Genomic DNA, 277,789 nt, shown 5'->3' with positions numbered 1-277,789 from the left:
ACAATTTAAGTCTCGCCGCTGGCTTAATGGGTACTGTAGTGGACGAAAATATTGAAAAATCGGTAGAAATGTCAGTTTAATTTTCGTGCCAAAGTTGTTCAAATAAAATGCTGTCTAGATTTTTGTTCTCCACTGTATTTACTAATTTCGTGTCATTTTTGATTTTCGCCTAATTTGAAACTTCAAAATATCAAAGCTTATATTGAAACCCCGTTTTTAATTATTGTTCACCAGTGAGCGATTCATTTGTCACACAGAACTGCACTCCACCTAATCTTCAAATAGGAAACCATTCTAGTAACACGAATCCACCGCCCAAATTGAAAATATCCGAAATTAATCTAAATATACAAAAGGCACGTGTGAGTCGTGTGCCCTAATTCATTTCTAAATAATTGAAGGCTATCAGTGTTTGGTTTCCTGCTGCTCCAGTATTATGTCTGCGTGAAAAGGCCCTTTCTTAAGCAAACACTCGTGTTCGGATGCCATAACCGCAACAAGAAAAAGACTTGAAAAATTATAAGTGTACAGCATTTTTCGATTAAGAAAAGTCTTTTATCGTCAACTGAAATGCCACCTAGCTCTTTAATTCAACTGACAGTTCAGTGTAATCCTGATAAAACAGATGAAGCAATTAACGACAGTATTAATTATGGAAGGTTTTCGAATCAGTCAACCCTCTTTTGAAGAAAACCACTTCACACGACAGCATTTTGTTCAAATTCACGAGGTTATTAGTAATCGAATGTGGCCGATATCAGAGTGCCTCCTGCTGTTCCTGCGAGACAGGACTTTGCTCTTTGCATTGACAGTAATCTGATCCTGCAACAAAAAAAAGCCTGATCGATATGTGTCTCGTCCCAACACTCCCAAGTATACCACACACGCGCTGTTGCAACTGATTGTTGAATATGAAATGACTGATTAAATGTTGTTAAATAAACTAGCATTAAGTCATTATTAAAAAATATGTCTATTCACGTTCTCGTGAGTAGGTGTGGTATTACGATTTTACTGTTTTACCGTGCTCTTCACAATGATTTTTAAAGAAGAAAATTATTGTCTGGCAAAATCGGTGATAACCGAACAAAAGGAGGGGCACAATTAGGCACCAACTAGAAAACGTTAAGCGTTGGATAAACACGTGGCAAGCTAATGAACAGATCACGTGCCTACTAATCTGGCTGATCTAGTGGTCTGGTTGCAAACACGTGCCACTTCTAGATGACAATTGACAGTGTAACCTTTCAAAAATAATTTATTCGGAATTTAGTACTGGGTGCTTTCTCTTTGTACCAATATGCAAATGATACGACAATTAAAAAACGCGTGAAATAATGCTGCATTTGGAAACATAAATTACTACGTCTATGAGACGCCCAACGCATCTGCTGACCCCAAGTTATTGTAATGTCGTCAAGTTAGGGGTTAAAATCTTAATTTATTAGGTTTTTATTGCTGGATTATGGATATGTTGAGCTTTCAGCGTTTTTATTCATTCGTTTATGCTTTAATCCAGTAAAGTTTATCAGCAAGAGGAACGGTTCTATTGAACAAACTTACAAAAGCATAATAAATTTGATCTGGAATGACCATTGTAAATAAAAGGTGCTAAATAGAAGAGGAACTAGGAAGGACTTTTTTTATCGATTTCCTAGTTCCAACTTCCCACGCCCGGTTTCTTTGTAGCCACCGTTAGCACACAATAGGTGTGAAAATTATTTGTACCTATTGTTGGTAACAGGTGCAACTGTATTAGTACTTACAATTAGTTAATTGATCAAAATACCTCAAATTGTTCATCAAAAGCACGAAACAGATGTAATGCAACTTTCCGTTTATAGTATCCGACAATGAAGAAGTAATCACAAATTATGTGAGTCGTATCTTCTAAAACCGATCCGAGCTTCCTACCGTGACATCCCATGAAATATGTGGGAGTTCCTGGGACGAAAGGTATAAAAGCCCACATCAACAATGACTGGCAAAGTCTAAAATTTGCTCCACAATACCGTAAAAAATAGCAATAATTTATTGCCCTTTATAGAAGAATAAATGGTCGTGAAATTTTATTTTAAATCGACAATTTGATATCCGGAGAAAAAAATCGTCACGGTTGTGCTGAATCTATGTGTAAATAAGCCGTACGGTCATTTGAATTATGATTTCCGGATGCACCGCGTTTTTTGTTTGTATAATCCTATAAGACACGACCCTGATAATATTTCACCCTCTGTGTTCAATACTTTTAGTTGCAATTTCAGATGTGCTCGGATCTCAATTTTTGCCATAAAAGCTTCCAGTGAGTGCTTAATGTGGTAGAAACTCGTCAATATTGGACATCCCAGGATCGGTATCCTGCAGTGAATCAACCTGTTAGCTGAAAAGACATTCAGCTCAAGAACAAAAAAAGTGCCTGGAGGGTTTATTAAACCCCCTGGATGCAAAATCTCTCCCATAATTAATTCCTGGTAGGACGCACCACAAAGTGACTGTAGAAGCTTCTGTCAGTGTCCTGCAGTCAGGATTATAAAATGGGCAAAAGAAGGGAGCATCGTCATTATTTTAATGAATTATTTATCAAGATTACGTTTTTGTTTTTATAACTGCGTAGTCTTAAATTTCTCATTTACTTCGTGAAAGCTGTGTGCTTTTTTTCGCGGGGGGTTGTTGAGTTTTTTCCGAGTTTATTGGTATAAACTGACGATGATGGCAAATTACTGCAAGATCAAAAGATTGGTTTAAACTGGGCATGTAATCACGTCGACTAAATTTTAAATTTCCAACTTTGGGCTTTGCTCCGCGCTCTATTGAATTACACATCCGGTGAACACGAAGCGGCATAATGCATCGAATCAATGACTTTAAATCGGATTTTACTGTTTGATTTTTGACTTTCGGCTTTTTATTTAATGTCCCTTTATTTCCTGATCAATTTGTCTTTATTTCATGCGCTGTCAAACGTGTATGTTGTAAAATTTACCACAGAAACACAATGTGATGTTTTATTGTTTTCATTTTTGAGCAACCAGGCATTAATTAATAAAACATTATCGCTAATGTTGGTAATTCTGCTGTAAATCCGATGTTCATATTGATAGTTGTCCGAATTTGCTAGAAATTATGAAATTTCGCGAGTAATATTGCAGGATTTTTCGCTACCGGCAGATTAAAGCAAAAGACACCCCAATGGATATTTAATCACGTTGTAATATACCGTAAAAGAGGGTAAATGCCCTGTCCTCAAGGGACTAGAGTATAAAATTACTTTCACCACATATACAAACGCCGTTTTCAATAGTATAACCACATCCATTAGCGATTCCACTGATAATAGCAGTCTGTACATTGCAGTACTAACAAATTACTACATCGCCCATGGGAGCTTAAGGGCAGACTTTAACTTCAGCTCGCAATTACTTTTTACCATCTGTCAAATAATTTAATATCAGAAGACCGAGTCTTGAGGGAATATCTCTACGGCCACCGTGAAATTATTTTAACAAATCTCCGTTCGTTCTTGGATGCCATCACGATGTCTAAGTATGACAGTGGGGGATTTTCTCGTATAGATGAGGGCGCACGAAAAACAAAATTACTGCTTTGGTAATAGGTAGACTTCAGCCTGTGTATTCAAACATGTGTAAATGACTTATTAATCGTTTTCAAATATGCTGTTCTCATCGTTCTCATCGTATCAAGAATCTCATCTTTAAATGTCGGCAAGAATGCTGGCATGTGATCAATTGAGTTGTATAAGGAAAATATTGTAGGTCAAGGGTTATATCACAAAATAAAGTCGTGATTTACCTGCCTGTGTCCAGAAATCCGATGAGTCACTCAGAGCATCTCGGCGATGACTCCTTGACATTATGTTGCTACCAAATTATTTTCGAGATGACTTTTTTATTTTTACTTAATTAGATTTATTTGGTTCAACAATAAGCTTGTCGGAAGGACTTCAAAAGTTCATGGTTAAAATTATATGATTTTAAAGCTTATAGCAACATGTAGCAGAAATTTTTGTTCGTACAAAATTAATTAAAAAAATACAGTCAAAATTAATTAAGTACACATTTAATAAACGTGTTAAATAAAAATAAAAAACATGAAATATTTGTTCGGGCTTAACGTCTTGTTCCCCTCGGCACACTTTTTTGATATCCTTTGTTTTGCTTCTTGATAATTAAAAATAATGTTTGAATAATTTTACGCGAAGCTGTACCGAGCGCTGTTGAGAAAAATGTCCGCTTTAAAACAGGTGTAAATAAATTGTGCAGCAATTTGAATCCTAAAAGAAGATGACTTGCACATAAATCTCAGGTGTTCACAAATAAAATCGTGACATTACCAAGTTGTGCTTTATTGCACTTGAAGCATTCAACAATTAAATAACAGTACACAGCATACAACTTGAATAAATATATCGCGATACAAAAAGTAAACTGCCGCTCGTGCCTTCACCGGACTTCGTATAATTAATTATCTAGAAAATCTCATTAAAATATTCTCTGTGGGGGTGAATGAACTGACTTTATCATCGCAAATATCAGAATTCTTTTAAATCAATGAATATGGTTAAATTTTGTTATGACATAAGTTATGATTCAGGAAAAGTGCAAGAGAGGATGACTCGGAAGATTCTTCTTTTAGTCAGGTGTCAAATTGGTTGAAACGAACAAAACCCTCGAGACAAACTGTAGTGAATGTGTTTTTATATAATGCATATAAATTGTGGGACTGTTTGTTTCTTTTGTGTTTGATCAGTGTAAAGAAATACCTCACAATAGCTGAAAATTATGATAATGTACGATCGATGTGTAGCAAATTCTGATGATAAAAGATAAAAATTGTGCCTCTAGCAGGTTGGTGCCAAATTCTTCTCCATGTTTGCTGCCTGAAAATTGCAACAATGCCTTGAGTGAATAAACCAGCACCGGGTGTGTCTTATCTAAAATTGTTGCGTCTTTGGGGAATGACTTGGCTGTTTCAGCACAGACTGTCGGACGTCGCGGTAGTTAGCGGCAAAGCTGTGTAGGCAGATAAGTGCTGCGGTGATGGTGGGTATTACAATTAGTAGGGCCAGTAGCGTGCTGTGCAGGATTAGACCAAATAATCAGCGCTCTTGTGCTTGTGTCTGTCCCTCTCTTTGACGGATGACTGGCACAAGTCCTACATCCACATCGCAACATACTAAGGTTTCCCGAACACGACAGGCGAAGCAACACTCTGACAGATTAGACTTTTACAGTTATCAAATCGATCGGGGCTGACCTATATTGAGATGTTTCGAGGTGCAAGACATTCACGCAGAATTTGTCATCGAATTGGCAGTTTTAATTTTTTACTTGTCTACTGAAAATCTGTTATGTCGATGAAGGAGAAAACAGAAACTTAACTTAACGTTTCCCAAAGTTTTATTGCTAAAAATAATTCGTTTTGAATAAACGAAAGTCTTTTAAAATAATTATAAATCCCTTATTGGAGAAAGTGCACTACGTTTAATAAGTGCAGCTACGCAGCTAGAGGCATTTGTAGTTCACGCCTGCCAGGAGCGTAAAATCAAATCCTTTCTCGACACTGAAAACTTGATACATATGTATATCCATATCGGTTTATTACATTTTTTGTTAATGCGATTAAGTATTTATTTAGTAATCAAGTTTAGATTTCAACTAAATAAAATTGCATCTCCAGACAATTGGCGAGTTAAAAAAAGTTTCGCTGGTTCTCAGGCTTTTAATTTTTTTAGTTTTTCTGTTTTTAATACTCGAGATTTTTACAAGTTTAAATCTATTACAGTTTTTAGATTTTAGGTTTTCAAACTTTACTTTATCATTTTTTCAGATTTTGTTTTTAGGTCCAAAAATTCTTATACGTCATTTTTCCTACAGAAAATTTACCTATTTACAAAGAAACAATTTTAAAAATCAGCATGAATTGTAAAGGATAACTTATATTCCTGTAGTCAACAACTTTTATCTAAAGAAAAAAAAGTTTTATATTTAAATTATAAAATTGTTGAATTTAGGGGGATGAAAAATTAAATTTAGACTGCAAAATGCACATGTCAATTTAGCAATGAATGGCTTTGATTTTAAATAGAAGCGGGAAAAAATCATGGCTTTTCGGTAATACGTAGAAGACGTTTTCGGCGATTTTTATTAATTTTAAGATACCTAAATGTAAAATTTCCAATAACCGAACCTTAGTCGGCGCCACTCTGATATGCACAAAATAACCTTAACAAGAACTCGAAGCATTTTGTTAGTTAATAATGTACCTATGCATAGTAACCTTAGTAATCATTGGGTAGCATGAAAATTGGAATCAATTTCTTTAATTTTTTTCTTAAAACTGAGACAGCAATTTAAAAAACGAAACCTGCCAACCTCCTTCATTTACAATAAGCTGTAATAATTTTTTTCCGCATCTATTTCAAAATCATCCTGCATATAGATATTATTTTTCTGACAAATAATAAAATTCAAGCTTCAACGAAGGTTTTAGAAGTCAAAATTGTAAATGATATGCAACTTAAGATTCTAATGTTTTGGTAATGAAATATATTATTCTGTTATCCTAAAGGCACGAGGAAAGTCACCTAATTGTATATCATACAAAATAAAATAATTTCACAATAAAATAAAAGCAAAAAAAAAGAAATTAGTTTGGCATATCTTTGAACTTAGTGTAGTTCCTTTCTTGCAAACTGAGAAATTTCCTTTAAAAAGTCAAGTTTAAACTTCAGCTCAAGTAATTTAACCACAAGGTTAGACATTTACTTTGAATTGTTCATAGTTGCTTCGAACTTTATCATAAAATTTCGCCACAAGCACATGTAATAAACTGTTCTACTTAAGTACCTTAAAACAATGTACATCGATATTCCTGGATGCAGACAGCTTTGAGGAAAGCACAAAGTAAAAACAAAACATTCCTATTTCAACTGATACGTTTGTTTGCAGAATGTAACTATCTATTGCTCCCAACCCACGCCTAAAAAAATATTGCTGTAATTAACGGCTGCTTCTGAGACTGTTTTGCAATATTTAATCCCTTTTTGAAATAAAAAAGTTCAAATTATGAACACGTATCCCGAAAGAATTTAGATTGTCTCTAATTCTAGCACGTAACGGCTTCGATCCATATATTGTCTAAAAAGTCTTCATGAAGAGCACCGCTTCAATGGAAAACCGACATTAAAGAGCATAATGCTGTGAAAACTAATGGTTTTGAGCATGAAAGGCACATATTTCAACCTATAGCAATTCCTATAAATGAGGGAATGTGTATATGTATAACGATAGTGCAGCTAGTGCATACATTTCGAGGATTAACGTAATGTTATTGTGGCGTGAATGTTGGAGGTTCCGAGTCATACAGAAACGTGCGTGGAATGGATGTTGGCAATTTCATTGCGGTAGGCAGATAAAAAAATCACATCTTTCCTGGTTGTAATTTATGCTACATATTTTCACGACTGGTCATGACAATTAGTACTAAATCCGAATTGAAACAAGTACCCTTGCTCTCGACATGCTCTACTCCACTTGTGTAGATAAATGAGACCTCTAATAGGCCTGTCGTTCTAAATGAATGCATAAAAGACCAAATCAATACAGATTACGTACATTTAACAGCGGCCAAAACGCCATAATCGAACTCAAGTGAACTTGACTTGAAAATCTTTGAATATTTTCAACAGCCCACCGAAACTGTTCAGTATTCTTGTTTCAATCCTCTTCTTCTTTCTACACGCTCTTTATTCAACTCATTGCTATCAGGACAACGAAATTGATTTACAAGATCCACCTTGTATTGGACCGTACAGTGTCACGTGATCACGCAAGCGCCACATCTAGTAGGCGTTGAGACAAAAGGAGGCGTGACCTGCTGAGATGTTACAACATCCAGCAGGATCGTATGCAGGACGTGGTTTCGACTCTACTTATTGAGCTCATTCTGTCGGTGTCATAGACATGTTTATAATAGGATCGATCAATTGGCGATTTTGAGATTGATTACGTTCAAATCGTTTAAGTAGCTTGAACGCGTAAAATGTACTTAAGAGTTTTTATAGCGGTTTCTAGCGGATTTTCACCCTGAATTCAGTTTCGGACACAAATCAGAATTTTACGCACAAATTTTTTTATTACTAAAATAAGATTGAATGGAACCAAATAACAACGAAAATTAAACAAAAAAAAATTTGATCTCTAAATATAATCAGACGAGGGATTGATTGTTCCGAGCTTAGATCGTTTTTTTAATAAACCATCACTGAAAATTTTGTTAAATCTGAAAAAACCAACATCGCTGCATTAACGAGATCATATCATTAGCTGGCCATAAATAACATTTCGGATTTGACTAAATATAGCTTTTCGACGAAAGACAAGGGCTACCCGCACTTTCAAAACACATTTTCATTGGACCACAAACTTTTCCATGTAGGTGGGGAATCCAGGATAGTGCAGGTGGGGATGTTTTCAATTTTCGAGCGATACAAACGTCCAGTAGAATCTTGCTTGATTTTTAAGGACATTGCATAAGGCTTTGGATGGAAAGCAAACATTTCATGGGCAAGTGCAGATGAGTATTTACCGCTGACAGGATGTAGGGAGAAAGACGTAGTGCGTTTTCCGCGAAATGGTCTTGTACCAAATTGAAATACTTTGAAAGACAGGAACGCAAGACGTTTTGCTCATTTTTGGGCGATTCTCTTCCGATTGAATTGTAATATTACAATAAAAGGTACAAAGGTATAAAGCAGACAGCATTAAATTTTGAAGCGAAAAAAGCAATTCGACCACATTTGTCTTCGATCCAACTTTAGAGTTCAAAATTCCAACGACTGCAAAATATTATTGAATGCCCATTTTTGCCTTACTCTATTTTGGATCTTTCAATCGAAAAATTTTTTTTGTAAAAGACTTGCAGATGCGTAATTTGGCTCAAAATTTGAAACCATTTTTTCGAAAATAAGAAATGATCTAACATTGTGGAGCAAAAAGCTGAGCTTTCAAAATGAAATTAAGATAAAATATTACTTCCCTATAAAAGTGAATTAGAAAAAAGACTAGTCAAAATATAGTGTTAGCGAAAGAAAATTTAAGTAAAAATTGTATGGTTTAGATTGGTGCAATGTTTTGAAAATACATATAAAAATTAGACTTAAATTCGAGTTGTTTTAATCTGATTCTCTTTTATCTGCGAGACAGCACCAGTGAATGTCTCTCCAAAGAGAATCGCACATGAATTTAAAGCAGCAAATAGTTTCACTCACATTACTGGTCTTTTTGCGTTTATTTCTCGTTTTTTGAGGGTATATATTTTCACCACCATATTGATCTCCCCATAGTTGGCGTTAGTTGTGAGCAGCATCGGTGGCTTTCAGTTTATGCGTTTCGAGTGGAGCTTTCGTCCCGGAAGATCGTAGTCCGTAGACGCGGTGGACGTCCGCTACGCCGCCGTTCCTGCGGTGCATCGCGCTTTGCCACCGAGCTTCCCCGACGCGCTTGCGGGGCGTGGGGCGTGTCCTCAGCCACGAAAAGTGAGGATCAATTCTACTTATTTAATACAGCTTTCGTATTAGGAGCGTGTATATAGTTAGGAATCCACTGTAAACCGATTTGCGCTAAACTCGGGTTTTATCTACACTAAGTACCTCGGCTTAACTCCGCATTGTGTTTGACTAAGTGAACAAATAGATGGAGTGATATATATTGACTTACGTTGTGCACCGATATTCTCATCTGTTTCTTTACACCTCTTTTTTTTTAACAAGGTGAGTTTTCACTCCGACGTATTTCTTCGTTCAAGACGGTGCCGAGTGATCCTTCCGTTAACGCTTCATGCGGCGTTTTGCGCTTTTAATTCCGTTTTTACTTTAATCCGATTTGATTAATGCGGATTATTTTTAGTATATTGTTTTGGTTTGTTTATACGGGTTTGCCGTCATGATTTGATGATCCCGAAATTTTTTATTTCTAACCAATTAACTTCTACTTGCTATTAGTCACGCAAATATACAACACGCTAATTTCGGTTTTATTGTGTTTTTGTCACATTTATCAATGCCGTAGTTAGATGAAACAATGTTATAACTTTTATGGCCGCTTTTATAAATATAATTCGATTAAATGTTATGTTCCAATATAAAGTATTACAGTAAAAAGCTTTTGATAAAATGACATTATTTAACAATTACCAGGCGCATTACTTGTTGATACTGCGACATCATTTAGCTCTAATTAGATTAATAATTTTATGATTTTAAATCGACATAGAAAGACAAAAAATATTTAATTTTTTATAATCAAACAATATGAAATTTCATCCTCTAATTAAACTTCCGTTCGTTGCAGTTTTTTCAAATTTGCAATTATATTTTTATTAAATTTATTTTTATTAAAAATGAATACACATTCGTTCTCTATTAAAAATAAAAATTAAAGTATTTTTTTTACATAAATAAACATTTCGTTTGTATGAATATTTTTAAATTTAAAGGGCAAAAACGCAATCACAAGTGTTGATATTAATTTTTTTAAATTATTTTTGAATTGTTTTTTCAATTTTATAAACAGATTTTTCATAACGTGATAAACAAGCATATTCTAAACAACAAAATAAAAATGATATAGTTTTATCCGTCGTGCAGTAATTTTTTTAATACAGTTTTAGCAAAATCTAAAAAAATTTAAATTATTTTTCCAAAGCATTTAACGTGTCCAAAAATGTTGCTGTAATTCCAACCATTTTTATATTTTTATTTTTGCAGAGATTTACTGCTTTAGAATAGCTATCAAATCGACTTTAAATAATCCCAATGTTGGTTGTCCTTCTCATTTAAAAATGTTTTAAAATTTGTTGATAGCTCTTTGATCAAGCGAGAGTTACTGTGTTTTGAAAGTTCCAAACTGTAACACAAAGCGGGAATATGAATGCCGCTAATGGGCCTTTCTAAAATGTGGTCTGTGAAATCAGAAATACAAAAATTTGTTTGATATCAACTGACTCAAATAAAAACGACGCATTGTTGGCTCAAATTTTTGTTTAGGCGATTGTAAGACAGAGTGAATCGTTTCATAAATTATTCTAAAGTTATTTTCCCATAATTTGGTCATTTCAGATAAATACACCATTGAGCTAAGCTCTAGTTTATACAAAAAAAAACAAAACCAAAAAAGACCAACATCATAATATTTAGCCAAAAAAATAGAAAAAAAAATTTAATTTGAAGACAATTTGTCATCAAAACTACGAACAAACTTTGTAAGTGTAAATTTAAAAAAAAATTCAAAATCTCTTAGTTCGAGAATATTACAAAAATTGCGACAATTTTTAGAATATGTTTTGACAAATTCAAACACGCAATTTACATTTTTACCGGTTTTTACACGTTCCAGTGCTTGTCGAAGAAAAACTCTTCTTAGTAGGTAAATATCCATCACAACAATTTAATTTTATTCAAAATTAAACGTATTAAAACAAGTAATGAGTAAAGTAATTATTTTTCAACTTCCGCCGACCAGACAAATTCTTTTGAGCAAGCTCAAAGCTCCTCAATTAACTCAATCAAATATTAAATAAGTGCCCATACGTTTCTTCTTTTTATAAATGCTCATCTTGACATGATTAAGTTTGCCAATAAATTAAAAGTATTACATTATAATACAATCAGTGATAATAAAATTGCTCAAGTAGCAACTGCTGCGAATACCTAATTTCGGAATTAGAGGATGTACGAAATTTGTACTACATTAGCAAAGAAAAGTACCAAAGTTTTATTTATATGGCCATTTCTGTGTTTTATGATCACTGAAGCATGTTCGACAATTCTGAGGCCATCAGAATGTGACGGTCTCTGTTCCGCTTGGTCTAATGCCTGAATCGGATTAGAAAAAGAGGCAAAATTCACACATAAGACGATTAGTTAGCTGCTAGTAAATCCACGGATCCCGTAAAGAGTATTATCATTATATTATGATTATATTGGATTTAGTAGTGCCGTTTCGGAGTAGCTGTGCGGTAATTCAGTTCACCGCCGTCTTCTCCTGAGAACGCAACTTCGTGCAAATCATTCAAACTAAAAAAAGTTCGAATCTTGCAAACTCGTTAATGATAGTTGTTTCGCTTGTTAATCGAAGTGATAAAAACTCTAAAGTGTTCATTGGAATTCTCCTCAGTGCGTTTCAAGTTATCTTTTTGTAACCGGCTACTCCACCAGACTGTTTTACTCTTTGATTTCTCGCACGATTTTTTCATATTTTTCCAACAACTAATGAGTAAGTAAGTTTTTATATCACCAATTCAAAGCACAAAATCGCTGGGGTCATTATCAAGTCTTTAGAAAAACTTCCAACCCACTGAGCTTCTAAATGCAAACCACCGTGAAATTGGTGTAAACTTGCGACGTTCCCCGGATTTGCACAAATGTTCTGACACCGATAACATCTCGAAAAGATATTCTACCTACGACGGCTTTTTAAATCTGGCTCAAATTGGGGGTTTATCACTTTAAGTTGAAAATGTATCCGACCGAGGTTGAGCGCGAATTTCATCGGAAACCAGAAGAGTGTTAAATTTCCTAAGAGTTTCAATGTGGATATTATGGGGCGCAAACAAGTGGAATAATGTTACCAGTTACCCAAATTTCGAATAAATTTTGCTGCAAAAAATCTCGGGGCATAATTTTGAATAAAATGCACAGTACTAATAGGTAAAGCTATTGATCTATAAATTTACATATTTTACATTATTCTATTATTCTACTATTAAATAATAATTATTGTTTTATCTATAGAGTGATGTTCAATAAATAAATAATAAATATCAGCATATTGAATAAAGCAATTGAACACATTTCTCTTTACTCATTCAAATAAGCATATTTATTAACATAAAACATATTTATAAGCGAAAAATATTAAATATAATAAATAATAAATAAAAAATATTGTTCAAAATGGATGTTTACGAAATTCACGTTTTTCATTTAGGAATATTTATTAGACATGCTGAACAAACACTTGTACGTATGGTCAATGGAAAATGTAATAGCAGCACCCAAAGTGAACATTACACTTGAAAAACCACATGAGTATAAAGGATTTGTGAATATTAAGTTTGAAATAAGCACCCTCTTGCATGCGGGTGGTGTAATAACAGATCCTTGAATACTCTCCTTCCATTGAAAAACACGTAATAACCATTTCATAAATTCGCCAAATGAATGAACAAAATCTAAGTCACAATTTTGTTCGTCTTTATTTTGTGTCCTGACAAAAATGACTCATGACCAGATTCGACAAACTTTTAAATAGAACATCCTTCTTAACTTCTCTCGGCAACAACTTTAAAAAGCTTTGTGTAAAAGAATCAAGAGCAATATTAGTTACAGATGAATAAGCAGCCCATACAAGACTCATTAAAAGGGATGGAAACTTCAAAACCGATATCCGTTTTAATATCTGATCGACATGCACGAAAATACACAATAAATACCATTTCATTTTTATACGTTTGAATGCAGTTTCCTTCTCGCTTTGATTCAACTTGCAGATGTTTAAAAACGATTTTATAAAATCAAGTGAGCGTTATGAAGTTTCTATGTAAACATCAAGTATGCTTTGACTTATTGCTCGATAAAGTGGAAGTGTAAAAAGAAAAAAAACGCAGTACCGACGGATATTTGTATCAATAAAATTGCTTCTATTTATTGAATTGAAATTCAATTTTGATTACGGATTAATGATTTATTTTAGATTAAAAAAATAACGGGTGTGGCAAAAAAATCCTCTTTAGTTATCCATGGAAAGTTGACGTATCCTAATTGCTGCCACTGCTATAACCGTCAAGTTGGACAACTGACACTCGCTAAAAACGTCTGAATTAAACTACAACATTCAAAAATATCATGGATAATTAGAAAGAAAATTTACATACAACATGTAAAATGCTAACATATGATTTTTGTGTTTCAGGGACCAAAGTAGATGTGGCCAAACAGCCTCACTGCTGGGTGAGTTTGATTTTGGATTTAATTAATTTAAAATAATTTTAAATTGATTCTGCTTTCAAAGAAATCACAAAATCAATAAAATGCTTGAATTCTCAAGTCTTTAAAAACTTTATTTTTGAACTGGAGATTAAAAAAAGAAATCTAAAGCTACATTATAATTGATATTTTCTACTACTTCATATTTTCAAAAAACACCAAATTCTTAGTTCCTCAAACATAAATTAGCCTCATAGTGACTCACCCTGTATAAACGTAAGCTTGAGTTGCAATTTTAAATGATTTTGATAATTTATTTCCTCTAGCCACGTGTAATGAATATTTAACTGAGCAAAACAAATTGGCACAAAAATGTTGGACGTTTCAGTTTTCATGAAAGTCGTTGAAGCTGCAAGCTTGTTTGATTAAATTTAACACTCCAACGGTTACGAGGTGTAAGTTTCCCACTGTAAAACAATAAACATAAAGTCGTGTGCTCCTCTAATAGAGTTGTCTAGTTGTGGGGTTGATTGAAGGGACAAACCCCTCTTCACAGCCACTTCAGCTCTTATCTGGGTTTGCAGTCGGGCTCTCGATGGCCATCACTGCTACATTGCTCCTGGAGTCTTGAGATAACAACCGTAAAAGGCTGTTTGTCTGACCCCAATTCACGCAACGCATTTTTACACAGGGATTGTATAAATTGTCGTCATGCCAAGAAATATCGTTGGTACGTTGGTACATGTTTCGCTCATCGTTGGTTGTTTTTCCCTCGCACCTACCTAAACGATGTAAAAGAGGATTTGCATTTTTGTGTATCGATAAATTGGAGCGTATTTTAATACCATCGGTCGCCATAGCAGCAGAGGATGGTTCTATCCACTAACATCCGATCAAAGCATTATTCTACTCCAAACCAAATCATTTACGTACACGTGCGCGCATTTAGTGGGTACTGTAATGACGACCAGTAAATTAAATCGAGTGATCCTCAACGGATAATAGTGATTTACCTTAATGATTATGCACCTGCTGGGAAGGCAATTTGGAGCAGAATGGAGATTGGGATAACTTGCAGGACTAAATTAGGGTGCTTTTAAACGGAGCCTAAATATTTAGAAAAGTAAATCTTTCTCATGATACAAAAAATAATTAAACACCTGAAACTTGTTGAAAGGTTAAAACGTGTTTTTAAATCCTTTAATGACGTCTTAACACCCCCAAATATTTCAAGAGAACAGAACTCGTCAATCTCGAGATTAGATGAATTCGACTTATCAGAATCGAAAAAAAAAGTTGTCATCAAATTTTTGGGTGTTCGGTTACAACCTATAACAAGTTAGTCTTTATTGTCCTTGATGCAAGTGTCAGGTTTCTTTGACACCTTGACCTACGAAGAGGCGTTAATAATCCCAAAATACAAAAGAAATGTCATGATGCCCTGCCAGATTAAGACAGATTATAATACATTTTAAACAACTAACGTCTAGGGAGCGCAAAGTTTTTTTAGTCCACTCGAAGGGTAGCTGGTGAGAATATGAAAAAATCTTGAGTAAGAGCACTTGAACAACAAAGAAAATTTTCCGTTAAATTGCTGTTTAAAACAATTTATCTCCCTCTAACTAGAGATGTCGTTCCGCCCTTTGTTTTCCGACTACTTTCCGAATAAATTAAATAACATCAAAGTCATTTTCATCCGATCTTTCTGCATCAAACAATCTGTCTAATGGCCCATCATTAACGTTATCAGAGTGATCATGTCATGGCTAACTCAATTGCCACCCTCTATTTACCCCTAATAAGGCAAAGGGGGTTAGATTTCGCCATCAAAAGTCCGAGATAGACTTAAATCGTATAAAACGACAGCATCGCTAATTGGCATAAGGGGTAATAGACAGATTACCAGCATTCAAAAACACCGCTGGATCTTGTGTCATCTTGACTCTTTTGTATGATCTAATGACAATTACAAGAACCGCTTCCATGAATGAAACCCAATTTTTTGAGTTAATCGCGTAGAAGAGTATTTGAAGCGTCTCAGTTTGTAACAGGAAGAACCGTATTGACCAACCAGACAAACGTTTAAGAAAGTTTTTATAGGAAGATGTTTGTGTGATGCCGCTCTAAGCCTTGGATAATAACAGAATTTTCTACATTAGTAACCAATTCTTGCGTTTGGAGATTTTCTGGCACCATGCTGTCTGCAAGCTGTTGAAGTCTTTTCATTGTTGTTCAAAAGGGGTAGCATGTTTGAAAAAAATAAACTCGCTTTGTACTTTTAATTATCTAGTTTAGCAGCGTGTTAGTCACTTTAAACATTAATATCTTCTGTTTTACAGATGCAATCCCGAGAGCGAATTGTCATTTCCGGGTTTTGGAAGCACTTGCGGCGGAAGTTCCTCAAGCATGGCGTATTTAAAGTCAGCGCCATATCCTGTGCCAGGTTTAGGCCTGCATGGACTACCAGTAGATTCACTTCATTCGTCCATGGCTGGATATCCGGGAGGTACATTATTTATAATTGTTACATATGTTTGAAAAAAAAATTAATTGGTACAAATCCGATCATGCACGAAAAAGTGTAATGATTGATTATTATCTAAAATAAAATAAATTAGACTTTGTTAATTGAAAATGTATCCATTTTAATAAGCCAAAATGCAAAAAATAAAAAGATTTCGCATAAAACAAAATAATGTTATTGATAATAATCATTATTATTCACGAATAAATACGATAAATCCTTACAATCGGTTTGAGTGGTTATGTGATATTTTGTAATTGAAAATATTTACATTTTATGTGTGCATGCGTTATTTTAGGTAAATTATTTAAATTTATTGAAACCGATTCAGTACCAAAGCACTCATTTATATTATTAAACAAAATATATGCATCCCACATGACGCTGCTTTTGTAGAATACCCATTTACATCACTTTCATAATACCTTTTATCTATTTTATTTGATATCGAATTGATTTATAGTCACTATACCACAAACCATAACGCAAAAAATAGTAGTAAACCCGATTCCATCTCAAATTCCGTTCAATTTTTTATGAAAAATAAAACGCTGCCCGATTGTCTACAACACTGCCTGTTTTCTACCTTTGAGCTATTTTAATGAGTGAGGAGGATTAGAGGTGGTAATCCTGATTCATGTGTTTGCGCAGGTAATCAACGAAAACAGCGCCGGGAGAGGACGACCTTCACCAGGGCTCAACTTGACGTCCTGGAGGCCCTCTTCGGAAAGACGCGTTACCCTGACATTTTTATGAGAGAAGAAGTCGCGCTTAAAATTAATCTGCCGGAATCGAGAGTTCAGGTAATGCTTTTATGGTAAACGAGACACAAAAATATAGCTATCTGCAACTTGAACTTATTGGAATTTCAAGACTGCATAAAGGTGCGAGTAATAAATTGACACGCCTATTACTGCTTTGAGTTTATGGACGTAAACGATCAAAAAACGAAAATTTTACTGTCGGCTATAAATTTTGAGGCTTTAAAGAGTTTAGTCTACTGAAAACATATTATGGTCAAGCTTTAGGTGCATTTTGCCAAGTTTTGAATGATGAGTTGTGCCGTTTTTCCTATAGCCTATTGGCTATCAAATTCACATGTTTCAACAAAAAGGAAATGAAAATGTATATCCAAATATTACGGCGACGAATCTCAGATTGAATTCATTTTGAGCGTTGTTTGTAAGCTCCTTCATCAAGAATTAAAGGTATCAGTTTCTGGATAATGATATCTAGAGAAAAAATCCCCAAATAAATATACCCTTTTATTCTCAAAAATAAACGCACTTTAAGCTGAATTCAAGTTGAAGTTGAATCTGAAACACCTTTTTTTAACTCTTGCGACAGCTAAACAATTGTAGAAAATTAAATTTCTTCTTATAAGGTTTGCCAAGGTATTGAATGACATCGCCATGATAAAAAACTTTGATATGAGACATTTAATACAAATTATTGATCATTTATGTCGCTAATAACACCTTACCTATGATTCACACTATTGTCAGCAAAATTAAATCTGAAATAAATTATGGGTAAGTGGAGTAAGCTTACCCTAAAAAGCCAAGCAATGTAGGCTTATCCAAACCAAAACGGTAAGTTACGCAACAAATTACTATAATTGAGAAGGTATAAATGACAAATGGCGCGCAGGGATGTCATCTACAAAGAAACAAACACACGGGAGAGCAATTTGTCGCCCCGGGTCTGGACTGGGGTTCCCTTGGTAAAGGAACAATAGCCGTGGGCGAGGCGTGCTTGTGCATTACGTTGTATGGCTAATAAGTTAACGACTAGCTCTCAACAATCGTACCATTCACTCTTAAATGGATCGGTTTCTAATGTGCTCTTTACTGATTTATTATGACTTTGCATTGTACATTTTGTTGTGAACCCCAAGTTACGATTGTCATGTCGGTTAACGATTTTATTGTTGGCACACGTTCAAGATCACTTTCGAAGGAAGAATAAAAGGTATAAAGTTGCAAATCAGAAAGCACGGGATGGTTTTTCACATAAAACTTGATGTAGTGACCACAAGCTCGTCTAGCAATAGAATTATCGAAACGCAGACGCTATTTTGGGCAATTCGCTTTCAATTTAATCTCGTTAAACAAATACAAATGAAGATTGAATAGTCATCAATAATTCGAGCAAAGAAACCTTTATCTGCGTCCTACACAAATTCTGCTCTCGTTTCCAGTAATTGTACGGATTCCTTTTGTCACAATGTGACACGTTTATTGATTTTTAGTTAAAAAGTGGTGTGAACTGAAGAAATTCTCATGCAGTATGATGAGAAAATCAATATATTTCTCTCGTTTCCTGGCCCTAATCCTTTTGTATATTGAGTAAGATTTTTTACTAACTCCTCGAAATTTGCAGGTATGGTTTAAAAACCGACGAGCCAAGTGTCGGCAGCAACAAAAGCAACACAATCAACAACAAAGTGTGGAAAAAACAACCAAATTAAAGAACAAACCTGCTACGGTTTTAGCGAAGTCATCTCCAACACCAGTTTCTATAAACAACAATACTAGTACAAGGTAAATCATTTTTTATCTGTCGTGAATAAAAAAATATATGAATATGTGGCCTTTTCCTCATACAGAAAATCAAATTTTCAGTTCATCGGCCAGCTCGCCAAGTGTATCAGCGGCGCCACATCTTAGGGACAGCCCGAACTACATCAAGCCCCAACTACATGTTTCTACCAACAGTACAAGCTCACCAACGGTAAATATAAATACACCAGGGGTTCCCAACAAAATTTCACAAACAATTTTCCAGATTGCATCCTCGACGTATACAAATTCGGCAAACTCCAGTATTTGGTCGCCCGCGTCTATTGACAGCTTCACTTTAGAACAACACCGCTCTTGGTGTTCTTCGTCGCAACCGACGGTCTTAACGACAAATTCATCCACCAACTGCTATAATAATTATCCTTATTATTCCAATATGGATTATCTGAGTTCGTCAACAATGAGCCATTCTCAGTTTGGGGTATCTTGCAAATTCCATCTGTTGCACTAAATATTGCTGGTTGTTTTACAGGAGAATAGCTTGGAATCCAGTTGGGGAAAGTCGAGGGATGAGTCGTCCTGGTTTTACAATTCGGGCTGGGACCGGAAATGAATAAAAAGAGAAACTAACGTGTAAATAGGAATAGAGGCTTTTAGTTTAGAGTTTCTTTCTATGATCACTAAACATGTGAATGTTATAATATTCAGAATTTATCCCGATGATAGAAGTAGTTTAATTTGTTTCATCAAAACAGTCATTTCAAGTATCATCATAAAATCGGCCTTCACGGCGAAATTACACTTAACTTTAATGACTATTATCTAATGCCAAAAAAATCGTTTCGCAAAACATCGTGCAATAACTTCAAATTTCATATCATTGCAATGTAAATATTCATATTGGGAGATATACTATACATGATTTGAATATAAGTAGTATAGTTTTGACCAATACAATAAATTTTACGAATTTATCATATTTAAATGCGAAAAGCCCTAATATTTACTAGTCAAATAATTACTTGTGCCAAATGGGCGGTTGGAATATATTTCATCGAATATCATTTGATAATTTTTATATAATTCATTGTACATATCTTAGAGTAGCTAAAATATCTGTCTAATGTTGAGTGATCGTTAGGATATTAATTTAAGGCCTACATTATGTGAACGAAAATAGATTTAATGTTTTCTGTAAAAACTTTTATTTCAAATACATCTTTGTATAATTCCCATAAACTACCATTGTTGCTATTACTTCTTTACGTTGTACAGGAGATGCTGGAGTAGTCGATTTTTAGACTTCTTGTTTAAATTTTTGACGATCTCCATAGATTCTTCGTGAGTTTTTCCCGATTTCTCGTACATTGTGCTCAATAGTTCCAAAGGAACTTCGTACTTTTTACACGTCAGTTCGGATAACGGAATATCGTAGTATATAATAATCTAAAACGAATAACAGGAATCTAGAAGTACTCCAAAAAGTACTCACTGTATTCTTAAAGGTAACATAGACCAGACAAGTCACCGCCTGTTCATTTTTAGAGAGATTATAGTGTCCGCAATGAAAGGCTTGAACAGGCTCATCTAAATGAAATCTTACGCAGTTTTTTTCTTGATCCAAAATGTAAGTTTGGCCGTCCCAGGAACAGACGACTATGTCATCAGTACCATTTCCTGTGACATCCAGTTTACATAACGCGAATATTTGATGGTCCACAGCAATAGCCCTAATTGGTAATAAAAAAACTGAAAATTTCACACGGTGGTGTGCACCTACCACAAAATCACCTCGTCTTGCACTAGCATTATAGTACCGTCTAAAGTAGCGACGGCGTATGGGCATCTCTTTGAAATCTGATTTTTCGTGCTATCACTAGAACTCTCAATCTTCCCAGTTTTGAAGTCTCCTAAAATCTCAGTAGAAATGTTTTGATTCCTCATTCTGGATAGCCCCAGGAACTGATAATCCACAGCTGAGCCCGGCATGGTTTCACTTGAGGTACCAAAATGAGCAAGTAAACCACCAGAAGAGTTACCAACTCACCTACTTGAACCGCTTAATTCTAAATTGTCTTGAGTGTGGCTGCTATCGTCCGACTGACAGCGGACTCTCATAAAAGTACCACCAGGTTGAGCAATTAAAAGTGATGTTTTTCCGTCACTTGTGTGATGGAGAGTTATAGAACCGATTTGGTTGGCACACTCCCATTTGTTTAAAGCTATGAGTTTTCCGAGGTAGTGAATGTTGTCTGAAAATTGGTGTATGAAGAGATTTGATGATACTATCGATTTGTTAAAAACCTGAATCATGACTGATTTCAAATGATTTGCTTGTGTCATTGAACCATCGGTACGACCGGACCACCCTGTCTGTGAGTCCGAGGATCATTTCTGTCATGCCGTCGTTGTCGATATCGCCAAGGACGATGTTCTAAAAGTCAACAGTAAAGTCTTTAGTCAAAAAGTTAAAAAAGAAACCTTGGCGTTTGCTGGTATTCTTTGAATATGTACGCACATCAGCTGAGACTTCTCATTTTTCTCGCTCTTATTAGATTCCAGACTTTGTTCTAGCAATTCGCCTGATTGCACTTGACCATCAACTTGACTGATATCTTCTTCTGGTTTTTCGGTCTCATCCACGCATGGTGTTGCTCCACTAATAGTTTCATAAATATAGCACCAACCATCAGCTGTAATGACTACCAAACTGTTTTTTTGCTTATTAAAAATATCTCCAACAGCAACACAACTAATAAATGTAAGATCCCCAATCCTTTGAAACTTTTCTTTGCCCTAAGCAAATGAATCATGAAATTCTGTTTTTTAACAACAATATCATTACCTTGAAAATAACAAGTTCTCCTTTATTGCTGCCAACTATTAGTTCATTGCAGCCGTCATTGTCCACGTCCCCTAAAGTAATGGCATTGCGAGCAACATTGCCCATAAATTGAAATTCTAAGCGATTTACTAACGATATGGCGCGCATTTTACTATAATAATGTTTTTGTTGTAAGATTAAGAGGTATGCGAGTTTCTGGTAAGGAAGACTGAATGAGCTGCCACCTTGAAGGTGGCCACACTATGCAAGAAGCTTTTGCTGTAATTAAACCAAGAGAAACTGGACCAAAATTGTTAGAGTCCATGGAATGACCAGTATGGTCACCCTCCACCCAACAATGACCTTCAGGAACTCTCACTACGTGCAGTTTATAACTAAGAGTTGCAATAACATCTCCTGAAAACAAGAACATTATCATTTTTATTCTCACAGACTGTGGGGTACCTTGGATTCCTACAACCCGTTTGATAATTTTTTGCGTTGGGTCTTTTGGAGAGATAAGCGAAATTATATCACCTCTTTTTACGTCGTAAGATTTCACGGACCAACGATTTAAAAAAACATAATCTGTGGTGTGGCGGTGTGGATTTAATGCTGGCTGCATAGAAATTCCGTCCACCCTCGCCACATAACCAATGTTGTCTAATACAGTTACACCGATAGGTACTCCAATAGCAATGCTTTTGATGATGTTAAATATTTTCATTGATAACGTAACGTTATTAATAAATTAGATACGAAATGTTTTCAGTTCATAACCTCAAAGGAACAGATTTACGTAACCTCAAATAAAACTGACACTTCTGTCAGTGGGCGCAAGCCAAGGCTATTAAACAACAGGTTTGGAAACAAAGTTTTGAACCAATAGGAGCACGTCTACTAAACTGTCGCAAATACGTCATTAAAAAGCTCTTTTAAATGCTGAATCACTTTTTCAATGCTAATATTTTTTAAAAATAGCAAAATATAACATTCTTATAAGTACAACAAATTTACTAAGTAACGCTGCCACTTAACAAAATGTTAATAACTTCAAACAACTAACAGTTTAGTATAATGCTTAGTAAGTTATGGTCGCGCGTTTCTAGCAACCAATGAAGGAGAGTTTTCGTCTTAGTTACGAGCCAATCTGCTAACTTTTCTAACCTTGGGCGCGATAAAATATTGGAGCGCACTTTTAAATTGTGTTTTGAAGTTTATTTTGTAAATAAAGCAAGTCTTTATTTACAAATTTTAGCAAATTAGCACAGTTTTGTGTTCTGCGTAAAAAACTACATAAAATAAACTTTGGTTTGTTCCACAAATAACAGATATTGATCGATATAGGTTATCAAGATGTGTTTTTGGTTAATTTTTATTTTTTTCTCCAGACGAAATTGACGTTAATAACAACATAATTTTAATATAAAATTAAATTTCTAAAAGAAATCCAGAATGAACTGAAATGAAGTAAATTATCTTGGTAATAATTAAATAATAATTGATCATCAAAATTATTTGAATTCTCAGCAAATCATCTGATTGGTTAAACCATTAATAGTGAAAGGCAACTCCAACATTTCAAGACTCATAAGCTCACCTCGTCGGTTGTACTCACCTTGCATTAAACAAAGGCATCAATTCTTTCTTTCTCTGGGGCGATGCAGGCAACAATGGACCTAAATTCCTCTTTTAAAATGCCCATTATCGTATTTGGGTTAAGCCCACTATGGGTCGATAAAGCGGTTTTTAGTAGCCAATATGGCCGCCGAAGAAAGAGCAAAATCAGAATTTAACGATATTTTGAGCCGAATTGACAGAAAATATGAGATAATAGATGTGAAATGGAACGAAGAAAAGTTCTTTGAGATAAAATTCCGTACGCAGATTCAACGAAACAGTGAAGATTTTAATGCATTGTGTGATGAGTGGGTTGATCTTTTCTCGGAAGTTACTAATACTGTTTGGGCGAAGAAGATATCGAACACGGGTCCGAAAATAAGGTTTAGAAAACAATATCAATGTTGGACGCAAGGCGGGAAAGTGGTTCAAAAAGAACTTCTTTTCGATTCAAGAAGATGTAAAGGAACTTTGGATATTAAAGTTTTGACAGATAATCCGTTCACGAGAAGAAAAAATAAGCATATTAGATTAGGTCTGAATGTTGTAGTAAAAGTAAGTCTGTTTGATTACGTGAGCTTGGATTAAAGTTTTTTTTGCAGATCAATTTTATACATTTACATAAGGTGGACACTTCTAAACCATTTGCTTTCTTTGTACATGTGTGTGAGCCACAACCTGAGCCCCCAAAACCTGTCATCCAACCAAACGATCGGTTACCCCAGCTAGTTGCAGAAATGGTACAAAAAGGATTGAATGCATCACCAAAAGTTGTGAATCCTAATCCCCAACCAGTGGCGCAACCAAAAGAAATTGAGATTATAAGAAAAGAGGATATTCAACAGACACAGCAGCTATTCCAGACAAGTATACTGGAAGACCTTGAAGGAAAAGTTGTGGAAAACTTACAACACCCAATCATACATGAAAATATCCAACTGCCAAGTATGCAGCAACAAACAATACAATTGGTCCAGAATCTACCCATCCAGGGCATGGAAACTATTAAATTAGAATTACCGTCTCATTTACAACAGTATACTCAGTTTGTTGTCAGTGATATATCAGAACCTTTGTTGATGTGTCAATCTTTAATGTTGGACACCTCTCAAGTCATTCCAGTATCTACCCACACTTTGCCATCACATTATGTGCAGATACATTCACAAAACTTGCATAACCAATAAGATTTTTCTCATGTATGTGTAAAGTAACTGAGACTGACAAAAGGTAATTAATTAGTATTTATGAGGGCGTAAATTCCTACTGACTGTGTTAATTTATGTGAATGGTTGAAAGAAATTTATTTTATAAAATTTTATTATGCAATGTAAAGAAGCTATTAACAGTGTTTCTTAGTTTTAGTACATATAATGTTACTGCTATTGGGAGATGAAATCATGTGCAAACTGTCTATTCTAAACCAGCAATAATTCATAAACGAATATCCGAACGATCCAATCTATTTAACAATCCATTCACTAGAAATTGAAATCTATTTTTAGATAACTAAAATTTATAAATAAATAGATTGGGTAGTTTAGAAGCAGTTGACAAGGCTTAACACTTGTGCTAGATCTGGCTAAATGTCCACTTTTTCGGTATTATTTTTTTTAATGAAATAAAGTTTTTAATATATCACACATATTGTTTTCTTCCTACTTGAACGCTTTCTTTCTATTATTAGTCAGTTTACCTTTTTTGGGATAAAGCTAAACAAAAAATTGTAGTAATAGTAACTAAAAACAACTACAACTATTCTGCGACTTCCAAAAGTTCGATACGAAATATTATTTCTGCGTCTTAATTTAAGAGGTCCAAACCAAAATCACTTATTAAGTAACCGAAATTCTGTAGTTCATCAGAGACGCATTGCTTGATTGAATTAATTACGGTAATTGGAATTAAAACTTACAATTTTGGAACAAAGTTGTGTTTAAATTTCCCGCTTTTAAGACTCGCTCCTCATTGGCCGGTGCCGGCGCGACTTCGATTACGGTGGACGTGTATGTTTTAAAAACGATAAAAAATAGTTAAAAGTGTAAAATTGTGCTGTTTTAGTGCAGTGAATGTGTTCATAACAGTTTATTTTTCATTTATGGAGGAAAATAATGTCTTGGATGACTTTCGTGACGATTCCCCATGACCAGACTGGCGATTTAAGGTAGGCGCATTATTTTTAAAAATGTCGAAAGAATTGAGATTACGGGACCTACAAATAGAATGGAGTGTCTCAAAACGTTGCTTTTGAGCGAATTAATGGATGCATTAATTTGGATTAAGAGCAGTAATTAGAGCGGTATAACGCCCTAACCTGAAAAAATCAAGGAATTTTTTCGGAGAACTTCTGAAAAGGAGTTATGGCATTAACTTCTTTGCAACTTTTTACTTTTTGCTTTACACTTTTCTCGCTAGTTTTCTGTTGCACCAACTTTGAAAGATTGACAAACATAAAAAAGTGTTCAAGAAAACTAAAAAAAAGAACGCTTTTCATCATTTATGCCAAATTTGGTGCTCCATCATTTTGTTAGTAAAGTTTTCAATCCCGATTTTGTTTTTTTCGAATAATCTGCAAAGAATTATTTTACCATGCAACTGCAGTCCTTCATGAGTGACTGTGGTTTAAAGTTACGAAGACTATTGCGTTCAAGTGAAAAAAATTGAGGGTGAAGATGAAGTAAATACTTACCATAAAAGGAGAAAAGCATTAATTATGTCATAATCAACGATTCTGAATAATTCAAAGTGGTCTATTTAAATGGTGCAATAGGGCCTCGGTACTGTTTTGGTCAATTTTAAGTTGGTGGCGCAAAGTTGCGTCGACGCAATTGCCAATGCAGGTGTCATCATGTGACAACTTTCATTTGCAATACCACCCGTTAGCCTTCCCATTTTCCACTAATTAGGTAAAGTGACGATATCCAGGAGCATAAAATTAAAACGTATGTCTTTAAACTTTTCTCAATCTTCAGAATCTAGCAATTAACCATTGTTATCTAAAATATAAATCTGGGTTAATTAGAGAACTGAAACAAAAGTATTTTAGATAAAATACTTTGCGTTATGCAATCATGAGGTAAAAACGACGGTAATATTCTTAATAGCTCAGTTTCAACTTAGTTCAATTGGTTTTAATGTGAAATGAAACCAGGAAACCTCAGAGCACCAATTTATTGTAATGGATATTTTAATGGCTTTAAATTACTTATTAAAATGCATATTGAGAAGCCAATAAACAAACAAGACCACCAAATGTGGTGAAATTCATTTAGAATAAACTTGAGAACCATGCAGTTGTTACAACGATGAATTAAGTTACACAATAGAAAGTATTTTATATGGTCCATTAGTTTATGTAGGTACCTTGCCTTGGCGTTCTCTTCTAATTTTTCCGTCAAACTAATAACTGGCTAGTGCATGAAGAAACGAGAGATTCCTCGGTATTTAATTTTTTTATTGGTACAGTACAGCAACTAAACTGGATTTAAAATACAAAATTTAATTTCGTTTTTGTTACCTACAATAATGTTCTTTATAAACTCGTTTGTGTTGTAAAATAATTTCATTTCTTTGACATTGCCTGTGTAAGTGCAACAATTGCAGAATTTCTTTCTAAACAAGCTCTTTAATAATGTAATCAAAGCAGAATTTAGTTTGGTTGAGTTTTTATAGATTTGGCACAAAAATAGCGCAATCATGTTAAATTGCCAAATTAGATTCATGTCTCAAAAATTATTCAAAATCAACTGTATCGAACTAGTCTATAACGATGTATGTTGCAATAGTGCAGGTTTCGATCGTTTGTACAGAATATTTCATTACACGGATGCAGGCTGTCCAATTAACGATTTCATTTCCGAGTGAAACATTATTGTTTTATAACTTTACGTATAAAAGTCACTTTTTAATCTCTTCTCATTACTTAATGATCTGCAAACTGGTTTGTTTCCTCTTTGACTCTTCGTCACATTCAGAGAAATGCAATTTTTCCAACGTGCTAAGTAACTGTAAAAACATTAATTATGTTACTTAATAAGCATACAATGTAGACGTAAGTAATAAATGCAATTCTTTGATCTATAATGAAGCGATTTGAGACGAAACGTGCAAATCCAAGGTAGTTAGTTAGACTGTTCTCAAGGTATGTAACAACAATTATTCATTACTCCCACATTATTACAACATTATTATCCAGTCTATTTAAAAATATTTCAAGAGAACTCATTCACGAAGTTTGAACCTGGCCTCGCACTTTCTTATTACTGCGTTACGAAATTTAGAGTTTGATAAATGTACGGGGACCCTAAAAGAGTCACGTGCACTGCATCAAAGGTATCATTATAGAATTGTACAATCATTTTATGCCCTATTTAACGCAACTGGTTCCTGATTTCGATTTGGTCCGTAACTGTAGGCATATATAGGTAATTTAGCTCATTGTCCACTATGCGAATACTTTATTACGAGCGAACTACTGCATATTATGTTACTACAGTCTGTTCAGATAAATTTAACATCAGAATAGCTGTGGAGTGGAAAAAGCATGTCGTAACTGCATAGTTTAAAATGACAACCGATGTGTATTAATCGATCAAAATGTTTTTGCAGAACACAACTAAGCCAGACATTTTTGCATTTTTACTTTCAAAACTTACTTAATTTATTTAAACCCATGATGTAAACCTAAGCAGACAAAGTTTGTAATAATATTTATGTTAATGCCCCGACACATTAAAATAGGTATTAAACGTGAACCATAACAATTAAAACTACGGATCTTGTTTGACCCAAATTCAAACTGTTAATAGACCTAACATAAAAGCAATTTCATACGTAGGGGACAAAGGGTAGTTGCGAAATTTCATTGATATCCTGCAAACAATAGCATTTTCCTTTTAAAATTCGAACATATTTCGGTTTTTATCGCTGATAATTATCGCACTTACCTTGATTTGTAAGAATAATGAAACTGTGGTCATAAAACTCTTGTGTTTTGAAAAATCTCTGTAACGACAACATTGTTGTACTCGCTGTAGGTGGGTATGTCTGTATTAAGTGGTGGGAAACTTATAAGTTGGTAATTTAGTTTTCATGGACCACTACAATGGTAAGATTTAAACATGTCTCACACGATTAGTTTCGCCATAAAAATGTTAGTTAATCGTTGTGCGTGAGTGCCTGCGTTTAAACGAAATTTTTCAAAGGGTTAGTGTGTGGATTAGTGTAGTTTTTAATGTGTTGCGGTTGAGAAGCCGTTAGTGCCGGTTTAAATATGGAAATTTTGGTAATATTCTGTAAAAATGTGTTTCAGTAGTAGTTAGGGAATAAAGCCCATTTCTTTATGCACAACTTTCTGTAATATCTAACAACAATGACATTGATCAGATGAACAAATTTTATTTACTCATCTTAGACTTTCTGTCTGCGTTATCTTGACTTTTATGGCGAAAAAAGTTTTCTTTCTTCACCTGTCAGTGCGCAATGTTTTAATTGTTGTAGCTTAGAAAGAATTGCTTCAATATTTTAGTTTTTTTATATATATTTTTTTTTCATTAGCTATTATCAGTCCCTAACTACTATGTCACTTTAAGCTATGCATGTTTGCATTGAATTATGGGTGCAATTATAATTATAGGACGCAGGGCTTCAAGCCTTGATGAATAGATAATAGATTTTGAACGAAATTGTTCGAGGCTAAAAGATGTAAAAATTATAATTTGGGATATGCACGTCGATTCTGTCAAAAGTGGTTAGATATTAAATTAAGATTTAAGATTTTTTGACGTTGCTTTGTCATAATGATTGTTATCTAGTGTCTGTATTGGTCGAAATTCGAAATTCTTTTTGTTGTCTAAGATGGTTTGAAATTTAGAAATGTATTGGCAGCACTGAATGATCGCTCCATTTGTCTGTTTTGTAAATGCAATTGATGTGCATTATTTTCATTTCTGACGGGTCTTATCTGCTAAATATAAAAGAATCAATAATTGGCAGCAATGGCAATACTCTGCTAGACAAGTTTGTTTTTTACTGACATGCTGATTTAATCAAATGAAATATTTGTTCTCATTTTTTCATTCTTACTAAGTACTTACTTAATAAGTTAATAATAAATATTCTTTTTTAGTATCACAAACATTTTTTTTTGTTTTTTATTTAAATAACTCTATTTATCTTTGTTTTTGGAACTGAAAGTCAGAAAAACCACACACATTCTTTGTTGAAATTACATTGTTTACTGCAATTTTAATGCATTTATTTTATTTAATTTAGATTTGAGAGAGTTATGATTACATTGAAACAACATTTTTTTTTTAAATAGGCCTGATTTTGGATCAACAATATTTTTCATTTTGCCAATTGATTCGTAAATTATTTTTTCTAAAGTCGGAAACGACAAATTAGGTATAGAAATGTTAACCGAAATATTATTTTTTTTTTTATAAAATTTGTGGGTTCAGAAATATTTATTATTATTCAAACAAAAATTAAAATGCTAATTTTGTCTCTTGCTCTTTAGATTCATGTTGCGTATCTATTTTTTTACTGTCACTTCTCTGAACACAGATAAGGAATTATCATTTCCACAAAATTAAGAAAAAATCGAATTTTCAAAAATTTGGAAAAGTCGTGGATGTTTAGGTTATCTTTTAGGTCTACGAACGTTATCCAAAAATTTTTTGTTTGTCAAAATTAATAGCACGTCACTTGGGGTTGACTAAGGACTACAGGCACTAATAAAGTTTGTTTTCATATATTTCTATAAGAACTTTTCATAAAGCTGTTGGTAGGTCCATCAGTTATGTCAAAATGTCCCTTTGGCAATTTATTTGAGGTTAAACACTAATTGATATGCAAGGAGGTCATGAGATGATCTTCATAACAGTTCTGAAATGTTAAACTCGATAGACAACAGAGCTTCCAACCCATTTCAAACGTCTTATAAAGCAGTTCAGTTTGAACCCTACTGATGCCCTACAGCCACATCTTCTGACCTGCATTTACACGCTGTAAAATTCTAATACACGCATTTCTATTTCACTTTTCATTGTTTCACTCTGTATCTTTTTCCATTAAGAACTTCATAGTTACGGTTGATGCTCTCGCATTTCGTTAATTTTTTGTCATTTCTTTTAGGTCAAGCGAACATTTCGATGGCACTTAAATTTAATTATATTAGGTTTATTGTTGACGTCTGTTCGGAGCATAGAAGAGGACCGACCGGCAATATTTCTTTCTCCCCGTAATTTTAACCCTCACCCTTATGAGTCCGGATATAACCTTGGGGGTTCTGCTGATGTGACCAGAGTGGGTCCAGTGGTATTTCCACCATCTCCGCCTGAAGATGAGTCAGTCAATAATAATGTTGTCACTATCCAAAGAGATCGACAGCTTAATCATCCTGTTGACAATCATCCATATTCACGGGTTGCAGAAAAGAGGAAATTTCAGTTTCCAAGTAGATTTACGGCGGGAGAAGTGAGTCATAATTTATAATTTTAACGAAAATGAAAATGCGTGCTAATTTCCATGCGTGTCTCTTTTGTAGACATAATACTTTAAATGGCTGTAATCTTTTGTAATACAGTATCCACATTACCTGCTTAATTCTTGGGACTTGTCGCAATAAGTTACAACTGTCAAGTGCGCCGAGAAAGATGTTTATTTTAAGTTGAAATTTGATTGCCTGCTATATTGTTAGATTGGTTACAAAAAGCGTAATTATCACATGCTTACACAGCCTATTCATATTTTCCCACAATTGTTCTTTTTCATAATTTATTTAATTCTACTAGTGGAACTAGGTCAAGAGATAGAAGACTTAACAGCACAGACGGTCAGTGTAAATCAAAGTAATTTTCCAAGTCTTGACAAGAAAATTGCGAATTTTAATCCGTTATCAAAAATTAAAACTTACTTTTTCAAGTTAATCTGGTCGGGTTCCATTCGAGTCATGTATAGAATTTCAAAATGGAACTTTTTAATATCTGCTGGAAAGCAGAAGTCCCGTAATTGGACTTAAATGAAAATTATCTTCTCGGTGCGGTCGGTTCAACTAATATAGTATCGCAAACTTTATCCTCATTGTCAGTCCCCGACACGTAATAAGGGACCGCTAAGTTTAGTCTTTATACCAATTCTAGAAAAGTTTGCACTTTTTTAGCTAAATAACGAGTGGTTTATATTCATCCTGTCGGCACAATGAGATGTCTCTCAAAGTACACACCTTACACAATTTATTTTAAATTTTGCATTGAAGTTAAATTCCAATTATATGAGTATGTACTTTTTCTCTTTAGAGGTGGAAGTTTAAATTGGATGCTCGACAGTTTTATTATGGAATATAGTCTAGTCTTCAGGGATGTAACTAACTAAAATTTTTACAATGCAAAATTACCGTGAATGCAAATTAATTTTATATACAGCCTGGATACCCTTTTGTACATTTAAATTTCACAATCTTAATTATAATTCTTACAATTTAGGAATATACTGCATGTATATTAAAGACGGAAACCAACGGCTGTACATACATATCCCGTTTACAGCATGAACATACAAATATTGACATGTTCTCGTTACACATTTATTGTCTGACGTCGAGCAAATAGAGCTAATTAAACGAAGTGTGGGCAAGGTCGCTAGAATTTCCTAATTTTGATTTGCTGTGAAGATTCATTTAAGTTTCAATGGAAATGTTCTTGTTTGGCGAGTTGGAATTATTGTAGTTACAGAGCGTAATTATCGTATGTTGGTATTAAAAGCCAATAACTTTGTTGCGCAAATTAATTTGGTGTATTTGGCAATATTTAGATATTAGACTCCGAAAGGATTTTTTGTTTTTATTTAACGTTTCTGTGATCTTAATGTATTTTGGATTTTTATTGCCAGGAAATCAAAATCCTTGTATTTATAACAGCAGTAAATAAAACTAACATCCACGCGACTGAGTTTCCAGAGAATTGATGACACGGTTTTCTCTGACGTTTTAAACCATTTAAATCTACCCGACTTTACCAGTTTTATTTGAAGTACATAACTGTATTTATTTTATACTGTCTATAATATTTATAGGTTTAATATGTGTATTCTAATTCATGACTGAAACTAAAAGTTACGAACACATAAGTTTTAAACGGTTGTAGGATTGTCATGAAATATATTCCGTTGTCAGCGATCTGTTTGAATTTCATCTAAAATTTCTCAAAATTAAACAGAATGTGGTTGATTCTAACCCTCGCATTTCACTGGAAGGCTGACTAACTGTCTGTCACAATTTACGGAACAATACATTAACTTTTAGTTTGGTCAGTGAAAACAAAAGTTCATAGAGAAATATTCATAAGTTAGACATTTGAATATATGGTTTGGCTTTTTAATTCCCCGTGGTCGGACTTCAGTACCGGAAAGTGCATTACAGTCACGTCACACTGCCAGAACAACAAGAATAATAGCCTAAACACGTGGTTGCCACCCCGGATATATGCCAACTTGAAGCCGGAGGCTGACTGGACTTGGACACGTCTCGGTTTCTGCTTAAACATTAAACCCTCAAGAAATGAATTGTGCGTGCTAAACCAGAAACTTGGGAAGTGTTAAATTTTATACTCTCAACTAATCTGAGCTTTAAATGAATCCAAGAAAATTATTTTACTGTTACGTAATAACGTTTTTATTGCAGGTAATATTAGGGAATTTTCTGTTTGCAATGTGCAAGAAAGCGTTCTGACCGAACGTTTTATGACTGCAAAGTGCGCAGTTATTAGAATTATGCTCTAGAGGTTGGAGTTTCACGAAATTAAAAACATTCTTTGAAATTAATTTGACAGAGGAGTTCCGTATTGATTGATTTGTCGCAAATGAATCATATTTGAAACGAAAATCTGTGTTTCTAGAGATGTTAAATTACTCGTAAATTTGAAATGCAATTTTTAATGTTTGACGTGCATCGACAGCAATAAATCTGCATTCCTGTTTTTATTTCATAGATCATAAAGCTAGTGTTATGCGAGTTTAGACTAAAATCTAAGTTGGATTAGTTTTGCAAAGCTATTTTGTTATGCGCTTGTAATCCCGGCGCCTCCACCATTTTTAATTATACTATTAAACCTCCTATAAAACTAATTTAATTCAAAGATTTGATTAAAAATGATCATTACCGAGTAAATACGCAAAAAATTGATAGTGCGTGACGTGGCGGGTTTAGTTTTCAATCTTGATCACCGGTCTTCTGCTATAATTTATTACATACCTAGTCATGAAAAACGTGCGCTCGTATTTTATATTTTATTTGTTGTAGTCGACTTTTTATGGGTTTTCTAGGATATTAACATTTTATTGGACTCATAACATACGTCATCACCTGACGAAATGTCGTAATTTAATGTTATAACTTGAACTCGTTACGTGATGGTAAAGGGTGTCTTGTTGATTAGTGGATGCTTTTTAATTGTAGACTTTCGAACAAATTTGTCAATTAAGTGACTAATTGTGAAACTTTGTAAGTGAATTTATAAAAAATTGACAACGAATTTGTAAATTCATATTCAAAAGTCCCTTTGTAATTTAAAACGCCACTGGAATATTAACTTGATATTAACTGAGTCAATTCATTTAACATGAATGGAATTTTTATGGCAATTATGAGAAAGCACTTTTGCCTGTGGGAAAAACTGAAAGTGACTTCTTACAAACGCGTCGCGCGTTATCACAATCAATCTATTTAAATAAACAACGGAAACAAGCTGAAATTTTGCAGGAAACGTGGAAATACTTTGATCTAACCCAGAAAAACAGCGCTGCGATATTGATGACGTTTTTTGTAGAATAACCACATAAATTCAAGGGTGTATGAAGCTTTATCCAACCACGCAACGAAAGTGCTTTCTGAGCCAGCCTCTGAGCTAAGGAAGGATTACACTCTCTCCTCATTATCCAACGTAAGTATAGACCGGGCCGTCGGCAATTAATTTATTTGGTGCACCCCAATCCTAACCCTCATAAAGATGTTAATATTTTTGTGGTGGGCTCACCGGAGTGAGTAAAATTTATGGCAGAGGAGATGCAAGAAAGTGATTTGTATGAAACGCTGCACTGTGGGAATGCCTTTATGGTTTCTACGTAATTTTCTGTTAGCCTTATTAAAAAATGGTTAAAAGAAGATACTTAAAAAGCACAAGGAATGTTTTAAATTTTTTGTAGTTTCGTGGTATTTTTTTATTTTACATAACATCTGCTGTTAGTTCGGTACAAGGCAGTATTTAGTTAATTTTTTCTTTTTGCTTTTTTTACTTTTATTAAAAGCTTTACAAGGGCTTATTAAAAAGAATGCCTCGATATTGATCTTCTCTTTGTACGAATATTTTGACCTTTTATTAATCTGGGCTGCATAGAGTTTAAAAATTGTTTGATACGTTGTCGATATATTTAACCAGTTTTGTTAAAAAAATTGTTAAAAGTTCAGGTGGTTGTGGTATTTTTAGTAACAATTCCGACAGGTTAGTTTGCAGTTGTGGATTTGATGAATTTTGTATTTGATTGATTTTTGATTTGCACTCAATCAAGAGTGTTGTCAGTGTGGCATTTTCTCAATTCAAGAAATGGTTGCATATTTTATGTTTCATGTTTATATGATCCTCTTTATCCAGCCTCATCGAGTTTTATGTGTTTTGCAGCAAAGAAAGAATTACGCCTTTTCATACAAAGTAGTGGATCACTTAACAGGCGACGACTTCTCCCACACTCAATCCCAAAATTCTCGAGCCACGAATGGGGAATACAGGGTAAAATTGCCAGACGGCAGGGTGCAAATAGTGTCATACATAGCCGACAAAAACGGCTACAAAGCAGACGTCAAATACACAGAAAACGACGTCTCAGCGCCGAATATACAAATTCAACACAGGAGCCAAATCCGTCCGATACCTATTCTGAAAGCGAATTCTTACGATTACCAATACGATCACATAAGCGGATCGCATTTGCCTCAGGAGTTGCGTGTATACGATGAGAACAAGGTTTTATACGCACCTTTGCCAACGCAACGTACCAAAGATGATTACGAAGATTACAATTCTTATGTTGATGCCACGCCCAAGCCTGCACTTTACTCCAAAAACACGATTCATTTTTCAACGGGAAATTTGCAACCCAAGGTGGAAATTTATACAAACAACAACGAAATAAATGGATTGGGTAATTATGTCGGATCAACTGTGGCGCCCTATTTGTTTGAGAATACCAAAGGATATCGAGAGGATGTCGTCGCGTCGACTGTAACTCCAACATTGGAGGAATACAATCCAGTGTATTCAGAGTATTAACACCCGCAAGTTTAGAATCGTTCTAAATCAACAAGAATCCCGCTTCGTTTATGGCAAATAAAAATTAGATTCATTACCCGGAAAACACGCTCGGAGTGTTTTGCTACGTTATTGTAGGGGTACATTTTAAATTAGGTTTAACCAGAAACAAATGTACGTAAGAAATATTGTGTGGGTGCTCATGTTTTCAACTATATTTGCTTTGTTTGGAGGTTGTGTTAAGCTGTTAATTTATTTATTTTCTAAAAAATTACTAACAAAACAATACTATGAGCACACATGTAATTATATCGTAAAATTCATCAAAATTAAGATTTCATTTTAAACTTTGTTTTATTGTTACTAATTTTTTAATGGAACATGTATATTTTATTGTAATTTTATATACAAAATAAATATTTATTTTAATTGTGTTTTAATTTAGTTTACCGTAAAATAAAACAGTTTACTAAATAAAAAAAGAGCAAAAGTTTCAATTTTTAAAAATAACACTGACTTGTAAACATACTTTTGCTAATAAAGCTATAAAACAAATGTTTTAAAATTTCAGTGGACTTAAATTAACTACAAAAGTGTGAATAGCAGGCAGCATTTAAATATCATTCAATGTTTTTAGTAGCAGTGTTTATTTTATTTACTGCTCTGGTCTAATTTGTGAATATTTTTTCTCTTGTTAGAAGCAGGGAATGTATTTTTTACATTTGGTGCTTTTCAATGCATAACTCCAAAAAATAAAGCATTCTAAATTTTTATTTTTAGGATTAAGAGATTTTATATATTTTTAAGATTCTAAATATCCGAATTAATCGTGAGCTTTATAATATCGATTTTTAAATTTTAGGTAAATACCTATATTCAATGCTCTTCTGTGAATATCTGGCGTAGATAGAGGATTTGAGGCTACAAAAAACGTATTTAGAACCGGCACACAATTTTAAAATGAAAGTAAACGCGAATTCTCTAATCTCTTTATTCAAGTCACTAACTAAATTCATTTTTGGTGTTTTTCGTTGACGACTTTACGTTTTAACAATACCAAATGGATGCAGAATAAATAAACGAAATTTGAAAGAATTACTATTTAATCGCATCAGTCTGTAGACCACAAATGCATTTCATTTGAAATTTTCTCTGATTAATTCAAGAGTCTACAAACAAAAGTTTGCAAAGCCCATTTCACGAATCCCGGCCATCTCTAAAGATGTAATTTACCATGAAATAGAGACGGGGTTTATTTCATTTTTTACTGTCTATTTCTTACGAAGAAATGGTAATAAAATAACGCTCATATTTTTATGAAATTGCCGTGTTCCGCCAGGTATGTTTTGCAATCTGTGTGCAATCTTCTTAGAAGACAAATTACCTTATTATACGGGGATTTTCCGCACTAACACACGACTTGATTAATTAAAGTTGCTATCTAGGCACTAACACTAAAATTAATAAATGAAGGCGATGGATTAATTTCAATTGATTCTAAGGTAAGGTGAAAAGGCCTTTGATAACGACGAAGAGGAATGCGATTATCCTCATTGCTTTAGTTTACTTTTGAGAGGACATCAAACAAAAAGTAATTCGACAAGAACTTACCTACTGGAGGAGTGAGATCGGGAAAAAGAAATGATTTGAAGTTGTGTTGAACTAAAATCAATATTTAATTTACAATATAAATACTTCATGACATGAAATATAAATAAAGCAAGGTAATATTCTATTTCCGGTTTATTTCTAAGAGTACGTTTCAATAACTTCGCAATTACAAAAACAAACGTCAAGTTCAGACAAAAGTGTCAATAAAACTAGAAGAGAGAGGAAGCTGAGCTGTCGGTGACTAATAAAACATCCCTTGCAGCGCTCTTTGAAATCTAAACTGCGTCGTCAATGTTTCTTTGATTCTGCTCTTAAAAATGATACTTTTTTTTATTTCGTATTCGATACTTTTTCATTATAAAGGGAAAAATCCGTTCGAGACGAAAGCTTTTGTTCGTTTGAAGAGATAATTTCAGGACGAACCTGCGCAGTGGTCGAGCTTTGGACGAAAGCTGGTGACATGCAGTTTTCGAAAGGATCGCAACCGGCATAGAATACAGATGCGTCGGTGTTATGGAGTTACGCCGATGATCCACTATGAATGAGCTTCATCCGTGTACGTAGGACAATCGCTGTACGGTTGCTGCAATCTGTAACAGATTTAGTGTGATTTCCAATTCCATTTCAAGTCAAAGTTTCCGCTTTTAAGCAAACAAAACTTTTTAATTAAAAGTGGCGGTGCAAACATAAACGCCTTCAAGCTACCAGGTATTTATTATTTATGCAGCACTTTGTACACCATCAACGTATAAGCATCCCGACTTTTTCTGTTCAAAAAGCGGTAAAAGCAATTGGTTAAATATTAAAGTTGCTTGGATCAAAGTTCGGATCAAATTACCTGGGAGGCAATTGCAGTTTATCGAGAATTTACGTGAAACAATGCGCAATTTCATTGTAAAAGGTTAAGTAAAATGCAACAAAGCGCAAAGAATAGTTTTAAACTTTCGTACAAAGCTCTATCTGAGCGCAGACCTGTTTGTTTTTGTACGAGCGTACTTCTAGCGTTGTTGGTACAGCTACTAGATGGCGACTTGAGTCACTTCCATTTCAAGTTGATGGTCTTTCAGGAAACTCGAATGAGACATAAGGTAGCTTGCTATTTATCATGCTGGAGTCGTAAAGCTTTTGATTGCCTAAGGTAATTTGTTTAGGCAGATAAAGCTATTATTAAGTACTGCGTCTAATGAAGGCAACGATGTATTTTCTCGTGAAAGTAACTCGTGCTTAAATTTTTAATATCTATCAAGGAAATTCAGCAATTTAAATGCGTCATTTCAAAAATAGACGCACAAGAGAACTAAAATTAAAACAAGTGGAGAAAAGCAATTTCAAACCGAAAAATTCGTGCATAAAACTAACACTGTTGTTGCCCCAGGGTGTGATTCTAGCACGTTTATATTTTCGCCAAAGTAGGAAATAGATTAAAAAAGGAAAACCTATTATACTCTTGCAATGCAGTTGGGTTTTAAATCCAACTTAAATTTTTTAAAATCTCTTGTTGATAATAATGCTAACTGTTTAAATGGTGTAGGTCTTAAGTCTTATAGACACAATTCTTACGCGCAGCCCATGGAGGCCTAAAATGTCTAGTAATATTTAATTAATAAACGTCACGAGTAGTCCTTCTCTCTCCCTGAAGTACAGTAACTTTTACAAAAGTTGGTCTGTAGCGAATCGGTTGCTTCTTCAAATAAAACTTTTTGGTCTGGAGAGAATTAGAAGTTGTGTACCTGTGAGTTGAAATCTATAGAGATAATCAGACTGGGTAGATAGGTAAATGCTTAATTAATTACATAATTTTTAGATAATTTGTAACTTTCCAGTTTGTTATAAGCTTCTTAATACCAGCCGCTCAGTAAGCTAGGTTTAAGGTCTAAATTAATTAGGTATAACAATTTTTTACAATAACCAAAAATAACTTTTCATCAGCAATCATTAAGGAACAATTTCCTCAAGGTTTCACTTAAAAACGAGAATTTCATCTAAAGAGAATTTGTAATTTGCCACAGCTCGTAACTAAGTTAATATTTAATGGAAATTTTTTTTTTCGTTTTGGTAAAGACATTTTTAAATTTTATTGCTATAGCAAACAAACCGCCAGGCAAAATTACAGGTTAAAATAAAAAATTAAAATAACTAAATGCAATACTATATTTTTGTAGCTTTAAAATCACCAGACTTAGGTGAGAGATTTCAATACAATATGATTTTTAATTTACTTTTATCCAAAATGCACTAACAAAGTATTCACTCATTTGAGATAGATAAACTATTCTATTACACTCTAGAGACCATAGAGAAAATTATGCTACATTTCCATGACAATAACGCAGGCAAATATTTCTGAATGCGAAAAATTTGTCACTGCTGTCACTTCTGTCATTTTTTTTAATGTCTTAATTGCAACTATTATAGGCTTTAGATAAAATTTTGTATTACATTGGAGTGTAAGGGCAAATTATTCACTCCAAAAATATAATTCTCTCGATCTATTTGTTGTGAATAATTTGTTTCCTTACTCTATTATACAGGGTGTTTTTGAAATGCATGTACAAAACAGTTCTGCGTTATTCTAGAAAAGTTATAAAGTATGAAAAATTAATCTTTAAATCAAAAACTGACAAGGTAAAATTAACTCCAATTCACGAACTTTCTACACCTCTGGCAAAAAACGCATCTGGAATGACTAGTTTCCTAAGCAACCAACAACTCGATTTGTTAACTTTTAATTACCACATTTTTTTTGTACATGCATTTCAAAAACACCCTGTATAATAAATATCTATTATTTAATACTGTTTTACTTCCATGGATAATTATTTATTTTAATTCAAACATTACACCAACCTTTACGAAGAATTCACGCATTGAAGCACCGATTTTGTGATTTAATTTAATTCTCTATAAACCTAAGTTGGCACAATAGTTAATTCAGTTGATTGGTGTCGCATCTCATTGTATGATGCTTGTTTATTAGGTAGTAATTTGGATGTAGCTGCAATAATTAATATTCCCCGTAATTTTCATTGAAAAATTAAAAACGTTAGATCCACTTACGCTGCATAAATTAAATGCTATCCCAATTATGTATGCCTGACAATCATGTTATGGGCTTTGGGTAATATTCCGCTTTGATAAGTGATAGTAATGGTTCAAACAATATAGATGTAGTGCGTTATTGCATGGTTTTAATTAATTTTATACGGGCACAACATGTGTTAGAATTGGCAAATTTCCAAATGTAAATTAAATAGCTATCAAGTACACCATTACTACTAATTCCTTTTAATTGATATTATAAAATTATGACGTCTCAGTTACAGTCCTTTGGAGCACTGCCAAAGTATGTACACGTTTTCTTGCGAGATAGTTAGTCTAAATTTCTGACACTGCTTTGATTTTAGATTATGAGCTTAAAACATTATGTTCACTTCTTTATTAAAATCAGAAGACAATGTGACACCGATTGAACGGCTTTTCAGCGCTTACCGGAAACGATTTTTTACAGATCCTTGTTAAAATTTATATTAACAATCGTCTTAGCAGCTATCAGATATGATAATGACGCTAAAATGGGTTATTAAACTTTCGTAATCTTTGGGCAATTCGCCTCAGAATTCCGTTAAAATTTATTTATGTGGCGTCATGGAATGTCTCAGTGAGGGGCTGTAGGTAGTCAAATTTGCAATTTAAATAATTAAACCGTAAGATGGCTCTAATTGTATGCATTTAAAATCCCGCAGAGTGTTTTTCTTCCATTATGTCCCAAATCCTTTGCGACGTTGCGATTCTATTAACATTTCCTTTCTTTTTTAAGCTCTAATACTGCAAATTCTTGTAAATTTAAACATTTCAGACAATACAGGCGGAATAAGCAGCTTTTGCACATTTGTCATAAAAGGTTTCGGCGTTGACACATTGAAAAATTGTTTTCTAAATTCGTATTTTAAAATAAAATATCTACAATTAATATTTCCATTCTGAAAGAGCGTGTTCGATTTCTGGATTTCAGGGATATCCCGGACTACTTCAGCAAGTTTTTTACCACTTTTTGAGCACATGCATAATAGAGATCTGTTTACTATTCAGGTATTTTCTTCGTCAATTTGTACGTCAACTACATGGAAAATGCAACAGTGCTGAGTTTGCTTTGTTGTTACTAAGGGAAAATAAAATAGCAAGTAAAATCAAGATGTGTACAAGAGCTTTGCCTTTCTATTGTAAAATCGAATTTGAATAGTAAGCATTTGGAAATTATAATTCAGTTCGGAAACCGTGAATTGAATTGGCCTAAGCATACGTTGACAGTCTGAATATTTGAAATCACTAAGTTGGTCTGCGTTTGTCCTTTGCGGACTGTGCAGTGCGGATAGACCATTCTTGTAAGACATAAATACATATGGGCAATGTTCCAGCCATACATGAATAACAAACATAACTCTACAAACTTCTCTTGTTATTTCAATTTACGAATTATCGGACATCTCCTCGGTCAAAGTTCATGAAAGTATGCTTCTGCTATAAAGTTGCTGAATTTTATTCGCTTTGTAAATAAATACAAAGTTTTGTTAAGTCTAGACTGGAATTTGCAATTACAAACAACCTGTTTCTTTTTCAGTTGCAAATAAAGTTTGTATTTAAACGACTATTGACTTCTAGAGCATTAATTACTTGTCATTCTTAACCTTAAACTTTCGGGGAACATTAGTAATTTCTTAAATTTTTAAATAATTTATGCGTGGAATAATTAGATTAAAAGAACTAATTACTCCCTACATTTGATTCTAATTTAATTAAAATTTGGGCATCAACGAATGTCATTTGTGTTTGTGCCAAGTGAAATATGGACGAGAAGGGTTAGCTTTGCTGTTGGTACAGTAGAAATGCGGCCAACGGCTAATTTCTAGTTGTAACTATTCCAGCGATTCTTGAAGTGCTTTCTTCGCTTTGGGGCTTTGTAAAAAATGCTTGTGGTACTGACGCGTGTTTTTAGTTCTTCTCTACAAAGAACTAAAACTGCAATCCTCAAAAGAAACAAATAATAATAGGCGAGCTGGTAAACACCTCGTCAGGATAAAAAAAATAATAATTCTTTGTTGTTTTTTATACCAACGATTGAGTTTTTTTATTGATTATAGCCATTTATATGGTCTTTTATTGTTAATTTGGGTGTATAGAATTTGGGTGTTTTTTAGTCATTGTTTCAAGCGCTGAATTGTTCAGTCCAGCAGTAATAAATGCTGTCTACTTTGTTATGAATTTAACTTTAATTAAACATTCAAGAGACTCTTCCATGCATGAAAGTAATAAGCTTAACACGTTAAGTGATTTTAATTGTGCGATTTAATTCGAGTTGAATTTCTTTGATCAATTAATGAAAACTAGTTGTTAGTTATAGTCTGACTTCTATTTTGATAATAGCTAGTTGTATTGTATCTCTAGGGCACCCTTTATCTCTCCGCTGTCATAAACACATGCATCCAAATAATGTATGTTATATTCTCGGAATTAGAATATCAAAACTTGTGTTTAAAGACTCCATTAGTAAAATTGTTTTGTTTTAAACAAACCCCACATTGGATATAAATATGTAAATATTAAAGCATTCATTTGTTAATAACCCAATTAAGCAGATAAAGTTATGTTGGGGTAATTAGTGTATCTCATTCATGGATTATTTTTAAGGGATTTCAAGTCAAACTGAAATCCCTTGGTGGTGATTAAGCTTCGAAAGTTTCTCAACGTGGTTTATCTGCAGTGGAATTTGTTTTGTTTCAAATGGGATGAAGTTTAATAAATTTTATTTTAAGTGGTGGATAATGCTGGGAACTTTACTAAGAGAAACCACGTAAAAAATTAACCTCGCATACGCAAAACCAAAGCTTATCAAAGCTTAAACAAATGTTTTGTACAGAGCTGGGTTGTTATCCTAAATTACATTTTATAATTTTTCGCATTAATTAGCTCAAAGAACACAAAGAATTTGTTGGAAAATTCTACATTTAAAATCTACGTTGTTTGAATTCTTTTATCCCTTGACAAATTTCCTCTGATGGAAAAAACTGCTTTAGTTTGACCACATCTGTATAATCGAGAAATGCTCCGAATGGGGATGATAAATACCTTCTATACGATTAGCATTAAGGAAGACAGGGTTGAGTTGCTAGCTGTCTAAACTAGAGAGGGCCGCTATGACTGGTCATTATCAACAAAGCTCACTTAATAGATTATACGCTTAAAGTTCAAATTTAAATTAGGGTAGTGAGATTACGGAGGGATTATTTTAGCCTCCTGCCGATTAGGTGAAAACACTGTTGTAAGTACATTAATTATTCTAAATGATGAAAATTAGACAAGAAGATTTGTTATAGAATTAAGACTAAAATTTGTTACTACCAGATTTGCACGGTGTGAATTATGTGGACCGACTTATTTATGTACCACGTAATGAATTCTCTCTGTTTAACGAAACATTGAAGAAACGTAATTTAAGTGAAAGAAAACGTAATTTTACATTTTCTGTAAATAAAACATTGACGTCTCGCGTTGAAACCGTTAGAAGAGGCAAATCCTAATTACAAAAGAACAGAATTCATGTCAGTCGCTGTTTATGTACAAAATTTTTATTAGAAAAAGAACCCCACAGTGTACGTACGGAATTTCAATAATGTCGTAGAATGTTTCATCTGACTAAACATATTCCTCTAACGAATCACTGGGTCTGGCAGGCTTGCATCATAGTCAGGCCTCCTTTGATAAGATATTCTCTTTGCTCCGAACTCATATTATAGAAATTCAACACTTGAACGATGCATTATTTATCTTGCTTCGTTATTTCGATTTGAAAAGGTGCCGCGATTTATTTCTATAAACTTTTAAGAAGTTGGTTTTTTTAGTTTGGCTACTTGTTTCTGTCAAAATCTCTTAAGCTCGGCGCTGTGCGAGCTCAAACTTTTAAAAGAAATACTCTCAGATCGTGTCCGTGTATTGATATATTTATGTCCATTTTAAGTCGAGACACATTTTTAAAAAGTTAATGCGAGTATGTGACTGAGGTAAGTAAAGGGTCGCGACAATGCGAACAGTCTTAGTTGTTATTCAAGTCAGATATGTTATCCCTATGTTTACAATGTATAACAGCTCCCTTCTAGTTAGCGCAGTCTGTATGAATTGAATATGAAATTTCTCTTTGAGCAAGGACCGGCGGTTGAGGGCGCGAGGACGCCGAAAGTGATGAACGGTAAAGACGCTTTGTATGTACCAACGCTCCCTCGGTGACTAGTGCACCAAATTAGATTATCACTCGTGATTACCTAACGTGCTATTTGCATAACATCTGCTATTAGATCACTCTATTTATACCTATTAAACTTGAGTGTTAATTAGTAGGAGCTTCTTGGAGATGTTTTCTTCAGTACACGCAATTTTATGGTAGCTTCCAGCTTGCCAAAACAATAATTAAAGGGGATCACGAGAATTTATTCTATTTTGGGAGGAGAATTCAATTTTGTAATACATATACTCGGATAATGTGAATGTTATCAGACAAAAATCCTTGCTTTTACTTTGATTGTAAAGGTTTTGCTTTGCTTTGTCTTTTACTGAAATTTTGACGGTTTTATTTAGTTAATTTTCCCGGAGGAATCATCAACAAACCTTTTACTTTTGATACTTTTTTTTTAACTTAACTCATTTTTTGTGGTGCGAGCCGAACAGGGTAGCAGATGTTTGCTTAATGTTTTAGCCGCATAGAAAGTTCGATATTTACGCAACATACTCTGGTTTTGTAATATCTGTAATGATTGCTTCGGAGAGTGCCTTTATAAAAATGGATACTTTATACATCACTTTCAGTGTACCTACTGAAATATAAAATTTAATATCTTAACAACAATTTAATATCATTTGTTTTGGATGCTTGCTTTTGCCATTTGTTAACTCGTACATTAAATACAAATAATAAGCGAGCAAGTCTGTACAAATAAAGCTATAATACCATAAGCACGTTTCATATTCTGTTGCGTTCATTTTGTTTGCTGAATCCGTGAAACAAGGAAACGAACGTGGCGGGGCCTAATCTATAACTTGCCCCAACTTCTCCAAACTTGATCCACTTTCAGGAATAACATGATCTCGTAGTTCGTTGAGTTTGGTTGGCGTAAACAAAACTTGAAGAAGTCATTACTTGTTAGTTACTAAATAGATCACAAACTTATCTCGAGGTATACAGGAACGTGAAATTTTTTAATCAACAGGTCGTAACTCACCGAGTCGAGTTTTAACAAAGTGGATTGCTTTTAGCGATAATTAATCAATCGCTTTAAATTCATTATACATTTTACAATTAACGGGGTAATGGAATGTGTTCAAGAATAATCCGTAAGTGTTATCAGATCCTACGAATTCTGCATTACTGACCACAACTGACCACGAATTAGCACTTCCAAATGAAGCCATTAGCCCTGTGCTCACTCGACTGGTAGGCTGTTCTCCGATATTTCGTCGAGACGATCAATTAGCTCAGCAGTAGCTGCGGAGTTGGAGAGTTGCTCTTATAGAAGCTCTTCCGTGTACAAACTGCATACAACACACACGAGAGCCGTACGGATATTGAGCAAAGAACAACGGATTAGACTCGGAGCATTTCAACGAAAGTGGTGAGATAAGGAATTAGGTGCTTACAGATTTGCTGAAAAACTATTCTTAAGTGCCACTTGCAAACTTAGAGTTAATGTCAAAGTTGCTCCAGACTTTGCACAATAAAATGCAACTTTTGTGTTGTTGGATAAAGCGTTGCATGGCATACACGTGGGTTATTAGATATTATCTGCTCGAACTTCTTGTAGATAATATCTAAAATAACTTACTGACACCTATCTTATAGTCATTTGGATTTTTTTTAGTTTCTATTAATGTCCTTCCTCATGTTTTTAAATTCGTGGGATTTTAGGGTTCTTGCTACAAATGTTTCGTACATTCTTTAAATTCTTAAATCTTTCAGTCAGAAGACACTCATACTCTTGGTTATAAGCTCATGTATACTCTCAGTTTTCGATTTTTTTGCACTCCAAAATTCCGTTCACTTAGATTTTAGACTTGTATTCTGAGGTTAGTAAAATTTTTCTTGTTCTCAGTTCTCGTTTTTTTAAATATTTAGGTTCTTAGTCCTTGGATTAAAAATTAAAGCGGAATTTAAAAAAACAGATGTAAAAATTTTTTTTGGAATGAAATAACCAATAAGTAAATAAATAAATAAATAAATAAATATAAAAAATGTGTTTTGATTTGGTGGAAACGTGGTGTCGATCTGTTAAAATTATGTACAAACTGCTGTCGTATAAACTTGAACAAATAGAGATTGATACAAATGCGTTAAAATAAATGACAGTGTCTATTTGTACGACAAAAACAAATTTGCATTTTATTATGTAGTAAAAGTTTCGCTGCTTTATTTGCTGTGTTTTATACGGATGTTTTAACATTGTGAGTAAAAGGAGCATGAAAACATAACTGTGATTGGATATAAAATTTATTAACGAATAAAAGCAACAAACAATTTAATTTAAACCAAATGTAGGCAAAACTGAACGTTTTTTTGTAAATGCATTACGAGAAACAGTGGAATGAGCTTGTTCCATCTTCCAGAAAATCAGTCAGGGTCTTATGAACGGTCCTTGATTTCATATCTCTGAAGCCGCATAAAATAGAAAATTAATTGGTGGAATCATCTTATGAAAGAGATTGAGAGGAAAATAAATGCATCGGTATTGGAAGTGGCAGGAGCAATGATATCTTCTCGCTTTGTCATTTTTCATCAGCAGAACCCTAATGAGAATTGGTCTATTGAACTTCCTTTTGGTCTGTACCCTTCTTTCGGTTTAATATTTCAACATTAGAACCCTTAATTGTTGAATATTGTCCGCGCCATCTCGATTCTGGGATTGTGAGGTTGTAAAATAGGATGCCATGAAAGGGTTTTACTGTTACAGCCCACAATTACTTTACATCGTTTTAATTGCTTCAGAGCGCTAGTTTCATCTTTGTTCCAGTTGGACTTAAATCTCTCGCCTCCTTTCGTACAACGATTGCCATACTGTTTTTCTGGCAAAATTTCTGTTTTAATTATGGAAAATAGACTAATGAGATTACTGATTGTTAGCGAAACGGAGAAAGAAAGGGGGGGTAAAAACATTCTGCGAATTTGCTGGTCGATCCGCTACAAATAGTGAAGTAATGGAAAAAGTATAAGACAAAGCATAAATAGAACTTAAAAGAGCTGCTAACTGTGTAAGTACAAAATGGTCTATAAAAAGATTAGTCCACTTAGCAACTCCCAGAATTAAATTAATTGGATATCCTTACGATTCGATTATAAGTCGCTTTTAATCAACGTTAGTTCCCTCTTGGGATTTTCCTTGCCTAAAACCGACTAAATATTGAAAGCAATTACAATCTTAGTGATTTACTTTATAAACAGAAGCTCTATTAATATCCATTTTTTAATTCTCGCGAGTACTTTGGTATAAATTGTTTACAATATGATGTGATTTAGATTGCACACGCTCGTGAAAATCAAATAATTTTTTACGTAAAGCAATTTTAGATGATATTTTGTAATTAGATACACTATTTCCGGAATCTAAAATTTTCTTAACAAGTTTGCATAGCCTGCATAGCCAGTGTGAATGCACGTAATAATTTACACATTCTTCTTCATGAAGTTATTTTCTAATATGTCAGGAAAATGTAGCAACGCAAAAATGAACATGCTTTCAAAAATAATTTATTTGCCCGGCGCATCCACCATTTTTGTTTAACTTTTCTCAAAATTCTGACTTCTTCTGCAACATTTAGTTACAGCTCGGAATGGGAATATATTATAAAACCAGTGGTAATAATTTTCAGGAACCCCTGCCTATATATTTTAGAACACGGCATTTTCGTGACGTTTATTTTAAAAAAGGCGCTACTGTTATTGCCTGGATATCATTTTATCAATTATTCACGGCTCAAATAAATTGCAGTTCAATTTTATTGGAATTATTCAGTTACAAGGTGTATTAATATTCGCCGCGTCAAAATTGCCAGCCTCCCTTCAAATTACAAATCTTATTAATTATTTATAGCGATATGATATATTGTTCGTGAACGCAATTACATATTTATAGTGTACAAATATGATGAATGTTCTTTGAAAGTGGCGTAGGGCAGAAGTTAGTTGAATTTCAGTAGGGGCAATTTCACTTTCACCCCTCCTTTGTAAATAAATAAGAGAAGAGATGTGAAACTAGATCAAAGAAAAAACTTATTGCCTTCTAACGCAATATAAGTAGGTACTTGAAAATTTACTTATTTTTCAATTTAGGCTTTTATCGATGGGAACGCTCTTAAAGGTTTTGAATCTTCAATGAGCGTGAACAATATTACTGATAAAAACTTTCAGACTCTTCAGTATCTTTTTCATTTTTGTCAAGAAGTTACGTAAATATTTCTTTTACCCGTCAGCTGGGTGAGTGATTAAACCAAATAATTTAAATACTTCTGAATCGTTACATTTCGAAGTTTGAAAAGTGTGGAATGCGACGTGTACTGAATAAATAATTTGGTTCCAAATGAAAAGGAAAAGTCAAAGTTCTCTAATGTATACAGTTTTATTGAAATACAAATCGAATAGCTTTTATTTGATTAAGATTTCAGGAATATTAGACTCAATTTTCGGGTTCGAGACCTATAAAATACTGCATTGTTTAACATCGGCGAGAATTGAGTGTAAAGGCATGAATTTTATCCCTGGTACTGTACATAGCAGCGGATAGTGGAAAGGACATATAGGTTTCAAACGCTGTCAAAACGTCAATTGGAACAATATATCCAAGACCGAGTGTGTCATTGATTCAATTTGATCGGTGTATCTTCTCTTTTCTCCTCAAAATAAGATTCCGAAAGCAACACGAGCTTAGAAATTCGCTGACAATCACGTAGAAACTGCTTACAATAAACGTCACAAACCGACGAGCCAGAGATGCTTTATTTGTTTAGGAAAAAATACGAAACTTGACTGCAAATTAAACTTTCTCGTTTTCTTTGTGCTTGGGTTTTGTTCGATGGTATCAATACAAAAATCTTTACGCAGCTTTCCTTATTTATTTTGATTGAAAGCTTTGACTAGTGAGGTGTCGCTCGGAAAATTGTCGAAAAGCGTCTTAAATAGAGTAAAAATGTGGTGTCTTGCAAGTATAGGCATACGAAATCCACAAAAGAGAATAAATCAACTAACGCACCACCGTGAGAATTTACGATGCGTGAAATAACTTGGACGTTTGGAAAAGCTGCAATTTCAAAGTTTTGTTATTTCACAGTGCGACCCTTCTTTTTAAAATATTCAAAGCCACCAAATGTGATCCGAAAGAAGACTGGTAAAATGCACCGACTTTTTTTTCACATTTGATTACGATGGAGATGTTTAGGGAGAAAGGGATGCCAGCGATTCCATCAACTGTATTTCATGACGAGATTGTTAAAACACGACGGGATATTCGTCATAACAATATAACATTGAAATGACGCGTTTACTGATACCATCAAGATTTATACATATGGGTTATGCCGTTTAATTCATGACACTGCTGAGCCCTCTGATGTAATACGTAAATCCCTGCTCTGATCGCTGTAACAAAATTTCTCGGATGTTGTTTTCGCATGCCTGCGCAATGGTTGGATATAAATAGCAAGGCCAATAAGTTGCACAATTAAAACGATGTGTTGAAAGTCTGTCTAAAATTTAGAGAATCTGGGGAATTTAAGAAAGGCGGAGAATTTAGGGAATTTGAAGAACCTGTTGAGGAATCTAGAGAACTGAAAAAGGTAAAAAAAACTTACGAATTTTAATTTTTGGGTTCTAAACTCTGGAAATTTAAATTAATTATTACAAAGAACGCGCAACGTGTCTGTTATTTTTACGATATATTTTTTTTATTATTTCTGTTTCAAACTGAAGACTTAAAATTCACGACAAATTACTGAAAACTTTACCCACCTCAAGAAACTCTATTTTAATTAAGTAAACTTTAAATGCGGTGAAATTTTAACCTAAATTTGCAGTTCTAAAAGTGAGAAAAAGTTTCAATTTAAAAATTGAACAAGTAATGCAGCAGGAAGATGGTAAAATGGATCTTTTTGAGGAGACTTGCACCGTGTAATAGTTGCTTTAATAAGAACCTTGATATCATAGTGCCTTGTCGGGCTTCAACTGAATGTTCTTTGAAAGGTATGAATTATATATTAAGTGTTCTTCAAAAGTCATTTTTACTTTACTCTCTTTTTATTCCGGGATGAGTAACACCTTTCAAATCTTGCATAAAGTGCTGAATGAAAATTTAACAGATCTATAATCACCGCTGCAGATCAAGTCGGATAAAAAGTGTTTCTTTGTAAGTCCGTTGGGGAGTTAAAAATCACTTCTGGACGGTTATTTGAAGTCTACATTTGTTGTGGTTTTGGATAACACTCTGTATATTTAAATAGCCGTTCTGGAAATTGCATTCAGGTATGAGTCTTCGCGTAACAATGTCTTTTATGGCGATAATTCTCCCTTAAACCGTGTAGAGTTTGGTTCGATCAGGGCGGCACGAGACAAGTTAATGCAGAAATCTGCAATTGATGTCAGTGCGGCTTATATGAGTTTTGGTAAAGTTGGTATGTCTTTATTGGGTTTGTTTATGTTTTATTTACGGTTTTAGCGAGAGAACTTGGTAAAATACAGTCGGGAAAGCGATTACATTTTCGAAATTGTCATGAAATTTGCATGCACCTAGTGTTCGGTCCAAAATTACAATCTCATTTCCGCAATGCTTTAATAATTTTAATGAATGTATTAGAGTGGCTTTGTGAATCGTAGCAAGGTGAAGTTTACAAAAGCAATGGCTTTAATTCACAATTTCCTATTGGTATGGATTTAATAATGGCTGTATTTTGCATGTGTGCAGTCTCGGGCATTTATTAAAGATTGAATATAAATTATCCATGGCCGTGTTTATGGGTCCACGTGTCGCTTGAAACAATCATCACACCGAAATGCTTGTGAGTGTATGAAAAATTCATTTTTCATCAAAAGTTGCAGTCGTAACTTGGTTTCGCCGATATTTTTGACGCTGACGATCATAAATAGCGTCAATTCACGAGTTGAACATAAGTCAGATTAAAATTCCACACACCTGTGCAATCGCCGTTCTGTATTCATCTGGAAAGCAGCACAGCTAAGCACAAATTGTATCTATTGTTTTAAATTGATCGGGTTCGATGAGAATCTTACACCCTATTGCTTCTCCATTTTCTACTACATAGCCTCCTAACGCCTCAAGCTTTGTGGGCTTTAAACGTGCGCAGTTATAGCCGCCAGATTATTCGATATATTTTCTTTAAATCATTCAAATAAAGCTTTCACCAGAACTGTTTTCTTCCGGGTAAAATAATCTGCTTTAGATGAGATGAAACCGAGATCACATTTTTTTGTTATTTTCAGATGCTGTAATAACACTAAAATAATTTATTTCTTTCGTTGAGTTTGACGTTGTAATGAAAAAATCCGTCTAAACAAATATATGAAAAAGTATTTTAAAACGTCCTAAACAAACAATAATTTAATTAAAACTGAATTTCGTTTGATTAATTTGTATCCCTGGAACACAGCACACAAGTTAATTTTTTTATTTGCATACTGATGTATTTTTTTATTTTAATTAAAGCTTTTTGTCCTGGCTGTCATCACTAATCTAATTTTTCTCCGCATCGCAGGTCCTAAGTAATAGTGTTAGTGCGTTTTTATACGATCAGTTTTTGACAATGTAGAACTATAATTTTAACGATAAAATTACTCGTCGTTTATTATATGGTATTATAATTCAGATACATTTTTTATATCTCCATGAATAAAATTCGTATCTATCTTCCCCCTGTATAAAGGAGAACATTCCTGAATGGTGTAAAATAGAGATTTTATTCTTCGGGGAGTTTATTTTATAAAAAATTACGAAATAAAGAAACAAAGAGTTCTTTAAGTACCATAAATTTCATCATATACTTTACAATAAATAAGCATTCAGAAGTGACAAAATGAAAAAGTGACATCCTGTCTAAAATGCGTCTTCCTTCAAGAGTTTAAGTGGGGCGTTGATAAGAACTGTGGATGGCAATTCTGTTACAATACAGTTTTATCACTACATATTTTTCGACGTGTTTGGATATTCTTTCCAGCAAGCGGTTTCTAGGGTGAAAAATTGATTTAGTTTCGAACTTTGCCAAAATTTTAAGCAGATTCTGTCTGCTAAACCGATTTTTAATTCACTCTTATCGGGATCGTTGAAAATATAAATTACGAGCAAACTAAAACCCAGAGAAATTTAACATAAACTGATCGTAAAGTGGTAAACACCTCCCATCTCGTAAAACTACGTTTTTTGTTTTATTTAACTTGGAATTTATGGCGCACCTTAAACAGAAAAAGAAGTTATAATAGAGGCTACAAAGTAAATGTAAGATTCTTTAACTGGTTTGTAGGTGTCATTGGGACAGGGTGCGAAAAATGTATGCATTTAATATTTTCATTGCTTTAATTTTTTCGCCAACAGACCTCAGATTGTTAGCGGAAAGATAAAAGAAGTAGAAAGGAAATCTGAAGGAAAGGAGAAGGGTAATTATACTCTGAATACGTTCCGCAAATTTGCAACACAAATGAAAACATTTAGCCAGAAAATTGCCCAAATTATAACGTCTAATGATGACAACTTTTCTTGAAGATCCGCGTAACGAACAAGGAATATTGAGACAAAGTATTGTTATTTGATGGTTTCTCTCGTTTCATTTGGTGGTTAACCGAATTGTTTCAGCACTTGTAATTATATCAGAAAAATTTGATTTGCAATTCGTTGAAGCGACCGGTTTAACCGAAATAGTACGTAAAGTACTTTAAGCCGTGCTAGGTCAAGTAATCTGATCATGCGCGCTATAGTTACATCGCGAAAACATTTTCAACTTCAGTGTGGTGGATTTTTGGTAGGCTCAAATGATTTATCAATCACCCTATACACAGTTCCATTATTCATTACAGATGTAAGTTGGCACTAGCTCTGTGGCAATATTTATGATGATACCTTGAACATAGGTATAGCGACACATACAAACACTACCATTTATTGTACACAAGACTCTACTATAAATCCTCATAGGGCATCATAGCAGGCCACGGTTCTCTCACAACCGCTATATTTCAGAAGCGATTTGACAGTTTCACTACTGTGCCACCTCCATAACTTCATACTGGATTTAAAGTCTGTTTACATCAGGAAAGATATTGTTTGCCTTCGTCAATTGGAAAACGTCATTTCTACCTTCAATTTGTTCTTCGATTTATGAGCCGTCAAGAAATCTTGTGCCGAATAGTAGAAATCAAATTTTTAGGAATCGTGAAATATTTAAGGATGCATCCTAAGTGGCGATTTTTTAAATTTGCTAAAATTCTGCTCTGAAAGCAAAGCAAGGTTATTCCATTAAACTTTTGAATAATTAATTGTGATAAAAGTACGGTGCTGTCACTTACTTAATTTCATATTTTGCAAAGCAAAGAGTAAAAAATGGATCAAGTCACTTCTTACCTACGAGAAAGTTCGTCGCCACTCAGCATCTTCGTCAAATACATACTGGTAGTAACAGTTCAGATATTATAGAAATGGGTTTACTCATAAAATTAATCTCCGCTTTCAACGCAAATTTTCAATTAATATACACGTTCTTCAGAATATGGAGATCATATGAGATCTTATTATATTCAAAAACGGGACTCTGAAATGAATGGAGTTAACGAACAGATCCTTATTTCATGCTATCTTGCATGAAGCAGAATATTGTTCGCAAGTAAATGAAAGACTCAGAATGAAGTTATCGATCGCATGTATTAGATACTTTAATCTCGAATCTTTCCAGCTTTGGCTTTTGTGCTTTTCTGTCTAATTTTACTCAAATACATTTGTGTTTACACGTATTTTTAATAATTTACGTCGTCTTAGTTGGTGTAAACATAAATACTTTAAAATTGTCGTACTATTTGTAATAGAGACTCAAATGTACGAATTATTTACCTGGCGCCTCCACCATTTTTAAACGACACTTATTTGGTTGTCTGGCATTTTTATTATAACGATTATGGGAAGTTTTAAGTGTAAAAATTACTGAGTTTGCAATATCGTTGGTAAATTTTAAGATCAATTTAAGATCAGAATCTTGTTGGTTTATTTTATGTTTAAATGGAGTTTAAAGTTTAAGTCCGCTTGCGCTGTTGGAAAGAAACGATGCTATTTAAAAATTTCATATTATTAAAACAACTTGAATTAGAAACATAAAGTCCGAAATGTATTTAGATTTTTTTTTGCATGTAAAAATGGTAGATGCGCCGGGTCTAATTTTTGATGTTTGGCGATGAACATGTAGATAAACACTCTGCCCATCGAAGCAATTAATTTACGGAACAAATTTACAATAACTTGCAAAAGACCCAACAATAAATCAACGTAAAGCGTCCATGTTCAAGAGATCTCCCAGCATGCATTAATTTCCCTTAATCTCGCAAATATTCATGAAGCCGACGGCAGCCTTACTTCCGGTGTAAAAAGTCGTCCGGGAAAGGTTTAGAAATGTCGCCCTCTAACCACCACTAAATAAAATTAATCCGATACGCACATACCGTAAATTGTTTTCTGGTCGAGCTGTGTTCTAGACGACGAGAGTCTACGAAACTGCTCCCAGCAATGTGTCCTAATGAATTTTCCACCGGGTACAACGTAAGTCAATTTTTATTAGAACGCTTTGTGAAGCTCGCAAACGTAGTTATTTATGGAGAATTTGGTAGACGGTGCTCTCCTTCTGATAAATACCTGCACAGAGAGAAGAGACTACCCTTTTCTACGATAACGTCTGCTGACTGCTTGTAGACGAATTATTGTGTAATATATTTCAAAAAAAGATGTTTTATGGTTTGTAATTTATATACTGGTAATGAATTGTACCACTGCCGCATTTTAGACTTCCTCTAGATATTGTAAAGTGTAACGCGTTTTTATTCCAGTTACGTTTTACTACGAGATATACCTAATTATTATACTTCGATTTTATTAAATGAATTTATAATTTTAACTGCATTGCGTGTGTTATTTTAACGGCATATTAAAACGATATTAACCACAACAAAATTATTGTTTATTAAGCCGTAAACGCATTATAAAATCCGGCTAATATTTGATTAAATCTCAGGCGCTTCTGCTGACATCAGTTAGTATTCAGGAGAGGCCCCAAATTTATAAGCTAATTAACAAAGAAGTTTTTAAAAGGAATTTTCCTTAATTTCAAAGAGTCTGAATTCAACTTAGCACATTTTAATCAAGGAACGATTCGTATGCTAATTTGAATAATCTGCACAAAAATTCTTCTTTAAATATTCGGTGTTAGCTGTTAATGATAAACTACATTGTTGCGAAAATAATGAAGCTCAGAAAAAGAAAAAATATTTACAAAGCACGGAGATATAAAAATAAAATTAGTATTAGACTGTTCCATCATCAAAGCTGATCTAGGTTTTGCTAAAGCCTAAAATTAGCATTCTTATTCATCGTAGCGCTGCATCGTATTCTTTAATGTTTCTTCAAAGTTAGATTAAAAATGTATCCTTAGTACAAGATTTGTCTTTTTATCCATAAAACTAAACATTTGGACCGTAGCAACTGCTTTAAATTCGTGATTTACGACTTAATGAAACATTCTTTCGTTTCAATTAAGGAAAGCTTACAAACAAACGTTGTAGCTATTGCTATTGTGACGTTATTTGTTTTCCGTAACAAAGTGTTTCTCTACAAGATTACTTTTTCTAATTAAAATAGTTTTTTTTGGTTTATCATACAGCAAAAATGTTGTTGTTTATCAGATTTAATACAATCAATTATAGGTTTTTATTATGGTTAATTAGATACGATTTATAAATTAATAATGTCAATTATTGGCATGTTTACATTGCGTTTAGGCGAAAATTAAATTTGTTAATTGATAGAACGAATTTAATTACTGGTAACACTTTTGATATATTTATTTTATTTGTTGGATGAAAGCAAAAATCTCAATCGTGCGGTATAAAATAATTTTGAATTTATTATGTGAGACAATTGTAGTCCAATAAATTAATGTAATGAAGGTTATTTAGAAAGTCCTAAATGTTGTACAGCCCCATAAGTTATTATACGATTATGGCATTTGAGCTGACATTTTTAGAAGGAAAAGCGTTTCACATTCTTAACGTTTATCGGACGGAAAATAATAAACCAATCCCTTGTTGCTTGTTATCCTTCGTAAATGCCGCGTAACATTTCAACCGTTTCTTGTAATAAATACGCATATAAATTTGAAAGATAATTTCTTAATAAAGGCATGAGGCCTTGTTGTTCAGGAAATATAATTCGGGACATGTACGACCTTTCTCATTTACAGTGTTTATATCCATTCTGGGCATGCCAAGTCTCGCATTCAGGTACACATACACCTATTTCGGTAAAATTCCCCGTCATTACGAGCGAGCTACCCCGAAATGAGATCATTTCAATTTGGATACGACTCTGTATTTTCGCTTGTTTCCTCTCTCTGCGTCTAGATTAATGTCTTTGATAACATTCAAAATTTTCCAAGCTGAGTTCATTTTACTCGCTAGTTTCTTCTTCATACCTTTTGTGCGTGTTTTATTTCGGGACATATGTTTCCTGGAAAATATGACAACGCAGAGCAAGTACCCGGTAGCTTAAAAGAGAAACCCGAAAATATTAATTTCCTGACGTCAGTTGCGGCTGCTAAATGAACTATCCGGAACGAAACGCAACTACCTCATCAATAAAAAGAAAGTGGCACATTAAATTGGGAAGAGCTTTGAAAGAAACTATAATTTACAAGTTTTTAAAGTGGAGCTAAGCTTATTTATGGCCGAAAACTTTGTAGCAATTAATTAATTCCAGGGTTATATTATGTAGTAAGCACTTATCTCCGCTTAGAATATGCTTTTCATTAATATTTTCAACACGTAGATAACTTATGTGTAATTGTTTTTGAACTTCATATAAAAATTACGAATGTTGCTGATTAAATTAATAATTTTAAAATTGTTTTTCTAAAACTGTAATGTAGGTTTATGCAATAACACAGCAGTTGCTGTGTTTTATAATACAAACAAAGCTGCAACTTTTACAGCTGGAAATTAAATTATATTGAAATAAATGGATATCAAATGGTAGAATAAAATATAACTAGGTACATTGATCTATAAACTATTCCACGTTCGTGGTTCATCAATTTTATAAACTTTGAACCAATAAAGTACTGTCTTTTTTACTGTAAAATTTATTGTCGTACTTGGGGGCTCCCATTTTTAAGATCTGAACACGACTTACAAGAGTCTGCACTTTACATGGAGATCCATCAATGATAAGCGTCCATTATGTCGACTATGCAGTACAGTTGTCTACGCGTATCCATTATCCGAAGCTCCTCTTTTTTATTCGCGTCCTCTCAGTATAGCCAGCCAAATTTCGTTTTTGTCGGAGCCGATTTAAATTATCAACCATCTGCACCACGTTTAGTATATGAGTTATTTATTTGATCAGATTTATCGGTAAATCTAGAAAGGATATGAAAACAAAAATCTCCAGAAAGCATCCATCTGCGAAACTTACTGCCAGTTTCTTTAGGTAACTCACCATTCGTCGACGAAATATGGAAACGACAGAACTAGCTATAGAGATATAAAATGAATATCGTTATTACTTCGTTTCCGGAGGGTGCAGAAGGTCGATCGTTATTCCGGGTGTTGGCTGATCTTTGTTCTGGAAATGCTCGTATTCTTGATCATTCTTCGAATTAATTGTGAAGTTTATCATTGTGGATCGCTTGTGTGCGTGGGAAAACATAAAAAAAGGTCTATAACATACAAGGGTGGGGCAATCGATTGTGCTGTGGTGGCCGGGCCGTTGCCGTTGTGAGAATGACGTCGACTCTCGGCAGAAGCGAACGAATATTTGCCACCAGGGCGACTCACAGAAAAAATTCTTTGCCAATGCACAAAAAATTAAGTAAAAACCTTAACGTTTTACCGACTTGCACCTAAGTAAAGTAGTTACAATCAAACAAAACTTTACGAGTTTTTAGACGAAATAAAAAGTTTTAGGTACTGTCTGGCTCCATCTAATAATGGGTATTTAATGTTCTTGTCAAGTTGTTATCAGTCTTGACAGTGAAACTTATTTTGTTATTATTGCATCTCATATTAACATAATAATAAATAAAGTTTCTAATTAAACGGAATATTGTTGCAAAGCTGATTTCCTATGCCGTTAAGATTTAATCCCAAGCTACAATGCAAATTTATAAATAAATAATGCATACCTATAAATTTTCGTACAGTTTTGATCCAAATTGACTAAACTAAAACGGCCATCTTAAACTTCTAAATTGTTGACAATAGACTTATATTGCAAGTAAAATTTATTGTCTTTATCTAAGTATCATAACTTTGTTGCTGGGGTTAGGTATTGAACTTCTATGTTCGATAAAGTTGTGTTTAACTTAGGTGAGGGAAATTCTCTATCAAAGATTAAAGTCCAGTTTTAACAGTCGTTTTATTAACCTTAGGAGCTTTCAAGTGCTTTTTTTCTTTTCTTTTTCTAGTTTTAAATTTTTAGAATTTGTAGAATCTCAGGATCGATATTTACGGTTTATTTGATGAATTCTACGGGATTTCCTGAATCTTTAGACCCTACAGCTACATCTCTGTCTGATTTCCGATCATTTAATTCTTTTGGATTCATTGAATTAAAAATCCTGAATTTCCTGAAAATTTGGGATCTGTCCAGAACTTTAATCTTTCCGTGCGTAAAGTGTTTAGGCACTTTACACCCATCCAACCGTCATACAATTAAGATTTTTATGACACTCCACTGTCTTTGATCAGTGATCACTAAATGAATTAAATTAAAATCAAACATCCCGGAAAACGTCGGCTTATTGCTGTTTAAAGGAAAATATCAAAGTTCGCATCTCCCTTTTTGCCGCCTCTGTGCACCTTTATCAGCTGCCGTTCACCTCCTATTGGCTTTGTTGAATACCACTAACAGCGTGCTTCTAGTACGTGCCTTTAGACCACGTATCCACGCTCTTCGGTCTTGTCTTACTAACGTGTTAAACTAGCCCCTCATTTGTTTTATTAGCTATTTCTCACATTCTTGCCGGAGCCGTTCCATCCCATTTGATCGCTTATATAGCTGCAATATTCTCGTAGCATCTTTCAATTTAAGGTGGTTGTTCGAGACGATATATTCACGACTTCAAGTAATCGTAATGAATTTTATTCACTATTCGATTCAGATTCCCTTGAGTACCTGCATATTTATAGAACTGCAGCTAACCGTATTGCACCGAATTGGAATTTCACATATCAACTAGAGTATATTAAAAGCAGTTTAAGTCGATTATTCTGAAGTTTGCCTTAACTAGTTTCGAAGCTTTATTCACGAGACTAACACTGAAGTAGGTAGTTAACATTACGTTTTATAATGCTTCTCATCAAATTCGCAAAGTTTATAGTTGATCTTTATTATTGTCTGTTGAAATATGTTAGATTTTTTATTAAGATATTTATATTTATGTAAGTCTATAAACCTGTATGCGAATAAACTTCATTACAACGGTTTGCTGATCTTTATGGACAATTACGAGAGGTTTCCATTGTGTAATTAAACCCTGCTCATCTTAATAACGGTCGTTGTCTGAATTAAACAAGGTGTGACTAAAATTTTTAGTGAGCTATTAATTTTAACTGTAATTACAGATAAATAAAATTGGAGGGGTTGACTGGTTAAAAATAACTGCAAATAGTAATCCTTTGAACTTGTTGAATTTCTACCGTTTTATTTTTTATCTACTTGTCTTAAATATATTTAGAAAAGCAAGTTCCACGTTCGCTCTAAATGGGGACGACTCTAGACAGTCGACTTCACATGTTCCCTGCATGTAAATCAGTTCCGTCGTGGAAGATAATTCCGCAATAAACAGTTCTAGTAACGTTGAATAAAAAGAACAGTGACATTCGAATGGTATAGCGTTTAATTATTTGTTGTTATGTTAGCCCTTTTGTAGCATTTTTAATTTGCGTAACGACATAGCTCCCATTTCGTTGTCTCCAAAATCCCTTTAAAGCACCTCGCGGGGTAAGATATATTTCAGTAAGCTCAAATATGCCAAGCTCTCTTAGTCTCGTTGTTCACAGGGACTTTCAAGGGAAGGTAAATACTCCCAAAGCACACAAGACACACGTTTTTATAAATTGTCTCTACGTGTTTTTCGTTGTATATTTCAGAAAAATGTAGGATTTATATCCAAAGTGCGTCTCGAAGGTATTCCTCCTTGGAACAGAACTCATACAAAAAAACACAAAGAAACATAAAGTTTACGGTTGTAGAAATAAATGTTTCTGTTGCTATTCGTTATGAATAAATCTCGCATTAGAGGTTAGATTAGAAATAAGGCCGCTCACAAGAAATATAAGATGTCGGGTAAGACTTTGGATTATTCTGTATTTGATAATTTAAGGCGTGACTGTAAGAAAAGAATACCTGATGCATATGATGAATATTTGGTTCGAACTGAAATTAACCTGTCTAATGATCCAAAATCTTTCTGGAAATTTATACGAAATAAATCAGTTGATAATAGTTTTCCGCTACCTATGAATTTTAACAATACTGCGCTTCATGATATTGAGGCTGTTTGTGATAGTTTTAATAAATATTTTTCTAGTGTATACGTTACTGATAATAATGTCAAATGTGATTTTGTATATGACAATGTTATTAATATTGAAACAATTAGTATCACTGCATCAGATGTTGAGAATGCTTTACGAAAACTTAATGCCAACAAGGGACCCGGTCCTGATAGGTTACCATCTAAATTTTTTAAGAATCTTAAAGTATCCTTGGCACTACCACTTTATGTAATGTTTAATAAATCCTTACTAAGCAGCACGTTTCCATCAGTCTGGAAACATGCATATGTTGTTCTTGTTTATAAATCTGGCCTACGATCTACGATTGAAAACTATAGACCTATAAAACTATAGACGCCAAAGGTTTTGACAAAGTCAACCATTCTGTTTTAATACAAAAATTAGCTGCACTTGGAGTCACTGGCAAAATGCTAAAATGGTTTCAGAGTTATTTATGTTTACGATCGCAGCAAGTCAAAATTGGAGCTCAGTTTTCGGTTGTAGAGCGTGTACCTTCAGGTGTTCCTCAAGGTTCTATCCTTGGGCCTTTCTTATTTCTTCTGTTTGTTAATGATATAGGTTTAAATTTCAAATGCAACTATTGCCTATTTGCTGATGACTTGAAAATTTTTACCGTTGTTAAAAACTCAAATGATGTTAAACTTTTGCAAAAAGATCTTGATGCTTTAAATAATTGTTTCTAAATATTGACAAATGTTGTGTGATTAATTTCAGTAGGAAAATGGTCTCTACTTTACCTATTTATACATTAAATGAATGTCAAATTCAAATTAAGACAGTTGTTAAAGATTTTGGAATCTTTCTTGATAATAAACTTTGTTTCACTTATCACTATGACCATGTGATAAGTAAGGCCAACAAAGTATTAGGATGTGTCAAAAGATATTGTCGCGATTTCAAGAACATCAGTACAATGAAAATTCTGTACATGAAAGGTCATTCAAGAATGGGCCTTACCAAGGGGTAAGGCCCATTCTTGAATATGGCAGTGTGATCTGGTCACCGTTTTATAAAGTTCACATCGACAGAATTGAGAACGTGTAATATAAATTTTTTAAGTTCATTAAATGGAAACTTCCAAGAGCTTTATTGTCAGATTATGATATGGCTCTTAGTTATTTACAACTGCCCAAGCTCGATCTAAGAAGACAATACATGCGTATTTGTTTTATTTTTAATGTTTTAAATAATTATATTGATGCTGATGATATTATTCACAATATCTACTTTCACATACCTTGCTATAGGAGTAGATCGGTGCCTGTTTTTCACTTTAAGATTTTTAAACAAAATTATGTTAAGTTTTCTCCAATGAATATACTATTGCAGTCTTGCAATGATGCAGATATTGATTTGTTTCGGTATAACTCAATTGAAATTTTTAAGTCTAAGTTAAAAACAATGTTGTAATGTTATGTTATGTTGTGTTCTTTCTGGTTATTTGTTAAATGTTAAATGTATGATTATGTAATGGCTATTAGTGGCGTCAATAAATTATTATTATTATTAAATAACTTTGCTTGCACATACCCCAAATATCGATTCTCAGATATTTCGTACGATTCTCCAGCTAACTGACGATTTTTGTAGTTTAATATTGCTTGAGATAAGTTGAGCAGCAGCTTTATTCTACGGTCCAATAATAAATCTTCTTCGAATTAAATTGGCACAATCTCAAATTTAATCTCGTAACTTTGTATACCACTATTTTCAGATTTATAAAAACTTATACGTTTTCCTACTCATAAATTTTAATTCGCTCATAAAGATAAGTTGTTTCTGAAGAGTAATCAAAAAATTTGGCTGATGGAATTAATCTCTGAACTTGCTTTATTTAGAGAAGAAAACTTTGTTAGATTTTTAGATAATGTTGCGGATTATGAATTATACACAAACGCTTTAACAACGAACTTTTTTTATAAGGTTAAAATAATTCAAAGTTTAGAGAGTGCTTTAGTTAATACTTGCCGCTAGCTTGTTATAATAATAATTAAACCCACAGAACTTTTAATCGATCGGAAAACTAGACCTTCGTTAAACATGGGTAGACGATTTTTTTGCTATAATTGTAATATTAACACACAATATGATGGCTGTAAAAAGGCTTTGTTTTACAATTCCAATTCCATTTTAGTTTAATTGGATTACCACCTAAGTATTTTTATACCAAGTTTATCTTATTTTAATGTGCACTTACGTAAAATAGATAGTATCCACACATCATTTTATAACATACACTTTAGATTTTATTGTGTGAAGCTTTATAATAAAGGCTTAATGCTTTTAACATTACTTTTAATTAAACTAATGAACGTATAATAAAATCTCTGTCGAGTTATGAAATATACAAAATAATAATTTGTACCTGAATTCAAATTACAATAAAATCAAAAATGCAAAAACCACAATTATTTACAATCAGCAAAACAATAGTTTGTTATTACAATAGATTTGAAAGGAGTAGGATCCTTCTTAGCAAGAAACACAATTCCTCAATGGTGTATAACAGCTCCTACGACTGTAATACAACCCAAACTAGTTTGATTTAGTTAGACCGTGTTCTTGCTACGTAACTAACCGTAATTAATAGCCACAAGGAAAGGACCATGGGAAAATCTTTACAGAAGTTTTAGATAATGCAACGATGGTTTAATTAGATAATCTGTTTTTCTACTCATACTAGCGTAAGTCGGCCATAACTCGGTTATGTGTTGTCGAATCGAATTTTGGGCTTTTGAGAACATTTTCTGACGTAAAATGAGCCGAGAAAAAGAATGGCGCAAATCGCATCTCAATATCTCAAATAGTTTCCGAGATATTTACTTTAAAAATTACGAAAAATGAAAATCAAGTTTCCGAAACTTTGATCGGCCATACCTTAGTTATTTGTTGTCGGATCTGAATTTAAATCCCAGATTTGAAATCTACGGAAAATTCTGCGTACACTGATGTATAATAACTCAAGTTTACTCAAAAAAATAAGCGAGATGTCGATATCTGAAGTTTGGCATAGTTTTAGTCATGAATTTTTGCAAAAATTTGCAAATTTTGACTGTAGAAAAATCAAAGAACTATTTCTTATGTAAGAAATCGCGAGAAAAACAACGATGGCGCAAACCGCATCTCAATATCTGAAATAGTTTCCAAGATATCGAGCACGAATTGTTTCGAACCTTCAAAAATTTGGCCCTTTGGCGACAACCCAAAAATTCAAACGACCATAACTCAGTTATTTGTTAACGAAAATTAAAAATTCTTATGTTTTTAGATTCAGCGTGACATTCTGCGTAAAATGAAACCCAAATTTGTTGAGTTTGCTTAATAAATAAACGAGGCATTCGCCAAAAACTGTTTTGAAAACGTCATTTTTAATTTATGTTTATGTTTAATTTTTAACTAATGTTTTCAAAATGAAAACGACGTTTAATAGCTTTGAATTATACATCAGTCGAAAGAGGAGCTCAAAATCTATCTACTGGCCAAATTTGAGATCGATCGGACAAATAATTTACAAGCTATGGCCAAAAATAAAAAAAAAGGAAAAATTTTTATCGTTTGAGTCGGAATTTTTTTTCGCGAAAAATCGACTATCGAATTTTGGGCTTTTGAGAACATTTTCTGTCGTAAAATGAGCCGAGAAAAAGAATGGCGCAAACCGCATCTCAATATCTCAAATTGTTTCCGAGATATTTAACTTTAAAAATTACGAAAAATGAGGAAAAATGAAAATCAACTTTTTGAAACTTTGATCGGCCATACCTTTTTTGTATTTGTATTGTTATTTGTATTTTATAAATATTTCCAAAACTGATTTTATTGCACTATTTACAAAGCTACGTAACGTACACAATATTTCTCGTATGTAACACGACCAACAAAAGTTAAATAAAGCTAGTTAACTCGTAGGGTAATTACAAAAATTATATGCAACCTACAACTCAATTAATGTTAAATTACTTGGCTCCAGAAACTAAAATTAAAGCTGTGCTGTTTTTATTTTTCCTGGTATTTAGCCAAACTTTCTTTGCGATTTACATTGCATTAAGGTATAATGCGCCAACACAAAAGTTTGTTTTAATGTTTCTATACTTTTACAGTTGCAAGAATGTTACTAAAACATTTAGTGCTTTAACCGCAAGTCTTGCATTTGAATGTCTGTTATAATTTTCGGAAAAATGAAAATTGTATTGCAGGGACAATGTCGGAAATCGTTACGGAAATGGTGTTAGGTCCTCTAGGTTGTAATCCCATCCCATGGCCTGACACGGAGTTATAGCTTTCCACATGTCACAGTTCTGCTTCCAAGCTTATCTGCAACTTTATACAGTAAACATGATACTATTACTACATACATGGTGCACTGTCCAAATATATGGAAACTAAGCGGCATTATATGCAACAACTTACATAAACTTTATGAGCAACTTCAGCCAAGAAATTTACTTAAACTTTGTTCCTATGTTATTAAACGTAATTTCCTTTGTTGAGTAACAAAAAGCAAATAGATGAAACTTTTTGTGTAATTTGCTAAATAGGTTGTAATTTAAATTCAGAGAAGATGTAAACCGAACTACGAACGAGCTGCTGGAAGAAGTATGGAAGAATTTATTTAAGCGAGCCAATCACATCTAATTCAAACATATAGGGGTAATTACTCGTACATTAAACTTCCGGGAAATTTCAGCATAGGTAAATAAAACCTCTCAAAAAAGATGAGATTCTCAAGAGGAAGTTAAACAAACATTTGAATATTATGAAACTCGTTTTAGGATATCATTATCATTTACCTTCTTCGAAAAAGAAAGAAAGGCAAAGTAAAGTTCTAATCAAAAATACAAAGAATTTCAAAGGCTTCCAAATTTTATGATGCATATTCCTGCTTTGTGATTCCTTGATTTCATTTCGCGTAGCGGCTTCCACTTTTTTAAAGCAATTGAAAGCTGAGCGCAAAAATACGACTGCACTGTCTTTATAATATTTTTTTAAACGACGTTGCCGGATCCAAGGTGAAGAATTTACGACCCGAGAACCCTTTTAAATGTAAATATGCATCGTTGCACAGTAACAACTTTTAGATGTTTAGCAAATTAACGGTTTCGTCCCGTTGTTATACAAAGATTTAAAACTTTGCAGCGAAATCTGGCTCAAATTTAATTATACTTATTGTGGCGAGATGTAAAATTGAATACAGAATGGGGGAGCAATGAGTCTTGAAAATTTTAAATGAATTTTCCGATACTTGTAAAGTTTGACAAATAGATTCATTAACGGAGGCAGGAGCGCTTCAAGAACAGGTTAAAAACTCGATCGAAACCAACTTTAACTTTTGACGCAAACACAATTAAAAACTTTCGATTATTTTAATCAGCGTTTAATGAAATATATTTTATCCTAGCTGAACAAAGTTCTACGATTTGAATTTTTTATACAAATTTCGCGACACGCTTTCCGATCTCAAAGCTGCTGCGTCAAAGTGTTTAATCATAACAGATCTGTCATTAATCATGATACTTCTAAGAACTCTTGAAATCGATAACGAAATATTAAATAATATTTTAGAGGTGCAGATCATTAATTTTGTGTCTGGGTTGCGAGACGTTCACTTGAATCTACTTTAGCAGGTACTATTTGCACATGGTGTGTAATATGTTCTGCATTTTATTTGTTCTCTAGATTAAGGAGGTTTAGTTACTGTAACGAACGCTGTAAAATAGAATTATGGCTGCTCATGATATTTTACGGTAATAATTGTTATTTTTGCTAGGAGAAAATTTATTCCATTTTGTGAAAATAAAAAAGAACTCGTATAGTCACAGCATCTTATCCTTGCATTTCAACAACGTTTTAAGCCAAGCACTGTGTGTAAAATTACGCAACGTCTTAAGCTTGGTTCTCCACCACTACATTTATTGCTACAAACTTTCGGTTAAATTGCTCAACCGAGCTGTCCACTGCTGTCCAGTGGGAAACAAACAACCAAACAAACAACTGTAAGTTATCACATGTAGTTCTTTCGAAGTTACTGTCAAGTGCAGCAGGATAGTCACATCTATTCTAGTTGAAACTTATGCAAATTATAGGATTGGATAATCAACACGACGCCTTATTGACCATTAACGTGTTACGAGATTGTTTTAGTGGATGAGATTAGAAACTTCAAGACGGCATGAAAGTTTTTAAGAGATTTTCCGTCGTCTTATTTAAGTTGAAACATTGGCACGTATCCCTACGGTCTATAAGAGAGGTAGATCTGCAGGTTAGGTAAGTTGGTAGTCCTGCTAAAGGGGAATATTTTATAATTTTCGTTCCGCTTGTCACATTTTCGTTGTTATATTTGACGGACTCAATGCAATATTACAAGCGGCAAGGACAGAAAGTCCTCTGTGTGGAAAGAGCAGCGTCCAGGTCTGGCAGTTGTAAAATATGCCTCCATTTTAAACAGGATCACGTCCCAATTGAATACGGAACGTACATTTCCATAATAAATTTGGCGAGACGTGTCCAGACTCTCTTCTGCTTATGTCTGTCCTGAGTGGTCCTTGTCTAAGGTCCATCGAAAGACATTTTCAGCGTAAAACCTTTATTCTCAGTTTTTTTGCTTGTTCTTGTCAAATCCAATAGGTACACACCATTAAATTCAATAGAAGCTCAGCAAAAATAAATACGTGAATCTACGCTCGCGTGTATGATTTATCGCGAAAGTTTCCGAATCGTTAGAATTAATTTTGAGTCGACAGTAATTGCAGGCATTGTTCGCACAAATTGCACTAATATAGTCATAGAAGGAATATAATATATGCCTGATACACCCCTAAGTATCTTAATTATTCTGCTTGCCTAAACCTAACAATTCCAAGGCAGCTAACTTTATGAAAACCGTACCCATTTCATTTAAAGTTGGCAACCGTTGATGTGGAAAGATGTCAGATGTCGTCGAGTTTCGTTCTCACCCCGCACCGACGCGCACGAATTTTAATAATTAAACACACCTTCATCAGCGGGTTTAATAAGAGCATGTAGGACAAACTTACTAGAGAATTTCGATTGATCTTTATTGCTTTACAATATGATAGGTAATATAGGTGATGTATAGAGGATGACGCAAATCAGCTTTTCCCTAATCCACGCACGCACGTTGCTGATTTAAGCGGCAATTTATTTGGGATTCAATAAAATCAAAATTGGTCTGCAAACTTCAATCAGCAATTAATTATGTACAAAGGGTGTTACTTGATTGGAACCCTCAAATATGTGGGTACTGATTAATGCAATTAGTTGCCTACAATTGGCGTAGGTACAGATCAAAACGCATACATTATATAATTCTGCTGTGTTTGCTGTAATATCAATTAATTTTGATTTATCGAGGACTACTATTACTTGCAAAATTTTAATTAATTAGATTTCATACTTGACTCTGTTGTCGATCGGTTCAAAACACGTTTAATACAAAATGATTTACCTCCAATTACATTAGGTAAATACGTCATAATTTTACCAAAAAATATTCGTGCTTTGGTCATATAGAAAATATTTATCTACGAATTCTATTAGTGCAATGGCTTGCAAAATAGCTATTATAGACGAGTATAAGCATTTTTGCATTAAGGGCGTTTCTACTGTCAAAGTTCAGTAACATATTGTAGGCTAAAACCAAGTTCATTCAGGTATGTTATTGGATTTTTTATAGAAACCATTAGAATATTAAAGAAAGTTTTCAAAATCCATTTTCGTTCTATTTAAATGAAACTAAAATTTTTGTCGCGTAAATTGCACCAGTCGCCTTCCTAGCGATCAAAACCAACGATCATCCATCACTAGCTGTCGTCTTTTTGTTAGAGTAAATTTGTGTATTTTTCAGTTTGCCTCCACTTGACTTTTATTTTTTAGTCAAACATGCACTTACTTAAACGTGGATAAAAACTGTTAAATTTAACGATTGGATAAACGCTTACAGGTCGTTAGCGAAACGTGTTTTTCGAATGACTGTGCAACTAATTTGGCTGCAGGTGTAAATGCATTTTGAAGCTGCCTAATATTAATTTCACTCAACACCTGTCAAGTTAAATTAGAAAATTTGAATTCCATTTTACGTGTTTTTAATAACTTCGAGCTCCGACCATCAACTTTGTCGACGTTCTAAGAAAAAGGCGAAAAATGAAAAGTGTCTTGTGTCATAAAAATTGCAGTGACTTTATGCTTGAAGTTTATATTCAAGAATCGTAGTTTGCACGTTTTACTGTCTGCTGTACACAATACACTGGTGTTGTGGAATAAAGCCTATTGGATACACCCTTTCATGTATAATGAAAGCGCTGGAAAAATGACACGAAATCTGAACGTGTTGATCTTGAGATTTCGTCTGTAAGAAAGTTGGGGTTCTTGCATCTGGTTGCCGATTCCAGTAGAGGATGATTCCATGCATGTCCAGCGTCTCTCCCTGTCCGCCCTCTGCCTGAAGCTGGCTTCGACCCAGTTAATCTACCTGTCTTCTCTCCCTAAAGATACTTTGCTCTCAGGTGCTGCTCTGACTTCGTAATTCCTCGAGACCCTAATGTCCCCGGGTCTTAATTGGAATCCGCCACTTCACGATTCATTTAATACTGTGGCAGCGGTTGAATAATTAAATAGTAAACCTTATATACTAATAAATCCCAACTATTTCACTTGAAGGAAAGTTTATGGAATTTTTGTAATCATACTTCAATTTCACGCTTCGAATTTTACGAAGAATAAAATAGAATTTCTCCATTCGTAATAATGTAATAACACTAGATGTGGTCTCGTAAGGAAATGAATGAATATACAGTTTTGTGAGTATAAGCACAGTGCATATTGTAAAAGTTTTGTAATTATACGAAATGCCTCTACATAACTGCTATGGTTAAGTGGAGTTCGGTAAAGCTTCTTAATTCTGAATCCTAAGCAAACATCTATTAGAATATTATTTAACATCGAGCATTTTAACGTTGCTGAGCAAAATTTATTCAAACTCGAAACCATGCTTGGTGGTATTTAGACTGCTTAGAAGCTTATCTGAACACAAACGACGGCTTCCAGACCAGAATGGATTTATTATCAGTACTGCTTTAACATTTCGTACTCACCCCCATGCCCTATTTAACGTGAAAACGTTAAAAAGACGAAATTCAGAAAACAATTAAACACAAACCTCATGTCTGCGATGCTCGCTGGACCATAAACTGAGGTTCGTCCATAAAGTCCCACTTTACGTCCTCATTAAATAAACAGGTATTGTTGTGTTTTATATCTGATCTAGTGTGTAATTCGGGATATTCCAATTAATTCCTGGCTTATCTCAGAGATCTGCAAATTGGAGAATGAAGCTCACCTAAAAATTCTTCTGTGAGATAAAGTTGGAAGATTACTTACTGTTCCTTCAGCTATATTCATCATCTTTACAAAGTTGTAGATTAAAAGGCGTCTTTATTTTACATAAAATGTAATTCAAGTGGTCGGCGTTTCTTTGACTGAAAGATACAAAGTTGGGTTTGCAGAATTGAAACAGCAAAATACGTAACTCATGCATTCAGCAGATAAATAAATACTCCTTGATAGACCGGCTGCTTTGCATAATTTGTGTGGGCGAAGCATTCGAAAGTTTCTACTGTTTTCTTTGGAATGATGAATATGTATCATCGTTAAAATTCGTATATTAGTAAAACAACTTAATGTTGGTTTAACGTTATTTTGTATGTTACCCGAAATTTGCTCAGACGTATAACTTGATTTACTTTGATTTGCGCTTCATTTGAAATAATTTTCTTAATTTGCTTTTGTCGACAACCCTTTAGACCAGAGGAGCAAAATCGCTTATAACATACCAACATGTTGGAACACGTGGCTAATTTAAAACTTTAACTGAAAAAGTTTTTTCATTAACATTAAATCACGGGATACAACAGTAAGTTTTACGAACCATGAAGTTACCCATATTTTCAAAACCAACTTGTGTTTACATTTATTTAATTTGTGAGTAACGACGACAATGTGAGTCTCCGCAACGTTCGCGTTAATTTAAACATTACGTGAGCGTGTTCAAAGAATGTTTCTGCTGATGTTGAACTAATAATATTAGTCACGTGTTACAGTTATAACACAATAATTTAATTAACTTATATTTCAGTGAACAGGGTTTACAATAAACTGCACAATCGCAGCGCTGTGTTGACTGTACACTTTAAAAATGCATAACGGCATTTCATGAGAGTTCTTTTAAATCTGATGAACTGTTTGCTTTGCCCTCATGTTCGTTATTTTAACTGGAGCTCAAGGGAGAATTCGTTTAAAGCTTTCACCCAATTTCCAAATCAAACGTTGAATTCTTGTTTTCATTAATGGATGTTTAACGAACTGCAGCCTAGAACAATATAAATAAATTTAGTTTACGCAATAATTTTAATCCAAAAACATACACTATGCGTTTCTAAATTCGATTTATTTAAAAAATATTTCCAAAATGTTTTGCTCATATCTAAAAATAAGGAATTAAATATTAATTTGGGCAGCCAGCAGGACCCACAATTAACAAGATACTCCCTCCTGTTATTATAAAAACCGTGGCAAAAACATTGCAAAATATCATGTAATGAAATAATTAGAGGGTTCTGTCTTGTACCAACAAATTTTTAATTTTATAAACCGAATGCCAAAGCACGTTCGTCAGTACATGAAAATATAAATATAATGAAGATAAAAATAGCGTGACGTTGAGCTTTCATCTTTCAAAACATCCATCATCCTCGGAACAAAATAATTTATCAAAGTTCATCATAATAAATAATAAATAGAAAAAGTATACTGTATGCTTTGTAAAGCTCATTTTATTCTTGGCTCTATCAGTACAGAGAACTTGCCAGTTGTAAAACCATTTTAGAATTGTTTTAAAAGAAAATAAACAGATATTGATAAAATAGGCTTCCAAAGTAATCACATTAACATGTTAGAATATTTTTTAAGAAGTCCTAAAAGTGTTATTTTATATTTTTATGAAAAAAAAGTTAAAAACGAGGAGGAATAACGACAAGGCGACCAACTTATAGAGCTTTTGTCCGCTTCATGTGCTTCGAAAACTGGAAATTTAGAGAATCTACAGAACCTAGAAAAATTTAGAAAGGTTAAGATTTGAAGAATGAAAGAATTTAAAGAAGTAACGGAACGAAGTATCTCAAGGATCAGCAGCATCAGAATATTTGGACATCTAGCTGAATAGACTTAAAAAAGAATCTGAAAGACTTGAAGTAATCTCCGGGTTTCGAAAGAATCAAGAAAATTGAAAAGATGATCCAAAACAGAAAGAAATGAAAATTTTGTTATAAATTGAATTGAATTGACAATTTCGAGCCAAACTTTTCCTGTGATCTTAACAACATACAGGCAACATTTTTATTTTTGTCATCTCGTCGTAAATATAAAAATCTGTTGATGTTGTTATACTGTATGTAACAGTATAAATAAGATATGGAAGACGGAGAGAATGAAGCGTAAAATACTGTACAAAGGTACGTACGTATCTCCAGTTCTGATTAGTGAGATATTGCATTCTGCGCTACTTTTCCAATCGCGAAGTTTCAAATAAGATTTCAGTTGAGTGAGCCCGCACTGTTTTATCAGAAGACTAGCCGAGCGCACTACATATTGTTCCATGATTTATTCCTTACCATTAGTTGTTTCCATTTACTGCTATTTTCGACCATCCGCGATAAATTCCAGGCGGAAATAAGAAGACGTTGCCAGTGTTTGTGAATAGACTGTATCGCAACTTTATATTCATGATGAATCGGCCTTGCACTGTCTTCATTCAAAAGGAGATTACTTGTTTAAATAGAAATCGTTTAAGGCAATCAACTCAATATTTTAGCGATAAATTGCCTTCTGTGTTGAGCTTCGTGGAATTAAATATACTTCAAAGGTACTTTCTTTGTCCTAAATTCTGCAGCAGTTGTGGAATAATAAACGCACAAAAGAGGCATTACGAATTGTGCAAAATAATTATTTGTTTCTTATTTTTGTGCCTCAGCAACAAATATTGCGACGCACTTTATCATCATTTGGAACTTGAATTTTTTGCCCAAAAAATTGAACTCTACTTACGAAAGCTTTCAGATATGATGGCTTAGACATATATTTTTAAATCTAGTCCAAATAACGGATGCCTTATGTCATAAAACGCCGTCAAAAACTGTAACCTCACGGGGGCTATTCAGTTTATCTTAGATAAGAGCATATTTTAAAGTTTTAGCACGAATATGCCTACCCAATCTCCAAACTTTACGCTTTCCCTAGTTTGTGCGTTTTGTGTGTTACACCATCACTCACGAGCTGTCAGCGTAAACACCGCAATTTTAAATTTACGTAAACATCAGATCTGTTTAATTAATTAAATTTTCAAAATTAAGTTAGATTTATAACCCATTTCTATGCAAAAAGATCTGATTATTGGTACAGGTAAATACCAGTAATTGCAGGTTGAATTTAAAGTTTTTAATATGCAGGTGAAATATGCAAATTCTGTTGAAACATTACATAGTAAGACTTTCTGCTAATGATTTGAGAACTCATCTCTTGAGACAGCTCCAACGCTAAGACGTAAATTCATTTCTCTCACACCTTGATAAGTGAGTGAAACTTTTTTTAAATAAGTTAAAGAGAGTCGTATGTAAATTAACTTAAATTAAAGTCATCGAGACAGAAGATGCTAGGAACCTCTGTCTCGGTTCTGCAACACCGTATAGTATCAGCACCCTAACAAAGTGTCCCTGTCAAATTCTAAGCCTTGCAAAGCAGCGACTCCCTCTCTACCCAGACTAATACTGTAATCATTTTGATTGAAATTGTTGTAAAACTTTGACGGGGCGACGGGGCACTCATTTGTTAAATGTGGCTCAGCTCCCTCTCGCGGGGCTCGTCTCGTTCCACACGACTAACAACACGCTCTTCATTACATGACTATCTTTGAGTTAATCGACCATCGCAGGAAACCAGTTGCAGCAGCACCAACATAAGCCATTTTTGTTTTTTGAGGAGCAAAAGGCGCCTGCAACTTATGGCTTTACAGAAAAAGAACAAGTCTTAATCTTGGAAACTGGAAAGTATTAACTTACATGACATTTGTTTATTCAGATTTCTTTACTAACAACTAGAACACTACAACAGAAGTGGTATTTCACTTTTTCTACTTTTTTTTTTGACTAGAATACGAATTTATGCACTGATTAGATACTTCAAACTTACAATTTTATGAGACTATTAAACGTGTACACGGATCTTGGTATAAGTTTATGAAAGAAAAACTTTGATGATCTTTTTATTTCTTAGATCTTAAGTTTTATATTTATTACGTACTGACATCTTGCAATAAAGTTTCTTAATGAATATGCATTTTATATGGATGCATTTATTAACTTACAAGAGTTCGTGCGCAGTGTTCATGACTTCATTTAGAAAGCGTCTGAAGTCTTCAATCAAAATGTTAACGCTTATTTCCCATTCATTAATAAGAACGTGTTTTATGAAAAATGGATTTTCGCGACATTAAAGTTTTTTAAGAGTTTCAATTAATAATTTAATTAAGAAATTGTGGAGACATCGAAGAATACAAAGAACCTGTGATCCACCTAAGGAAGAATCCGTACCATCTGAAGGATCTAAGGTCTGAGATCTTAGATCTGAAGACCGTGAGTTGAATTGTGGAAAAATTTAACAAAAAAAATATAGAAAGATGACAAAACGTAAAAAATAGAGACTCGAAAATTCAAATATGTAATCTAAAAGTTCTAAATGTAGAGCTATAAAAATCGCCCTCGTGTGCCTGTGCAACCATTTGCGTGTTCGTTGCTAGTTATTTTGAAGTTGTTTTCTCATTACATATGTTTGCGCCCTAAGCTGGGCTTTTTGTCTCGTTATAAAACACCACTTTGATCCCTAAGAATACAAAAACATTCCAAACTGAACCCACAACAATTAGCGCATGTAAAAACAAAGTGACGTGATCGGCATACAATGCCTGAATATCTGAAGGGTAAAGTGTTCCCTGTAACTGGATCTAAGGTGTGCTGGGAATAAAGGCTTAGGGCATTATCGATTAAGAAGACGCGAAAATTAAATGAATTTGCGACAGCACTCTTTTGAGGACAATTCACCCCCATTTTATTATTACAGACGATTACCAACAGAGCAGAAGTAACTACTTCTTTGTCATTGAAAATATTGAGAAAATTGTGTAACTGTGCTTTGATCAAATGATTGAACTCACCATTTCTTTTGTGGATGTTTTTGTTCTTCTGGTTTAAATATGCATAGAAAGTGATACCGTACATCTTTAAACACTGAAGGATTCTCTCTAAATCACAGCTTTGAGCCCAGCATCAAATTACTTTCGCTAGGTTGATATAGCTCTCGTTTTTGCAATATCGGTCGTGTTTCTTGAATTATCTAGCAGCATCTGGTGAAGATGAAATGATCGGGTCGCATATCGCTTCATCATTCCACTCACCTGTCCCTGTCAGTGGCAGGACTGGCGAGAAACGCACAACACGGGACAAACGTACAAGGGAAATAAATAATGTTCTATAGATCGTCGGCTAGACTATTTCACGCTGGGAAATTGCAGGATATTAAATTGAAGATGAGATTGTATTTTATTCCTAAAATTCTGCGGGTCTGATGGGGACAAGATGTCAAAAATGGTAAATATCGCGGTTAAATAGGCGCCAGATATTAAAAAAAACTGTCTCAAAAAATGTAGAGACGACAGGTTGACAATGACTAGGCGTGCCAAATGTTCAGACTAGCTAACGCACCACAATCATGTAAGTTATATGTGTGAATATAGATTAAGCGTGGACGAGTAAACCAGTTTCTAAATCCTTGTAGAGAACGGTTATTTGTCAAGTATACCTACGTAAGAAAAAGAAGACGAGCTCATTTTTCTTGTACTTGAGAGGCAATTTAAAGCTTTTGAGATTTGTGCTTTGTGCAATATGATGACAGCAGAAGCAATTTTGTGTTCTCTGTAATTTTGTTCACTTTAAAAGTGCATCAAAATCATGTAAATATAGCCTTACTTGTATTCAACATAAATTAATCTGCCGAGATTAAATTATTATTAGAGGATTATCGAAAAATTGGAGCTGTCAACAAGAATAAAGTTGCAGAAAACCATTGGTGGAAGTAACGAGAATTAAGCTAATCTGGTTACACGAAGTTGTGAACTGTTTTTGCATTACAAAGAACAGCAGATCAACGCTTGTGAATTGGACCATTTGCTTAATAAAATTTTGGGAAAAACTAAAACAATCTTAATTTGTACAATGGATGAACCTTTTTCTTCTTTATATACTCGTGGTGGTGGATAAAAGAAAAAGATAAAAAGCGGAAAATAAGTAAAAAAATGTGACTGTATTTATGCTTCGTATGTAGGTAGTTTTTACAAAATATGAAAGTATACCTAGATTATTTGAAACTCTTCGAACTTCATATTATCTTTTGCAATCCTTTTTACAATCTTAATAACTTTAATTTTAAATTGTTATTTTTAGGTCTTTGGAGATCACGCCTTTTTGTGCTTATTTCTCTTAATTGAAGTTTATTAGGAAAGTTTCAATTTTGTTTTGAAGGCGGCGCATTCACCATTCTTTCATCCACATGAAAAAGCAAACATTTATCTTGATTCTGTAAATATGAGTAAATTTTTTTGTGTATGTGTTTGCACAGATAAAATTAATTAAGATTTCATTTCATAAAGTTGAATTTACAACAAATATTAGAAATTATATTTTCACCATTTTCGGTCATTTAGAAACTTCAATCTTTTTACTCTTTAGATTCTTTAGATTTTTTAGATGTCCTAAGTTTTTTGGATGCTCAATATCATCGAAATTTAATTAAAATCATGATTTAGTCTACAAATTAAAAATGAAAGTAAAACATGCGGTAGGTTTATTTGTCATAAACTTTGCCTGCATTTTACATACTTAAAGAAAAATAAATAATTTAAGCCTTTGTAATTGGAGAAATCTTATTTTAATTATTTCATTAGCATATACCTCCCAACTTTTTCAACTTTTACGAATAATTATTACAAGCAATGTTTTCAAACTTTTGCACATAAAATTTTATTTACTTCTGCACCTGTTGTGCTGGTGAAATTAAATGCCTCATTCTCGAATCATTGTAAAATTTAGTGCACTAAATTACGCAAGCACCGTCTAATAAACCCCCTTAGCGGTAATTAATTTGCTAGCTTGTGACCGTACCATAAATATGATTTAATGACATGCGGCACTTAATTACAGAAGGATTTTGTTGGTGGTCGCATATGAGATTTTGTCCGTGTATTGAGGTTTGGTGAAACCAAAACATCTGCCCGAAGAACAGGTGTGGATTTAATGTAGTTAGCGGCACGAGCTGTAGGTATTATTCTCTGTCGGAGCGTCTTTCCCTCCTGAGACTCCTTTAATTTCTATTGACAGTCTACAAGATCAGACAATGAAATTTGAAGATGATTAAGCAGATGGCGCCAAATTTGTCAGCTGCTGTCTGCGGTATGAATAAAACAAACATTTTCGCTGATGAACTGGCTTATTGTTGTGTTTGCGAACAATGGAATATGTGCCAAAAATTGCAAGGCCATGGGCAATTTAGGAAGCGCTTAAAACCGATGACCAATGTCTGAATGTAATTTGGAAAAAGATATTCAAACATTTTATGAAACACTTTTTGCCTTTTTGATCCGGTTATCAAAATATGTAGTTTCCATTCCTCTCGCTTCAGAATGGCTATATTAGACAGGCCTTAAAGTAATAATCTTTTTATCTAACTTCTATAAAAAACGGACGGAAGGTTTAGAAAATGTCTTCAATTTTCTCAAAGGATACCGGACAATAGTGAGAATTTACATTTAGTACATACCCGTCTCACTTAGAGCGGAACAAGGTGTTTATTCACAGATGAAAAAACCTTTATTCTCGGCTTTCGGCTTTATTTTGTTGTTTTGCTTTTGCTTTATTAAAAGTTGCTGATGTGACAGCTTCATTTTTCAGAAGAGCTATTTAGCTAATGATAAATTATGCCACGGATAAATAACAAGCGGTACAATTTACAAAAAATACAAACTTTAACGCATTTCCCTCGTAATCACATATCAATTTTTTTGCTTTTGTTTTTTAATAACGGGAAGCTTTCTTTTGTTGCTCCGAACGAAACTGCGGAAAAGCAAAAGCAATCTTTATTGAGTGAAAATGAAGCGCAACTTAATACAGATAAGATAAGGACAATATAAATATAGGTGGCATCAATCTCGTGATGTGAATTTATTACTCTCTTTCTTGAACAATGCTTTAAGCGCTTCAGCACATTTTTACAAGAGGAATATCAATTTTCTTTATTAAATGTCATTACTTTAATAAAAGACTAAATCTTCGGCATTTATCTTTTTGCCTGAACAGTGCGATGTTGGCTTGTATTCCACCTGAAAACATGTTCACCCTCACTTCTGGGAAAAACAGTTTAAACTGAAAAGGACTATTGTTGTCTGTATTTAATCAGGAGACGTCACGCTATCTTTTCTCTGTTCTTTACGAGCAAAATAAAAATCACCTTTTATCTATTGAACTGAAGCGCTAAATAACTGGCAAATCCCCAAAGCAATAAAACCATTGCAATCTTACTTCGACAATATCTGACAGCTGACATGCATTTGTCCAAGGGACCGTTAAGAAAATGAAACACAATAAACTCATATCTGTTGTGTCATCTTTCTTTATTGTTTTCATAGTTGGATAAATTTTTTATCAAATTTCTGACAACGTTGTCCTTTGTCGTTCACAGACAACAACCAATTTTCCTTCATATCGCCGTAACGAGTACCTACTTAGACTCTGCAGAATCAATTTCCTGAGTCTGAAAGAAAATGATTACTAAATGATATTAAAATATTCTAGTCCTTTATCTTTTTGTTTCACATTTTCCATAATTTATCCTAGTGGACTTTGAAGGATTAAATTGTATTTTCGTTTATTATTTTTCTTTACTAAGTCTTTCAAAACTGTAATATTTTTTATTAATTTTCTTTTGGGAATTAAATCCGTGGATGCGGTACGTGAGTAGACTTAAACTAATATGTTTATCATATTTTTGATGTTTTGGCTTATTCAATAGACGTGTTTCCGGCAACCTAAGCATATTCCTGATAAAAGATTTTGAAAGCTTAAATATATCACAACATCGTTCGAAAAAACACGCGAATTTACCGAGGAACAATTTTCTTCGCTGGCAACAATGTTATAGCCGCACCTGTTATTGTATTACTGGTTACATAAACTAGAGACACACACAATGTAATCTTTGGCTTTCGCGTCTCTGTGCGTTTAATTTTTAGCATTCCACCATTCGCGATGTTTCCACATTTCGCTTTTAAGGAATATTAAATTTCTGAGTTATTTTCCAGTAGTTTTAGGGCAATATATCGAGGGCGCGCCCGTTAAACACACTGACTATTTTGATATAATTTATGAAAGGGGAAGTCACATAGAAAGTAATTTTCCGATAAATCTGAAACTAAATCAAATTTCGATGTAAAAATGAAAATCTAATCCTGAGAAGTGTTCGCACCTTGGAATTTATGATCGTAGAAGTGTATGGATAGAATTTGCAGGGGACACTGGGTCATTTATCATCCTCGGTATCTGGGTCCATCTATCAATATATTACGAAGATATAAGTCATCTCCGGATAGAACAAAAGGTGATGACACCCTTCATAGTAGAATCAAAAGTGATGAGACGCGCAGACGTTAGCTGACGGTTACATAACTCAACTGATAACGAATAGTGGTTTTTATTTCATTTAACGAGCTTTGCCTTAAACGATACTAAAATTGTTATCTGTTCTGACAAATTGATAGTGAATGATGACTTGCAATGAAAGAAACCACAACTCCACGATATTCAAAAAAGAAAAATTTAAGGAATCTGAGCATGCAAAATAGAACATATTTGTTAGATGAAATCATACTATCAGTGCTCTTAATTAAAGCGACTTTAGTACTGTTGTTAATCAATTCATTCTCCTAATTACTGTGAAACGGTAGCAATTATTTTCACAAGCAGCTCTTGCTGCGAAGTTAACTTAAAAGGAATCTAACTGCATAGTTTACTTTATAATTATTTAGAGCTTGCCAATTATGTACCTAGTGTTTTGTAAGATACGCACGAACAATAAGGTCGTAGTTACAATTTATTTCTACATTCTTTGTTGCAAGTTCCATTCATTAGTTTGAAGAGTAATGTGATGTTGAGTCTTCTAAAGTCTTGATCTCTGTTTTCAAATTTTGACTGAAAATACATATGTTAATTTTACGAGTTTACTATGTTTTACAAAATATTAGTCATAAAATTTTGTTAGTTTGCATTTTCCAGATAAGATATCTACACCACCGCATCTGGTTCTGTCGACATTCTGCAAACAATGTTTAATTTAACTAGATTGCAAAATAGTGCATAATACCTACATTAAAAAAAATACTATTGTTTAAAATGCACCTGCGATTTGTTTGCGTATTTCACTATTTTGGGTAAAATGAACAATTATTCGGATTTTAAAAGCAATTTTTATTGTAATAGGAGTAACATTTTTATAGATAATAATACTGTTACCTTGAACTATAAAATTTGCAGTGAAAATCAATGTTTTATCAACTTTTATTTGGAAATTGTCTACAAATTTCTCATCTATTTTTCCCGAGCAAATTGGGTGAATTTCTCAACTATCCAAATATATAAAAATATTTAAGAAGTCTACAAGAAAATGCAATAAGTATCAAACGAAAAACTGTAGGTTCGTACGCCACTGGATTCTTGAGATAGATCAAACATTCACTTTTGCTTTTATTTTTATTCGTTCTTATCTAACGTTTATAGTTATTTACAGTACAAGCTTCGAAAAGACCTCAGCGAAACGAGCGATAATGCGGCTCGACGGTATGTGAGCAACCTTTCGCTATTAGCTTTTCGTGAGACTACTGTACATGTTTTTATACCGCTTTTTCTATAATTGCTATGGTTTAAAAAAAATTTAGTAATGTTATTAAATGCTTGTTGGTATAAATTTTGTCACCATGTCAAAGCCGAAAAAGGGCCGTTCATCTACTCCAGATGGGACATTTTATTGTTGGAAATGAATTTTACTATTGTCACAGAAATTCGTAGTATTGTGCCTCTAGTGCACATTTGTCCAACTATTAAGTTTTTTGTTAATAGTCCTTAACTTGTTACAATTTAATTAGCCTATTTAACAGCTTGTGAAGTCATGCAACCATGTCATCTCAATATTAATTGGAATGTCATGAACCGCTTATTGATAAAATTATAAATACAATTAACATACACAAAATTGCTGGTAAATTAACATGAACTTCTTTGCGACTTTTCGCAGCTTGGAGGGTGTGGAAACAACCTAATAAATTAAAGTAATAATATGATCACAGTTAACTTCCGCTTTGGGAGGCCGATTAACTGATTGCATGTAATGCGAAATATCAATTTATCCAGTTAGAATAAAATAACACAACGATAATTTATTTTGTTCGTTGAAGCGCAATGTCGTAAAAATGTTTTATAGTCTAACGGCAACAATACCAGTGAGGACAAATGGATAGCATAAGCATAAATCGATGCACAAGTTTTTCTTCTTCACCGCATACTGTTTTAGTAAAGTCGTGGTACTGACAACTTACTTACAGTGGGAGTGGCATTAAGTCACTGCAACGGTGTTATCCGTTCTTTGCGCAGATTTTAATTAAATTTTCATCATCAAGGTAATCATTTTGAAACCAATAATTACAATCTGATATTGACAACAAAACAATTCAATTTTAATTGTTAATTAATTGGTCCTCAGCTTTACTCTCTCTACTTTACCATATTAATAGGCAGTGAAGTTATCTCTGACTTGTTTTAGAATTGTGTCTGGCGGATAGACACTGCAATTTTCTTTTTTTCTTGAAACAACATCATCAAGTATTACCTCGGCCGCATCCGGTATTAATGAGCGAGTACAACCGGTAGATAAGTAATTTCATTCATAAATGTGAAAAACGTTCATGGGAAAAAACCTGTAACTAAGTACGCTTGAGTTCAAGATGTTAAATTAGATTTGTCTTATTCAGGTGTTTTATTCACATGTTAAATTTGAATTTCCGGTTATGTGGAGAGATGTGTGAGAAGGTAGATCACGTTGAATTACAAAGTTTAATTTGCAATACCAAAATCTATATTTCGGTTGTGTCAACATGTGGATGTTTTATTTATGTGGCGTTGTATATGTTTCCGCTGAAAGCATCATCAAACATTTTTTGTCTGCACAAAACTATTAGCATTCCAATTATAATTTCCAACAGCTTCATACATGTAAATCTCACACATGACAGGTGTTGCTGCTTACCGTGTTAATTTATGTAATTATTTTATTTGAATTTTTTCTATAAATAGATTTTCCATGTGTTACAGCAGAATCATTACTAAATATTTTATTACTTACCTACTATTTATTCTATAACAAATTGCTCATTATCTTTAACAGGTGTTTTGAAAATTCTTAGTTACTTACATATTTCATTCATTGGTTTTTTATATAATGCAAGGCAGCGCACGAACTACAATTATTAATACTTCAAAGTTATGTTAATTTAATGTCAGACCGGATTTGAACAAATTGTTCTATAATTTAAAAGTAATTTTATCGTCAGAAAATCACGATTGTATAGTTAACTGTAATTATTTCAATTATTTCTTGACTGTAAAATATTTATTGTTCCAGTTTGTAGTTTTTATTATTATCAGCTTATATCGAAAGTTGTAATACTGTGATTAAAACAATTTACCGCTTTTTATTTTTTCCACTCTAGTGCCTCTGGTGCGATATGTTTAATAAACTTTTAATTTTTATGTTGGTATTAAAAATAAAATTATATTGGTGATTAAGCCAAACTAAGTTGTCTCTATACGCTGTATCTACTGTATTTTTTGTACCTCACTAGCCTTAAAATTGCATTTTGATGATTTCAATTTGGTAGTATTTTATCTAGATTACGTTTAATAAAAAAGCTGCCACGCCACTAAGGTGTAATAAATCGTAATCCCAAATAAATACAATTTAAACTTTTCGCAATTTACTTTCAGTAAATTCCATTCTGTTCCATTCTAGGTCAGAGACAATAACTTATGAACTTACTTTCGTAATGTTCATTGTTGTAAGAGATTCTACGAAGTCAGATAATTCAGTCACAATTTAAACGCTGCTTTAAACAAATTTTTATTTTTCGTGGTGTTGAGAAAAATCCTACAATGATACAAATTCTCTGAAAATATCACTAAGTATTATAAAACGGCGATAGCGCAGAACTGCAAGTGACATCAAAAGTTACAGACACCGCAATTTATATAATTGTTTGCATTCATAAAAAGACCTTTAACGGCCACAGAGAGGACTGAAATTTAAATCGCTCTTAGCTTTCTAACTCGCTTAAACAAAACAATAAAAATGGGTGGACATTTATTACTTAGTTTTGGGTTGTTACGATTGCGAAGTACCCTCTTAAGACAGCTCGTAAGAAGGATCTGAAGTTCTCATTTTTAGCCCAAACAATTCCGAGCTTCCACTGTACGTCTGCAGAGTTCTCAAAGCATCAACTTGACAAATACCGTGCGCCGTGCAGAGAGTGCACAAGGCGAACCAGAGAGAAGTAATAATCCTGTGGAGAGCGAGGTTAAGTAGCGGCCACCGGAGGCGCTGTCATCGTATATCCTCCCGGCTGATTGGTCAAATCTGTCAAGTAGACTATCACCACTTCCGGTAGTCCCGCGGGCTCGTCACAGTGCATGCGTTTTCGGATGCCATTTTACCATTTGTCTTGAGGTTTAGAACGAACTTAATCATGTTTAGGGGAGGCAAAGAAATTATTTCCAGAAGGAAAGATATTTTTGATTTAAGTGATAAAACATAAATCAACGAAATTACGTTTTGCCCTTTGTCTTAAACTGCTTGTAACGTACTTCTACTTTAATCTTAAGGGGTACGATGTGTTCAAAAAGTTTTTGACTTCGGAATCTTCGGACACAAAAATCGCTTATAGCTCTCATGAGTCATAATAATAGGAATTGATCTGAGTAATTAAGAAATTGTTTTAACCTTTCTATTGTGACTCACTTCTTCCTATAGTCAATAGGTAGGTACATACTCGGAGATTGGAAACGCTTGCACTCTTTTGTTAAATGTAATATGTACATACATACATTTTTTTTTCTTTTTTGTGTATTATTTGGACGCAAATAAATATAATATTACACAGGTAATAACAACTATGATAATAAACAACAGTAAAATCTGATTTTATGTATGAATTTTAATGAATTTTATTTGAGTTTGAAATATAAATTGTGCAACACAATTAAATTAATTTTTATAATTATCCAAATGTAATGAAAGTTTTTGTTATTGTCAATTATTGATGTTGATATTTTAAACAAAAATGCATTATAAATGAAAATTCTGTTGTTTCTATGCAAATTTATGAGCGAACAAAATAGACATTTTCGTAGTTATTGCAAACAAATACACATTAAAAATTGGGTATAATTTTCGAAGGCAGATTTTTTACATTTTTGAAGAAATTGTCAACAAAAATTTTCAGTTTTTTAAAATCCAAAAACTGTTTTATCTTCTCTCTTGTTTTTGGACATCAATTTTGAGACTTGTCTAAAATTTATTGAATTTTTTTTATTACAAAATATGTAAATTTCTAGTGTTTTGCGAAAATGTATATTTAAAAATTTGTTATTAGGAGCTCAGAGTTAAAAACAGGTTCTTAAATAAAGACTCTTTCTCTAAAATTTTTCTGCCTTTTCTACGACGCATTCATTATCTAGTGTTACTATCGCTACTGCCATTTCGAAAACACAAAACCGTGCAAAATCGTCACGATAAAATCTTTAATTGGATGATTTGTTGAAACCCAATGGCACTCAATGAATATGTCGTGTATTCCAAAACACGCTTTGGTGTTAAATTTAATTAAATGCATATTGATTAGATCAAGAGTAGCATGAGAGCTAAATTATGGCGAGGACATGCTTTAAAAAAAAAGTCGACATAAATCCACGATGAAATAGGATAAAATGATTGCGACTTTTACTTCTTTCCTTGTGTTAATTATTACTTACAGCAGTAATTGCATAGTTCAGAGAGAACTTTCATTTTAGAGGTCACAGAATAACAACAAATAATTATTTAATACTTTATTAAAAATAAACGAAATTTTGTTTATTGCAAGTCACCTCATTACTGGTTGGCTTCTTCTTTTATAATTTTTCCAAATAATGAGCATACTGCTCCCTGTACTCTCCTCGTGGGTCGTAAAGCTTGATCAGGTCGTCCCAATCACTCTTGCGCTCCTTTACCAAGAATCTGATTACTTTTTCAGTTGATTCCTTCTGACGTTCGTTACACTTCTTGCAGCCGGTAATGAGAGCATCAGGAATTATGTCTTTCAAAAGAGAACCTTCTTCATTACATTTGCCCTTCTGTAATAAACACTGAAGGTAATTGTCGAAAAGGCGTCTGTTAGTTAAAATCTCATCAATGTTGAGGTTGTCGTATTTAGTTGGATAGACTTCGTAAACAGCTGCAGCTACTGCTGCCACTAAAGCGATTCCAACAATTAACAACTTCATTGTGTATTATAGGATATACTTACTTAGAATGGAACATGGCTTTGTATTTATACTGTTTCACTGGTCATTAAGACACAATTAGGAAAGTTTAAAATTGGGCATATCAGCTAGATATATTCGTAGGAAAATACCTCGTCTAGGTGCTTACAGTATCGGATTTAAATACACACAAACATAACGTTATAATTACTTTTTGGAATCACCTCATTATAAACCTATTATGGCACGTCTCAACAAATACAATTTTCTTCATGGAACGCAAAGAGATGCCTTTTTGCTTCTTTGCTCAGGGTGGAACTAACAATATTAACAAATTTAATTTCTATTTTCTGTGTCTCAGTGAACCCAGCATTCACTGAATCTGAAAATGATGGTACAATTCGAGGATAAAATCTGCAAACTTTTAATCTTGTTAATGTAAAACATGTCGCTGCATATTTTATTGAAGCAATTTCTGCGGCGGTCCATTCGACGACTCGTTGTATTGATTGAATAATTAAATAATTTGCATATCTACAATTTTCAGTTAATTTTTCGAATGGATTAAATGGATTGTAAAGCATGTCAAATTAGTTAAATTTCCATTAGGCGCGCAGTCATAAAATTTGTATTGATTTGAGTGTTTTTTGTTTGGCCATGAAACCAATCAAGGGGTAATTTCTGACTTTTTTCACAGACATGTATGGACTGCTATTTTCATGTTTGTCTATTTGTCTATTAATTAAAGGTAAAATTAATCAAAATGTAGTTTTTCTGTTTCGATGGCAAATTAATGTGTCAAATTTTTACTTCAAGTTATAGAATATTTTTTGAGTTATCAAACTAGACCGATTTAGAACACAAATCAAATAAAAATTGCTTTTGATTTTATTGTGTTGAAAAACCAAATTGAAAGATATCACGAACGCTATATAAATTTTCCGATTTTGATGATTGTTATTTATTGCAAGAATTGATTTATCCTACTATTCTTAAACTGCGTAGTTTTCTAGACCGGTACATGTTCGTTTTCTTTATTTAATAATAAAGTTTAGGAAAAAAAATAGTCGTATTTTTATGTTTTTATTTATTGCAGGTCATTGGCTATTTCACAACATTCTCGCTGCTGACAAAGGTAAATTATATTATTTTCGTTATTGATCATATTGGTTTGTATTTTTTTTTAATTTTAACACTTCTTACACGATATGGCTGAACTTTCATTGGATTGCTTATGATTTTTGTCTCCAAAGTTGTATTTATCTTTAATTTACCGGTCTGCTGCTAACTATCTCTGTGCTAATACAACTGGATAAATTAAGTTACAAACACGTAGAGATTGTTCATGGCCGCTTATATCATTTGCCAGGGGAATATGAGGTTTGCCGAGTTGGCATACGATACAAGAAATCCATGGCCTACCGCGTTATATCTGTCCATTTAGCCTGGAAACATATGAAAACAAAGCAAATGCAATTTCGTCCAAATAGCTACTCGTTTACGTAAACGCAGGCCATTGTCGGATCCAAAAGGCGAACAAATTTAAAGATAAATAAATAACCCCCCAGAATTGATATACGAATATGAGCGGATTTTCTCGGGCAGGTAAAGCAATTTATATCTGGTTATTAGAAAAAAAATCGCTTCAGACGTTCCGTGGAATTGAATTGAATTTATCAAACACCAGCCGTGTAAAGACAGAAAATTAAATGAAATTTATTAGACACAATGACAGGATGTCGAGCTTTATATCTAAAGTGCTATAAATGCGCTTCAAAGTTTCGCAGCTTGGTCTACTTACGCTTAATAATTCTCTCAAGACACATGAGTTGTTTAGGTCGTACATGTTCTCGCTATTTGGAGCTCTCTTTAGAAACAATTTACTTTGGAATTAAAAGCTCTGAAAGAGTAAACGTTTCATAATTGTGAATAATCCATGAAATTTACCTCAAAGTAAAAATGCGGAGGTTTATGTCGGCTTTGGTTGCAAAATTTTTAATAATTACAAGAGAATTTTAATTGTGTGCCATTTAGAAACGTTTATATTATCCATCATAAATCTTTTAACTCTAAGGAATAAATAATTGGATCGTACCTGGAAAGACCATAAATAATTATCAAGGTTGATCTAACTTATCAGGTGATGGATACTGTTACAATTAAACCTAATCCGTTTTCTTGTTTTACGTAAAGAAACACCTGAAAGAATAATGGTGTAGTAGCTTTCTTCACAAAAATAGACCAACTACACTAATGAGCTCATATATCATGTTTCATTACATGCTAACAATTATCCCAGTCCGGTCAAGAATGTCGATGTCCAATTAAAATTGCTTTATATAGAAAATAAAACTCGGAGATCTATTACTCACACGACAATTCTCGACAGACGGGTATTGTGCTATTGTTTCAATGCATTGCGTCAATGCGAATTTTTATTATTGCCATTAGAAATTCCTTAGATTTTTAAATTGCGATATAATGAAAATTCTGTACTTGGCAATTTCCGCTTTGGAAGTGATCATTGTCCTTTTCGTGTTTCAGTATTCTGCAATATTGGTGGTTAATGAAGGGTAAATTAGATATTTTGGGATGATTTTGAGTGATGGGGGTCGTGGACACTTCTAATGAATCTGTGGTTCAGGGTCCTATGAATTTAATGACGGTCGGATGCGTATGTCCTTTTATTCGCCTTTACCATTACTAGTAACTGTTTAGCTAAATCAGCTCTCTGCCGCGTTTTAATGAAAAATAAAGAGTATGCTAACCAAACCATTAATGTTCATTTAAAGAAGGAAAATGATGTTCCGACAATTATTCGTGTCATTTAGAATCATGAGGTCGACCAAACTTTCACTCAGAGAGTAAGGATCTAAGCATATTTTCCCCAGAAATTAACGCTCGGTGATACCGATGGATGTTCATTTTTACGAAAATTTCGGTACCTACTCTCGCTTGTTAAGATTAATTTCCACTGAATAATGTATACACGTTTCTCCTCTAAATTTTTCAATTTACGCTTTCTTACGGAAATTTGATAATGTAATAACAGCGACATAGAAACTGGTGGCCAGCTGCTGGTAAATGACGAGACCACAGTTTGCAATAGGTCCTTAGGGACCTTAGTTTCTCGTTTCTTCCTTGCGTTCGTCGACCGTCAAATATAGAGCAGTTAAGGCACTTTACCCAGAATATTAAAGATAGGCCGAGACATTAAACTTGACAATTATGACATTAGCAAAGATTCCTAACGATGAATGATTTTACAATAAATCAAGATTAAAGAAAAGTGAAACTTCATTATGTCTAAGGTGATAAATCACGCTTAACCCGTGACATTCTAATGTTAATTACATGTGCATAATTTTTGCTCTTTTGCCGAGTAAATATATAAATTAAATGAACTGAATAGTAAAAAATTAACAGTTTTTTCTGTTGCGATACGAAGGAATTATCTGCATATTTCATCGTTCTAAATCAATGTGATTTTTCTTATGTTTTTATTTAAGTAAATAATCAACAGCATACGTTATATTATGTATCTACCTACCTATCAGAGCAGTTAATTTATCTGAACGAAGTAGTTAATTAAAAATCAAGTTTTGTAGCTTTCTTCGGGTATAAAACAAAGCTGCGCTGCTTTATTACCTTTTTAATAGCTGAAACTGTAGATCTTCCTAACTTTACTTCTTGTTGGAAATTTACTTGAATTGAACTTGAATTTATCGAATTCTGCGAAAGGATTTATTAGAGCTAAGAATTTGTCAATAAAATACATACCTTATCTTGCAATCGTACAGTATAATTGTTATTACCTTAAGATGTACTTTCAGATTTGATTTGTGCAATAGAGCTAAATATTGACATTAAACTTTGTCATTTAAATAATCAAAGTCTGGTGATTTCTTATAGCTTGTTCTGAAATTGGTATTTTATTTCTCTAATAAATTAATCGTAAATAAATTTCTATTTGGCAAATTGACAATAAGACCTTAAAGTATGGAGCTTGTAAAATAAAGCTGTTCTTTGTTTAGTTCGTTGTATATCACTTGTTGATGCATCGTTATGCTTCTAAAGCCTTTGACAATTTACCCCCATTGTCGCTAGAATAATATTTATTTCTCACTATAAGAGATAACGCCTAAGCTCTCAGAGACAGGCTGCACTTAGAACAATATTTACTTGCATATTTAAGCAGAATTTTTGGAATGAAAGGCATTGCCGCGTTTATTCATCGACGCAAAGGGGATGAGATTTTACCCTGAAAGATTTTTCAGTGAAAACCTTTGATAATGTGTGAACCTTAGAAGTAAATTCCTCCGGAAGGTACGTTTTTATTGTATCGGATCGGTCATCTAGATGTAACGTAAACTTTGGAACTGTTTTTGCAAGGGTGATTCAATTCCATATGTCCTACAAATCTGTATAAATCTAAATTGTAATTCACATGAATACATCATTGTGGGAATTCGGGTTATGAGAAACGCCAGTATCCAATTCTCGTGAGCGTGTCGTACATTCTGTTTGATATTTGTATTGTAGAGGTGGAAATGAAAAATACTTCACAGATATTAAAAATTATAACTGCGATATTAAAGCTATACATTCTGTTGCTCGAGCTGCGTCTCGTAACAGCTTCTTGTAGAAATAAGTAACCAACGTGACTTATTTATTTCGTATCTTGTACCCAATATCGTTGCCAATAAACTGTTGAAATTATCACCCAAAAAGTTTGTACCGATGTAAACACGTGATGAATTTTAGTATTTTCAACGTTAAATTTTATTCTGATTTAGATGGACGCGCTTTAGTCACACTGCCATTCCATTTCAGAACGGAAAAGAATTTTTAAAGGCATTCAATTTCCTCGTCTACACTGTGCATGGCACATGACATTTTTTCCTAGTTCAAATATCTCCACCCCGGTATAGATTACAAAATGATGCATTATGCATTAGAAAACTAGTTTGTCGCACATATATGTATGTCACAACGCCGAAAAATTTTACGCCCCAGCTGAATTATGATATAACAACGATCCTGCAGTTGTGAGTTATGAACTCATCCATGCGTGCAACTTTGAAATTGTTAATTTTAAATTTTCTTCGTTCCCGGAATGAAACTGTGATAATTTCATTATTTTGTTTTTTATTCTCCGACAAATTTTTAATATTTTGCTCGTATGATGCTGACAGCGAGTTATCACGTCGTTGATGGGTATACGCTTGGGGTTCTAAATCTATTTCGATCCGTTATTCTGAGCTTCTTTACAGGTTAAAGGAAGGCAGGTTGCTAACACAGCGTTCAGTCGACAACTTCATTGTTCTTATACTTTCCTACGTTGACCCAACTGGCTCGAGGCTGCAACTAAGTTTAAAGCTTCCACAGCATGTTTTATTGAGTTATACTGAAGTACAATATGCCGTAATAAACTTAAACGAAATTATCTACGACCTCAACAAAAATCAGATTCCCATTGAGTCTAATAACGGGTAGAAATTTGTTTTAATGTTATTTATTATAGACCACAAAACCTAGATGCCATTAACTCGGATTTATAAACTGCGCCACAGAAACTATGGACCATTGTTATCTCTTAGTTCAAAATTTTGAAGATTTATGTCAATATTTTCAAAGGAGAATTTAAAGATACGCGAAGATTTAAAATGAGGAATGTAGAGAATTTTATAGAGAAATCTAAAAAGTGTAGAAACTAAATAAATATGTATTATCTACGAATTCTAAATACAAATGTAGATACATCTGCCAATACGTTATTTTTCCTGCAGAGAGTTTACCCATTCACAACGGAGCAATTTTAGAAATTAGCAAGATTTGAACAGAATAAGTTAGATACCCGTTGTGGATACATGTCAATCAATGCTTCTACCATTGCATTGCAGGAATTGCAGAAGTTTTAAAAGATCAGCATTGTGTAATTTGCTCTCCTGAACGCCAATCACAGAGCCGCAGTTTTATTTTAATTCTCTGCAGGAAAAATGAGGTTTTAAGGAAATAGAGCACTTGGGGAATCCTTTACTTGTGACGGATAGTTTGTTTCTCGAGTTGGCATCTCGCTACTCGACTGATGGAGTTTAAATGTCTTTACAAGTTATATTAGTCATAAAGCACCTGAGCAATTGCTTAGGCTCGTTAAAGATTAAATGTGAAATAAACAAGATTTTAAGTATGTAATAACAACTGAAATTGATGCCGCCGTAGTACAATAATTTTATTGCAGCTGTTTTTGAAATAACAGCACTTTTAAACAGACAAGTGAAGCTAAATTGAGCAATTCAAAAAAATAATACAAGAAACAAATTAAAAACTTTAGGCAAAAGTACAAACTGTCGCATTAAATCCCGACAAGAAATATTATAAATGATCTTATTTCGCGTTGGTATTTGCAAATTTATACAAATACCTTTGTGGACACTTGGGAAATACCCGGAATAACGGAAACAAGAAAAACATTTCGTGAAATGGGAGAGGCATACAGCATAGAGCACGATGGATGGAAATGCCATTTACTTTAAAATTTTAACAGTGATCGCTGGTTGTGGAGTTAATAATGGATTTGTTCCATTTTTTTAGCTTTGTTGGTCTTTTATTTAGTTTGTACATATTTAACCGCCTTTACAAAGTTTCATTGTTCAGTTTGCAACTATATTTGAGTTGAAAAATTTAAAAATAAATATGAATGTGAATGACGGTTGACTAGATTCTTTTTTTCAATGCAGATGGAGCTGTATAATAAATTATAAGTAAACATTTCAAACAAAAACGTCTACCCAGTGGAACATATTTCAATTTGCAAACAATAGCAACATACTCAGTATGTCACTATGGGAAAACAAAGTGACACTTGGAGGTTTGGAACGGTGAATAAAATCGAGTAACGGCAAAACCGCTATTATTATTAATCCGTAGCTCAATGGAATCAAATTATCTTCTTGTTTGTTGTTGATACAGCAAATTCTCATGTTATTTAATCATGATAATCACGACATTCATTAGCAATAGCTCAATTAGTCACCATCTAACGGAATTCCTTAACGCGTTCGCGACATGATAACCTAAATAGACAGAAAGTTACATTACATCAGACTGATAGAAGTGATCGAACAAAGCTTTGAAATATGCTTTACGAGGTCTATTTGTGAACTAGTCGAATCGAAATCAATTATCAGAACAATGAATCGGCGACCAGGAGGTGCAACAATGTAACGATATGTTACTGGCCTAGATGGTGGCAGCAGAACGTGTCGCTGACTTGCACCCTTTACCGTCAGGACATTCGTCTATATCAAGTCCCTGGCGAACGCCTGCCGTGATTTTTAGCGGTGTTAAATTGTCTGCAACCGGCAATATACAATCACTGGCGCTAGTGGAAATGTTACGGTTCACATAAAACGTCACTCAAGGTTTCCACATAAGAGTTTAGGGTTTGCCAGATGTTAAAGGGGAATATTTGACCCGAAACTGAAATTGGAAACCCCATCTAACTTTCTTGACACTTGTACGAGCTGCGGAACAAATAAAACAAAACCAATTAACCTTCGCGTTTGTAAAACTAATACTCCGCGTGTCACCCGAGCTACGATGTTTCCACGGCGGAATGACGTAAAAACTGTTTTAACTGTGGAAAATCGATGAAAATTTTACGATGTACAACCACAAATGCAGGCAGGCAGGTACTTAATAGTTTTATATTTTTATGGCAACCCAAACAAAAATTCACAATGTTTAAATGTAAGATAGTGGAAATTTGAACGTGGAAAAAATTAAAACTAACAGATTTGAAACAGCAAATTTGATGGAAGACAGTGTTACCAACTACCTAAAGTAAGTGTGCTCATCCACCATTTTGACTCAAGCCTCTGTTTAAGTGCACCAACGGATTCACACTGACTACCGTTTGCGTCATTTGCAATTAAATTTAACTTTTAATTAACTTTCATAGTTATCTTCGTAATGACAATTGGGTTTAAGGAATTTGACTGCATATTAAAATTAATCATAAACTGTTGTTTTAGATCATTTATGACATACTTACGGGCTAAAACTGGTGGATGATCACACATTCTCGTCTTTTTAGACCGATAAATAACTCAAATATCAATAATCATTAAAAAATAAACTAATTTTCATCTACTGCGTATGCAGAAAATTCCATCCAATAACAAATGAACGTATCTCAAATGCTAATTAATGCCACTAATTAAAAAGTACAAATTGAACTGATGCGTTACACAAATTGGATTTTATTTATTATTATTTGTAATTAACAAAAACAATCAATTAAATATACAATACTTTAAACTTTATGTAGTTATAGTGACAAATGTGTAATATTTTATTATGAGTGCATTTTACGTTTGTCTATCTTCTCAGTTATCGTTCTATTAGATACAGAGCATACGTAGACGTTTCTCACTCTTGCAATAATTTCCGAGAACATAGAATTTCAATGAGGGAGAATAAGAAGCCGTTGGTATCTAAATTTTACATTACGAGGTTCCGTGGTCCTTAAAACGTGGTTTTACATCTTAGGAATGTTCATATTTTTCTAAGAATTATTGCAGTGACAATTTTATTCAGTGAGGGGTGTTTCAAAAGCTTTTGAGCTTATCATTACGACCTCATAAACCGAACTTGCAGATTCGTTTTAACTTTTAAAGTCGTGCGTGATTTATTGATGAGTTAAACTTTTTTAGAAAATGTTTAAGTTATTTGCATATTAACTATTTTGTTTGTTATCTGCAGGGTACTTTCGAAATGGTAGCTATCTGTTGATCTTTTAGTTGCATAATCGGATGCACTTAAGTATAATGCCAAACCTGGATCAAACTATGTTCAACTTATCTTATTGTTTGTGCAAATCTGCAAGTTTCCTTGAACAAGAAATTAACTGTTATCCTTTGAGGCGGTGTTGTAAAATTATCTGCTGATTTGTTCAAACTTGCGCATTTGTGTGGATTTCCACAAATATTGTAGTGTGATTGCATAATTTAGTTGAAATCAGTCCAGAAATGGAAATTCTTGTTACATTTTATTGACAATCTAGTTTAACAATGAATGAACTTTTTGAATCCTAAATTTGTAAATTCGCTGTGTTATTTAAAAAAAAATAAGAAGTTTCGAAAATCTAGAAAAATAATACGTGATCTGAGTTTTTTGAATTTTGAAATAATTATACAAAAAATTGAAAATCTTGATAAAATTCATAATATAACAACTTTTAAAATAAGAAACTTCCGTAAATTAAAGGAGATGAGATCCTGGGGGTTTTTACAATTTTTCTCAGCTTAGCAATATTTTTAATTTGTGTAGAATAGCGTTGGTAAATTAAAACTACAGCTGCATCGCGGAGGGTGTTTTTATTAATATTTAAAAGTAATTCTATCCGGTAATTAGAAAATGTAACACGCAACATGAAATTATTAATATTTCCTAAAGGTTAGCATCTCTTGGCTAACGCCTCAGCTCATCTAAACCTTCCTAGAATTTATAATAAGTTAAGTATTTACTTTCAATTGGTTAAGAAATGTTAATAAATAGTAACTAAAATATTTTGATTGATTCATGAAAACTTGAGGTATTGAAGGTATTTCTTGACACCTTGTGAATGGATAAACCACGATCGATATTTTTTTTTGTAACACTCAGCAGTTGTAATTAATTCAAATTATACAAACATTCTCCATTTGTCGCTCATAGCACTTCGTGTGTAACCCGGACAATCTAATCACTACAATTGAGATTATGTTTAGGCAGCAGAATGAATTAATATTTTGCTAAACTGTCGAAATCTATAGCAGTTTCACAGGATAGAGATTGGGCTAAATTGATAGCAGATAGCTCAACGTTAATTAATTCGGATCATCGAGGAAATTACTAAACTGGAAGAAACGTCGAGCTTCCGCCTCGAAGTACTCGGCACTCTCCAATGATGCAAATAGCTTTTCGCAGTTTATCATGATACGTTTTGAATGTGTCAGACTAAAAAACTCGGAACTGTTACTGCTTCTCGGAGAAAGCATCCAAGGATAACAGTTTAATATAAATGGAATAGGGTTGCTTTGTAATTACTTGTATTATTTATCTTCTGCTAGATTAATTAAAAATAGAGCTGCAGTTGTTGAGATCAAAGCAGGAATTTCCCTGGATTCTGACATCCGGGTCAAATTATTAGGACTTAATTAGTTTAATTCGGTTTAGTGTTGATCTTAACTAGACATTCCGAACGTTGATTATATCCTTCTTGGACGTGTCCATTTTCCTGTTTACGCCAAGGGTTGCTTCCATAAGTTAGGAATTAGCGTAAGGTCTGCCTCTCTGAAACCCTCATTACTTACAGCTATATACATAGGTACAGATCCACCCTTATTTGCAAGAAAAGGGTACCCAACTTTATCCTAAACTAAATAAACTTGCAGGACGACTTATTAAATAAGTATTCGCGGATCTGCATCGAATTTTCTACGACGCTTTCACGCCTTACAACCCTACAAAGGTTTTGACGAAATTTTTTTTAGGCTTTAGGTGCACCTTAATTTAGATTCTAGATTATTTAATGACTGTAAATTTTCATAAAGGACCAGTTTGCAGCAAAGTAATTTACAGATTAAAAATTTGTGTTTGTTTTATTATAATTACGATATAGGCTGTGACTGATCACTTTGATTCGAATTAATAATGCAAGCAGGAAAATTCGCTAGTATGGCAAGCACAGATCCTACAAAACGTCCTCATGAATTTTAATACTTGCATAACATACGTTTCCAATAATTCTTCAAATCATCGAGCGTAATGTAATAAAAGCCCAAACCCTCCACTCGTTCATTTACTTTTTCAAACAAGCCGAGTTCGAATTACAATCAAGCGTCAGGTATACCTATGTGTATATTGCTCGAACCAAAATTTGTCGACGTTATTGGCAAAAGCATCAAAGCATCGGATCATCAACCAGACGCCAATCATAAATGGTTTTTTAGATTTTAGTGTCCATAAAGGCTGTATGATGTCAGAGTCAAGCGGTGAGCTAATAAATCACGCTCTGATCTGCAGAAGCCGTTGGCCTAAAACCGTGACCAAGACAAGGATTTGCCATCGAATCGATAATGTAATCGGATGGTAAGTAGCTTTATTAGCTAGGGAGCCCGAATTTGTCAGTGAAACTTTGGAGATAGGTGCGTCTTATTGGTATATTGCTTACAAACTTTCACGCAAGTATTGATTATAGTGTAGTTCAAAAATCACATACAAATGTAAGAGCAACAAAGTGGTGGATCGTATGTATTGTGCTATTAATGTCAAAAACGTCCATTATATGCTTAGTTACATTCCATATTGGTTACTAACAGCAACATCAAAGATCACAGGGATTCTGCTATGTCGCCAAATACGTATAAAGTGACTGCAGTGCGTGCATTTCGTGTTTTGCAACTTCCTATCCTGGAAATGTAATTTCGTGGTGACAAAATTTAATTCCACTTGTCAAAGACATGGGATGATGCTTGTGTCAACTTTGTTATCACAGACAGTTTTGTACAACTACTGAATCAAAGCCATAAATTGGATTTTTACCAAACAGGTAAAAATAGCCTTCTCATTGTGTCAAAGTGTAAAAGCGCATTTTAAACTTGTGTGATACTTTCGAATTTTAGCAACTGGTGCTGTGTTTTGTTGTCTCGTAAATATCATACATACTCCATCAGACAAAATGAAGCACTGGCTGCATAAAAATGGCTATTTCTGTATCATGATAATAAGCCAAAAAAACAAATTCCATCTCGTACTAACACCAAATAGGCACATGTAGAGCAGTAACACTCTTTGTTGTATTCTTTTTACTTTTAATGATAATGATTTTCACGTTCATAACTCGCTCGTCCGTGTGTAAAGAAGAAATTCCTCGCTGGCGTGTAACATTTTTTACTAATTATCGGGTCTACTGTTCGTTCAAAATTAGACCTTTTATGCAGAATGAACAACAAAATACCTGAAAGTGCGACCCTTGAGCTACCTTCTTCGTTTTTTATTCAAAACTGCCCCAGTGGTTCTAAAAATATGTACAGGACGACTAATGTACAATCTCGTAAAATAAAATGGCCCATTCAAATACGGATTTTGAATTTTATGACGTTCTTACGATTTTCGCGTAAGAGGGACCGACGTTATTTTAAATTACCTACCTATTATGTACGACAGAAATCCCTTTATTGCGTAATTAAAATGATGGATGCTTTGGATCCATTGAGTCGCTAGTGAGAGTTGGAAACGTTCTTCTGTAGGAAATGTATAAAATTTAGACGTGCACGTGTCGTAAATAACAAGTACGGTTATGAACCATACGTCAAATCTACAATTAAGGAACTAATTGCTCTAAGTCTGACTTGGAAGGAGATATTCTTCTTCTACTGGATAACTTATGCATACAACACTTCGATGCTGCTACCCACGCATGTCCAGGTGCGTCTTGAAATCATTGCCTATTCCTGTGAATGATGATCATCTTCAGCGAGTTGTTTCAACAATAATATACACTCTAGTCCCTGTTGTTGAAATCGCACTGTCGGGTTCGATATTAATGATAGGACCAGGGGCGACTGGATCTAAACAAAACACAACAAGAAGGGTAATGCGGAAAACGTGTAAAGGATGTCGGGTGTTTAGTGCCGTTATATCAGGAGGATGTTTTGCTTCACTATCTGAAATTGTATGTGACTAGAAAAATTAACTATTATTTACACATTACAATATAAACATTGCTTACCATGGGATTATTATCAAAAATATGTCCGGTGAATACTAATACGGTCATTATTATTACATATATTGTTATTATTTATACACGTTTGTTATGTTTTTTTAATTACTTTATAAAGTTTTAGTTTGATGGCATACAATAATGGAATAATTATTTTCAACTAATTAAAATTTCCTGTAATGCTAAATAATATTATAATGTAATGTTATTAATAATGGTTCTATCATGTTACGTTCGCTCAAGCTTTTTTTAAGAACATTGATTAGTTTAATTTAAATGTTCAATTGAGTACAATATAATTAGATGTAGCGTTAAATTGTACGCTATATGTATACACTAAAGATAAATTGGTGCAACAATGTAATAGATAATTATTATTAGATAATAATAATAGATCTCTAATAATAATCAGCACTGAAAATTGAACTTATTGAAAGGAAAGTTCGTTCAACCTGCTGAATGGAATAAATAAATACTCTTACTTACTTTTATCTTTGTTATGAAATAAATTGTAGACTTTTATATTTGGTCTAACTGAAGTTTTAAATCACCTGGCGCACCAACTTGAAACAATTGGGTGGATCCCTCAGAGTAATAAAAAAATGTTAAAAAAAATTCACACTCTTTGTTTTTGCAGTAGGGTCAAAATAAAATTAGGAAAATGGCCACACTGCTGAACTGTTCCCCCCATTAATTTAATTTTTCAGTATTCAAAGCCGTAGTAACGTTGCTGTTGTATTATTGGCGTTAGTCAGGTCGGTTTATGAGCGAGTAATATAACTATGGTTTCATGTGAACGATGCATACTGATCGACATTGTTGATTCAGAAATCTTGTTAACAGTTTTGAGGCATTTCTCACAAGATTTTTCCGATTTTTTTTTGCATCATGCCTTTGCGCAAAATGTCTTTTAGGTAACAAATTTATTTCAACGTAAAATTATTGCACAGAAATCGGTAATGTTGACATTAAACTTTTACTCTTCAATACATCTTATCTCGAAAAATTGAAGATATGGATTTTTTTTAACATTTTTTCGGTGACCTATGGCATTGTTTGATGATACAGTATCACGGTGGTGCGCGGCTTTCCGGACCCTGTATACTTACAATTGTTTAATTGTTCTTAACTTTTAACGCCTAGAGTCTTTCCAATTATTCGTTTTTGAATGATTTTAATGTTTAATTTTAAAGAATATGTTTGGATTATTGACAAAAATTAAAACAATATGATGATCCAAAATAACACACGAAGCAGCAGTCAAGTTTATGCAAGTTTTAAAATAACAAATGTTTTAAATAAGTTGTTATGTAGTCAAAAGTAAAAAATGTAGCTATAAGTACGTACAATCATTTATTCGCGAGATGGCTGACAGTGTGTGACACAAAATTCATTTTTTATACTGCATAGGAATCAATAGTTAACGGAAATGACTGTTAAATAAAACTTGTTGTTAATAAATTATTGCTCATACGTCCATGTTTAATTAATGTGCATTTAGTTACTAATAAATTAACTGTCGAACCTATCAATATTTAAATTGATTAAAATTTCTTTTTTTCCAAGTTCCTAAAAGCTTCACTTTTTCTCTTCAAATTCTGAAAAAACAAAAGACAAATAAAGTTTAATTACAAGAGAAGAGTCTGAAAACATTTTAAAATCTATATCTTTCAATGCACATGTAAAAACAGTACATTCCAAGTTACGAAAAGAAAATGCCTTGGTTCATATACTTTTCCATCATCTAAAATAAAATTCAATTTCATATCTACGCATTCGCCTACAAACTCCTACCTTTTTCATAAAACTGTCTTCCGCCTTTCGAAATCGCAGCAATATTATCATGAGCAGCTAATCGAAAGAGTACTAAACGTCACAAACAAAGCAATCAACTTTACCTTTAACTGGACAATCCTTATAAACAATCGGCTTTTGTTAAGAGCAATTTATATCCTTTATTGCTTTGTGTCACGACATCCAAAACACAAAACCTCGGCCACAGCAACTCGACAAAAGTCAACCGGCAAGTAAAGCATTGTTAGTGAACCGGTGCGGCAAATGCGAGCGGTCCAGCTCAGACACTCAAAAAGCATCTTACAAAACCTAAATTACCCTACCTCGGAAACGGCTCTATCTATTTATTACCTCACTGCGGTCTTGTGCAAAAAGTCTCACAAAAAGGGCAAACACCAGCTAACTTGCGACCTGCGGACATCGCCGTTACAGAGAGTTGGATGGTTTAACCCTGTTGATGCGATGTTGGTAGAAAGTTTGACTTGAGGCTTTACAAGCTACTTACTGACGTCCACACTGTTTTCCATGGAAAGTCGCTTTCTATCTTAATAAGCTTGCTCTCAATAAACGCTTTGCAGACCAATAACGTAAATCTAGATGGATAAAAACTCTTTCGTAAAGGCATGCATATCTGAACCCAAAGTTGTTGGGTTCTACTTTTCACGCACTTTCTTTTAATCCGTCAGAGTGGACCACAAGTGGTTAGGGTTGTCAGTTTCAATCTACCCATTCGAGTAAGCTCTAAATAGTAACCTGCAAAGAGAATCCACCACAACCTCTGCATTAGACGGAAATTTCGTGATGCGTGTTCGCGATACAGAGAGATAACACATGATTATATGGTACGTTTGATCTACAGTGTGCTGTTGCAATCAATCTGTCTTGATTTGAGTGGACTGTCACCTGCGTCTAATTAATTAGTGGTGGATTTAATATTGTTACGGAGCTTACAACAATCTAGAGCTGCAAGGAGGATTACACTAATCTCACTAATCTATGATTATACATTTTTCTTTCAAGTTTCACCAACATATTATTCTTGCATTAATACCGAGGTTTATTTCACTTAAATTTTACCGACTTGACTCATAAATAACTATTCGTGAACCGTGAAGATGCAGCTTCAAATCTGCTACAATCTCAATCTTTTTCCTTCCAGCTATGTTTTAAAAAGAAAGCACAAACAGAAATATGAGAGAATATTGATAAAAATTCATGACTACGGTCTTTCCACGTCATGTTTTGTTAACAATTACGCCGTCACCGTGATCGGTTTGGTAAAAGCAGAGAAGTGCTATTTTTTTAACGAAACGGATCGACAAAAGATTCGTCACCATAGGAACTCGTTCATTTGTCATGTATTTGTGAACGCCTACAGTTTTTAGATGATTTCTTCTTTACGAAGTGTGTCGCGTGTTGTATTCCGTGTGTTGTTTCCTTGACAACAAGAGACCGATGGTCTCGTCAGTTTCTCATGTTTATACTTCGTGAGCTTTCTTTTGATCGAATTTTATTTCGTCTTCGATTTGGACTTACGCACGAAGGACTTTTTTTACGCATTTTTGTTTTAAATGTTGTTTGTTGATGCATGTTGCATGAGAAGAGTTTTCCCATGGCCCTGTGAAAAGTTTTACAAAGAAACAAACAAAAAGTTTGCCTTTTAATATGAAACTGTTTGAAAATGTGAAATAATTAATTTAATTTTCCGAGTTAATATACTAACAATAAGTTGCTGGCAATTTTATTGAATTCACTATAGCGTGAATTTTTCGTTAGAAAGAAAACAAAACCGACTCGAAGCTCATTAGAGCAAACTGTGTGAAGCTGAGAAAGGTTTCGCTTGCTTGTCTGAGTTTGTCGACATAACTAAACTGCTGAAACGGTATTGGAAATCAAGTATCTAATGCTGCTGAAATTCTCGCAATTTACGAGTATATTTCTGATAGCTTCTTAACCTGCAACAAGGCTTTGCACTTCAATAGCATAGATCTTCTAAGATGTCGCGTGAAAATAAAACTGCAAACTAGTGCGATTTTTTGTTTTCCAGGAATCTGTTTGAACAGAATCAAACATATTTCTTTTTAACGAAGACGTTTTCGGGATATACAGAAAATATGTTAAGGGTAGTGCTCGGGATATACATCTCTGAAATTTTTCTTCGTGACTAATTGCACATCATCATCACCCACTCAGGCAAAAAGCTAAGTCCTTTACTGCGATTTACGATTGCCGTCATCCACAAATCTGTTTCTATTTATTGCACGGACAAGTTATCTCAATTTATTTCCAGAATTAAAAGAGTAAATTCAATCATCCCCTCAAAAGCATTTTTATAGCCCCAATTAATTTCCAACGGAAAAAAATTAAGACGCATTTGTAAAAGCGCTTTAATTTACGTTTAATTAAGGTGTCTGAACATTCATTCGTACAATGTAACAATAAACTGAATACATTGAATGCGAAGAAAGCGCTTGTATAAATGTTTGCTCTGCCAATTTTTCAGATATTCATGTTATTTGTAATTTTCCTGATCGACGAATGTACCTTCTGAACGTAAATAAAAAGCAAATGAAAAGTACATCACCGGGATCACCATAAATTACGTGCGATTTGTGTACCTAGCTCGTAAATTTTGACCGTGTATTGAAAATCCATAAAATATATGACGTAAATGATTTAATCTCCGGAAATAGCTTATGTATTGGCGTGGTAGCATGGGTAGTATTATGTTTTAACTTCGGCTTTACAGCTCTACAGCCCAATATAAATACTTGCCCACATAATTTAGGGATTTACTTTTTCTCATTTATTATTGAAAACACCAGTATGTGAGATTACGTTTGGGTGACACGAATTGACCGCTAATTTGAAAACAAGGACTAATCCTTGCGTCCTTGTTGTTACCAGTCTAGTGAATTTAAGTTTATGTGATGTACAATGATTGGGCCTTAATAGCAAAGTTGTGTTGCATGCATTTACGGTTTGAGATGTAACCACAATCGCAAGAAAATTCGTTTTCGTGGACAAATAGTTTTTACCGACGATGCTCCGTCTGCTGTTCTGACTATAAAATATATTAAACACCTGTTTTAATTAAATTTGCTTCGAACCCGATTTGGTGTCTCCAACATGAATCATTGATGGCAGCTATTTACTCAAACAGCGTGTACTGAAATTACCGCAAGTGTTGAGAATTACACGAAGGTGCTGGTAATGGGCAAAGGCGGTTGGCGTATGACGGTGCATTTCGTCATGAATATCGATTACAATCCGACTAGGTTACTGGAATCTTGTAGTGTGTTTAGGAAGACGTTTGTGTCAAGCTGTGACTCAGTTACTGCATGGTTTGAAGCTTTCATCACATAAAGTCTTATTTACTACTTTAATACGAAGCTTTGTGAGCGTACAATTACAAAGCATTTGTGCACGGTGGTGTACTTAATCTTTCTTTTGTTGGAATGTCAATGAACTTGAATGTGAGCAAAAGATGAGTAAATAATAAAGACGGCAGCTCAACTGCAAGGTGATCTTCAAAGGTGGTTTCTGTAATCAGAGCACAGTTAGTATGTAACTTGCACTTTCTTAGTTCATCATTGAATTGAAGGCGTGTTGCATAATATTATTAAAGATGTTCTTTGAAGAGCATCTCCACCGTCAAAGCGATAGGAAACGGTATGGCTATGCCGCATCCTCTCCGTTGTTGAACGTATTGTATCTCGAAGCGGCGCTTCTCGAGATGAAGCAACACAAGTATCAGCTTTTCTGCTAGAACTTAGAAGTCTGGGAGTTATGTGTGCATTCTCGAGTGTATTACAACTTATTACCTAACGGTTAATTATGATACCCGCCACTCCACCCTAGAAAATCACTCCTTTGTGAGCGATCAAATACTTCATTAATAGCAAGAGCGAGTAATAATACTCGCATATCGTTACTTAACTCTCTCTACTGACGTACTACACCTACTTAGCAACGTCTGTGTACCTCAGTGGAATTTAAGTGTTCATTAGAGACAAAATGGTGTTTCTTTGTGCCAAAGTGACTATCTAGGTTACTTTTCTGAAGGAAACAAGTATTTTGTGTCAACTATACACGCTATTTTTATGACCAAGTTCTAAATATTTAGACCAGATCAGCCGGAAAGGAACTTCCAATAAAGTATACCTAAAGCACATTGGCGTTAACTCCTAAACTTCCTTTGCAGTTTTCTTCTCACTTTTATCATAAAGGTGTAACGCCTTGGATTTTGAATTCTCTCATTATAAATAGCCGGTCCGGTAGTAAAATCCAATATAGGATGAGCTGGTCCACCTTTCAAATAAAATCAAATTTCATGGCCACCGATCAGATTAAATCGCAAGGGTAAAAGGGAAAACAATAACTTCAGAACGGCAGAATACCGAAGTCCGGGACTTGCATTAGGAGGCTTATGCGGGCCGGTTGAATAAATTGAATCTTAAAGCCCGGCCTCGATAAGAAGAAGTTATGTCTCCACGCTTCTTAAAGATGCAAAATAAAAGCTTAAAGCAAACAGAGAATTAGAAATAATTGTCCGACGTCAAGCGATGGTAAAGCGCTGCATTTTTTGTCAAGAAATGCTGGAATGAAGGCTTATTTAAAAGATTTAAAAAGTAACTAAGGGAAATATTCTAATAGTAAAACTAGATTTTATGTAGCAAACTGTCTCCACTCCGGGCAAATCATCATCCGGGAACTGCTCTCAAATAAGAAATGTTCTCTCCAGCGACCTCTTTTCTATCTGTCACATTTGCAGTTCCATTTGGACATGATTGAAAGCTATTTATAGGAACAAATTCGCGACTTATGTTTTCGACTACAAATTACCTGAAAATTTCAGTAGTTCCTTCAGTGATTTTCGACTGGACCTTGCACCTTAATTTCAAATATAATGTTCAAATAAGCCTCTACACAATTTAGTATATCTCCTTTCTCTTTATTCAACACACTTATTTGATTTCAGCTCGACTAACTCAATCTATCCTTCCCCGGTATTCAGTTTTGGGTAAATTCAGTTGTCTCACACGAGAAGAGTGTTTGTTTTATAAATATTTTATATTCAATTGAAAATTAGATCGTCGGGAGTATCGGTGGAGATCGATGGCAAGATCCGGTCTTAACAAGACTACGAAAAAGCTTTTCACTTTTACTATATATACTTCCAATTTTACGAGTACTTCAATTGAATCGGCTATAAAAATTCGTACGGTTATGTGCAACTTCTTAACTACTTAAGGTCAAAGTGAAACAAGCGTGGAAGCGTAATGTTGCAAGTTTATTTATAGTTGTGTGTAGGTGAGCTTTTTTCATTAATATGCATCAAAAACTGTGTAATAATTACAAAATAACCCCCTGTCGGCTTTTATACAATAAACCCTTCAACCAAGAAATCTCTAACGTAGCTTTACTTTGAAGTGGTTAAAGCGTTGTAGAGGGTCAAAAGCTGGTTACTCTGCTGGGTTGTGGCGTTTAAAAACTGTTAGTTTCAAGAAGCGATTACTATTTTACTTAGTTATAAACGTTCCTATAATTTCATTTTGACCATTAACTTGACTTTGATAAGGTGATTGCCAAATGTACGCTTATAATTTTATTAAATGGAAACAGATTTTTAGTAAAATAATCTAATTTGTAGAGGTGGGTCTAGTAACTATACATTAGCGTTTCACAACAGAATGAATGAATTAATAGGGGAGTAAACCAAACGGTTTTTATTTGGGTTTGAAATTATTGTGTTTGGAAATTAAACCTCGTGTTTCAAACTGTTTGATTTTCATCTATAATTAAAAATGCATTCCATTTGCGAATGTAAAATACAAGGCTAGTGTCAATGCGTTTGGAATCAATATCAGATGAGCACAAAATGTTTGAGAATTTCAAATTAATATTACATAAAAGGCACCGCTAAAATAATCGTAATTTTCGTTCAATGCATCAACTAGCACAAATATTTGTCAAATGTATATTGCTTTATATTGCTATTACAACGATGTAAAGTGTCAACGAGTGTTTACTTTATTGTGTAAAGATTGTAAGAACGCAAGAATAAAAGACAATTAGAGCACAGTGCTAAAAACACGACAGTTATAGGAATAAGCCATGTGGGAATACAACTCTGAAATAAACACTGAAGCGCTGAAAAACATCGAGTCCATTCCGTTTCTGGTGGTAAAAAAACATCTCCCGTCTCCCGTCATGGAAAATATACAAGTGTATAAACATATTTCATGTAAATTGACTGTCCGAGGAAAAACTATAATGTTAATTAATTTCGCTGATGTAAAATCCTCAACAGAGAACATTTTATAGAACCTTTTTATCGTTCACGGGCAAAATCTAGTCGATATTCGCTTTTTGGTGGGCACGTATCTGTATGCACATATATACATAAGGATGAAGCGCATGCAGATTACTCATAAAAGTCTCCAAAAGCTGAAACGAAACTGTTTGATTTTGAGATGAGGATATCGTGCATTTGCTATGATTACATGTTTGAATAAAGTAAAAAGATGCGACTAATATATTAACAAATTCTGCTAGATATTCAAAGAGGAGAAATATACAATAATAATTCTTTAATCTTCTTAATCAAATATTTTCCCATCGGTGATTCCTGCGAAATTGCTATGAGAAATCTTATAAAAACTTGATACCACTCAGAATTACTAATACACAGAAAACCAATATTTGCCTCTTTGAAAAGAGCAAAGCTGATGTTACCTTTTTCTCTGGGCTCATCAGATAGCAGCAAAAAATAAAAAATATAAAGGCGTTTTACTGGAATTTGCACGTAGGAAGGTAAACTAATTGTTAATTTACCCAAATCCTTCAGAACAAGAATCTAAATATAGTTGGACGTAGGTAGTCTTCACTTTCTTACTTTCTGATTAAAAGTTTCAAAAAATAGCAGAACAGAGATATCTCCACGAAATCGGAAAATGTTTAAAAATAAATGATGAAAATGATGAATCCTGTACAACCGGTCTAATTTTTCCTCCGGAATACAGGTTCTCTAACACACTTTAGATTAAACAAAAATTGACACGCTTGTCATCTCAGTCCAATCCGTGTGGGTAAAGAAGATGTGAGAGCAAGATGCTCCTCACATCACTTATTTTGTATTTTTAATGTAATATTCATTCATAAGTTGTTGCTGGTTCGAGTTTATTAGTGCATGCGTTGTCCTTGTTTATGTAGGCGAAAAGAGGAGGACGAAGGAATTAACTGCTTCAGGCTTCGTAGTCGAGGTGATCTTGCTATAACGATGACCCCCGGTTAAAGCCTGGTATTATTAAGGCTCATAGTTACTCACCAAGTTCCCTCGTCGCGTGGCTGCTGATTCTAAACGTGGGCAGTAATATGCAATTTCATCATAAAGTCTATTTTTTATGAAGCTCATCGAAACCCACGTTATTCGTTGGTAATGGCTTTTCTTGAATAATTCTACGATAAAATAACAGCGTTTAATAGTTTTATTTCATTAAGGAGAAATGCAAATTCTAGAAAAAAAACTTTCTGAACTTTATTAGTGAAATGTCTTTTGCCTCTCCCAATTCCATTTAGCGTAATGGCGGCTAGTTTAGATTAATGATGCTACAAAAAAAATCTAAATTGTAGTTTAAGTTTACCATCTGCATAATATTGACTGATTAGTGACGTGATAAACAGTCACTAACTGCATTGATGAGATTTTAAAAGCATGCTCTAGACCTATTATGTAGGTATTTTCCTCGTTTTTCCCTTTGTAATAACAGAGTGTTAAAAGACCGGAGCTACGTTTGCGCTTGTTAAAAACAACAGTGGATTCAAAAATTACAGATTTCAAATGCTTGGCTTTATTTTAAAGGATATCGCGTTTTCTGAAAAAAAAGTTTTTAACGAACTTTTATTATCTACCATCAATTATTACAACACATTTAGAGCTCGACATATTATCTAATGAGGTGGCCGTAGGTATAAGACTATAGAAACATTAGGATTTCAGGGAAATCACTAGCTAACTTTAAATAAGTTTCCTCGTTTAGGTTTCAAAGCATGCCTACTCATTATTACAACTGGAAACTAAATGCAATTTCTTCGGCTACCAACAGGATCATTTTTCTTTTAATCTACTTCCTGTCAGTAGACAGCAATGAAAAAATAAACTAAAGTTTGAGAATCAACGAGAAATCTTTCTCAATCTTTCTATTAAACTGTCAATTTTTATTAGAGGATGTTAAAAAATGAATTTTTTATTCCTTCAATACTAAGGGAAATTACGATGTAGTTTATCATTTACTTTTACTCTGGTGTCATTGGAAATCGAAGGTTTCAAATGTGTCTTATTTACAATCAATTATTTTCTGTTTATGAATGTTAAATTCGAGCCTGACATTGTCGTAACCCTTTAAATCCTTGAATAGTACCTACAGCATAAACGGGGACAATCAATCTCAACTGTAATATACGGATTCGGTTTACGTATGTATATTATAATGTCAATATACATACCGCCTATAATTCATTCTGTGGCGAAGCAATAATTAGCAGGTTGTTGACTATTTCGGAACTAATGTAGCTTCTGTTCATGATGACTAACCGCCATCTCCGATTCTGTAATCCATTACAGAAATGTTTGCTCTAATTAATCGTTTAAGAAATATACGTATGTGGTAATTGTTCTAGCAAATGCAGCTCAACCTGCACCACGATTAGACTTGCAACTTGGTGATGATTTATATCTTTTTATATGTTATACTGTAAAATACGTGACTGCAACTTTGACGCAGCCAGCAAAATGGTGTAAAACAAACAACTTAAAAAAGTACAAACGTGAACACACTTTCATGCTAGGTGTGACGCTCATTCCGTTATCAGATTTTACATCTAATTCCCATGCTTTGCCACAATCTACTTTTTCTTTACGTTATTGTTATTAAACTGTAAGAGTGGTGAAGTTACTGCGATAATTGCTAACATTAATTTTAGTGTAGCTGTACAGCCCAAATTTTCCTGAAAGTTTATCAATTTAACATGAAAACTCATGTCGAGTTGGTGATCAAAGTTACGATTAGGAGATCCATATTCATGGAGTTACATCCGTATCACTTCACCCCTTTCAGAAGCATAATGTTCTGGTTTTTTCATGACACGCCGACCAAACACAATATTGTGTGAATAAAAAGATTAGAATTTTATTGATATGATGATCTCTAGGCAGGAAATTGAACAATGGACCTAACAGAAAACGCTAATTTGGCAGAAATTTATATTTCCAGTTAGAAAGTTTGAAAATAATATGGAATTACGAGGGTTGTTATTGTTCTTTTGTTTGTGCCGCCGCTTTTTAATGATTATGCATCCGTCACTGTTAAGTAGTAATGTCAAAAAAAGAAACTATTTAGTTGATTAAAGGCGCTTCGATACTGATCAGTAATCATGTAACTCGTTAACTGTGGATTGTAGTTTTAATACCAATAATTGACACATTTCTCATTATGATTGGCAGATGCAAGATCGTAATTAAGGCGACAAAGCAAAAGACAAATCTTGTCGACTTGTTGAATAAACATCTATAAACATTTTGCATCTGATTTCAAATTAAAAGAACGATTGTCTGTATGAGACAGCAACTGGTTCAACTATCTTTTAGATATCTAATATTGAGGCAAGTATTAGATAAAAAGTGAAGACAAAAATTCTATTTGTGTTTTTTTATCAAAAGTTTCTTTTTATTGAAAATTTATATCGTGTGTTCTATAGTTGGAAATTAAGGCTCATAAAGAAAAAAGGGTTTTGACACTAGAAAAATATTACTTAGAGGTACTTGGATCTACTTTTGTGGTAATGGTTCTAACTCCAAGTCCGTTGATGTCCTTATTGAAGGACATGTTCCTGGGCGAACCCCTAAATGGCAATGTAATTGATTTACAGCAAGGACTAGTTGAAACCAGACTGGGGTGGACTCTGATGGATAAAATACCTCAAGAATCAGAAAAAAGTGTCATTCAGTAAAGAATCGATTTATCTTCCAATAAATGCAAACTACCAATGGAATTCACATGATGGCAAGCAAGGTAGCTTTGCCTAAATTAAGAAGAGACGAATCGATATGTCGCATTTACAAAACATCCCACTTTGGATTGTTGTCTTTACTTTTATTTCGTATAACTTTTTTCAACTCAATGCAGTTATTAAACGATTAATTAACTGAAAATTTACTACACCTTTGTCCATCTAATTCAAGCAGTAATTTGATCCGTGTCATTCATTAAAATTCAATACATTTGAAGCTGCGATAACCAGAGCAATATTTTAGACAAAAAGTGCTTTCCAGAAAACAAGGGATATTGAGCGCTTAAAAATTGCAAATCATTGAACCGTTGGTTGCATAATGAATACGAACTAGAGACCGAACAAAAAAGTGGAGCAATTAATTAAAATTGAATGCATAGTTGAACTTTTACAGAATTTACTTTTTGTGTACAATTACGCAGAATGAACGTCATGTAGAAATGTGCTTGACAACTTACTTTCTTCAATTAATTTATTGTTTGAAGCTAAATGCGGTAACTAGTTTTGATAGCTAGAAAAATCATGTTCTAGGTACTCTAACATTGGCGTTAATTTCTGGAATAACCGAGTTTGAAACTAGTTGTAACAAAATATCCAGTCGAGCTTTGTCCGGAGGGGATTAATGATTTATCGTTATAATTGTTTCCCTGACAAATTTTCTCGCAGTTTTACAAGTTGAAAAGATTGCACAATAAGCTCAAATTCCTGTTTTTTGGTAAAAAGCACATTAGAGTCTTTTATTCCCCGAATGTCGATACATTTGTCGAGCTTTATAATATAAAAAAATTGTCCAGAAATTGGTCCTATTTTTCAGCAAAAGTAAGATTCAGGGCCAGGAAAGATCAGATGCTGCGAAATAATGATATCCCCACCTAAGGGTTTTCTGCTCCCACCCTGTCTGCTCCGTCGCAGAATCGAGTAGCATTGCGCGAATTCTGTTTTGCTCCCCAGTCCAGATTTTACGAGCGGATCGGTAGCGTAGAGTACAGAAAAAGCTATTCGCGCCCCATATGACCGATATGCAGGACATTTAACCTACAATTCTTGAATACTTTTCAACAATTTGACAGGTGTTTCAGTGATGGTCATATCAGAGCGTGATTAACACCGTTCCTTATTGACACTTCACTCTCACATGTACGTGACATGCTTTATAGGACTTCTGGACAAAAGTTCTATGTAAAAAGTGATTAATCTTCAAACTGTAGTGTTTTCGTCCTCGTTCACATACGTTTGCATTCAGGCTTAAATCTGGAAATTTATTCTAGCGATTTAACTTTTTCAGTGAATGTGAGCTTACTTTCCTCTAATAGGATTATTTTGCCTGCATCTAATAGGTAGGTGTTTGTCGTTAAACGTTCTGAAAGCTCCGCCTCTGAAAGCTCTATTTCTCGATGACTACAGATGTCGCCTTACTTTTATTTATTTAACCATATAGATGGCTATAAACAGATATGAAACTGAACCTTGTTATCGAAACCGGTTTTGTATTTTCAGAGGTTTCTTTCCGATGCTTTTCCTATTTCAGGAACATTTCATTGTTATTTTATTGGATGAAATTTTAGGCGCATTTCTTTCTCGTGTGAGATAGGGTTATAGCATCCAAGCCAAACTTACATTTATTTTTTATACAACTGCCAGCCACTAACAACGGAATACAAATACCCCCGGGCTTTGGGGAAATATTCTACGGGTTTCCGAGCAAAAACACGCTTTAATCAGAAGTTGGGCTAAAAACTAAAGATCTATTATTACCATTAAACAGCTATCTGGATAATAATGAGAAAATAAAATCTTTAAAACGTTTACCTTTACCTACCTATAGACCACAATTCTTCAAGTCGAACAATGAATTTCAATTCAAGCTTTAGCTTTAACAGAATTTCCCCCAAACCGTGACTTGGCAAAAGCTTCGCCTATTAATAATTTTCCAGAATATTTTCTTACCATGTGACATTGATTAATGAACAATCAAATCTCTCAAATCTGGTTAGTCATGAAAGTGTTATTACACGGTTATCTTGCTCATCGTATTGTTGAAATTTTCGCGTGTTTCACGGGAAAATACCTATATAAAGCTTTTCAACGCAATATTTTACGAATCGTTAATGTTGGACCATTCTTAAAGTTCAGTGAGCCTAAAAATTGCTGGCTGTGTTCTAAATTAGACCAGTCAACAGGTAGGTGGTAGTTTTTGTGACATATAAGACAGGAATAGACGTGATTTATTTGTTTTTAATTGTGCGCTTTTGAAATGGATCATTTAGACAGAGTTTTCGTTCGCAAAGCTCACTATTTTGTAATTAAGGAAAATTTCTTAGTCCGTAGATTCGGAACGAAGAAGAGCAAAGGCAAGTTGGAAATAAAGGCATGTGACTTATGCATGCCCAATTTTGCGGGTTTAGAAACAGGCACAAAAGAAGGCAAGAAATACGGCCAAATCTCACATTTTTATTTGTTTATTGAGTATGTACAAGCAAACCCTTTGATCCATCAAAAATTTCAAACTCCAAAGTTACTTAAAACGTAAAAAATGGCTTCAGAAAAAGTGTTTTTAGCTAATGGTTTCGTAATTTGCATCTCGTTACTAGACGAAATGTGATATTTTTAAGGTTCAACTTGAAGTTTTTCTACATGGCATTTTCAACTTAATGAAAAACAATACTACCATTTAAGTTACAAATTTACATTTTAATAACTTGAGAGCAGCAGCGCAATCTTAAAAACGTTTCGTATAAAACACAAAGCAAATATGCAAAGAAGCTTCGCAATGATGTGATTTAATTAATCATTTGGCAAAAAGTATTTCAAGTTTCGTTAATGGATTTTTTAAGAGCGACACATTAAACAAATTAAAACTACAAACCTTGCTGTGCAAGAAGCAAATTTCTCCGCGGAACGGTAAATAAGATAACCAATATCAAGTTGAATTTAACTTTTATTTTTTTGTAAGCAGAGTTATTTCAGCTTTGTGGCGAAAACGCTTTTCGTTAGTCGATCTTCCTTTGATATTACAGTTCTCTATGATTTTGGGTGTTCACATGAAATGAAATGAAAAATATAAAACTTTACTCTGATAGAACCAAGAAATTTTATTGTCTACCTTAATAAAAGAAACTGTCGATAGAGACTCGCTTGGTTTTAAGTCAAGAAATGATTAGAAGTGAGAAAAGTGCAGCGCGGTTTTAAGAAGTAGAATAAAAATTCTTATTGTTTGGATCTCACATTTTTAGATATTAATAAACGGCACCTCTTGCCTTTCTAAGAGATACTTTTTATCTTTGGCCAGAAAATTACGAGAAAGCTAAAGTCATAAATTGAATTTGTCACATTAATAACAAAATAATGAAGTAATTATCATAATAAGCTTGTATTTTTTCTTGTAATGTAAATGTGATAAATGTTTAACCTAATTTTTACCTTAGTAGAACAATAACTTTTGTAATTTTATTAATTTACTCGAGGACAAAGTTAATTGTGAAAAAATCCGTTAATAAGTACCACGAGATTGTCGCTGCACAATTCTAGAACTTTAAAAATCAACGTCTACTTATTTATGAATAATAAAATTTTAAAACTTCCGAGTCAAGTTTCGTGCACTGCAGATGAAATTCGCGCTACTTTAATTTGGTGGTGTACCAATATATCACTCTGAACTTTGACGTTATAAAATTTGTTTATTTTGCGTTTCTTCTATATATTGGTAACAAAACTTTCAAGAAACTCCTATTTTAAATCAAATTATGAAGTTATAAACGCGCAAACTTTGTCTCTAACTTTACAAATTATTGTATTATAGGCATTTCTTGAGCGAGATTAAACTAGATTACAGAAAGGAGATATTTCCACTAGACATTTCATTGACTTGAAGTTTTTTGGTGGTCATTCTTTTAATTTTTCTAACAAAAAATGTTGTCTCTTTAAAAGCAGCTTTCTGTTCTGTAAACATTTGCTTGTTAATATAAAATCACAAATCTGCTATGCATAGCAACATTAGTGTCATACTTCAAACCTCTGTGTGAATATAATCCCCGGAGCTTTCTGTTCACATATACCGAAAATTGTCGATTTTTAACAATGTAAAAGCATCTATGTTGGCCGCACGTAAATTACGTTTCGTTCATTTGATTTTATAGAGTTGTCTGTGTTTTACTTTTTTTTAATTCCACTTTGTGATGCAAATGTTGCTACAATGTAAATAACGTTGTTTGTTGTTATTGGATGTGAGCCTTCAAGTTCGCCAGTAAAACTCGAGTTCCGCCGGAATTATCGGCACTCATGCTTCGACTGACTTGGAAATAAGTTCAGTTGTAACACAAACACAAACGGCTGTTACAGTCGTGGCGGACGTAATTTCCTCAACTTCCTTTTAATCGAATATTTTTAAAAAACATCCAAATTGAACTAGACTTGCAAAACTTGGCAACTTTAATTCCTGCACGCTTGAAAATGTATAAATTTAATTTTATGTAGACATAGGCGCCGTTTTCGGCAGTCCTCAAGATTAGACTTTTCATCCGAACTCGTTTTAGCCACCCTCAATTTCATATTAAATTAAAATATTTAAAAGTTGGAAATTACTCTCCAGCTCGGGTTATTAGAAATATCGTCTAAAGGGTTAAGGGCTGCTTTTCGCGACCAAATAATATTTCATTATAACCCTTAATGAATTCGTAAAATATTCCAGGGCTCACTGTATTAATTTTCAGTTCGGCACACCTGCAAGCACTCGACTAATTTCTAAAGGCTTTCAAAACAAACCCGCCATTACAAGAGCAACCGGAAAAAAACTTTTAATATTATCAAATATTTTGATCACCCCAACGCATGCATGTAGATTCAGATTGTTTTAGCCGGAACAAAATATTTACTTAACCAGGAACAATGTGACCTTCACCTGGTGAAATAAAATATTTCTGTAACACACACTCCTCGGCGGTTTAATTAATACTGCTGATCTTTGTTCAACAACAATTTACTCGTTAAGCATGAATTATTGGTTAAAAGTGAATGGGCTTTCGAAACAACAGACTTTTACTATCTATTGATACAATACAGCTAATTGCAGGATTTTTCTTTTTTCAAGTACGATTACAGTTTTTTATTCCGACGCGACGCCTCTCAATAAAAATCAAAGGCTAAAGTTTAATAATCCAACTTTAATAAACTAGTTTGAAGTTTTCTCACGTGAAAATTTTATTATTTACTTGCGACTTTATTGCTTATCTCAAAGGAACTTAAAAAGCACGCTAATCCCTTTCAGATTAAAAATATTTACCGAAACTTTTGATTGTGTTAATTTTTTTTGTCAACAGACATTTGATCAATATAACTTTGTACTTCAAATTGTTTCGTGTTTGCTTATGGTGTATCCTTGTTGCTGCCACCGCTCTTAGTTTCTTTCGTTTATCCACAAGCACAAAAAGTAAAAGAACGAAAAGTTTGAAAATGCGCGACGTTCTTTTAAGTTGTTAAACTTTGAAATATCGTTTCAAAATACCTAATTATTTTTCGCATAAATTTTAATATGGATTCGTGACAAATTACCACATAAAATTGTTTGAGTCTACTTGAAAATAGTTTTAACGGTACATTAATTTTATAATTTTTATTTATGTAGGGTAGGAGCTATCCAGGTTTATTTCGAAAATTAGTGGTAATGAAACACATAAAGAGTCCATTACCGAATGGATTCTCCATTGGGGGAAATGGCAGTAATGTGGAACAAAATTGACAGCCAGTTAAAGTTGCGCTTATTGTTAAACTTCGCCTTTTCTATTCCAAACTTTCGTCTAATTTTATTTTATGAAAGTATCACGGTTAGAATGGGTATTAACTTCCAAAACTCGAGTTGTTATTTTTGCACAAAACTCACGAAGAATAAAAAAAAATCTAGGTGAACGAACGGGAAAAAGAACACTTTGAGTACTAGCAACACTAATTTCCGTTCTGTTAGCAATTTCGCCTATTCAGATCACGTACACATTAGTAAATTAGTTATTCCCAGCGGATTTACATATGCATTTACGTTTCTCGAAAATTCTAGTAGTGCCTTGAAATTACAAACTTAATATTGAATAATCGAATAAATGTTCAGTAATCAACTTAATTAACTTTAATCAATGATTAAAAATAATTTTGTTTTTCAGCATTTTCCTCTAGATTTACAATGTAACAGCTTAACAATGTAAATTCGACCCTGTTTCACAAGTGTTTTCTTTTCCAGGCAAGGCAAAAGTAAAATTTTTGAAAGAACAGAGAATTCGAACACCACTTAATTTAAATATTTTGTTTTAATTTCCTCTTTCTTAAGCCAACGTTTTAATGAAATTAAAAATTTGGGATTTTTAAAGTTGCATGCATGAAGAATCTCTGAACGATCATAATAGCGTACATTAGGCGGAAGTGAATTGCACACGGTGCAAATTATCGTAGTAAGAGTCTCCAAGGTATAAGTCGTGAAGTTAGAATTAGTTCCAATTTTGCAGTAAGCGCGACATTAGTCTGACTAAATTAGTTTTTTTCGCGAAAATTAAATATACAAACTGCTAAGGTAATTGAAAATTTATACAAATTTCAGAGAGTTCTGGCCGCACTGAATTTTCATTTGATTATTCGTTTGTTGTTATCCTAATGCAGATTTAATGTAGTTTATTATTAAGATACTAATCACTCTTTGATAGTCCGGAATTTGGACATTATACACTAATTACTAATTACCGTCTGATCAAACCGTGTAACTGTTGTAGCATAATTTAGCGAATTTTCATATCCAGATTACTTTGCAACTTTTTGCGTTACATTTCATGCACTGCTAAAGCTTTTTTCGATTTTGTTTAATAATAATAATCGTCATCATGCTTTGCGGTTGTGCTCCCATTATGAGCCCAGGTGAAATTTCTCACGCAATTCATGCAGAATTTATTATTTATTAAATGCGCAAGATCCATCTGCATCGAGCACTACGCATAACTGGCCGCAAAGCAGTGATTTATATCGTTGCCTGTTATGTAGTTCTCGTGTGGCACTAAAGGGTTCGAATTCCGTAATTTAAGCAACTCATCCTTTTCTTTATGGCACTAGTAGTATTTCAATGCAATTCCCTGCAAAATGTCTAGCATTTGATTTATTGGAATGTCGACTCATATTTTGGGTATAAAAAGCTTAATTAAATAAGCAAGTACAAATGAATTCAACTCATCCGACGTAAATCAAGCAGTAGATTTTAATTACATCGAGACTTTGCAATTTCGATTAGTTATACTTAAAAGAAAGAAACAATCAGAGACATGTATTTTAGTTAACGATAAATATCCACTCACACCGATATTACTCCGATCCAAATTAAATTCTAATTAAATCGTGTCATTTATTTCCCTAAGTGGCCGTTTTCTCTTAAACAAATAACAATGCGAACAGAAACGAAAATTATAAACATTAATATAACAATCTCTCTTCTAATTAGGCAAGTAACTCCTGTAGAAAATAACTCTTGTTAGGTTGTAAAAAATTGGGCGTCGCGACGCTGTATAATTAAATTTGTGCGAGATGATTCCTCTTTAAATTGGTTATACTAACATTTAGAGCTGTTACAAAAAATTTCTCTGATGCTAAGAAAACGTCCTTTAGATCCTTTGAGTACATTCCTCAATTTCTTAAGCTTTGGATTTTAATTACTTGTGAAAGTTTTTTTCTTCACTTTTTGTACGGTATTTGTACTTACATATATCCTAATTTCACCTTACCTAATTCTTCTCTCAATTCTTTAATTTAGTTTTTCAGATTTTTTTGATTCAGTTTCTTTAGATTATTTCGTGGTGCACCAATATTATCGTTTCTAATTTAGTTATTTGTTGCAGTACGCGAAAGCACAGTTTTAGATTCTGCGTGAATAACTTAAGTTTGATTCACAAAAATTTTATTTACTGATTTTATATGGAAAGAAATTATCAAAAACTCCCACTTGAGTCCCGAAATATTTTGTTATAACTTTACATTACAATTCCCAGGAGCGAAATATGCCTGGAATTCCCTTAAAGTTTAGACATTTTCATCGATCCCTTTTTTCACTTAAATACTAACTACCATAAATCTTCAGTAGCACTGTTAACGAATAACCCCAGACATTTTTCTAGGAAACTCCAATGAATTTTTCTGCATACTTATAGTTATTAATTAGAAGGTTTACCAAATTTTTAGCGGTGTACTTTAGTAACAGAAAAACATCCTGTCACGCAAAGCATCAAGTTTCAATAAAGTAGTTTTTTAATTAAATTTTTAATTAAAAGTGGAAAATTAATAACACTTCAAATCTTAATCCTACAATTTGATTATAAACTGCTGTGGTCACTGAACAAAAACTTTACATACCTATTTGAAAATACTATTTCCATTTTAGTGGATATAAAATGAATTTCAGATTTAATAAATGAAAGTTAAACAATACAGTAGGGGATCAACAATATGCATATTCGTACAACTTAAATAATTAAACTAGTCTTACAGTAGACACTAATAAGACTAACTTCTGACCTTTGCAAACCATTCATCTCCTGTAAGCTTCTGCTCTAAATACCCCCAAGGATAATATTTGAATTTCAGACGTTTATACAGATGAAGTAAACTTATTAATTTTTATCTCTAGTTGCAATGAACTTTAATATGTTGATCTTTTTAACTGGAAATAATATAGTCGTTGCCACCACATTTTTAGTATCATAATTGCAAATTGTTTATTAAATTGCCGTATAAATGTTATTAATTTCAAAGGAATAGCCACTAATAGCCTCATTAAACTCCACGTGTATACAACAATTGGGTCCGGATTTATTAGGGGTGATTATACAGACGATTATATGGCTAGCTACCACAATCCGGATTCGTTGTTTTTCCTGTCCATAACAAGTCCCAAAAATTTAGAACTGATTTAAAAGTTGATTAAAAAAAAATATTTGCTTCATTTATTAAAATCTTTGGTTCATGTAATGAAAGAAATTACTACAATTTTTATGTCTCTGTTTAGAACAAATGTAATAATTTTACGTCAGCATTGAGAAATGAAACGTAAACAATGTATTTTGCTTTTGTAATAATAAATATATGTCTCTTTTGTGAAGGCGTTTCAGAAATGTGTTGTTCGGTGGATATTTGAAAGCTGTTGGTCGTCAATCACTGCTTGTGTATTCGCCGTTATCAGAACTAGGTTTTGTGAGTAGGACAATTGATACAAACCATTAATGTCCAAAATGTGTACAGCTGATCACAAATGAAACGCTAATATCCAGTAATTAAGTTGATTAAATATGACAAGTCTACATCCCATCATAAATGATATGCAAATGTGTGAGCATGAACAAACGTAAATCCTATCTAGTCTGTTGGTTTTAAAATGGGCTTAATCAGTTATTGTAATCGTTAAATCGTTTGTAAGGCCCAGTCGAACGACAACCTGTCATGTTTGGGAGGACGTCGCTCGCCTGCGAACGCCATTTGTCTCCTATTATCCTGCCGATAGGGCCACTCTTTGTTCACAGTGGATAAAACGAGGACTGTTACAAAAACAGCAGGTATATCAATACATTATTACGAATTCGCTTCTTCGATCATTGCACGTTTTGGTCTCACTTTATATTACAGGAAATTTGATCGTTCAACAAACTTGTGTTGATTCGAAAACTATAAAAACAAAACTATAAAACAAAAAGTTTGTCTGCACACAAAACGCTGTCGACAAAGACGGATGACATCGGATGTGAAGTCGGCTTCTATCGACGGACATGCCATTTTTTCCGCTTGATGAATGAAATGATTTATGGTTTAATGCGAATGATTTAACATTTTTTCGATTTCTGCTTTATTGAGTGTATTTTAGATCACTTGTGCAGAAAACTATAAAATTTTGTCAAAGTTATTTATTTCATGGGTAATTCCAAAAATAAAATCTCTTTGCATTCCAATACACATCATTATTAGAGGATTAATTATAAACAAGCACGTAGGTACGCCGATTTTGATTAATAAATTTCCATTCACATTATTATAATTTACTCCGCTTCAATATTACTAGTACGTAATCAAATATTATGCTCGTGTTTTGTAACAATGTCAACACATTAACATTATCAATAGATGTTTACGTCCACTGTTATATACGAACGTGTCTTTTAATCCCAGAAAAAAGTTACAAAACAAAATTCAATTAAAAATAAAACTGGTAAGCAGAGCTTATATCCCAGTTTAATTTCTTGAAAACACCTGTTTACAATAAGAACTCGGAAGACAAAAACAGATGCATTAACAAAACGTAAACATTTCCACAAGAGAATATAAAAATTATTCATCTGCCCGGAAGCTTAATGAGGATTATGCTCGCATTAAAAAAATTAAAAACGAACCAGATCCTGCTCTAGCTTTTAGAGTTAGTATCTCGGGATTAATTCCGGTTTTCGTTGCGAGCTCATTGCATATCTCACTATTTTATCCAAATTTTGGGGCTAGGAAAGTTAAGGGATTGCAGCCTAAATTAAACTTCCAACTTTATTTGAATGAGAACTTTTGGTAAACAGCTATGTATATGTAAGAGTATATTTCTGCGAAATTTTGTACAATTATAACATAACATGCAAAATTGTGAAGTGGTTGCTCGGAAGTCTTTAAAACTTAAAACAGCACATTTTTGGAATCCGATTTGACGTGGCGCCCAACTAAACACACAACAAATTCCTTTTCAAGTGTTTATGTTAACATTTAACATTTAAATTTCGGTTACCCCGCTGAAACGAGCTTTATTTTGGTCGACATTTAGTTTCCAATTTCACTGGAACAGAATAGGATGTGATGTTATGGTTTTGAGCTTTGTACCATCCCCAATTTGATCCCTCGTGAAACACAAATTTTCAGATAATTAAAGTTTCATGTTCTTTAATTTCGTTCGTTTTTCCAAAGCTACTCTTCATTAAACAATACTTCACAAACCGAATGTTAAAAGTGATGCATGCATTTTCCATGAAACGAGGCACACTAATTCTGTCGGTGTGGACTAATCCGTGTTTGCCATTGACTTTACACTATACAGATCGTTCATCATTGGGTATCCAACATCGATGTGGCATGAGAGAGGAACCGTGGATGACGAAGAACGGTTTTTACCGAGGCATGAGCTGTATACATATAACGTCATCCTCTCCTCGTCGACCCTAATTTTCAATTTTTTAACCACCGGCGCGGGTGAATTTTAATCGTGAGAATTTCCATATTTTATATTTTGAATAGATGGATTATGTTCGTGGACTGCTTCAAAATGAAGTATGCTTAATCACTTTGTCACGGAACAAATGGAATAAATGTATAATTTCATAATTAGAAACAGAAAATATAAATGAAGAGAAAAGCTAAAACAGGGATTGTTGCAAAGAAATCATTAATTACCTCACTATACTTGTAACTCTTTCTAAGGGGACAATTTCAAACAAATAAAAAATAACAGTAAAATACGGCAAAAACGAGTTATTTATGCTTACAATAAAACTCCGTTCTCCGACTTAACCTCAGGAATAGTTCGTAAACTTAAAGGCAGGCCAAACAAATTAAAAGTAAGGGTGCTGAAAAGATGTGAGATAAGAAGAAAAAAATAGCAGTTTCTACAAGAAATAAGTTTGGATGAAGCCTTGCCAGCATTCAATTAAAAGTTGGAATAATATCCAACGATTTAACTAGAAACATGGAGGGAAATCTACCCATCCATTAAAGTTGATTTATTGCACATACATTTTAGACACACATACCATATCCACTTTCAATTTGCGGTGTATTTTCACTGTCTTCCACTAATTTCAAATTATACATAACCTAGGAAAGCTCGATTCTATTTGTTTATTTAACAATTGTCTGCAAATACAAGGAGTCGAATGTACTAATTAGTTCTACAACTGCAGTTGAGGTAGATTTTGTTTCTTGTGTTTGGTATGCATATGCTCATAAATTTATGACCAACTTCGGAAAAATCGATTGGTTCTAACGATTTACTTCTGAATGGCAGCATAAACTTGGCGGAGCCGTACAAAAGTAGATCAAATTTTCAAATTGTATTGTCAAATTTATATAATTTTGTGATGCTTTAATTCTTTTTGTAGTCTTAATTTGTAATTTATTATTTCTTTATAATTTTATCTAATGTTTTTGAAATGCTTTTTACTTTTTAATACTTGGACTTTGTGCACTTCACATTCCTTTCAGTCTTCTTTAGATTCTTCAGATTTAATCTAAACCATCTACATTCACTATTTTTCTAATACTAATATTTATTGTCGAATGAGCTCTTAAGCTTAGGAGGTTTATTCAATTTTATATTTGAATATTTTAAATTTTTAAAATTCAGAGAAATAATTGGTACAAAGTATTTACTTCTTTCTATTAATTTTCAACATTATTAATTAACACCATAAAAGTATGTAAAGTATGTGAAGTATGTAAAGGAAAACATATTTTTAATAAATTCGCTCTTTGATCTACTAAAAAGCTGTGGTGCTTGATAGTTCCAAACCTTTATATTGATATTATTTAAAAATGGGATCAACAATTTACACTTTATTGGTTGTTCTATTTTTATAAACTTTATATGTTTATTGAAAATATTTTAATAACATTTTTGTGGTCAGTAAACATTCAATGATACTGTATTCAGCTTATATTACAACCATAAATTCAATGCATTCGATAGAGTGCATGCACGCATAATAGTTAATTATTTATTACTAAGTGGCTCGTTTACGAGTGTTTCAAAAGCCATTAAAACACTTTTTAAACGTGTATCTTACAATGTTTTATCTGCGATTGTTCTAAATTTTTAATTATAATTGGAAATCAGCAATTATCATAATTTTTGTATCATTTCCCAACGTTGAGTTGTTTATATGTACTGAATAATTGGAATTTTATCAGCATATGCGTAAATGGGAGATTATCATAGGCAATAATCAATTGTGTTATGCATGCGTCGACTGAATAATATTAATATACCTAATTACGCATTCAACGGTCGACCAATGCATTTAATAATCAATTTGGCTAATGATTGATACATTGCTTGGTGACCTCCATGACTGCTGACCTGGGTCGGCATGAAACGTTCCATGTGGAGGTAGATTGATGGGGAATTATCTATATGCCTATTGCCAAAACCCTAATTTACTAGGCATTGTGCTAATTATTGATCAATCAATTAAACTTGAGGTAAGTTGATGATTGAACGAGACAATTTTGACACTGACATGGTACTTGTTTTTTGATAAAGTTTTTGAGAAAGTTTTAATAAAGTTCTTTTGTTGCAGGTACGTCTTCATTCTCCCTTCTCTGGTAACTATCAAATATTGACCAAAATCTCTAATCTTTAATGTGATTTTAATCATACGTGGCTGAAGGATTCCAACAACAAACAAGATCCGAAGCAAAAAGATTTCTTGACGCGATATTAAAAAACTTGTTTACAAGCCACGATAACGTAATTCTACGAGATGATGGATATAAAATGCGATACAAACAAACCCTTTGCGAACGAATCTGAGAGAGTGATATTGATGCTCTTGTTAGAAAAGGCGGGTTGTTTGAGTTTTAACATGTATTGACTTATTCCACGTTGTTCTTTTAACGTGGCTGTAAAAACTTCTTTAGAAAGTCACTGAGACGGACCTAGAGCACCAATATATTTCCCTAGACAGTAAATACCCCTCACAGTTCTAAGAACGTGAAATCGTTGCTTCTGTTCTACTTTAATATCATAACCTCAGGATTTTATATGAAATCGTACTATCCTGTCACGTCCTGGCCACGTTTTTTGAAAAAAGTTTAAAACTGAGATTCTTCGATAAATTATCCTCAACAAGGCGGTTGGATAAAATCCATTATATCTAGATCTGACCTAATAGGACATGTTCTCGTTCGCTATTTCTTCCAAGTAAAATTGAGAATGCTTACAACTTTGTTTCAACAAATAATGAAACTTAGTTCTATTAAGTTTGTAGCTAAAGTTGAAATTGACGTAAGAGGGCTTCATACTTAAATTTATAGTCAAGTATTTGAACTCTAAGTTCCTATACCAATGTAAGAGGTTTATAAACTTGTTAACTTTATAATCGCTCATTTTTTCTTGTATGCAGCTCTTGCTGGATAAATGTAACGGAAATTGATTTTCGAAGCCAACTTGAACATGTTTCCGATAAAATTAGTCAACAGAAATTCTCTGAAAATAGAGTCGTGATCGTAACGACTAGATAAAAACTAATTTCATAAATATCTGTTTGTTTCTGGTTTATTACCAAAACAAAATTGGATAAAAATATTACCACCAAGGGACAAAGTGTTGATACACACAGTATGAACACAGCAATAATAATGTATTATGTTTATTCGTACAAATGAATATTAGGTAATCATTTAGTGTGTTCCTGTGTTTCAGTTTTGTATTTTATGAATAAATTTGTAATCCATTAGTGTGTGGAACAACGATGCATCATAAAATTGCATTGTGCTCTTTAGTATCAACGGTACATCAGCAAACCACTGAACGTACACAATAAGACGACCTAAATCTTTGTCAGTCATAGTCAAGATTAATTATGCTTCTTGTAATAAGTCGACCTAGCAAACATTGACAAACTTACGTTTGTTTGCAGTGTTAAATTACTGTCTATTCTGGTGCCTTCCTACTACAGGAGTCTGATTACTATCACTAATAACCAGAGAATATCTAGCTATTGTGTACACAATTTATGAATAACCGATTTCATTTATTTAATTGTCTTTCCCCATTTCCTGGATGCAAACAATTATGACGAACATACTGTGCTGTCATTAGGGGACACGAACATTGTAGTCAAGTCATTGAAAGATGAAAGATTAACCAGTTCTTGGCTTGTTGTTATTCCATCAAACTCGTGCTTTTTCAAACTCTACTATCGTGCGCCGTGCAAACTAGCCATAACTATAATAAAGTGAACTTTTACTGCTTCGGCCGGAGATATGGCTCGTTAAACACTTGATATTTTTTTAGTATTGACCACTTTTCGCCACCAAGGTTCATCGAATATTGATTTCTCAAAAGTAGCAAACAATACAACGTGCCTCGCAAATATAATTTTTTTTGAGACTTTCTCAAAGCACATTTCCTTGAACTATATCGTTTGCCGTGATCGTAAATTTATATAAGCTTAGCGAACGATAGCGGAACCTTAAGAACCCACGAATCCACGTACAGTTTAAATCTGAAAGCAAAACATTGTAAATCCCCAGTATCAATTCCTTTGGTCGTCTTGCAATATCGACGACGCCCAGCGGGAAAGGATCGCCTCTCGAGCGGCCATCACAGGTTATCAAACGTCTAAAGCACTGATTGAAAAAAGAAATGCCAATAACAAAGGCTCAATGCAAGACTAAAGCACTCGTTTGTTTCTACAATACTGGAGGAACTGCTGCCTGGAACGTGGAGCAAGAGTTTTGTTTTATTTCAGTGGAATTCACAATTTTTTGTTCCAATTGATTGACATTAGTAGGACCGTCTTGTTTCTAAGCCATGGACGGAATTTTATTTTTACAAAACTCGAGCAATTTCCTCTCGAAATTTGAACCTAATGTAGGTAAATGATTCTTGTTATTCATAGAAAAGCGAAATAAAGTGGCTAATCTTGGAAACTCGAGTAGCTGCATCAAGAAACCAAATCTCAGGAAACCATTGCCAAATTTTGTTAATAAAACGTCTCTCGAGGCGCACTTCCTGTATAAGAGCGATGATGTCAATTTGGAGGCCACAATTTGAAGATTTTTCTCCCGGAATTAATTCGGTGGGGTTTGGTTGGTAATGGATGTAGACAACGACTTTAGAAATTTTTCATCTGACCTGGAATCAGGCGAAATATCGGCTTTTCGTGCGATTATTGTCATTATCTTCGATATTTCATTAGAGTATTTTAATTGCGTCGTTGAGAATGTTGAGGTGGATGTCGCATTTCGCATATTGTCTGCCCGACAATTTAGAGTCATTATCGGTTGCGCAGCTCCTTTCCTACGGTCGGCCGCGTATTTTGAATAATGTCTCTGCCATAATGAAGCAGATAAGATTCTCAATTTCCTGAGATAATTGCAAACCGTATTACGGGCCTGGGTTGATGGCATTAGAGGGTTCCACCGTCGCCTATTGAGTTATATACTCGATATCTACAGACGTCTCTGTGTCGCGGAAGAATTTATCCCTCGACCGAGCCGACTTTCCTTCATTCTAAATATAACATTTAATTTGTTTGTCTTTTTTCACCACTTTTCTTATTATCGATGATATTTTCTAACTTGGTACTTCTAGTTTAATGTGGAAATTTAAAAGTTTTAAACTTGGAAGCTACTTTCTGACAGATCATTTTGCTGTTGATAAATCTCTCCAGGATATGATCTCTCAAATGCGATACTGTACCTAAGGAGTTTATTTTTCATACTGTCAAAGATGGGTTTCCTAGATAAACTTTTACGAATTTTTAGTTACGAAAAGTTTCATGTCGGCATCATATGCAGTTCAAATCGAGTTTTACTCTCAAATAAACTTGTCACGGTATTACGAATTTCCAAAAAGTCACTTCTAAATTTTAACGCCATCCGACTTCTGAATTTTTTTAGATAGAACATATGATAAGTAAATCCAGGTGAAGTAGACCACCCAGATTTTTTTTTCCAATTTCAACAAAAATTTGGCATGATTGAGATTCTCAGCAAAATAAATCCTACAAGACAATTATTTACAGGGAATTTATAAATTTATAAAGCACTTCACTTGGATTACACATATAAAGAGCTTAATGTTGAATTTCAAGCTAGCAATTTTACATTACATGCATACACCGATCTTTTATAAACACCTAATCATACCTACATTATGAAGGTGGATAGAACCTAAGAAACATGTTTCTCAAAATTAAGTTATGACTATCGATAGATTAGTTTCATCAAAAACTTTTTAAATTAATAAAAAATTAAAGTCAAAAAAATTAAATCTTTTTCTGGAACAGGCCTTAACACAGTTTTCTTCACATTAAAAAATTATCTTTCAGCCTATTGTCATAGAACTATCCAATTTATTATTGGTTTCTGATAAGTTCAATAATTTGTGCGATTGGATTAACATTCTTTTTCTTTTTCTCTCATCTGGTTAATTATGTTATAATAGTTTTTATTTATTGTAAAATTTTGCTCCTCCCATCATTTTCCATCATTTTCTTCTTATTGAAGTAAATTTTTTGTTCGTTCCACTCTTTCGATAGTTTGCATTTTTTGATACTTAGTTCTTTAATTCGACTTTGAAAGTTTGCAATGAATCTGCAAGATATACTGAAAATTTGTTACTCACATAGATTTAGAACCGCAACAGCTAGACAAGCACTGTCGTAGAGAGAAATGCCACTAAAACATACATATGCTAGCTCAGGGGGCTTGATCTAAAGAGAGCAAGCAACATATAGAGGTGTGTTTCATAAAACAGCGTTTGAAGTTTCCATCAGAGCGTAGAGTTTACAATTTGTACATAATAGCAAATGCGATGAAGTAGGCTTGGGATAGGTGTCATAAAGCTGAGTGTACCGACCCCAGCATCTACCTCCCCTCTTGATAAGATATTCAGATAGCACATTGGTGTCTCCCGTAGGGGTAGACGCTATTGGAGGCGCTGTTGCATCGGATTTTCCTTTTGCCACGGTACTCGCATTTACTTGTTAATGAACAAAACCTCTTCAAACGGACGTTTTAATTACGGGAATTTATGCATCTAATCTAAACTATCTCCAGACCTTATACACCCACTCCCAACTATGTTGCTTTTGTTTATGAATATTAACGCCACTTCTGAACAAACTTTTAACCTTTATCAAACAACCATAAAAATCGAACCCTGTCTCGATTCGTTTAATTAATTTTCGGTATATCATATAAAATGTTCAACTTTGGTTGCACAAAGTTTAGCTTTGATGAAAATTTTAATAAAAGAAGTTTCAAGTTTTTTAATTTCTGGCAAAAGCAGCTATTTGAAATTTCATACTTGAACAATTTCAGTAGATGTCTACTAATTTCATTTGAAAAATTAAATGCCATAGGTACCTCACGGAAAAGAACAATAACGCCCTTTATTGGTATCTGTTTCATTACAAAAGTTACCAGAAAATTACAACGAAATTGTTGAGAGGTTTCCTGATCTGAGCCGGGCAAATGAAACATTTTATACCTTTCTGCTTCACTTTCATTTATAAATATTTCAGGCCTGAAAATTGATCAGGTAAATAAATGGGAAGATACAAAAGCCTAATTATTTTATACGAGCATTATACATCTTCCGCTGGCATTTTAATTGCTATTATAAAACTGGAAATACTGTTCATTGCTTTAGCAAAGCTAACGCTATTATTTAACTGGGGAACACTTTTATCGGGAATTCTACAATCGCCAAACGCGAAATTTAATATTTTCCTTGGGGATACCGATCGACCTACGTCTAAAATCATATTTTTACCTTAATCGCATTGATTTGAGAAATTAAAATGTTAACTCTGACGTGCACATTATAATCAATAGTAGTTTACATACCGTGGAATAGGAGTGTAAATTTTGTGGTGCACACCAAACCGAGGTTGAAGCCAGGAGAATAACTTACGATCCTCAACGAGGATTTGCAGAGTGTTAATAATTTTTATGTTTGTTGACAGAACCATTTGAGAAGACAATGGTGCATTCTTTGGCTCTACCTACCAGGTGACATTATATTGCTTATCACCTCACGTAATTAGCAAGGTTTTCATTTCCGACAAAGCAGCAAAATCACACTTTCCTTTTGTCCGATCTAATCTCTGAAGTCAGCACTTAAAACTGCGCAGATACAACCATATTTTGGGACTGAAATAGGGACAATATCAAGAAGTTGAACCGATGGTGTTAACAACGGGCTCCCTCCTGTGGCGAAAAACATGAAAAAATTTAGTGAAGCAAAATTACAAAACCCGAACGTTCGCATTCGACAACATAAAATACATCGACCAAACAATGGCTGTTCTGATTACGCTGCGGATATTCCTCTGTCATCTATTAATTCTGCTAGACCTATTCAAGTTCACAGGAAGAACGCAAAAAGGAGAGCAGCAAACGTTGCTCTAAAATATATTGCATTTTTAATGTCTATCATTTCCGAAAAATGTTTAGATAGTCCGGACAAATGGCTGGCATAAATTTTTGTGCAATGAAAAACTAAACAAAAGTGTAATATTGTAATATTAATAAAGTTTTATCAACTGGGTGAAGATAAAAGTTTCAATGGAAGCTTGATTCGTATTCGTTTCTGTTTTCTAGAAACACTTTTCAGTTTATGCATCCAACGGATAAAATACGTTAAGAGTATCTTTATATGGCGCCAACACTCTTTTGGATATAAATACTACAGTCGCCGGATAAATAATTTAAAGTGAAAGTTTTGCGGCACATATTTTAATAATACATTTTGTTTGGGAAGCGTCAGCGGTGGGTGAATCTGTATATGCTTTTCTACGCGTATTGCTAGAGTGAAAAGAGACAGGAAGAAATCCTTACGAAAACTACTGAGCTTTTCAGAGCGCTTCAGCAATTCAATTAAATGTTGAAAAGAAGCGTGACCCACACAGGAGCTTTCACAGACTGTGGTTTGATCTAGGCTTATAAACATTTCCGAATTGAAAGTTCTTACAACAAAATTAAAATCGAAAACAAATTAGAGTACTCTCCTCTGAGGCAACTCACGCGAGTGTCAATCACTAATGTAAAAGTGCTGTTCGCAAATTTATTTTATTTTGTTTATTCAGCGACTTTTCGACATATGACGTTAATGCATAAATGGCTTTGATGGAAACAATATTTCTTTTTTCGGTGGCAGAGAGTGAAATCAATATAAGAATGATTCATGTACTTTGAACGATATTGCATATGTTGATAAGATCCTCGCTTAAGCGGAATATATTACGGCCGCATTCCTCTATAATGGCATCGAAAGTGGAAACAAGGACGACCTCCCTAGGGAATAAATTGTTCAGAATCCCCCTTTTGGTTTGCTGATCGCAAGGGAGGGGTCTCGATACTGTAGCTTAACTCGAAACAACAACAATCCCCTGTTCATCTACTCTTGTATATATCAATAGTTCAACATGTCAGCGGAACTACTGAATGATATAGTGTCTACTATTCAAGGAGCCCACACTTCACGCACGCTCATCATTCATACTAAGCATTCCCGGAAGATTTTTAACCTTACTTGAGATTTCATTTTCGTCCTGAATTATAATGGAAGGGAACATGGTTTCACGTAACTTGTATGACAGACAAATTAACCCTCTGACTACTGTTTTATCTACGGTATTCGCAATTTGTTCTGATAATACCAACCGACAGGTTGCGAGGTTTATTTAAAATGAAATTAATTTGAAACACTACAGGGTAACTCATATTCCATTCGGCGTTACTGGAGTTGAACATTTCAATTTAATTTTGTTTCAGGTACTGTACAGCTACAATTAACTATTGACTTTTACGAACAAAACGGCACCGGCCCGTATAAACGCGTTTTTCACGAACAGTTTCGACTTTTTGTTAGACAGATAAACCATAAATCCACTTAAAACCATAAACACGAGTGTTGAAAAATCGCTCTACCGTTTTCAAACGTAGTAAGTGTGTAATTACTTTCTGGGCCACCCAAGAGTTGTTACCGGTAATGTAACCATTTACCAGCACGGAACGTGAAGTAGCGAGTTTGTCAAAACAGGCAAAAAGTGGTGACTTTTCATGAACAACCCTGCATGGCATGAAAAGCAAGAAAAATTTGTTTTTCTCCCAGTAAACAATCAATTGACTGTAATTATGAAAACAACAGCGTGTTGACCAATTTGAAATTTTTATAACGAATTTAATTAAGCGTTTTGTTCTCTGTAGGCTTGAATTTGATGTGCTCGTTACCATAATGGCTCTGTCCTTTACAATTACTTCAGTAATTATCTATAAATCAGCCTCGCCATCGAAACTTGAAATAGGGCGTTACATAATCGCTTCCGCGTCCGGACAGTGGTGCAAGAAGCTATTCCCATAAACTCTCATCTCCTGACACAACTAGCAGCTATTGTTAATGTGAGCCTCTCCTTGGAGACGGAAGGCTGTATCAGGTGATTGCATACAAGCGTCCTGTGCATTGTACTCCTTCCTCCAAGGGTCTCCAACGAGCAGTGTAGTGGCATACAAGAACAATTTAAAATCTCCTTAGAATATATCTATGATGTGATACACGTCAGTTCTTTACCGTTGCTTTGGTGGAGCAACCTTAGTAATAATCTTCACTTCTTTTTCACAAAAGGTGAATCCGATCAACTTGCCGACAAAAGGCGGCTGACTATGAATGCCTTTCTACAAAGACTGATAATACTGCAGCTCGGAAATCTCGGTTCTGCGGCAGTGCCTGTCTAATGTAATAATTAAATAATTACTCCACCTATTCCTTGTTCCTCGCTAATTATGTCAGTTTTTAGCTCTATTGTTTATCGTCCTGATTCAATCCAAGAAGAGAGAAAGGGCGCTGAAGCAGAGGTCGTATTACGTCGAGTTAAGTTTATTTGCTTCATTTCCTATTGTTTGACTACTTCTAGTTTACTAAGTCTTGTGCATTGTTCGGCGGTTTTGTTTAAACTTACCGTTGTGTAGTTTAGTTAACAAATTTAGCATTTACTTTTTACGCTTTGAATAACTAACGTACGAAAATTTCATGATATACCGACGCTGTTTATGTTGTTTTTACCTGCACTGCGATGGGGGTAATAAAATTAATCCCAACAGCATTGTGTGCTGATAAAACAAACACATTTTGTTACACTTTGAATTTGAATGGGTTCCTTACAGCTTGTGACACAAGAATATCAATATTATTACAGCACAGGTGTTGCAGGAATACTCTAATTTTTTGCGTGTTTATTCTTCCGGGAGTTCCAAACTTCACAAACTCTGTTTTCAAACTTGACGGCATATATTAAGCAGGTCCACCGAAAATATCATTGTTTAAAACTTACAAATTCCTATTAGCCTGAGAGGAAACTTTTAAGTAATGTTAAATAACTGGATTACTTTCTTTTTAGCGACGTTATCGGTTACGCCACACTTTCAATTAAGCTTCTTCTAAAATGGTAGTTTTAATGCGAAAAAAGGTATGTACATGTGTGCTTCGATCTATTAATCAGTCACCATACTGCACGTCCAATCTTATCTCTTTTAAAGCTAAAAATAATGAGATAGCATCTTGGATTCTTAAAACGATAAAATACCAACACAAGCGAAATCGGCGGACCGGTGATTAATTTGACAAAGCGTTGTCGCTTTAGACAACAAAGGATAATAGAAAACGACACACGCCAAGCAACAATAGCTACTAGCTATTCGCAGAAAATTGATTTTAATTTTAGCTTCGTTAAACGCCAGGAAATCAATTTTTATTTTTATTTGTGTAATGTAGGTAAATACTCATTTTAAGGATTTTATTGTCACAAATATCCCATTATTTTATTACTCCTATTATTTTAAAAATATAATTCAACCTATCTTTTGTTTCATTTATGACATTCGAATGGATGAACAATGTTTAAGCCCTTTTGCCAGAGGTGCTAAAATATCGAACATATCGACTGATTGCATTAATTTCTGTTTATATCAAATATATTTCCATTTAATGCATTATGAATGATACCCGGTTTAACCGATTTGCATAATTTTTATAAATGTTTTGAATCAGTCAATTTTAAATTCGGTAGTGTAAAAATCTTGCAGCGAGAAAAATAGCGCATCGTTGAGACAGATAGTTGTTTACCAGATTTAAAAACTTGTGCTTCCGTCATTTCACAATTCAACATCAAAAGAGACGTCTCACGTCTGATACCCATTTTGCATTTAAAAGAAAAGTGTTTATGTTTATTTGCAGAGCCAAGTGCAGTAAAGGCACTCAACTTTATAAATTTATGAGAATGTCTTCGCTGTCTAGTGGTTCTTCTTAATTGCGTTTCTGAACGTACATTTTTTAAGCAAAATCACTATGATTGTGAACGAGGTAATTTCTTCTTTTTACTCTAATCCTGGAGCTTTCAGTTGAGTTCCTTACAAGCCATTTCCAATATTTCCGCGTAACTTTGGTTTATATCGTTGGGTAAATTGTTCAGAATATAGCTTAATATTTTGTCAATAGAACGGCAATTTCTGCACTAAGTTGGAATTGAAAACGAAAATGTCTAGAGATAAAACCGAATTACGAATACTCATTGTAAAGTGATTCTATTTTTGTCTGGCGAAAAGAAACGTTTTCAAAGAAAATAATTAATTAAACCGTATACGAGACATTATACCGGGAAGTTTTTGTAAGATGTATCTGAAAGCGATGTTGCTATCTTCTGTTAGTTTACCGGTGAGAACGGAACTGGTACTAATGCAACGCTATTTCCTCTTCCAGAATTGCTATCTTTTGTTCAACAACAGTTTGGTTTCTGCAGCCCGGATATGACTTAAAGCTTTTGTTTTATAGGAGCAGTTAACTCTGACACTAAAGAAGCTCATAATCTATTACATCTTCCGTTTTTATAACTGCTCGGCTAGATCAACATAAATTTTCTTTATTCATTTCTGTCGTGAGTCGCGATAACGCGACGCTGACGAAAGATCATGAGACCAAGTTTCTAGAAAACCAGCCCTGCAAACGAAATTTTTAAAACCAGCGTTTACGTCGGACAAACAAAAAAACTATAAATTCGGTTTAATGCGCCCATTTGAACGAATAATTACTTATGGTAGAGCCAAAGAAACGATTTGAAACGTAATGTTTTGTTCCACATTATCGAACTTCCTCCAAAATGAAATTATTTTATCGTAGGTCACGACTCGTAGTTCACGTATTTCTATCTATATTTGATTCCCCTTCGAAATGGCTTTCTTGAAGGAGTTATTTTTTGACAGGAAAAATCCAGAGACCTCTGAGTGAAATGTGTTTTTTCCAAGTTGTAATCCCGGCTTACACAGGATTGCGCCAGTACAAAATTATGCTCCCGTTTTTAATCCACCGTTCTAACAAAATGAGCGAAGAACTTTGCATGATTTTTTGCGGCGAAACAACGCCATTAATATTTCATAAAGTTAATTGAAATATCGGGTTTTTATTGATGAAATTTGTCTCTTGTGTTTGTAATTTCGTTTGGAACAATGTTTTTTATTGCATGGCAACATGCAAAAGGAATTCATGTCATGTCAAAAATGCACTTCTCGTTAATGTAATCAAAAGCATATTGGTTATAAACCTAGACGAGAACGATCTGAAGCTCAAGCTGGCTCTTTATAGGTAATCTGCAAAGGCGAGCGGCGTCATAACTAAACCGTAATATTCTGATGCGGCATCAAAGGGAATGTGTTGCGTACAGACTGTGGAAGACTGCCACCTAATATTACGTGCTTTCAGGTCAGTTGCTGGTCTTGCCTTTTGGTAAAGTGATATTCCAGAAACAATTGGATTCAACACATCACGTACCTCGTCTCAAGACACTCATAGCTGGAATCCAAAGTTACTCGAATATCTACTTATACGATTGTAGTTTTAGTACGGACATCAAAATATATAAAAACTCAAGTGTATGTCGTGGTGCTTTTATTTCGCCATCAAAACGTATATAACATTTAAAGTTCTTCGGCCAAGTACGGATAGGATTTCCATAAAACTTCCATTCTTTTAATTTCTTCCCCTACACAATAGTCTAAGCTAAAAAGAATTGATTTCAAATAAGCTGCGACTCGTTCAAGACTTGCAAATGAATTAGAAGTACGAACCGGCGGAACAAGACATTTACATTCGAAGTTGTTCCTTTATACAATAACAAGTTGGTTAATAGATCTCATTTTTGAAACAACTGCTTCTTACTAAAAGACAACGGGTTTGGGGATAGATTTTTTATAAATAAAAAAAGGGCTTTATAGATAGCTATATATAAATAATACATTCGCTTGAACATTTCAATTTAAAAGTAGCCTTCTCTAGGGGCTGGCTTGCTCTAACGTCCCTTTCTGTGACTTTCATGAGGACGGAACAATCTCTTTGCATCTGTAAAAAGTTCAATAATGATCATTTTATGTCTTTAAAGTTCAAGAAAGTAGCACATTTGTGCTTGGAAATAAGCTTTTATTGATACAACCGTGTTCGTTAATCTTTACGAACGAAGAATATTTACGAGGATCACATGCAGGCCACCATGGGCGTAGCCAAGGGGAGCACTATAATTTTCTGATTCTATACGGTTTGTAAGCAGCATTCAAAGTACCTCAATTACGCAAGTTTAAATATGTTCTTTCCTAAGATTTATTTCTTCTGTCCCATAATTTTCTGAGTTCATACGGTTAATAAAGCAAAAACAAATTTAAAATTAGCAGGATTACAGTTTTAAAGAAAATGTGTAAATTTTTGGTTATGCTGCAGCTAATACGCAGGTCAAAAACGACAGCGTTCTGAAGATTTTTGGGTTGCTCCACTACTTAACATCGTTTTTTGGATTATCCTAAGAATGTAAGATCACAATTAGGCACTTCCCCAAAGATAAAATTGCTATTTGTTTTCTATCAGGCAACTGATAAGCCCCGTCGACCAAACTCACTAATTAAGCCGAAACTCACATTTAAGTATAAGAACGTCAATCGTGTTACTCTATTTAGATGAAATGTTGACACTAACCTGAGTTGTTTGCAGTTCAGCCGTATCCTCAGTGTGTGGTTTCGGGTTTTAAAGGGCCGATTGATGGGCTTTCTAAGCCAATAAAATTTGTGTGTTTAGGTTAGGTACCGCTTTAGTTGATAGTGACAGTTTGGTGATAGTATCGAATGCATTACGAAATCCTTATTCGATCCTTGGCATACATTTCCAGGATAAGAAGTTCCTTGATTGTTTAAATTGTTTTGGTTTAGCGTGACACATTAGTGCTTCCGATAAAAAGTGATTCGTATTTTTTGTTTCAGGTAAGAGATGAGTTGAGATGAGAAGCAGAATCTTGTGATGTAAGAAATACCGTTAGCGGTTTAAAAGTATCGTGCTTAATTCGAGAAACACGTGCCAAGAAGCTTTCAAACTAATTCCGCGATATCAGCATAATGTGTATAAAATGATGTCCTGAAACATTGGTAATCGATTTACATTTTCTATCACGAGTAGTGCTATACTTTTACGAGATAAAAGAGAACGGAGCACTTAAACGAACAAGTTTCTTTAGTTTTCAATTAACATGACAAGAGCCGCTTTGTTATGTTGGTAACATTGATTTCACGTCACGCTATGCAAAATGTGTCTTGATTTTAAAATTTAATTTTGATCAGGGCCATAAAATATTTGCTATAAATTCTGAAATGTGAAGAAGAGTCGTAACTTTTTTATTTCCGATTTTTTGACTTTGGGAAATGGTCGGAGACGCGAATCAATTTGTTATAGGAAACTAATACTGAAAAATCCTTGTAATGAAACTTCTTTTACACGATGATTTTTCGCAGACCGTAAATTATAACATAACGTCAAGGATTCACGTTTATTTGCCAATGGAAAAATTACCGTCTCTAGGAGGATTTTATGGTCTCTACAGATAAAGCAAATTGAATGATCTTTCGCACCGGCAGCTTAGTATTAATCTGTTGTTGAGCTCCTTGTTTTAAGGATATTTACCTAGTTACAATAATAGCTTTATTAAGCTGTCTAAAATCAGTGGTCGTAAATCAAAAGAGGTAAATTTAGCCCTGCTAACAAGATTGATTACACTTTGATGTCGCTTGGAGAAAATAATAATAATAAAACAGTGCCTAACAGTCCTTCTAACTAATCTCTCAATCAAAAACTTGATCACGCTATTAAATATTATACTGTACAGGACGAAATTTTGCGTGCCCTATTTCCTAAGAGCAGGGATTCTGAAAGAATCTTTAAAAGCACAAAATGGATGCTTATATTTAAAAAATTTTGAACAACAATTTAGATTGTCATCCCCGCTTTTAAAAGACGATGAAATCATTGATTAAGACAGTAAAACGCTGCATTATTCTTTTATCCATCCTAATTTACCCGAGCAGATATCGAAAACGTCGAACGAACTGTTAACAAATTCTGAACAATTTAGAATTGACATAAAATTGGAAAAACAGTAAATCTTGTTGAGCAAACACATCTAAATTTTTGTTTGCTGACGTTCCGGGAATGTTAAAAACATCGATAAAAACAACGTCAACTTATGGTGTTTCCAGTGAGTAGCCCTGATTCGTTTTTTCATTATGCAGACGCTGTAATTTTTATTTATTCGTATATTTCAACGTAAATTGGACTGCCACCACGATTTACATAAATTGGACCGGACAATACGAGATAGGTCACGTTAAATGGATTTATCTGCTGTAACAGTTAGGTCAAGACCACTGAAAATCTTGTTTCTCTAAATCTAATTTCCGCGTTCTAGAAATATTTTATGGAAAAAAGTTAATTTTGTAAGAGGAATAATAGAATGTGCTTTTATAAAACTTCTTTTTAATTATACCTACCTCTAGGTTTCAGAATCAATAATCTACTCAAAAAGAATTGTAACCAAGAAATATATTCAAAGCACGATTCTTTGTTTTATCCATCGTCGTTATTGCTAGGAAATTGATTAGTTTCTTGTGTGAAACGACATATTAAGTGAGTTTCCCATCGTTTTTTTTCTCTGGAGCATTTAGATTTAGAGCACTATGACAAAGAATGGTTTAAACTTTTTGCGTTCAAAAGAAGACAACGTTACGTTGTTTATGTTTGTAGATTCTTTAGATTTTTTTTTCAGTTTTGTATTACTTTGCGTTGCTTCAATTCTTTAGCTCCCTTTGAACGTGCTTTGGTCTCGCAACATGCTTAAATTCAGGCAATCTTTTGATCCTTTCGATTTTGATTATTATTATATTGCTTTGCATTCCACACATTCTATAAATGCTTCAGTTCAGGGTGAATTTTCATTTTTGTATGTGCTTTCTAATTTTTCTTTTTTTATTTTTTGAGTTCTTTGCATGTTGATTCTTTCGTCCACTTCAAATTAGTTTATTTCTTTGTTTCTCTAGAAATTTTCTTTAAAATGTTTTCAATGTTTGAGGCAAAATCGCTTTGAAAACACGTATTACACGTATTCGGTGGTTCCTACCGACTAAATCATTAGCCTGTTACCTGTTTAATAAACTTTACTAGAGTCAGCTCAAATTACGGTAAACTGGGTTACGATACGATTAATTAATTTACGGATAAGTTTCATGAACAGGTTCAGTAAAGTTATGGACTTGGCATTTATGACGATCCTGGTAAAAAGTGTTCCTTTTGTTTAGAATTTCGCGTGAAATGCGTCAAGTATCATAGAAATGTCGGTGTGAGAATTTATGAATTGGTCTGACAATACGTGGGGTTACTTTTGATTACTTAATACTTTAGAATTGAGGGCCTATAAACGACATTGATATGAGAATTCCAATTCTTCCAACATGTTCAATCATAAAGATAAGTCTGGTGAAAGGAGAGCGAGCAGCGACGATAGCTGCACGCTCGTAAAGATGCGGAATAAGCTTTTTATGCCAACATTCAACATCTAAATCTAATCGATTTTAATGATGTTAGAGTGGAGGTTGTGCAGCTAAGATAATCCGGGATTAGGACAGATTGCACCCATTACAAGACACAAAATGGTAAAGGATTTACTAGTGCGCTTATTTGCGAATGAGATAAGCCCTACTCCGACCTTTTTCTAATTTACTTATTGAATCCGAAGAGGGACCTGTATGCCCATTTGCTAATACGATTTACTTTGTTTTTTGGAGATTCTCCTTTGCTTCATCTTGCCTAAATAAATACGATCACAGCTTATATTTTGAACCGTCGTTCTTGCGAGAAAGCAATCAACTTGAAGTTTTCCAACAGTTTTAGGTAAAACTGCGTGAAAATATCGTTCTGTCTTTCAAGGAGAATCCAGCACCTATCACAAGAAACTGATTCGACATATCACAAACCAAAGATCCGATGAAAGCATTTTCTAGACTTCCACTGTTTTATTAAAAATTCCACCAACCGCAGATAAAATTAATCCGGTGGGAAGAATTCCAGTTACAAAACTTTACGGAACTTTTCCAACTGATTTTAATTTTGTCTGAAGCCTTATTCTTTTCATACACAAATCGTTTAATTAAAATTAGTACATAAGAACTGTTAAGTTCTGTGAGAGCTGAAGAGGAACAATCCGGTTGTGGTAACAAGGTATTCTAGATAAATCTGCATCTGGTCGACGTTATTGTGGTAGAAACGCCTTCAGCAAAGTTTAATATGGAAGAGCAAGTTTGTACCCGAAATTGGATCGGACCTAAATCAAGCCCTCTGAAAGCTGTTCATAATGATGATATGATGTCCTCCGATTGAACAGTCGATACCTACTTTATAGATTTCTCTACAAGTCGAGCATATTAAACAGAAACTTCCACCAACTTTTTATCCGTCTCTTACGCATGAACTTTGGGAAATACGATGTGGAAACTATAACAATAATATAATTGAACTAAACTGAATTTTAGAAATTTGAATTTTTATACTGTAGTTGTAGTTCAAACAAACGAAAACAATTTTGCGAAGATTGATGAATTTATCATGCCCGAGCCAGAATACAACTGAATATTTTCTCCTCAAAGGTTATTAGAAAAATGTCACATAAAATACGTCTTGTATGATATTAAATCGCATGTGAGTGAATTACAGAGGAGTTGTGAAATACAATATGATATTGCTCGGGGGCATCTGCAATATTAAAAAACTTCCCTGGACGAAATAATATATTTTTCACCAAAGCAAAAATTAACCACATTGAGAACAATCGCTGCTTCCAAATTGACCCTACAAAATGTAATATTCTGGATTTAGTAACTGTTTTAGAACGTCCGACTCATTTTTCTCTTTACCGAAAAGAGCTTGAACATCGTTCTGATTGGTAAATGATAATTTAATTTATTTAAATTAAAAGACAGAACCCATTTGCAGCTCCTAACAAAACATTTAATCTAAAATAGTTTAAACAGAAAAGCGAAGGGTCAGTTGTAGGGCTGTTTTCAGACCACAAAATCAGATAACATGGACGATATACTGTTTTGTGCATAAAGGTATCCTTACGATGTAAATGCAAATGCTCAAATGAACTTTTAGTGTTAATAACAGTTTTACCAAATTACAAAACGAACGTTTAGCATTTGAAGCGACTGGTCTTATGTACTCCTAATATTTTTCACACAGTGAAGCTTTTAGTTATGGTACTAAGTTAAATGAAGAAAAATTTACATTTAAAATTCATTAAAGTAATTTGAGTAGTCATTCATTCTAAGCGTGGCAAATTTCTCATTTCCTGAATTATTTAGCAAATTGGGTACATCATAATTAAAATGTTCTGAATCCAAATCTGGGATATTCACGAATGGCGACCCAAAATACATTTAGGATAAGTATGTATTTTGGGTTGCGTTATTAAGCCTACATATTTTTCATAATTTCTCTTCGTGTGGGAGTGAATCTTATTCTGCGTTGATATTTTTTTATTTAATTCTTATATTTTTTTATTCGGTTGAATTTTCTGGGTGATTGGAAAATAATAATATCAAAGCTTTGCATTTTTAACATTACAATATCAATATTTATATTTATTATTTATTTTTAAATACATTTTTGCAAAAATATTTTAATTGATAAAATTGATACTCTTTCATTTGCCACTAAGCGTAATTGTAAAATAAACTGGTAATCTGTTAATATAGCCCTAAGGCATTTGTATTTTCAACAGCAGGCAGCATTTAAACAATTCTATAAAATTTTTGACTGATTCTTAAAATATATCAATTTCCTGACGGGGTCTGCATTGGCGGAGATATAAACCCTCGCTGAAATAGATAGAAGATTGGGTCGCTAAAAATGACGTCATATAAATTGGAGACTTCGAACCCCCATATTTTTTCGAGGTGATTGCTTGTCAAAGGTCAAATAAATACACGTGTACTGTGTCCAATAATTATACCCAACTCAGCAACACAGAAGGAATGTTTTTTTGCTTTAAATTCGAGCAATCTCTGTTTATTGCACACGCCCTTACATATTTCCTTTGAAGTGAAAGTGTTGGTAAATACAAAAAAGAATAGACTAAAGTATTGACAAACGCGAGTGGTCTTGCACTGCAAATGGCAACATCAGGGAGAAGAACTTAGTTTGATGTCAGTCTCAACGATCACTTTTACACTTTAAAATCCAGTTTTCTTTCCCAAGTTTTGTTATAGAAAAATAAAGTTTGAAAGTTTTTACAGCAATAGTACCGAGTTTGCATTATTTGAAGCAAGATTTTAAAGTCACACTTAAATTAAATAAAAGTTTATAGGAATTTTCTTGAGAAAAAAGTTAGAGAGTGCAAGGAAATCTGCAGAAAATCCTGTCAATACTTTCTTCGAAACTAGCGTTCCTACCAATGCAAGATTTAGTTGAAGAGCATTTTTCGAATATTTGTTCTATTTTTGTTCTGGAAATATAAATTTTCATTGCGTTGTTTGAACGAACTAGTAGGTCATTAAATTAACGAATGAATATAACATAACTTTGTACATGATACGAATGAGTTTATGAATAAAATTCCGACGGTTGTAACTGAATTTGCTCCAATTTGTTTTTTTTTATGTTTGGAAAACATTCTGTTAGAAGTATATTGGAAACAACGTATTGGAAGCAAACGTGTAATGAAATGATAATTTCAAGCAAAGTTTTGAATTTAGAATATCGCGTAAATTTTTCCCTCATTAACACTTTTTAATTGGATGACTGAAACTTTTCTCTACTGGAAGAATGATTTATATGGATTATTCTCTCACTTTTCTTATTAACAACTTTATGAATTATAATTTCACTGAATCGTTAATAAGGTCCAGGTAAGTCCGATTCGCTTTTTCACATGAAAGTTTTAATTGAGCTGAGAAATTTGGCTTTGATCGTCTTTATAGCAAGACCTTCTTAAGATTCTTGAATTTATTTTGGATTTATTGTGCTCGTTTGAGCAGTTAAAATTTATTAGAAGATTTTTGCAAACGACTTAATTAATGAGCGCCATGTTTGCATTTGAACAAAGCGGTCGAATTAAACAGATTTCCTATGATTAAAATTCCTTCATTCGTTGCATTCTGTACGCTCTGATTTTGATAAAAATGTTTGTCCCGATTTTGACTATTGATCCTTCGGCTAATGTTTTATAAATTTTACTCTTTATCCGTTTTCCGTGTGACAGTGACAGATGTGTTTTACCATTACACAAAAGTACAAATAAGTTTTTAATAGCGATCACTTTTGTTCACTGAAATATCTTTATTTATTGTTTGTATCTTCCAACGGTGAAATTATTTTATTCAGAAGAAAAGTGTAATTTATTTGAACCAATGATTTCCAGCATGAGGCAATCAATCATTGAGGCTATCATGAAATATAGAGAACGGCGTATATGAAAACTCGGAAACGGATGTGCAAAGAAATAATTCATAACTTGGTTACGAGGAAATGAAAACGTTACATTTGCCACTGTTCGACAGATAAATAATCCGTCAGTTTTTAATTGCTCGGCGTCAAATCTTCACACTTTACATTTTATTTCTGCATTTTTTCTTTTGTTTAAGTCTCCTGACATTTTTAACGCGTTTCCGTCTACCACCGCTGAAAATCTCATTAGCGTGGTAAAGTACACCAAGAATGAAGAAGGGCTAATAATAATATTGGAATTCCGAGCTGCAACTTTCACAACTTAGCACCATAAATATTTATACGAATTTGCTAACCTATTAAATTTTTAGTCGAAGTTTGGTGGAACAACTGTAAAATTGAAAGGCCCAGTTTCATGAAAGTTTCGGCATAAATAACGACCCAGGCCTACATCTGAATTTCGTACAGAGGGGCGACAATAATCGGGGCATTTAGTGTACTACGGCAGTTCGCATTGTTTCTACTGATTTTGGGGAGTGTACTATATTGATCGGTCCAGAGCCGGCCTCAGTGCTGCCACAGCATCGTCAGCGGAGACTGTGAGAATTTCCACGCGTCCTCACTGTCAGGAATTTCCTGCACTGACACGGAGAACCTTTTCGCTTTTCCGAACTGCTATCCGGAATTGGCTTCCATCATGCCAATTATAGAATTAACCGCTCACATTCGCCAATTACTCTTCCTTTGGACACTAAAAATCAGAAAACTGTGCTAAGGCAAAGTGTTCTTTTTCAGGGTAATAAGAAATAATGTCATTGCATTAAAACGAGAATGTTGATTAGTAAAGTGGTCAATTAACGAATGGTTTAGGTTCCACCGAGCTTGGTTTCACAGAAAAAATTATTTACTCAAGTTTCTTCGGTTCATCAACTCTGAGAACAATCTCTGTTTACTCAAGTATATTTAATCATCATAACTTGAATTTTGGAAGCCCTACGGTAATTGTTCGTTTATTATACTATAGGCAGCCCACCGCATTTAAATTAGCGAGATAATTAACAACTTTGGTACACCTACGCGGTAAGTGATATGGAAACGGGCTAACAATTTTTTCTCAAGAACTTGTGGGCGCACCAGGTTGGAATAATTTCATGAGCAACAAAAATTTATAACTATTTCCTTTATTACTCATTTCGTGTCTAATATATAAACATCTAGTCAGTGCTTGGAAACGGAAAATCTCTATATATCGCCTTATGTTTCCTGAAGCTCAAGCGATCCATCGAAAAGTTCTTTTAATATTTAATGCTTTCATTCTGTTTTGCTTGTGCATAGCAGTGCCCATAGAACGCAAATGGGTATAACCTCATACCTGCAACATCTTAAATAAAAAATTAATACATGGACCAGACGGTTTCATTAAATAATTTGTGATTCAGGCATGAATGGAATTATGAAAATACATTTTAATTTCAATCAAAATCCATATTTGATGATTAAATTTTCATCGGGATCAAACATATAGCTAGTGCATAATACAAAGGCTTATTAGGATTACTTAATGGATTTACTGATTTGACATGTAGTTTGGTTTAAGCTCCTTACTTCTAATATGATAAAAAAATTTGTGGAGCTAATAAAACATTTTACGAACCTGATTGAATTTTAAAGTAGCATGTGTGAATCAAATTGTAAAATAGACTTTTATATGCTATAAAATAAAATGTTAAAACTTTTAAGAGGCGTGTGCATAGTCCAGAATAATAAGCAGGAAAAGTTTACAACAAAATAAAGCTAGTTTGCTGAAAACCTTTTATTTTTAAGTAAACTTTTTGCAAGTGTTCTCATTACGATATCGCGTACTAATTAAAAATTGTTTTACCAAAAAGCGACCGAAAACTTTAAAGAAACTTATATTTTAGAATGAACGCAAATGTTGCAACGAATAAAAGATCGCCCGTCCTTTCTTTCCAGTTTAATTAACACTGCGGCAAATTTCGAGATTCTAATGCTTTTGTGGTATAACTTATAACTACAGAAAGTAGTTTTAAGGGATATCAACTCGGTATGACGCAACGCATTAATTCGAATTAATTTTTAATTAAATTTGGATTATCAACCGCGTTGAAAACGCTTCGAGCAAATCTTATTTTTAAAAGTCTATTTAAATTAAAATGAAGGAAATACAAAAAGAGGAGAATAATAACGCAATGTTTGGCTGTTTATGAAAATAAAATGTTTTCCAACAGTTTCCACCTATTCACCCGTTGTTTTCAATTTACATTTGTAGTTGGCAGTATCTTCTGTTTTAGCCCCATATTTTCTCACGTTAATTTTATAAAGAGAATGAGGCCTTTGCTTCATTTATAAAGGGTTGTCTGAACAAATTTGAAAACGTCGACGTAAATACGTGCCGTATATAGCATAAATCTTAATTAAAATCGTTGACCCACAACTAAAAACATTTTATATTTTAAACGAACAAAACTTTTGCTGTAAGGGACTTGTCAGCTCACGATTGGAGTTTTGTTGTGAATCTCTCCTGAAACTTTAGAACTTAGTTGCTCCGGATAAAATGTAATAATGTTCTAAAATAGCTGTAGGAACACACGTGACGGGAAGATTACGTTCGTCATTAAAACATAACGAAACTTGCGATTTTGAACAATTAGTTGTAAAAAAAAAAAATTTTGGACAACGGAAATTAATTTAAAAGAGACAATTAAGAGAAGCAATTACTGTTCCTACGTTACTAACAAAAAGGTTTTAATACAATCCGCAAATGTACAAAAACTTAGTCCTACGTTGGCAGCATACATTAGCCCGTTAATGTATTCACCCTCTAAGTTGTGTCATTTGTTAGTAAGAAAAGCATTGCCACAAATTAATGTCAGGTCCAAATAATATCGTAAAAACTAGAAAATTGTTCCAAACGTGCTTCAGTTAATTTTACGGAAAAGCACCTGTGGATTGTGATTTAATAACAGATTGAAATGTTATTACACGGTATTACTTCCGACAGCTCCTTGATACGGGGAGCGCTTTAAACTCACTTTTTGTCAGATTATTAAATTGGTTAATGTCACTGCTTTAAAAATCGATGCCTCTAATGCTGTTTCCGCTCGATGAACAGGCTTGGTGTTGGCGGTAACATTCCTTGTAAAATAAAAGCAAGACCACAGCACGAAGCAATTGATTTCTGCTTGTTAATTAGTTTGATTTTGGTATTTAAAGCTTCTAAATTGACCGAGTGCAATTATTGCTCTAGCAATTCACAGATTATTCGTCGTTTTGCTGGTGAGCGAATGTTACGAACGAAATAAACTAAGCCAAAATTATGACAGAAACTACAACTCTTTTTTTTCTTCGCGTACTTCATGAAGTGTGATACTCATCGATTATTCTGTTTGTTTTGGTGACACATAATGGAAACACAGGCAAATTGGTGGAGCAAGAGTAAACAATGGTCTGTTAAAGTGTCAGCACACATCCCTGTATCCATCAGCATTGAAAGTTACAGTCGAAGACGAAGATTGAACATCGAGCGTTTGCTGTGCACCAAGTTTTTGTACTTCAATTCCGTTTATCTGTCAGTACCACAGGCGTCGTAACCTGGCGAGGATCGTTTTTGCCGCCAGCGATCATAGAGAAATTATTTATCAATCACAAATTCACAAATTAGTCGGATCATCCTGTATATTTCGCTGGGACCAGCCAAGGTTTAGAATTGGGTGCGCTGAATCGATTAAATTAAGCTGCAATCAGTTTGGAAGTTTGAAAAATAACCAACAGCTAATGCTTTAAGTTTGGAAGACTTCACTGTAGAAAATTCCCTTAAACTTCGTACGGTTTAATATCTATTAAACTTGATTACTTACTTGATATATGCGATATCATACATTCTGACAACTGTCGCTCGCATACTGAACTCTAAACTTAGATTTATAACTACTTAAGACGAAAAATATTGTACTCCTAAAATTGAAATAGACTTGGTGCACCGTCAACGGGAGTACCTTCGCATGTTTCGATCTTGAAATTGTCCTGACCAAATCGTGCAATGTAAGTAAAGAAGTTTTATTTATAAGGGTAACCGTCATAAATTTTCAGTGGCTAAAAATCTATACTATCTTGTCAAGTAGGAATTTGACACACTTATCGCCGAAGCAGTTCAGTAAATCGCACCGATGCCGATGTGGCTGTTGATGAGATGCCAGATTGTGATGCATGTTTACATGGTCACTAGTTTCAATTACATGCTCATTTAGTGTGTAATGCTTTCGGATTCCATAGTGCTATATGTGTTTTAGAGATTTGTTTGCAGCCTTCTCAGATTTAAATTAGGATTATCGATTCTGCAGTTTAAATATTCCAGGCAGTTTATTGAATGTATGTCACGTGCAGTTTTCTGGCCAGTGAAGCGAAATCTATGCATTAGATACATCTTTTTTCTCGTTCGTTGCGTCAGTTACCCTTTCGAACCTACCAATTTAAAAAGTACCTTTCACCCAATTTGATCCAAATGGCATTAAATTGACCATCAGGGACTAATAGGCTCTTGCTGACAAATTCTGTCGCACGCGCCTGCACAATCAAATTTTCTTTTACGAGAACTGACAGACGGTGACCGGTTAACGACAGATTGGCAAGGAGCTTCCTATTTATGAGTCTCTCAAACTCAATAGGAAAAGATTCGTACCTACGCAAAATCGACTGATTCGCTCAATAAACAGGTTACTTGGCTTAACAACGCAACTGTTTAATTCGTTTAACTAATACATTGGCTCAGCCGATTAAACAATAAACAATTGTGAAGTAAAGAAATCTTTAGTTATTGATGAATTTTACTGTACCTATCCATGGCCGAGTTAGATAAATACAGGGCGTTTTATAAGAAAAGCACCAAAAACTGTAACAGCAATGTTATGGAGGTGGTAGAAATTGAATTCTCGAAGATTTTTTTGTCTGCAGCACTTCTTGTAAGCTTATTGTAAACTAAATTACTGTTTTCAGTCAAATTTTAATTATTTTTTGAGTACTGATTGGTCAACTTAACAGTCTTATAACTTGCACAAGAAATGTTAAAAAGAGATTTTTTTCATTCGTATCTCTTTCTGGAGGCTATCTGATTTTTCAGGTAAGAGTTGGTGCTTTTCTTACAAAACATCCTGTATAAAGAAAGTCTTAAAGTCAGCTTCAATTAAAATCCGTTTTAGTTCACGTAATTCCCCGTAAATGTCGCATTAATTCTAGATCACAAAGACAATATTCCGGGATTTCCAGGAAATCGTTAATTGCGGTTTGTTTAATAGGTTCGGATTTATCATTTTATGATTATTGGCACGATTTTTAATCTACAGCCGCAGCTCTAAAATCCGTTATAATTATTTAAATTATAGAAACTCATTCTGTTTTAATGGGCAACCAAAAATAATTCAAAATTTAATGGATTGGTCACGAGCTGGTTCTATCAGTCATTTCCACAACCTATAAAACTGCAACAGTCTAATTATTGGCCTTTTAAATTACTGTCACGTAAATTCATACAATCCTATATGTTTTTACGATGGTTTTGTTGAGGTTATGAATTTTCACACATGTTTTAGCACTGTTCTATAAATCATAACAATCAAATTAGTCGCCCTCTGGTAATTGCAGTTTTTAATGCTTTTAACACTGGTGAATTTATTTGGTTCGTTAAGCGTGACCATCTAATCTTTAATTAGGCGTTCTGCTAAAAGCATAAAGCACGCAGATGGACGTTACGTGCCAACACCAATGGTCATTTACAATTTCCTCTCGTGTAGAGTCAACAAGTAGAACGATCTTTTGACCACTTTTTGAACAATTATTGTTATTGTACATTTTCTGGTAATTGGGCACCAAAAAATTACCCAGCATGATGCGCAAATCGAACATAATAATTGGTGGTTTTCATAAATTCAGAGAACTGGTTTGTGCAATATAAACAAATCTTTCAATTTGCAATAGTTTGCATACATGCAGTGTACATAGCTAGTTCAGCAAAATAAGGTTGTGTACATCAGTATAACCAATATTAAATCCGAATAGACCTCCACAAATACAGGAAAATATGAGCGATGCATTGGATTTTACGCAAATGGCGTATGTACGCCTGTAAACATCAATAATTACAGAATTTTTATTATTGACATACTAAATATATGCATTTTTACATTGGGTAGGTACTTATTGTAATTAAACATTGGAACTGAATATGAAATTACATAAACTGGAACTACATGAATATAATTTTGACGCAGAACCAGAAATAAAACTGATGAACATGTATTTCTCGATGCATTTTTTTAGCATTTTTCTTGATCTGTTACTATCATTTCAATTTAAAATTATGCATCTGCAGGTTAGGAGTGTTTAAAAACCGGAAAATATGTAAAAAAATAAAGTTATGGTCATATTAATTAAAAACTTGCATATGCATAGTTAATTGGAGATTATTTAAATATGTTTCAGACAATTTTTGAATAACAATCTGAAACATTTGTATTTAGATTTATAGACAAACTAAAACTTTAAAAAAGCAAAAATTAATTACAAGCCTATGGGCTCGGTACCTGTTTGTACTCTTTTTAACTTCTGTTTTAATTTGTTTTATGGCGTCCAATTAGTTTGATTTAAAAAATATCTGCGTGTGCTTTTAGTGTTGTTTATGTCACTCATGTTCATGTAGCAGTGCGCAGTAATTCGGTTTTACAAAACAGCAAGTTATTGGTTTCATTACTGTCAGTAAAAACTTTTGGAAAAAAATAAAATTTATAGACAATAGCATTGAACTCTATTTTTATAAAATAAAGAGAATTATAATTGTACATCTGGTTTGATGCAGCTATTCGTATTCACACGATGCATCTACGTACAATTTTTATTTTCTTTGCAGTGCAGACCGATGGATTACGACTACCATGCGGGTATTAAATCGAGTAAATTAACTATTATGAACGTAGGTGGAAGCTACCTACTGTTATTAAATTACAATTCCTTTGATAGATATAATTACAATTACATACTGTAGTTGGCTTCTTTCACAGTAAGAGACGACAAATTTGTTTCCCGTTTGCAAGATTTCAAGACACGACATTGTGGTTGTTCAGGTGATTTTGATGTGATGAGGTCATCAGATTCGATGATCGGCGGATGCCATGCAGACAATAGGCTCACATCACGTGTGAAGAGCCATTACGATCTACGGATCATTGCCGACAACACGACCTAATGGGGCATAGGCGAGAGAGACACCGTCTCTCATCCACAAACATAAATTTAGCGATAATGGTCAGCTGTGTCCGGCATTGAGCGAACTTAGGGGTCAATTTCAAATTATTTAGCGACGTCGCTAAACGTGTTTGCGACGTAGCAACGTCAATCACATCACAGCTACCTTAGCAACGTCGCTAAATAGCGACGTCGCAAACGACTTGAAATTGACCCCTTAGATCCCTCGTGTCTTCATACCTTACTGTAATCTTTAGCTTAATCCTCTACGAATTGAACTGTTTAACAACCAATTAACCATGGATTTCTGGAAATACTCGATAGTGTTAAGAATCTTTGCGGAGATTACAGCTCCGTCGTAATAATCGCGAGAAGTTGACAAATTTGCCGGGCGTTTTACACGTTGTAAGTCTCTTTTAGGAATTATATTTCTTTTACAAAAAGGAACATTACCATGGGAGGTTTGCACAGTGCTCTGTTATTTTTAATTCATTTTGCCGATTCGCCACAACATATTACCGTCATTTTTGTCTGTCTGTTAATGACACGAAATTACATGGTACCGACTACAGCTAAAAAGCTTTTGACCAAATGGACACTTGCTGCAACAGTTGGCTCTTGCCATAAGCCAAAAATTGTACGATTCAAATTAACCGACAGACTCAAACCGGAGAGCGTGGAGATTGTTATTGAGTTCCTGTGCAAATCGCAACTTCAAATCTTACAAAAACAGACTTGAGAGGAAGAATCCAAAGTGAGCGCTGCACAAAACGATATCGGTCTTTTAACTCACCACCACTTCTGCATTCTGTGTTCTCATTAACTCTAATAAGACTTCAGTCTGATCGGATCCTGTCTGCGAGTATTTTTTATTTATGTAAAGTCGTCCGATTTCATCTTTTTCACTTCTATATTTAATAAGTTCGCGATATTTCAGTTTAAGCTTGCAGTTAAATACAGTATAATTTATTCTAAAGACTGTGCTTATAACATAGCAATCATCACAACATGAAAAATTCCGTCAGATTAATATCTCTGATTTGTGTGCGTGTTAAATTAGCATTTACTTCATATCGCGATGTTATGCAGAAATGCTCGTTTCCTGTGCAGCCCCAGCTTATTTATTCATTCTTTGACACCTAGTCGTATCCCAGAAGAAATAGTAAAATGCATTTAATAGTAAGTTACGATAAGACTCTCGTCAATGGATAAGTTCATAGTAAGATCGATTGAAAAGTGCCGTGCATTTACGGAATGAATTGATGATCGGACTTTTCCGAAGAGTAGTGATGGCATGTATTATTCATGAAGACACATTCACACACATATATTAGGTAAATGGAAAAGCGATCATGGACGCAGGTGTGCGGTGAAAATATTCACCCATAACTCTGTAATCCTACTCGAAATTTGATTTAGAAGCAGTTTGCGAACTCGATCACTCATTGTGTTTAAGCTCTATCGGCACGCTTAACAGCTACATTCGACCACATCCACCTTTTTTCCAGGCGCAAGATTAATTTGAAAGCGGTGTACGTTGTATAAAACCAGAGTCTATTTATTTTCTGAAAAATGATGCAATTTTAGTACCTCGGAACTAACAATGCTTATACACTTGATGAATGGCTTAATTGAAACTTTAGAGCATTCCCTGAGAAAATTAAAATTACTGAATACATTAAAAGTGCATTCGCGTACAGAATTGCAGGAATCTTGATTCTCCAAGGATGCTAAAAATTTGTATTAAAGTGTAGTTTTATTTTCTTGAACACTTTTAAATTAGAAATAAAAATACTCGCAGGAAACGATAAACACTGCTTTAAAAATACCGCAATAATGCACTTTTTTTCTGGAGAATAACGATGTTATTTCGATGCTTCGGGAACAAAACGTTTGGGATATTCGCCCAAGTCTGCACATTTTCCCGCTACTAATGCGTTTAACCATTAGATTATAGTGTAAAAACAAAACTGCCTTTTTCAAACTTGCTGGCTAAATGATTCAACTTTCTTTTTTAATATCCTAAGTTGTAGCTAATTTTGATCCTCTTCTTAAAACATTAAAATTGAATTCATCTTGTTCCGAAAGTTTTTTACATTTATCGATAAAACGTTCTTTTCAGTTTTATGACATTTCGGAATGAGATATAAAATCCGAGCAACGTTTCCCTTGAAACTAATCCTCCAAATGATGAATATTTTTATGTTCTCTTTTAATTTTGTGTACGTCGCTGAATCTGCCAAATATTTAATAAATTTGCAAAGCCGATCGAAATTCATACGGTTTTTTGAGCATTTGGTACTTGTTTGTTCAATTCCCAACTGAATATAAAACGTTCTTTTCTCAATGGAGTATCACTTTTTGCTTGTATCTTGTAACGCCCATAATTTTATCTCGGTTCTCTCGGAGTAATTTTATTTGCACTTTCAAACATTTCTCTCCATTTTCAGCTAAACATATTTTCGTTAACAAATTATGTACATTACTGACAGTTCAGTAAAATCAACAGATAGAAATTGTGAACTGTAAAATGTATGAAATTAGTATTTTCTTTCATAATTAAATTAAAATTGTTTCGTTTAAATTCTAAAATGAATTGAAATTGTTGTGAAAACTGGCTGGAAAAGTACCTAGAATAATAATAATATGTAATTGTTATGAGACTTCTTTGCATAATAGTTTCTCGTGAAATTTATTTCTTGTCATATCTCCGAAACTCTATTCAAACTCTAGCACAGCGCGCATGGAAGATAATCTATATTTTCCAATACTTGTATTTTGAAACAAATAGCAGTATATCGAAATCGAATAAACTTGATCTCACACAAGTTCAATGTGGGCAACTGATCCATACATTGTGATAGTAACGTGGTTATGCGAGATAGGAAGGCGTTTTGACAATGACAGCCGTTGCAGAGGCAAACCCTGGGGAGCTGTGGAGTTGCGGTATCACAACAGAACAAACAAAAACCAACTTATGTCAGCAACCTATAGTGCAATGTAACCAAACTAATTATTATCGTACGTTCAACAGGCTGCATTTGTGCATACAGCAGGTGCAAAGTTAATTATAATAATGCCAAACATGAAAGAGCTTGACATTTTGAAAATATTTGAGGATGCTGCTGGAGATGAAAAATTCAATGTAATGTTTGTGGTTTGTGTGGGGATCTGTAAATGGTTATTTTATCCTCAGCAGTCTTAAAAAATAAGTGTCTTATAAAGGAGGGGAATTGAAGATGCGGCAACGGAAAATGTGATCCACTTTTTAATTGCAATGCATATTGCACGTTTTGCATAATTCCTTAATCACTGTCGTGGAAATGCAGCCTGTAATGCAGATTCTGTCGGTCATCATAAATGATAAGCAATATCATACTTCAAGCAGGATATTCGCTGCGCCTTATTGCATGACTCGGTTCGTTCATTTGAACAAGAGCAAGAAAGCTTTTAATAATGTAAACTTGCAGTAAATAATAGCGAAACTTAATACAGTTGAAAGAAAAAAAACCGTTGGCAGACTTGAAATGGGTATTAATCATTTATTTAGCGTTGCTTCTTGGGTGAAATAGGGAGAAGCCAAACGGAAAAATTGGTTTAGGAAAACCGTGCAGAATCAGACAGTAAACATTAGTTAGTTAAATCAGAAAGTTTGTTAATTTTAGTTTTTACATATTAATGCATTAACTATTTAATTGCATTGTCAATCCACAGCGGTGGGATAAGTTAGTTTACATTTCCCATACGATTTGTTTGAAAATAATAAAAATAATTGCATCAAAATTAAACTCGTTAAGTTGATTTCTAGTGTACAAACGTAGAGGTCCCTATTAACACATTGCCAAATTGGAAAATCCGGGAGTGCAAAAATAATACCAATAAATCAGTCAATATTTTTAATATTTCATTAGTATTATGCATTCATAGTTGGAATGTGAATGTAAAAAGCACTTTTCACAAACAAAAACACGTTAAAATTGTAAAACGCTCATCGATAGTGAAATTTTAAAATATTTTTATGGGGGTGTAACCGAAAAAAATCCTTTCATGAAATACAGATTGAACATTCCTAAAATTAAACAAATTGCAGCCGAAATTACACATTTATTCCTATTACAGGGACTAATATAAAATATGTTCATTTGAAATATAGATTTATTGAAGTGTGTAACGGGGGAAAGCCGTTGTTTCATTGTGTAATACATAGGAGATAACCCAAATTAATCTGTTTGAAAAGTCCGGATTTACACCTGCAATATAAATAATTCTTTACTTGATTTGGTTTTGTCAACACGACAGGATCGATGTGCATAAGTGCCTTTTTATAATGAGTTCGATTGGAATTGTCCGAGTTGCTTTTTAAATGTAATGCAAATTGGTAGTAATTTTAGTAAGCTTTTAGTGTTCTCATGTGTTAGTAAAAGCGAATTTGATCATTATTTTGCATTAAACTGCACACGTTTAGCTGTCATAATTTTAGCAGAGGATTTGTGAAATGCGCCAACGAAATGTCTGTCGGTGTACAACGTTAAAGTGACTTGTGATTGGTAAAGATGCACCCTCGAGATAAAGGTTTAATATTTTATCAGATTTAGTGAATTTACTGGGACTAGGCGCGCTTAAGCAAAAGAAGCGATATTTTAAAGGCATCGCGTTATTTATATACACGTAAGGCGTAAGCAGAATAACCGCAAGTAATCGATGGAAGTTTCAGTGGAATTTATTGGTGCTCTGTCGGTTTACTAATGACGTTATGCAAAACAAGTGGTTTGATACTAAGTTGAGCAAAGGTTACAGTTCATTTCCAAGGGAGATAACAGTAGCGCACAGATGTAAGACAGGTGAAATTACCTGAGAATAATCCTTTGAATTATGAGTCGATAACTTCTGACGTACGAACCCATTCGCTAACGTTGTGGTTTATGGGTGATTATTTGCAAAACTCGTAACCGAAAAGGTTATTTTTCAGAGTAACATTTACCCGCACAAATGTGGACATATTCTAAAATTTAGGGAAGAAATAACCGATATAAAATTGTGCGCTTTCTTGAAAATCGCTTCGGATGAACATTGTCGAAGCGTAAAATTCGATTGGAAAGAAATAGATAGATGCATTGCAGATGCTATTGTTGGACGAGAAGCTGATATTTCAAGTAGGATCTTAGGTTCGCCATATTACACATTATATGCGCTTGGTTTCTTATAGGAGCAGCGACGTCAGCAATATTATTTTTCCGAGCTGAAAACCCGAGAATATAAATTTTTGTTACAAATTTGTCTTGGACGAGTTTGAGGTCGAATTGAGTGGAACACAAATCGTGTTGTCATTTTTACTAGCATACTGCTACGTTCTATAACACAGTGAAACGGAAGTAATAGGATCACTCGGTTATGATATGATAATGGTGAGGCTCGGTTGAGTTTCCCGAATCACGAATAATGCGCGAAATTCGATATACGTGGAGTTATTTATACGCGACTGTGGGAAAGTGGAAAATGTATCGCCTTCTAATAAGATGAATAACATCAAATTTCTTGCTCTGCCTTGCTTTTTCACGTACCATTGATAATCCTGAGAACTTCTTCAACTTTGATGCCAATAAAAAATATCCCGTGCTCAACGTATTCACGCCCGTTTAACTCACAGAAAACATTCTAATTCTCACGATTTCATTTTTGTACGCTTTCAACAAAACATTAGGAGACGGATTTTAAACCCTTCATTACCTTGATGGATCTTTTTTAAAGACGCTATCTCTCTTTACCTTGCTTCAATAAATTATAACTGTGCGTCATTTGTGTAAAAGCACAAAAAAGTTTGAATCCTCCCTTATGAAATCAAAGTGTAGCGGAAGGGAATGGCGAATTAGGGTACGAATTCATCCTTCTTCTTTATTTAAAGCGCGTGAAGATATATAACCGCAAATAAATCACGCACTTTATAGTGCATTCAATGCAAAAAGTGACTCTCGAAAAAACTTGATTTGTGAGTCTATAGAAATTTTACTACTACATTCTCTGGAAGATTTACAAAAGTTAAGTGGCTCTGAAAGTCTTTCCAACCACCAAACAATACAATGCTTTTATTTCGTTCATATAAACCCTACAAACGTGATTCCTTTCCCACTTGAAGCGTAAAGGCCCATTTAGTCCTAATATATGGCCCGGCTAAATATCAAGTGCCGCGACATTATTGCTCTCATTGTTTTTTATTCATTTTTAATAATTTTTTATTCAAACTCATGAAATAATTGTAGACCTAATACAATAAATATTGATGTTTTCAAATTGATGATTGTTTTACAAGAAAAGTTCAGTTTTTTACTGCCGGCTTGTCAAGGAAACGAGGTCGCTGGTAAACAGGAAGCTAAGTTTTCTTCGTGTTGTCCACGCATCGTGAAGGGCAGTTTGTTATCCACAGAAAACAGTTTTAATGATTTTATATTATGCATGGAGACCACAAAAACTTGCCCTTGACACAATCATCCCAACAATAATAGTTTTGCTCGTCCACAAAATTGCAGTGAAAGCTCAATGGTTTCACTCGTCTTCCCGAATTTCTGATCATCAAAATGCACTCTTATCTCGAAATAAATTATACATAAATAAAAAATTGTGGCTCGATCAGCAGATGGCAAATTTTCTATGCTTATAGCTTCGAACCTTCGGGTAGTTTCAGATTTCAGATATGATTTTGGACAAATTTCGGGACCCCCGCCCTATCTCAGAAAAAACTAGCGCATGAAGTTGTAAACAATTTTCTGGAGACTTCAATGCTGAGAATCTAAATGCTTGTTTTGATCAGTTCATTTGGATTTCTGTGAGTGGATTCCAAGCAACAAAAGCGCGAATAAACGATAGCCAAGACCGCATATTTCTGCCTGTCGTAGTTTCGGCGAAATTGAGCATTAAAATTTCCGAAAATAAAATCAACTCCGTATTTGAAACTTTAGTGGGTCATAACTCCTTTCTTTTTTGTCGTACGTTGTTGTTGAGCACGTATTTGGAATCTACGTGAAATTCTGTATTAAATGAGTATCTCACAAATTAAGTTTGCTTCAAAAAGAAGCGAGATATTGATTTACATAGTTCCTTTCTCATTTTTTTTAAATTTAATTTTCGAATTCCGAATTCTGAGCAAACAAAATGCGAGGAAAACGATGGCGAAACTTGTATACTTCTTTTTGTGACAGTATCCGAGATATGATGCAAAAAAAATCGCAACTTAAAATTCACTATCCGAAACTAATCGCTTCTAATTCAGTTATTTGTTGACGTACCGGTAAAATTACAACAGATTTGAATTTGACGTGAAATTCTAAATACGACGCTGCGGTTCAATGAGAAGTTGCCAGGATTTCTGTAAAAGGAAAGAAAATAAAATTATCGAGAGTTAACGGAAACGTTAACAGCAACTTAATGATGCATCACAACTTTTCATGTTTTTCTACGTTTTTCTCTACATCCTGATCATCGAATCCACCTGCTTGTGTATTCGACTGGGTTATTAGCGTTGAAGATAATTCAACTTCCTGTAACGCGATAGAATAATTAAAAATTATGCGAATTTTTCCTGACTGTATCTGCTTCATTTTCTCATCGTAATTACAAAAAGACTTTTCAACGTCTCAAATACTTATTCCTATTATGGTACGGAGATTTTTATTCACACTTGTTTAAATTGCATCATTATAAGCGCCGTTGCATGCAAATGTAATGAGTAGTTGCTATGAGATTACCAATTACTATAAAGGATCTTGAATGCTTTTGTTGTTGCAAATAAAGGAGAAACGCACACTTATCCGGTTGCTGTTGAATTGATCTCACTGCTAAAAATTTGGGATTTATTTACACTAAAACCTCTCTGCCCGTTTTCTGAAATACATTTTTGTTTCAGGTATGTGAGTCCCTTGTTTTCTCGCCATTCATGAAAGGTAAATGGGACAATCTACAGTTTCTGTTAGCACTTCTCTTGTACAACTTTCAATTTTGTAACTGAGGTCTGCTGTCATCAACGTCAGAACTGAATGAGCTAACACGTAGACCACTGCAAGCCCATGGTCTAATGCCTAAGTTGTACGTGCTTGCGCCACCATCCTTGATTAATGAGGTCTGTATGCGGCAGAGGATGACCTCACGTTGGCCGCGTACCCGTTCACCATCTTGCCTAATTAGATTAGGGTTCAAGCACTCGACACAAGTTCTAGAGGTGGTGAGCTACAGTGTAGAAGAGAATGGACATGGGGAGATTTATGCAAATTAATCAAATTGTCGATAAAAAGTCACAAGAGTTTTCGCTACTAAAAACATGCTCTACTCCCTTGTGCAATGCGAAACTAATTAGAACCTCCAATTTTTGCACTCTGATGGTTACTCATAAGTAATATAAATGCAGCAACTTCAATGTAAACATGCATTCACTGGTATTTCTTCTGACGAATTGAACAATACTAATCTTAACGGTTACGCTTTTGATCTTAAACTAAGAAAGTAAGTACTTCTAATTAGCATTACGATACAATGCCGCGACGGCTTAAATCAACGCTATTAATTACCCTAAGTTGACACGAAGCAGCTTTTGCTAATATCCGTTTACTTTCTATAGGTCACACGTTAATTAAATGTTTTCATGTTTTAGTAGATCCCTGTTAAATATTAAAGTGTGATTACTTCAAAAACTCTTCTCTGCAGTTGCTCGTACATGCCTAAGCATCTCTCAACTCAAGCAGATGAGGTTTAAGCTTATATTGACAAATGTAACTGAGCAAATTCAGAAAACTGGTAAAGTTTTATAGCTATAAATGAGAAATTTTTGTGTTTTTTTTTTTCGGTAGCGCCAAAGCCTCGAAACCAAAGGTTTTCTCGGGCTGAAGCTCTAATGTGAAGCTTTCTACAATCATCCCAATGTAGTAAATTTTCTACGACCCTTTTCGCGCGTAATTGTGATCTAAGCAACCTGTGCCAAGAAGCAGATTACCCTACATCCGTTTTCCAACTGGAGTAGAAATTAAGAAAAGATCGGAATGTTATCAACACCGAAGTTTTGTTTGTTTTTACATCTAATTTTTTGGAAGTTGCATTTACGAAATGACAATTTTAAAATGTAAATTTTGCTCAAAAAAAATTAATTCTACGCCTAAACACATGTTACAAAAGCAGTGGTTATAGTATAGTGTTTGTTTTGGTCTTTGAAGTATAATTAAACGGAATCCGTCTTATAACTACATATTACGTCTCACAGTTATTTCGTTGTAATAATTAACTAGTTCTCTCGAAATGCCTGAGAACTAATATACATGTATTTAACTTTCAAACATAAGAGACTTCAAATAAATAATAACTATACCTCCATATGTATCTACAACAGTTGGATGAATATTTTAAGATCCATTTCCAAATTATAGTGGCGCAATCTCGTTGTTATATGCTTGAGTTCACAGATAAAATCAATTTAGTAAACGTACGAGACGCCATAAATTTATTACTACCAATAATTGGTAAATTGAATTACGACTTTGTGATATCACGTTCTGCAACACTTTGGAGCTTAGATACCTGGGCGAAAAAAACGTAGTCTTTTCAAATTCAAGCTAACATAAAACTATTATCTTGCTGTTGAACAACAATTACACAATGCACGCGTACTTTCCACCCGAATTGATTCAGCGCCTCTAGATACGGAGTATAACGTGTTCTCTAGCATCAAGTCGACCACATGTCACTAATTTAATCTATTTTGTAACAATAGCCATCCTTTGATGTTAGCAATAAAGCTTTAATATCAAAATCAAATCACGATAATTAATGCGCCTCGGTATGCAAAGTACGCATTTCCAGGGAGAGATCCTTTTAGAATTATTACCAGTTTCAGGTGTTTAAAGTTTCACTGTGTCGATGGTTGGAAATTCATGCCTTCGACCTACGCATGAACTCACCTCTCATATTTCAAACGTCACAATTTACTCGAAAATGTAAGTTTCGAAACTGCGATATCGTCATAAAATATCAAATACTTCGAAGATGTTCCCTTGCCGATGCGAGTCTTATTTATAAGTAAATACTGCCGAAATTGAATTATAAACGAACGTTTCTCAACCAAATGTGCTTTGTATAATGTTATGGAAAAAGTTCGTCTGATAATAAAGTTTGAGAAAATGAAAACTCGGCGAATTTGTTAAAGATATAATAAAATTGTTTGGTTCAAGAAAAAGGCGCTTATTTTGCTGTCCAATCAAAATAAGATTGATTTACAAGACATGCTGCGAATTAATTAATAATGTGTGCCAAAAGGAGTCAAATTTATAAATTGCTTTTGTGATAACGATCGTAAAAGCTTCAATTTTAATCCGTCCCTGTCGGTTAAATTAAGCACGCTTTTCAATTTTCCACCTAACGAGCATAAGTTGCCATCTAAAGATTGCGTCCGGTGAACCTGTAACGTTTAATAAATTAATGCAAAATGACCTTTGTGGCTTTTATCGTAGTTTAAATCGACGTAATGGCTCAGAGATACGACAAACGATTCACATTTTCAGTTTTCTTCAGATGAAAAAGCGAATGCACATTACTTGAGTGGGCGACAAAAAAAAGAAATATAACCTCGTTGAAGAAGATTAATGACAAGTTTCCTTTTATGACGCAATTGTTTTACGTGGGTGTATTTTACCTACTTCAGTTATTAGTAGATCTATGCAAAAGTTCATAAAAATTTATGAAATCATTTAGACTCCCCGAAAAGTAGGTTGCTTCTTTCCTTCCTGCGAAGTTTATATGGGGCGCGCTGTAGAAGGGAGTTGAGCATTATAGAGTTATCCTCATTGTCGACTCTAGAGACCGTGATAAATATTCGAGACCTACTACGTAACTCATTACCCTAAGAAACTAATTACCCGCCCTTTACCTCTCTACTTTCCCAAGTACTTTTACCCTGCCTCCATCTCGTGTTTGTTCAGATGAAATATAGCGTAAATTGATTTGTTTTTGTGGGATTTTGTATCCTTCTCTTGATTTCCCTGAAGGACTATTATTCTATAAAATGTCTTAACATGTCAAATTCCTGCCAGCTTGACGAGAGCTTCTCTAATATCCATAAATATTTCCTGAATTTAACAATTCATTTTTGTAATATTTAAGAAATTATATTTCACTCGACGACTGTCATAGTGCCGATTTATTTATAATGAGTTTCACCTAAGGTAGCTTTTTAAACTGTTATGAAATGTTACATACAAGATTCTCCTTTTAACGACAATAATCTTTAAATAATGAATGTTGTAATAGAAAATGGTAGTGGCAGGAATTAAATAAAGAAGTTTTGTCATTACAAGCTTCATTATGTCGTCTTCTTTCGAACTGTGAAATTAAATTTCTTTCCTACAAGTAGATAAATAGAAGCGTATTTTGGGTTGTCTATATTCGGCTAAATATGTAGGGCGGAAGGAAACAAACGTCACGTTTACGTCAAAAATAAAGGTGTTTTGTTGGTTTTAGGTTCAAAAATTTTATTCTAACGAGGACTGCAAAATAACACCAGTCTTAAGTTAACAATTCTGAATAATTGCGGTATTAATACATGAAATAGCATAATTGGAAAAAATGACAATGCAAAACATTACTTTTATCTTACTGAGATCAACTTAAATATTTTTTAACAGTGTTAATTATGAGTGAATAATATCTTCATCTTGAAGAGTTGGAGTTGGAAAAATCAATTCGTTTTAATTACATACAAAATAGAAATAAACCGCTGAAAAGTAGAACGTATCAATAAAGAGGAAGAATAATGACATCGCGAAAACGATAAGACACATCATTATTTGTTCTCTTTGTTTATTATTTTTATTTGCGCTGTCCTGAATGAAGCGAAGCATGAGAAATGTTTTTGCGGGTGCGCATTAAAAATCATCACATTTATAAATAACCTTTTGTTTGATTGAAGTTTGAAAAATAAATGGAATAACAGTTCCGTTATAATAATAGCGTCGGTGATAAATTATTCAAAAATTACCCGAATCTCAATAATTAAATTTCTCTTGGCATCTTTGTGTTAAATAGAATAATCAGGGGGATTGTTCGTTAGCCGAAATGAGGCGTTACCAAAAGGGGTACACAAATCAAGTAAGTATAATAAATAAATCAACCAACTCCAAACAATCTAATCCGCTACAAATCCAACTTGCCGTTGAAATATATTAGCGCAGCCAAGTTGTGCAGCTTATTTTAAATTCCGAGGAACGAAGTTCGCATAGAATTTCTCTCTCAGACTTCTCGCGGGAAAAAAGAAGCAACTAGAGAACTTTGGGGGACTTAAAATGTACGCTATAGTTTGATAAAACATCGGTCCATTGTAATTATAAGAACCGATCTATCACCGGCGGCTCGAGGAGGAGGCACATTGTCCAGGGAATCAGACTTTGAGCCGAGATTTCCTAAGTTATGAGCCCATAAACTTGGGCCGAGTGAAAACAGGGAGACGAATTTCCAACCCTTAAATATTGATGAGTTCCAACTTTACTCGAGCACCCCGCCACACTTCACGTGCCTACCTTCGTTTTATTGCTTCGGGACTTCTATTAAGAACCTATCAATTATTAATTTGTTTTATTATGACAAATTAAATATTGATGAACGCAACTGGTTGCTTTTACATCGATTTATATTCAAACCAAAAGTTATCTTTTTATCTACGCTCACAAGTGGGAATTTATTTTAAACATGAAAATGGCTTCAAAAGACACTTCAGCATGCATACTGCATAAATTTTGATTTCGGTTTGAAAAATGCAACTTGGAGTGTATCCAACCAAATTAAACATCATTCGACTAAATGTCAATTGTCCATCTAACACAAAGTCAATTAAAGAATGTTTACTAATGAACTATATTGTACAAAAGCCCCAGGACAGACACAAAAGTATTTCCCACTTCAAAAGTTGTCTACATTATAAAACATGCACCTCATTTATCTTCTTTTTTATTTTAGACTAAAGTTAAAACATAAGTAGTTATGAAAGTTTTGCGCTAAATAATCTGACTTCCTGTGTTAGTTTATGGAATTTTTTGTTTCTTTTATTTGTTATTACAATGTAACTAGACGTACGTACCTACATTTTTCAGCCTCAATTATTTATGTGTACTATTTTGCACATTTTAGGATTAACTTTTGATGGAAATTTAAAGCCCACCCTTGATGCAGTTGTTAAAATATTCATATGGTTGCTGATGATGTTAGTAACAAGTTTTGAGCGAACTTGTCAATTATCTCGCTCCATTATTTTCTGAATTTTATTATGGTTCTTTATTAAACCAATACTCTATTAGACTAATAAGTGCATCTCCAACCATCTACCTACAATATGATAATTTGACTGTATCTGAGCCACTTTGTATTCATCGCTACCACATTTTACCTATAATATTGTAACATTAAACAGTTTTATTATCTATAAAATGTAAGTCTACCTACATATTTTATTTCAAAAAAGTCTGCTTTGCACTAAACACAACAATAAATACTTTGTCATATGCATACGTTGAATATTTATTTGCTATTCATAGTACTGAATTGTAGTGCCTACCAACATATGGATTTAAATGTGAATTTATTATTTTAATGAACTCTGGAGCAGGAAGTGGTGCAATTTATTCAAATCCTAATCAAATTGAAATCTGCTATATACGAACGGTTTACACGGTAAATCTTAAAAACGGCTAGAATAATTAGTATTTAATATTTTTCCCACAATCAAGCGTTTTCTTCAGTTATTTACAATTACTGTAGTACCGATTGAATTCCAACTTTCCCTAGCTTTCACGGAAATTAATGGCAGAGGAGGCGTTATCGATGATAATCTAAATGGTGTGGACCACAAGCTGCTTAATTTCAGAGGAAATGAAAGATCAAAAATAGCTTTAATAAAATAATAACAAAGAGAACCTTTGCAACGGTAAAATTCGTAGATTTTTACCGAATCTGTAACAAATTGAAACCTGGAATTTAATCGTTAAATAGTAATTACAAACCATCGCAAGAGCAAGAAAAGATCCATTAGAGACTATTGTTTCTCAGGTTTTTTATTCGCAACAGACTCTCAATTGATTTGGCATTATAAATTACAAGTTTGCGATGCGGTGAACACGCTAAAGAATATATTAATACCATTTCCTTTCTTGGTTTTAAAATGATAATTGTGAATTGTCTCTCAGTCCGTATCTACTAGTCAAAATTACAGTATTGTCAACATTGTATTGATTAAAAAAGTCGGCACTAGAACGTGAAATAGTTGGTAGCCTTGTTGTCAACAGCTCTGTAATGTCATCCTTGTATGCCAATCAATGTCAACCTCAAACTGTCAAAGAAACACTTTGAAATGACACGCAGAGCTACCAACCGATTTCAAATGTCAGCGCTTCCTTCGACGCTTCTACCTACTTATACCGCTAAAAAAATACAAAGATGTGTACGGATGGAACAAATAAAATAATAAAATTATTGTTATCCAAATGTATGAGAGGAAAATTTGATTCTCTGTCTTTCAAATAAGACTTATTTTTGGGACGTCTCCATTTCTTTTCTTGATTAAATTGCATTATACGATAAACTTTCTTAACTTTATTTGCGTACCTGTTTCACCCCATATCAATTTCTGCAGACTGACATGAGTTATCTTCTGTGTGAATGCAAAATGTTCACCGTAGAGTGTTTCAAATAATACCGAGTCTAGCCAACTTTAGCGAAATTGTTTTCATTTTGCGTTATGTAATATACCGAATGTTTGTCGATGGTGAAAGCAGTAAAGTTGTCAACCAAAAATTACAACATAGCTTCACACATTCACTTTGCCGATACAGGTAGGTTGGCAGCACTTCAATAAGGTAAAATCAGTTTACCAAAATGGAAACCGGCGTAGGTGCGTTGTCTTTACTTTCTGAATTATGTGCTAAAGCGACTAAATACAGACCCACGCAGTATTCGGTTTATTAGTTGGTTCGCTGTGAAAAATGAATCCGAGTGTATTGTACAAATTGACACTCAAGTGTTGACCGTTGATAATAAGTTACACCTTCTGGTCCAAAGGAAGGCAATTTACCAGGCAACTTTTCGCTAAGTGCATTTGAGTTTCTTAGATGAAATTAAGTGAAAATTGCGCATAAGTCGAAAAACTTTTGTAAAAGAAAATAGATTATATGTGTTGTACGGAGGGTTTTGAAACGAACGAGGGAACATGCTTTTTGTAGCAGGACTGAAGTGGCGTTTCGACTTATTGTGCTCTTTAACAAACTTTCTTTGACACAGGAAACAAGTTGAGAAGGGACTTTCCCATCTTTCGCGGTTACGTTGGAAAAACCTGCACGAAAAAAATACACAAACTATTAAAAGTCACCACAGCAACAAAATGAGAAAATTAAAGCCTCTATGAAAGAATAAGTGCTTTGTTCCTGGGCCTTAATTTGATACCTTTAAACGCTGTTTTATGTGGGCCAAGCCATTTCATTTTGTAACAAAATATTTGCAGCGTTCCGCTGAAACTGTGACGAGGGTTTAACAAAAGTCGTTTGTTAATGTTAAATGTTGGTCAGACTTTATTTCATTTGTGCGACGATGGCGCTACGTTTTTAATATTACCAAATATATTTGTCGAAAATCAGCAGTTGCAGAGGTTTACGTGCCATGAAAAGGGTCTAAAACATTTATGAAAGCGGCGAATTTTGAACAAGGATCTTCTTTATGTCATAAAGCATTTGATGTAGGAAAGTAAGCTAATTTATAGGTTCTCAGAATTTAACCTAAACTCTGACACTTCAGCATTGTTGGGGAAACAAAAGCTTTAATTTAGCCTTTTGGTTAACAGAAGGAACAAAATCATTTTTAATAACTACTTTAGAAGTGGCGCTAATTAGTCACTTCCTTCAAACTTCTTTACTTTACTACAACTCTATTTGAGCAGGAACTGCATTTTTGCTCTGCCTTCGCAAACACAAGCTGTTTGTGCTTCTAATAAGTATGTCCACAGTTCTTGCTAAATAAAATTTTGTTAGCCCTGACCCTTCCCATCAACGAACGCGAATAAAAACTCAAATTTATTTCAAGCAGTTCTTGAGATAATGGGAAATGCTAACAAAATGACCCTATCGGCTCATTCAAATGATAAATGGATAAAATCATAAATCTTGTTATTCATTTCCATTTGAAATTTAAATGCCTCGTTTTGTGAATGTCGGCCGCAATTTTCTAAGGGACAATCTTTTTACCATATACCTGTTACAAATAAGATAAACAAAGTGATTTTAAATGCGAGGAACAAACAAGCTCGTTCTGAGAAAAATTGTTTGTGATTCTTTAAAAGAAGCTTTTTCATTAGTCTCGTTTATTGGACAAACCTTGTATTTTAGATAAGACGGAAAAAAATGCAGAATTGCTTAATTACAAGTAAAGGTAAACCGGTGGCTTTCTGCAGAAATTCGCGTACGAGCTAAAATACTAATTCCATCACTGCAACCGAAAAAACTTCTATCTTTGACTGCAAAGCAACCAACATTTGCTCGAGTTGCAAGCAGAGGTTTTCATAAAATTTACTGCACTAGCGTATAAGACTACAAGAAGAAAAGCACAAGTTTTCCCAGGTACACTGGAGGTAAGTGATTGCATATTCTGCACTGTAAATGCTTTATACCGCCGTTGCTTATTTTATATGTAGATTTTACAACTTTTTATGGATATTGCGGGCGTAAATTGTCACTTGTGGTTATTACTTTGTTTTATGCAGAAACTCACACAAAACAGCACCTGCACCTAGAATTTGCGAGAACGCATGGAAACTGTAAAGTAGATATTCTAACTGCACGTCTTAAATAAATTATAAGGATTGTATAGCGCCGGTTGCTTAATTTGAAGCAGTTTTGCAGCGGCTTTGAAATTATACAGAATGTGGCGAGTGCAATATTTTCAAAGAGGAAACTTGTGAAATTGCAACGAGATGTGGATTAAAAGAAAAAAACCTCTCACATGTACTACAATTTTGAAGGTTTATTTATAATTAAGATCGTATTCTTTTAGCAATAAATGTTTTCCTAAATGGCCGTGTAAAGCAGAGTTTGTTCACAACAGCAAATTCCTTATCGTTTGTGTTGCATAGTACAATAAATAGATGTGGACGGGGAGTATTTAAGTTCAAAGAAGGCAGGAACCATAAATTCCATAACAAAATACCGTAGTTGATGGCATTCCGAAAGTTTCCGGCAGCATTTGATCTTACTTTTCTTGCAATTCAATTGGATCGTCTTTAAAACCTGCTTGGATTTATCAGAGGCAGGGCATCATCAGTTCTGTAACAGAAGCGTCTAAATTTTTCTAGCTCCTTTCGAATTTGGGCGAACGAATCTTTTTTATTACGCTATACCAATAAAACGTAATTTATAATAATAAGAAACACCGTTAGAAGATGCTAATTGAACCCCGGGAGGAACACTTATTTCCCGGAAGTTCTACGCTCGCACAAGCAAATATGAACTGCCGCTGACAGGTTTGATTACTCCGAATTAAAATGTAATCCTGAATTTTTACATCTTTATAAAGACCTCATTAAGTCGTTTTTAATTTGTGGGAGTTTAGCTATTATAATAGTTGACAAAAACTAGACATTGTTGTCGAAGAAGTATCTCATTTGCTGAGATTTATTCCGCATGGGCATTGAACTCAGGTAGTACACTTCCTGCTCAGACGTTTCAAATACTAAAAACGTTCATACATAATAATCAGCAGCGAGTGGCGGTAGCATTATCAATATTGACGTAATGGACAGGGCAAAAAATATGTAAATATTCTACGAAATCTATAAATTGTGAATGTTGACCACATTCGAAGCTGCCGTAAAGCATAAAAAGGAAATAAAAACTGCAAATCGAAGAAAATTGCAACCTTCCCAAAGGTTTATATCACATTTTTCGACTCTCGTCTCCCAAAAGGGTCGATCGGATTAAGCTTACATACTGTGAGCATTATGTGTGGTCTAGTTCAAAATTTAAAATTCAACCTTCCACTTAACAGAAAGTCGGATTTACAAAGAGTACGATTTTCAGAACTAGCACGATATATAAAATGTTTAAATTTAAACGAGGAAACATGGAAAATTCTGCTCGGATTAACTATAAATTTAAAGCATAACTTTATGCAACTGTCAGTTAGATTTAATTGCAATTGCTCTCTCTTTAAATTGGCAAAGTACGTTGCATAAAACAAGAATTTATTCCGGATGTATTGTGCAGTCATTGACATCAAACCTGCATTTAACTGCCCTTACAAGACTGAAGACAGCAAGACTGTTTTATTACGGGTCAAGTGATTCTATTAGGTTGGATTTATTGTACGTTTAACGCCCACTAAGTTTTGCGAGAAAAACACCGCGTAACTTGGAGTAATTAATGCGTTAATGCACATGTGCATAATGAGCCGGATTTCGAAAAAGACGACTTTTCCTTATTAAGTATATTTCTTCAACTCGCTGATTAAATTTTAATGCTTTTCGCCTTCAGCACAAACAACCAGGCAAATCCTGAAAAATAGTCTTGATTGCCTTAATAAATTTCGTCTCGTGGAGATCAAACTATAAAATTTCGATCGTAAAGGAACTCAAAGGTATTGTTAATTCTGTCGTTTCTTAATTTAAACTTGAAGCTGAGTGAACTTGTTATCAAACACCAAAAGCTTTTAACATTGTTTTCATGTAGTTACCAAAGTGCTAATTTAAAAAGTTGTAACATAGTAATCCAGTTGACGCTGTCTCCTTTATTCGTTTACGTTTATTTTACACTGCATGAACTAATGATGTTCCCTAAATTAGACAGTTTTAACAATTAAAGAATGACACGGCGTCGCGAGAAAATATGAAGTGGAGAACTTTAATCTCTTACATGTTTATCTGGAGGAAATTTAAACTTAGTCCTGAACGTTATCTTTTGTCGCTGATTTCATGTAATAAGGAAAAACGTGGATAATACGATAATTACATCCTGCTATCTTAATTTATTAAACTAGATTAGGCACATTCATTTAATTAAGCTCTTTAAACGCCGCTGCATTCCTCGATAACCTCAAAATAATTAGACCTATTATTAAGACAATAGATAACGTGCAATATTTCAAGCATAATTCGCAAACTAATGAGCGGTAATTTAAATCTGCGAAAAACTATTGTTGTAGTAAAATCACGTAATTGAACTGAACTAAGGATAGGGCAAGCCATGGGGTTACAAATGTAATTATACTAACTTATTGTGTCACGCATCACTGATTGTTATTAATTCTGTGATGGCATATTGTCGTTGCAGTTATAATTACTATAAGACAACTGAAATTAAAACGAACAGTGTGATTATCGTCCTATCACAAGTCAGATTACCTCTTGTATTGAAGGAAATAAATTGCTGGAGATTTCTATAAATTTGCTGTAAAACCTGAAGGAATCGTGGAGACTGACAAAAAAATGTAAGTGGGCGACTTAATTTGACTTTACCTACAGTTATTTCCTTTTTGTTTATCTTTGAAAAAAAAATCTAATTTCTTTGTTTATAATTTTAATCAAAAATCACTTGACGTTGAAATAACATGCACGCCCATCGTCTTTACAGAACGGCCTGGGATGCTTTCAAGCCGTGTATGTAATAAAACATCGGCACCCAGAACAATATGCTTGCATAATTCATGATTTTCTCTGGTTAGTGGCAGTGAAGACATGATAGATTAAGATAGGGGACTATTGTGCTTCGATGCTGTAATTCGAGGAGCAGTTTTAACGCTGGGCACAAATAGCATATCGACAGAATAGTAATATTGGCGCTCGGATATTCCAGACATCAATTAAGGTGAGACAAAGAGACGTGAGATTACGCAATGTCGGCGCTGAGGGTCCTGCGGGGTGCGCAATAGGTATAGATGGTGTAGGATGCTATTTCCTAAGATATCTAAGATCCGGTTCCGGCGTAGTTTGACATAATGCGGCTGTGGTAGGTATTGTGCTCGATGGGGTTCCCGTCAATGCTGCTATTAGCTGTAGATAAACTGAGACCCGGTTTATTTCATATTGATTACGTAATGGAAGCTTCAATGCAATGTACTGTCTGTCGGTTCGCGGAATTTACACGCTCTCGCACTTACGGGGACCATAGGGATTACTAGGTCTTGATCTACATTTAGATTGTGATCCAATCCATAATAGCAGATTATTTATCAGCAGAACACTTTGATGAATAACAATGAGGCGACGTTTAAAAGAGCACACTGTCCGCTTAGATTTTACATGAAGTTTTACTTTATTTTTAGGAATGCATGTTTCTCGATAATGACTACTTTATGATTCTACGAAGCTTTCGAGATACAATAAAGACCACATCAAATGAATCACATGTGGAAAACGACATTTCCTTTAAATCCGATACAGAATCTGCATAAAGCCGTATGAGATATTATGAGTAGTCACGAATAAATTATGCGTGCATTAAGATAAGTGATCATAAAACGGTAACAGCCGACTAATTAGCTGTTCTCCATCTCTTTTTTAATGTGTTGTCTGCACAATTCTCAGTCAAGATCACATGTAATCGAACAAAAACCGTCTGTTGGAATTTGAGGTCTGTTTGCTTTCTCATGTGATTATTTCTCATAATCTATAGAAACCGAAATGCATTCAGAATAAACCAATTCTTAACAATCTAACTAAATCTAGTTAAAGTATAGACCAAACAATCAATAGCTTTCGGTTGATACGAAGAGAATGTATAACAGATCCAGAATAAAATGAAGGAAATGAGGTTCCCAGTTTCGCAATTGAGTTTCTGATTGTCTTTTGATGTTCTTAAATTTTTTGAGGCTTTCAAATGCTCAACTTTAAAATAGATTCTTAGAAAGATCTATGGCCAATGGGAAGGTTTCTAATAGGTTTAATCTATATAGGATTGGAAAAAACTAAAAAATCGAAAGTCGGCAGGATCTTGCGCAAGGCTAAGAAAATTTGAGAACTCAAAGGGATCTGAAATATTAAAGACATCTGAATGATCTCAAGGATTTGCAGGACCATAAGAACCTGAATTTAAAAAACTTGAAACACCGCGGAGTTCGAAGAATCTAAGAATTGAAAAAGGCGTAGGTACTATACTTAAAGGATTAAAGTGTCTGCAAGATTTGAAACATGAAAAAGGAACCAAAAAATTTTTTAAATACATAGTTAGAAAAATTTGGAATTTTTTAACAATCTGAAGGACTCTGGAGACTGAAATAATTCCAGAATCTGTTGAATTTCAGTTCTACTTCTATTTTTTAATCATTTGTGAAACCTTCTGCACTGCGACCGTTGTTTGAATCTCTTTAGGTTCAGAGCCATAATAATCAGAAGAAAATTAGTTACTTTCGAGAAGATTCTTTTAAAACAACCAGCGCTGAAAATCGTTGCAAATGGACATTTACGACGCCGTAGAGCAAAACTTTTACCACACTAAAACTGAATTCCCTATCAAGTGACACATTCACCGTCATAAAATGACCTGTAGGTGTAGGAAAATAAATCATAGATTAGACGTGTACCCACATAAAGCTGCGATGTGGCTAGCAAAATTAACGTCAATTTATTGTGTTATATGTCTTAGTATCTTGATTTGTAAACTCAGGACCGACATATTTTACACTGTTAAATATGAAACAGTAATGAAAATGTACCTCCATAATTTCATATGATTCGCTTATTACGCACATCACAAACAATGAGATTAGACTTTATTACTAATTTTGATTAAACATTATATGTGTAACATCCGGGGGGAGCTTTACGTGAAGCATGACAAGAATGTTGTTTCTTTAAATTCAGTTTTCTGAAGTGTATACTTACTTAACTGATCTAGAGTGGTTAATTAGGTACCAGAGGCAGGAAATTAACTAGACATTCTCACAGTTAATTACTAAATTAAAAATTGTTACTATCTTACATTTGTTTTTTCTTTAAACACTGTTTACATTTCATAATATTCAAAAGTTAAACACGCGCTGCTTTAATAAATTAATCGTAGTTTTAGTTTGACAAGCCTGGAGCTTCCGCAAGTTTTAAGCTTGGGAAAGGTCTTTCTTATAAAAACCTACTTATTTCAGCTGAATGATATACCGTCGGGAGATAATTCTTTAGATGCATTCTTTCATGAATGCGTTCAAACTTCCGAAGTTAAATAACGGAGCATCTGACTACTAACTTCAAATGTCAACATCAGCTGATTGCAAATGATAATATTGGATCACAATGCTAATGGAGGTAGAATCTTTATGTTAATTTAAGTAGGGTACTACGAACATATTGAATTTTTATACAAACAATATTAGCATTGTTGATATGATACTCACGACATTTTTTTAAGACAAGCGCGGCTACTAAAAAATTTCAAATTTCAAAGTGAATCGTTTAGTGAAAGTCTGTGTAACATATTTAGGTAGAAACATGTTTTTCCAGGACATCTATGTTACGTCGATAAAATAAGAAATACGTACAACACGTAAATCTTTTATCAAATTTCTGTGTTTATTTTTAACAGGTGATTACTGGGTTGGGCCTTCTTTATTCTCTCAGTCGGTGTAGATTTTTTATTCGGTCATGAATTAAAGATTACCCATCAAGGGCTTTAAAAATTCTTTTCACTTCTTTCATTAGGGGAGGTGCGCGAGGGATAATGACAAAGGATCCTTTTCCATTCTTCTTTTCTTGTTTGTAGTCGTTCATTCGCATTTCTAACAGGTCTACTACATTAGAAAAAATATTTGTTTAGATGATATGTTAACAATACATGATCACTCTACTCGTGTAGCTAAATAAATGAATAGGCTTGTTAATAAATAAAAATATGGTGTCACCTGCCTCAGGTGAGTTCGCAAGGTTTTATATTTACATTTAAATATTTTCGCCTTGCTTCAGGTCACGTTCGTTTATTTATGGCCGTAAATTTTAATGCAAACAGTTTTTCTCAAATGGGAGCCTGTTTGGACTGTTTTTTTCATTAATAACAGTGTAAAATATGTATTGTATTCGGAATTACATCGTTAATGATGCAGAGAGTATCATATTATTATCCGGAAACCACATTAATAATTATTACGTTAACACAATATGTTCAACAGGCCATGATTATTAATAAGAATAATCGTAAACAGATATGGAGATAATGAGCGCGCATCCGCGTCAGGTGGTGACCGCAACTTCCCTTTTCAACCCCATAAACCTCATCCTATGCCGGATATAACGGCATTCAACGATTGGACAACCATCTCATCCCCCTTGAAACTTCCAGAAAGTACAGAAGCTATATGCTTTCATTTCTAGAGTTTTGAAAAGATTTATAGTCATTATTAAGAATATTGGAATCCATATTCCCGAGACTGCATACTAAACAGTTTTCCATTATAAGAAAATATTTTTGTGTCGTGTGTTTCGTCCAAGTGATTTACTGCGTGAAGTTTTCAATCGTGACACAAATTTTTATAGGTCGTCCGACAAGTTATTTCCCAGTGTCCCAGGCGCTATTACGGAGAAATTGAAAGAAATCTGATTGTAACCAGCTCTAGAATTAAACACTAATTGAAAATGCATTTCATACGTTATGAATCAAGACGAAATTATTTCGTAAAATAGTAAACACAAACGGGAACAAAGTAACAAATAGCGGTGTTCGAACAGAACAGAAGGTGCAGTACATGCATTATGAAGACTTGTTTCCACCTTACACCAACTGACTTTGCACCTGTTTCGCCTCGTACCAACTGTCTTCCTGGGTTCTTAGCATGCACGGTGTTGCCAGGTGTATTTCAACTTATACTGAATTAATGTGAAATTGAGAAATTCTTGTTGGATTTATTGTAATTACTAGGAAGCCAATTTCGAGTCTAATGGCGACTAATTTCTGAGACTTTTTGTCAATAGGGACTGCTCTGTAAATGGCTGCTCTTAGACAGCTAGTGATTTACGTAATCGCTCGTAACAAGAAAATATATAGTAGGTACCAAACCAACTACGCGGAGTACGATTGAGATGGTTCTAAAGTGTTTAAATTCTTACAGTTTGCTTCTACATGTTGCATCGTACTATCTTCAATTTAAATGGCAGTTTAGCCTTCTCAATTTAATTTCCCGTAAATTGATGAATAAATTGACAGCTGTAAAATGGTTACAAGTGTAATGGCAAAAATTAAAACTATTAATAGACGGAAGCAATTTCCATAATTGAAGACATAAAATTTTAATAGTATAATCATGAAATAACATTTTCTTATGTTTTTAAATGAATCTATTAATTTAACGGTTAGGTGCGAAAATTGTTCGAAATGGTTCTGGTTTTATTTGATGGACACTTTTTTTGATTTACATGTATATTTACGGTGTCCTTTATCATTGCCGCCTTGTTAAGTACTTGCTAAAGTCATGAATAAAGAACAGATTTTATGAAAAATGCATATATGGGTGTATTTTTAGTTTGTGGGTCAATTACGTTGATTGAACAAGTTTAAGATTAATATTCGCATTTTTCATGCTGCATATTTATAATTAAACTGGATGTACATATGTAGATATGTAAGTACAATTTAAAAGAGATCGATCCAAGACAAAGCTTTCTGATTCCTTTCGTTGAATTCTTGCTGCGAAACTCGAAACTGGAATTTTTACATCGAAACTATGAAATTTTCCAATTTTGGAAAGACTGAAAGACTCAAAACAGAAAAGACTCAGATTATGGTTTTTGTCTGATTTATTGTAAAACTAAAGCAAATGAACAAGATAACAACTGATTGTTTTGCGTTTCACATAAATCTATCATCTCTGGGATGAAAACCAGGATTTTGCATGTTTCTCCAGCTAATTTATACCTAGTGCCTTAAGAACGAAGAGAGATTGCCTACTTAGTAATGATGATTTTATTACCTTATACAACACGCAGTCGAATGGACAAACTATAATGTAATTTTGAACTGCAGTTTGAAAAGGAACTCTCGTTGAAACTTTCAGGATGGCAATAAATCTCAACTTTGTTGCAACATAACACCATTAGAGATTTATCGAGGTTCAACACTTTTTAACCCAGAATTTGCTAGTTAAAAAATAATAAAAGTAGCAGCCACCGAACAAGGCCATCGATCCAAGATTCGAAAATTTTGATTTGATTGTAACAAAGAGAGAATTCCAAATCAGGAGGAAAAAAAACAAATAAAAACGCATTGTGTTTCCACAATACCTGTTTACGCGGAAGGCAAAATAAACCATTTGGATGTAAGCACAATGGAAGCACAGTGAGCTTATTCAATTTTAATTTTCAATCTTGTGTTGAAGGGCACTTTGATTGGGCGAGGTTTTTATGTGAAGGAATCGCATAAACGCTTCATTCGTCGTCCAAAGATGGCGCGCCACTACGACTTCATAACTAATGGATGAAGCTTGCCACCCTTTAATTCCAACTTACTTTAGTGTCATTTCTGAACCAGCTAATCCCGCAAGAAAACTCCAGTTAAAAGAGTGCTCGGGGCTTCATCTTAAATACTCACTCTGGGGAATGGAAGACAGCGAGTTTATTTACTTATGTACGCGCATACAATGAGGACGTTTTCGAGCGATATTAAAATTGAAAAGGCATTTCTCTTATACGGTTATAGAATTGACTTCGCATGTGCCACGACTGCATGTTCCGTAATGAACATCAGGTGCGCCCTTTTGTCCTTTTTTTAGATTCGTAGTAAAAAGGCAGCATTAAATCTCGGTAATGAAGAGGTCGGACCGGTCGTTACTTTAAAACAAATCAACATAAATAAAGCGAAGCCGCGTTAGTCAGACCAAACAACAGATTTTACCTTTCGCAAAAACCAGGAGAATATTAGAACGCTTAATCTTTCAGCAGCACTAGATCAAGAAGAGGTTGTAAAAGGAGGCAGAGGTAGTCCCGTTCTACCGTAATTGATAGCAGCACGTGAGTATCTTTCAGGGTAATGTTCCTAAACGCGGGGTGACAAGATAAACCAACGGCTAACAATAGCTATAAAGTGCGCCTCCGGATTAACGCATAAGTTCAGGAACATTGCACGACCGAAAGAGAAACCGTTCCCTCGAGAGATGGCTAGCAATTTTTCAAGATCACTTTTTACCTAGTTACTTCACGTGAATAACAACCGCTCTTTAAACCTCTTGAATTATTGCTCTTTTAAATGTTCCACCTAGCTTGACAGCGGAACTGTGATTTTGTTTCACCTGATTTCAGTAAGAAATATAACCAACCCCTTACTCGTCCTTTATTTGTAAGAGCTTCTTCATTTGATTTTAATTATCCGGCCTTTGATAATTTGTTGGAATTTAATTGCATTTCACCTGGACTAAAATCAAAAGATTGAAACGAAAATTCCGGTTCAAATATTTAAATCTTGATGACTAAAGTGGAAGTTCGTAGACCACTTTTCACATATAAAGAGGACGCCGAACTTTATTGTTATATTTATCTATTTTCCACATGTCAAGCTCTCTTTGTGTTTATCAAATATTTTTATAGCGGAGACCGTTAATGTACCTCTTTGTTCTCTTTTTACAAAAATGTTTCCTTCCGTTATATTTAACACAATGTGGGGAAACGCAAAGAAATTAATAGGTGATAACATGAGAATGTAGGGTTGCTGGAAATTAAATTAAGTATCTGATAAAACAGCAGGCTTCTGTGGAAGATAATATAAATGCTAAAACATAAAAGCTGGATACTGCTGGCATAAAATCCAGAAATATTTCAGATTATTACAAAATAACAATTTTTGTTCGTAATTATATTAGAAAGTACAATAACGGACGTTAAATTAACTCGAACGTTAATTAACTTGATTCCACCCGAACTAAATTGTCTTTCAAAGTAAAAAAAAATCTAATTTGCTTAAAGTTAATGTAATTTTTTATAAACTTTCATTTACCACACAGAATTAATTAATACACAACAAGGTTAGTCTCAAAAACTACCTTTATAAAAATTTATAATTTAATGAAATAACCTGTTGTTCGAAATTAGAGCTAAATTTTTAACCAAATTCTATTTCAGTGCTTTTAGTTTAATCCACTTTTGACACGAAAATAAGGACGCTACGAAATGAATTTTCAAGTTCATTTGTCGAAAATTTGTATAAAAAAAATGTGCAGATTTTACATCACTCTGGCCATTTTAAGTTTCACGTAAAGTGTCATTGAGCAATGCAAAAATAAGAAGTTATAACTATACATTTAAGTCACATTAAAAAGAACTAAGTAATTAAACAGGAGTGGCAAAACATTAATGCTGTTTTAAATGTAATTGACATAATTACAAAGCTTCTTAAGTAACAGTGTTGCAATATTATTTACGAAGTACTTATGAAGTTAATAGCAAAGTAACTCTGAAAATGTAGTTGATATTTGTCTTTGCAATGATTTTTTGCCAATAAATCCGTTTTATTAAAGGCATAAGTGACATTAGAATATGCTAAAGCCTATAAACATTGTCGCGACCCCATAAATTTTGTTCTTTTATAAATTTCAATCCAATTAGACCTTTGAGCTTTTATGTAGGTTAAACGCAATTAGTTGTAAAAATTTTGCTGAAACATTAATTAAAGGAAAATATTTGTTTCTGTTAAGATGATATAGTTATGAACTTCTATTGACATTTTCTACTGACCTACAACTTTTTCATGGCGTCTAATTTAACGGTGCTGTAATTATTTCATTAAAAGTCGATATTTATTTCTGGAATTATACTTTAATTACATGAAGGAGTCTCGGAATCAATAAAGTAAGCATTTGGAGGGTAATTGGAACCATTTACAGAAATAATCTCGTTCTCTGACCTTTCGTGACCATACTAATTTATTAAATTGTCAATGAATCAGAAGAGCTTTTGGTTGCGCTTTTATTACTTTTATTACCGCTGTGGGTCAGTTAACGGTCTTTAAATCGTAAAATAACACTAATTTATTCTCACCCTGTATCATTTGTTGTGGAATTTGGCAAGTTTTCCCTGACGTAGTATTTCGCTTTGGTCAGAATTGAAGTTAAATTAGACTAAATAAGTTTCGTGGCGAGTGTACCGTACATCAATACTTTTAATTAATTATAGAGAGTGAAGCCTCTTTAAATAAAGGTTTAATTTGTCCGTCCCTTGGCAGCAAGTGACGTCGGGCCTCAATCATTTGTAATTTTGTTCGTTAACGATGACACAGAATTCCCCGTTAGTTTCAGTTACTCATTAATAAACTTAACGAACACTTCTTTCGCTTTAATTAAATTGTTAATTTTGCTGAGTATTTTTGTTTTTATTTTCGTGTCAATTGCTTCCAATGTTAATTAAGTTGAATTGATGATTAATCGCCAACGTTGTAATTATCTTCAATTAATATTTAAACACCACCAACAACACAAAACAGCAACTCTTTTCGACCTTTCCTACTTCCGATGCTCCATCATACGCCGCTCCAGAAAACGGGATAATTTCGTTCCTTTCATCAGAAGTTGTTTGTCAAGATTTTTCAAAGCAACAATATATTTCAATATGAATTAAAAGCAACTTTAACCGTTCGAGTGGAAACACTGTAAACAGGATATTGATGTCTTCCTTTTTCTTTCAATTCGTCACCTCCAAGTATTACTTATCGTTAGTTGGACCTATCGATGAGCTCGTAGCGAACGAGCTCAATCTGACGCTTCATTTCCAGGGACTGCAGTGGGAGGATCCTGTGGCTATTTGGTTGCATCAGTTAGCCAAATTTGTTTGGACATTTTCATCGCTTCTATAAACATTTCTGTATCCTGCAAATACAAATGCAACAAAAGGATTAAATTGAGACGGGTACGAAACGTCAACATACAACTTTCAAAGAGACTGTAAACACGTCTCAACGCTATCATAAAATCTAGATCAGTGTATTTGTGAGGTGTCCCGGGAATTCCTATAAAATCCACTCTTACGACCGGAAAACTTATTGCAGATACAGGTTTTATAATATTTTCCTAACTAGGTGATAATTTGACACGGAATTACTTCAATTATTTTTAATCAACTCGGATAACCAGTAAAAAATGGAAAATTGAATAAGGGACACTGTTGCGATGTGTACAAAAGCAACAGGCAAGTAATTGTTGCTAATACAAGAGCACATAAACCAGCACTAAAGCGCAGATGTCTGCTCTAAAACTTAACAGTTTTTGGTTGACGTTCTAAAATTTTTTTAACTCTTTACAGCTGTAACAAACGGATACACAAATCTTGCTTATAACTACTCGTTATTAGTGTAAATGAGGCCAATTCTCTTACTTAGAAAGCTATTATTCCTGCTTTCGTATCTAAAGTAGCCGCGATTCATAAATATGGACTTCCTAAAATCAATTTGTATCAACTAATGAGCAACTGTTTTAGGTTCTTCAGTGGACCTGTTATAAATTCCATCTCTGTCTCCAATTTTGTATAAATAAAGCTTTATGAAATTTACCCTGCGTGTGTTGGTGCACGCAGTCCGATCGATTAAATTTTAATCTCAGCTACAGTACTCTCAAGTGTTTTATAATTTTTCATCGTTGTATGTCATGAGCATAAAGTATGACGTTACGATGGTGTAAATTTAGCTAAAACATATAAATCTGAAATTGGCCAGCTAGGACAAATATACGAGCATTTCATATAAAAACACATAAAATCCGTTTATGTTGTCATTAACGTCCACGAGGACTTAGATAAACCACCGAAGTACTAAAAAATACAGCTGCGTTAATTCAAAGCCACTTTCCTAACTTACTAAACACCTAAACGCTAGATAAAAGCTTTCAGCTCCATCACAGCAGGACTTCTCAACGCGTAGGTAGCTTTATTTTTAATTTGTGCGCAGGAAACTTACATTGCCTTCTTTATTTTGGAAGACCATAAAATTTTGATGACGACTTAATTTATGATTTTATGTTTGTAGTACGACATAAAACAAATTGAACTTTCCAAAATGGACGAATTTGTTTTTATTTATTGCGAAATGTTGAGATTCAGAGCAATTTCCGCCGCAGGATTCTTCCTGCGGACGTTAACAGTGCACAAGTAGTAGACGTTGAAAATTGTAATTTAGTGTGACATGTCTAGTATTGTATAACAATCAAACGGTACATTCGAAATCGTGATTCCTGCATTAATACTACTACAAGCACAGGATCCGCCTGTTTACTGCTGTTCCGTAGGCAGTTGAAGACGAAGGTGCTCCTCCTTTTAGCGTAATGAATGTTGGGCGTGAAGAACGACGATAACGTTCAAAATAAACATATTAAACTTAAACGACATCAAGATTTAAAAGAATTAACAAATGGGATATTCTGTTTTGCATAATCAGATTGGTTTTCTGCTTAACTGGAAACTTACCAATCGATACATATTGTTTTAAAGTGTTTGGAATATTGTAATGTGTCGATAATGCCGTACGTAGGATTTATAAACAAAACGAGGAGAAATAAACTTTTAATTTTATGACTTTAGTTACAGAAGTGTGTAATGGTTTTGATGAATCAGCTTTGAATAGACTTTAGTATAAAATAAATAGTTCGTAACGTACAGTTAATAATTTGAACTGTTTATTCACTATCCCATTTAGTTTTGGTATTGCGCTGCTTTATGAGTTTTGAACGGTGTTTATATTTTTTCAACAAAATCTGATTTTTTATAATCACGCTGTGAAATTGTGTAGGTTTAAATAGCTGTCGTAACGGTTTAAAGTTGAATCTTTTACAGTGGACACAACTTTATTTTTCCATCGTGAAGCTAATGATGTTCTGTGTATAGTTTTCCTTATTTTTTTCTTTTTTAGTTGTTTCCGTGATTTTGATTACACAGTAAATACCAATAACTAATTGTTGTTTACACACGTAGTCTATTCCGGTCCTCCCAAAAATGTAAATAAAATACATACCCACGTTTTAAAATACCAGTAAACACACATACTTAAATTTTGTAAATATGTCGTCGGTCCTACTTTTTTTTATTTATTTGATTTTATGTCCTCTGCGACAAAGTAGAATAATGTTCTTTTCAGCAGTAGCGGTGTTGATTTTCGTAGGTGTTAACCTTCTCTAATTTATAATTAGTGACTAATAATGGCGTTATTTACATTGCATCTTCACACTGTCATCCAAGTCCGAAAATATATTTTCCTACGACCCCATATGAAAGTGGCATTTTCCACACGGTTAAGTGACTCCGAAAGTGGATGTTTTCGTACATCCATTTCCGAAAGTAAAAGTCACTAGTGTGATATGAATATATTCGCACAGACCTGTCAAAATTGACAGTTATTTTCAAATACAAATGTAACTCCTGAATTTTTGTCTCAAATATCTAGACGATTCACTGTAAAACAGCAAACATAATGATAAAAATGAATTGGTTAGGTTGTTTCACTTTTTTATGAGGTTGTAGAAAAATGATATTTAGAATAGATAAGAAATGAACTATTGTCGAAACTTATCGGTTTCTTCCTGATGATGAAAGGTCGTAGGAAAAATAGTGTACATAACTCGTCGGAAAGTGTCTTCCTTGCACTCGTGTAATATCTGCACTCAGCTGGCGCCTCGTGCATCTACTTTTACACTCGTGCGGAATTGGTCACTTTCCGTACTTGTTTTGTAAATATCTATTGAGTTTGCAATAATTGCTACTGCTTTATTACAAAAGGCTTTAATTGAAAAACGACAAGGAGTGAAGGGTGAAAGAAACCTTCTTTGTAAGATATTTTTTTTAATTATTTTTTAATTTAGTAGTCCGGGAAAACCTAAATGTATGACTTCTAATATAGAAAAAAGAACCTGAAAGTCTGAAAATAGAAAAAAAGGGTCGGATTTCGTATGTATCTAAATCTAGGTTCACTTTCCTGCTGAGAATCTGGCGATCTAAAAGTATAAGGACATCAAAGGCTGTGGACCTCTAAAACCGAGAACCTGAAAAATCGTAAAAAATAGTAATATTTGATAATAATTTGTAATCCCAAAAGTGCAAACATCAGAGAATTTAAGAAATCCAGGGCACATATTCTAAATAGCTTGCACATTGTTAATTTTTTAATAAAAGCTGCAGTGTTCATATAAACTCGAGAATCACACCCCTGTTCATATAAAGCGCATATCTTTTTGTAGTCTTGTCTGAACAAATTTCAGTATAAGCTAAAATGTCTAGCCGAGAACAAAAAGGAACAAAAATTTCATACTACATTGTCGAACTGCAGAAGAGAACGTTTGGCAAAGCAAAGAAAATCCAGTGATAAATGTCTTGTTTATTCTCCGAACGGCCTTATCTATTTCTTATTCCCGTTGCAACTCTTGATAGCTATCTTGGACTGTTTACAGAGCTGACTCCGAGTTATACGGCAGAAAAAAAACCGTCATCCGAAGTAAGTTCAAAGTGACTTGTAAATTTGACAATTTTATCTCAAACTTCGAGTGTTATTAGCCGTCTCAATGGGATGCTGAATCCGCTAAATGATGCTTTTCTTTTTGTAACCTTTGCGTGCTCTGTTTACAAATCTGACATTATAACGTACCTGCTTGTAGCACTATATACTTAAGGGGGTATTGTTGTAATTTCCCTAAATCTACAATGAAACAAAATGACACGCATACAGTCAACGTTGTTACGAAGGTAAACTGTGCGGTGTTGTGACCCATGTAATTGACCATTATAAATACACCAACACGAAACACAAGCGCGGAACTGAATAAAGTATCCAACGATCCAAGTTGCGGACAATGTAATAAAAACTTTCTTTGTTTTTGAGGGTAGGACGAGAGTGGAGCAGCAGCCGCACTTAAGGCTTACAGTCGCATATATCTTCATTTTCAGACATGGTTTGCCTAGCCTTAATGACCGAGACTTTGGAACTAACGAATATAAAAGTACGCTATCATTCAACGGTGAAATATACAGTCGTCTGGGGATTCTCACATAAAAAACAGATTAGCTAGAATTTTTATATCCCTTTTCCTTAGACGCTGTCCTAATTACGACTTTCATTCGCTTTTATTTATTTACTAACTGCTTCCGTGGACGTACACCACTGATCATTATATATGACCTTTTACCACCAACAACGCCTCACAACGAGATTTTCACACGTTCAAAATATTCATGATTTCCTTCTTCCTTTACATGTTTCTACAACATTATTTTATATTATAATGCTAGGAGCACCTGTTCTTTCTTTTTTGACTAGTTTTTCGAAGGAAAATAGCGTCAACCAAAAAACGGAAAATCTGTGTAATTTTTAATATTACCGAGTCTCTAACATCTTCTTCTTCATATTACTTATAGCAAAAACTGTTTTAATTTCACCTTTATTTTTACCTCGCTTCTTCACTGTAGTATATTCTAAATTTATTATAATAACAGGATATTAATATGTGAGAGTATTTTAATAAAAACATAACGTGCGTGTCTGCGCATCAAATTACAATAATTATTACGCTCAATTTTTCTTACAGCGTGTAACGTTCATACAAATTAATAATGCATCATGTAAATAGCAACATTGGTGTAAGCATACTTTGCATAAATTGAAAAGTGCATGGCTACATTTTCTCACGATTGTAAAAAGCGAACGTCATTCAGTTGTTCTGATATTTAATTTTTTTGCTAAATTTCATTTCATGGAAAATCAACAGAAGCAGCGTTTAAGACGTAATAAAATAAACCATTTATTTTAAACAAACTCTTCTTATTTTATTGATAAACACAAGATACTTAATTCCTTCAACATGCATTCAGGCAAAATTCCGAAAACGGAATTTGTATCAATATTAGTTCTAGCTTCTTTGATATGATTAACTTGTAATTAAATTATGTTGTATTTACGGCTGGAATTAATTAAATCAAAACAAACAGCTTGAACAAAGAACAGTAATATGTTTACTGAAAATAAATTCAAGGAACGTTAACTGAATGTTACCTCGGTGAATTAGCCGGATGTTAAAATGTCTGAAATTGCATGATGGTTAGATCAGCAACCGAATGAGGAACCTCTGCTAATTGAAACCCCATTCGATAAATGAAATTTTATTATACAAAGATTGTTGGCGAGCCTTCAATATTCAAGATTTCAGCGAAAATATTTTTGCGATGCGGCGTATGTGCTTATAAAAATTCCAATTATCCTATTTGGTGGGATTATAAAAATTGTAGTAATTTTTAGACCATAAAACCGGCTTTGTTACGCCGAAAAGGGGACAGAAAAGTGTAATTTGGCTGGCTCGTTTTCAGCGCGGCAGCGACAAAAATAACCAACCCACATAAATAAAAATATAATTACAAAGATACAATCATAAAACTGTTTCGATCAGCTATGGACGCAGTATATCAGGATAAATGGGTTCTGCGAACTCTTCATTTTTCAAGGGAATTTGTATTCCATAGTCGGATGGATATCTCGAGGACTTTTTTGTTTTGAAGGGGTTTCCATCAACTTCGGACTTTACTCTTTCTTGAACGCACTCTTAAACATCTCACGCGTTCTTTAGTTGGTTAAGTTCAGTGTTCAAAGGACTTTGTTTTCCATTCCAAACGGACAGGATGGAAATTGAATTGACCCTTCAATCGTCTCAAACGTAATTTATTCTGCTTTAATGTTTTCTTCTTAACTAAGGACGTAGAAAATGTCAAGTGTCCCTGCACATTGTCAATGAAGCGGCTAATTTGCCTCTTTTAATTGTGCCGGAGATTTTCATTGCGATTTTTCTAAATTACGAAACCTCGACACTGCGATTTGCCGGAAACGTACACAAAAGGGGAAAATTTGATAAAAGCAAAGTCTTTTAAGATGGTAATATTTTTTCTTTAATAGCATCCAAAGTGTTCCTTATCTCGCCGTCTTAGATATTTTTAAGGTAATTAAAAATGCAAGAACCACCCGAAAACGCGAATCAAGGTAGATAAAAAACGCAGAAAACAACCTACTCCCGAGCAACGTCTTGTAGAAAATATAAAGATGTTTCAAGCTTAAAGGACACTTAATTATCTCTTTCATCAGCTTGCGAGACACGTAAATGTAAGCTAAAATGAAAGGAGCTTAGATCGGAAGGTATATTTTTTAAGATTTCTGAATAAAAGCGACGTGTTTGCGACTCGTCTTTAAAGGACTAATGGAAAAATATCTAAACCGAGCTAAGCAGACAGAATTACCAGCTCAAAGTTATTCAAAATTAAACATAAAACATTAAAGTCAAAGCACAAATATGTATTAACTCTGTATTAAGAACATCTGCGAGGCGCTTCGTGACGCCATATTTGCAATATGGTATCTTTCAGACCGTCGACTGCTTTAACAATGTAAATCGTGTTCTTTTTATTCTAACAATGTCGTTAACTTTCGAAGTAAACCAATTTCTAAGGAAAAATATGAACGTTGCATAATTAACTTTGTTGTTCTGTTCCAATTAAAGCCGTTGCATATTTTTACAATTAAATCAGTCCAAGGATTTTCTCATGCAGCAACTACGACAACTAATTAATTCGTTTTCTGACATTTTTTGCTTATCTGCCGATAAAACGTAGCAGGATGTAGTGCAGGAACTAGCCGAAAATAAGAAGCGAATTCCATTCGGTTTTAAAGTGAAGAATTTAAATTAAATGATGTCACCTAAACACATTTTTAACGACCAAAAAATTAATGTGATTAATTAGGAAAAAAAATGAAGTGAAACACCAGTTAATTTTCTAACTTCCAGTTAAATTTGCTTAGCTGCGCCGAACTTTATAACTGCTTTATGGGGCAGATATAATGATGTAAATAAATTATAACGTTAGGACTAGTGTCAGTGTAGAAATTTTGCTCCAGTTAATGTTTTTATTTATTTAACATGGCTTTTACAGGCTATAAACCAGGTAGTAAAATAATCGGTGGATGTGTAGCGACTTGTAAGTTTCTTATTATAGTAATAGTAACGGATAGAAGATGGTTTACAGGAAGAAGAAGTGAAATGCGACATTAATAAGAGATTGAAAAAGTGTCGGAAAGAAAAAGTAAATTAGTAATAGATTCGCTCTTATTTTATAGCCACTCTTTGCTTTGAATCATCTGCAGTGAAATGGAATAATAATGGAAGTGTTCCCTGGGTAAAAAGCTTTATAAAGCAACGCAGACAATTCTCATAGAATACGTAATGTTAATAACACTAATCTCATGTATCTCGCCTAAAATCTTGTTCTCAAGGAAAGTTCAAGCGGTAATGCCAGCTTTATCTCATGAACTTAGTTAGCTAATTATTGTACCTTTTTAATATGCGGTACGAATGCCCTTACTAAAATACAATAACAAACGGATCATTTTGTAGAGAACTAAGGGCTCAACTCATTATAAATTCATTAATTTGTGGTCTCGTGTATTATATTGTTTGTTTACGTTTCAGGATGTTGATGGAAACCTGCTAGAAGAAAAACTTAGGAAGCTGTGTAAAGGAGTAAAGATGAACTTAGGAGATTTTCGTACCGGTGAGTTTCTTTTTTATGTGATAAATATAATGTGTTTGAAAGAATTTTGATATATGTGTCGTGTGTCACAAAGGAAAAATAATATTCAGGAAATTGAATAGATATCGGCAGGCAATCAGAGAAATGGAGACGTTCTAGAATACAAAAGAAAAAATTCAAAAACCACGGAAAGAAATCCCTTCGGGTTCATAAATAACTTTGTCTTTCTGTTGTTATTTAATTTAAAACTTACGTGACGCCGTGAGGTTATTTTTGGTTAATAATCTGGTAAGTGAAGTTGAGAAACCCACCAAAACCCTAATTGGAACCACTTCAAAATACTCGTAGCAATTAAGAATTTCATAGAAACAGTAAACTATTCATCTTAAATGAACTCATAATATGTGGGAAAATTTTGATGTGTAATTTCATTGTAATAGAGAGCGTGGATAAACGGACAAAGATAACTTCAAACGAAGCGGTCTTTTCAGTAATCTTTAAAATGGTGCCACGAAAGTGGTTTGATTCTAAACTGTGGTCCAGATTTTAACAGGCTACCGGGACCCAGTCATGTGAATAATTTTTGAATTATTTTATAGGCATGACTATAAACTGAATTACAAACTGTAGCCGTTAAATTATTGATTGAATTATTATTGATTGAATGAAAATCGTATAAATAAAGGATTTTTTTTAATGCTGTAAAATGTTAATCATTCAGATACAACCATAGTTAACAATATAAATTTCTATATATTTTCATAAAATCAAATTGTAATTATTGTTGGCTGACATATGAATATCGATTAAAAATACACAATATAATTTTTGTCCCGATTTAACATCAATTTTTTCAAATACATACATTTACCGCACATTTGCACTCCATGAAATTAAAAAACTACATATATATGAAAATCTGTTTAGTAATTTATTAGGGTTTACAAAAAATCTTTCTCCGAAACTTTTCCATCTCCATAACAAACTTTTTGTTGTTGAACTTGTGCCAACAACTCTCCTTTTGTAGTAAAACACCACAGCATTTTGGAAATAGTTTTATCAAATTCATCTGCCTTCAAGCAAGCTTTTGCTCTTTTGACCCCAATTTGCCTAAAAAAAACATATGAAATGGTAGTGCCGCGAAATAATTAATTTTTGTCGTGCAAGTCGCCGGAAACAAGCTTTCGACTCCACACACGCATCTAACGGCAAGGAAGCACATGTGAGTTCGCTTGCTTTTCAAAGCTCCATTAATTTCTCTATCCCGCTTTCCGTCTTTCGCATACAGAATTTTTCATTTAGCAGCGCCAAAGCTACGTAATATAAAGCAAACAGAAATGTTATATGGGAGAGCGTACAAGACATTTACGAAAATGCCGCAATTTCATAAGTTTAAGAGAATTTAATAAAAAACCTATATCCTGTACCCACCTGTCGAAGGGTTCCGTATTATCCTTCCTCTATTAATTTCTTGTACTTTTCATTCAGAGCTCAGAATTTTCTTTTCCGCTCATAAAATTGCCGGGCTTTTTTCACATGGATTACTTGTAATAGCAGACACTTTCCGGTAGCATTAAATTTCTTTTTTACAGTGTTGTAAACACTAACATTTATCTTAGAAACCTGACTCTTGGAGCGTCGTCATTAAAAAGAAACACACGAGGCGGTAAACTATCCACAAACTGTTGGCTGCAAAAATGTTGCGATTTTAAAGCATATTTATGCATAGAAAAGTTTACGACGAGATGGATACAATCGATTCCTAAATTGTTTCGTTTAAAATCGATTTACGGCTGCAGTAGACGGGAGTGCTGTCAGATATGGATAAAATAGCACAAATTTTGTAATATTAAAAATGGTTTGATTCCACGGTTTCAGTAGAATGAGAACTGCAAGAGAAAGATGTCATTTTAATGTCGAAACAGAACAACGCATTTATTGACATAAAGAAATGTAAGCAAAGTCATAAAAATTCAGTTTGCACCACGACGGCGACGCGCCGCGGCTGTAATATCATTTTTAAAAGTTTAAATTGAATAAAAATAGGAAATCTTACAAAACAAAACGCACTTTTACGCCTCAATTCTCCTTCACGAATATATTGATTTTTTGTGTACGAGATGCTACCACACAGGAATTTTTCGCATAAATTTCCCTTTAACGGAGGTGTTTTTCCATCTTGGGCTCAAGTTTTTCTCGTTAGGAATTAGTTGCGATGCGGAGGGAATTCTAGATTTAATTAATAATTTCAACCTTGTTTCCTGAATTAGCCGCAAACGAAGCCCTTATTAACCTTTCCCATTTTGGAAGACGTTTCCACCTTATTCTCAGAAGGAACCGAGCGCTGTATGGAGTGGATGTTAAAGTCTATTATGGTATAAAACTTGAATCAGACAATCCATAATCGTTCACCTGTCTTCTTAGACCATTGTGTCAGAGCTTCCGTTCACAGGTAACCCCTCGCTTCTCTTGATGGGGCACTGAGAGGGCAGAGGTTATGAGAGGGGAGGATCTCGTTACAGTCCCGTGCTCCGAGTGTGAAAAACCCACAATCCCACGATTGTTAAGAAGTTACAATAAGAATTAAAAGTCCGTTCGCATATGACTCATTAACAGACTGTACTGATTTACGCCGCTATAGAACAACGTTGATTTAAAAAAGTTGCCGTTGGGATCAAAATAAGTTCATATTTTGTTATGGTCTGGTTTGTACATGAAAACCGCTTTAAAATTAGCATTTGTTCAACACAAAGTCGTGAGTAGCTTTTCCATTTACAGAGCTTTCAAAAGTTGTCTTTGACTGCAGTTTTCGCGTAGCCACAAGAGCACATCACTTCACTGTAATTAACTCTTTACGGACTTGAACTTAATAACACAAAAGGAACAATACGCTTTTAAAATTGTCCTGTAGTGCTTATTGATTCGCACTAATCCTACGGCTGTTGCCGTTTAATCACTTTTTCTCTTCTTCCGTTCGACAACAGCTTGAAGTAGGTTAATTTTATTACACGATTTTTGCAAGCTTTTTTCATACTATTTTTAGTTAGACAGTTTATTCTGCGCCCCGATTATTGACTACAATGGGATAAAAAATTAGATTTACGAACAATCTTTTTCAATATAGGGACGCGAACCTTCATTTATCTCCCACAATTCCATTGGAAGGGGTGGTCGGACTTATCAAATTCAATTATAACTTCTTGATTTCTTTGAAATTAATTCACTTAGTACACATTTTTATTTATATGATTAAAAAACTTTCTCAAATTATTCAGTTAATGTCAAAACGTTCATCAAAAGATAAAAGCAGAACATCGGAAATTTTAGCCATCAAAGAGAAATTTGGTAGACGAAATTAATTAAGCAGAGAAGAAACAATTTCAAACTCTTTTACGCAACTTTGGTGCGTTTCCGAGTTCCAGTTTCTGTACAAATGGAGAATTTATTAAAAATAACGCCGAAGCGTGTCAGTTTTCGCGTATTGGTCGCCGCCCTTTACCCTCAATTTAAATACATGAAAAAGAAATATGCTCCTAGTATAACGAGGATAAATGATAAACCCCAGGTAAATTAAACCTTTTGAAATTAGTTCGTCAAAGCAAATTTGTCAAAACTTTTGGGCCATTTGCTGTAACAAAACACTATAGTCTCATTTAACATAATTATTCCTTTGAAAAGCAAATTAGAGAATGTAAACTTAGAGTTTTTTATCTAATTTAATTTCCAATGCACAGGCATTTTTTACATAATTGCTCACTGGATTTATTTTTTCAAAGCTTTCTGAGAACTTTTATAAAAGCAACCTCTTTATTATTCACAGATATTTGCTTCACCGATCAAAGTCTCTAAACAAAATTTTTCAATGTTTGTTTTCGATTAAAAATGTTTATTTTATAAACGAAATCTCGCAAATATACATAACTCTAATTCACACGTGATATAAATTAAAGCTTTGGCTACCTTTCATTTCCAATAACCAATATTTTGCCGCAGTCATAAAGTTATTACATACTTTTTAGTTTTCTAAATCGGATTAAAAGTGTGCAAATTTTATATAATTTATAATATGTAATAAAATTTTCATTATAAGCATCTGACAGCATCCTGAATTAAACGCCAACGTTTCTTTTGCGATATTCTCGGCATTTGACTATTCAGTCTGGGAAACATGTCGGAAATTAAAGTTAATTAAGGAATTCTCAAACAGGATCCGTTTCTGAGCATTATCGACGAAAAAAGCTACCACTAGTGAAGAACCAGTAATTAAATAAAATTAAAGAAAATTGGGTAGTAGACTTTTTGGAAATAGGAACGATGTCTTATCTGTTCTTGACTCATATTCGATTAAATTAGTTTTTTAATTGTAATTTTATAGGATAAAAAGCAAGCAACATTCTAGAGATTTAGTTAATCCACTCAAACGATGCGGGTTACACTGCCAGGACTTTTGAAAAAAATTAATCGCGTTTAAACCTTACCACAATCACGAAATTATTTTATTAAATCTTAAAACTTGAAATGTTAATAACCCACGTGGGCGACGTGTACGAGCTGGCTAAATATGGAGTTTAGTTTATGGATTTGTTAATTTTCGAAAAGGCTAAACGGGCTTGAGGAATGACCACAAAAATTGTTTTGCGTTATGGTTGGCTACCTTTTTTGAAAAGTGGAGTCATTTTGTAATCGAAGAACATATAGAAAAACCTTAACAAATCGGATTTCGTTTAGAAGTCAAGAAATGGATGGGTGCACTTGACTAAATCGACAATAGCAAAGGCGACACGAGAGGAAATGATATTCATCGTTTTAGAACAGTTGAAATTGTGCATGAGTCATCCTGACTTGACCTGTCTTAAATTGGAATAAAATATAAAACCACTTAGTTATCACGAGCCTTTCATAGCGATCTCATCCGCTTCTGTTTACTGTCGTCGTTGTACTTGGAGCATTTTTATCTGCGAAAGTTGTTTATCCATTATTTTTCCAGTAGATCTGTCGTACAAACGAGAATTCTGCTTTTCTGGGTTTAACAAGTTATACACATACATAATTCATAAAAATAATATCCCAGTCATTTAGAAGATCTATTTTCGCAATATTGCTTCTACCTCCCAACTTGTACTTTACATGCAGTGGTGAGTAGGAGCCATTTTACAAGGCAATAAACGAAATGAATAGACGGAAAGAGGGAAGTATCCAAGAATGGTGTCTGAGTCACGTAATTAAGCATTTATCCTGCGATTCTCCAACGAATGGCGTTCGTTACACTTGATTGAGATAACAACCGGCTACAGTCCCTGCTAAATACAATAAGAGTAGAGGCAAACGGGAGAAGTCCTGGCGAATTAGCTGTGTCATCGCCGGATACTTAATGTAATACCAATACGAAGAATACGGTTGACTGAAAACGCTATAACTTTTCTTCGAAGGAAATTTAAGTCGGAGATTTATAGCCAAATTGTGATCAATTTCCAAGATAAGCTTTTCATTGACAGGACCCAAGCAGACCTCGGTGGGGGTGTTTTGATGAAGTTAAGAGAAACTGTCGAGCCAGTATAAATCACATTATCAATTAGCTTTTAGGTTATTACACGTTTAAAGCAACGACACAATAATAGTTTAATAGTTTCCCTTAGGCTCTTACAGAGACAATGCAGAGGTGTTCAGTGGGATGTCACGATTTATAAAGCGGAACTACCGAAAATTACAGAAGACTTCCACGACATTAAACTGTGTAAAGGTGCGCCCTAGACTGTTAAATGACACTGCACTACTGCAGCCAGTTTGTAGCTCTTTTTCAATTAGCAAACTGCTGCAGTCAGCACACCATCTAGCCAAAATCAAAATAACGACTCTGATCTTTGATCTAATCAGAACTCTTTCATACTGGTTTATTAGCAATGATTAAAATTTCAAATTGCGCAGGCTATTGCAGGATCACCCGATCTAATCTGTTTTACATAAGGTCGCTGTGATTAGGAGATTATCCCTGCACCAACATATTAAAATTTAAAGCTTACACGTGTTGCTCTTTATTTATCTAATGTTGCGTCCTAATGACGACAGTTTGGCTGTCAAAACACGTTTAAGCTTCAAATTGTAAAGCGGCAGGGATAATCTGTAATGCAATGTTTTTTAAATTAAACGGTAATTTATCTCTTGTAATCCCTGACAAGAAAGTAAATTTTTAAATTTATCGATTCGCTAATTTTAGAAGCAGACATCAGTGCAAGGACTCGTAAGCTATTTTAAACCATCAAAACTAATTAAGAGCTAGAGAAATCGAAAAATTACTTCAAATTGCATCATCCTTTACATCACAAAGTTAATATGCTTCGACTAGATTACTGCTATAGGCGACGGTTTTACACAGTTTCCTGTCAATTAGGGTGCTTAACCACCTGTTAGAATATTCTCTGTTAAGTATTTATTTATCGAATTATTGTATCGTAACAGCGCAGTAATTAATTGATTTTGAGAAATGTTGCAGAATGATGAATTTCTTGTTTACCAAGTTCTTTCTGTAAACGTTTACCAAACTCCAATGATGGAATTTCTTATAAACTTATTACATAGCTTATTTGTACAACCAGCGACAAAAAAAAAAGATACAAGTCGTCAATAGCGTTACTTTGTCTAAATGTGGTGCAATAACTGCTTGCAGTAAAAGAGCTATTTATTTTTAGCTATTTTATCGACGTTATTAAGGCTATAAACTCGACTAATTCCATGCATATTTACGACCTTTACAAGCACGTTGGTGTTTGGATATTTTGATTAAATATAAATATTTTCAGGTATCTATAAAAGAGCTCACATATTTTAGACTTTAGCTGTGTAAAATTAGCACTGCAAATATCTTAAAAGCAACGATCCCATCATTCGTTTCGCGAATCTTTCGGTTATTAAGTTGTCTTTGGATATTAAAGATTAGCCACTTATTTTGACTACCTGCGACAGTCATCTAAAATTAATAATAGCGACGGAATCATCAATTTCTTTCAGACATGTAGTTAATTTTTGCTGCTGCAACTTTAAGTGATGTTTGTTAGCGCTTTACTTCTTTTTGTTTTCGTCCTAATTCCTTTCTTGCGTGTGAATTTAACATACCACGAAAATGACTAGTTGTCGCTTTCATGTTCTTCATCTAGAATTCGGTAACGTAATAATAAGTTTTGTCCATTGAAAACTTGTCTATTGATAAGTCACATTATTAAAATTGCAATGCTAAATGAAAGCATTTCATTGACACACATACACATTTTATTGATTATAGAGGAAAATACAAAACAAAGGTTATAACAATTCAAAATAATGGAAAAAAGAGCTTATTAACTGCACCAATGCTTCGGTAATTACAATTAACAGAAAATTGCTCGTGCATTCAAAGAGTTTTGCTCCTTTTTCACTTTCTTACTTACTACCTTTTTATGTTTACTAAGACAAATGACGAAACAGAATTGCGGTAACAAAACATTGTTACCTTTATTGGCAGTGGTCCTATTTACAAAATAAGATACACCACCAAGTTTTAAAGTAAAATCGGACAATTTTAAAATTGGCTATGGGTACCACAACGTTACTTTTACTAGATGTGAGTAAACTTCTTACTATGTAAATATTTGTGATGGGCGATAAAAACTGTTTAGAGTAGCTGTATTTTTTGTACTCAACTCTTGAGGTGTGCTAACGTAAATAAATAATCATCTAACATGGTTCAATTAGTGTTTCTTTTACTGCGTAACATGAATATTTATTAGGTTGTCTATTTTTAGCGAGAAAATTGAAAGTTTTTGTTTCCTGTCAAAGATGTAACGCTTATATTGGTTCTCGACGTTGTAGCGACAAACAAGAAGGAATAAAACTTAAAAAAAAATAAAATAACCGGATGCTGCCAAAGACCTGTTTGAATACTCTTGCCGCTGGCAAGTGCTACTGCTGCTGTAGCATGGAACAACTTCAATCTCAAATAAACACCTATTTCACATGTTTACACGATTGAATTCTAGTTAAAAGTACACTGCCCATAGCACCGAGATATGACTTGCAAGATTTGGCAGTTTTCCTTTTCAAATCGAATCCAAGACCGAATTATCACATTATGCTGACTGTCTCTGTTTTATGGTACAAAACGGTGGCTTCATCCGTCTTGTTCAGAAGTAATTTGCCGACTCGACCGCTCATCGGAATGGAAACGTATCCAAGGGCCATTTTGACAGATAATAGAATAGAAATTGGCTATTTTATCTTGACATTAATGCATCATAACTCGTAATTTATTGCAAACCACGTAGAGAATGCACATGGGAACTCTTTACCACCAAACCATACACGCAAAAACTTAAATTTAGGAGGTGCAACTTTTTATAGCGACATTTTCCAGAATTATTTTTTATTTAGTGAAGCGATACGTATTTTTGCATTTATATGAGATTTCCCGTGCGTTTCCACGAACATAACTCACGTAAAACGGTAAGAATTTTTGCGCTAAATTTATTCGGCTTGTGCTAATAGGGCGCACTTTTTCCTCGGAAAAATCCGGCGACTGCACGAACAATATATTTCCAATTTTTGAAAACATAAATAATGCACCGCCTGCAATTCGATCACGTCAAATCTAGTGAAGTATGAGCATTGAATATCGTGATTTATTGAATCTGTTTTGTGAAAATTATGTTTTATTAAATATATCCAACTAATCACTTGTTGTAATCAAACAACGCGCATATATTATATGTACATATTATTAAAATTATTTTAATTTTTCACGTCAGTTTTGCGTCAATGTACTCGTTATGCCGCATTTATAATATTTGCAATTCTATATTTAGAATTCATGCAAAAATGGTATGCAAATAACAAACATAAGTAAAATGTTATTTTGTAAAATAGAAAAATATCACAATTGGTAAATCGTTAGCATCTCGGATTTATTTGTGAAAACCGGAAGTTCCCGTCGGTATTTTATCCCACGTTTCTGTAAATCAATTCCAAAAACGCTACAGATTTCATTTTTAATTCACTTTCATCATAAACGTGGGAAGTACTAATCAGATTGAAAAAATGTAGCTGTACATTCGGCGTAAAATTTCGGAGTGTTAAAATTAAAACAATTGTAATCACAATCTCCTCTCCCTCGTTTGGACGCGACGAAGTAATCACTTTTGTAGCATGACAATATTTTAAATTATATAAAACGTTTTTTCTCAGTGGAATCAAATTAATTTTCCTTGAAATTTGTAGAAAGTTGAGTCCTTTTAAACGAAAAGCTCGAGTTTCTTCAAGCGTATTCTTCATTATTTAGGTTTTAAAATGTTACCTAAATTAATAAAGTCATTTAATTAAAAATGAAAGCGTCCACATCTGGCGGCTTACTTTTTGAATATTATGTGTCTGTTCTAAATCCTGCGGATGCAATAACTGGTTAAAATCCGCTTTATAAAATAAACCTTCATTTAGGAGTCATTCGTCTCTCTTTCGATTACGTAGACGACTGGATGTCGCCTAATTTCGACATTTCTGTCCTACACAATGTTCTAAAAAGAGAAAAATACAAGGAGGTGTGTTCACTTAAGTGTAGCGTTAGATCGCTGAGATTGAATGAACTTTCCCATCATAAAAGCAAAAAACTAGTCGACCAAGAACAGGTGTAGTCTGATCTGCTCCAGAGTGAATGGCTTTTTCATTCCATAGGCGTAGGTAGACGGTTCTAACATCACGTAATGGGTTTCTAAATTGAAGGGTTTGAAGCTCTGACTGGTATTCAACTTGAACAAATGTATGCCGTATTTTCGTACTTTTCAGACGGAAAATTAAGTGAAGTTTTTATGATTACCTATTTTCTTCGCTCAATGCCTCATTTATCTAAGGAATTTTGCCGCGTATAACCTGCAATACAGTTTTTCTGAAAGCCGTACGTTATTTTCTGAAGAAATTCCAATAGTACGAAACTTGATGTAGTTATTCCGCAATTTTACCGTTTCTGTGACAGAGTGGGTGTTAACTTTTTTATCACACTTTCTATCCAGTTCCGTATTTGCATTGTTGCACTAATCCAATATAAACAAAATAAGCCTCGAGAAACTTTTATGTTCTCGCGTACTTAGTTCCAGGTCTTTAACTCCACTCCTGCTGCAGTTGCAGCAATAGACGACCGGGACATCAAAACTGTCTTGACAACTTAAGCACTTTACGATGTAGCCGGTCACCAACAGCCGACCACGCAATTGTCCGGAGGGTTATTTAGTGACAATTTGCATGCGGTTTTTGAACAACGTCTTCCCACATGGTAGCAATTATTACAGTTGACTAAGAAGTAAAATCAACTGCAGGTATACCCAGTAGTGGATCTGTGGTGTAACCTGCGGGGGCGAAACTGTGTGACCGACACTTCCAATAATAGCAAATCGATTTATTTTGGTGCCTTTCTCAGCAGACCAACGACCGTTCCAATGTTGTTGTTGTCGAGGTTATTGTATGTTTGATGGCTATAAATTTACAAAATTGTTCTAAACGACAGTTCTCTCATTTTTGTATCACTCATTTAACATCTGGAGTCAAAGAAAATCGATGTTAGCGGGGCAAAATGATCAGTTTTGTGGGAGTTACGAAACTCGGTGAGATTGGGGCCAAAGTTTAGATAATATGAGTAAGTAACAGAAGTTTACGAGTATGTAATCCACGGAAATTGCGGTACTCAAAGGCACAAAACTTAAAAATTTAAGAACCAACTTAGAGCACTATAACAGCAAGTGTTATACCTTATAGCTTTGTCTTCGGATGATGTTGAACAAATGGTCACTTAAACATTTCCATCAGTTTGGCTACTTTTATTAGACGTTGTGTGCACTGTAATTTTTTGCTTTGTATAAATAAAACTAAACTGTGGAATCAAATTATTTAAAATAAAGTTAATCGACATTATTTTTGCACAAAATCTGACTTTCTTGACATTTGGTAGGGTGTGAAAATGCAAATTTGCTTGAAGTTAAGATTTGGAACCAAATAGTATAAAACAGTGTATGCTCACAAGCTTTGCCAGCTTCAATCGTACTTCGTTGACGCAATCAAGTTAGAGACTTTGCATATATTTTGAATAAACTAATTAGAGACATTTCTGTAACGAATATACTTTTTTAATGTTTAAACTAGCCAAACGCTCCGTTTTAATTTTACTAACAAAAACACGGATAAATTATTATAAAGCTACACCTATTTTTCGACATTTTACTGGAAATGAGTTCCCGTTTAAAATTAATTAATTTTTATTTGTTTATTTTGTTTTATAGTTATTCATTTTACGTCAATTTGATAATTAAATGCAGGAACGTTGTGCATGAAAATTAATTGCAATCATTATTGGCTTAAAATGGTAAAAAGTTTTAAATATCTTAATTAATTTTTATTTATTTAGTTGTTTAGTTGTTTTGATTATGCATCAGTTTAGTAAATAAATATGACACAATCGATATGGTGCATCAGTATAAAAAGTAAAAAAGTTTGTGTGAAAAGATTGTTTCTGTGACTTTTCAACAACTGTAACCCAAAAACCAAATGCTTATCCCCCCGTTCAGATAAATCATCTTAATTGTTAAAAATTTTGACACTGCATAATTAGCGATAAAATTACCGTAAATGTGCTATTACAGTAAAGGTCATGTCGATAAAACGATTCTTCTATTTTTCATCGGTAAAAAGTGGCATACATATTAATGTGGGAGCTTTTTATGTTTTTTCTATATATTTGTCATTTTAAATCGCCGCTTTAAATCACCATTGTCTGTGAACTAGGAAAACAAACCTCCTGTGAATATGACTTTTTAAATGTGCAGAGTAATTGTCACAACGCGTTGAAACCCGACCGTGAAATATAGAAAGACAAAAACTCCCTACGATGCGTGTTAACGTACTCATAAATTTATGGCAAAAAAGCAATTCTCAGCAGTATCCTTTTTCTGATTTTTGCGTGCGCCGCCACTGATCCGAATCCGACCATGGCCTTCTGGATATACCTGTCGAGCAACAGTTGAAGAGGTGAACAGCGGAAATGACGTAACAACGGATATCGATTTTTCTTAGACGTTATCATGACATAGACGCCTGCATCCTCTTTGTAACTACACGCAACAGATAAATTCGATTCCCACCTACTTAAGTCAATTTTATTAAGATAATTAGTTCAGTAATTAAAGGGAATTAGATGGATGAGGCAAACGAATAATCTTTCAGCTTTTATTCAACACGCTATCACTAGTCCACGGTTGTTTTAATCGTTTTTTTAATTAAATGTAAAATGTGTGTAAATTCAATTTGGATGTGTTCGTATTTCCATCGCTTTTTCTGATAGGATGCCTACACTGATTGTTCGGTTACACATTAGTCCTATTTTGTACCAAATTTGTGTTGTTAATGGTAACTAATGGGGGGAATATTTCATGTTACATCCCCATAAGCCAATTTAATAAATCAAACGTGTTTACATGAGGTATTATTATAACCTGTGAACATTTTCGTGTGAGAACACAGTTAATATCGAGTTTTAGACTGCCAAGTAGATTCATTTGTTTGAATGTCTAAATTCAATGGGATTTCAATTTCAAAACATCCATTTGTAATTTTCCACTTCGTAACGGAGTACAATATGTTATGATTAAGCCGGTAAATTCACAAATTGTCATCATTTTGTAAAGTTTCGTTTTGGAAACGGCTTTTATTAATTATTTATATAGGTCAAACAAAAACGCAAGTTTCCTTACTAACTCCAAATGATATTCGCGCTACTTTTGACACTTTAAGCGACTGACAGGAAAGATTAATTTTAATTCTAAAAAGCAAATTAGAGAGAAGCAACGTAATTAAAGTCAAATTCGTCCTCCAACCAAATAAAAAACTTAAATACATCCGGCTGCATGTTAGAAGAATACGAATTGTGTTCTTTTCAAAACCACATTTCCCTTAGAGTTTCCACCTATTTTAATATTTTCGCAAATAAACTTTGATGCTCTCCTATCTAGTCCATTGCCCACCACAAACTAATGTATTATGTAATCCCACTGGTAAAGAGCACTTGATTCCAATTTTCCGCAGTGTAATCACGATGATTTTGTGCAAATCAAGATCTTTTTTCTTTTTTACCTGCTTTCGCTTTAAAACGGATCTTTCTCTTAGATTGGGCTTACCGCGGATCTCGATTGCCTAGAGCTTTGTTTCGATTGATAAGCAAAATTTTGAAGAACTTACAAAACTAGTTGTTAGTTTCCATTCTAAATTGTCCTGGAAGTTGGTTTTATTTTTCAACGAATTACCCACACTGGGAATCCTGCGCAAACGTTAGAGCTTGGCAAGTAGTAATCCCTTCCACAAAATGTCTCCAATAAGCAATGACGATTGCTAGGTAGAAGCACCAGCTAGCTACCCACTGATTAAAGACTGTCAGAAAATGTATCAGTAGCAATATCATTTAATTTATTTTCCCTGGAGTTGTTGTTTCAGTTTTTGTCAAAACTGCTGCAGGCAGTCGACGTAATTAGTTCCTTATTCAGGACAATTTTAGACACCTGCTTTAGATAATTCCATCTATTTTCTGCACATTTCTAATAAATTAAGTTAACTACAAGTACGCTTGAATTGTTGTGTGGATGTTAATGAACAATTCGAGCTTGTTAATTTAATGAATCTGAAATCCAAGATAGACAATAATTACTACGATGTACAAAAATGTAAAATGTAATTCTAATTAAAATGCTCTAACATTTAATTTACTTCGTCAAGCGAAATTTTATAGCTTGAAGCTTTTTAACGAGACGTGCATTTGCGTTTTACTTAAATTTAATGAGGGGAAAATATGTAACAAATTGTATGAAAAAGTTGCATATTAGTGGAAAATATGTGATAGAATCTTCAAATTCTTTAGAGAATTTGATTAATTTCTGTCTGAACTCGAGGAAAGGAGTAAATATTTCAGATTCTTTTCTATTTTACAAACTCTATGCTTGCTCGAAAAATTAGCGCAATGGAAAACTGAAAAAGAAATAAGAGTTAACGCAGTAGATAAAATCCTCTCTTTAGTCTGCTGCTTTTACATCCTTCACTACTTTCTAACCATTAAATCGGGTTTTATCATTATGCCATTACAGCAATTCATGTTTGCAGATATTTTGACATTTTTTCCTGTTGGAAAAGGAAACAGACTGGTACTATTATCCTTATCTTAAATTTAAATTGCTCTGAGAAATCCAGAGCCTTTTTGGTCGTTGTTTTTCGATCATATAGGAAGTAGGTATGTAGATACTTAGTTAGTTTGGAAAGTGATGTTGACATTAAAGTAGTTGTAAGTTTGAGAAGATGCATTTAAGGGCTTAAAACTATGATTGAACAACTTCCGGTTTTCAGCAAAAACGCGTCTTTTCTATTGAGTATCAATTTATTTAAAATTTCTTTAAATATCACAAGTGTAATGTCAGCAAACGTGCCGGTGCGTAATAAAAAGGAAAATACTTTTTACGTTACCACTCTTTGATGGATTTTAAATGGTGTATAAATTCTACTTGGTAATAACATAAAACGAAGTGCGCTCTTTTTAATTTAATACCCGGGGCGATGAAGTAATGAAAACTTAAAAAATTGATTTAAATTTACGTATCGAAGCATTAATTTTTGTAATTTAGCTTTAAGCACGAAACGTTTCCAACGGATCTAATAAATCGGAAACCGCCGAAACCGTGTCCGATTCAATCAGAGGGAAAAGCTCCGTAGACGAGTAAAAGAACACAAGTTTCTGTTGTGGGAAAATTTGATTAAATCCAGTTTTTCTGGAACTGCAACTTTGCAATATATTTGGGGGTAATAAGTACCGCCGATTCAGTAGATTTCCGAGTTCATGTTGACATTAGTTTTCCTGTTTACCGTCGCTATTTGGTTTGTGTTTATTTTTGGTTCAGCTGCATTTGAAGCTGTAAATTAATGAAATGCTTTGTTTATCCTGTCTGAAATTATAAATTGTATATGATTTTCAGCTATGTTACATATGTTACTGGCCTATTTATTTCGCTTTAAATTTGAATCAAGCAGGGGCGGATCATATGACCTACGCTAGATTTATTACCATCATTCTTCACACAGTCGTTGCAAAATGAAGAATAGGAACAAACGTTAACGACATGCATATTTATTTGAACATTTACACAAAAAAGTCCATCAACACCAGTTTGTAACCAATTTTTCATAGTTTACTAAATTACGATTTACTGTGCCCTGCTTCGTATAGCTACAATCAAATGCATCTCTGCAAATAAGTATGCTTCCACTTACTTTCCAACAAGGTTACATCAGTATTTATGTTTGAAAAAGTTGAAAGAAGATTAAATCAAAGCAAGTCCAGAATTCCAGACCGTTCCTGTTTTCGAAGAAAATAAGTGCAATGAGCGCTTTTATAAATTTAACGGTGAGCATCAAATCAGATCGATACAGATGTAACATATTTTCAAGGAAAATAAATAGGCGAGCTGATTGAAAGAAAGAAATTCTTCCGAAGTTCAAAGCCTCTTTTATCGAACTTTTCCCGACTTTGTTACTAAACGTTTCCTGTAAAACTTATAATTTAATTATAAGCAATATAATAAAACATTTTAATTCGTAATTTTCGAAGGAACTCCATCGTAGACATTTATATTACGAAAATATTCAAAGCGATAGTATTTGATTGACATTTCGGCGTAACTTAATTAAACTTTTTAATTAGTTTTATTTGCATTGAAATTAACTTTCGAACTGAAACGATCTCATTAACACGTCATTTGTTCGATAATTGCTCCAATTTCTTACCGAACTTTTCTTTAGACAAATCATCAGCACTAGCTCGCGTCCACAGTGGATATTTATCTTTTACTATTTCTTTGGTCGATCTGAATAATGAAAAAGGACTATCATAGATTTTGGATTTTTGAAGCACCGTTGAAGCTTCTTTGGTTGTTTGTAGTGTTGGCGCTTTGCTATTCCGTATAGATTTGCACGTCTTGGCAATTTTGAAAGAAAATTATCTCCAAGCTGAAATATAAACTGTGGAGAAATTCATAACACGTTTGTCTAAACTACCATACTTACGTCAGTGATCCAATCTTGTGCAAAACAGTGCAACTGCAATGTCTATAGATATTTGCAATAAATGTTTCAAAGCTAAATGTCTGCTCAAAGTACTGCGATGCAAAACAAGTTGAATGCTAATGAAACACTGTATATGACATTTTATGAATTTATATTTGTTTTGTAAAGCAAGGAGTAGACAGGATCTTCGCAACGCAGAGTCAAAAGGTCTTTGAAATAGCAATAGTTTGAATAAAAGCAATTGAAGTTAACTAATTCACTAAAAGAGCTCTATTTTCGGGGAGTGCAGATCTAGCGTGCATTCGTCTCACTCCAATGCAATAAAACTGTCCCAAGTAACTGAGAGACGGGATTTCAATGTCCCATAACTTCAGTAGAACAGCAATGCGGAGAAATTGAAAAGTTTCCAATACCTTCGTTAAAGAAAACGTGATTGAACTCGATATTATTAAGGTTAACTTTGGATATTTTTCAAGAAACACCATATTTTCGACGCGTTGCTCTAAACCAATTATCGATCATTACGCTTTCTAGGAGTTTGTGTTTGTTGACAATTTAGCAAGTCAGTAGAGTGAAGGAAACCGATGCGCTAGACCAGTCTAATGAATTGGAAGGATGTTGCAAAAACTTGAGTAGCTTTACCTGTAACGCGAACGTTCTTCGCACCCTAATATGCACATAATAACAAGGATCATACTTCCAGACGTTCACGGATAATACTCACCTTCGCTAAGGAAGTGCAAACTAATTGCAGGTAGCGCAAAGACCAAGAAAAAATTTAATAACCATCAGCACTTATTACAGCTTACGTTTTACTAAAAAGAAGCATGAAACTAGCAACAAAACAACGGTCGGACGACGGAGCGAAGCGACACTCAAATTGCATTATTTTTTTGCGTTTGATGGATATTTCAAACTGTAAGATCCAATCCAAGACAATAATTTTTGGTCGGAAAATTGCACACTTTATTATTCCCTTTCAGGAAGCGTAAAAACAAACCCATTTAACAAACGTAAGCAAATAGAAGAAAGTTGGAAACTTTTTTGTTAGTTTTTGCTGAACTTTATATTAGTTTTAATACGAGATATTCAAAGACGTACTTTGAAGCATTAAAAAGTTGATGCAAACATTAAAGTGGGGCTATCTGGCCTCTGTACTACCTACAACTACACTTAGGGGATATACGATATAGCAGCTTTCATGTGGTTTTCATTGTATGTAGAGAAAAGTAAAACACAACATTGCTAGTGTACACTTGTTGTTTGAATTTATTTGAAACTCGCAAGTTGTTTTCATATCCAAACTGATGAAAATAAAATATCATGTAAAAGAACGAACTAATTAGCTGTGGTGGAGTACGTTAATATTTTCTGCTTTGTGTGTGAGAATGTGCAGGGGATTTCATTTGGGTAAACATTCGGCTTGTAAAGAAAACGCAATAAAAGCAGAAGAGTTCTTTAGACAATACTAGTCGTGTAATGAAGTCGGAAAAAGCTCGAAATACGTAAAACATACATTAATTTCCCATGTTAGCATGTACAAATAATTTTCAATCTGCGTTTGATGTGAGTGATTTTGAAATCAATAATGCAGAGGCATCACACATGTGCCATGGTTAAGTTAATATCGGTTCTCCATCTAACACTCTACATGTCGTTGTCAATAAAAGCTCATGGAATATGGAAGTGCTTTAATTAATTAAAATTCTGTTCATTCGAGTAATTAGGGAAATTTTTTGAAGCGTATTTATTCATAATTGCATACGTGGTTAATTCTCGATTTAATTGACATTCAAATTTTATTTGCATGAATTCCTGCGACATGCATTTATTTAACTTCCCGTTTCCATCAATTAAATTATTAATTCCCATATTCTAAAATCTACCCTTTGCAGTGAAGCGTTAATACGAATTTATTTTGATACAGCTTCACTACATCACATACAGGAAATGTTTGTTTAATTTAGAGGGAAATTTATTTTAAACTACTCTGCTTACTACGGAGCGGGTTGTAAACACAATAATTTTATTTACAGATCAACCAACCGAAAACGAGGGTCAGAAGAATGCGAATTTTTTAATCAGATTTTAAAAGCAACCGACAGATTTTATATTTCGAAAACCAATAATTTGGGAGGTGCTAGTTGAAGTATGTTATAAAACTTAGTTCTGTCATAAAATGCAAATCATACTTTTTAACTTCTTGGCGTGGTAGTTACTCGGTCCGTGAGATTTAATTTTCAATTTGTAGAGACAAAATTATTACCAAAATTATTGTAATAAAACACCAGTATTATTGCCAGTGGCCAAACGACTTTATTTTATTACTACTCTAGTTAATAGGATTCCTTTTACTACCAACTATGGATTTCCCCAAATGTCTTGAAATTGTCGCCAACATATGTAACGCCGGATATAAAAACTGTGCAGTACATTAAATGCTTCTGTGAATTTAGTATTTTACGAAAACAATAAGACGGTAGAACAAACAACTGAAAGGAAATTATATTTCAGTACCATAAATTTTTCTTCTGGTTGAAAGGAAAGAGATTGTCTTTTAGTTTCGCAATCATGTTACTATGAAAGAAATAAAATATGCCCTCCCATTTTAATTTTGTAGTTCCCACGAGATTATTCTGCTCCAGCTCGTGTCAACGGGAAGGCTTCATTAAACGGAGATAACTGGATTTGAAAACAGAGACATTGTTTATCGGGAGGCGGTAACTGAATCCATATTAAACGGTTTGAACCTACAAAATGTTGGCTCAGTTTTTACACCGCAAAATTTGTTGCATTTTACGCACATTGCTGTTAAACTTATTATTTTATTTCGTCAGACTTTGGAAAAGATTCTGTAACATTATATACATGTGTAAAAGGACCGTCAAAGCCAATGCTGCTCATTTGAAATCGAAAACGATATAAAATAACAAAGCTTTGCGTGGGCGTGTGATGACCGTTTTCCTGCACAACAAAATCACACCTTGTTGTATTTTAATTAAAAGAGTTACTGGTTTTTTATTTAATTACGAATGGCAGTTATTACTTTGAAACCGAAGAAATGTTGAAAAACAACCAAATAATTTGCAACATGGATTACACTCACACATGTGCAATGGAATTCTGGAACATCTGTGCTATTTTTTTAACTCTAACGGATCAAATAAATAAGGGTAATATACGTGTGGGTAATTTATCAGAGAATGCCTTTATAAAAAACGCGATGACAGGCTGAATGCTTCCTGGTTTATTAGATTCATACAAAACAGTTAAGTTTTTTAAAAATAAAATGTTCTATTGTGGGATTTATCAATTTTCCACTCTTAAATTATCCGTTATTGGAGCTCACATAAGTCATAAAACCGATAACCATAATAGTGGATAAAAGGATGAAATAAATAACAATTGATTGTTTCATTAAATTTTTTATTGAATACAGGGACTTATTTTTAATATCGTGTAATTTAAACGATTTGAAAAACTGCTTTGACTGTTGTGTTGTTTAGTCTAGCGCTTTTAATGACAGTTCTTTAAAAAAATTGAATTGTTAATTGAACTTGTTAGCATCATTAAATAAACCTCAAGAAACAGTTATAATTCCAATTGTTTGTTTAAATAAACATTGCTCTTTTGCTTTATACTTCCTTTAAAGAAAAGGCTAAAAGTTTCGTTTTGTTCTTGTTTTGTATTGCAAAAATCTCTGACAAACGTTCGAAATTACAGCACAAAATTTGCTAAAAGAAGTTTTTGTTCTACAATTAAATTATTCGAAGCTACAATAAATTTGTTCTGAACTTTTTGAAACTCCGTCTAAAGACTTTTTATTCGTTTAAACACATTCTTAGATACATATTCTGAATATTTCAGAATTCGCTTTGCAGGAGACAGAAGAACTTGGAATAAAGTGCAGAGAAAATGCGAGGAATGTGAATTAAAGTTACATACATCGATTACTTGGTACTAAAATTAGTTGCGGGTACGTGGCTCATTGTGAAATTAATTCTATTGTTTGAAAAGGATGACTGCTTATCGAGCATTTTTGCCATAAATAAAATATGTAATGAAATCGATTTTTATGGATGATCTAATATGCGGGATATAATTCATGTGAACGCCTTGAGTGTGGTAGAGTCAGTTCACATCAGTTTCCTCTTTCAACCGGATTATAAATTACGTAATCAATACTATAGCTATAGTTTCTCTACCTCTGTGTAACTAAATTTTGATCGTTGGAAGGTAATGCGTTATTTATGGCGAACAGAGTTTTTATGGATTCGTCCAAGTTAATCATATTAAACACATCCGTTGCCTGCAGCATTTTCGTCTTCTGATATAAAAGTAACCATAAAGACAAAGCCACAATTTACGCCACAAGTTACAACTTTTTCCCATCTTCCCATAGTAAACCTCTCCTTCGTTTTATGAATGGGAGAAGCCATAGGATCGAACAAATTAACAAATTTTAATAACGCTGTAATCGCTGCATTTCCGGTCGCTGAAACCGGTAATTGGTCAACCAACTCACCTTAAGAGCACACAGTGGCTGGAAGCGGTTCAGCTGGATGCTGTGAGACGACTTTAGCAGAGAAAACATTAAAAACCTGTCCTAGAAGAGAAGGAGCTCAGATTAACATAATACGCTAGTGTGGGAACGCACTTGTGAATGAACTTTTGAGGCCACTTTTAATTATCAAGTCGTCATTAAATTTATTCAGTACGTGGACGTGATCGCTACCATTACTCTAAATTTATACTTCTTTTTCTTGCGATAATCAGGTTTGTTTTCCAACGATGAAACGAGCTGGGTTAGGTTGAGGTTACCATTACCTTCATAAACTAAAATTTCATGATGGTTAAATTAAATCACCTGTCAATAAAGCCGCAATAAAGGAGCAATTTCTGCAAGCGAACGACTGCTGCAAAATACATTTTCTCAACAAGAACATGAGGGGTTGTTTAGCTCTGTGTAAGGGAGAGATCTGTAAGTTATCAATTTCTCAAAGTACCAGTTATCAGAACTTTGGTCAGAGGCTTGGAGCATTTAATATTCATTTGGTTGGCAATTGGTTAATAAAGATAGATATTGATTGGATAATTCTAGATTAGTTGCCTCGCAATCAAACCTCTACTTAATGAGCCCCATGATTTCAGAATGAAAATACTTGATCTGATCAGGATCATCCAACAAATCTCAATCAAGATAATTTTTCGATTTGCTTTAATGTGCTCTATGGTGCATAGCTGCAAGTTTTGTATTAATCAGATTACTGTAAAAACAAGTATTGAAAGCCCTCTTTGCATCTAGATAGCATACGTGTTCTAAACACTGCAATTTACAATGTTATCCTTTGATTTTGGTGGTTTCAATCTGATGAGTATTGAATGCATTGTGCCCACGATACCAACAATTAATGAAATTGCCTAATGGAGATATCAGCATTTAATTTATTGCGTGCTAGAACATTTTTCCGCGCCTGAAACAATCGACCTCGTGGAGTGAAACAGTTTTAGCCACAGTTCTGTACATGCTGATCCACATGTGCCCCTAGCGATGTAAATTGTCAAGCAAGATGAATTGGTAAAATTAACCGTCCGAACTGCATTGCAACCCCATATTAGTAAAACAGAGGAAATGTTATAATCAGCGGCGTTTTCCATTCCTGTTTTATGAAAACTTTGATTAATCGAAACTTTTTTCATCTGCTTTGTACAGAAACTACGTTCTATTAAAATAGAAAAGCAAAAATACACAGATATTGAACATAAATCTGTGACAAAAACAAGAGCGGACCAAACATGCCGGAATTACTGTTCCAATTTGCGGGATTTTTCAGAGAGTCAAAGTACGAATATCTGCTTTTTTATCAGAGATTCAGAACATGTCACAAACATATGTAAGTATCGCGACGAACGTAATATTATATTTTGATTATCTCCCGCTTAGTTGTAAACCACACGGCGCTGCCCCCAGCTTTGGTGTTGATGGTTTATTTTTAATTTCAGTGTGCAGTGGCTCTTGTTTTATCAAAACAAAACGTAGCCCTGTTTTGGTAATGAAACACTACATTAATTTATTGCTGCTGTATCGTTCAAAATGGCGGTTTTGGATAATGGATACGGTGGGAAGTGAGAACAAAGGTTTCCTTACGTCCACTTGTTCAAGTAGCTCCACAACGCTCGATTGCTCTTGTCCCATTTTTATTTATTAAAGCAAAATAAGAACACCGCGAAATTACTCGCTAAATGGAACCATGGAAATTAAGTTTTCATGTAGGGGTCATCGGAACTGCTGGCTTAATGCGAATCAAGAGCAATTGAAAACAGGGCGGTAATTTCATCGAGTTTCTGCTCGTTGTAATAATTATATTGTTGTTGTGATTTCAAAATTTTATTATCGTTACATAACTGTACATATATATTTCACGACATCTGTTACTTCGTTTAGAAAAAAGCGTCTGGCTCTAAATCTGCTGCTAAGTTTTATACAAATGGGGGTTCATTTCGGCATATTTGTAACACTTTATCAATGTGGATTATTGATGAGTTTCGGTAGCATTTTACACCAACTGGGTTGATACAGTTGAATAATCTCCAAATCAGTCTCTTAAAGAATTATTTGCTGACTGTTAAGCTTTAAGAGCACTCCAGGACAAGACAGAAGTGTAAGGATTTTTCTACGTCTTGTGCAAACTCAGATAATTACTCTTCTATTTAATTTGAGTACTGTATATAATTGAATTGAAATGATCCGTGCTGTTAAGTGGAGAAATATTGTAGCTAATTGGGGTAAAAAAATATTTAATTTACCGCTGATTAAACTTATTTCTGCATCACAGATTTAATCAATTAATTTGTAAGAACAACGTCGTTTTTTGTGGCTAATTTGTCACAGAAATAAACGTCGTTCTAAATTTGGAGAGACGTGTTGGCTTTGTTTACAATTTTTAGTAGATTCCATGTATTTTAAGAATTGCTATTTTCATGTCTCCTCTAATTGAGCGACACTGCTAGGTCTTGGTTGGAGGTCTGAAAATTCATAAATATTCGTATATTTTGTTCCAGTAAACAGTGAGATCTAGATAAGTCCGTGGCTTCCAATAACCGCTTTGTGTTATTTTCCAGTAGATGTACAGGACAACAAATCAAATTTCAAACACATTAACTGAATGTCGAACAAAAAGGCGGAATTCTGTGATATATTAGTGGTCCTGTTGTTCTATCAATCATCAGAAAAGTCAGTTTTTTATGATTTGTATTTCACTTTTTACAAGTGTAATTCAGAATGCATTAAATCTATTTAAAAAAATCAGTTAAACCAATTTTATTTCACGTTCTGGATTTCAGCTCTGCGTTGTAATTATTATTACTTTGTGAAATACAAATACAATTACGTTGATTTCCATTGAAAATCGCTGGTACGAAATACTTACAAATGATGTTTTTTGAAATAAAAATGAGAAGTTTGAGTGCCTGAACCTCTATATTACAAGAAAAAAAATCAGTGTGAAAAGTTAAAGGTAAACCCGTTAAAAATGAAGAATGGTCGTGTCGGCACGAAATTTGAAACGAGAAAATAATTGTGTTGACAGTTCGTGAACAATAAAGAATTTATGCGACACAATACTTTTATTGATTAAAATACTCGGCATTATTAAAGTGAATAACCTATATACTACATTGTCTCAATAATCGATGGCTTGACAAATATAGAACTAGTACATTGGTGGAATGCTACATTCCGACAAATTCAAACAGTTGTCCATTGCGTTGTCTTTTTACTCTTTTTATTTTGTGTGTATTTCCAAATTAGATTCCGAGCTTGGTTTTGAAGTTTTACAAAATCTCATTAAATATTCATGGACTAGAAATTGTGGGGTGTCGAGAATTTGTTGGTTATTAAAAATTTATCGTAGAGGACATTACTTTTCTCAAGTGCAACTATCCACAACACCCGACCACAATCGCAACCCCTAAACTTTCTATAGCACGCTAACACGCACATGCGACGTTAGAATCTGTAATAAGTTACGACCTGTGATTTCGAGTGACAAAGGAGTTTAGTGATTACATTTTTCTTTGGGAAATTAAGTCTTACTAAAAGTTTCGCATACGATTTTACCGCAAATTCAAACCTCAATTTATCTACACGATCACAATTTTTGGACCTAGTCGTCCATTATTAATTTTCATTTTGGAGCACCCGGATTATGCTCGAACTTTAGTGGGGGCGAATAATAATTAGGTTCGTTCTACAGCAAAAACTTGAAAAGTTAGGTGAACTGTGAAGTTTTTTAAAAATGTGTTTGTTTTAAATCCTTTATTGCGATACCAGGTATGAAATGAAAAAATAGCTACGAATACGAACTGAAAAAAAGCAATAAAAGCATTTATGAAGTGCATGGTCAACTGAACAATATTCCAGAATTACAAACAAAACCCAATTAAATGCTTTATGAAAAGAACACAGAACTGTATGCAGCACCGGTGGAATTTATTTTTAATTAATATTAAAATATTGTAATAAATTACGAGTCAATAAACCGTGGATTCTCGTGGCACTAGAATTTTCACTTCAACATAAAATTTAATCTCTCGTGATAAGAAAATAATAGAGCTTTCGTGAGATAAGGAGTGAAATAGTCGTGAAATTCACGGGCTAATTGTTTTTATTAATTTTTATTGGGTAATAAAACGGATAATTGTCACCAAAAATTACGCATAATTATCACCTGTTTAGCTCAACACAATAAATATAAATTGTTTAAAACAAAGGTCGAGTTAATTATTTATAAAGCTTCATTGGTGTGAATTATACATGAAAGTATGAATACAATTCATTATTTATTTATTATAAAGTGAAACTCGTTTAGATAAAGAAATTAATAATTAAAAAGAGCATCGCGCCGACAGTTCTAAAGGATTACTTATGTTAATTTAAGGAGCTTTGTATACGTGCGCGTCCCTTCACTTTTTCAGTAATGAAGTGGATTCTCAGTTGGCGTACAATAAAAAATTTAGCAGAGACACATTTGTATTTTTGGACTTTTGGATTGAAAAACAAAAATTTAATTAGAAAGTTTTATAATCTTTTTATTAAAAATTTTTCGTTCAAATTCAGAGCAATTTAAATTTTGACTTTTCATTTGAAATGAAACTGTTCAAGTTTTGGAACTAAGCATGTTGCAGTCAGTCACATTACAAACTTATTTTGAAGACTTGTAAAGTTTTTATCATTTCCGTCAATCTGTGTAATTTCCGGCTCCAGAAAGATGGAACTAAAATGTTAAACTCGGATTTGTAGGTAATTAGTTACAAACTGTTTTCGATGTTGAAAACATACATGTGAAAAGTGGTTTTTAAACAAATGTAGTTGTTAAAATTTCTTGGTGTGTAGGTATTTGAATATTTTTCTTTCTCGAATTAAATTATTACAGAGACAGGGAATTATATTTCTGGCCAAAATTTTAGTCAAAAATGGCTGTAAGCTAGTTCATGAAATGTTTTTGTTTAAAGCGAATCAATTTCGTCCCAAGAGTTGTTTACAGTCCCAGGCACCTGTAAGGTTAATGTCACCATGCACTCTTGTTTCTGCGGCCGAAACTAATCAGAAATGGACAAAGATATTTTAGACAAGTTTTACTTCTTCGGAATTGATAACCACAAACATCTGATTTGGCTGAAAGAATTCATCTTCACGGTTTAAATGCAGCTCGAAACAATGAGAATTTTAACAAAAAAGACATCTTCTAGAAGCACTAGGTATTTCCTTTACGTGCCAAGATGGATGTAGTGACAACTTGTACCCATCGTTCTAGAATTGAAATCTGGTTGTGGTAAGGAGACTCTTTTTTCCATGGCTACATTATCAGAACAACCGTAAAATGAACCTGTGTGACACAGACCTGTGTCGAACAGACGTCGCAGCATAAAAAAGCGAATAAGCCCGGGAGCATGAATGATTTTAAATTTCGGCCGCAGCTGCGAAAGGGCCAAACTTCTTTTCCTCTCGCACCTGTTATCGTCCGAGACAGGCAGGTGAACTGGATCCCAACAATTAAATTCAACACTGCTTTCGATTCACTGAAATAATTCAGAGACAAGCGGTACAGTCTGTCCATTATTTCTCCCTTTTTTATAGGTAACTACCAGTTAGTGGTACGCGTTGGTTAACAGGTGATGGCAAAGAAACGAAACGATGTTTCTTCGGCCGACTTCGAGATTAACCGCTTCAGCCGCTCCACGTGAACCGCTCAGTGCGTCTCGGAGTCGGAGTCAGGGCAGCTGCAGAGCCTCCGGCAGATACTGGACACAAATCCGGTTTAAATTAACTCGATCACAACAAATCTGTGCTTCTCGTGAGGAAATCTCCGCAAGATTGGTACGAATCGCGTCGAAGCCTACGAAGCTTTCGATCGCTACTTTGAAGCATCTTCGAGTTTCAGGTTCGCGACCAATTTCATTCATCATTTCAGCGATAGTGTGGTACGAGTGCTGTGTTGTGAAAGTACTTCATTCATGAATTCGGTGATTACTTAGCGGGATGTGAAACCAACTTTATTTGGAATAACATATTTAACTATGTGCTTCATTAGTGCTACTGTCTGCTTAACTCTTGACACAACTTCTGTTCACATTTCAGTGAAGTGACTTCAACGATGCGTGAGCGTGAAACAGTTGCGAAAAAATCATTTGTTCTGTGATAATTTCTGTGTAAGAATTTGTGTTTTGTGATTACATTACTAGGATTACTTCACTTATCTAAAATGGATTACATTCGACACATATGTAAGTTTCCCTGGATAAACAACAAAAGATATTCACGTGTGGAAGATAATTAATTGTACTCGCAGGATTAATTAATTTCACCGTTAATACATATAAATTTATACTTGATTTACCTCCCGTCGTCGAGGTAAATGACTTGAAGTGACTCTGGTCCAGATGAACAGACTGTCGTAGTGCTTGCATTTTACACTACGTCGAAAGTGGTTTGAATGTGGACAACATGACTGGTCTCAACACACATTATCTGATTCATGTTGATCACTTCTTTTTGCTAAATGCACTTAACAATCACCGGAAATTTTAGCTTACACTTTCTGGAGTAAATAAATTTGTTTCGCACTTTTTCACTCTTCGCGCCTTTGTTTCACGTCGAAAAACCTGATCAGCTTTTTTTGCAGGAAGCTTTGTCTCCCAAGTTGTTCGTGTCAGCAAAGCACTAAAATAAGATGTACAATAAATTGCTTTTTTTAATACCACGTCTTGTTATTTTATGAGATTTGATCTTTGATGACAAATTTGCCAAACTCAAATTTAGCCACTCTGGAAAGATAAACCGACTTTGAGATCGAAGGTAAATTTTGTTGTAGACGCCACACACAAATTCCAAGTTATCCCGTAGAAGATTGAAAGTGTTAAACAAAGCTCGGTCGTGAAGAATAAAATTAATTTTAACTTCTTTCCTCGTCAAAAGTATAAATATTTTGTTACCATATATGTAAATAGATTCGAGATACTGTTTTGTCTGCATAAATTAATTAACTGAATTAAGCCATCAAATAACGTGAAAACAGAAACCACCTCTTAGATAAATGCCCATTTCGTCTGCGAGACCGCGTCATTTACATTTTATGCACATTTCAAATGGCGAAACGTCCAGAAATCTGATGGTTTCTGACCACAACTGCATTTTAAAGCATTTTGCACCAGTCAGAATGTTTTTAAATAAATTGCTTCAGGATTCAGCGATTAGTCTGTTGGAGTCTTAAACTTATCTCTTCCAAGCGCAGATTTGTAGCCACATTGTTAAAATTGATTAATGCAACATTGGAAATACCGTTTTTAAATGACGGAACAATTCATTATTAGCGTCGTGTGATGTTGGCACGTTTGGCAATAATCCACTGTTAAAACAATGTTTAACAAAGTCATGCATGGAGAGCTGTCCACTGGATAAACACTAATTATGTTTGAAGGGTTTAATGTCAAAGATGGACAAAAATGAAATTTTGAATGCAAATTGTTTAAATTGATTTTGCTCTAAAGTTCAATTACATACGTATTGATTAAATCTGTATAAAACGCGTTTATATCACGCAGAACTATTTTTCTCCTTCGCTGTTTCAGCTGCCGAAAATTATTTATTAAATTCCCACGAATCCTGTAAAAAGAGCAAGCGTTTTGTAATACAAATCAATAGTTCAGTTATTTTGATAAATAAATAATAAGTGGTAACCGAGATCCACAAACTCATCGATTCGAGGACAATTTAGAATGTAAAGTAAATAATCAATGTCCGATAATGTTTAAATATTTGACAACACACATTTCAAATAGCGTTCGCTAGTTGAAAACGACAGCTTTTAAAAAATTCACTAGTGATCTGTTTCCGAAAATTGGCGGTTTTGTAACTCAAGACAGAAGCTGTTTTAAAACATTTGAGCAATCAGATCCGGCGACGAAAGCGACAGTAAAATGAATAATATTTATGTTGATATAAAATTTAATGTTGCTTATTGATCGTTGGTTGTTTGGTTGATAACTATAATTTGCAACGTTGCATACGACCACAGCTCGTCTGGATTTCGTTTAAATGCTCCCTTGAAATCACCTGCCCTGAAGACAAATACCGTTTTTCAGTATCTAATTTATTTTATGTAGATCTAAAACGATTTTTTAAAAGTACGAGTCACTGAAAAGGATAATGAGGCGTCTTTTTTTATAAAAGCAAAACAAACCGTGTGTTGTATTTTGTATTTTCATGCACAAAGCTTGCGATCCTTCACATCAGGATTCCGCCCGCGTTTTTCGTTTTGAAATCATGTTATATTTAAAAATCATTAAAATTCTCATTTAACGCAAATGAGAGTTTGTTTCATGGTCGAGCGCAGTGCATATTTCAAAGTAGCTGTCCTGCCTTTCAAGACCACTACCAACTCCCTCTAGGCAATCGCTGTTGAACTGGCTCTACTTGTTTTTACAGTCGCCGGATACGAATCAGGTTTTGAAAACCCATTTCCGCTGTAGCTTTTTTCAGCTGATATCTTGATACGAACTCGCCTGACCAGATCTAGATAGGTTGTAATGACCTGCTATGGATGATTGTTATTTATGTCATATTCATATCTTTTTCCATTTTTTAACTCTAATTATTGTCTTTCAGTATCCATTACTGGGCTCTTCGTGTTTCAGCCCAGCATCACTCTCTGATATCCTCTGACAATAATAATAATTATTCTAGCAGGAAAGCAGATTTCGAAGTTGCCTGCAGCTCCGGTCTAATCATAATTTGTCTAATAAAAGTAAAGCTAATGATGGGAACAACTTCTTTGCTCTCATGGTTAAAAAATTAATAGCTTCCGTAATTTTTTCCAAAGAAAATTAGACGGGATACAGCAGGGAATCGCTTTTCAAACTACGTTGCATGTCTAGCTTCCGTTTTATTGGTGCATTGATCTTTTCCTGTGTGCTTTCTTTCCGAAATTATGTTCCCATAAATTATACCAGTGCAGAAATAATTCAATATTCCGGCATTATGAATTTTCAGTTTCACTTTGTGGCGTATAATAAGTCGAGTTTATTTCCAACATTCAATCGTCTAGACTTGTAAATTTTGCTTAGACGTGTTTCAAATTCAAATATTGAACTATTCCAGTAGAATCTGAAGTCAATTCAGTCGGTCTCAAATAAAAGTGTCTTTGTTTTTCAAACGGGAATGAATTTTCAGCTAACTAAGTCGTAAAAAATATTCATTATAAGCTGGAAAACTTTTCTTGGTATCAACAATATTGAAAATATAAATTTAATTCAAAACGAAGGGAATTTTCACTCTAGCTCTGGCAGTGATTTCATGAAAAAAATAACTTTTTGGGACACCTGTTTTGTGGAAAAACTTGGGAAGCAGTTGCTTTGCTTTTTGATAGCTGCTGCTGTAGCTTTTTTAATTTAGCTATTGATTTTTCCTGTCTGAGCGTTGTTCTAGAATGAAATAGCGTTTTCTAGCGACCGGTAAAGATTCATTTTCTAAAATAAATATTAGGGGACGCTTCCTTCGTATTTAGGAATTCGGCAAATTATCATGCTTAAAGGGTCTTGGTAAACTCCGTATGTAAACAAAATAAGAACTTACAGCTTATAATTAGAGATGCGGGTTTAATTGCTTAATACGTCGCGACATCAGCTTCCAAACAACAAAGGAAGACACCTTACTCAAGAAACATAATCCCGTATGTTACCCGGGAAGTGCGGCGGAAGTTAAGAGCGGGAAAATTAAGGAAAAGCGTAGAGGGCGGGTATACAGCACAGAGCTACAACGAATGTAGACTCCCGTCCATGTATAACTTACAAGGGGATAATAAATCCCGGAAGATCGGGCTGTTTGTCGAGGAGTTGCGGTTTGTAAGCTCAGCTCGACCTGTGCCAGCAGATAACTTCTGTTTTATAATAGTAGATTTGTGTCATAATTATGAAAGCACAACGACTAATCTCAAATGTTAATCCTTTTTATTATATAACCCTGGGCTCTATGATAAATTTCGACTAATCTAGGGCTCACAATGTTGCTTTAATATCCTCCTGGAACGCTCATGATCGTTGACTTTTTCCCTTTATTTTTTAAATAAAATCCCTGTATTATACCATACTTTTTGTAGCTCCAGATTTATAAATTTATTCATCCCTGCGTTTTCCTCGTTATTCATGTATTCAATATTTAACTTGGTAACTTGTATGGAAGGGAGATCTACTGTATTCCCGCAGGTCAATTTTTATCTTGTATTAGCTTATATTGACTATTCGCTGAAGCTTCGTTTAAATTTTTATTCTATTTTCCATGAGGTTCCCCTCACTTTTAAATGGTATTCTTTCTATATCAAGCGAATATTGACTGTGGAGAATTTAGAACAGATATTTGTCTCTTTGTAGACTTATTCCGTAGATGGAGGTGACTTCTAGCCTAGAACTGCATAATAAACAGATCGATAAGACGTCGAAGCTTATAGAAAAAGTCCTAGATAAGAATAATGAGATCTGAAACAAACAATGCTTGCTATCACAAACTCATTTTCTGTAATTGTTATTAATTTATAGTGCAAATTGCATTACTGGCGCCTGCAATCCGTCTGAACCGCACATTACCATTTTTGCTTCTTCACATCTAATTTCCCACCTAATACGCCGTTTATTAACGCACATCGAATGTTTAACTCCTCCTCACAAGAGGGTTAAACTCGGGAATTGCACCACTAATGTTTATTTACCCAGATAAGAGCAATTCAAACCATTACATTAGTAGAACTTCTATTTGCTATCCTAATGTTTTTCCAATACTTTTTCCGTTGCATAGAAACAATTACAGTTTCTTTGAAATTATAACGAATGAATAATACGTTTTGGCATGACCTTATATTTTTGAGTGGTACACTAAGTAAAAAGTTTTAACAACAAATTGAAACCGCCACAGAATGGAGTTTAAACAGCTTTTCTTCTAAAGTTTCTCAGGTCAAAGATATTAGAGTTTGTACTAAAACTTGTGTGTAATAAATTATGGTTACGTAGACAAATGGCGGCTAATTTTAAAACCAAGAAATACTTGCTCACAAAATCTTGAAGCACAATATCCACTGCGGAAATGGGTTTGAATAATGATGAATTGCCACGAGGATTTACCGGGTCGTGAGTTATAATTTGTCGCAATCGTATTGTTTTTACAACTGTTTTTCTATTTGTACAGTTCCGAAGTAATATCTACCGAATGGAGGAACAAAGTTTCACCTTCCACTCGTAAACTTTTGTATTCGGAGCGGGATTACCATAATCGACATTGTAACAACTTCAGTAATTCTACGTCTTTTACGTCTTTTTTATGTTAAGAAGCATCAATTACAGCGAAGTTTGAAGCGCTTATTTATTATCTTACACTATGTGCCGTGTTGGCTAGATACACAACTGCAAGCGAACTTCATCTTCACCAACGGAAAGTTTTTTAACGTGGGTTTTTATTATGGTCAAATGACGAAAAAGTATTTCTCTTCTGCAACACCTTAACTTTCCATTTCCAGGTGGTACTTTATTAATTATATAGTTGAAAATACAAGTTGTACAGGTGGTTTTGCTTTTTATTGACAGGTTTAATTCGTTTAAAGTCCAGCTGCAATGGATTTATCGCATGCAGATGTACTGCAGGAGGTTTTTTATTAAGGTTGAAAGGGCAAAGAACTGTAAGCTTTATTAATTTACAGTTCACAAATTTTGGAAAAGTGCGTTTTTCTCCAGTACAGAATCTTATTAATAGGTGAAATCAAATCGATTCTCTTGTAAAGTTTTGTGGAAAACATTGATTCTTTGTTTTTGAGCTGGTTGAACTTAAGCCGGGGGCAGTTAATATCGTCCGGAATTAAGTCGTGTTTTATGTAAAATCGTTTTCGAGCTCAGTTCTTTCAAGGTTTTATGTGCCTATTAAAATGTTGAAATTACTATTCTGCAATGCCAATGCACGGTTATAATTCTGCTAATAAAATTTATAAATATAAATATGCCTTCATACAGAAATTTTACTAGGGCTATATGCGCGCCCATAGAAAATGCAATGGGTAGTTTTTATTATCTAATTTTCTTTAAATTAGAAGTTGCTTATTTTATGAATTATTTAGCTTGAGTTCCTGCATATGCAACACATTATACGTTGAAAGTCCACACTCAAGGAAATAAGAATTCTCACATTGTAAAACGAAATTTTATAGACCGCACGTAAAAAGCTAATTTACAATCACATTTTTAGTGTTAAAATTTTTTAAACGGAGTAATGTTGGTTATAAATTAAACACATTTACATTTTACAGTATGGTGTTCAATAACAAATTATTCGTTGTGTAAATTATGCTCTTGTTTCTCTACGTATTAAGCACACTGTTGCTGCATAATTTATCCACAAAGGCGTGCATACATTTCCAGCACCTTCTGAAGATGATTTCCGTCTTGCAGTTGACAAAATTCGTTACATCGTTAATTAAATTCACATCTAAATCTTTCGCACTCGACTAAACACGTTACAGTTACTTGCTGCGCTAATAAATGCATTTTGAGTAACAATGTACGAAGGAGAGGACATGCCGTATTTGCGCTGTTATAATTTCTTATACTTGTTTGCGTCGCCTCGAACTTTGCGAAAGTTCGACATTAACATGCATGCATTAGCATGCAAAAACTTTCAATCCTTTTTGTAAATAATGCAGCCGCGTACATTTTTTAAATGCATTTACAGTAATTACCACGGATGGTTCATGTAATACTTAACATAAGTTGAGTAGCTCGTGGGTCTTGAGGAAAATGCAAATTGCACTTGACCAAATGGAACGTAATGGAAAAAAGAAGAGTACAAATGTATCACGTTAATGCTGCAGTGCAGTACACCTGTTGGCGGTCGGCGCAAATTTAAACAATGCTGTTACAACGGTGTCTCTTTTCTTCGGGCAGAATCGAAATGTTTTGTATAATGAAACAGACGGGAGCTGCAGTACGTGAAACTGGTTGTTGTGTTCGTTACATGACATTGGAGTTTTCTTCGTGTAATTACAGACTCAGATGCAGACTGCACGGAATTAGCTCGAATAAAATGTTCCTTAGTAGTTTTCAAGCAATTATGTGCAAATTTATTAAATCCCTGTTCTCTTATTTTGTGGTGGTTGTAACGGTTTTGCATAAAAACATTAGATTAGTTTAATTTCGAACCACAATAAGACCCAAATGGACTGTACACAAATTAATAAGTCAAACACATCGAGCAATAATTCCGGGTTAAGTAAATACCGCAGCGTCAGTTTCCCATATGGAATTGTCTTAACTAAGGAATAAATACACCAACAGAGTGTACTTCGGGGATAACGCACCTGAGGGACATAAATCTACACCATCCTCTGGACAGCTGAACAGAGAACACCGATACAATATTAACCACAAGGGCCTCCGGAGTCGTTTAATGTTAATAGCTTGTAAATATATGAACTGTTCTGCGATAGTACTAGATTTACCAAACATATGAGTATTTATCTGTGAAATTGATCTGGTAACTAGCTTGGACTTGTGCCAAAAACTGTTAGTCGCTTTCCGACAACCTGTGCGTGATGGTTCCCTTAATTCGTTAATTCATGAACCTGTAAATCACCAACGACGCTGCAATAAGTCCACATGAGTGATATCTAAACCCGAAGCGGATTTATTACCACTGCACCATTTTTACTGCGACTTTAAAAAGAAATATGACGAGTCCGTTGTAAATATTTCATGTAATTTTAGTTATCTAGATTTTTGTCACATATCGGCGCATTTGATCTCAGTAATGCGTTTTATTTCTATTGTTGTCCTTTCTGTGGAGGTAAAATATTCCATTTACGCAAACTCTTTCAATGGGGAAATTAAACGAATAATTATCGTGGAGCGTTTTATGTAGGCATGAACTGGTTATTGATTAATCTTGTTTTTTGTTAATAATTTATCATGTGGCGCTTTCAATGTGAGTGGTTAGTAACAGTTATACAACAAATGTTACTTCAGGTGTAAAATACAGAACACCTCTCTTTGAATGGATTTATTCAGTAAGACCTGTGCCAAATTAACACGAAATTTGTCCCATGTGCAAAACAGTCCATCAACCAGGAAATTACTAATAACTTTGAAACTACCCAACATGAAAGATAATGACTGATATTTACACTATGACAAACATTAATCTAACTGCATTGGGCGTAAAGGCCACATCCCATTAAATTCGCGTTGCGAGCCCAATAAGGAAGAATTTAATTTGTAATTTCAATTACTCACTCCGTTCTCTTTTTTTTCAGTGTACTTGATGACCGTTAGCCTAAGTTTGGTATATGGACAACAACAATACTTTAGAGTGCAACCCCGTGATGTCAAAGTACAAGAGGGTGGCGAAGCAATGCTGGAATGCGAAGTGGCTAATTTAGCAGGTCAAGTGCAATGGACCAAGGATGGATTCGCGTTAGGTAAGGAGCTTTTTGTATTATCCGGACTTAAGCTCGTTTCAAAAACAGATGTTTACGAGTGTCACAAATTTTGTAAAGAAAATTCATTATTAATATAAAAAATCACTTTCCCGAAATGCTTTAACTTTTAAAAAACGCGGAGTTCCCGAGAAAAGTGAATCCACCGTTACTTTGACTTGAACTCATAAACAGATAAAGTGCCAGAGGCAAAACCCAGAATAAACTTTCTTTCATAAACTAAGGCTGAAGTACTTTATGAATTTGTCTGGTAATATAAACCCAAATTAGATTTGTCAGAGTTGTGATATGAGCTGTTTCATGCAAAGGTGAGTTTATGTCGGGTCAGTAGGAATTGCATTTAACCAAATTTGCAGTCTTGATTTGATGAGAATGGTCCTTCTAATACTCTCATTCCGGCTGCTGGAGTTTTTACCAAATATTTTGAGGCAACATTTTAAAATTCCGAAGAAACGTGTTTATGAGCTTAACTGGAAGGTAGATCAGTATAAACCGCTACCTACCCGGATTTTGATTATATACCATTAGATCATTACTATTAATGGTTTGAAAGTAGAACAGGTTTTCCTGAAAGCATAAAAACCTGCACTTTTGGTGGTCCTCTGAAGAAAAATAATCAAGACGATTCGAATTTTTTAAAAATTTATCAATGTTCTAAAAATAATCATCACCTTGTAGAAGTTCCTGAAATATAAATCAAGTCGATAATTAACGATAAATTTATCTGAGGTAATCCATCGGAATTTGTGAGTTGAAATTGTTCGCCAACAAATTAGAAGTATTATTTTCGAAAGCAGCGGCAGCGCCGGCAGAACCTTTGAGAAAATAATAATATTCCGAAAATGACCACTTTATTTTCCCATGAAAATGCGAGTGGAATACTCAATGAAAATTCTAGTTGTAGGAGGATTGGCTGCCTTCACATTACGCTTTAAATATTTGACATTATCTCCACAAAATATTTTCATAGGGTCTTCGACGAGAAATTCGGAATTTTAAATGTTTTGAACAATGTAATAAAAGAGCTTTGCGTGTCCCGAACTGAAAAGTTCAAATTATCCAATCGATCAGGCTAGGGCGAAACATGTGGGCTAGGTGTCTTTAATTTGGTTAAACTAAATTCCTCCACATTCAGCGATAAACATAAAAAAACTGCTAACGGAAACACTTCTAAAAATACAACGAAAATCAAATCATCCTGAAAGAGATCATATTTTTCGTTTTTGTGAATAAAAAAGCTTTATCCGGGAGAACAAATCTGAATGAACCTAGTTTGAAAAACATACCGACGAGTTGCGGCAAAAGCATCTATAAGAGTTTTTCATCCAAATGAAATGATTTTAGTGTGAATGCGTTTCATGATTTTTCAATTACAACGACGCTACTACTAATTAAAAGTGTGATGTGGGTTCCGGGTTTGCTTCGTCGTTGACTGATCTACAAGATTTGTGGCTTTGATTAGTAATCTGTTGCTAATAAGAAATAACTTCTATAACTAATTAAATCATGTTTTGATTGTCCACAGGGTTTTCGTCGGTTATTACGGGTTTCCCTCGATACTCTGTGATCGGTGACCGTCGTCACGGTGTATATAACTTGAGGGTGAGCAATGCTTCCCTAGAGGACGATGCCGAATACCAGTGTCAAGTGGGACCGGCAAGACTTCATAAGGCTATTCGAGCAAATGCCCGACTCAATGTCATATGTAAGTATTCAAATATTTGATTAGAGTTGTATTTTTTTTCGGTAGTATTTAATGGTCGTCTGTCGGTAAATAAACCCGGATAAATAATTAACACGTTCATTGTCAGTGTATAATCGCACTTCATACATTTTAGATGGTAATCTTCTCTATCTCTGCGAGTAATTGCAAATTGAAACTAATTACTCTTACCTGAGAGATAGGAGATAAATACGTAACGTATTTTGTCCTAACAGTCTAGCTACTTCTCTTCATTAACTAAATTGTAAAGTGGTTAAGTAATTCCGTGTCGTTAGAAATTAGTAGACACATGAGATAAAGCTTGTATTGTGTGCGCCGATAAATTAAGTTAATTTTTTTAAAATGTCGCGTTTGAGGGGCTCTGTGGCACGTAATTATTATTCAAGAGCACTAAACGGCAATAAAATGCGCACTTAATAAATTACAAGTTAAGGCTTTAATAAACAGTGCACGTGTTGGGAGATATGGAGGTACCTTCATTAGGTGTAATGTTTCGTTATTGCCAGCTTAATGAAATTCGTTGGAACGTGTAACTTTAGAACAAATTTAATGTCGTCTAACCCATTCCTGAAAATCTTGGTTCTCGGATCTTAGCACTCCTGACCCAATTTTCTTTTTGCTACTGTTAGTGTTAGTGCTAACAACTAATACGTACAACAAACCATAATTTCCACAAATGTGATGTTTATCGCTAGACGGTGCTCTAATGTACGTGTAATGTAATATCAACAGCAATGTGCCCCAATAAAATCCCAAACAAACTTCGTTTCAAAGGTTTGTTTGTATCGCAACAATTACAAACACAGGTATGAACAATAATTCCACAAGGATCTTCATCTAGAATTGCAGGTTAGTTGTAATTCTATATTACCTCTCATGTAAATTTAACCTAGCAAATTGAATAATCCAACAAGCAAACTCTAAATTAGTTTAAGGGAACCCACTGTCAGCTTCAAAAGTTTAATTCATTACTCGTAAGCCCAACAAAGACAACTTTATAACAAACAAACAGCCCGATGCAAATTTGTTATAATAACTCACGCTGTCTGGGCGTTAAAGAAAGTATTTTGCATTGTTCTCCTTGTCCGTCAGAATGAATAATATTAATGAAACCCATGAAAAACTAACTGTAATATTTCAGCCGACTGAAATTTACGAAGTTAAACATTTTGGCGAATTAAATCTCCTTTTGGATACGTTTACAAATTCCATGTAAGCGGACTTTCTCGCTTTCACAGCTACCTGAACGATGTATGAATGTAATTCATTTTTTCATAAAGAAACATGTTTCCGGAACATTATAATGAAACAAACTCCGGAAACTTCCCGACTTTTCACGGGGGCAAAATTTCAACATTAATTATGTTTATTATGTTTACGACAGCTTCACATTAATTGTTATCAGAAGATCTAAATCAGTACACGCGGTGGGTTTTGTTCCCTTTTTGTGTTTTTATATAAGTGGGACCCCACTTATCCTAAATCGCCAGAAAATAACCTTTAATAAGATAAAAGAGAGGCGTTTACCACAACTTCGAACTATCTGATTAAATGCGAAAACATTTTGAAGCACCGATTCGATAATAATACACGTATTGAAAATTGTGTCTTTCAAAGTAAAAATTCGAATGAAACTTCCTGCAATTTTGCTGCGCTGAAATTCGTTACTTGAAGCAATATTTTCCGTGCCAACTTTTGTCCGCGGCTTTTCAAGTTGAGTATTTGCAGTCGCGACGTAAGTTCACCAACCGGTGTTTAGTTTAGCTCGGCTATAAAACGAGCTTTTACGGAATGAAAGACGTCTGTTGCAATAAGGCTTTCATGTCCCCAATAGCAATTTACTAAATTTAATCCAATAAAACCAAAAAATTGAACGTGTATTTAACGTCGTTCGTATTTACATTTTTTGTCCAACTAAATTATAAGTGGATTCAGGTTCTATTGAGAGATTAAATTTGATGGAGTATCAATTGCGTATTGTGCGTTTTTAATCAGTAAATGCTCAATCGGTGGGTTAACGTTTGAAAACGACAAAAAGAAGTAATATACAATGAGTGTTTTGTGAAACCTCTTTGATGGAATCTCATTGAATAATTGAAATTTGGTTTTTGAACAGGGGCCACAGACAAAAGGGTGTTTAGCAACTAAAAAACATCGAGCTTTTAACGGTGCGGAATGACGATTTTTTGCCAACAAACTCGGTAATAACATGTAAACGGTAAATGGAAATGTGTTCCAAAAGTATGTGGGTGATTCTACGTTAAGGGGTTTCTCGATTCAAAAATAAAAAACGTCAAATTGATTTTTTTTTAGTTTATTGCCTTAAATACAGATTACTTTCTTTGAAAAGACCGGGTAAAATTTGAGTTTTTATTACATTAAAACCTCTTTAGTCCAACCTTATGATCTCTATAGTAGGAAATCCTATCAAAATTTAACCAAGATGGGATCTAGATAATCTTCTCTTCTATCAAACACCCTAAGAACGAATAATATCGGTTGAAAAATAAAAAAGCACTATACACACGTTGCACATAAAATATTTCAATTTTTATAACGCTTGAAAATATGCCAGGGAGAGAAAAAATTAAAAAATGTGAGGGACAAAAAATCCATTTTCTCAAAATTTCATACTTGTGCCATCGCAACGTTTCGTAAATGAGTCTTCCTCTTCTTCGGGTGAAAAATAAATTTTTTATTACAATTTGAATATCGACTTTTATAGTCTAAAAATGGACATATGAGTGCGATTATGCGACGTCAAAAAATGCTTTATCGACAGGGGAGAGATTTAGTGACGGCGTCGATAAAGCAACTTTATTGTCATATTTCTAAAGTAGTAAAAGTACCACTTTATCTACTCTTGAGATATTTTAGTATGATATTTAAGGTAACTAGAGCTATAAAACAGGTGCAGTTCATTTAATAAGAGTTATTTGACTTGGGGTGCTAAAATATTCACATATAGACTATTCTTGGGTTTGTGTTTCTTAAACACTGAATCCAATTTAATTTCTGGTTGGTCTAATATTTGACTACGAATCCAACGTTATGATTTGACCAAAAATTTAACTTAAGGAGCGCACAAACAAGTGCGTATAATTAATTACGAATTGTTTTGAAATACCGCTGCTGCGATCAAAATAAAAAAATGAAATAAGCTCGTTCGCGATATTTGTGAAGGAGAATTTCGTGTTCTAAGTTGTCCGATTCCATGTAGGCTAATAACTACAACCGATTTGGTGAGTATTTACCATTGATGGCGTAAGCACATATAGTAAACAAAGCTCACAGATCGTATGATAATACAATGGAGTTGCAGGCTTTGTACAGGTATTATCAGCCTCACTATCCAGACTATTATGTACGTATTATAGGACGCTACCAATGGAACAATGTCCGACGACATTGTACGCCAAATCTGTTGACTAATTGAGGAATTAAAGTAGACATTGCATAGAAGATGCAATGGTAAATCTAGAGTCTCCTTTATTCCCAATAATAGTCCACACCAGCTCGTTTTCAATTCTCCAGGTTTCAACACATTCGGTCTAATCCATGAATAAAAACGGGCCGAGATTCATTTTCTCGAAAAACGTACAAATTGTAGTTTTCCTGCTCTAAATCGAAAGCCTAAGATTTTAAGGCCGTTTAATGTAGTCCAGATTATCCTCGACATAAAGCCTAAATAAACACCTCATAAATTCGCAACTGTTACCTCAACAAAACCGCACTTTATGTCCCTTTATAAACAGAATCTGCCTCCCGGAGAGGTAGATATAAAAATAGTTACGGAGTCGAGACGCACCGGAGATTAGGTAGATTTTATTTTTATTATTTTCTCGTCTAGTTGTGCAACATTTTGCGACAATTTATTTCTTGTAAACATGTCGGGGCGCAAATTGGCGTACATTTTTCCGCATTTTCGCCGAATTTAATATAATGATGCATTTTAGAACACCTGTCGGATTGCGATGATGTGGACGAATTAGCATAAATGTGTTACAAGCTCGTTCGCTAGATGAAGAGAAAAGGTTTGTCGACGTTTCGTAAGTGTGACAGAATAACATCAGTGCCTTCTGACGGTTATTTGGAGCACAACGATGATTATTTGAGGTTATGCTGTCGCAAACTGCTTATTACACAGACTATGACACCGTTATTGCTCATACTTTGCTACCTTATTCCTGTAGGAATTTAACCCGATACCCCCCGAGACCGACGACCTAAAACATTAAGTTTTAAGATAACTTTCGTAACGACGACATTTTGCCCAAGTTTGATTGGAATTAAAATGTCCCCGGCCATTTCATGAGTCATACTTAACTGTCTTCGCCTACATCCCTATCAGTTACCATCAGTTCTTATCAGTTTCGCTACTAAAATCCTAGAAACATTCTCACATCTCTTTGTTGCTCGGACATGTTATAGTTTGAGCTTAGAGTTTTCTTGCATCCGACCCAGGTAGATGGTTATAAACTCCCCAGCTTTAATAGCTTTTCCTTAATGTCTCTAAGTATATGAGTGTGTACACACGTTCGTGGAGCAATTCATAATAAATGGCAGAGAGCAATATGTTTTTATGACCCTATGTCCACACTAAAGGGACTTTTTCGTTCGTTTAATACCTGTGCATTTATTTAATTGCGTGTGCTAATTAATTAACTTCTATATGAAGTACAGACAGGAAAATAAAATTATTCAAACCAAGTTCAATAAACTCAATAATCCGTTTAAGGAGGCTGTCAATAAGTTTTGCACAGCTTTTAGTGGGTGTTTAATTAAACGGACGAGAAGATACTTCATTAGTAAATTAACGATTGCTATCTTATTATTAATTTTCATATGGGTTTGGTTAAAAGACTAGAAAACAATAATTTAACTTTTGACATTTGTGATGGCGGAAATATCTGCGATCTACTAAGCGAAGTATTTTTTGTTGGAAGACATGTCACTTAGAAATCTAGTAAAAACAGTTCCACTATGAGAACCTTGCTAATAAGTTTCAATAACTTGAAGAATGCGAAATTATGGTACACGCTCTCTTAGCAAAAACGTGAGTATACAAAGTGATATTTGATGATGAAGACGTCAGCAGTAATTTTTTAACTGCTTCTAAAGACTTAATTTCATTCCTATGTCTGTAATTATAGGGTAATTTGCCCGGTAATTGAAACATAAATACAAGTTTTAATTTTCTAAATTATTGACATTGTTAACTTCTGGTGTTTTATCACTTCATAAAATGATTCGTAAAATCAAAATTTTAGCTTTGCTTTCGATAGTTTCGGTAATTATTTTAAGTCCTGCCAAGGATTCTAAAGTTTTATAATTGTCCAGGAGGTTTTAAAATTGCTAAATACGTATCTATAGGTACTTTAAGATATTCTAAGAGATTTTCGAAAGTCCGGTGGACTTGAAATTTAGGAATTGGAGAGAATTAGTTTTATTAAAGTACAGAGCTATTTTTTTAAATTGGTCAAAATCTGACAAACCGTCTTGGTTTTTAGCTCCAGAAGTGAAAGAGCAAAATCACGGAAAACTTGTAGTTGCTTTGTGGGTACAACTATTAATTTAATCTACAAAAAAAACTAGATCTTGTATTTCCTACCAGCTCACTCTCGTTAACTCCTCTTACGGTAAAGACATATTTTTTGCCCTGATCCAGCACTCGATGTTGCCTCCCATCACCGATTCTATTTTAACATCGATATTTATGGAAATATAATCATTTACAGTGGCGTTAAAATCTATAACAAGTTTTTTATTACCGATGGCACGATGGATGCTCTGCCCAACCGGTTTTCTGAATAGATTTCAGTCAATTTTTTATTATCGACATCAGTTTTTGAAATAATTTATTATATACTCGGTTGATTTTAGTGGCGCCTGATTAATTGTATGTAATCTGTTTTTGGCAACTGATGGATTTATAATATAAATATGACTGTAGTACATTTAAATTTAAATATCACATGTCATACTGCGATAATTAATTTCAGCTGAATTAAGGTGTAAAGTAAATGAATTTCTGTTTGTCTTTTTTAACGGTGCTTGACCGGTCTTGAAACCTGTACAAACACTCATTTCTGACAGTTTTCCAATAAGATAAGTCAAGTTTAATGTGGTTATCCGTTTTTATCAGTCTGTTCTAGTGGATTAGATCAAAGTACCTGATTGCATTATTGAAACTATCGGAAATTTGAATGTAAGCTACATTAGTGTTATCAGTTAAGTGGACTCGATTGAATTAAACTTGGTCGAAAGACAATCATTGACGTAGAAACAATGACATTAAGTCAGTCATTCGAAAATGGGAATATCGTTTTTCACAATTTGTTTGTTTTGAAAGGAAAAATTCCCATCACATCTAGGGGAAGTATCTTAAGGGATTTTAAGTAAAGTGTTGAAATATCGGAAAAAGCCGGAATAACGAAGAACAATCATACTTGATGAAATCGCCGATATTAACACATTCTTCGCTCCACAACTCGTATCAGAAGAAAGGATGGGTTATTCAACGTCGAAAATAATATTTGGACCTAATAAAAGAAGATAAAACCGGACCTGTCGGCGTCGCAATATAATTGATTGAATAAGATCGTGGCTGGAGCAGCGAACGATAGGAAATGGCAATTTCTGTCGGCGTGTCTTCTCCGGTCACACAGCGCAACGCATATTAGTAATTCCATTTGATGAGTCCGGGGAGATCCGTAAAGTCCGGTGCTTGGCTCCGGGCCAGAGCTCCAGTCACGTTCTCGGTCATCTGTAATGTCACGCCGTCCTCTTTATTAGCCATAACAAGCCATTCCTGAACTAAATGCATTCCAGATGCGCGCCGTTCCGGCCCATTTTCTATTTCATATCGACACAAGGAGGAAATCGACGGAATTTATAAACGCTGGGGCCGCGCTTCCATATCCGACAGACAACGCTAAATCATTGCAGCCCCATTTGCGAATTACTGATGCTTGCTCCAATTAGGCTTGTTTATTTCCACAGCAGAATGTGGATCGGTTCCACTGAAAACCCAAATCGATTCTCCACCGATATTATATTCAAAAAATTGCACAGCCAACGATACATTATTTGGTACTGTTCTACTAGTGCAATATATCACGGATTTATGGGGTCAAGTATGGCTGGTGCATTAGCTGTAAAACCGCACTCATACAAATATTTCGACGAGAGAATAAGCACTTTATTTACGGGTATTGTTGCTGATTATTCACTATTCCATTCCACCAAATTGTTGCTAAAATAATACATTTTAGTGGTTGTAACAAATTTTTATTTCAAAATATATTACACTTAAAAAGAATGTCTTCATTACAAATCTCATCTAAACAAATAAAACAATGCAGGCGTGCAATGTTCCGAGCAGTCCACATAACTATGCAGAAATGCACAGTGGATGGGTAAATTAAGTTGTTTGTACAAGAGCTCTAACCTAATTAAAGTAGTAATCTGTAAACTATGACTGGCATCACTTCCTCAACTTTGCATTTACCTGAAGTCAATCCAAAGCGACAGATCAGCATATCGTTATTAATAATGCAAAGTTAATCTTGTTGAAACTCACAGCTAGAAATGTTAATGTAATAAATTGAAGCAAGGAAGTGCAAATTTCAATGGAGTGGCAGGTGCTGCAAAGGATCAACTTCAAATTTATACACCTACAAACTTCGATTATTATGTTTCGCCACATGAGTCAGTCACTTTGATGTCATCTGAAACTTTTAAACGCTTTGAATAGACGAAAGCTTCCCAGATTGACACTTTTGAGCATAAAATTAGTCAACAAACTCGGGAACAGCTTCTAGGATAGTGTAATATTGTCGTTTGTGATTGACGTGCTTATTAGTTACAATAATGAGAGGAAAAAGACTACCAGTAATCAATACCAACGACCAGCATTGTCTTTTGAAACTAACTTGGCAGGATTTTCAATTTATGTCGACCTATTTTGCCACAAACTCACATGGTGGAAGTGAACAACGACGTGATTAATTTCGTTTTAATAAATTCTTTACTTTTCAAAGCTGTTAGCGCGAAAACTTCCAAGTGACAAAATTAAATAATTCACAATAGACGTGCGCCGAAATGAAGTTTCATCCGCCAAACGAATTATGTTCGAGAAAAGAAACCAAACTCACACTAGCGTCTGCAGTTTATAATTTTATTTTGTACGATTCTTGAATTTCGAAAGAGGACGTTAAGTGAGCCACTCTTTCAAAGGATCAAACGTAAAGTTTCGCTGAAAACAAATAAAAATTCCAACAACGGGAGAGACACTATTATAGCAATTTGTGTAAATACGTGAAGGCAAACTTTAGATTTTCGGTGTTAAATGTTTGACACTTTTCTAGTTGCCTTCGCACCCCGTGGAATTAAATGAGTTGACGCAGTTTCAGGTAGTTGTTAATTGCCAATTAATTAAAACCAACAATTCGAGTACATTTAATTTTAATAGGGGAGGACCCCAATTTTATTTTGAGTTAGGGTGCAGGTAATCGATTGGTGCTTGGCCGGGGAATTCTCTTAAATTAATTGTGATGTCAAATCAGAATTAACACACCAAACATGTTCTTTTTATGACAATGTTTTGTGTTTAAGAGAGCTTTTTGTTCTTTTGATGAATTTATCATTTGGAGCTACTTACTTTGCAAATGACGCCGGAGTTAGGAATGCGTAATTCCGCCCAGATGATCTCGAGGAATGTCAGTAGCAATAAAGTCAATATAATCACGGCAATTATGCCTCGGCATTTGCAGGCAATTTTTGTTTCGCGTACCGGTTATTACGGAGAAATAGCTTCCTGTCCTTTTGGTTTTCAGCGAGGGAAAAATAGCTCCTGTAACAAAGTAAGTTTCCGCAAATGTGCAGTTTCCGCTAGCATCCACACGTCTTTAAATTATACTCTTTGTTTCGTTCTGTGTAATGAGGAGCGGGTGAGTGCTCTTGTCTCGGTTTTCGAGATTCGTTACGCAGTAACAGTCCGATCGATGTCACTTATAACTACATTGACTTGCGGCTTTCTATAACATTGCTTGTGGCAGCATCCGGAGTGCGCCCGGAGTTCGTGTGTGCGTTAATTTCAGACCGGAGATTCTCAAGTTCTGTTTAGAACCAATATTTGTGTTGGACTCCTTTGTCGATATAGCATAACCGAAAGGCCAAGCGTTACGTGCGCTAAATCTCAAATCGTCCACTTTATTAGTTTACACATCTCGCATTGTCTTTACATAAGGTTGCTTTGTCTCTTACTTGCACACCCCGGATTAAGAGAGACGACGTCGGAAGACGTGCCGATACTACGCAACGAGAGTCCGTTATTAGTTGCGGTGATGGACTAAGAGATTCTAGGCGATCTAAGGCTTGGCGGCAGCGGCGCGGGGTCATGGTCTGTTGTGATAAAGAGATTATTAGATTTGAATTGGAACAGGGTTGTTTCTCACACAAAGACCCAAATACGCCTCAACGATATACTGGCGAATTACTTTTATATTCGTGCCGATGAACCGCAAATAAAGGAGACGTGGAGATCTTTTATATAGCTATTTTATCATATGGAGTAGTCTGAATGAAATTGATGTTGGATTTCCAAACTGAGTGGGTTGAATTTATCGCAATGTAAACAATTTATTTGATCAGAATTTTCTGCATAAAAATTTACATTTCACTCTTTTCAGCGCCTCCATCATCCGTCGAAATTTTAGATCATCGACATAATTCAAAGATTGAAATAAAAGAAAATCAGGAGTTCCATCTCGAATGCAGGGTACGAAACGCAAAACCAGCAGCGAAAATCGTTTGGTACAGAGGAAACGTAGAATTAAACATACGTAAGCACTTTAAATATTTACCCACGTTAGCATGACAAACTTTTTCTCTGCAGCCAATCGCGATGATCAAATAATTGAAGTACCCGGGAAAAACGGCGACAAAAGGGTTACAAGATACGACACGCATTCCCGTATATCGTTGAAGCCAACAGCTGAAGATGATTATGCAGAATACACTTGCGAAGCGAGGCACGAGGCGTTATCGAGCGACATACCCATGAGAACGACAGTGCAACTTAGTGTTTTCTGTAAGTAACTAGTGTCTTGGCCGTCTCGAATCTAATCGGTTGTGTCAGATCCTCCTGGTTTGCCCTACATCGAAGGATACACAGAGGGCGAAACAATCCGAAGAGGGCAAACGGTGGAGCTCGTGTGCAGAAGCAGAGGAGGAAACCCCCCAGCTCAACTAATCTGGTACAAAAATGGCGAACAAATTCGCATGGCATACAGAACAGCCGGTAGAGTATCTGAAAATGTGTACACATTCACCGCGGATGCCAGCGATAACAAAGCGAGATACAAGTGCGAAGCCAGCAACATCATGTCCAAGTCGCCTCTAAAAGCTGAAGTCGACATGACCGTTTTATGTAAATTGCAATTATTTCGTAGCGCTGTAATTCAAGCTTTTTTGTAGTTTCACCGGCACATGTCACCATATCAGGTCCAACTGAAGCCAGAGTTGGCGATCCAGTTCCCTTGGCTTGCACAACCGCAAACTCCAATCCGCCTGCTGAAATTAAATGGATGGTGGCTGGCAGACAGGTTAGAAATGCCACCTCCAGAACTGTTGTCTCTCCAGAAGGAGGTTGGATTACAACCTCCAACATTACAGCCGTTGTTGAACCGAACCGGAGAAGTTTGGTGGTGATCTGCCATGGTCTCAACATGCAGCTAACTGAAAATGTGGTTTCTACTCACACCATCAACGTGTTATGTACGTTTTTTTTTCGTAATGTTAATTGTGGTTTTAACGTGTTTTTTAGATCCTCCGAGTGCTCCTTTTATTCATGGCTACACGGAAGGGTCGCACATTGCGTCCGGAACCGTGCAGAAGATCTCGTGTACATCGTCAGGAGGAAATCCTTTGGCGGCACTGACATGGTACAAAAACGACAAAAAGATTAACTCCGTTTTAAAAACCACAGACAAATCCGTAACGGCGGAAATAACAATTCTAACAAATGTTACTGACAACGAAGCACGGTACAGATGTGAAGCGGCGAATTCGGCCACCGAGATTCCATTATTTGAAACGATAACGATGAACGTTTATTGTGAGTAAAGTGATTATGTTCTACATGTTTTTCATTGTTAAATTGCAGTCCCTCCCGATCACGTCAAAATTAGGAAAGAACCTCTCGAATTAAAACCAAACGAACAAGCAACTTTGACGTGCGATTCCAGTTCGAGTAATCCTCCCGCGAAGTTGTCGTGGTGGAGAGAAGGAATCCCAGTCCAAGGCTTGTACAACACGTCTAAAGCAGGTCTCCATGGAGGCACCGTGTCCAGCATTGAACTTAAACTTAATATCACGGAACAACTTAACGGAATTGTTTACACATGTCAAGCCACTAATGAAGCTTTACAACGTTCAGTTCACGACGCCATCACTCTTCAAGTTTTATGTGAGGATAAAGTGTAGACGCTAATAGAACATCTAAATTAATCTCGCATTTTTAGACAAACCCGTTTTTGATAAAGACAACGAAGAAGCGGTCACGGGGATTGAAGGAGAACCATTAATAATCGCGCTCAAAGCAGATGGCAATCCACAGAATATTGCGTACACCTGGACGAAAGATGGCCTGCCTATTATACAAACATCTTCAAGTTCTGGCGTTGAAAGGATTATTTCCGACGGCTCGGTTTTAAATATAACACGATTAAGTAGACACGACGCTGGGACATATACGTGTGAAGCGATTAATTCGCAGGGCAGCTCGGTGACACAAATTAACATCACCGTTCAGTGTAAGTGGATTTTTCGTTAGTTTAAGTCAAAAGCGCCCTTAAATTACTTGAAATGGAAACTTTTTTCCGGAGCATCGCTTAATTTTACAGTTGAATCAAATTTCAGATACTGCGACGATCGTTGCCACAAGCGAGAATGTGATAGTAAATCCGAATGAAGATGCCACACTCTCGTGCACCGCAGATGGCAATCCGTTGTCTGATGATACGATTACGTGGAAAAGGGATGATTTTCCCGATTTTGATGCCCGTACCTCAGTAATGTACGACAAAAATGGAACGTCGTATTTACGAATAACTGATGTCACAAGAGACGATTTGGGGAATTTCCAATGTATCGTCAATAACGGAGTCGGGAACATTACAACAAAAGATGTGATGCTCATCGTGAAACGTAAGTTGATGCACGTAAAACCACGTTTGGTACTAACAAGCTGCAAACACAGATAAACCTGAAATTGACGAGCATCCTACTCTCCTGAAATTTGCAAGTGATGCGGGCGACACCGGGAAGGTAATTTGTCGAAGTCAGGCGTCTCCGCTGGCTAGATACTCCTGGGCGCGATCGGGATCACCAATTACTGCCAATACTACAGGAAAATACTACACAACTTTTAGACAGGTAAAAGTCGATCATAAATATTTCATCGGATCGTCTATATGTGGTTTTCCAGATTGATGCTTTATCGTCAGAATCCGTCCTATACATAACTCATGTGACTTCATCTGATTACGGCAACTATGAATGCGTCGCGAGAAATGAACTGGGCTTCTCTACCGTTTCGCCGAGACTTGAAGTGACTTCTGCTCCGGATACACCCACACTGCTAACTATATTAAATGTGACTCACGATACCGTTACTTTGGGATGGACACCTGGTTTTGATGGTGGCATGAAAGCCTCTTATCGCATTAGATATAGACAAGTCAACGATGATGGCTATAAATATGTGGATGTTGTGCCTCATAATGCAACCACTTTTATAATACGGGATTTAGAACTTAACACACAATACGTGTTTTCCATAATGGCCATGAATAAATTGGGGAACAGCAAGTATATTCCCGATTTGCTATCGGCAAAAACTTCAAGTAAGTCTTTTATATTATTGAATAACCCATCTGTACGCCTTCGCACTAACTCGTCTTTGTTTTTTCATGCAATTCTTTATTAACGAACTAACAATAGACAAAGTACCTCCATCCTACTCGTCACCCAGTTTAGATGAGAAAAACTTGAAAAACTTCCCCGGCTTTCTTGTAATAGTGGGCACTATTGTGGGCACCTTACTAATCTTAATGAACGTCTTACTAATTGGCTGTTGCTTACACCGAAGATCCAAGAAACGTGTGTCAGGTAATTAACTTTTTTATTCTTTTTTTATTCAGTGTTCAGCGATCATATCGAGAAGATTATCCCAGAAGACTTACTGGAAAAACAAGATTTACCCAGAATTGTTATTATTAGTGTTTCTGTTATTGGTGTTTTCCTTTTGATTATCAACATCGGATTAGTTGCCGGTTGCATGTTAAAACGGAGAGCGAAAAGAATTCGAGGTTTGTTTTCTTATTATTTTTTTAATTTCGATTTAGCAAAACTTGAACTAACACTTTTTTTTTATTAGAACAAAGCAATCAGACCAGCAAATCTGCCACTATCGAGATGTACGCCCCCAGTAGCTACAACGACACAGTAACTGGAGAAACTTTGTCTTCAGTTAGTGAAAAGAGCGAGACGTACAGTAACGAAGGCAGCAATAATGATTACGTGGTAAGTTTTCATTATCGAAAGTTCTGCAAGAATGGCTTCAAAATTTGTAATGAAACTTCCGTCGTCCTTTTAATCTTACAAGTGATGATAGACACAAATCCTCGCCAACTCTTTTTACCTTTTCTTTAAATTAACTAGTTCCCTTGAGTGAAATACAATTGGATCGTTTATTATCGTGTGCGACGCTGTGACGCTTAGAACTTGATGGCAAACTTTCGTTTCTTTTCTTAAAATTGTTGATAATTCGTGCTCTAAATTTTCGTGTTATTGTCCTGGAAATGTGTTCAACGAACGACGTTGTAAAATATTTATCGAAACATAGCATATTACTTCTATTCTGTTTTTTACGATGATGATAAAACGTGATCCTTAACGGCTTTTATTATTAACAGTGGCAATAACAGTGTTTATAAGATCGACGACATTTGGGTCATATTGGCCATTTATAACGCGCGTTCAGCAAACAATTTTAGATGTAGCTTTGACGGATATTTATTTTCGCATCTAAGGATCGTTGATTTATCTTCTACTTAGAGTTTGTTTAAAGACATCAAAACATTTGAAAGCGGATTTTGACAAGTAATGCTCGAATGTTTTCACCAGGATGAAGGGCGCAAGCAGGCAACAAGCACTTATCTAATGGATCAACAGGACTACCCAGGTGCGTACCCAGTGTGTCCCAGTTATGAGCTTCAGATGCAACCTAACATGGCTCACAAAACTCACACTCTTCCTCATCCTCATCATCACCACCAGCATCACATGCATGATAGGAACAGAGCTAGAGACGACCAAAGTCTTGGCTATCATGGCACGATGTCAGGTAACTAACTCGCTTGCTACCTACTTACCTATCTACTAACAAGCGTTAAGATTTTTGAGTGCGTAGATTTGAGTAGTTGGATAAACAAGCTAAACATCATGCATTTCATTGCGTTTTTGTTAACAGAGCACTGCAATTTTTTATAAATAAGAAAGTGCCAGTTAATTCTTGAAATGTTTTTTTATTGTTTGTTAAAATAACAACATATTGGTAACTTAAAATGTAAATTATTCTACTACTCGGACAAAAATTGAGCAGTAATTGTATACACTTTTCCTCGCTTTGCACCTCGTTTTTCTGTCTCGAAACATTTTTAGCTGCTCCCCAGAAGCATACTTTAATTTCAAGCAGTGGGTAAATTTCTGTGCATTTATTTTTAATATCTTGCCATTTCTCCTTCTTTTACTCGCCGAAATTGCAGCGAAATCGTCGTACGTGAGCGCCCCGTCGCCTGCGCCCCCCGCCGATGGCTCATACTACAACATGTCCGACCGTTACCTGTCATATCCTCCACCGTTAGATTTTCAAAATCCACCCCCAATACCGGCGCACCCCCACATGGGAATGATGCACAATCCGGTGACACCGCCTCTTCCCGCGAATGGTTCTCTCCTTCGCCATCAAAGAGGTGCTGTTCCTCCTCCGGATGTACTTCACAACACTAGCCAAAATCCTCAGATACTTCAAGCTCAAACTCTTGCTCAGAAGAGAGAATTGACTAGTTTTGGTAATGGTTATGGTGTTAATGAACAGGAGGGACATCTTGTCTGAGACAAGGACGATATTTTATATGTTCTGTAAAAAAATTAAAGTGCGACTGATGCTCAATCTCGGTGTATTGAGTGGTTAAAGAGACTGTGGATTTTTTTTATTAAACTCACGTCAAACGAATTTTAAATGAATGCTAATATCACTGCAATATAAAGACATGAATAATCAATTGATGACAGTGTACGTATATTTTGCTAATTTACTTAACAAAAACTGTAAAAACAATTACTAGTGTTGTTTGGGATTTGTTAAATGTTGAATTATTGTCAGTACTGAATAAAACGCGTAAGAAGATAATTAACCGAGAAAGACATCTAGAATCGAATTTAGGTTATTAGAATGTATTTATTTAATTTATGACTTGTATTGCATAGCGAGTTACTCTGCACTGGAAACGAAATATTATCTTCTTATGCTTAGCAATAATTTAACTAAATTAATATTTCGTCATGGAATATAACAGATAAACGAATATGCCAACTGATAATCAGTTTATTTAAAATTAATTAATGTGATCGTTGTATGTAAAGAACCTATTGTTATTTTTGTATGAAGCCTCTTATATTACCTACTTAACAATTTTATTTTTAGTTGTAGAGTTTAAGTTCTTTTTGTACATATCTTTTTTCAATTAATTTTTTATATTTTAAAAAATGTTATTTACTAGTCCAATCCAACAACCAAAGTGTCACTTTCATTTGTACATGAATTTTCTTAAGTTTGAATTTCATGAGTCGCTTTTATTTTCTCAACTTTTGTAAGTATTGATTTTTTTCTTGTCTCGGATCTATTTATTTTATTTTTCTTTATGTACACATCTTTGTTATGTTAATAAATTTTGTACCTATATTAGGAGAGCAGATTTTTTTATTTACTATCAACACTTGTCCTACCTGCAGCAAAAGAGACAAATTACTGATCATAGCCAAGCAATATAAACAAAGACAATTCAACACGTGAGTTCCCCATGCAACAACAAGTTGAATATGTTTCAAAGAATTTCTAGCTCAGCTCCAACTTCAGGATATGATCTGTAGTCAATTTTCATAGAAAGCTAGTAGTTTTTTGAAATAATATGACGATTTAAAGACGGACAAATAGGGTATATAATAAATTTCACATAAAATGGAAAGAATTTAACACAAGTTATCATTTGCTGGATACATTTTTAAATAAAATTGTTATAGTCGAAAAACAATCATTTTTATAGAGTAATAAATCTTTTATAGGTGGAAAAATGTAACCCGTTTCGTTTTAAACCGATTAATCAAAGTTGTAAATATGTAACAATGTAATATAAAATATGAAACTAATACCTTCCATTTTGCCATTGTAATAAGAATAATAATAAATGTTTAAAAGTGCCTTTAATATTAATACAATCCGCTGTGTATAATACTAGTGCAGTGTTTTTTGTTTGACTTACGAACCTCAATTGTCGCAATCAAGTTTGTTTGATAAATAGACAACTGTAAATAATTTAAGTCAATTCTCTAATTACTCAATTTTGTAACAATATTTTCTCAGTGTGCTTGTAATTTGGAGAATTGGTTTTACAGCTGTACTTGATATTTTCCTTATTGTTGTTAATATGGATGAATGCTCATTGTAAAATATACTGTTGAATTGTCCAGTCAATATAAACTTGTATGTCTGTTCATCTCATATTGTATATTGTTAAAATTTATGAATATTAAATAACCATAATAATGGGTTTTAATATTATTTTCCTTCATCGTTTCAGGTCTTTTTAAGTCAAACTGAAGAAATAAATTTGTTTCCAGAGACTTAAAATTAGAATTATTTTATGAGATCCCCCAATTTCGTACTTACGTTACGCCAACAGCAAGTAAACTCACACACTCTTTGCACTTCACAATAAATACCAGACATAGTATCATATTACTTCACAATAAATACCAGGCATAGTATCATTTTACTTCACAATAAATACCAGGCATAGTATCATTTTATTCACAGGAAGATCAGACAATACTTCCTCGTCGAAAGACGGCGATTAAGTAAAGAATTTATTGGCGTTTATGCAAATTTTTGATATAAAGCGCAAAAAACTGTCGAACGTAATCAAAGATTTTTTTGCATGAAAATGGTGAAGCTATGGATCGAATTTTCTTATTTCCACTAAATTATAAATGATTTATTATTGTATTGTACAAAAAGTTGACCTTAAACGATGGAATCCAACATTGAAAGTTACAGTTTATTTACGAGTGTTCAAAATTCCAAATACTCTGTATAAGGCTAATAGATTCCGGGATGCTGAAACCTTAGTCCAAAGGGTGCATACAGAGAACTACTTTTTTCTTTATTCCAGAAAACTTAACCCCAGACAGATTTTTATTTTAAATTTTTTTTTATTTATTTTAAAAATTCGGCCCTAGTCTGATTTCACGTTTCTAATTTGAAGTTTATAAAAGTCTTTTAACATACATCGCAAAAAACTAGTTAAATCGAAGAAAAAGTTTTTTTTGTAACATCACTTCAACTTCAAATTCTGTGATAATTATTTTATTGATGGATTACTGAACTTGAACTACGACAGACGTAAAATCCAATTCAAACTTCTAAAAATTCGAAATGTTTTAGAGCACGAAGGTATTGGGAAGAACCGAGGTTTATTTCTTAATTTTCTTATTCTTTATTATCTTTTATTTTTGAGTTTTAGAATTTTTAAATTTCGAAAATTTTAACTTTAGACAGTTTGAATTTTTGAATTTTGAAAGTTTGAAATAATTTCCAAACTAACGTTATAGGAACTTACAGTTAACGACATAAACATGTGGGCTTTCTCAGTTTTTGGGTTACTAGAACCTTGTCACGCAGTCAGTGTAAAGTTTGGAAGTTCGTTCATTCGTGTTAAATTGTTTAAATGTTAATTTTCTTATCACACAAATCATTCGTTTACAAATCGAAAAGACAATCTCTCCTCCTTACATAATGACAATGACTGTTATTCGGAAATGAATCCACAAAAAAAATCATGGTCCAGTAACTTTTAAACATTGCACCGAAATCTTATGTAATAGTATTCATTGAATTTTCTATTCAAGCCCTTATCTATGACAATCTTCTTGGTCCAATTTTCTACTGTAACATAATCAAATTTTTTTATTGCAACGAAACGATCCACCAATCTCGAACCGAGTTGGTGAATGTCTAGAATCCAAGACTATTTGCGAACAAGACATTTACTGTACTTACAGTAATTACTTGGTCTAATTTAACTTGTTTTAATTCCCGCGTGTGCCATAGAAAAAACTTGTTTCGATGTAAAGAAAAATGTTTAGATTTATTGGATCAAGGACGACGTTGTTTTATAGCTTTGTATTATTTTTATTACTTTCCTTACGTGGGATCAGATATCTGCATATTCTTAGATGAGTAATAGCCTCATCTTTGTTGCTTAACCATAGGTAAAACTGTCAGTTATCCGTGATTTGTAGTTTCGTTAAGTCGTTAAATCTTCGTCTAGGCTTTGCGATTAGTCAGTACCAGGCATAGAAAGAAAGTGTGAAATAGACTATAGTATTATAATTTGTATACATGGCATACACTTAATAAATAAATATAATAAATAAATAAATTAGCAACTTAATATAAGTTCCAAGCTTTGGCAAGATAATATGGCATTTCGGTACTTCTGTCTTCGACTAGTTATTAACAATTTGTCGGACCCAAGGAATATATTCAGATATTCTGGTGTACAGCCCTGGAAGAAACGGTCTAGCGCAACCAATTCCCGTTGAAACAACTCCAACGACCATCATTTGGTCTACCTTTCCGGTTGTAATCATAAGAGGACCTCCACTATCAGCCTGCCACGTTCAAACACCATTAATTTGTCTATTTAGTAACAAACTTACCCAACAAGCGTCCACTCCACCTTGTTCATGTCCAGCACAAATCTGAGTGTTCTGAATTTTAGTTTTCTTTCCTTGCGATTGGTACCACTGTCTGCACTTTTCCATTCCGATAACGTTTACAACAGCTTTTTGTACAATCTTAGCACGTCCTCCTTTCGAACTGTCTTCGTTAGTCCACCCCCATCCAGCAACAGTCGCTGGAAGATTATCCAAAGGAATATAATCCGCTTCTTCGGAAGACGCCGCTAGACAAGCAGGGGAGACAACATCGGACCATGTAAGCTTATTTTCTAGCTCCAAGATCGCGATGTCGTTTTTAGTACGTCCACATGAGTACTCCGGATGGATGGATATTGATTTTAATGTTACTTCGTATGCGTCGCTGGATTTGTTTGTCAAGTCGTGTTGAGCGATGCTGACTTTGATGTGTTTTGGTTTAACAGTATCGTTTCCGATTCCTCTGTAACGTATTGTTGTCTCAATAGTTCGTAACGTTTGTCTACTCACGTGCAAAGACAATGTCCTGCTGTAAGGATAAATCTGTTGCTGATAAGTGTTCCTCCGCAGAAATGTCCACCTCTTCTTGTGATAGACACTAACCACGGAAACTCTCCTTTGTCTGCAGTGGTACCACCGACAATTTTTCCATGTCTTTGGCCCAATTTCTGGCCACAACTCACATCCGCGACTGGAAATTAAAAAATTGAACAACGCAACAATGAGTTGATAATGAAAATTTATAACTGTGGCGTCGCGTTATAAAAGAAGATTATTCAATGGACCTTCACACAGTTTTTGCTAGAAACCAGGACAAATGTTATAAAATACTCAACTTACAATTATTAAATGCACTTATTCCACTCATTAGCATAATTATCAACAAGCACTTAATTTGCATTTTGAATTACGTAGAAAATTCGGAACTTATTCCAAACACGGGCACTAACTTCGTTGAAACTAAAACTCTAAAATTTGGTTCCGATTGTTTTTTGGTCTTAGTTGAAGTCAAAACGCTAATTGAATTATGATTAATGTCAGCAAAACGTTTTTATATATATTGGGTGCATACATGTTATTAACAAGTAGGGATTAACCCCCCACCTGAGGTGGTGTACTTCAAGGGTAGTTGTCATTAAAATTCAATGGCAGTATTGATAACCTTGTCTAGCTTCGAAGGCTGGCATTGTTTTCACTTAGATAACAAAAGGTAAATAATGAAATACAGTATAGATGTGTATGTCAAAATGCAAGGTTTTGTTGGCGGCGTCATTTGGCGCTGTCTGTTGATAATTATAGCGTAGTTTTACAGGAAACAATTAGTTTGTCGCTTGGTTCAATGAATCAGTTATAGCATTGAGTAACGCACAACCTACCTTTAAATTATGCGGTGTTATGAACTTGGCTCATATTATAAAATTCATGAAACTATAAGGTCTGCTTGTTGTAAACCCCAATTTTTTGGCAAAGGACGTAGTGTGATTGTTGTGACCTTTTAGACAAATTCTATGGAAATGAGTCGTGTGCATACGCAGTGTCATTTTCTATTCCATAAATCGAGTTAATTGCTCCTCATGAAAGACGTGAAAATTGCTCTTTAATGAGGCTTACTTTTCTCTGGATTCTGAAATTAAAATTCACATTACGAAACTTTAATCGCTTCTAATTCAGTTATTTGTTGGGTACTGGAAAAATTAAGACGTTGGATTTTGCGTTAAATGAGTTCCAATAATTTAAGTTTGCCATAAAAAATTATTTCGAAAAAATTTGAATTTTGAATCTTTGAATTTAGGAACAGTACAACCGGACTCTTGGCAACAACAATTCAAGAAAAACAAAGTCTCCAAAATATGGCGATCCAAAAAACCTACTCAAGTGAATTCCTGATATCAAAACATAAATTTAATCTGATAATGCAAATTGCACAGCTCACATAGAAAGTATAAAAGTAACTCTACATTTAGTGCACATGTTATAAGTTACAAATAAATACGTAAATTCACTATCACGTTTAACATGATTAATTTCATTTTAATGTCGTTGTCGGAAATTATTGAAATTATTAATTTCAGTTTAGTTATTTAATTTCTGTAGGTGGTACTTCATAGTCAAAATCATGCAATTGTGCAAGTGACAATAATAGGTTTGTCTATGAACATTCTTCAATAAAATTATGAGATATCATAAATGAAGATTTAACGAACATTTTAATTAGATATAAAATGTTTCAATTATTTGTCGGTTGTAATAATTATATTATTACTTTTATTGCAAAATATAAATTAAATAAATGGAAATTATTCGAAAGCATACTCAGATTATGACACCTTTTGTAAGTATTTAATCTGTAAAATATATGTTTTTGTTCATGTTTAATGTTCCTTGTACGATTTTTTACAAATTTATTATATTTATTATACGTTTAAAATCAATATAAATTTAATTACACATTGTGCGAATAAAGCTGTTAGACCAATCTCTATTATTTAAACATGCCATAATTGTAAAACAGCCTTGGAGCCAAGTCACTGTATGCAAAAATTTGACCCATAAAGTGTCACTTTTGATTTTAAAATAATAATTTCTTACAACAAACGGTAGCTCATATACTAGCAAAACAAACCTTTTCCATTGCTGTGTAATTTAGGTTCATTTGAGTATAATTTAAATCCTTTAAACTGCACGATCTCCTCAATTACAGCAATATTTCATGAATGCTGATGGTAGTTATAGTGAAATAACTCACGATTCTAGATCTCTTGTATTAATTCGAAAATTACAGGTTGTGATAAACTGCGAATTACTGAAGCATAATGAGAGCATGAAATTTGTGCAAATTTCACACACAATAATAAAATGTTCATCAACGCGTCTTAATTTATTACAAGCTCAGAATTGACAATTTATTGTCGTAGTCGCAGAAGAATCTGATTACCCAGAATGTCGTTGAATTTATTGCACATCAAGGGCAAGACGGCATAAAACAAATTACATGCTCCATTTTTGTAAAAAAAAGTTTTTTACTTACATGGAAATTGTGACAATAGATGTTTTCCAGCGTTTTGTTACGGTTCATAAATGTTTTTATCGTGAATCTTAGGCAGATGTTAAATTGCTGCGTTGTTTTCTGCGCTTCTGTCATCGCTAATATTCAAAAGTAAAATAAGGTTTACTGTTTTACTGGCTTTTTATTGTAAAGATTTTCATTTTTATTAGCTTTTTTCCAAGTAAGTTTCAAAGTTTTGTTAAATTTTGATAAATTTTTGTAAAAACTTTAAAAGGAAAGCGTTCAGAGACAAAATTTTAGTGGTTTCAACGTGAGCACCATATTGTGTCAAACAAAAATTTTTAAGATTTGTTTTTAAAAACCTAAAATTGACAACAAAAAATTAAAAAATTAGCATAAATCGCTAAACATTTGAATTTAGTGGCTTCAGTGTGATCATAAATTATTATGTGCGTTTAAAAATTAATGAAGAAAAAAGAAAAGGATTGATTTCTTTTATTTTTATTTAGGAAAAACAGTTGGTTACCTAGACAGCCCAAATTTATCAAACCACAAAAGTGGACCTTTACCTTATAAAATATTTCGTACCAGAGGAAACTCATTTAAAATTAAACAGTACCTTAGATCCCTTCATAAAATTATCGTATAAAAACAGTCTAACCACTCGTTTGCCCGCCTCACTACTAAATCCTTAAATTTAGACCTCTGCATTTCGAAATAAAAGTTTTGCAGCTTTATAGCGCACCATATAAGAATTTGTATTATTATTCATTGCATGTTACTACAGACTCTTGTGTAAATTAAAGCATTTTTAAATGTCGCATCCATAAACCTTTCTCATTTAGAAGATCAGGCTAGTTAATTAATAATTGTTGCAATTAACAGCGATTCAAGAGCCGTATAAAGAAATTAATTAGGCGTATCAAAATTGAACGCAACAAATTTTGCAACATGTGTAAAGAAAAATTGGATATGGGCATCACAAACTTTGTGAAATATAGATCTGTTATCGGAGAGGCTCTCGCTCTCTTGCACGACTTTGTCTAGTTTGCTACAGAAACAGCACTGCTCCATGATGAGAGATTCGTATCGCAGAAATGTTTACGTAAATGATCCAAATGCATATTGAAATTTTGAAGTAGAAACTTCCTACTTTAAACAATGGGGTGATATCCAATTACTTTAACACCGTCGACACCAGTCAAATTAGAAAGATAGAAAGAAGGAAGTGATTGATAAGTAAAAGTAAAATCATTGGAAAATCCAACTAATAGAATCGTAAAAAAATGTTGACAACGACCTTGCTCTGATTCAAATTCTGACGATCATTTTCGCAAATCCATTTCTCAATGTAAATTACACGACTATAAAACATACCATGACAAGTTTACGGCATCTTCACGGACGGAGACACACGCTTCTAACACGTACTCTTATACCGTATATTGCAACTTGCAGCTGAAAGAAGATACACTTTTAAAATCAAGTGAATAAATAGCGGATTTACACATGTGGACTTGAGTATTGAGCATTTGCAATGACATCATTGGCTGTAATGTGACACTTTCTACGGACTAAAGTTTATTTCAATGTAAAAATACGAGAGGAGACTAAAAATTGCAAAAATGGATCCGTTACGATGATGCACTAAATACATGAATGTGAATCACGATCAAATAGGTATATAAACGGGAGAATTCTTACAATTTTCATTCACTAGTTTAGACACCTTTGTCTCTAGTCACAGAGCTCTTCTGGCAATCTTGAAATAATTTATGGTAGATTAATAAGTGCAATTAACACCTTTGGAAATGGAGAAAGTAAGGCAGCTTTTCGCTAAATTTTTACCCTTGCGTGTTGCATCTGTTGAAACTCTTTGTTTTACTTTTTAATCCTATTGTTGTTATGATTTATATCAAAAACTATAATTTCAGTTTTTCGTAATATTATTTCTGGTGGGAAGTGCCTCAATTAACGCTGAACCTCCTGTGAATTCTTATCTTCCTCCATCTCAAAGTAAGTGACCGCATAAATAAGAGCTTATGAAGTAATCTCGAAATAATTTTCGAAGATGGAGGACCCAGCTCAACGTACGGTCCACCAGGGTATCAACCTGGGCCACCTGTAAGCAACGGTAACGGTGGAAATGGTGGAAACGGAGGAAACGGAGTTGCTCCTCCACCTTTGTACGGACCTCCAATCAACGGCGATAGATATCCTGACAGTGATCAACAACCCGGCACCAGTTACCTACCTCCCCAAAATGGCAACGGTAACGGTAACGAAAGACCTAGTCCAACTTACGGCGCACCTAATGGAAATGGTAGACCAAGTTCCACATATGGAGCTCCCAATGGTAATGGTAACGGTAACGGCAATGGAAATGGAAGACCAAGCTCAACGTATGGAGTACCTGGTAACGGTAACGGCAACGGTAATGGAAGACCAAGCTCAACATACGGAGTTCCTGGAAACGGTAATGGTAACGGACATCGTAATGGAAATGGTAACGGACATGGTAATGGAAACGGTAACGGACATGGTAATGGAAATGGTAACGGACATGGTAATGGAAATGGCAATGGAGGAAGGCCAAGTTCAACCTACGGTGTTCCTGGATTAAACGGAAACGGCAACGGCAATGGAAGACCCAGCTCAACCTACGGAGTACCCAGCAATGGCAATGGTCATGGTAACGGTAATGGCAGACCATCATCCACGTACGGAGTTCCACAAAATGGAAACGGAAACGGTCATAGTAACGGTAATGGAAATGGTGGGCGACCTGGTGTAACCTACGGTGTTCCCGGTAAGCTATACATAAGGGTAACAAAAAATCGTAATCTTCGTCCTGTTTTCAGGAAATGGTAACGGAAATGGTAACGGCAATGGTAACGGAAATGGAGGACCAGGGGCTTCTTACCTCCCACCTTCAAATGGTAACGGTAATGGTTATCCCAGCAATGGCTATGGAGGTGAAGAAGAGAGCACAGTAAGTATCATAACTGCAATTTATATCGTTTCACGATTTGAATTTCAGGAGCCGGCAAAGTATGAGTTTGAGTATGAGGTAAATGCTCCAGAATTTGGGGTACAGTTTGGACATCAGGAATCAAGAGACGGTGATTTAGCAATAGGCGAGTACAACGTTCTGTTGCCAGATGGCAGGAAGCAGATTGTGCAATATGAGGCGGACTCTGAAGGCTATAGACCAAAAATCAGTTACGAAGGTACAACAATGGTTACGCTGTCACATTGCACATTAACATAAGCTTTTTGCTAAACTAATTAGTTTAATTTGGATGTTACATGTATGTAGGTACGCAGTGTTGAACTGGTAAGTCAACTTAATGCATAAGTAGATAAATTGCCCGTTGATAAAAGAATTTTAACATCAAAATAAGTGAAACTGTTCGATAAATAACTTATTTTGATGTTAAAGTCACAACGTACTTAACTAATCTCTCTGTGATCAGTTGAACTAATGCAACGCTAAGGTTTGCAGTGCTAAAAGACAAATAATTGTGGTATTGAAGATTTAACATCACTTGCACATTTTGAGCCAAAACAGCTTAATCCTTCAAGGATGTACTACCTTATTAAAATGTTTTTATTGATAGAAGGAAACGGTAACGGATATCCCTCAGGACGCCCCAATGGTAACGGTAACGGTAACGGATATCCATCAGGACGACCTAATGGCAACGGAAACGGAAACGGAAACGGGCACGGAAATGGAAATGGACACGGAAACGGAAACGGAAATGGAAATGGAAATGGAAATGGGTATTCCAACGGTGGGAGTAATGGAGGATACCCCAGTGAGGGACCATACTGAATGTCTAAAGTTTAGACTGTTTTCCAATACTGTATTAAGGTTGATCCAGACATCAAAGATTTGTGACTGAATTAGGATTAATTATTACCAAAAGATAATTTAAATTGCTTTAGATGGATACTTAGTACAAAAGCCATGACGACTGCTTCGTTTTAAGGGAAATGATTTATAATTTAGACAATTCATGTATGATAATTTATTTAATCATTTTATATTGTATTAGTTTATTTGTATAACATTGTACATATCATAAAACAAATATAATATTATTTGTAATAGATGCGTAATAAATATATCCTCAATGCTATACTCACCTGTATTTAAAAAACAGAATATAAAGTACCTACATATTCATGAGAAATGTCTATATATCAAACGTGAGAGTGGAATTTTGTTGGGCGATTTCCTTAGTTAGTACGATGAGCCACATGTACAATAATTAATACACCAAGTACACGAAAATTAATAATTAAGCGAATTCCAGGCCACCAATATTACCTCCGATTTCCCAAGTAACCAATTACTGTTTAAAATTAATTAAAATAAAAACTAATTATGCCTAAAAATTAAAAAATAAACAGAAAAAATTATTCCGAACCAGATACTCGTTGTGGATGAAAAAATGTTGCCTCCAATTCTTTACATTAAAAAATGTTATGAGAATACCATATCTCACATCCATTAGACGCTCAACTTGAGTTTTATGAAGTAATAAACTTTATTTTATAATACATAATTAGGTATGTCTTGGTAAGAGGCGTTTATGTAGGTAGTTTTATTTTAATACTTCGTGTGAATATTTATTATAGTTTAATAGTCAGGTTCAATTGTAATGAAACGAATTAGATAACAAAATAGATGCAATATTCAAACAATGTTTTCTTTCAAAGTATATAATTTAAAACAGGCGGAATAATTTTAGAACCCATCAAGTGCATAGTGAAAGGATATTATTTATCATGTTAAAATACACTAATGCAGTCTCATAAATTTTTAGTATGGTCTTAGCTAAACGAATGTCATCATCTGCAAGTCCTGATGTCAGTGCAATAAGCACTTTATGGAATGAAAATTGCATCCTCGAACATTACGAAAGAGTTTTGTTCAGAGCAGGGTCACTCCGAGAATTTTCAGGTTTATGTAGGTCAGATCTAATTGAGCGTAATTAATTGAAGACGCTAAAAAACACAGTTGAAATAAAACTTTCAATCATCGTGTGGCTATGACAGCGATTAAATTACGGAGAGCCATTAAATTACCTCTTTTAGTAACCATTAATAGTTTAAGTACTATCTAATTAAGAGTTTTTTAGTCATGAACGATTAACGTTTGAAATATCAGACAATCATACCGTTTCAATTAGTTTTTAACATTTAGATCAAAGAGTTTGTTTTATCAATTGAAATACGAAATTTACGATTGCGAGTATGGTTAATTTACATGTAAAGTAAATTACATAAGTGAGAACGTTATTTCCAAGTTCTTCATCATATAAATGTTATAAAAAGCACATTCTTCGTGCGTACACATTTCGGGAAGAAAATTGCAGACACTGGCTGTAAGCGTGAGAACCATTATCAATTAGCAAAAGACATGAAGCACCAGTTCATTTACTACTTGTAAATAATGGCAGGTAACGATTTTGGTTAACTAATTAAACCTTCCTTCTATTCTATACTGTAATTATTATAACCGATCATAAAGGATGCCGCTATAAAATTCAAATAAATACACCCTCTTGGCATTTCCTAGTAATAAGATAATGCAACGAACGATTACAAAATGAACGTACTCGTTGGGCTGTGCGGTATTATCTTTATTCTTGCAGATTACAAGTTGGGATTGATAGGCTTAGGTAATGCAAATGTGATGTAACCGTTTTAGTTTTAAAGTGTTCCACTCAAGCGATGCGTCTAATAAAGTAATCAAGTTTTATGGCGTCTCTAAATACTTATTTTAAATACAGTTACGAGCAATAAATTTTGGACATCGTTCTTGTTCTTATATTTAACAGTATTTATTGCAAGCAAAGACATGCAACAGAATTTTTAGAGAGGTGCATATAATTTTTTTTCTTACATTTTAATTGCTGCTTCCGTAACATAAAAATCTGTCGTGATGTTCAATCCTTAATTAGCTTTGATACATTTTTATTTAATTTTTAATGATTTAAGGTTAATGCTTGTATCATTAAAACATTTTTACGAAGATTCTAATTCTAAACTTATAATAATAATTTTTGATTACAATTGTTAATTGTCTTCGGAAAAGCCTTCCAGTTATTGCATTCCGTTTTGTGCAATCTACCTATCTCTAAATATTTTTATTCCTTCTAGGATTTCCTTGATCTCTGATAATTTTACGCATTATTTAAACGCTCTTAATGATGATAAACTTGACTTTTTAGTCTAAAAGGTAAAGTGTTTAATATCTGTCCTAGGTACTCACATAGGTAATAATTAAGGAGCTTCCACAACATTACCTAAGGATATACGTTCTAAAAGAACAGTAAAATGAGGTGAAAGATAATTTAACTATTTTGAAATTATAGTAATCTTTTATCATAAAACTTTGTTTTAATTAAAACGATCTACATAATTAAAACGTGATATTTAATTTCAAGCCTCTGGGTTGTTCACTTGATGCAAAACAGCAAAAAGCGAATACGAATTTTTGAGTATCTAAAAATTTCGTTCCAAAGTTAGTCAATTTTTCTTCACTTACCAGAAGAAAATTATCCAGAGAAATTTGGAAAAAATCTACTGCATAGAAAACCAGTTCCTTCTGCGTGCGAAAAATAAAAAATAATAGGTTTTTCTTGAAGTCTACAGATCCTGCGACCCAATCACTTTCAAAAGCCGCTCGAGGTAGTAGTTGACTCTGAAAAGCGTCGACATCCATGGAGAATTTAATTTGTAATTTACTTACTCTGGACATTAGTTCATTTCCCCACCAACAAAACATTAGTAATTCTGTCATTAGTACTCCTACATAAATTATCACAGCAACAAATCGTCCACTTCCTGGAACAATTACGCTTATTTCGAACAATGTTAAACAGAGAGACAGAGCGCTTATTACAAACTGTCCAAACATGATTCCATTTAATATCTGATAAACATCGTGGAAACACCTGAAGTTAAAGCTTACAAAACAAATTCTCACTTTTAAATAACTCACGATAAAATCTCTTTGTGGTGTTTTATGCACTGAAATAGCTCTGCATCCATATTTGGAGTATTTCGGGGCGAGATGCTTTTTAAATTGTCACTTAAGAAATCAACTTGAATAATCAGAACAGCAATCAAATAAAAACATAAACAATCGGTGGCGGCGTGTGTGTGCGCTGATATCAAACAGCACAAAATTTGGTGAAGATAAGTTAGTTCGAACCACGGGGACACTTTCCAGTCGTAAGGATACCAACCATCAAAAGGTAGCCGTTTTCTATGTTTCCAAAGATCAGGCACTGGACTTAAAGAGAAACAAAAAATTGCCAAGGTTGGGGTCGTGGAAAGAAATCGAAACATCAAATCATACAATTGTAGAGTTGGTTTAGCTATCTCTTCCTGCCGGGAATTCTTCGGTTGGAAAGACGGTTTCTTCATACTCTCATTCATCCTCAAAACCCGCGCCTGGTGTTTAATAACATAGTATGCCTTAACAGAGGTGAAGATTTCAATAAGAGTTAGCAATCCCGATGAAGCCAATTCGTTGATTTTGTTGTAGTGCTGGATGATAAACATCGCTTGAGACAGATTGTGAAAACTGAAGAACAAAAACGTACAAACTGCGTACAGAAGGTAAAAATCAAATTGAAAAACGCCATGTTTAAACCAAACACCAAAGACTCTCAACTGCCGTGAAATTTTATTGATTCTCACCTGAAAGTCGAGAGCCATGATTCAAACAAACTAACGACACTCTCGTCAGAGGTTTTTATGTGACATTTAACATTTAAAATTTATAATATTCTGGTAGTACATGAATTATGATTGAAGGGTTCAAACGGTAATAATAGATTACCAGCTAAACAGCTAAACATTATGAATGTTACAAAACGACTGTCACTTTCCGCTTTTGCAGCTCGCAATGAATTAGTGATAAATTCTCCAAAAAAATTCGATTTATTATTATGTACGAACGCAACGACGCGGTTTCAAAATCCCCACATAAATAATATTCGAACAGCAGCGATTAGTAAATCCATTTTTAAAACTCAACGATAAATTATTTAAAAAAATGTTTTACCTGAAATTGTGAGCCACAAAGAAATATTGATTTGTAAATGGGTCATTATGATTTCTTCACTGCATCATTTACTTCTTTTTAAAGTTTTCTCGCTAGCTATAATAACAGTTATTTAATTGAGGGCAACGTAGAGCAGTGGATGAGTTGAAATAAATTATCCGAAAAGAATTAATACATCACGATTTATATGGCAATACTTAATAAAAACGGTTTAATGCTGCAGAAACAATAATTTTATAATTTCTTGATTACAGCTTTTGCGCATTTCTGTTTCGGTATTAGTCATGCTAAATTAATTTGAATACCGCTCAATTCCAAATGATTCCCTTTACGTGTTTATATAATGTGGAATTTTAGGCAATAGATTTGATTGTACTGTAATAAATTGTCAAGATTCAGAAGAGAGAGAACTTGTTACAAAACTATTAATACACATTAGCGGATTTTTTGTAACGATTTGTTATCGTACGTTGTGCAATCTAAGTAGGTTATGTATCACATAAATTGGATTCTCACATTATTTTGCATTAAAATACATTTATTCAATAAGGAAGTTTATAATTAACCTTACACACGACCCAGCAACTTTCATTGATGATATAGAGAAGCTCAAATCATTTGCACCAGTTATGTTAAATTAAAACAAATTGATGCGGAAAATTTCAAAGCAAATTTTCAGCTACTTATGTAGAAATGTAAATCCACCTCCGGTCAAACGTAACTCTATAATTCATTTAATATCTGATCATAACATAATTCCTTCAGCAAGTCGTTAAATTACAACTTTATATCAGTACATTTCAGTAAAACAGATATGAAAGAATCGTGCATCTAATTTAAATAGAGAAATGTTGTAACATCCTGTGATCAGCATAATAAAATTATTATTTAATCATTTAGAGATATATGTAGGTCTGTACGAAACACCTACAGCTGTTAGTATAATAGTAACAATGTTGAAGAAATAATATATTTGGTCACTTTTACGTCCACATAATTTGTAACCTTCTGAGAATCGAGAAATCCGCCTTAGTCCGAGATAATTTATGCATGTTATCGGTGACTCTATTTATCTTAAGAAGCTCATGCAGAAGTTGCACAGTTATAAAAGTGGGTGGAACCTTCGTAAATATAAATTTCGCTTGGAGCAAATAGCATTACACCATACTCTAAGTGGTGTAGGTGCCAATTTTAGAAACAAATATAATTGCTTATTATTTTAAATTTTCGAAATGACATTTTAACTATTATTGGTAACCGCAGATCCAGATAATAAAATTATTTTATGTAAATTGATTCATTTAGTTTAATTGATGTTAAAATTAACTTCCTCATTGTCCAGAGGACAAAAGAAATAAAACTCCCCATGATCCCAACAATCAAAGCCACGGACTAACTGGAACTCATTGTTCGAAAGTCTGGCTCAAGAGAGAAATAATAAGTAATAGATGACCTCGTTGTTACATATTCCCAACGTAATATGTAGCATCACTTGAGAATTACAAGTGAAAGTACTTGATTTTTTTTTCGATTCAATCGTGCTCCATACAGTTATTAAGTTTTAAAAAATATAAAGCAATAAATTAAATGAAATCTTGCTGAAGTGATTGCGCTTCGAAGCTTATTAGATACCGCTGGAGTAATCATTATTAAGCAGTTCCAATACTGTAGCAAAAAAGTTGCGGAATCAATCATCTCGACAAATAATATAATTATAGAAATTTATTTTAGAAAATTTGATTGACAATGTGTTGGCTGAAATTTCTAAAACAAATCTCATTATTCCTATAATCATGCGATCACGAGGCTTGCTACATGCAGGAAAAATATAAAAACTTACAAGTAGAAGATTTATTTATGAAATAAATCCATTTCCGAACAAACATAGCACATAAAAATCATCAACCTCTTCTGAATTGCAGCAAACTTCGTGAGCATAATTTCGACACGTGGTACATTGTATCCCATATTTTTTTGAGTTTGAATACATATTGCAATATTTGCATTTTGCATCACTTTCAAAGTTTTCTTGCGAAGAAGACAAAAGGTCACAGTGGCGTCTTGTTTGCTTCTTAAAAGCTACCATCTCATTACTTAAGCGAAACAAAGCAAAAACCACTCAAAAAAAAATTGAAATTGATGAGTCAAAACTGAAGACACAGGAGCCAGTACAGTACTAAAATAATTGGTAAAAACTACTGCTGCTAAACATCTTTGAGTGATTCTACGGTAAGAGGTAAAATTGGTGGCAACGCCAAAAATTGAGAAAATATTTAAGATAATAATTTCAGTCAGAGAACATTTAAGTAGATTTTACACTCTACAATAAGAACCACTATAATTTATACAGATCACTTTGATAACATTTCGGCCGATTAAAATTTCTCTTCTTTGACAGGTCATATTTTCTTATACATATGTAGTTTACTTAATGGTGAAAGATTTATTCACCGTTACGTCAAATTTTCTCTTTCTTGTCTATTTGCCTTGATTAGCAAATCACAGAAGTGTAATCTTATAATTTTAAATTTTTCTAAAAATTGGTGCTGATGTAGGAAGTAGGTTTGTAAACTCTTAATCAGAAACATGTTGGCGCCAACGCCGTCTTTTTATTAATATTATGGATTTGGGAGCGCTTTAAATATTAAAATTTTGAATAATTCTCCTGCTCGTAACTTTTTATTTATCAATAGATTTCATTCGTTTTGGGGGCGTTCGGAACATAAAGAAACAAGGCAATAAACTAAAGAAAAAAAACAATTTGACAGTTTATTTTTCTTTGGAATTTGTCTAGATTCCAAAACCTTTTAACGTAGAATATTACTTTATCCTCGCTTTTATCAAAAAGTTTAAAATTTAGAAAAAACTTCGGTTCAAATGGGTCCTGAAACTTACGCTTAAATATTCGATGAGCTTAGGTCAGAAACAAATTATCTGTCATTCATCGTCATTTTTCTTAGCTGCACTTGATGTAGCGTCTGCACTTCTTAAATTGGGACCTATTACTAAACCTGCAAGTCATACAAAATGATTTTGTTACGAGTGCATCAATGAATTGACGACGGTTTCCTTGTGTGTAAACTTGAAATTTACAACGAACTTGACCTCTATAATTTTTATATAACTCAAGTTGTAAATAAAACAATAAGTCGGAAGTAAAACTCGACGTTTAGTTCTCAATTTGTCTGTTATCTAACGTAACAACCGTGATGATTTACTCAGAAACGAAAGTTTGTATTTGATATAATAATGAGTGGATGTAAACTCATGAATACTCTCACTCCCTGAAACATTCTTGGTGTGACTACTATTATTAATGCAACTTTTGCTCAAGGTTAGTGTAGATTTAGATGATCTAATATTGTTGGTTAATCGCTAATCCATTTAATTCTATCGGATAGTTAGGTATAATTTTTTCGTGTATCTGATTAGACCTATAATTTGCACGGCTTATAATTTTGAAACCTCGTAAATGCTGAAATGCTGAAACATCCACGGAAGATTTATTTATTCATAAAATAAAAACTTCATTGATCCACATATGAAGGAAAGATCAAAACCTACTGGAACACCAGTAGTTGAAAGTTCCAAACAGGTTTGTGTCTAATGAACAAAATTTCGTGACTACCTTTTTTTGTTATTGGCATAAATTATATAACAAATTCACTCTAATTACAAAGCAATCATAACATCTTCTCAGAATTGGATCTTAGACGGAGAAATTAACTCATTGCTTCACTGTAACCAGTTTAATTAGATGCTCTCAAGGGATTTTCAATTTTAGTCTGTAGCAATTTTTCACAAGAATTTTCTGGCAATGAACTACTTCACGGGTTGAATAGGAGCAATCGCTTTGTCGCACGTAAAATATTACCATTCTGGGTGGGCCGTAGGTGATACACACAATTACGATCATCACAGTCCATTGTTGCTCACGCCAGAAAATTGAGGGCAAGCGCATACTTTACACACGTCTGTGTGACATTTCTGTGAGATACAATGAAAAGATAGAGCAATGTAAAGGTCAAGGCAACAAACGTGAACAAAGAATTTGTAGTGATTTCCAAGTGATGAGTTAATAAAATCAAATAAAAGGTACTACTAACTATTGTGCTAAACTCAGATTAGGTCACGATTACCGTTTATTGTACATTTGCTTACTACTGATACAAAGGAATACAATAAGCTTATCTGCAAGTAATGTTCTAGCATTGAAATATTTGTAAGCAGCGAAAATGGAGCAAAAGGTGTTTTGCAGATGATTATGACAAGGACAGTTTGGTGAAATCAGTTCAATTGAATCCCGGAGACGTTCCAAGGAGAAACATGATTGGGAAAGATGAACAGGCGATCAAGATGTGCTTATTTGAAATGTATCGGGAAATTGCTCAATTTACTAATTATGCTCGTCGCGCCACTAGGCACTAAAAAAGTAATTAATTATACATATCATTTTTAAAAACTTCTAAGTAAAACAGACAATTACTGTAAATTAAAGACAGCCAACGTTGAATATTAAATTAAGAAGTCTGCATAATAATCCTTAATTAAACTCATTTATTTGCTTTTGAACTCATGACTTAGATGCAGTAATTACCTTATTATTAAACCAAGCTAAAAATCACAAAGGCATAAAACCACAAGGTCTAAATACTTTAAGTAATTTCCACGATCAGTCGAGGATTCATTCCTTCACCCCTTTGTCTGAGAACTCCTTGATGAATTGCCATAATTTCGTAAGCAGATCAAGGTACGAGTTAAAGAAACCTATTCCTAAATCCAACGGGGTCGCGTTTTTCCCATGTTGGCGCGTTATGATCCATGCACATGCCTATTGCAAATACGGGAGAAATGAAACTGGTATTTTTTACACTCCATATTTGTTATAATGAAAGTACCATCACGACCGTTCAAAGAAATTTACCACCCACTTCTCAAGGTTCGTATACATTAAGAATCTTTTGTAACAAATTCACGCGGAGTAAGGTGAAATAGGATTGCTCGCTATTATCACTCCTCTAAAATTGTAAAAATAGACACAACGCTTAAATTAGCTCGTTTATTCCCACAAGTGCAATGACAAGACAAAATTATAAAAAACAATAGGCGAAGTCTTTCCATCATCGCCAAATATTACCACCTCGGGCCGTGAAAGGTCCCGTTTAAAAAAAATGATCAGAGATTCACTCCATTTATGCACAGTATTATGTGATTTATTTAGAATAAGTTACTCAACAAATAATTATATTAATGGGATCCAAACTTCAAGACAACTTTCATTTGAAGCAATGCTGCATTACTTATTGAATTTCAATATTAATTCATTTTAAATTATTATTAGCGTAAGGTTGCTTCAGTCATTATCGATTTCTGGCGTCATATTCAGAACAAATTGTATTGTAAAAGTAATCAAGCTTACCTTGTTCGCTAATTGAAACCGAAACAGTTTCTTTAGCAAAACAAACATAAATCGTACCTACTCCAAAAGGTAATAAAATTTCATAGACTGCTGAAACTCCATGTTTCTTTGTTAATTTTTTTACATCTGTAGTTTTCATGGAAGGAACATTGACACTCGTTTTTGGGACAATTAAGGGATAATTTGACAACACATGCGGGCATGATTATCAAATTATTGAACAATTTTTGCAACAATTACAGTAGAAAAAATCACATCTAACCGGTTTGTCTTTGTGTAATTTATAGTTATGGAGGTATTTAGCTCACACATAGGACAATTACATTAGATCAACTTACTAATTATGGGTGTCTCGTCTGTGTAGTACGTTGCCAGTACAATTATATGGGATTCTTAAAGAATGTACTGAATTAAACAACATGCACGGTCTATTACGCCGGGCAACAAAAATTTTAGTTTTTTTATTACAATTAAGTTAGGATCATAGGTGTAATTTTAGTGTAATATTTTAGAAAAATAATCAAACAAGTTCTAACAAGTGTTGGAAGATTATGTCAACAAGGCATTTGAAAATCTCATTTGGGAGCTTTGGATCTAAAAAGTTTCACTACAGAATCTGAGAATGTTAAGTAATCAGTCTAAAAAACGAGAAATCTTAAAAAATAGACGTAGCAATTTGAATTACACAATCCAGAAGCTGATGAACAAGAGTTTGTCGAATTTGTAATTTCGAATAAGAAAAGAATAAATAATAGGTGAGCATGATGGCATCCAAAATAAAAAAAAACCTGGAACCTAAAAAATAAAAGAATTGAAACTTAATCATATAAAAACTTAAATGTACAATATTAACTATAACAATTTTTATAGAACTTTTCATTTTAACTTTTTATTTTAAAATTGAATAAAAACATTACGTTACTGCCTGTTATCTTGTCAATTTTCATTTCATGTTGATGAAATTTGGGAAAAAGACTCTTCTAGCTTTAGGTATAGACTGCTTTAAATCCCAGAATTATAGAGTACAAGAGACAAATTTTAAAAATTTCAAAATTATAGAGCAAAAGGTACAATTTTAAATATTTAAAGTTGAATACAAAATCAAATTTTTTGTTATCGCCTACAGCCTCTTACCAGTTGCAATAGTAATTCAATGTTAAATGTAGGCTTGAATTTTTTTCACATATGCAACATACACAATACTAAGACTTAGTCAAAAGCAGTCATCCGAAACATATTACCCAATACAATTGTTATTAATAAACATCTTAAAACATAATTTATTATTAATCTTTTCAAATCAGCGCCTTTACCCCTACGTGATTTATATCATGTGATGATTTGTGATTCCCACTAATATTTATTTATTACTATTTTCGACTTAATTTTCTGCAACATAAATCGATTATTACACAACTCGTAAAAATCGGGTACCCCGGCAGTAATTTATTGCCATTAGACAATGGTTTATATATTTCTCAATGTGGTACAACATAATTAATTACTTTGACTGAACAGAACCCAGATAAAACATTAAAAAAAAGTAATATTTGTTTATAGGTAACGCTGAGTAAACTTCACGGTTCATACAAAAGACTTCAGAGATGTAAATACAAAAAACTCAAAAGTTAGTTATTAACACGTCACTAAATGATGATGGATCGGAGTCGTCTAGCCACATATGTGATGGACAAAATACGTTTTGAATTCATGAATGACCCAACACTCAAATTAAGAGCTTTAGAGTCAAGCACAGGTCTTTCACACACGTAATTAATTACTACTTTACTCGAGTGGCGTATCATATATGGTAAGTTATGGCATATTAAAGCTTTGTTGTGCGGAAAATAAGATCACCGTATAATTTTATTGCCGTGTAATAATTAAATAATTGACAATTTTGTTGTATTAGTGTTCTCACCAGTAATACGGAAGAGTGGGACTGTCTCCCAGTTGCAACCCTTTGTCTTCAATAGTGAAACAGTTTACACAAATACAACTATTATGCAAGATCACTAGTACAAAGAACTTTAATTAAAGTAAGTTATTTCTAAACATTAATCGTAACGGAGCAACGGGTTAATGAACAATTCACTTTTCATCTTAAGAATCTGCATGATGTTTACACCATTGTTGTACATACATCCAAGATAATTTATTAGTTGTATTGCAACTATGTTCTCATTCCGGTGGATTTGAGCTGCTGTAAACACGAATGTTTAAAAAATCGGTAGATATTTTCTTAACGGATTCTTACGCAATATTTATTTAATTGTAATGTATTATAGTAAATTTCTTCCGTAATTGTAATGTTATCCTCGGCTATTTAAGGACAAAAGAAACTTCAAATTTATTTAACGATTTGTTTACAATATTTGCTTCTAATAATCAGCACTTGTTTTATCTCTTCCAGTGAAATTAATTAAGATGGACTTAAAAGGAAAGTAAATACTTACTTAATATTGAAAAGGAGATAGCTATGCAGTAACATCTTGGGAAATCTTGACACACTGATCTATTAAGTGGAATAAAATGTTTTGTCAATTCTCTAAATCAAGTATAAAAATGCAACATCTTGAAATATGTATTAAATTAATCACTGCTGGATTACCTAAGATGATATACAAGTTTAGGTGTTTTCCTGTTGTAATGTTACAATAATTTAAAAAATTACACATGTTGAGATAGATGTCTACATGTCGCAGACACTTGTAACTGTAATTAATTTATTCTGTTACGTGGATTTCTTTCAGACGATATTCAGTAGAATTGGGCTTGTCCTGTTAGTAATATTAATCAGGTAAACTAAAAATATCTCGAAAATTATTAAATATTACCGAAAAATGACAGACGAATTTTCATTCTTTTTTTAAACATAAATAGCTTATCATTCCGTTAGCTACTGACCACAAAAAATCCTTAAGATAGTAATTTTTCAAAAAATGCAGCAGTCATAGATAAAAATTTGTATGCAACAGATTCCCTAGCTTCCTCTTTTACAAACAAAACGAAATAATTCTAAAGCAAAAATTGACGTATTTTATAGACTTAATGTACACAACCTGCGGGTTGAAAATCAATTACAATAATGGAAACCTACTGCTGTTCTGTTAATTTACGTTTGTGCTTATAAAAGCGAAAATGTTAAAACTGCACTAAAACTTATTTACAGCGAATTACTAAATCTTTTAAACCACAGAAAAGACGGAAGTTTATGATCTTTGTAAGATGTTATTTTATTTTATAAATATTTTCGTTAAGAAGATTCCGTTGAAAAGATAAATAATACAATTTTAAACCGCACAAATTTCGGTCGCTCGGCCATACAAATTGCCAATAAGAGACCAAAAAGCTATAGAAACTTGGATATCTTAATTGCGGATTCTAAGCAATAAAATCGCGAAAAAAAAGTTTTGAAAAACGTAAGCAACTATCTGAAATTTTAATAGGCCATAACTCAGTTATCGGATCGGATTTCGTCTGCTCTAAAAGTAAGCGAGATATCAATCGTAGATATTTATACAGGGTCCGGCAACACTTGTGTCCACCCCCAAAATCGTCTTTAATTTTAAAGTTACAATTTTGAAAATTTGCATACGCTTATAGTTGACAAAGCTCTAGAAGCTGACGCAAAAATTTGTTTTTTATCACAGTTTGTTTGGCGTCGCGACGCCTAAGAATTATAATTTTTAGCGATTTTTGAGTTTTTGCGGAAATATTCGCGATTTAATTTTTTTTTTCAACATAACTATGATACAAATATTTGAGTTTTTATTTTAAATCTAATGCAAATTGTGTTTAAAATTTGCGAAAAAAACGCTGTTTTATCAAGTTAGTTTTCAAAATTCTGACAGCGCAGTGGCAAACTACGTTTACACCAAAATTTCACAAGTCACTTCATTCTATCTTATAAAGGTTAATTTTGATTAACACGGGCATGTTGCACTTTATGGACACCAGAAATCGTTAATTTACATCGACAAAGTGACAATTTCACCAATTAAGACTTTTGTTACAATCTAAAGCGAGCCAAAGGATAGATGTCATTTGTGACACAAGTTGTTGACAGATGGGTGTAAACGTAGTTCCCAATTTTGACGTAATGAAATTGAAAACTAACTTGATAAAACCGCATTTTTTTCTCAAATTTTTAAGACAATTTGCATTGAATCTAAAATAACAGTTGACATATTTTTTACACATTTATATTGAAAAAAAATTAAATTAGGGGTTGATATCACAAACTCTCACAATTAACTAAAAATTACATTTTTAAGGCGTCGCGACGCCAAAACTATCAGTGATAAAAAACAAATTTTTGCGTCAGCTTCTAGAGCTTTGTCAACTGTGAGCGTATGCAAATTTTCAAAATTTTATCTTTAAAATTAAAGACGATTTTGGGGGTGGACACAAGTGTTGCCGGACCCTGTATAAATAAATATGACTTAAGTTTGTTCCAAAAATACCTAAGCTAGAAATCAATCGAAATAGAATTATAGGGGGCGTTTTTAAAGTAATTTTTAAAAAATTTTTTGCGAGGCAAAATCGACTTTTCATGACTTTGAATTTATATGAATCAAAAAGCAGCTCGAAGTCGATAATAATCTGACCAAGATTCAGATCGCTAAGACAATTATTATTAGTAGTAGTTTACGAAAGAAACCCTAAAACAAAAAGCGAAAACTGCATCTTTCTATCTCTCGTAGTTTCGGATGTAAACAAAAAAAGATTCGGAAATTAAAATTCACCATTCAAAACTTCAATTGTTCCCAATTCAGTTATTTCTGCACGTACAAGAAAAATTACAACAGTTTTGGATTCTGCGTAAAATAAGTTCCACAAACTTAAAATTGTTCAAAAAAAAAACATTTCAAAAAACGAAAAACACATGATTCTATCTGTTCTAGTTCTAGAGATATAAAGCACTTATTCTGTCTCCACCCAAATAGATTTACATGGTAAATTGAAAAATTAAATTATAACGTAAAACTCCTGTCCAAAATTTCATGACTAAAAGCAATTTGAACATACTACTCAAGTTTTTATAAGCTAAATAAATATTGTTTTAAATAGAAAATAAAACATTAACATGTTAGTTAATTTAGCATTTCCACTAAGCGAAATTTCCAAGAGATTTCAACAATTACCCACGAATTGCAAAAGACCTCCATAAATAAATCGATACAATATAATCAGATTAATTGCAAACAATTCACTATTGATGGAGATCAAAGTGATTTTAAAACATTGCACTGAGACGATTCAGTGAACCACTTCTCTTTCCAACCGTCGAAGATCCGTAAGAGATGACTTATCGCACCGAATTGTAAAAGAATTGGCGCATCTCGCGTTGTTCTTCTCTGTTTGTTTTTACACCGAAAGGCGTCTAGAGGGGAACAGACTTAGTTTGTTGGTAGGGTGCATTTTTGTGGAGATGGTACTGTAGCAAGGTTTTGGGATGAAAGTAAAATATTTTGTGAGATTACACCCACTATTTGCGGTTTAACTATAAAAGCTAATCCAAAGATTCGCACACTCAGATCATCCCAAATCATCTTCGAATACACATAAGTGTGGTGTAACAATTTTAGTGTAACAATGAAGGTAGGCAAATTGTGGCAGTGCGGAATATCTAAATTTCGGGATTCAAACTGAAACAATATTATTTTTGTTGTTCTCAGGTCATTCTTGCTTTTGTTGCCATTACCGCTGTCGTTTTCGCGGAACCTCCTGTTCCTAATAGTCAGTATCTGCCGAGTAATCAGTATGGAGCGCCAAGACCTTTTGCACCTCCTTCGAATCAGTATGGAGCACCGGCGCACACAACGGCTATTGTAAGACCTAATAACCAATATGGTGCTCCACGTCCAGGCGGTAATTACTTGCCGCCCAACCAAGGAGGAGGAGGTGGAGGATATGGAGGAGGAAATGGAGGATATGGCGGTGGCGGATATGACGATCAATCTGTAAGTCTTTTTAAACCAAAACTAGATTTTAAAATTTTATATTTTTCTTATTTAATTACATTACTTTTAATTCAATTTTTAATAATCATTTTTACCTATCGAAATGCAAAAAAAATTTTTCAAAAATTTTATTTTCTTATTTTCCTATTTCTAAATGAACCAGAAAAACGTTCAAGTTCTTCAAAATTCCTTAGAAACAACTTTCTAGCAATACGCAATATTTTTCAATAAAAATAATTTTTGGATTATCATTATATTTTGTAAGCAATTACCAATGCCAAAGAAAAATCGATAAATTCTGTTTAAAAAACTTATTAGATTATATCGGAATGCATTGCTCTAAAAAGCCTTTTTTTTGAAAATTTTGAGAATATGATCATGTCTAAGATTTTTTTTATTTGGAGATGCTATAATTCAATGATGCTTATATTACTGAACGTAAAAATTCGTGTTTTTTTCTTTAGAAATTTCATCTAGTTCTTTAACTACTTAAAACACCAGACAAAAGAATAAAGTAAAATATTCCGAAATGCTCACATGAAATATTTATAGATATTTCTTGCAAAATTAGTTTTTTTCGCGATTAATCGTATCACAAAAAAAGTGAAAATGCTCATAACATGATTGAATCAGCGACAATGTACATACCTAATATGTAGCTGGCACTTTTCGCAAGATGCAAAATTTACCACAAAAATTCTGCTCGTCTAAAACCACATTACCTCAAATCGTTTTTTAATAGCTAAGTTGCCTAAGAATTTATTGAAGCAAATGCGTGAACGCCTCAGCAAATCATTATCTCTACATACGTATGCACCTCATTTATTTTAGACCGCATCATGTAACCTCTCGATGTATTTGTAATGTAAGAAATTTCGTAAGCCACTTTCCTCCTTTATAGCAATTTATAATCAGGAAATTTTATCTCCCAGAATAAATAATTCCCTAAAACAATTTATGGCGAAAATTGCATTTCTCGCATTACGCAATATCTCGTTTTGGCAACAATTTATTCCATAATTAATATTCAAGATTTGAATTTTTATATCACCCGAAGCCAGAGTCTTACGCCATCGTGATATGATGAATGATCTGCATCATTTGCCTACTGGTGGATTTTTATACAAACATTGCCCTCTCACTATGTTACTCAATCTTTAAGGAGCCTGCCAATTACAACTTCGAGTACCACGTCCAAGACGCTGCTTCTGGCAACGACTTTGGTCATCAGGAATCGCGTCAAGGTGATGTAGCTCAAGGAAAATATTTCGTACTTCTTCCCGATGGTAGACGCCAAACTGTGGAATACACCGCCGATAGCGAAGGATACAAACCGAAAATTTCTTACGAACAAGTAAGCAACGGCAATGGCGGAGGCTACGGAAACGGTGGTTACCCCAGCGGTGGAAGCGGAGGTTATCCCAGTGGCGGCGGCGGAGGCTACCCTAGCGGTGGCAGTAATGGAGGTTATCAGTATTAAACTATTATAGATAGAATAGAAAATTGTTACCATTCTTGATACGATGTTTACATTCTTTCTCTTGTCTATCTTTGTGATATCATTCAATTGTTCATACTTTTTTTACCATTTCTTTCACCTCTAGTTTGACATCTTATCAAGTATTACAAGTACCTTAATAGTCCTTGGAGACTTCCGGACTAAAATAATAATGTAATTAAATTTATGCGGATAACCAAAACACGAATATGGACAACGATTTGCATAAAATGAATGAAACATAATTTCATTATAAATGTTCGTTCATTTTTGCTTGGATATTTATTAAATGCCATATTTAAGTATGTAGATTAGTTTGAAAGTATTGTCTAATTATTGAATTATACTTTTATAATAAAATAAAAAGATTTGCATTTTATTTTTCATGGTTTTAATCTTCTTGACTGGTAAAATCATTAAAAAACAATTAAAACTACGCTTCAAAAAATATAAATAATAATGAATAAACAAGCCGTTGCATATTAAATTGTATTTTAAGCAGCGAATTTGAGTGAAGGTGAAGAGCAGGTATTCGAGAGTGATAAAATTTAAAGGATGAAAAATTTGAAGGTTTTTCAAAATCAAAAATGTTCAATGTAGCCTTCTTCGTTTATTTACATTAACTTAATTGGTTACCTTACAAACAAATATACAGACAATAAAAAAGTTATTTTACAACCTCTAAAGCTAAGATTAAGCTAATGGTAGGATGACGGGTAAACACAAATCACGTTATTACGTACAAATTCGTACCTAGCGAAGTTCTATACACATACAATTGATAACAACCAAATTTCGAATGGAACGTTAACTTACATGACTATTAAAATATTACCACCAAACTGTCAAAAATATTCTTGACTAAAGCCGTATCATGTGTATAAATCTACCTAAAATTGCAACACTTTTAGCTTTGCTGTTAACGTCGTTCCTTTATATTGCACTACCAAGTGGATGGCTCACTTTACAGCCCATTTTAATCAATTAATTCGGATTATATAATAAATGAAATGTGTTGTTACAAATGTTTGATAAGTATTATATTACAAATTAATAAATAAAGTTTAAATAAATAGAACTAGAATCTGAGTAATCTCAAAATACAATATTGTCTTTTTATTAAAAGAAAATGTTTCATTAAAATAATGAATAAAAATTTACAAATAAATAAAACTGAATTATTTCGGCAAGCAAACAAATTGTTGTAAATTCGTTACGTTAGATAAGCTTACAAAAAAACTCTATTGCTTAGGTATAAATCTAAATAAAATATCACACGAAAGCACCATTGTATAATATCAACAAATTTGAAGCAATTTAGACGAATTATACAAAACAATTTGTTTACACAATGAAATGTGAATAGATAAAAGTGGACTGACAATTTTGAAAATAAAAAGTATTATTGTATTACACATTTTTCCTTGGGTTGCAAGTCCAACTGGGACAAATCTTGCTCTATTAAATCATCTTCTTCAATTCTAAAATGCCGAAAATCGAATTTTCTGTTTTTTTTTCGCAATAAAAATACTTACGCTTTTTCTTGATTGTCCAAGTGATGAACGAGCTCGTCCCGCTTATTCACAATTTGCACGAGTTCATCGAGTAACATTTGTTCTCGATTTCTCTGCTCTTCTGTTTTCCTCCATTCTTCAATGGATGCGATTTTTTGCAGTTCTAAGTTTAGAAGTTTGTATTTCGTTTCTAAGTCGGCTTCCTTTTCCCTGTAGCGAAAATTTAGCAATGCTTGTGTTTCGAAGTTGTCACTTACAAAATATTAAGTTGCATCTGCCTCCTAAGTAAAGCATTTTTTTTATTTACAAACATAAACCATTTCGCCATGAGAGCTTCCTCCTCTTCTCCGTTACTGCTTTGAGATTCCATTACCACTCGCAGTTGTTTTTCCAACACAGCTGCTTGTTCATCTATGGCACTTTGCTCCCGTTCGAGGTCTTCCATTTCTTTATCAATATAATTATGTACATCAATCCCCATCTAAAAACTGATTTATAACGAAAGGCGCAAAAAAGATTATCAACCTCTTTCAATCCTAAATCGTCTGGTAACTTATCTGGAGTGATTCTTTCTCTATTATTAGGACTAGATTTTGTTGAATGTTCACCTGAACTAGAAATGACATTGCCGTTTTTCTCCGAGCCTAAAGTAAAAGAGGTAAGTGTAATAAAAAACTAACTTAACTAGCCCGTACTACTTTGTCTTTCAAAAATTGCTCTTTCTTCCTCCGCCTTATACGCATTCCTCTCTTCGATTTCCATCAAAGTTTTGATAGATTCTGGACTAACTCTGATGATCTCGGTTTGAGGGCCAGACCCCCGCCTGGCTTCGGCCAGAAGCCTTCTCGCTCGTTCCCGAAGAAGTGCTTGCCTTTCATCCTCCGACTATCAAGAACACAAAGAATGTAAAAATTCTCTAATTTTCGTCACGCTACGCACAATAAAATAAAAAGACAATGAAATACTGGCAAGATGAGAAGGACAAAACAAAGCTACATACCCTGGTGGGGGAAGTGGTGATGGAACCGTCTTTTCTGGTCTGTTCTATCAACTGCCTCGCACGTTCTCTTTGCTCAGAATGTCGCATAAGTATTTGCTGCACACGCGTCAAAAACATTTTAATGGCAAGCCAAACCTTCACACCAAAATGTTAGCTTGTAAAAGTAGTTAAAAATAAATGCTCCCTCTGATTCTGAAGAATTATTGAATTTAACATGATAAGCTGGTTCAATGTCAGCTTTCATAGTTATGACCAAAAACGTTCCGATCTTTACATCATACAATGGTGATGGGAACAAAGTGCTATGTTTTAGGTACTTTACTAGGAGCAGCAATGATGGACTACTAGAAGAACTCAACAGACCTAATTTCAACGAGAGAAAGTGACCAATCCCAATAAAAAATACATTTGAAATTAGACTTGTCAAACTAATAATAGTGCTCAGATGGTAAACAAAAACAAACTTGCAAAATAACCTTCTAAAATACATCATAAAAACAAAAAAAAAACTTACGGCGTTAGGTTTGGGAAGTTCAGTAAAAACGTCACTCGCCACTTCTTTCTCCTTAACTTTAAAGTCTCCAGAACCGTTCATCTCAACTTCAGGTACCTTTTCATTGGAAAAATTGATATTTGTAACATCCTCTTCCTCATCGGAGCCAAACGGATCGTTCAGTTCTCGCCTCGTCATTAAAATAGGTTTCTTACTTTCTTGTTTTTTCTCTTCTTTTTTATTTTGTGTTTTATCTTTAGACGGTGACGACATAACTCGACTCATTAAGGTTTTAGAGCTCAACAAAATAATGTCTTTCACGTCTTTAACAACAGTAGGAGACTTTTCTTTGGGCTCCTTGATAACATCCGCGGGCTCATTAGTGATTTTCAGTGGAAGTTGCAACTTTGAAGCCGCAATTTTCGCGTCGGTATTCTGCGAAATTTCTTTGTTAGTCTGATTTAGTTCTTTTTCTTTCTTGGATTCCTGAGATTTGTTTAACTGCAAAAGAATGATAAAATGCGTTCGATTCAACTGGAGCATTACCTGTTGGCTTTGTTTTGCTTTCCTTAAATTAATAATTTCTTGTCCAAACACTTGTTTAGTAATATCCGTATCTTTATCGGTGTTGAACTTTCCGATGACGTAATTGCTTTCTTCGGAAGTTTTACCGATCTGTTGGACCTCCAACTGGTGTCCAGTGAAATGGGCGCGTAGTTGGTGCAAGTACGTCATAACTGCTAACTTGTCAGGTACTGTAATATCAAATTGTAACGAAAATTGGCAAAGTTAAATTAACGAACCAGCTAGCATGTGCATGTCGGTGGGTTCTATAACGCGCGGGATTCCAAGTTTATCTCCAGCATCGAATGCGATCTTACAATTTCCTTTCACATCATGGGGAGAAAGGGAATTGAAGTCTCTGTGAAACAAACATAGAAAGAAACTCTGGTAAACACAACACTCACATTAGATTGGGCTGGAAATGATGTATAACAGCGCAGAACGCCATTCCATTTCTCCAACTGGTTGTTAAATTTGTAACTTTAACTCCAGGATAATTCTTCGTCATTTCTTTGCACCACTCTAATAAATCTTGTCCTGGAAAATGACAGAAGTAAACAAGAGGCACGTAATAACCACACGTGAGTACCTGGCGTCGTCAATTTCTGCTGTTGACTTTTGGGTATGTCAATATGTTCCTTCAGTTCCAAAGGCTTCAACTTCAAACTTGCGTTTTTAGGTTTCGGGACGCTCTCATTTACAGAATCTTCTTCAAGTGCGTCTAATTTATCCAACAATTCAGTGCACTGCTCTGAATAGGGATCAATATCATTTTCGACAAAATCGCTTAACCTAGGAGGAGGGATTACGGTGGCAAATTTGGGTCTTTCTGCAATTGGCGAGAAGTTTTCTGCGGTCGGTGTCTTATCATCTCGAGAAAAAGACTGTATGCTCGCAACTGAAGTACTTACAAGGTTAGGGAAAAAAAGGTACATAAGTGTAAACAAACCACTAATCGGAGTACTTGCGAAATCTGACCCAGATAGACTATTTGTCATCTGTTGCAGGTGTTGGGTTACTTCGTTAATACTGCTTTTAATCGAGTTATCGTTTTGAGAGAAATCGTCGTCTTCTACGTCTTCTAAAGCGGCAATATCATCACTGTTGTTGTTTACGGACATTAATGAAGCCATTGACTGCATGTCTTCGTCCCTGTAGTAATGACAGTAAATAACTGTATAGTTCCGCAATCAAACAACTTACGTTGCTTTTCCTTCTCTTAAAAGGACGCATGATAAAGTACAGTCGAGCTTAGCGGAAGTAATTTTCTTTGTCGTTGGTTTTAAACAGATTTGTAATTCTGACTGGGTAGATTCGATACTGGCATATTTTCGCATATTGACATGGGCAATGGCAAGTTGTCTTCTTTTTCCTGTTGTTGGTACCTTAACGCAACGTGTTAATTATTGCATTATTACTTAAAGTGTTAATACTGTATTTTTAGACATGACTTATCATTGCATCGATAATAATGTAGGAGTACTAATTAAAAATCAATAAATCTATACAGTTGATGCAGCTTGTCTCAGACTTAAACTAGACGAGTAAGGAAGTAAACCAAGCAATCAATGGATATTCTTTTAGGTTTAGTTCATCATAGACGATACTGCACATTTTTAAAGTGATAGTTGAGCAATAAAATCAGAGTTACAACACGTAAATTTAATATTCCTGTTATCAGTATCTCCTAGGCTGGGTAATTAACTTGTATACAGATTTTCGGGGTTTATTGAGGTCACATACTACGTCGATCTTTTGTGCGATAAACTTTGTATTGTTACCTAAATCTTATAAAAACTGCACATAAGAAAGGAGACATTTCTATTAAACAATCCTTGAACCCTTTGATACAATATTATGCATTTTCTTGGCAGATAGTATTCCAAAAGCAAACACAATCGAATTTAATTAGTGAGGAGTGCTTTTTTTTTGAAGTACCATCGATAACAATCTTCGTCTCACAAAGAACGCAAAATTCTAGGCAATGCAGAAACACCTGGTACGCTTGCATGAATAATAATAATGGAGAACTAATTAAAAAATATTTGTATGCACCTGTAATTGTGACGTAAACAAAAGAATTGATTTTTTGCTAGTTGATAAGTATTAATTGACGTCACGAGGACTCTTTTAATACAATCTTAGAAACACTCAAACCGCTGAGAGGAAAATGTAAAAAACTTTTTGTTGTTTATTAAACAATATTCCTGAAGGCCTTAGAACCTTGAAATTAGGATTCTATTTTTTTGTGGACATTTCTGAATCAACTAAAGCACTCAATATGCCACAGACTAACTACAAAGTCAATTTATTAGCTAAATAACAAAAAGCAAAGGATTAAAATTATCGGTGGCCCCATAAAAGTTGAAGGATCTAAATTGAATATATTTTTAAAAAAAGCATGTATCCAAATACGCGCATAGAAAAGGATAGCCCCTGGCATAAGCGTCGCAAGTAGAAAATTTTTTCTTCGACTAAAGTTTCTATGTTGTAACTCTGATAGGCAATAAAGTGATAAATTTAAGCTCTGATTGCAATTTTAACTTCTGATTTGACAGTACCATCATTAAAAGCGAGTAAAAACTGTAAATAAAACATCAAACTTGTAGACTCCACTTGATACGACGCCACTGCCACAGCTAAAAAACGACGAACAGCTGATTGTACGTCTGCGCAATATTAAAATTCTTGGTGCGCACCTATTTGTTTAGATATTTAATTTGGACGGGAAATTGCTCCGTTTTTATTATTATGGAACTATCATGAGGACTATTTAATGTTCGTTCAGATTTTACATTGTAAAATCCCATCAAATTCTTTTAGCCTAATTAGAAAGGGGAAATTGCAAAAAGCCGTTTTAAATCGTTTCATACTTAAATTGTAAACTTACATCCTCTAAAATGAATGACCAATCTTTATCTTCTAACTCTGTTGTCCTAGGGTCTTTAAATAAAGTGATTGCAACCTGATGATTTTCTGGAACAGGCCAAACCACCAAACCCTTGTATGCATTTTGTAGTGTTGGCTCCCATGCCATTGGCGCGGAAGCCACTCTTCTAGATCTACGTGACCATACTAAGGATAATTTATGTGGTTCCCTAAAATATACAATATCAATGTGTGGTGTGTAAACTTGTTAATATTCCGAGAGCGTCATTGACAGATAATAACACAGGAAACAAGCGTGACTTAAAATGATTTTAATAGTCAGAGGAAGCAGTCATTGCACTTGTTTCCTTTTGTATATAAATAAACAAATAATAGAAAACTACTGTGGAGTGATGACAAAAAGACTTCAATCACACGTTTACATTTTTTCATTGGTTTAGTACTAAAAAGTACAAACCAAATTATGTAAGCTTGTTTACATTTATTGATTTTTGCGTCTAGTAAGAAATTTTAAGAATCGCGGGCTCTCCACGTATCAATTTGATTGTAAATTACGTCTTTTGATAAGATAAATACACTTATTGCAATCAGAAAGTAAACAATACATAAAAGTAAACTTACCACTTTGAGGTAAATTCTACAGCTAGTTGATGATATGAGACCGTGAATTGAAACTTTGCTGCCCGTTTATTTACCCTCTGAAGTCGTTTCCAGACAGATCCCATGCTGCTGGAATCCACACTACCAATACAAGACATGATTGTCAATTAAAGCAGAGAAACTAAACTAATAACTTTGTCAGGGGAAAACACAGTAACTTGCATATCAGTCTGATAAGCACGAATTGATAGTACGAGAAGCAAAACGAAACTGAAATTATCAAAAACACCAGATAAAAGGAGTGCATGACATTCCTCAAACAAAGTTATAAAGAGTAAGTAAATGTTTATACCTAGTGATATATTAGATAGCAATAGAACCATTTACGTTAACGAAATTAATAATTTGCATCATTACAAGAGAACTTTGACATTAATAATGTTAACCTTGCATGAATCACTTGACACTTGGGTCACTATTTGGACATTGACAAATTTCCAAAACAATTTACGCACCCATTTTACCAATATTACAAGCCGTACCTTTAAAATTATTTACACTACTGGTTCATGGTGGTTGAGATTAAACTTCAAAACTGCTTAATACTGTCCTTATTTTCTAAACATAGATAAAGAGCAGAATGATGTAAATTATCAATTATTTTTTGTCATTTCACTATTGACAGTACAGCCACCATCGGCAAGTTCGTTTTCTTTGCGAAGAATTTACGTTGGTTTGGGATGGTGCCGGCAGGTGTCACTACCGTACAGGCGACAGCGGCGTCGCAACGTGGAGACAGAAATCTGTTTATCAAAAAATGAAAGAAAATAAAATCGGGGAAACAATAAGGTATTGAAATGAATAATATCGAAGAATTGAGATTATTGTTTTTTTTTGGTTGGTTTCTTTTTTTCAAATCAGAAAAATAATCAAAAATTCAAATTTCGCTCGAAGTTTCAGCAAGGAACAGTGGCGGATAAATAATAAAGATTTTTTGTTCTAAACGTTTCTTTCTTACTTTTATTCTTTATTTTAATTACAGAAGTTTAGAATTTAGAGTTTTTTAGCTTTAAGTTGCTTTTTGAAAATATAGCTCTTCTACTTCAATTCAATTCAATGGCTCTATTTCCTGCATTTTAATGTTGCGTACAAATGTTATGCCAAGAGGCAACTCAAATCTAATACATTACATTTATTATCATGCCATGAGGCTACAATGCAACATTTTATTATTAACATTATTACGACAAGATAAAAGATAATCTAAAGAAAATTGGTACATGCAATGCATTGTAAAATTGTAGACTTTCCGGAGCACATTTCAAATGGTTAACTCCAGAGAGCAGTCATTAAAGAAAACATAATACATACTTGTATATGAGTTTATAGACTCCGAAGCTCGACTTTGCTTTCGTCTGCAATTTTATTACTTCTTGGTTGTTTTATCGATTGATTAAATGATTCGACTTCCCACTATTGGTTTGATTTGGTAACAAAGCAAGAATACCAATAAATAAACAGTAAAAATTGTGCAATGAAACGGTTAATGTAAACATTTGTATGAACAGAAATCTCTTTTAAATGGGAAAACACAGCATCACTAAATGTGTTTACATCCTGGAAACTTTGGTGTATACTGGAGGTTGTAATTTTCGATTAAAAAGTACAGAGAATGAGAGAGTCCGTTAAGTTGTAAGTTTTAAATATTCGTCTGCAAGTACGTACAGGAAAGCACATGTTAAAGCTTACAGTTAATTGTACACAACGGAAAGAAATGAAACTTTCAAGGATTTGTTTAGTGCAGTTACGAAAAAATTGCGTGAATTCCATTATTTCTTTATTAGCACGTTTCCTTTTCCCTTCGTCATTTAAGAAAACATTTCTGAGTGAAATAGTTCGTAAGAAGAAGGAATTCCAAGTTCTAAGAAAAACTTCTAGTTCACGGATTGTAACATAAGATTTAAGCCTTCCTGAAAGGTTTGAGGATGAGCCACGGAAAGTGAATTGTTGGTTTGCTCCGAAGACTTCACACAAATTTCTCTTTCTTAAATTGCCCTTTCTTTACTTATTCAGCATTCTAATTTGAAAAGCCGCGCAAACAGAAAATCCTACATTCTTAGGTGTAATAAAAATTCCATGCTAATTTCTTCGGGCGTCATAAATAAAAACAAATAATATTTTTACAAAAAGGAGATGACTTTTGCAGATAGAGTACTAGCGGAGATCCTTGGAGACCTCTATCAGTTTCAGTTCTCGGATATCGCCCACCCGCTGCAGGATTAATTTTACCTCAGAATGAAATATCTTTGCGGGGCAACACGTTTCTTCCGGCTACCGATTCTAGCAGCATTTCGAATATTAAGGATTCAGAGTGGCTCTGTAAAAGACCTTTTCATCTATCAAGATCAGACTTATGTCATTGCGTCTTTACTTGACGTTTAGACGTTTTTGTCTATGTGATTATACATTATGTTACGTCTCAAAGAAACAGATCCTAGATAACAAATGATTGTGGGTTTCCGGATTTTACAGAAACTTTAAATGTCTTGGAAAGAAAGCAACATATGTGGATTATAATGGTGGCCGTCAGAAATTGTTTTCAAGCGAAAACAGGTGCAATGAAACAAAAATTTTATTAGTAACCAGGCATAACATATTTTTGTTATTCAACGCATTAATATCATCTAGATTTTTAATATTTATGACTAACATTGCCAATTAATATTTTATAGGAGTACTGCGTATTTATAATTGAAATTACTTATTTATTGCAACATTTTTTAATAAAATGATCTCATTAAAGTTTATTGGTAATTACTTTTTTTTATTTTAGCTGAGTTGAAATAATATAGCAACTCTAGTGAAGAACGATTAGTTAAAGTTGTCATAATAGTACACCAGCGTTGTACATTTGTTTGAAAACAGTGTATAAATGTATTTTATTTTTAGTAAACTTTATTCATGACGAGATAATCTTCAAACTGAAGTATGAAAGTAAAACTAATGGACTTTTAGTGGCGTTATTTAATATTCAAATGTTGATTATTGTCACATTTTATATCACGTCTATTTATCTATTTGTAGTTTTCTATAGATATTTTAATACAATTGTTGCCTTATCTTGTATAGGGTGAGTGGGTAGGTGTTATGATAATAGAAATAAAAAGAATCTTTTATGGATCAAAACGTGGTTAAAAAAGAAATTGGAAAGTCTCTAAGAAATCCTTTCCAAATCGAAGTGAATCTCCGCTTGTAAAAATAATAAAATTTAGAAAACTTCTTCAAAACGATTTTATGCCTACATATTAGAACAAAATGAATTAGGGTAATTTGAATGAAAATATTGTCGACTGCAAGTTTAAACTGCCCGCGCTCAGCGCTCGCATCTAATTGGCTAATGGTATTTAGTGCGGAGCGCGACTTCAACTTCACGCCTATGTTTTAAGAAACTACAGAAATTAGTGAAAATTGAGAAAAAAGTGTAGTTTTCTTGTGGTGTAGGTGTTTGTAAAATGTTGTTTTCCACGTTTCCACAATTAAAAGAAAAATTTCTATTTAAACGTTTTATTGATGATTTTTCGCTGCTTACATAGGTGAGTAAGATTTTTTTCTAAATTTTTACAAATTTGAGATTACGGAACCTGGAATGCTGGAAATCAATCAATTGGGGGATATTTTGGAAGAATCGAATTTTATAACCTAAAAAAATATCAATGGGTCAGATGCAGGTTCGCCAATCAACCAACCTCAGATTGGGCAATGGTGATAAACTACTCGTAATTTTAGTTTCAGTTTTACTTTTGAAACTGATTTAGAAATGCATAGAAATAAAATTATATTGGCCGTTTTTTTTTTTTTGGTTAAAAATCTTCTGTGTAGTAGCAGTTAGGTAAATATTTACAAAA

At 34.0% G+C, this 277,789-nt stretch overlaps 10 protein-coding genes, 1 long non-coding RNA gene and 2 pseudogenes across 18 annotated transcripts; 6 read left to right on the top strand and 7 right to left on the bottom strand.

Annotated features, from left to right (window-relative positions):
• Positions 1 to 9,506: 9,506 nt before the first annotated feature.
• Positions 9,507 to 20,203, top strand: LOC148179470 (homeobox protein OTX2-like). The gene is made up of 8 exons (XM_088029942.1): positions 9,507 to 9,790; positions 13,992 to 14,029; positions 16,345 to 16,511; positions 17,181 to 17,332; positions 18,912 to 19,072; positions 19,154 to 19,262; positions 19,317 to 19,532; positions 19,584 to 20,203. The coding sequence occupies exons 2-8, from the start codon at positions 14,004 to 14,006 to the stop codon at positions 19,662 to 19,664; spliced, it is 912 nt and encodes a 303-aa protein (XP_087886068.1). The 5' UTR covers positions 9,507 to 9,790; positions 13,992 to 14,003; the 3' UTR covers positions 19,665 to 20,203.
• A 36-nt stretch (positions 20,204 to 20,239) lies between these two features.
• Positions 20,240 to 22,043, bottom strand: LOC148179469 (KICSTOR complex protein ITFG2-like). The gene is made up of 7 exons (XM_088029941.1): positions 21,897 to 22,043; positions 21,533 to 21,847; positions 21,356 to 21,485; positions 21,099 to 21,303; positions 20,832 to 21,047; positions 20,544 to 20,781; positions 20,240 to 20,497 (listed from the first exon to the last, which is right to left on the bottom strand). Exons 1-7 carry the CDS (start codon positions 22,041 to 22,043, stop codon positions 20,306 to 20,308), a joined length of 1,443 nt encoding a protein of 480 aa, XP_087886067.1. The 3' UTR covers positions 20,240 to 20,305.
• A 4-nt stretch (positions 22,044 to 22,047) lies between these two features.
• On the bottom strand, positions 22,048 to 22,717 carry LOC148179468 (mitochondrial inner membrane protease subunit 2). Its single transcript, XM_088029943.1, has 2 exons — positions 22,341 to 22,717; positions 22,048 to 22,292 (listed from the first exon to the last, which is right to left on the bottom strand). Exons 1-2 carry the CDS (start codon positions 22,600 to 22,602, stop codon positions 22,048 to 22,050), a joined length of 507 nt encoding a protein of 168 aa, XP_087886069.1. The 5' UTR covers positions 22,603 to 22,717.
• An 855-nt stretch (positions 22,718 to 23,572) lies between these two features.
• Positions 23,573 to 25,140, top strand: LOC148179467 (uncharacterized). The gene is made up of 2 exons (XM_088029371.1): positions 23,573 to 24,050; positions 24,098 to 25,140. The coding sequence occupies exons 1-2, from the start codon at positions 23,637 to 23,639 to the stop codon at positions 24,680 to 24,682; spliced, it is 999 nt and encodes a 332-aa protein (XP_087885497.1). The 5' UTR covers positions 23,573 to 23,636; the 3' UTR covers positions 24,683 to 25,140.
• Positions 25,111 to 26,611, bottom strand: LOC148179466 (uncharacterized). Its single transcript, XR_015769562.1, has 3 exons — positions 26,551 to 26,611; positions 26,185 to 26,491; positions 25,111 to 25,707 (listed from the first exon to the last, which is right to left on the bottom strand). It is a non-coding gene; the product is annotated as an uncharacterized LOC148179466 (long non-coding RNA).
• A 1,994-nt stretch (positions 26,612 to 28,605) lies between these two features.
• Positions 28,606 to 35,999, top strand: LOC148179465 (uncharacterized; annotated as a pseudogene). The gene is made up of 4 exons (XR_015769618.1): positions 28,606 to 28,779; positions 30,633 to 30,974; positions 34,322 to 34,435; positions 35,171 to 35,999. The product of XR_015769618.1 is annotated as an uncharacterized LOC148179465 (transcript).
• Positions 36,000 to 85,645: 49,646 nt separating this feature from the next.
• Positions 85,646 to 86,017, bottom strand: LOC148179464 (allergen Tha p 1 pseudogene; annotated as a pseudogene).
• A 25,571-nt stretch (positions 86,018 to 111,588) lies between these two features.
• On the top strand, positions 111,589 to 239,814 carry sns (nephrin adhesion molecule sticks and stones). 4 transcript variants are annotated; one of them, XM_088050917.1, is made up of 18 exons: positions 111,589 to 111,970; positions 186,877 to 186,958; positions 221,878 to 222,042; positions 223,586 to 223,765; positions 233,476 to 233,628; positions 233,682 to 233,876; positions 233,925 to 234,215; positions 234,263 to 234,562; positions 234,612 to 234,902; positions 234,951 to 235,253; positions 235,309 to 235,599; positions 235,706 to 235,993; positions 236,046 to 236,221; positions 236,274 to 236,691; positions 236,989 to 237,156; positions 237,225 to 237,370; positions 237,974 to 238,031; positions 238,615 to 239,814. In XM_088050917.1, exons 2-18 carry the CDS (start codon positions 186,934 to 186,936, stop codon positions 238,962 to 238,964), a joined length of 3,798 nt encoding a protein of 1,265 aa, XP_087907043.1. In that variant the 5' UTR covers positions 111,589 to 111,970; positions 186,877 to 186,933; the 3' UTR covers positions 238,965 to 239,814. The 4 variants fall into 4 exon arrangements, with proteins under 4 accessions (XP_087907043.1, XP_087907040.1, XP_087907041.1 ...); XM_088050914.1 differs by having other exon boundaries at positions 237,974 to 238,193; XM_088050915.1 differs by lacking the exon at positions 236,989 to 237,156 and adding an exon at positions 236,789 to 236,956 and having other exon boundaries at positions 237,974 to 238,193.
• A 2,687-nt stretch (positions 239,815 to 242,501) lies between these two features.
• Positions 242,502 to 244,032, bottom strand: LOC148179462 (trypsin-1). Its single transcript, XM_088029541.1, has 4 exons — positions 244,008 to 244,032; positions 243,356 to 243,536; positions 242,849 to 243,308; positions 242,502 to 242,800 (listed from the first exon to the last, which is right to left on the bottom strand). Exons 1-4 carry the CDS (start codon positions 244,030 to 244,032, stop codon positions 242,636 to 242,638), a joined length of 831 nt encoding a protein of 276 aa, XP_087885667.1. The 3' UTR covers positions 242,502 to 242,635.
• A 3,537-nt stretch (positions 244,033 to 247,569) lies between these two features.
• resilin (pro-resilin) lies at positions 247,570 to 249,907 on the top strand. Of its 2 annotated transcripts, none has more exons than XR_015771782.1 (6): positions 247,570 to 247,672; positions 247,787 to 247,868; positions 247,924 to 248,661; positions 248,714 to 248,844; positions 248,893 to 249,189; positions 249,473 to 249,558. XR_015771782.1 is itself a non-coding variant. In XM_088050886.1 (6 exons), the coding sequence occupies exons 1-6, from the start codon at positions 247,664 to 247,666 to the stop codon at positions 249,688 to 249,690; spliced, it is 1,368 nt and encodes a 455-aa protein (XP_087907012.1). In that variant the 5' UTR covers positions 247,570 to 247,663; the 3' UTR covers positions 249,691 to 249,907. The 2 variants fall into 2 exon arrangements, 1 of the variants encoding a protein (XP_087907012.1); XM_088050886.1 differs by having other exon boundaries at positions 248,893 to 249,082; positions 249,473 to 249,907.
• A 2,401-nt stretch (positions 249,908 to 252,308) lies between these two features.
• Positions 252,309 to 253,313, bottom strand: LOC148179460 (4-vinylanisole receptor-like). Its single transcript, XM_088029540.1, has 5 exons — positions 253,231 to 253,313; positions 252,871 to 253,164; positions 252,619 to 252,823; positions 252,415 to 252,570; positions 252,309 to 252,371 (listed from the first exon to the last, which is right to left on the bottom strand). The coding sequence occupies exons 1-5, from the start codon at positions 253,308 to 253,310 to the stop codon at positions 252,309 to 252,311; spliced, it is 798 nt and encodes a 265-aa protein (XP_087885666.1). The 5' UTR covers positions 253,311 to 253,313.
• An 11,440-nt stretch (positions 253,314 to 264,753) lies between these two features.
• On the top strand, positions 264,754 to 267,157 carry LOC148179459 (uncharacterized). Its single transcript, XM_088050887.1, has 3 exons — positions 264,754 to 264,964; positions 265,042 to 265,326; positions 266,489 to 267,157. Exons 1-3 carry the CDS (start codon positions 264,959 to 264,961, stop codon positions 266,804 to 266,806), a joined length of 609 nt encoding a protein of 202 aa, XP_087907013.1. The 5' UTR covers positions 264,754 to 264,958; the 3' UTR covers positions 266,807 to 267,157.
• A 257-nt stretch (positions 267,158 to 267,414) lies between these two features.
• Positions 267,415 to 274,057, bottom strand: Ehbp1 (Eps15 homology domain containing protein-binding protein 1). Of its 3 annotated transcripts, none has more exons than XM_088029274.1 (15): positions 273,906 to 274,057; positions 273,286 to 273,493; positions 271,599 to 271,780; positions 271,345 to 271,547; positions 270,985 to 271,293; positions 270,800 to 270,932; positions 270,635 to 270,753; positions 270,378 to 270,586; positions 269,853 to 270,332; positions 269,339 to 269,434; positions 269,034 to 269,223; positions 268,864 to 268,982; positions 268,596 to 268,819; positions 268,360 to 268,548; positions 267,415 to 268,305 (listed from the first exon to the last, which is right to left on the bottom strand). In XM_088029274.1, exons 1-15 carry the CDS (start codon positions 274,040 to 274,042, stop codon positions 268,227 to 268,229), a joined length of 2,877 nt encoding a protein of 958 aa, XP_087885400.1. In that variant the 5' UTR covers positions 274,043 to 274,057; the 3' UTR covers positions 267,415 to 268,226. The 3 variants fall into 3 exon arrangements, with proteins under 3 accessions (XP_087885400.1, XP_087885401.1, XP_087885402.1); XM_088029275.1 differs by having other exon boundaries at positions 269,037 to 269,223; XM_088029276.1 differs by lacking the exon at positions 269,339 to 269,434.
• Between the last annotated feature and the right edge of the window lie 3,732 nt (positions 274,058 to 277,789).

This window comes from Gnatocerus cornutus, chromosome 2 (assembly GCF_029298725.1).
Source record: "Gnatocerus cornutus isolate USDA-ARS CGAHR chromosome 2, icGnaCorn1.1, whole genome shotgun sequence".
NCBI classification, from domain to species: Eukaryota; Metazoa; Arthropoda; class Insecta; order Coleoptera; family Tenebrionidae; genus Gnatocerus; species Gnatocerus cornutus.
This window is presented reverse-complemented; position numbering and strand designations above follow the sequence as displayed.

What these genes read in the sequence shown, in the direction of transcription:
- LOC148179470 (XM_088029942.1), top strand. Translation starts at nt 14,004, where the DNA reads ATGTGGCCAAACAGCCTCACTGCTGG. An exon ending in AACAACAATACTAGTACAAG is followed by an intron (nt 19,073 to 19,153) that starts GTAAATCATTTT and finishes TCAAATTTTCAG; the next exon opens with TTCATCGGCCAGCTCGCCAA. An exon ending in TGAGCCATTCTCAGTTTGGG is followed by an intron (nt 19,533 to 19,583) that starts GTATCTTGCAAA and finishes GTTGTTTTACAG; the next exon opens with GAGAATAGCTTGGAATCCAG.
- LOC148179469 (XM_088029941.1), bottom strand. Translation starts at nt 22,043, where the DNA reads ATGCGCGCCATATCGTTAGTAAATCGCTTAGAATTTCAATTTATGGGC. An exon ending in GAGAACTTGTTATTTTCAAG is followed by an intron (nt 21,848 to 21,896) that starts GTAATGATATTG and finishes TCATTTGCTTAG; the next exon opens with GGCAAAGAAAAGTTTCAAAG. An exon ending in CAAGACGAGGTGATTTTGTG is followed by an intron (nt 20,782 to 20,831) that starts GTAGGTGCACAC and finishes ATTACCAATTAG; the next exon opens with GGCTATTGCTGTGGACCATC.
- LOC148179468 (XM_088029943.1), bottom strand. Translation starts at nt 22,602, where the DNA reads ATGAAAATATTTAACATCATCAAAAGCATTGCTATTGGAGTACCTATC. An exon ending in ACGGGTTGTAGGAATCCAAG is followed by an intron (nt 22,293 to 22,340) that starts GTACCCCACAGT and finishes TCTTGTTTTCAG; the next exon opens with GAGATGTTATTGCAACTCTT.
- LOC148179467 (XM_088029371.1), top strand. Translation starts at nt 23,637, where the DNA reads ATGGCCGCCGAAGAAAGAGCAAAATCAGAATTTAACGATATTTTGAGC. An exon ending in GTCTGAATGTTGTAGTAAAA is followed by an intron (nt 24,051 to 24,097) that starts GTAAGTCTGTTT and finishes TTTTTTTTGCAG; the next exon opens with ATCAATTTTATACATTTACA.
- sns (XM_088050914.1), top strand. Translation starts at nt 186,934, where the DNA reads ATGAACTTAGGAGATTTTCGTACCG. An exon ending in CTTAGGAGATTTTCGTACCG is followed by an intron (nt 186,959 to 221,877) that starts GTGAGTTTCTTT and finishes CTTTTTTTTCAG; the next exon opens with TGTACTTGATGACCGTTAGC. An exon ending in AATTAACATCACCGTTCAGT is followed by an intron (nt 235,600 to 235,705) that starts GTAAGTGGATTT and finishes ATCAAATTTCAG; the next exon opens with ATACTGCGACGATCGTTGCC.
- LOC148179462 (XM_088029541.1), bottom strand. Translation starts at nt 244,032, where the DNA reads ATGCCAGCCTTCGAAGCTAGACAAG. An exon ending in AGCCTTCGAAGCTAGACAAG is followed by an intron (nt 243,537 to 244,007) that starts GTTATCAATACT and finishes TTTAATTTCCAG; the next exon opens with TCGCGGATGTGAGTTGTGGC. An exon ending in GCAGGACATTGTCTTTGCAC is followed by an intron (nt 243,309 to 243,355) that starts GTGAGTAGACAA and finishes AATACGTTACAG; the next exon opens with AGGAATCGGAAACGATACTG.
- resilin (XM_088050886.1), top strand. An exon ending in TTATCTTCCTCCATCTCAAA is followed by an intron (nt 247,869 to 247,923) that starts GTAAGTGACCGC and finishes TAATTTTCGAAG; the next exon opens with ATGGAGGACCCAGCTCAACG. An exon ending in ACCAAAAATCAGTTACGAAG is followed by an intron (nt 249,083 to 249,472) that starts GTACAACAATGG and finishes TTTTATTGATAG; the next exon opens with AAGGAAACGGTAACGGATAT.
- LOC148179460 (XM_088029540.1), bottom strand. Translation starts at nt 253,310, where the DNA reads ATGAATGAGAGTATGAAGAAACCGTCTTTCCAACCGAAGAATTCCCGG. An exon ending in CACCACAAAGAGATTTTATC is followed by an intron (nt 252,824 to 252,870) that starts GTGAGTTATTTA and finishes CTTTAACTTCAG; the next exon opens with GTGTTTCCACGATGTTTATC. An exon ending in CTCTGGATAATTTTCTTCTG is followed by an intron (nt 252,372 to 252,414) that starts GTAAGTGAAGAA and finishes CGAAATTTTTAG; the next exon opens with ATACTCAAAAATTCGTATTC.
- LOC148179459 (XM_088050887.1), top strand. An exon ending in GCGGATATGACGATCAATCT is followed by an intron (nt 265,327 to 266,488) that starts GTAAGTCTTTTT and finishes TCAATCTTTAAG; the next exon opens with GAGCCTGCCAATTACAACTT.
- Ehbp1 (XM_088029274.1), bottom strand. Translation starts at nt 274,042, where the DNA reads ATGTCTTGTATTGGTAGTGTGGATTCCAGCAGCATGGGATCTGTCTGG. An exon ending in CGCAAGTACTCCGATTAGTG is followed by an intron (nt 271,294 to 271,344) that starts GTTTGTTTACAC and finishes TAAGTACTTCAG; the next exon opens with TTGCGAGCATACAGTCTTTT. An exon ending in AATTTTTGAAAGACAAAGTA is followed by an intron (nt 268,983 to 269,033) that starts GTACGGGCTAGT and finishes CTTTTACTTTAG; the next exon opens with GCTCGGAGAAAAACGGCAAT.